We start from the raw sequence: 284,375 nt of genomic DNA on the forward strand, positions 1-284,375 counted from the left end.
TATTCCACAGAGCACCTGGCCTGCAAGGGCACTGACTGAACAGAACTAACTTCAGCTTGAGGAATGGGTGCAGGGTCCTGGGGGTTGGGGGTTGGTTCCTGAGGAGGCATCACAGTAGCCAGTGCACTGGGGACAGTTGTGGGGCCTCAGGACAGTGGCTACTGACCAACCAGGAAGGAAGCATTTGCATATGTAAACAATCCATATTGGCACACCCGCACACTGTGGCTGCATGCCAGCCTTGCTCAAGAGGGCTCCTGTATGTTCACTCTTCTCAGAGGCAGAAGATGAGGAAGCTCCTTTCTCTGTCCCTCCCTCTTTTGCATTATGTGAACTGGGCCCCTCAGTGCCAGGCACAATGCTGAAGATAAGAAGATAATAAAATCCGGAGCCCTGCCTGCCCCCAAGGAGCTCGGGCCTGTTTTCCCAGGAGATGCCCTCTCGATAATCCAGCCCCAGTGCTAGGCTGTCGAGGGGCCAGGTTGGTTAGTGCTGGTCAAGGGGCACACAGAGAACCCAGACCTAGTCCTGCATGCAGGCCCCCCACAGTCTTGTTTTGGGCCTCATAGTGGAAAATATACATAGGAACTGATAAGGCTAAAGAGGCTTCACATTAAAGAGAGCGGGATACATCCTGCAGCATGCGGGACCATCGCCAGCTCCGACCGGAGTGTTATTTGGGAGCCCCAGACTCCTGCATAAGGACCTGCCTTCATCTCACTTAGCCGTTCCAAATGTTACTGAACACGAAATCACTCTAGGGGGGTCATGGTTAAAGGTTTATTTTAATATGTAATGGAGGCCGAGCACGGTGGCTCATGCCTGTAACCCCAGCAGTTTGGGAGGGCGAGGCAGGTGGATCACTTGAGGTCAGGAGTTCAAGACCAGCCTGGCCAACATGATGGAACCCCGTCTCTACTAAAAATACAAAAATTAGCTGGCATGGTGGCAGGTGCCTGTGATTCCAGCTACTTAGGAGGCTGAGGCAGGAGAATCGCTTGAACCCAGGAGGTGGAGGATATGGTGAGCTAAGATCGTGCCACTGCACTCCAGCCTGGGCAACAGAGTGAGTGAGATTCCATCTCAAAAAAAAAAATACATATATATGTGTGTGTGTACGTGTGTGTGTGTGTGTGTGTGTGTGTGTGTGTGTGTGTATGTAATGGAGACAAACCTGTCAACTAGGAGCTTCACACCACTCTCATAGCAGCTGCTGCCCCCCACACTTGCTTATTCCATCTTTGGGTCTTTCCGCTCAGAACTCAGAGTCCCAGGGGAGGAAGTCCCAGCAAGACTGTGCATAAGGAGAGAAGGATTCCCCCTAAAAATCAAAGCTGGGTCCTGCTTTCAAAAGAAGGGAAAAATATAAGCTGGACCAACAAATAACAGCAAATATTCCACTGGTTTAGGAGGGAGGTGGGTGGTGCTGGGACAAGGCATGGACTTGGGGCCAAGGAGACATGGGTTAGAACCCAAGCCCTGGCACGGCTGGCACTGTGGACATCCCCCACTTAAAACCCCAGCAGGCTTCCACTTGCTGCTGGGAAAAAGCCTCCAATTCTTTCAAGACTCTGCATGCTCTACCTCCAGACTCATCGCCTGGACGTGAGCCATTACTTCTCTCTACAGAGCTTTCCCTCTTCCCTTCCTCTGTGTATAGTTAACACCTCCTCAGCCTTCAGGCCTCACTCATAGCCTCATCGGCCTGGTTGCCTAAATATATATATTAAGAGAGAGAGATTGAGGTTTTGATTTTAAGGAATTGGCTCATGTGATTTTGGAGTTTGGCAAGTCCCAAATCTATCGGGCAGGTCGGCAGACTGGAAATTCAGCTAAGAGCTGAAGTTGCAATCTTGAGCTCAAAATCCACAGGGCAGCAGGCTGGAAACCCAGGCAAGGGTTTGATGTTGCAATCTTGAGGCAGAATTTCTTGTTTGTTCGTAAGCCCTTCAACTGATTGAATGAGGCCCACCCACATTATGGAGGGTAATCTGCTTTACTGAAAGCCTACTGACCGTAAAAGTTAACCACATATAGGCCAGGCACGGTGGCTTACACCTGTAATCCCAGCACTTTGGGAGGCTGAGGCAGGCAGATCACTTGAGGTCAGGAGTTCAAGACCAGCCTGGCCAACATGGTGAAACCCTGTCTCTACTAAAAATACAAAAATTAGCTGGGCATAGTGGCGCGTGCCTGTAGTCCCAGCTACTCGGGAGGCTGAGGCAGGAGGATCACCTGAACCTGGGAGGTGGAGGTTATAGTGAGCAGAGATTCTACCACTGCACTCCAGCCTGGGTGACAGAGCTAGACTCCTCAAAAAAAAAAAAAAAAAAAAAAAAAAAAAAAAATAATTTAACCGCATATAAAGAATACCTTCATAGCAGCATCTAGGCTAGTATTTGACCAAACCACCAGGTACCACAGTCTAGCCAAGGTGATGGGTAAAACTAACCATCACACCTTCCCTGACTTCTGGGGAAGATGGGCACCTCATCTGCTCCCCCGTCCTCACTTACATGCTATTCTGGGGGCTGTGTTCCCTTCTTCATAGAACTATGGCACTTTGTACTATTTATTTGTTTACCTTTGTTGTTCTCCCGATTTTCCACTGAGCTGCCATTAAAATAATTAAGTAGAAGGTCATTAGACTGAGGTGGTTTTAAAGTCCTAGGTTCTTATGTAAGTAAACTGAATCCTAATTCAAAATTAAAGAGAAAATTGGCCTGGTGCAGCAGCTCAAACCTACACCTTGGGAGGCTGAGGTGGGTGGATCACTTGAGCTCAGGAGTTTGAGACCAGCCTGAGCAACATGGTAGAACCCCGTCTCTACGAAAAATACAAAAATTAGCTGGGCATGGTGGCGCACGCCTGTGGTTCCAGCTATTTGGGAGGCTGAGGCAGGAGGGTCGCTGGAGCCCAGGAAGTCAAGGCTACAGTAAGCCACGATCTCACCACTGCACTCCAGTCTGGGTAACAGAGTGAGACCCTTACTCAAAAAATAATAAAAATGCTTAAAAAGTTAAAAAAAATTAAAAATAAAAGAAAATAAAACCGTCCAGGTGTGGTGGCTCACACCTGTAATTCCAGCACTTTGGGAGTCTGAGGCAGGCAGATAGTCGAGCCCAGGAGTTCAAGATCAGCCTGGGTAACATGGCAAAACCCTGGCTCTACAAAAAATAAAAAAAGTTACCCAGGCATGGTGGTGTGCACCTGTAGTCCCAGCTACTCAGAAGGCTGAGGTGGGAGGATCACTTGAGCCCAAGAGGCGAAGGTTGCAGTGAGCCGTGATCATGCCACCTCACTCTAGCCTGGGTAACAGAGTGAGATCCTGTCTCAAAAACAAAACAAAACAAAAAGAAAAGAACAAGAAAATGAAACTTAAGTTCAGCAAATCACAGGTGGCCAACTGGGTATATATTATATAATCTCGAACTTCCCATAGGATAGTCCGAATAAGGCAATTGCTCAAATATTAACCAGTCAAATAATTTTTTTGCTGTCTTCTGCATTCACCCTATAAAAGCCTTCCCCTTGTACCCCATTGGCAGGGCCCCGAGCCTGCTTTGAAGTCTCTGTTTTAGGGCTGGGTGCAGTGGCTCACACCTGTAATCCCAGCACTTTGGGAGGCTGAGGCAGGCGGATCACCTGAGGTCAGGAGTTTGAAACCAGCTTGGTTAACATGCCGAAACCCCGTCTCTACCAAAAATACAAAAATTAGCCAGGTGTGGTGGCTGGCGCCTGTAATCCCAGCTACTTGGGAGGCTGAGGCACGAGAATCACTTGAACTTGGGAGGTGGAGGTTGCAGTGAGCTGAGATGGCTCCACTGCACTCCAGCTTTAGGCAACAGAGGGAGACTTCATCTAAAAACAAACAAACAAACAAGTCTATTTTAAAATCACCCTATAAAACCCTCTGTTTTAGAGATGCCCAATTCATAGTTGCTATTTGCTCAAATAAACTCTTTAACATTTTAATGTGCTTCAGTTTACCTTTTAACATTCCTTTTTTTTTTTTTTTTTTTTTTTGAGATGGAGTCTCGCTCTGTCGCCCAGGCTGGAGTACAGTGGCGCGATCTCGGCTCACTGCAAGCTCCGCCTCCCGGGTTCACGCCATTCTCCTGCCTCAGCCTCTCCGAGTAGCTGGGACTACAGGCGCCCGCCACCACGCCCGGCTAATTTTTTTTTTGTATTTTGAGTAGAGACGGGGTTTCACCGTGGTCTCGATCTCCTGACCTCGTGATCCGCCCGCCTCGGCCTCCCAAAGTGCTGGGATTACAAGCGTGAGCCACCGCGCCCGGCCTCCTTTTAACATTCCTAAGGTGTGAATTTGTGTTATGTATTCTTAAGTCTTCAGATGCTTATTTAATCTGAAGATTTAGGTGTTTCTTTAGTTTTGATCAATTCTCAGCCATTTTCTCTTTAAATATTGCTCCTTCCTTATTTCCTCTTTGATCTCATTTTTCCCTGTATGTCTCTTAGCTACAAGTGCTTCCATACTGTTCTTGCTGTGCTGCTGAGAGGGTGATTTTTTTCAGAGGCATCACCCAGTTTGCTAAGTGTCTCTTTAGCTCCATCTTGTTCTGCTGTTTAATCCATTAATTCTAATAAATAATCCTTTTTTTTTTTTGAGATGGAGTCTTGCTCTTGTCGCCTGGGCTGGAGTACAATGGGGCAATCTCAGCTCACTGCAACCTCTGCCTCCCGGGTTCAAGCAATTCTCCTGCCTCAGCCTCCAGAGTAGCTGGAATTACCATGCCTGGCTACTTTTTTTGTATTTTTTTAGTAAAGATGGGGTTTCACCATGTTGGCCAGGCTGGTTTCGAATTCCTGACCTCAAGTGATCCGCCCACCTTGGCTTCCCAAAGTGCTGGGTAAAATTACAGTCATGAGCCACTGCACCCAGCCCTAAATAATTCTTAAAGCTGTATTTTTCATTTCTAGAACTTCTGTTTGATTTGTTTCTCATCATTTTTTAATATTATCTTGTTTCTTATTATTTCTTTTCTATTTAAAAATTCTCTATAATTATTTAACCTATTTATTTTATAACTTCAGGTTTCTCTACTACTTCTGCTTCTTAGGGGATGAATTCTGATTGGTTTGGTTTGGTTTGGCTTCGGTTTTGTATTTACTGATTATCTCTTACGGTGGTTTGTTTCCCTGTGTGATTTGTAATTTTTTGTTGGGAAACTCATCTCCAGTGGAAGGTTGTTTTTGCTGTGGAATGCCTGTGAGGCTGGGTTGTGAAAATGTATAGAGTACCTTGGGTTTTGCTTCTGTCAGGGCCCTAGGTTCTGGACTCTTTTTTTTTTTTTTTTTTGAGGCAGAGTCTCCAGTCATCCAGGCCAGAGTGCAGTGGCATGATCTTGGCTCACTGCAACCTCCACCTCCTGGGTGAGGTTGATTCTCCTTGCCTCAGCCTCCCGAGTAACTGGGATTACAGGTGCACACCACCACCTTTGGCTAATTTTTGTACTTTTAGTAGAAAAGGGGTTTCACCATGTTGGCCAGACTGATCTTGAGCTTCTGGCCTTAAATGATCCTCCTGCCTCAGCTACCCAAAGTGCTGGGATTACAGGCGTGAGCCACCGCACCCGGCCTCTGGACTAACTTTTAGATTAACTTTTTGGCATAGGAATCCTGGGACCAGTGGCATGCCAAAGCGGGGGATGAGGCTGGAGCAGTCCATCTCTCTCCTCCAAGTGAGGGAGGCCTGGCCTCTCCATCTTTCACATGAACTTTTCTCCCACCCAAGACTTCTACAGTGAGAAAACTTGCTCCTTCTGCAGGCCCAGTTGGTAGTTTTTCCAGCCTTTCTTTTCTGAGACTGGGATACTCCTCAAGGCTCCAAGCTGTATTCAGCTGGATCAGTTCCAACTCTCCTGCCTCAAACAGCCTGGGGCTGTTTTCGAAGAGGCTTTAGAACTCTGGGCTCTAGGCCTTAGTGCCTGTATCTAGTCAAAACCTCACAAACCGGAGGCTTAGCTCTCATTCCATTTTCTGGCTTTCAGTTCTTGGAACTATTTCTGGAATCTGGGGTTTTCCTTTCTCTTGAGCTCAGCTTTGTATTTTCAAGTGTTTTTCTTGTATTTTATGCAGCATTTTTATAGTAATGAGGGGCTGTCTGAAACAGTGCAATCTGGCATGTTGCCAAAAGCCTTCTGCTGCATTGACCTGTGATTATTCAAGGAATATAGTCCTCTCCACTGGACCGTAAACCCCATGAGGCAGGGGCTATGTTGACTTTGCTGAATTCCCAGCTTCTAAAAAGGACCAAGCACATGGCAAGGGATATATATATATATAGACAGTGTCTCACTATGTTGCCTAAGCTGGTCTCGAACTCTTGGGCTCAAGTGATCCTCTTGCCTTAGCCTTTGAACGTGCTGGGATTACAGGTGTGAGCCACTGCACCTGGCCTCTCAATAAATATTTTTGAATGAATGAACAAAGATACTCTCTCTAGGGGCATTAATACCTAAATCTTAGGGCTGTTGGGAGAATTTAACAAGAGAATATGTAATACGCTTGCTGTATGGTGGCAACTCAGGAAAGGTAGCCATCACCATAATTTGTCTGTTAAGGCAAAAGCTTGAATGACAGTTTCCCTGCAATTCAGCTCCCACCCTCACCTCAGACAGTAGTCCTGGCCCAGGATGGCAGGCAGGTTCTGTGGGTGTGGCCTCTTGCCACTTCCCAAAGTACCAGGTCAGCCCTTCCACCAGAACAGCCACAGCACTGTGGTTTTATTTTTATTTTTTATTTTCTTGAGATGAAGTCTTGCTCTGACACCCAGGCTGGAGTGCAGTGGCTCAATCTCGGCTCACTGCAACCTCCGCCTCCTGGGTTCGAGTGATTCTCCTGCCTTAGCCTCTAGAGTAGCTGGGATTACAGGCACCAGTAACCACACCTGGCTAATTTTTGTATTTTTAGTAGAGACAGGGTTTCGCCATGTTGGCCAGGCTGGTCTGGAACTCCTGACCTCAGGTGATCCGCCCGCTTTGGCCACCTCCCAAAGTGCTGGAATTATAGGTGTGAGCCACCGCGCCCGGCCTGGAAACAGAATTTGAACATTGATGTGTGTGTGTGTTTGTGTGTGTGTGTTGTAATATCTCCTTGGACATATTGGAAGGATAACCCATTAAGGACTATAATATATATTAAATGCCTACTGTGTCAGACACCCTCTTTAGTTTAATGCTATTCATTAACTGCTAGGTGGGTACCATCCCCCACTTTACAAATGAGGAAACTGAGTCTGAGTGATCGTAAGTAACTTACCCGAGGTCCTGTAGCTGATAGGTCAAGAGCTAAACTCCTCTGACTCCCAAGCCCAGTCTCCTGCTGCCAAAGGATTTTCTTTCCTGTGAATGAGAAATTCGCTTGGAGCGCTGGTTCCCAACTTTGACTGCTTGTCGGACTCTCCTGGGAAGCTTTACAAAATCCTGATGCTTGAGTCCTACCCCCAGAGATTTTTATTTAATGGGAAATCAGGATTTTCTGAAGTTCCCTAGGTGATTTTAACAGGCATCCAAGGCTGAGTGCCACTGGCTTAGGGGGTTCCAAATCCCACATCCACCAAAGTCCTTGGCTGTAAATGTCACCTGGCCTGACCATCCCCACAACTGGAAAGAAGACCAGAAAAGTCCAGGACAGGAGCCCACCTCAAAGTCCAAGGTCCGTAACTGGTGCCTGTAACTGCTTGCCCAGAGCCAAACTGGGAAATACGTACCAATAATAGTAACAACATAATGGTGACAATAATGATAACAAGGGTTCAAACAGTATTTCAATAATTTACTTATTGTGATATAGCAGGCGCCTTGCATACTTTACCTCATTTGTTCCTCACAGCAATGCTGTGAGGGAGGTGCAATGAATCTCTCCATTTTACAGATGAGAACACTGAGGCACAGGCAGGTGAAGTGGCCAGCCTAGGGCCACTCAGCGAGGCTGGGCGGGTTGTTTCTGGACCACTGGCTTTTCTATGCTGCCTCTCCAATCCCGGGCTGCCTCCAACTTTGCAGTCCCCGGGTCCCCTCAGAACTCTCCCGCTACTCACAGCCCTAGTGCTTGATTTGCTGAGGGCCTGCCCCGAACTGGGGAGGTGGGGGTGAGCAATAAATGTGGATGAGGGGCCTGGCCTCTCCCCTCCACTGGATCTCACAGTCTGGCAGGAGTGATAAGGGCAGAGCAGGTGGAATGAGACACAGAGGACGGGTAGGGGTGGAGGTGGTGGGATTCACCCTCAGCCACCAATTGATGGAGAGATCCTAACGCTTGGTCAGCAGGCTTCTAAGACACCCCCGCCACCATGTCCCTTGAGGCCAACACCTGAGGCTGGATCCCTGAGACCTCTTTCTGCCCCCGCACAGTTCCTGGAGAAGGACCATATCATGGTTAGGACACACGTGGGTTCAAGACCAGACACCTCAACTCTGCAGACCTGGCTTCCTCACCTGTGACATCCCTCCTCTCAGGTTTGCTGGAAAGATTGAACCAGCTGGACACAGCCAGTGCCTGGAGTCAGCCTGGCATAGTGTGGGTACAGCCCTTCTCTCATCCTCACCCTGCACCCCTCCCAGCGCCCAGCCTGGCTGCCCAGCCACTTCCCAGCACCAGCTTTCCATGTGGGAATGGAAACTCTGAGAGGGACCACGTCTCTTTGTAGTTCCCCAGACTGAATTGTTCACAGCTGGCAACGTGTCTGAATGACTCACCCCTCCCGGAAGGATGCCTATGTCAACCCAGCAGCTTCATTCAGGTCAACGCTTGTTCCCTGAGCACCCGGTAAGTCCGTGGCTCTCATCCCTGGCTGCACACCAGAATCAGGGGGTTTGGAAGTGGGTGAAGCCACAAGGCAAGGAAGAGGCAGTGGAATCAGGATCTCTGGGGTGAGGCCCAGGCATCGCATTTCTTACACAGTCTCTTTCATAAGGTCAGCAGAGGGTCTTTGGTGTAAGACCAGGGTGTTTGCTTAAAATACAGAGTTCAGGCACACGCCCACACCAGGTGAATCAGACTCTGGGGATGGGTTGTACAACCTGTTTGAACCCCTTTCCCTGCAGGATTCCTTTCTTTTTTCACAGAAAGGTTTAGAAACTTCCCTACTTAGAAGCAGCCAGTGTGAGGAATAAATGAGCCCAGCTGCCCAAGGACGTACCCTTGAGATGAGAGGATGGCCAGGAGCTGGAGGAGATGAGGGCTGAGGGCCACGAGGATGAAGATGAACCTCAGCTGAGGGAGAGACCAATCTGGGCTAGGGAAGGTGAGGCTGGGAGGCCTCTCGGAAGAGGCAGCTACATTCCTCTCATTCCTTAAAGGCGAATTTCTGAGGGTAGAATTTCAAGGGAGCAAATGGAAAGGGAAGGAGCAGTATCTAATCTATCTATCTATCTATCTATCTATCTATCTATCTATCTATCTATCTATCGATCTATCTATCTATCATCTGTCTATTATCTATCTATCTATCATCTCCCCATAGTCCCCTCCCAGGGTTAACCAGCTCACCCTGTGGCAGCAGGAGCCTCTAAAGCTGGGTGTGTTGGAGGTGGGTGTGTTAGACTGCGCGGGTTTCCATAATAACATACCAGAGACTGGATGACTTGAACACCGGAAATCGATTCCTCATAGTTCTGGAGGCTGGAAGTTTAGGACGCCAGCAATGCAGCTTTCACTCTGAGGCCTCTTCTCTTGGCTTGTAGTGGCTGTCCTCTTGCTGTGTGCTCACATGAGCTCTGTGAGGGAGAGGGTGGTGAGGGAGGAGAAGATGGGGAGAGGGCAGGGAGAGCTGAGGGAAGAGGGAGGAGGGAAGGGAAGGGGAGGGAGGGAGACAGACAGAGCACGCTCACGCTCTCGTGCCTCTTACCAATCCTATTGGCTCAGAGCCCCACCCTTATAACTTCATTTAGCCGTAATTACCTCCTTGAAGCACCTGTCTCCAAATACAGCCACATGGAGCGTTAAGGCTTTGAGGTAGGAACTCTGGAGGACATAATTCAGTCTGTGACAGTGGCTTCTCTAATGTCTCAGCTCGCTCAAAGGACCATGCTGGAACTCACAGCATCCTCCAGGCAGACTGGACCAAAGTGGGAAAGGGTGTGGGTGACTGTTGAGTCCCCCTCATGCTCCCAGTTCATAGACTGACCTCGGGGTTGGGAGTGGAAGAAGCCTTGCCTGTGCCCAGGCCTCTGGAGACACAGGTATAGGAATGAAGGAGATTGGGATCCAAATAGCACAGAGGGCTGGACTAGGGATCTCTGGGAGCCAGACACAAGGACAGCTTCCCTGGAAGCAGCTCCGAGGGGCACTGCAGCCTCTTAGGCAGATCAGCCTGAGCCCAGCTGCCTTCCTCACAGTGTGTCCGGAGTGTCATAAGCAACATGTATCTGTTCATTCGTTCATTCATTTATTCATTCAACACTTGTTATGTAGCAGGCACTGTGCTGGGCTCTGCAGCTCAGCTGTGCATGAAGCGGACAAGGCCCTGCTCTCAGGGAGCTTACATATGAAACAGGCAGCAGGCAGGACAAGAAACAATCCAATATCTGATATAATCAAGTTGGGCCATGAGCGTGAGGAAGAAGCATGAAGCAAGGCCCGGAGAGTGAGTGACTGGGGTGGAAGGTTTGGCGCAGTCCCCTGGGAAGGTGGCATCGAGTAGAGAGAAGCCTGAATGGTGTAAGATGGGGAAACCTGCGGATCTGTGGGGAAGAGTGTTTCAGGCAGAAGGAACAGCAAGTACAGAGGTTCTGAGGCCAGAAGGACCTTGGCACACATGAGGTGTGGCAAGGAGGCCAAAGGGGTTGAGTGGAGGGACAAGAGAGCACCGTGGTGAACAGAGAGAGGGGCAGGCAGGGCAGGGTCACTGGGATGAGTGGGGTCCACCTGTTTCTCTCTGTCTGATGGGAGGCCATGGAGGTTTTGGGCAAAGGAGTGGCATGACTTAGGTTTATGAGGGTGGCTTGATGCTATGTGTAGAACAGATGATGGGAGGTCAGGTGGGGAGCTGAGAGACCCAACAGGAAGCCACTGCAGGTCAGGGAGAGGAGGTGACACCTAGGGGTTAGAGACCTACCTGTCATTCGCTTCCAGATGGAACTGACTGCTGGGGAGAGGTGGGGTCCCTGGAGAAGGAGATGGGAGAGCAGGAGGAGTGAGGAATGAGCCTTGGCCTCCGACTTGAGGAGGTCAGGAAGAGGAGGCTGAACCAGCTCAGGAGACTGAAAAACAGCCAGCGAGGTACGAGTGGGACCAGGCAAATGGTGTCCTGATGACAGTTTGTGCAGAGGCCAAAAAGAGGGGATGCTGACCTGTGCCAAAAGCTGTGGACTTGCCCAAAGACGAGGACCACCCCAGACCATCCAGGTGGGCAAGTTGAAGGTCATGGCAGTTTTGACCGGAGCAGCTGCAGAGCAGGGCTGGGGACTTAGGCCTGATGAGAGTGCAAGAGAGAATGGGATGGAAGGAGATGGAGACACAAGACAGGCACATTAGTTGGGGGATTTTGCTAGAAAGGATCAAAGAAACGGAACAGTCAAGCTGGTTGGCCATGCAGGAGGAGGGAGGAGAGGACACAAGGTGTGGCCCCGATGGCCTCAGGAGGAGGTTTTAGAGCTGCAGATCAGGTGGTCAGGGACACTGTGTCAGTCACTAGGCAGGCTTGACCTCCCTAAGGGTGGAAGGAAAGAGGTGGAGCAGGGGAAAGTGTTCTAGGAGATAGAGAGCTCTGCCTGTGTTCTTTCCCCCTAGCCTGAGACTTCGCCGTCTTTGTGTTTTGGAAGCTGTTTTTTATTTTATTTATTTATTTTTTTGAGACGAAGTCGCTCTTGTTGCCCAGGCTGGAGTGCAATAGCGCAGTCTCGGCTCACTGCAACCTCCGCCTCCTGGGTTCAAATGATTCTCCTGTCCCAGCCTCCCAAGTATCTGGGATTACAGGTGTGTGCCACCATACCCTGCTAATTTTTGTATTTTTAGTAGAGACGGGGTTTCACTATGTTGGCCAGTCTGGTCTCGAACTTCTGACCTCAGGTGATCCACCCACCTCAGCCTCCCAAAGTGCTGGGATTACAGGCGTGAGGCACTGTGCCAGGCCAGGAAGCTGTTTTTTAGAATCATGGAAAATAGCAACTAAAGAAAAAGATGCTAGCTGAAATGCTACTCTCTGATTGCTAGCTAAGAATGTAGCTGAGATAAAGGCTGGTAGTAGAAGGACCCAAAAGAAAGAATGAGCTCTAGGTAGAGCCGAAGGCTGAATCTGGCTGGGTAGGTCTGGTCAGAAAAGCTGGCCTGGCTCATGACCTGGGACTTCCGTTACCACTGGGTGGTGCATTGACTTAGGAACCTAGTGGCTACAGTGGAGGACTGGTGATGCTGAAGGGCTCATGGACCTCTGGCAGGGAGGAGCCCTTCCTGCTGTCCCAGCATTCTCTGAAGGATACTCCTGCCCCATCTGGGAAATAAGAGGGTGACTTTTGCATTCAGAAAAAGGATGTACCAGCTGGGTTGCATCCATTTAGAGTAACAGTGACCCGTGCTACTCAAAGTGTGGTCCTTGGACTGGCAGCCATCAACTGGGATCTTGCTAAAAATACAGAAACTCAGGCCCCACCCTAGACCTACTGAAGCAGTGTGTATTTTACCAAAATTCCTAGGTGACTTCCATGCACATTAAAGTTTGAGAAGCACTGGCTTAAGCCACTGGTCTTCAGACTTGCTGCACTTTGGAATTACCTAGGGAATTTTAAAAGATGCGGATGCCTGGGTACCACCCTGCAGCTCCCCAACACTCCCAGAAATACTGATTTTACTACTATGGGGTATGGCCTGGGTACCAGGAATTTCAAGGCTTTTCATGTGATCATAATGTGCTGACTTAACCACTAACTTTGAGAACCACTACCTGAAGCCATAAAGATGTTTATGTGGGAGCTAGATTCCAGGGTAGCTCTAGGTGGACTCAGTGGTCCCAGGATGCTGCGGAGGACTCACCACTATCAGGATTTGTTTTGTATCCTTAGGCTTGTTGCCTCATGATTAAAGATGGTTACCATGGCTCCTAGAATACTGCACTTACAGGAGATTCAAAGGTTGGGAAGAGAGCACAGGTGGGAGGTGGTAGGAGAGCTTGTTTTGTGACTTCTCTCATTTTGTCAGGCAGGGAAAAAACTTTCCCCAAATTCCAGCACTTTGGAAGACCAAGGTGAGAGGATCACTTGAGGCAAGGAGTTTAAGACCAGTCTGGGCAACACAGCAAGACTCCCGTCTCTACAAGACAAACAAACAAGGCCAGGTGTGATGCCTCACATCTGTAATCCTAGCACATCGGGAGCCTGAGGTGGGAGGATTGCTTGAGCCCAGGAGTTCTAGATCAGCCTGGGCAAAATGGCAAAAACCCATCTCTACAACAAATACAGGAGTTAGCTGGCCCTGCAGTCCCAGCTACTTGAGATGCTGTGGTGGGAGGATCACCTGAGTCCAGTGGGGTCAATGTTGCAGTGAGATGAGTTTGCACCAGCCTGCACTTCAGCCTGGGCAACAGAGTGAGACCCGTCAATCAACCAATCAATAGAAAAAGAAAAAACTTTCCCAGAATTCCTGCAACAGATATCCCCTTTGTTTTCATTGAGCAAAGACAGGTCACCCTTAGCTGCAAGGGAGTCTGAGAAAGTGCATTTTTGGCTTTTTCACTTTCTATAGTAGGAAGCAGAAAATAGAGAATGGGGTTAGAAATGACTGTTAGATAGCCAGTCATCAGTATGTGCCATAAAATGCACATGAGATATAAATGCTTATGTGGCAAACTCGATAAATTATTAAGTAATTAGCTGGCTAGGTTTTCAATGGAAGAAACAGGAAAGATGGAGTCTTCTATTAATTTTCTGTTGTTAGCTGATTTGATCAATTGATCTTTTTTCTGTTTAATTGATTTGTTTTTTGTTTGTTCAGATCAAAAAGTCAAAAAGTTTTCTTTAAAATACAAGGGCCAGGTGTGGTGGCTCACGCCTGTAATCCCAGCACTTTGGGAGGCCGAGGTGGGCAGATCGCCAGAGGTCAGGGGTTTGAGACCAGCGTGGCCAACATGGGGAAACCCTGTCTCTACTAAAAATACAAAAATTAGCTGGGCATGCTGGTGGGCACCTATAGTCCAGCTACTTGGGAGGCTAAGGCAGGAGAATCACTTGAACCTGGGAGGCAGAGGTTGCAGTGAGCCAAGATCACATCACTGCACTCCAGCCTGGGTGACAGCAAGACTCTCTTTCAAAAAATAAAAAATAAATAAAATAAAGTACAAGCTCCTTTGAAGGCAGGCGTTCCCATTTGAATGTAAAGGTTGTATATTGTTCCTAACTCAATGTCACAATGCTCAGTAAAAATAGAGGTGAAGACATCAAAAAAATAAGATAGCAGACCATATTCATTCATGCTCTACAAACTAATAAATGTGCTGTCTAAAACAGCTGCATATAAAAACCCTTAGGATTTTGTATCTGAATTTCTGTTTAACACAGAAATTCAACTTCTGAGAATTAGTTCAAAGGAAATAATCATGTATCCATTTCAGAAATAGTCATTTCTGGCCAGGCATTGGTGGCTCACACCTGTAATCCTAGCTCTCTGGGAGGCCGAGGTGGGCAGATCGCTTTGAGTTCAGGAGTTCTAGACCACCCTGGGCAACCTGGTGACACCCTGTGTCTACACAAAAAACACACAAAAAAATAGCTGGGCATGGTGGCACATGCCTGTAGTCCAAGCTATGCAGGAGGCTGAGTGAGAGGATTGCTGGGGCCGGGGAAGTGGAGATTGTAGTGAGCCAAGATTGTGCCACTGCAGTCTAGCCTGGGTGACAGAGTGAGACCCTGTCTAAAAACAACAACAACAAATGGTCATTGCCATGCTGCTTATAAAAACTGGAAACTACCTAAATGTCCCATGACAGGGGATTTGTTTGGATGATCTAGCCACATAAAATGGAATACTACACAACCATAAATACAACAATGTTGAGGCCGGGTGCGGTGGCTCATGCCTGTAATCCCAGCACTTTGGGAGGCCAAGGTGGGTGGATTACTTGAGGTCAGGAGTTCAAGACCAGCCTGGTCAACATGGTGAAACCCCGTCTCTACTAAAAATACAAAATTAGGGCATGGTGGCACATGCCCATAATCTCAGCTACTTGGGAGGCTGAGGCATGAGAATTGCTTGAACCTGGGAGGCGGAGGTTGCAGGGAGCTGAAATCGCACCACTGCACTCCAGCCTAGGCCACAGAGCGAGACCTCATCTCAAAAAAAGAAAAACATGTCGAATAGTATTTAATGGCATAAGAAAATGTTCACAGTATATTATTAGGTGAAAAAAGCAATATGTAAGGCAATATATAGTAAATCACATTTTTATTGTGATAAAGTATATTTATGCTAGGAAAAAAACCACTGCAAGGAGACACGACAAAAATACTGCCTTTCTGGATGGTAGGATTATGTAAGGTTTTGCTTTTTCTTTTGATTAATTAATCTACATAACATGTTTGCTTTTTTGTTTTTTTTTGTTTTTTTTTTTTTTTGAGACAGAGAGTCTCACTCTGTCGCCCAGGCTGGAGTGCAGTGGCGCGATCTCGGCTCACTGCAAGCTCCACCTCCCAGGTTCACGCCATTCTCCTGCCTCAGCCTCCCAAGTAGCTGGGACTACAGGCATCTGCCACCACACCCCGCTAATTTTTTTGTATTTTTAGTAGAGACGGGGTTTCACCGTATTAGGCAGGATGGTCTCAAACTCCTGACCTTGTGATCCACCCGCCTCAGCCTCCCAAAGTGCTGGGATTACAGGCATGAGCCACCGCGCCCCGCCAACATGTTTTATTTCATTATAAGGAAACAAGTTAGGGCATGTCACGCAGCCTAAACAACCTAGCATGTGTTTGTGGAGCCCAGATGAAAACTCAGGTTTCCCTTTCTCCTACCTTCTCTCCACCCAAAACTCCACTCCCCACCCCCAGGCTAAGCAAGACACCATCCCTCCATTTCTGAGAATGTCCTTGGAGGCTTCTGGAGACCTGGCCCACTTGGCCAAGTTTATGTTTTGGTGGAAATTCCTAATGTTTCCATTGTCTGACTTGAGAGTCTTTAAATTATTCATCTTAATTAAGTGCAGCCTGGGTGTTCTTTGACCGAGCCCTGGCCCAGTGGATTTTCTTTACTTCTTCTTTGTTTTAGAAGCCAAGAATAGAAAGGGTTAGAGAGGGAACAGACTGTTGGCTTTACCGTGTCTACATCTGAAAGGCACCCATTCTGCTGGGAGAAATGACGGCATGGCCATTAGGCCTGTCTGACATCCCACACAGTGGTTCCTTAGGGTCTTGGAAGCCTGCAAGAACTATTTCTCTGCAGAAGTAGCTGCCTGTGTTTCGAGGCGAGTCAAATAACATCCCTTACTTGAGTAGCTTCATGAACAGACATATCCTTCCAACTAAGACCTGCATTCTTACTGTGTGCCAGGTACTGGGGGCGCAGCAGACAGCAAGGCAGGCAACAAAGGCCCTCTCTCAAGGGACTTATGATGGGGTAGGGGAGGAGATAGAACAAATTAGTGAACCGGCAATTAAACAAGGTGACCTCAGAGAATGGTAGATGCAAGGAAAAATTAGTGCAGGGTAAAGTAAAAGGCAGTGATGTAGGGGGGAGGGAACAAGTATAGACAGGTGACCGTGGGTGGCTTCTCAGAGGTGGTGGCATTTGAGCTGGACCTCACCTGACATCAGATTATGAGCAAATCCAGGGGAACAGGTTTCCAGACAGAAAACAGCAAAGAGAAAGACTTGTGTGGGAATGAACTTGACCATTTTTATAGAAAAGGAGGGAAGACTGGGAGGTCTTTTCTTGGAATGAATTCCCAGAGTGGGTAATAGGACCAGAAGTTACAAACATACTTATGACTTTCAATATATATTGGTGGATTGTTGCTTTCCAAAATGAATATATATCATGTAGCTAATTGTTAGCAGTCATTATCCTTGGGGAGTGGGATGCAGGAGTCAACAGCATGAGTAAAGGGACTTTAAAGTTTCCATTTTCTGAGCCAGGTAGGGTGGCTCACACCTGCAATCCCAGCTACTTGGGAGGCTGAGGTAGGAGGGAACATTGCTTGAGCCCAGGAGGTCGAGGCTGCAGTGAGCTATGATTGCGCCACAGCACGCCAGCCTGGGTGACAGAGTGAGATCCGGTTTCTAAAATAAATAAATAAATAAATAAATTTTTAAAAGTTTCCATCTTTTGTATGACTTGATTTTTTTTTTTTTTTTTTTTTTTTTTTTTTTTACCAAGGGCATAACTTTTTTTTTTTTTTTTTTTGAGATAGAGTCTTGCTCTGTTGCCCAGGCTGGAGTGCAGTGGCTCAAACTTGGCTCTCTGCAACCTCTGCCTCCTAGGTTCAAGCGATTCTCCCACCTCAGCCTCCCGAGTAGCTGGGATTATAGATGTGCACCACCATGCCCAGCTAATTTTTGTATTTTTAGTAGAGATGGGTTTTTGCCATGTTGGCTAGGCTGGTCTTAAACTCCTGATCTCAAGTGATCCGCATTCCCCGCCTCCCCCCAGCCTGCCAAAGTGCTGGGATTACAGGCGTGAGCCACTGCACCTGGCCACATATTATTTTTACAACTTAAAGAGATGTAGTGTTTTAGGACATTGGTAATAAGCAGGGTGGTAAATACGTTGTTTTGTTATTCTAAATACTATATATGCATTACACAAATTCTGTTATATATACTAAATATTTTATAATAAAGCCTTGGATTTTTTATTTTTATTGTGTGTGTGTGTTTGTGTGTGTTTGTGTGTATGTGTGACTCACTCTGTCACCCAGGCTGGAGTGCAGTGGCGTGATCACAGATCCTGCAGCCTTGACCTCCCAGGCTCAGGTGATTCTCCCACCTTGGCCCCCTAAGTAGCTGGGACCACAGACACGCGCCACCTCGCTTGACTAATTTTTGTATTTTTTGTAGAGATGAGGTCTCGTCACATTGCCCAGGCTGGTCTGGAACTCCTGGGCTCAAGTGATCCTCTCGATTCAGCCTCCCCAAATGCTAGGATTATAGGCGTGAGCCATCACATTTGGCCAGCTGTGGGTTTTACACAATTTACTAATTTTTTTTTATTTTTTTATTTTATTTTATTTTTTTAGACGGAGTCTTGCTCTGTCACCCAGGCTGGAGCACAGTGGTGCAATCTCGGCTCACTGCAAGCTCCGCCTCCCAGGTTCATGCCATTCTCCTGCCTCAGCCTCCCGAGTAGCTGGGACTACAGGCGCCTGCCACCACGCCCGGCTAATTTTTTTTGTACTTTTAGTAGAGATGGGTTTCACTGTGTTAGCCAGGATGGTCTCAATCTCCTGACCTTGTGATCCGCCCGCCTCGGCCTCCCAAAGTGCTGGGATTACAGGCGTGAGCCACCGTGCCTGGCAAAATTTACTAATTTTTACATCATCACGTAGCTATAAATGTGGCAGCTTCACCACATGCTCATGAAGATTGATGATTATTACTCTTTGACATTTTTGCTTCTTTATTCAAGTTCAGTCACTGATTTACTCTGATATTAGATAAGTTACTTTAGCCTCGGTAGGTTTCAGGTTTTTGTCAAACAGGAAGAGAGATCCATCCAACCTCTCAATTTCCTAGTAGAATTGCTTACAGAATTAAACAAAATAGTAAACGGAAAAGCACTCTGCAGATTTTTTGAATGCAATAGGATAAAATAGAGGAAAGAGAGTTGGGAGGGAATTGTCATCTGGAATGGAGTTTCCCTTTCCAAAATGAATATATATCATGTGACCAACTGTTAGCAGTCATTATCCCTGGGGAGTGGGATGCAGGGGTCAAAAGGATGAGAAAAGAGACTTTAGAGTTTCCATCTTCCATCCACATCTCACCAGGGCCAGCAGCTTCTCAACAGAGCCTGCCTTGACTGTACCTTTCACTCTGATCTCTCTGTTCTCTATTTCTTTCTTTTCTTTTTTTTTTTTTTTTTTTTTTTTTTTTTTTTTTTTTTTTTGAGATGGAGTCTTACACTGTCGTCAGGCTAGAGTGCAGTGGTGCAATCTCGGCTCACTGCACACTCCACCTCCCAGGTGCAAGCGATTCTCCTGCCTCAGCCTCCCAAGTAGCTGGGATTACAGGTGCCTGCCACCACGCCAAGCTAATTTTTGTATTTTTAATACAGACGGGGTTTCACCATGTTAGCCAAGATGGTCTTGATCTCCTGACTTCGTGATCCACCTGCTTTGGGCTCCCAAAGTGCTGGGATTACAGGTGTGAGCCACGGTGCCCAGCCTCTAAATTCTTTTTTTCTTTTTGAGGTTATCATAAAACAGCACATTCTCTAAATTCTATCTCAAATGTTTTTGAACTTAAGGTTGTTTGATTTTATACTTTAATTGTTTAATGTACATTAATGATGACTTCCCTCTTACTTTCATTTCCTCTAGAGGAGGGTCCACAGAAGGCATGGCATTTCAATGGTGGAATTTTAGGCATTAGTGAGCAGGTCAAAGAGATATTTTTTGGGGGAAAGAGTGATCTTTTCAGATTCTAAAGTTACAGAAAGTTGGATGTATTGGGAAGCTTTCAAAGACGTAGGTTATAGTCTGGGTGTTTCAATTGCTAGCCCTGAGTATGTCAAGTCTCATAACCTTCCTGATTTCAGTTTCTTGAGCTAGAAAAGGGGGCCTATGAATGACTGCCCTGCCCAGTTCCTCGTGGTGTTTTGGGGATTTGGTGAACCAATGTACAATTAAAAAGCTTTGAAGATGGTCGGGTTTTGTGGAACAACAAGGGCCTAGTGCTGTAATGTGATGATTTCAAGTGTGCCCAGCAAAGTCACTCAAGGGACACGCTCACACAATGCTTGCTGGCCGAGGCTGGAGGGAAGGGATTCCTCTCGTTGGCCCTGAGTGTCATGGACAGACCTCAGGCTTTGGCTCTAGGCAGAACTTGGTTCACCAATAGACCTCCTCCCCTTCCCAGCACATGGGAGACTGTATCTCTCAGCTTCTTTGCTGTTGAGTAGAGCCATGGGGACTAGTTCTGACCAATGAAACGATAGAGGAAGTTCACTTCCAGGCTAGTGAAACACTCATGATTCTCCATTCTCTCTCTTCACCTCTCGTGGCAATTGTAGAGGAGGCCTTGTGTTGACACTGGGAGACCCAAAGATCACAACAGCCAGGATCACTGAGTCCCTGCTTGGAAGGTGGCTGTGTGAAGGGGAAATATACACCAGTTGTGTAAAACTGCTGAGATTCTTAGAACTGTTTGTTACTGCAGCACAACATAACTTATCCTGTCCAATGTACAGCCTGAGTCTCAGGTGCCCCTCCTCTGGGATAATAACACGTATTGCACACGTTTGTGGTGAAGATTTAGTGAGAGAATGTGTGATGCTCTTAGCTCAATGTTGGCTCGTGGGACGAGCTCATGAAATGTTAGATTCCTGTCCTCTTCTGGCAGGGTAGTGCATTCTTGGAAAAGGCAGGTAAGCCCACCTGATCAGACCTTCCCTTGGCCCTCTGAGGCATAACAATGAGGTCAGGAGTTCCTCATGGAAGCAGACACACAATCCTTATTAACCTGCCAGTATTATGAGTTCTGTCTCTCCACACTTCCTATCTCTTTTCATATAAATCCTGGGGCAGTAATTTGAGGCTGCTGAGAGATGTGGTACTGACAGCTGCTGACATCCATCTTCCATTTGCAACAAGCTGTGGCAACTCCACTTTCCCCACCCCACCTCCACCAACTGGTTTCCCTTCTACTGGGGGTAGGGGTGGGGACTGAATGGCTGGGGAGTGGGTGGTGGGTGGGGAGGGGGCCTTCCTGCCTCACTTACCATGATCTGTCCTCCTCAGCGTCAAGAAGCCTAAGGGAAGCATTTGGGAACATCAGCATTCAGTACGGCTTCTGAACCTCGCTTAGTCCATGGCTTGACTCAATAAAAAACAAAATAAATGCAAAATAATAAATAAAGAAAATAAAAACTCTAAACTGTGGGTGCCTTTTTTGTTTTTTGAAGTGAAGTTGAATCAAATGGTGATATGCTAGGAACAAACCATAAACTGAAAGCATCAAAAGGTAGAAACAAAACTTCTATGGAACAGCACCTTTCACCACCCCCCACCTTTTTCTTTTTTGAGGCAGGGATTTTTCTGTCACCCAGGCTGGGGTGCAATGTTGTGATCTCGGCCCACTACAACCTCTGTTTCCTGGGCTCAAGCGATCCTCCTACCTCAGCCTCCTGAGTAGCTGGGACTACGGGTGCGCACCACCATGCCCAGCTGATTTTTTTAGAAATGGGGTTTTGCTATGTCTCCCAGACTGGTCACAAACTCCTGGGCTCAAGCAATATGCCTGCCTCAGGCCCTCAAAGTGCTGAGATTACAGCGGTGAGCCACCATGCCCAGCCACCTTTTCCTTTTTAACAATCATCCAAGATGTGGTTCTGTGTGGGTGCTTCTGCAACCAGGCTGGTCCTTTTAGCTGAATCAGGAAAGTGATTTATTGAATCCCACAGAGAGGAACTGGAGAGCTTAAAAAGCCTTTAGAAAGTTAACTCAGGGTGATTGTAGTCTTTTCCAGAGCCAGAAACTGAGGCCTCACCTGGACACCTTCCCCCACAATGTCCTTCCACTCTTCCATGCTTTCACACATCCAGGCGCACACATATCCATTCAGTTATGGAGGAGAGGATGGGAGCAACTGCAGAGGCTTCCAGCCTAACCTTTGAAGACCCAAAAGAAATTCAAGTCCATTTTCAAAGTGTAGCCCTGGCTGTGGTGGGGCCTGGTCCTGACCTGCAGGAGCTGTGGCCAGACTAGTAAGGAGCTACTCCAGACAGTCCAGGAAAATAGATTCCACTTCCCACACCCCACCTTATGAGAAACAGATGACTGTAAGATGTGATTCTGTAAGATGGTGAGCGCCTCCAGAAATCCATCCTTGTCCCCTTTTTTATTTTATTCCAAAGCAAATACTTCGCTTGGCTTCTGTTCTCACGTCCAGACAAGCTCTGTAGGAGTGGAACTCCCAGAGCCCGGGACCTGGACATGAATGTAAGTCAAAGAACCTATGGGTGAGCTATGACCACAGACTGGTGGGCTGGTTTCATAACAAATGCTCCAGACTTACATATCCAAATAAGCATTCCCTTCAAAATCATCACCTAGGTAGGTTATAGGTTTACTTCAAGGGTAATTAACAAAGGTATCAACATTTATGGAGCATCTGCCAAATGTTAGGCTCTGTGCTAAGGGGCCGACGGGTATTAGCCCATTTGACCCTCACAGCCTCAATAACAGATGAGGAAACTGAGGTTCAGAGAGTCACATCACTACTGGGTGACAAGGCTGAACTCAGGTCATCTGACTTCAAAACCAGGGTTAGAATGACTTTCCGAGCTGGGAATGAATGCAGTCCTTTAAGATCTCACTGCCGGCGTAAGGGTATAGCTTTGATCAGTTTCAGCCAGTGCAATCCAGAGCTGTCACAATCTTTCATTATTTCATTGAAATTTCTCCACAGTGTGGCACGTGGGTGATCACCATGACCTTCGTAGGCAGGAAGCTGGGTAACTCAGAGAGGTTAGGGAACTTGCTATTATAGGAAGTGGCACTGAGATAACTCTTGGGAATGGATTTGACTTCTGGAAACAGCCAAAAACTATTTGTAGCAAAGTCAACTCAACTAGGTAAGTCCTCGAGGTGGGCAAGATTAGGCATACTCAATAAAAATTTACACAAACTACTCATCGTGTGTGGTACATAGGCTGGTCATGAAGACATGGTCTCGGTTCTTAGCCTGAGCCAAAATCTGCCACCTTGTAATTTGCCTCCGGGGCTCCAATTTGAATGTGGAGGTACATTGAATTGGTCGATTTAATACCTCTCCCCTTCTTCCACACCTTCCTAACAAGCCTGGTTATCTGGTTACCAAACTGGGCAGACTAGAAGCAGCAAATTAGAAAACACAGAGATGTGGCCAGATGCGGTGGCTCATGCCTGTTATCCCAGCACTTTGGGAGGCCGAGGCGGGTGGATCACCTGAGGTCAGGAGTTCAAGACCAGCCTGGGCAACGTGGCAAAACCCCGTCTCTACTAAAAATACAAAAAATTAGCCAGGTGTGGTGGTGTGTGCCTGTAATCCCAGCTACCCAGAAGGCTGAGGCATGAGAATCGCTGGAACCTGGGGTGCAGAGGCTGCAGTGAGCTGAGATTGTGCCACTGCACTACAGCCTGGGTGACAGAGCAAGACTCTGTCTCAAAACAAAACACAAAAAATTAGCCAGGCGTGGTTGTGTCACCTGTAATCCCAGTCACTCAGAAGGCTGAGGCATGAGAATTGCTTGAACCCAAGAGGCAGAGGACGCAGTGAGCCAGGATGGTGCCATTACACTCCAGCCTGGGCAACAGAGCCAGACTCTGTCACAAAAAAAAAAAAAGAAAAGAAAAGAAAGAAAAGAAAACACAGAGATGCGTATTCAGATCACCTTGGAAGTTTTTTTGTTTTTTTTTTGTTTTTTTTTTTTTTGTTTGTGAGACAGAGTCTTGCTCTGTCGCCCAGGCTGGAGTGCAGTGGCACAGTCTTGGCTCACTGTAAGCTCCGCCTCCCGGGTTCATGCCATTCTCCTGCCTCAGCCTCCCCAGCAGCTGGGACTACAGGCGCCCGCCACCATGCCCGGCTAAGTTTTTGTATTTTTAGTAGAGACAGGGTTTCACCATGTTAGCCAGGATGGTCTCGATCTCCTGACCTCATGATCCACCCGCCTCGGCCTCCTAAGGTGCTGGGATTACAGGCGTGAGCCACTGGGCCCGGCCCACCTGGGAAGTTTCTAACCTACTAATGTCTGGGTTCCCCTCCCAGAGAGTCTATTTTTGTTGGTCAGCTTTGTGGCCCAGGTATGGGTTTTTTTTTTATTTTTTGTTTTTATGTTTGTGTTTTTGAGGTGGAATTTCACTCTTGTTGCCCAGGTTGGAATGCAGTGTCACGATTTCTGCTCACTGCAACCTCTGCCTCCCAGGTTCAAGTGATTCTCCTATCTCAGCCTCCCGAGTAGCTGGGATTACAGAAGCATGCCACCACGCCCGGCTAATTTTTGTATTTTTAGTAGAGATGGAGTTTCGCCATGTTGCCCAGGCTGGTCTCGAACTCCTGGGCTCAGGCACTCCATCCACCTCGGCCTCCCAAAGTGCTGGGATAACAGGCGTGAGCCACCATGCCCGGCCACATCTCTGTGTTTTCTAATTTGCTGCTTCTAGTCTGCCCAGTTTGGTAACCAGACAACCAGGCTTGTTAGGAAGGCGTGAGCCACCGCGCCCAGCCATGGTTGTTATTTTTGAAGTTCATTTTGAAGCCATGGTTGTTATTTTTGAAGTTAGACTAGCTCAAGGTGTCACATGAAGCGAGCACCAGAGCTGGGCTTTAAGCCACAGTCCACCTGACCTTTCAGACTAAGCAAGTGCTCAGTAAATACTTGCTGAGTGGCAGGTGGGAACGCCCCTCACTTCCTCCTGACACACCACCCTCCTTAACCCAGGTGTGGTCCTAAGTGTGGAGTTCCAGCAGCCTGCTGGGTCCTGAAGGTGCTTCTCCTTCCTTGAACAACGCATGACTCCGTTTGCAGGGCATCTGCGGGGAATGTGCTTGTTGGGAGGCTGGGCTCACCTATCGTTCAGGGACTGCAGAGCACTGATGATTCCGTGTAGCTACAACATCAGGATGTGACCCTGGGGATGTGTCAAGACAGATCCCAAACCAGGAGAGGCCATGTTTATGAACATTCTCTTGATTTGCAGGTACATTGCTAAGAGTAAATCCTTCTGGAACCACGATGTAAACCCTACTGTACAGGGGTGGTGTCATGAAAGTAAATCCAGCTTTCCAGTGAGATCTTATTTGCCAGGAATTGAGGCAGGTGCCTGCTCCCTGCCTTCTCCATTCCTGAGAGCCAAAGGAAGTCTGGGATGGTACTGCCTGTGTTCCTGCCTTGATGCTTCTTCTTCCTTATTTTATTTGAGACAGAGTCTCCCTCTGTTACCCAGGCTGGAGAGCAGCAGTGTGATCTCAGCTCACTGCAACCTCCACCTTCTGGGCTCAAGTGATTCTCCTGCCTCAGCCTCCTGAGTAGCTGGGACTACAGATGCACACCACCACACCTGGATAATTTTTGTATTTTTAGTAGAGACAGGATTTCGCCATGTTGGCCAGTCTGGTCTTGAACTTCTGACCTGAAGTGATCTGCCCACGTTGGCCTCCCAAAGTGCTGGGATTACAGGCATGAGCCACTGCACCTGGCCCTGCCTTGCTTCTGATAAGATTTTGAATCCTTCTCTAATTTAATCTAGCTTTATAGGGAGTGTGTGTGTGTGCACACGGATGTGCATGCATGCGTGTGTGTGTGTGTGTGTGTCCATCTGTCTGTATACCCATAAACTTTAGCTTGAGGGGACATGAGGAGAGGGATGGCCTCCTGGCCCTGGCACTTTCCTGCATGAGACTGATACGAATAGCAAGCCGCAGAGACCATGACAAGGATGGACTGGGACTGTCTCCATTGTGGCTCCTCAGTGGAGAGGCCACCAAGGAGCCAGACCCTGGCTGGTCCATCTCCCTGGGCAGCTCTGTACTTCAGCCCCTCTAGTTGTCTTTTTTTCATCAGTGCAAAGTTCCCCCAGGTGCTTGGGTCCTGGCTCCACACACAGATACATTTGTCAGTTGCTACACCCCTTACCTTTCCCTTCCACGGTTGCCACATCCCTCATCCCTCAGCACAAGGACTTACTTTATCTTCGAGAGAGCAGACCAGAATTTCAAGCCAAGAATAAGGCATGGGTGTGGAGTGATTAACTCAACTTCCTACCATCTATATGTTTACCAAGCGCTTCCACAGACACAATTTCATTTAGTACATCCTCAAAATAACCTTGTATAAAGGATAATTTTATGTGTCAACCTGACTGAGCAACAGGGTGCCCAGGTATTTTGTCAAACATTAGTCTGGGTGTTTCTGTAAGGGTGTTGGGTTGAGAGGAACATTGAAATCGATGGACTGCAGCTTCATTCCCTAGTTTGTGGGTGGGCCTCATCCAATCAGTTGAAGGCCTGAATAGAACAAAGACTGACCCTCCCCTGAGGAAGACAGGATTTTTCGTCCCTGTTGACCTCCAAGCTGGGACATCGGCTTTCTTCTTGCTTTTGGACCCTTTCCCCTGATGGGACATTGGCTCTCCTGGCTCTCGGGCCTTTGGACTTGGACTAGAATGAAACCATTGGCTCTCCTGGGTCTCAGCTTGCCAACTCACCCTGCAGATCTTGGGACTCACCTGCCTGCATAATCACAGGAGCCAGTTTCCTATAAGAAATCTCTCCCGGCCAGGCACGGTGGCTCACACCTGTAATCCCAGCACTTTGGGAGGCTGAGGCAGGCGGATCACTTGAGGTCAGGAGTTCAAGACCAGCCTGGCCAACAGGGTGAAACCCCTTCTCTACTAAAAATACAGAAAATTAGCCCAGCATGGTGGCACACACCTGTAATCCCAGCTACTTGGGAGGTTGAGGCGGGAGAATTGCTGGAACCTGGGAGGCAGAAGTTGCAGTGAGCCAAGATTTTACCACTGCACTGTAGCCTGGGAGACAGAGCGAGACTCTGTCTCAAGAAAGAAAGAAAAGAAAACAAAACAAATCTCTCCCTCACACATCCCATTGGTTCTCTTTCTCAGGAGCACCCTAATACACCTTGTCTCACAGATATTGCTAATCTTCCCATTTTACAGATGAGAAAATGTTCGCGTCAAAGCCACTGCATATGTGGCCAGCCCTGAAAAAAGTTCTATAGCTTGTTCAAGGTCAGTGTCAGTGTCCTTGGTAGAGCAAGGCTTGAAGGTGGGTTTAATTTATTAAATTATATAGCCTTTTCTGGGAACTCCGTTTCTCAAGCACAGGACCCTCCTTGAGAACCCAACCCTCAAGGGGCTACTCTTACACTCATGATTAGCTGTCTCCAGTCCCTGAGAAGCCTGAAAAAACTGAGTGTTTCTCTTCTGGGCTCTAGGTTCTTCCCAATTTAGCTCTGGATTAAAGCGTGCTCTCCTGATGACGGGCCGTTGACACGACTCAGGTGTGCACTGCCTTTACCTCTCTAACAGCAGCACCTGGATTTTGCTCACTCTCGCTCTGCTCTCCTTGCCCACTCCATTCTCCCCATGTTTCGTGCATTCTGCAGCTCATCTTGTCCAGGTGGAGCTCCCACTTCAGCCCCCTCCCCATCTTGTCCAGTATATGCCTGGATCTACAATCTCTGATTCTTTCACAGGGAGCTATGCAAATGGATATTCACAGATGAGTTAAACACAGGCACTGGCCTTCCCTGTTCTACAGTCCTTTCCTTATTTATTTATTTATTTTTATTTTTTTTTTTGAGATGGAGTCTCGCTCTGTCTCCCAGGCTGGAGTGCAGTGGCACGATCTCGGCTTACTGCAACCTCTGCCTCCCCGGTTCAAGCGATTCTCCTACCTCAGGTTCCTGAGTAGCTGGGGTTACAGACACGTGCCACCAAACCCAGCTAATTTTTGTATTTTCAGTAGAGACAGGGTTTCGCCATGTTGGCCAGGCTGGTCTCGAATTCCTGACCTCAGGTGATCTGCCCACCTCGGCCTCCCAAAGTGCTGGGATTACAGGCATGAGCCACTGCACCTGGCCAGTCCTTTCCTTTTGAAAGAGTTGAAAATATTTCAGAACTCACATTATTTCCATTTTGTTGTCAAGCCACAACAATAGAGAAGGCTGTATATGAAAAAGACTAGGTCTTTTTTTTTTTTTTTTTTTTTTTTTAAGTCAGGTGCCTCTAGATACGAAAAAGCCTAGGTCTTTTTAATCGCCATTTCTCTCCCCACCTCCTTGTACATTCCTTTCTCACTTCAGATAATTGCCTCCTCCCTGCAGGTTTATTTCCAAAGCAATTCAAGAAAAGCTGTTTGATGGGTCCACACATTGTGATCTTCTGTGGCTCCTAAAAGGTTTTAGAGTTTCCCGGGATAGGTTAGCTTTTTCTTGGTCATAGACTGGGTAGCTCTGGTATGATAGCAAATGTAATCTGATTTTTCTTTCTTTTTTCTTATTTACTTATTCATTCATTCTTTTTTTTCAGCTCCAGTTCAAAGGGATTCTGATTTTTAGATGATGGAAAAAAGGAAGGGAGGAAATAAAGGAAGAAAGAAGCAGAGGAAAGAAAGCAAGAAAGAAACGAATAGCAGCATCCAACAACCAAGTTTACATGTACCTTAAGGGAAAAAATTTTGTAAGAAAGCTTTTATTTGCAGATAACGTCTGCAAATTGCACCTGTGGCCAACCAGAAATGGGGAGGACTGACAACTGCAGCAAGCCAATTATCAGCTTCAAAATTATATTTATTTTATTTCCCCCATTTTTAGTAGTTGAAAACGTTTCAACACATCCACTGTTAATAATTCTTGCTTCTGAGCATATAGAAAATAGGTCAGTGATGGGACGTGCTCAGGATTATAGGCCATGGTGGGAGATAAGAAGATCTTTGAGACCTGAACAACTTCCTCCATGAGGCTGTCATTCAGGGCAGCTCCTGGGTAAGACCTGGGAACCATGCTGTTAAGCTGTGCTGAGATGGAGTTAGAGGGAATGTGGAGGAGAGCTTTCCAGGAGGCAGGAGCCTAGAAGAGGGACCTGAGGGTCTTGAAGAAAAGGCATGTGGGCAGGAGTGTCACGAGGGCCATGAAGTAATGTTCCCAGAGTGCTCTGAGCCCTCTGGTTAAAAGACATTTAACCACAGATTATTATATCGCCTATTATTTGTGTCTGTAATAACTGCTATGACAATGGATGCTGCAAAGGTCAGCCCTGGGACTTCTGTTGTCTGATGCACTTAGTAAGGGTTGGGGGTGGAAAAGAGTTGATGAGGCTTGCTGTTGATCTAAACACTTTTCAGCTGGCCAAGGCCAAGGCTGGGGGGGCTATGAGAAACTCCAGATGAAACTGATCTCTGGGACCCAGGCAAGGATGGCAGCTGAAATTTAACTTGAATATGTGCAAAGTAAGGCCCACGGTGTGAAAGCTCATCTCAGCATCTTTTTGGTGCAGGACTGTCTACCCTGAGAGGCTGGACCAGCCACAGAGAGTAGGCAGTCAGTTCAGGGCAGAGGCCTGCCTTGGTCACCAAGCATGCAGCATGCCAGGTGGAGTGGGGCGCTGGGCTCTGGGCTCCTGAACAGTTACTAGGCCCCACAGGGGTCTGGACTGCCCTTTCCTGTCTAGAGTAATCTCAGATCTCACTGAGCAGTGCTTGGTAGGACTATAGCAATTCCACCCCTTCACCTTACGTGAAGAGAGGGAGGATCTTGGAGGAGAGACCTGCCCAAAGTCACCCAGCTAGATGGAGGTTGAGCCAGGACCAGAAGCTGGGCCCTTGGCTTCCAGCTGGAGTATCTCCTCCACTCCACCTTGTCTGCAGGCCTCCCGCCCAACCTGAGGCAGGTAAACAGCTGCCTCACAGACCCCAGCTGGAGATAGTGGGAGATCGGAAGCCCAGAGGCCACCCAGTTCTCCTCACTCCACTCTCGTCTCTTCCAACAAATGTGTTTTGAGTACTTACTACATATCAGGCACTGTCACACGTGCGGGATAAGGACATGAGGTTTAGTATCAGACCTTGGTCATTTAATCCCTTAGAGCCTTGACTTCCTCATCTGGAAAACGTGCAACACCAACCCCTGTGCCTAACACATATGGTGAGTGTTCCCTTAAAGGTAGCTGTACAAGATAGAGGCCAGCTCTCAAGAAGCTGGCGTCTGTTGGGGGAGCCAGGTTCATCATCAGCGACACTCAGTGTGTATGAACAAAATTGTTTAGGAGCAAAAGAAGGAATAACTAACTCTAGCTAGGCTGTACCAATATCTGCTCTGCCACTTTCCAGCTGGATGACCAGAAGCCAGTTCCTCACCCTCTCTAACAGAGCCTGAATTGCTTTATTGGTAAATGGAATGATGTAAGTAGCACATAAGTGCCAGCTTACGGATTTTATGAATTGGAGATAACAAATATAAAGCATTTGACAGTTAGTAGGCATCAGTAGAGTGTATCTTTTTTTTTTCTTTTCTTTTTTTTTTTTTTTTTTTTGCTTGAAGCCAAATCTTCACAGAAGAGGTAACAGTTGTGTTGGGTTTTGGGAGAGGCAGAACTTTATGGGGAGAAGATGGACAGGACAGCATGGACAGAGGCATGAAGACATGAAAATATGGCATCTTCAGAGAAGGACAAGAAGCTTGGGGATTCTGGAGCAAGGCACGTGTAGGAGAGTGGTAGAGAGAGACTGGGACCAGGCTGTGATGGGCCTTGTACCCAATGTAAAGAAACTTGGATCTATGGACAATGAGGACTGTTAGGGGTTTTTGAACTCAGGCAAGACATGGTCAAATTAGCATTTATAAGATATGCTTTGTTAGCATTTCCTTGGCTGTTGGTTTTTGTTTGTTTTACCAAGAGTCGCATTCTAACAACAGTAACACAACAGTGATAAACTCCTGAGTATCTGTCAGAACTCTCTTCATTGCAAGTGACAGGAAACCAAACTCAAATTAGGTGTGATGGTTTGAAAATATGTCTGCAGGGCCGGGTGTAGTGGCTTATGCCTGTAGTTTGGGAGGCTGAGGTGGGAGGATCACTTGAGGCCAGGAGTCCAAAATCAGCCTGTGCAACATAGTGAAACTGCATCTCTACAAAAATTTAAAAAGTTAGCCAGGTGTAGTGGTGCATGCCTGTAGTCCTAGCTACTCAGGAGGCTGAGGATGGCTTGAGCCCAGGAGTTTGAGGCTGCAGTGAGCTGTCATTGTAACACAGCACTCCAGCCTGGGTGACATACTGAGACACAGTCAAAAAAAGGAAGGAAGGAAGGAAGGAAGGAAAAAGATGTCCACAAATTCTTTGATACTCCTCCCTTCAAGTGGTAAAAGCTGATTCCCCTCCCTTTGAGTGTAGACTGGACTTGATAACTCACTTCCCACAAATAGAATAAGTGGGAAGTGACAATGCATGACTCCAGAGACTAGGTCATAAAAGGCACAGAGGCTTCCCCCTCACTGGCCCTCTCCTTGGTGGCTCTTCTGGAGGAAGCCAGCTGCCATGTTCTGAGAACACTCCATCAGCCTAAGGACAGCCCACATGGCAAGGAACTGAAGCCTCTGTCAAAAGACACATGGGTGGACCAGCGTGTGATTTCACATCCTTCAGGCCTGGTCAAGCCTCCGGGGTCCTTGCTAACATTCAGTGTGAAATCATATGAGAGACCCTGAGCCAGCACGACCCCGCTAAGCTGCTCCCAAATCCTTGACCTACACACACTGTGCAATCAGAAATGTTTGTTCTTCGAAGCTCCTAAGTTTTGCAGTAATCTATTACACAGCAATAGATAGCTAATACACTAGCTTAAGCAAAAAGGGAACTAACTGGTGTACATAACTGTGGAGACTAGAGGTAGGGACAACTAGATGCGAGTCATCAAAACATGTCACTGGGGGCTGGACGTGGTGGCTCACGCCTGTAATCCCAGCACTTTGGGAGGCCGAGGCAGGTAGATCATTTGAACTCAAGAGTTTGAGGCTGGGCACGGTGACTCATGCCTGTAATCCCAACACTTTGGGAGGCCGAGGCGGGCGGATCACAAGGTCAGAAGATTGAGACCATCCTGCCTAACACGATGAAACCCCGTCTCTACTAAAAATACAAAAAATTAGCCGGGCGTGGTGGCGGGCGCCTGTAGTCCCAGCTACTCGGGAGGCTGAGGCAGGAGAATGGCGTGAACCCGGGAGGCGGAGCTTGCAGCAGTGCTCCGAGATCACGCCACTGCACTCCAGCCTGGGCAACAGAGTGACAGTCTCAAAAAAAAAATAATAAAAAAAAAAATAAAGAGTTTGAGACCAGTCTGGCCAACATGGTGAAACCCCGTCTCTACTAAAAACACACAAAAAGTTAGCTGGGCATGTTGGTACATGTCTGTAATCCCAGCCACTTAGGAGGCTGAGGCAGGAGAATCGCTTGAAATCGGGAGGTGGAGGTTTCAGTGAGCTGAGATGGCACAACTGCACTCCAACCTAGGTGTCGGAGTGAGACTCTGTCTCTAAATAAATAAATAAATAAATAAATAAATAAGCTGGGCATGGTGGTGCATGCCTGTAATCCCAGCTACTCGGGAGGCTGAGGTGGTAGGATTGTTTGAGTCCAGGGAGTCAGGGCTGCAGTGAGCCGTAATAGCACCACTGCACTCCAGCTTGGGTGACAGACCCTCAAAGAAAAGACAGAGACCTTGCCTCAAAGGAAAAAAAAAAGTTTCGTTGTGTGTCCTTCATTCTGATTGGGTCCCATGCCCTAAGCCAATCGTGTGCTCTGATTGGCTAGGCCTGTCATTTGCCCAGTCCTGTTGACTAGGGATGGGGTCAACTCTACCTGAAGCCCAGGGATTGGAGCAGGGGAGGTGCCCTCCCAGAGGAATATCAAGGTATGGTTGCCAGGAAGGGGAATGGTTGCTGGGCAGCAAAACAACAGGTATCTATTATACCCACATTTGCATTGTACGTTTCGCTGTATGTCTCATGTGCATTATTTCTTGCTAGCTACTGTGACCTCTTGGCTGTTCCTGGAATGCTCATGTTTTCTCACCCCATTTAGGTCTTCAGTGCTACCTACTCAACAAACTTTCCCTGAACACCCCATTTAAAATATGTAACCTCCCTCTACCTCTCCCCAAATTCTCAATTCCCCTTCTCTGCCTTATATATACATTCTTTCCTCAGAGCTTAACACTATCATATTATTTTACTTCTTTATTTTCTTACCAGGCTCTCCCAGTTGAAATGTAAGCTCTATGAGGTAGGGACTTGTGTCCATTCTGGTCACTGCTACATCATCTGTGGCAAAACAGTGTCTGGCACATAGTAGGTACTCAATAAAAAATAGTTGACCGAATGAATGATGAATGAATGTGCACAGCCATGCTGTGAGGTAGGTGGGATGGAGGTGATTCTCTCTGTGTTATAGATAAAGACATTGAAATTTGAGCGAAGGATCCTGTTGGTACAAAGATGAAAAAAAATTTTTTTTAACTTTAATTGTTCAGTGCTAAGGAGAAAACAGCAGAGGGAACTTGATTCATTACAGTGTGTTCCAATCAGGTGAAGGTTAAATGATGCCCTGATGCAGTAGTTCAAATAGAGAAAGTGGTAGGAGAATTGAGTCATTGCCTGGCACGTGGTGATACAGGCATCCGCAACGCAGAAAGAACCACCTGCTTGATTACAGTCAGAACTAAATCATGCTGGGAGTAGCAATTTTGTTTCAGCAAATAGCAACAGTTACATTTAAATTAGTGTGGCTAATTTGAATCTTACTGGTTTTATAGTTTCTTTTAAATAGAATTTGTAAGCTTGTTTTCATTTTATAGTTGATTGTAAACCCCAAACCTTAAGAAGTTTTGTGCCTAGTTTTATGTTCATACACATTTAAGGGACATTAAAATAAAAATTAAGTAACTTTGTGAGGATTTGTATCCTTTCAAAAGGAACTTGCTTAGTATTTAAGATAGAGAAACATTGTTTCAGAAGATTCAAATCCTCTTCTCACTGGAGATAAAAAGGAGGAGTTGCAGAAAGACGTTCTTAGAACAGGGCTCAGAACTTTATTACCAGGAGCTTAAAGACTGTCTGGTGAATCCAGCCCTGTCATTTTGCAGATAAGTAAACTGAAGCCCAGCGAGCTCAGGTCTCCTGGCCTTGTCCTGCTTCTCACACAAGGATATCTGCCCCTAAAAGCTATCCCATCATTTCCATGGAAATGATCTGGACAGAGTGGCTTTTCAGCTAGTGGCTGCTGTAATTGGTAAGGCCAATGCTGTGTTGTGGGGGAGGCAGAGGGTTAGGCATCAAATTGGGGGTTACTGATTCTTCCAATCTATGAACATAATAAATCATCTTTCCATTTATTTAGGTCTTTACATTCTCAGCTGTGATTTGGGTGTGTTGCTTTGATTTTTGCTGGAAACAAGAGACAGCTGGGGAAGAGCTCCCAGCCCTCCTTGGAGGGCCCAGGCTGGGCAGCTCTCAAGCCTGACTAGCTCTGCTCCCAGAGCTGACCTCAAGGTAGCCATCTAAGGTAGAGATTTCTGAGGGTCCAGGTTGGTTTACCCTGGGTATCTGGGGGAGATATATATGCCTGATCACTAGGGAAAATAGTGTACCAGGCCTGGTGCGGTGGTGCATGCTTGTAATCCCAGCACTTTGGGAGGCCGAGGAGGGTGTATCACCTGAAGTCAGGAGTTCGAGACCAGCCTGACCAATATGGTGAAACTCCATCTCTACTTAAAAAAAAAAAAAAAAAAAAAAAATTAGCCAGTGTGGTGGCACATGCCTGTAATCCCAGCTATTTGGGAGGCTGAGGCAGGAGAATTGCTTGAGGTGGAGGTTGCAGTGAGCTGAGATCATGTCATTGCACTCCAGCTTGGGCAACAAGAGTGAAATTCTATCAAAAAAAAAAAAAAAAAAGAGTGAACCAGACAGGCCAGATATTCTCTCACCTGAGACCCTAGAGCTGGGCAGAGCATGGGAAGCACAGGAACTTTTCTGCCAGCCTCTTATTAGAGATCCCGCACGAGGGAAACTGCTGAGTGTCTCCTGCCCTGCCTCATTGGTCTCTGGTGGGAGGGAGGGGAATTGGCCCTACAGCAAACAGTTCCAGTGAAGCAGAAGCTGGTGCGGAGGAATTCATCCTGGTGGGTGATGGCTGAGTGCCGCTGGCTGGGGCATCGGAGTAGTGACAGCCAACTCAATTTCACCACCACGGGCTTCATGAGCTTCTCAGGAGGCCCAAGAGTTTAGGAAATGCTTGTGTGGACTATGGCAAAGGACTGGCCTCCCCAAGCCTCCCATGGATTGATGGAGAAACAGGCAGTGAGATGGAATTTGGCTAATGCCATTTTTCATTTCGTGAATATTGAACTGGAACACCTATTGTGTCCTAGGCCCCGTGTTACACTGAGTGGGGGAAAGAACAGGGTTGAGGCTTCATAAAGACAGTGTGAAAGAAAAAATGGACAAAGGACTAAAATAAAGCAAAGTATACTCTCTTAGTTACAAATGGTATGCTATGGGCGTTTGGGGAAGAGAAGTCTATTAACTATATTGCTACTGGGATTGGGGACAAAACTGAGGTTTCTGATTTCCCAAGCCCAAAACCCAAAAAACTATAGCGATTTATTTCCTACCTCCTTCTAGCATTCTACAAACACTCTAATGACTACCATGCCCTGGGCTCTTAGGAAGAGCTCCTAGGAGCCTATCACCATTAGGCTGTAAGGTTAGAGAAGAACTCGGGATACAAGGAAGGCAATGGCCAGATATCTGGGTGGGAGGTCCATAGTGCTTTTAGTTTCCAGAATCTTGCAGATCCTATGTGTCTGTTTCCCCACAGGGCCCCACAAGGTCAGTCACCCATAGCAGGGTGGAAAAGAAACTCATGAGCATTGAGGTGGCCTGCTGCATGCCAGGCACGGGGCTGGCACTCTCCCTTTATGTCACCTCATGTGTCATGTGTCAATTCAGTTCTTTTTTTTTTTTTTGAGATGGAGTTTCACTCTTGTTGCCCAGGCTGGAGTGCAATGGTGTGATCTCAGTTCACCACAACCTCTACCTCCTGGGTTCAAGTGATTTTCCTGCTTCAGCCTCCCGAGTAGCTAGGATTACAGGCATGCGCCACCACATCTGGCTAATTTTTTGTATTTAGTAAAGCTTGTGTTATACTGAGACTAAAGTCCCCAGTATCATTTCACAGGGTGGTGGCCATGAGTGAGAAGATGGGTCAGTCTGTTACCTTGGTCCATCTCAGGACTTCACTTATTGAGAAGATAAGTTCATCAGTTATTGTTTCAACTTACTTCCTGACCATCTTCCCACACACTGTGGGCATCCTCACCTGTCATAACTCCCCCTCTTCTTTCCTCAGGCTCAGACGAGGGTCTTTCTTTTTTTTTTTTTTTGAGACCGAGTCTCGCTCTGTCACCCAGGCTGGGGTGCGGTGGTATGATCTCAGCTCACTGCAACCTCTGCCTCCTGGGCTCAAGCAATCTGCCACCTCAACCTCCCAAGTAGCTGAGACTACAGGTGTAAACCACCATATCTGGCTAATTTTTATATTTTTAGTAGAGATAGGGTTTCACCATGTTGGCCAGGCTGGTTTTGAACTCCTGGGCTCAAGTGATCCGCTTGCCTCGGCCGTCCAAAGTGCTGGGATTACAGGCGTAAGCCACCTCACCCAGCCAGATGAGGGTCTTTGTTCTTGTTCAATGGCCCATCCCTTAGCCTGTGTCCTTGAACTCATACGGTCCTATCTCCTCAAGAACTTTGTGCTATCCCTCAACTTTTTTTTTTTTTTTTCTAGACAGAGTCTGGCTCTGTCACCCAGGTTAGAGTGCAGTGGCCCAATCATGGCTCATTGCAGCCTCGACTTCCCAGGCTCTAGCGATCTTCCCACCTCAGCCTCCCAAGTAGCTGGGACCACAGGTGCACTCCACCATGCTCGGCTAATTTTTAGTATTTTTGGTAGAGATAGGTTTTTACCATGTCACCCAGGCTCGTTTCAAACTCCTGAGTTCAAGCGATCCATCTGCCTCGGCCATCCAAAGTTCTGGGATTACAGGCATGAGCCACTCCACCTGGCTCCCTTAACTTTCTTTTGCTTACATTTTCAACTTTTTCCTCTTAACTGAATTCTTCTTCTCAAACAGCTCACATTTTCCAGTTTTAAAAGAAATCTTCCTTTGATCTCAGTACTTGCCTCTAGCTACTGCCCCTTTAGCTACTTCTTTTTCCCCTCTGTATTCAGTCTCCATTTATTCACTCCTAATGTCTCTTTAAACTTACAGCTTTCGCCACTCTGCCAAAATTCCACTGGCCAAGGTCACCAATGAATTTTCAAGTGTCATATCCAAGAACACTGTTTAGGCCTTATTTTCCAGACTATTTGAATATATCTGATATTGCCAAATCCTCTTACTTTGAAACTTTACTCCTTTGACCTCCACAACATCATATACTCCAGGCCCTCCTCGTTCCTGGATGACCATTTTCTTTGTCTCCTTCAGGGGTTCTTGTTCTTTGCTGTCCCTTTCTAAGTGTTGTTATCCAGGGTTCTGCCCTCTTCTCATCTCCACCTGGGCATTCTTCATGGGTGGTCTCCTGGTGTTAATATCATCCATATGCAGATGACTCTCAACTCTGTTTTGCCTGAGGTCAGGGCTATGCAGTCAAATTGCTTGCTGGACAATGGAATCTGGACATTCTAAGAGCACTCCAAATTCAATGTGTTCAAACTCAATCCATGATTCTGTTCCTAAATATTTTCCTCTTCTGTTCTACATTAATTTGTCATAGTGCCACCATTCCCTGGATCATCTAAACTATAAACTCATGATTAAAGCCGGATTGCTCAACCTCAGCACTCTTGATATTTTGGGCTGGTTAATTATTTCTTTCTTTCATTTTTGGCTGGTTAATTCTTTCTTTCATTTTTTTTTTTTTTTTTCTGGACAGGGTGTTTCTCTGTCACCCAGGCTGGAATGCAATGGTGCAATCATGGCTCACTGTAGCCCTGACCTCCTGGGCTCAAGCAATCCTCCTGCCTCGGCCCCCCAAGTGGCTGAGACTACAGATTCACACCACCATGGCCAGCTAATTTTTGTATTTTTGGTAAAGATGGGTTTTTGCCACATTGCCCAGGCTGGTCTCGAACCCCTGACCTCAAGCGATCCACCCGCCTCAGCTTCCCAAAGTGTTGGGATTACAGGCGTGAGCCATCATGCCTGGCCTGGATAATTCTTTGTTGTGGGGATGCTGTCCTATCCATTGTAGAATGTTTAGCAGCATTCCCAACCTGCATCCACTGGATGCCAGTAGGAACCCACCAGCTGTGATAACCCAAAATGACTCCAGACATCAACAAATATCCCTTGTGAGGGGGAGCTGTTAAAATATCCTAGGGTTGAGAACCACTGGGGTTAAAGGCATGGGTCTGGGAGTCACATGTACTGGTGCCATTTTGGACTAGTTACTACCTCTCTAAGCCTCAGTTTGTTTTCTCTGTAAGACAGAGAAACACCCCATAGGAGTAACTTAATATAGGTAAAGTGCATGGGATCTCTCAACAAAAACACTTATCTTTTCTCCAGACTCCTAGGTCTTTCAGTTTTATCCCCTAAGTATTTTTGGTCTATCCACACTTTTCCATTTCGACCTGGATTATTGCAACAGCTTTGCAACTGGTGTCAAAGCTTCCAGCCAGCCTTGCTCCCCTTAGATCCACACTCCACCTGGCACACGAGGCCTTCATGTCTGGCTGCTGTACACCTCTCTAGCCCTGTCTCTTGCCCCTCCCAGCCTTGGATTTCTAGCCCAGCCACGTTGAGATGCTAGACATTCCTTTGTATACCATGCAGTTTCCTGTCCTTGTGCGTTAGCTTGTGCTGGTCCTTCCTTTTGGAGTAACTTCCCACACTCTTTATCTGGCCGACTCTCGTTCTTTGAGGTTCACTTGAGTTTCACCTCCTCCAAAAAGTTAAGCCTGGAGCCTCCTTTCCCACGGGGTTCAGTGCCCCTCGTCTGTTCCAACAGTACCCTTGTCAGATCTCTCTCCTTGGATCTAACTCATGACATCATATTTTTGTTTCTGTGTCTGTCTGCTGGGCTGTGTGCGACAGGGGCTATGGCTTTTTCATCTCTATATACATCTAGTACATTCCCTGATACGCAGATGGTGCTCAGCAAATATTTATTGAGTGAATGAATGGATACAGCACTACCATTACCCTCTGTGTTAGGTTTAGAGCCATAGTTTAGAAGCGGTGATAAAATAGTCCATCAATCAGCTGTCTCTGTGGCTCAGAAGCAGCGCTTCCTCAGCCAGGGGCTTTTGGAAGGCACAGTGCTGCAGGGTAACACTCATATGAATATGTGTGGTTGACAAATGATGCAGCCAGCGACATCACCCGATATCTGCTCGTAACAGCAGCTGCCACTCTTCTGAGAACCAGGGGGCACTTTCTTCACCTTTTCCATGGGTGGCCTTTCAGGTATCCACCATCGCCTGGAGAGAAGGTAGAGGACAAAATCCAGCCCGTAATTCAGGGCCCTTCCTGTCAGTGAACTTCTTCCTCTAACTCCTTCACTCACTTCTGAATTGACATATTTGCATTTTTAAATTTAAATTTAAATTTAAATTTTTGCAGTTGATGCAGCCATTCATCCTATAAATACAGTCCTCCCTTGGTATCGGCAGGGTATTGGTTTCAGTATCCCCATGGATACCAAAATCTGAGGATGCTCAAGTCCCTCAGTCAGCCTGGGTATCTGCGGGTTCTGAAGCCTGTGGATATAAAGGGCCAAATGCATATATGTATGCATATATTTTGAGACAGTCTTGTTTTGTCACCCAGACTGGAGTGCAGTGGTGAAAACGCACCTCACTGCAACCTCGACCTCCCAGGCTCAAGCGAGTCTCCCGCCTCAGCTTCCCAAGTAGCTGGGACTACAGGCGTGTACCACCATGCCGGGCTAATTTTTGTATTTTTAGTAAGGATGGGGTTTTGCCACGTTGGCCAGGCTGGTCTGGAACTCCTGGGCTCAAGCGATCCGCCCGCCTCAGCCTCTCAAAGTGCTGGGATTACAGGCGTGAGCCACTGCCACCGTGGCCAGCCTCAAATCCATAAATTAAGCTCTACTATGTGCTGGGTGCCGGGGTGGAAGACTGGCACATCTGTTGTTCACAATACAGTGCATAACCTAGGAGAGGTTTATTTGCTACTGTTCTTCGGAACGGGATCCCATAGAGGAGCCTGCCAGAACGCGAGGCCTGCTCCTTCCCGGGCATTAGCGCGTTTAGACTCTCCTCTTACTAAGCCCAGGGAAAGGAGTCCTGGCAGGTGGCAAGCAGAAGTTAGAGCTATTTAGTCACTCCCGCCCTCCATCCTCCTCCAATGACAATAAGGTTTTGTTTGTCAGGCGTAAGGTTACAGGATTGGCCTGTGGAGTCCAGAAGCTCTTTCCGCGCTCTGCTCTTCGAGCCTCAGTTTCCCCATCTGTCAGGTGTGTGTATGTGGGAGGGGGGCACGGAGTAGATCTACCTAGATCACTCGGGGCTGTCCCTTCCAGTTTTGAGGGTGATGTCGGGGTGTCTGTGAGGGGGAGGGAGGACCCCGCCACGCGAAGATAGTTTTGGCCGCAGCAGGCAGCCAAGTGTGCCCGCGGAGACCGGCAGGGAATTCCGGGAGGCCCCGCTGTGGAGCGGTCCCCAGAGCCCGAGGGCGAGCTGGAAGGGTTCCTGCCGCGAGGCGGGAACGCTCGGTAGCCTCTGAGAGCAGTTTGCTGGCGAGAAACCGGGTTCCTGCAGGGCAGGGATCAGCCGGGTCGCGCCTTGTAGGGCGGGGTGGGGTGGGGTGGGGTGGGGCGGGGCCGGCGGCGGGGGGCGGTGGAGTCATGAAATTCCCAAGAAATTCCTTTCCATTGCCCCACCCCGCCCCCTTTTCTAGGATGCCGACCTGCCCAGACCCAGGTTCCCTGGGAAAGAGAAAATGAATGCTCTTCGGGTTTCCTCGCGTCCTTTCTCCAGCCCCCTCCCACCCCGGGGTTTGAAGCGCGCGTGGGAGCGCAGTAACGGTGGCGGGGAACGGGTCCAATCCCGGCGGCTCCTGGGGCTCCCGAGCGCCCTGCCACTCAGTCCCCGAGCTCGGGGAGGCGTCTCCCGGGTTCGGTCCCGTTCAGCTTAAGCTGGCGTCACATGAGCCGCGGGGGAACGGGCACCGCGGGAGTGGGCGGGGGTGTGCGCGCCGGGAGGGGGCCGCCCAGTCCACCTATATGCGCCGCAGCCCGGCTGACGGATGCCAGGAATTCCCAATGAGAGGCGATGGGGGGAAGTTTGGGCAACTCGGCCTGGCCAATGGAGAGCCTCGGGAGGGCTCTGCCCCTTCCCCCCGCCCCCGCCCGCCTCGGCTCCCGCAGCGCGAGTGTGTCCGCTTAGCTCAGTGTGCGTGGAGATTAGGTTCAAGCGCCCGCCCAGAGGCAGGCAGTCCGCGAGCCCAGCCGACGCTGTCGCCGCCAGTAGCAGCCTTCGCCAGCAGCGCCGCGGCGGAACCGGGCGCAGGGGAGCGAGCCTGGCCCTGCCAGCCCAGCCCAGCCCTACTCCCTCCCCACGCCAGGGCAGCAGCCGTTGCTCAGAGAGAAGGTGGAGGAAGAAATCCAGCCCCTAGCACGCGCGCACCATCATGGACCATTATGATTCTCAGCAAACCAACGATTACATGCAGCCAGAAGAGGACTGGGACCGGGATCTGCTCCTGGACCCGGCCTGGGAGAAGCAGCAGAGAAAGGTTAGCAGCCGCCCCCGCCCGCCGCAGCCCCCAGCCCCCAGCCCCCAGCCCCGACCCGCTCTGCCCGCCGGGCTGTCGGCTCCTGGCTCTGAACCGGTTCCGGGCGCGCACGGGAGGGGGCGGGGGCGGCGCGGCCGCTGCGAGGTGGGGTGTTGGGTTACAGGCGCCTGGCGGAAGCGGGAGAGCCCCTGCCCCGGAGCCCGCGAACGCCGGGCCGGAGCGCGGGGAGGTGGCGCCGCTGGCGGGCAGGTCTCCTTGGGGGTCCGTGGTCCAGGCCACCCTGCGGCTGTTGCAACCATCTCCGCGTGGGCTGTGCGCGGGGGCGGTGCTCTTCAGGCTGGGGCTGAGACCTCGGCTCGGGGCTGCTTGCTCCGGATCGATTTTCCCTTTTCTTCCGCCCCCGGCCACCTCTCCATATGGCGTGCGGTGGCAGCGCCGCTTCCTGGGCCGCCCTGGGTTAAACCTGAGCGGCGGGCCTCCCGGGACCCTGCGGCCCCCTAGGCGGAGGGGAGAGCGCCGGAGAGATCGGCGGCCGCCTCCAGATCTGCCTAGAGAAGGACCAGCTGGAGTGCGGCTGGGGCCGAGAAAACTGGGGGGCGTACGCGGGCTCCCCCGCGGGCCCTGTGGGGGCGGGGTCAGGACAGCAGACCGTTTTATTGCTTAACTCAGTGGGTTGGAAGCTGTAAGCCCCACATGGGCTTGCGTCTACGTCCTGCCCCTCCGGCCCCCGGGAAAGGTGGACAGCTCGGTTCGAGTTGAGGGGCTTCAGAACGAGGGTCTGTCTGAAGGGATATTTGGGGCCAGTCACTGGGGATCCCTACTTAGCCACGGAGCTGCATCCCAGGCAGGCGCGGTGTGCCGGGTGCGCGCCCCGCCACGGGAGCTGGGCTCGGAGCTGGCGATGGGACCCGGGCACATTGGCCAGTGGCAGGAAGAGGTCAGAAACCACTCGTGGTGGTGGGGGGAGGGCGCCTCAACCCTACCGCTGCTTCCTGCCTGCGCTGTGAGCCCGTGCCCCCAGGCGGCCACGTACCCTGAATACCCCTTTCCCTCCCCCTCCTCCTGGCTGCCCGCTTCCATCCGGTCCCTCCCCGTTTCATACCCTCCCCACCCCCAGGCTGATCTGGGAATGGGGTTTTGGGTGGGGGGGGGGACAGGATGGCGCGTCCCTTTGGATAGTGCGGTTAGGGCTGGGCTTGAGGGAGAACGCTCATGTCCAAAAATGGTAACATTCATTCCCTTTTTTAAACTTAAAAGGGGGGTAGTTTATAGAGCCGACTGAAGTTTTTTTTTTTTAGCCAAAGGCATCCTGTATTAGCTCACTCAGGAATCCTAGGCCCTGAAACGGAGCCCTTTTACTCACTTCATCAGACAGGCAGAGGTAATCTAAAACACACACAATGGGCTTGCTCAAAGCAGGATGACCTGAGCCGCGGTGCCCAAGGCCTGTGCAGGGCTGGGCCCTATACAGCGACATCGGTCATCTACATCGGACATGGAAAGGTCCCCTGACTTCGAACTGACTTCTTTGTAATGTGACAGTTGCTTAAACTCCCCCTCTTCCTGTCATCTTCCTAGTAAGAGCTGAGGACTGGGGGCTGCAGACAGTCCCCCACTCACTTGGCTTATTTCCTGGGACCATGGGTGCTGTGGGTGGAACTGAAAAGTGAGTAGGTAATTTGGAGATCCCTATGGGGCACCAGGCAGAAGGCTCTTTAATAATTTCAGGGTGAAGCCTTCTTGAGAATAGATTTTAAATTAGAAGTGAGATTAGGGTGGTGGATTGGGGTCTTCCTTGGGGGTTAGAAGCGAAGGAGAAATCCCTGCTTAGGGAGCACCTGCTTTGTGCCTGGGAGGGGCAGGAGTAACAGAGCTGCCTAGGAACTAGGCCCCTGAAAGGACTGTGAGACCAAGTTCCTAGGGGACAGACACTGAGCACCTGCCTGAACATGGTATTTAATATTTCTGAATGAATGAATATATTAAACGCAGTTGGGGAGAAGAATATAGATTCCCAGGGCTCTGACCTGGGTGGCAGTGGGTGTGCCCCAGGCCTTTGGGCCGCCAGGTAGGAAGAGGTGGTCTGGGAAATTGGGTTATCCTGGAGGCAAACTCAACAGTGCCAAGAACTGGCATTTGCTGATATGTGCCAGGCACGCACAAGGACGAGGAAACCAGGGCCAGAGAGGGGAAGTAACCGGCTCCAAGTCCAGACTGTGTTTGGTGGGGCTGGGGTGCAGCCATGTTTGGGACTGGCAGCTTCCCTTCACTTGTCCCTCCTTGGCAAGGGAGGCAGGAAAGCTGGGCCTGGCAGCCAGAGCCAGAGCATCTCGGAACCAGACACGTGCTTTGGGCGGGGTTGGTGGAGGAGGGCAGAAGGAGCTCTGGGCCTGACTCTGGAGATTCAGATCCACATTTTTTGTTTGTTTGTTTGTTTCCTGTTAATTCTCTAGATTATCTTTCATGGGCCTCAGTTTGCAGAATTTCTGGCCTGCCTAGTTCTCAGCAGGGTGATATTAAGGAGGTGGTATACAGGTGAGGGATAAGACTTAAGGTAAACGTGTTGCTTTTGACACTCTTTCTACGGACTGGGAGGCGGGGTTTGTGTGGGACCAGAGTCCACAAGTGGACAGAGGCTGGTGGTTCCAGAGGGAGGCAGGGGAGTGAGTGTGAGGAGGGGAAGAGGAGGACACAGTGTAGAGGGATACAAAGGTCACCCTGTAGAATGCAGAAGACCCTCTTTTTAGCTTTGGTGCAGCCATGGCTATTTGTGAGACTGGGGAAGTCTTTCCATTTCATCGAGCTTTTATTAGATCATTCAGCAAATACTTTGTGAGCACTCATTCTGGGCCAGACATAGTTCCAGGTATTAGGGATGGGGCACTGAGCAAGACAGACAAAGTTCTCGTTCTTGTGGCATTTCCATTAGGTTTCCTCCTCTGTAAATGGGACACATTTCTGCCTGCGGAGCACTCAGGACTCTTCTGGGGAATCAGGTTAAATGACACATTGAGAAATGCTTCCTTGGTGAAAGTATTGCCTGATGTGGAGGCAGGGAGAAGTCTGTGCAGGCAGGAGGCATGACTCAAGAAGCTGCACTGGCTTGGCCGAGGTTTGTCCCTCTTTCAAAGAATGCTTCGGTACGGAGTTCATGGGCTGGTCGCCATGCCTCCAGACACAAAATGCAGTTATCTTCCAGACAGAGCACGTGGATTAGAGGCATTTCCTCTGCTGTTCCAGGTTTCATAATCTTCCTGATCTTTGAGGCTGGGCTCTGAAGTCACTTTTCCTAGGAGTTGCTGTTATTTTCAGGGTGACCGCGGCCCCCAGTTTTCTCGCTTATGTAATTTCGCTCATGTTCTTAGGTGTATGTGTGTACCCAGCGTAGGTCAAGCTGGAGAGAGCATCAACTTGGTGTAAGATCCTGGCTCTATTATTTTCAGGCTTGGGACCTTGGGCAAGTTCCTCTCTGAGTCTCCAATTCCCTACTTATAAAAAAGAGCTAATACCCACCTTGCTGGCTTGATGCGAGCAGATATGTAAAATGGTAGCTTCTGCTGTTAAATTTTATTTTCTCTCCCTTGTGAAGTCCTAGAGATTCTGGTTTAATGTGTGTTTCCACAGGTGCCAGCCTGCGGCCTTTTACATGTAGGAACTTAATCAATACTTGTTGAGCGAATGGATGTTGAAACAGAGAGGCAGCATTGGCAAGTGAATAGAGGTGGTTGTGAATAAGACCCACATCCCGATTCTGCAGACAGGTGAGGCTAGGTCACAAGAAGAGGGACACGTTGTTTGCACTTCCTTCTGGACAGCGAGGCCATTGCAGGAGCTATAGCCAAGGCCACCAGTCAAGGTGGAGGACTACAGAGAGAGGAGGATCTGCAGGCTGTGTTGGACTTGGACACCCCTTTTCATCTTCTCGAGGAAGGCCTGGGGCTGGGCGCCTGGCTGGGGGCCATAAACCATCAGTCTGGCTCAAAGACTTGTCACACAAGACCTGGGGGCCTGGAGCCAGGGTGGGGCAGCCAGAGCCTGAGATGTGGCCTAGTCACAGATGTGCTACGGTGGGTCTCTAGGAAAGAGCCCAGCCCTTAATAGGGTGAGAATATAGATAATTCCTTCTCATGAAGGCAATCAGTAGATGTTCATTAAACCCCTGTTAGGTATCAGATGCTCTGCTTGCTGTGTGGAGTGTGGAAATGATGGTTTAGGTAGAGAGGGAACCAGAAAGATGCAGAGTTGCAACAGGCTCTGCCAATAATGGCCATTGGCAGGAGCTGGTGGAATTGGAGGTGCATCTCAAAGGAAAGCGGTTCTGCTGGGAGCCTTACCTTTCCCTGGCATCTCAGCCGTGTGTGTGTGTGTGTGTGTGTTTGTGTGAGATGTAGGACAGAGGTGGGGAGAGGGGAGATGCCTGAAAGGGCAGAGCAGAGCAACAGTGACTGTCCATGCTGGGGAACACCCCCTCCCATTATTCTCCCTTATCATTTTTCTATTATAGTTCAAAATTTTTAAATTTATGTTTTATAGAGATGCGGGTTTTGCTATGTTGCCCAGGCTGATCTTGAACTCTTGGCCTCAAGTGATCCTCCTGCTTCAGCCTCCCAAAGTGCTGGGATTACAGGCGTGAGCCACTATGCCTAGCTTCATTGTTCTTTTCCATTTGTTTTGCCCCTCCCGGAGCTGACCTCTCACCTTTCTGCGAGAGGTGGCCAGGCTGTCTGGACAGGTCACAGACCAGACTCTCAAGTCCACACCTCTCTACAGATACTGTTGGGATCATCCCAGCCAGTTAACCCCACCTGAGCTGCCTCCATGTGTAACCCACCTGTGGGTTTCCTGGACTCGGTATGGAGCCAAAGGGCACCTTCCCCACCGGCCCTGCTTTTGTGCCCTCTTTAGAGTGCATAGAGAGATGTTGGTAGGCCCATGTCTCTGCAAGAGGGGCCTGTGGGTTGGGCTGAGTTACTCGCCATGGACACTGGTGGGGTCCTGGAACCCACCAGCTGAGATGGTTTGGGCAGTTCTAGTCTGCACCTCCCCAGAGAGGTCATGGCAGAGAGTCCAGGGGCAGAGGAAACCCACTGAGCCTGCTTCCTTAGTTCTGGCAGATGGGTCAGCCCCCACAGGACTCAGGATTCAATTTAGCCCGGGGTTCTGGCTCCATCTTCCGCAGTGCCGGTGCCAGTGGCCTCCTAAGTACTGTTGGCCAAACCTGGCTCTGACTGAGGCAAGTAGCCTTAGGAGTAGTAGGGACAGGAGACACAGCAAACCAGGGCTCAGAGCCACCCTGGAACCCCTTCTTCCTCCCTCTTCATGCATGACCAAGGTTTCTGTATTCGTCCATTCTCACGCTTCTAATAAAGACATACTCAAGACTGGGTAATTTATAAAGCAAAGACGTTTAATTGACTCACAGTTCAGCATGGCTGTGGAGGCCTAAGGAAACTTAAAATCATGGCGGAAGGGGAAGCAAACATGTCCTTCTTTACATGGCTGCAGGATGGAGAAGTGCAGAGCGAAGGTGGGGAAAAGCCCCGTATAAAACCATTGTATCTTGTGAGAACTCATTATCATGAGAACAGCATGTGGGTAATCACCCCCATGATTCAATTACCTCCCACCGGGTCCCTCCCACGACATGTGGGGATTATGGGAACTACAATTCAAGATGAGGTTTGGGTGGGGACACAGCCAAACCATATCAGTTTCCCACCTATCCCCAGGCTGAGCATCAAGTCCAAGCTCCTAGGAATGCTTCCCTTAGCAGATGGGGGGAAATGCATGGAGAGGGTTGCTCAGGCTCCCCTTTCTTTGCCTCTCTTGCTTTCCCTCCTTTCATGTCATCCCAGGGGGTCATCTGGCAGGCGAGTCTGGTTATCTGGGCATGGTGAGTCTGGTCTAGTGATGGGCAGGCCCCAAAGCTGTGTGTGGCAACGTTCATGACCCCAACTGGCCCCTTCCGCATGCATCATTCTGCCATAAAGTTAACAAAATTCCTTTTCTCATAATATAGTGGCTCGCCCTTTTTGAGCACATGGTAATTATCAGCAACTGTCCTAAGGACTCTACATGCATGAGCACATCTAACGCTGTGAGACGGGTCCTCCTGTTATCCCATTTTGCAGATGAGAGAGCTGGCTCGGAGCAGCTGCAGAACTCCTCCAGGCCCACGCAGCCAGCATGGTGGAACTGGGATCTGAAGCCAGGCAGTCGGGCTCCAGCATTTGCACTCCTTCTCAACTTTGCTGTGCTGCTTATACAACAAATGCTTGCGTAGGTAGAACACTTAACCCAAGACAAACATATACAAACAAACACCCCAGTGATGGAAATGTTCTGGAATTGGAGTAGTGGTAGTTTCACAACCTCACAAATATACCTGAAACCAATAGATTGTACGTTTTAAAATGGTGACTTTATGGCATGGAATTTTATCTCAATTTTTAAAAACCTGAGAAATTATTAACTAATATAAAGAAGAAAATGACAATTGCCTGTCATCGCACCTCCCAGAGATAAAGAAGCATTCACAGGATTTCTGATGGCTTCTGCCATCCCTGCCCCTCTTCCCCTGTTTGTGTGTCACCTTCTCTGTCATGCCCGCTTTTTAGAACAGGGGTCCAGGTCCATGATGAGTGAGAGGAGTCTAGAAGAGGAAGATAAGGGCGGGAACTTTCGTAGAAAGCGCGATGAAGGATGTGGCTCTTTCCTTGGAAACTGACCAGGAATAGATCATAGATATGCACAGGCAAACAGAAGACTGGGTGGGGTGGGGAGAGGGTGGCCTTCATATTCCAAGTCTCAGTCCTTGGGGAAAATTTCTCCCCGACCTCTGTCTATAAACCCTCTTGGCCTGGGATTGCTTCTCTCCGTGTGCTCTCCCCAGGGTTGGCAGGGTGGGAGTCCAAGTGAGTCAGGGTTTTAGCCAGGGGAAGGGGAGGGCAGGGCCAGGGTGCCCCCCAAAGGAGGCAGCTGCACCACTCTTGGAGGTTGCCTAGCAATCGTGGGGAAAGGTGACCTAGCCCACTACAGAGGCGGGAGGAGAATAAAAGGCAGCCAAAGATGGAAATCGGGCATACATTGCAGAGGATGCTGTTCCCCTGGAAACTGCCTCCTTGGTCCTTGGATACAGCAGGCTACTTCTGGGGTGGGGATCTGTTCTCCATTAAGAGGGAGTGAGGTCTTCCCTAGGCCTGTCACCCACAGGTCAGGGCTGGGGGACCTAGGGAAACCCTTCTTGCACATGGAGTGTATGTCAGACACATTTGTCAGTGGCTTCATTTAACGTTGACAACAGCCTTGTAAGATATGTGGGATGATGACACTTCATAGATGAAGATCCCTGAGTTTAGAGATAGAGAACAACATGCTCACAGCTGCACAGTGAGAGAGGCCTAGAAATGAAGGTGCTGGCACCCTTGACCCTTAAAGGGAGCCATTCATTTTCGTTCAAAGCATTTCACAAGCCCAAGGTACTCGGAGGTAAATGTAAACACTGTCCACCTCCTGGGAAGGGAACAGAAGATGAGAGAGGGAAGGCTGGAAAGGTGTGTTACCTGTTTTATATCAACCATCCAACCATCCAACCAACCAACCAGCCAACCAGTATTTATTAACTATGTCTTGGTTTTCCAAGTAAGTACAAAGACTAATATAATAGTTCACACTGATTAAAGGCTGAATGGTTTGGAGTACCTCCACATGTCAAACAACTCTTTGGGGAAGGGACTCTTAGTTTTCTTGGTACAGACAGGGAAATGGAAGCCCAGAGAGGTGAAGTAACTTGCCGAAGATTAGGCAGATTGACCTCAGAACCTGGCTTTTAACCAGAAGTACAGACACACTCTTTGCTATTAAGGAGTTTATGTTTGAGTTGGGAGGCAAGGCTTATATAGAATTGAAATAAGAGAACAACTCATTGTGGCGCATTTTTAACATTTGTGCTTCCATGTGTGGCTTTCTCTCCAGTAATCATGGTGAGCAAACTTGTGAGGTCTTATCCCCATTTTACGTGCAGGGAAAGTAAGGCTCAGAAAGGTTAAGTGACTTTACCAGGCTTTCTGCAGCCTGGAAGTAGAGTTGGTTTTCAATCCAGGTCTTTGACAGGAGGGTCTGTGAGGTTTAAGGGGATGGACATAGGCCTCAGTGAAGGTACTTTTCTTGGTTTTAAAGGTAGTGAAGGATGCAAGTTGTATTTCTCTGTGTTTTTCAGTTGAAGCAGTAACTGTCAGGAATAGACTCAAATCCCCTGAACCTGGAGGCCTCCCCAATCCCACGTTCCTGGTGGCCTCTTCTGGTGCTGACCCCAGCTTTTGGGAGCTAGTTTCCCCTGCTTTAAGATTCAGCAGCACCCTCCCCTTCTCTCTTGTTTTGGTTCCTTCAGTTTCACCTGTTCTGTCTGTCCTTCCCTTTGTTTAGAGAGTCTCTTCCTTTGTGGTCACCAGGGAAACCAAACAGGCTTTGAACCAGGCAGCTGAGGCTCAGGTTTATTTTCATTTTAAAAGCCTGTGCACGTGAAACCTGTAACGTCTGAGGTTCTTGTTTAGCCTTGAGACGATTTAGAAAGTTGATGAGGGAGTGGGGGACTTAGGTTGGCTTTTGGCATTACAGGGCTGGGGAGTTTTTGTGCCAGGTCAGAGATCAGCACCAAATGGGGGGCGGTGCCATTTCCTGAACCCCAGCTTCGAACCTTCCAGGCCTAAATCAGAGGCCCCAAATGTTCAGCTCCAGGCAGAAGAGCAGTTGGCTGGGGGAAGGGAGCCTCCTCTCCGTTACCTTGTTTTTCCTGTTTCTTGGTGGTGTGTGATCGTGGGGCTGTTGGGAGCATGGTCACAAGGCCTGTGATTTGAGGCCAGGCCAGAGCTTGTAGGGGAGCATTTTTATGGGCCTGAAGATTTATTTTTTAAAAGCCATCTGCAAAGCTGATTATAATTGATGGAAGTGAGACAGCATCTGAGCTCTATTTTCAAGTCATCTGTAGGTGAAATGACAGGAGGGGAGGCAACTTCAAGGTGGGTGGGCTCCTTCAGGCCGGTCCCCTAATGGAACTTGGCTTTCCAGGCTGGAAGAGGCACCAAGCCTTGCATGTGGGTGGGAGGGGATTGTGAAAATCAGACTCTATCTTTTCTCCTTATGTCTGATGTGGAGATGTCCAATGCGTAACAGCCTGTGGTTTGGGGATAGAGAAGTGGAGCTTTTAATTCTTCTGAGTCAAGTCTCGACACCCCCAATATGAGGGCTTGGTCCAGGAAAAAGGAGGGCAGCCTCCACCGAGGTCCTCCATCTTAACACTTGTATCTGTCGGGTCTGTGAGCATGGGGTGTCTGTCTGTCAGCGTTTGGCTGCATGTGTCTCTCTGGCTCCAAGAAGCCCCTCTGTTGTTTTTGGCCACCTCCTTGACCTTGTCAGAGGAGTGGCTCCCTTTTAAACTGCAGACATCCTCCAGATAATAGATAATGGCGCTTTCCAGTCAAGTTCCCGATATTTTGTAAGGGCCTTTCTTTCCAGGAACCCAAAGTGCTTTTCCAGACTTGGCCCTGGGAGCTGGGAGATGCAGGAGGTGGCTTATGAATTGTGTTTTCCTGGAGGCAGGGAAATGGGGCCAGACCCCTGGTTTCCTGTCCTTCATCTCGGATACTGGTGGCTAGGGCTGCGTGGAGGTGTCTTTGCATGCATGAAGCCCTGAGGCCTCTTATTAGAAATCTGCATATTTTCCCAACTTTAGCTCCAAATGAAGTTTTGCTTTGTAGCTTTCTTTTTCTCTTCTTTTTCCTCTTTCTCTCGTTTCTTATATTTAGAGATTCATTGTATATAGTTTCTTTAAGGAATGCCACATTGGGGTCTCAGTTATATAGTGGGCCCGTGTGCTGCTTATATATTGAGGCTGCTTGGCATGGGCAAGGAGGCCACAGTAGCACCCAAAGGTGCCTGGCTGGGGGGCCTGTACCTGACGCCTTTTCCCCAGAAGCCACTGGTTCGGAAGGAAGCTCAGCATAGGCCAACCTTGCTAGCCCCAGGACTGTTCTGGGAATATGGAGCTGAGCATCCCTGCGTCCCCTTGCCCTGCCCCGCCCCCAGCAGCAGCCAGCCCTGGTACTGTGCTTTCAGCCAGGCACATTTCTAAGTGCTTTACTGATATTAATGTAATCCTCACAATACCCATATGGATGGCTTAGTGGGAGGTAAAGGCCATTTGAGGGTATTTGGAAAGACCTGAAAGGTTCAGGTGGTTACAGCAAGTATTTCTAGATTTTCTGATCTTGAAGCCAGTTCACAAAGACCATGTTGGCTTCAGATTTTTATTTTCAGGAAAGAGTACCCTGTAGAGTTGCGACCCCAGCGTTCTCCCTGATCCCGTAACCTTCCCTCACTGGAGTTAACCGCTGTTCCAAGTTTGGTGTTTTTGTTCCTATACATTTCTTGCCTATATAGCTGTCTGTATCTTTGTGCCTGTTTTAAAACTTTGTGTAGATGGGGTCATACCCAGTGCATCACTCTGTTCATTGCTCCTTTTGCTCCCACCTCTCCTTTGCCCTGGAACTGTAAAGGTAGACCTGCGGGAGCTCTGCCATCTCTGTTTTGTGGCTGAGACTGCTGAGTTCCAAAGCACTTGCCCAGGTCACACAGCTCCTTGTAGGTGGCAGGTGGGACTGAACCCGGCTTCCTGCCTCTGCGGTGGCGTTCTTATGTTACACCTACCACCCTGCACCCCGCCAGAGTTCAAAGACTTGCTGATGTTTGATGAGGGAGGGCAGGAGACGTCAGTCTCAGTATCTTACTCTCTTTCCACCCACACGTGTGTGTGGCATCTGGTGTCCGTATCTGTGGGTCCCTGGTCCCTTGCCTGCTGCCCTCTTTTCCTGGGCTTGAGATTCAGGTTCCTAGGGACCTATGCCCCGTTGCCATTTTTTTCGCCTTCCAGGGTAGTAGTTGTGCTGTTATTACTTCCTGATAAAGCAAATATGTCATGACGAAAAGCTGCAGTGAATTTGGGAATGCTTCTAAATGAGTTTATATTTTATGGCTCAGCAACCTCTTGCGCCATTTGGAAGCTGGTTGTGCTCTGCAAGACAAGAGACTGCTCTGGATATGAGGCTTGGGCTGCGTGTAGAGTTTTGGAAGAGGCCAGATATGGGGAGCCACGATGAACCCCACTCCGCCAGGACCATTCCTAGGCTTCTTTTTTTTTTTGAGACAGAGTCTCACTCTGTTGCCCAGGCTGGAGATCAATGGCGCAATCTCGGCTCACTGCAAGCTCCGCCTCCCGGGTTCAAGCCACTCTCCTGCCTCAGCCTCCCGAGTAGCTGGGACTGCAGGCGCCCGCCACCACGCCCGGCTAATTTTTTGTATTTTTAGTACAGACGGGGTTTCACTTTGTTAGCCAGGATGCTCTTGATCTCCTGACCTCATGATCCGCCCGCCTCGGCCTCCCAAAGTGCTGGGATTACAGGCATGAGCCACCGCGCCTGGCCGACCATTCCTAGGCTTCAAGGACAACAAGTGGGGTCTCAGTTGAGTGGCCCTTGTCCCTGCCTGATTTCCCTGCTCTTCCCTTCTTATCTTCTGGCTCTCAGCCACTCAGCCATTGCCTTGCCCAGTTAGTACCTGGGCTAGGAGAGTCAGAAAGGACAGATGTGTGGCAGCCTGCCTGCCTTCACTACACTTTCTTGGGGCACTGTTGTGAAACTCCTCTCTAAAGACATTTAGAGGATTCTCAGGGGATGTCACTGATCTGTAACTGATCTGAGGCTCCTTAGATGATCAAAGGTGGATTTGTGGAGTCTCCTGGGGTCCCCCTAGTAACTGACTCTCAGGAGCTCCCTGATGAGCTCATGCCAGCACCCCAAAGAGCAGGTAAGCAAGAATCAAGCTTGCACATACTAGGTATTCACCAAGTATCCAGTGTTGATGAATGGTGGTGGTGAGGGCCTTTGGACAGGAGTGTGGCAGCTGTAGTCCCGCAGGAGACAACTGAGAGATGCTGAGGGCCTGGGTGGTGGTGGTCTGAGTCACCAAGGACCACCCCAGAGATGAGGTTGATTCCTGGGACCAGGGCAGAGGCCCAGTTGGCTCCTCAGGACTCAGATATGTGTCCTGGAATCAGAAGGAGGTCAGGGGCCAGGGAAGCTGGCCTTGTCATTGGGATGGGGTCACAGCCTAGGATGACCTCAGCCCCTGCCATGCTGCTCAGCGCCCCTCTCCGAGCTGGTGCCTCCAATGGCAGGCTGGTTGGAACTGGCACAGACCTCCCAGCTCCCTACCAGCCAGCCTAGCTGCGTTTTTTCTTTGGCTAGCTGCCCATCAGATTCCAAGGTGCTGGCCATACTGACATGTCCCTCTGTACCCTGCCCCTTCCTCTCTGGAGGGTTGGGTTATTGCATTTGGCTGGGCCCTGCTTCAGAAAATCATAGGGAATTTCTGGTCCTTTTGTGTGTTTGTGGACCTTAAAGGAAGTAAAACCTGGGTCTTGGTTTTCCTACTCCTTCCAGTCCCTCTGCTGAGGGTTCTCTCTGGAGTGTTGGACGTCAGCAGCCTGCTGTCTTTAGCCACAGTATCCCAAGGGGTGTGGATCCAGATAACTGTGGGGCCTCAGCAAAGCTTTCACCTGCCTCCTGCTCCCTTTCTGTTGGGACTTTGGGAGTGGCATTTGGGAGTGGGGATACGTGTGAAAAGACTGTCTTCTTTGATTTATTAGGCCAGAGAGTTGTTTGGCAGAAACCTATCTTGTCCCCCAGGAACAGGAAGAATGGTTGTGTGTTAGGTACCGGGGCCTCAGGAGACCCGAGGTCTTGTCCTAGTGCTGCCTGTGGCCACTTTGTGATGCTGGATAAGTCACACCCAAAACCACCTATAAACCGAGAAATTGGATGGTAGGATGGTGGTGGGGCTCTGTTCTAAAGGCTGTACTTGGATTATCACATGCAGATGATCTCTAGGGTCTGGGGTGATGCCAACATTCTGTGTTTCTGCCCCCTTGGACACTCAGCAGAGTCAAGCACTTCTTTTTTTAAAAACAAAATTAGTTACGTTTTTATTTTTTGAGGCAGGGTCTCGCTCTGTCACCCAGGCTGGAGTGCAGTGGTATGATCTCAGCTCACTGCAGCCTCTACCTCCTGGGCTCAATTGAGTCTCCCACCTCAGTCTCCCAAGTAGCTGGGCCCATAGGAGTGTGTCATCATGCCCGGATAATTTTATTTTTTTGTAGGGACAGTGTCTTGCTGTGTTACCCAGGCTGGTCTCAAACTCCCAGGCTTAAACGATCTCCTGCCTTGGCCTCCCAAAGTGGTGGGATTACAGGCATGAACCACCATACTCATCCGAGTCAGGCACTTCTAAAGGCGACCTTGCAATTGACTCCTGGGCTTCATAGCCTGGCCCTGAAGTTAACTATTCTGCGAACATAGCTTCTTTAGGAGCCCTCTGTGTCCTCAGCTTTGAGGAGTTTGTTCTTACCCTCTAGGGAGGGTGCAAGTGGGGCCAGGTGAATGCGCTTCTTTTATAGACAGACCCAGAAGCCAGTGCTCTGTGTGTCCTGGGCTCTGCATTCACTCTGGCTCTGGAAATACCTGCTTAGGGTGTGGTCCTGAGTGGGAGGCCAGGTGCCTGGGGAGGGGAGAGTCAGGGAGCCACTCTCCCTTGTTTGGTGTTGGTGAAGGGTAACTTAGCTTTGCCTTCTAGCCTGGGTGCTCCAGGTGTGTCTGGGGGTGGGGATGCTGGAGGTGGCTCAGGAGAATTGCAAGGTGGACTGATCATAATTGGTCCTTTGTGTAGGCTTGGCTGACCCACAGGCCTGGTGTGAGGAGGCTGCTTGCCTGTGGGCTCAGTGGGTCTGAAACACTGGCTGGAGCCAGAGAGCAAGGCCTTCAGCCTGGAATCTGTCCAAGGGACTGGTGTCAATAGGTGGCCTTGTCTTTCACTTGTTTATTTCCAGAGCCCAGCTCTGGCCCTTCTCTCCTTTGCAGCAGTTTGAAGAAATCAATAGAATGCCCAAGCCAGAAGGGACCTGCACTGTCACCTACCCCTCTTCTCCCCCAGATAAAGGGATGAGGTCCATAGTGGTGACCTGATTTGTCCAAGGACAGTCTGCCATGAGTTCATTCCTTGTGGGGCTAGATTTGGTAAGGATTCCTTATTCTGGGTACACGTAAGCCATCTTCTGAAGTCATCCTTGCAGGTGGGCTCCAGAACATCTGCAGATAGATGCACATGGGACGGGCCCCTGTATTCTGAAGGCAGATGAAGCTGCTGGGGTTCTGGCTAGTGTGTGGGTGGTCAATTTCAGTTGAATTTCACACATGCAGGCAGCTGTGCCCTGCCAAGTTGGAGGTAGTGATCCACATGCGGGCCCTTACACTCTGATGTTCCTGGGACTGGCTCCTGCGTTTGCAGTTGAGGAAGGAATGGAGAAATAAGCCTGCTGTCAGCCCTGACTGGAGAAGGGAGGCCCCTCATGAGAGATGGAGCTGAGTCTCCACCCTCCCGGGCCCTATACACTTCTCTTCTGACCCGTATATTCCTGTGCACCAGGGAAGTGGCCCCTCTCTGGTCATGGAGACTGAAGTCCCTTCGCTGTGTTGAGCAGTGGAGGTGGGGGTGGCTCAGGTAGAATAGAGGGCACTTGACTCCTGTTTTTTGAGGGAAAGTTGCCTTTAAGTTGGAGGGATGCTGTTGGCTTCCTGCAGCTCCTTGCTGCCTTTTGATGACGCCCCTGTGCATGGGAGCCTTCAAGTGTAGGTGGAATAGGCAGGGTTGGAAAGGCTCTTTGCTCCCCACAGTCCAGGAGAGGCAGTGCTGGAGCGCCTTATTTGCGTTCATCCTTTGGTAGGTCAGCATAACCTTTATGTTACAAATGCCAATAGATATTTAATTCCTGGGGTGGCATAAGGTAGCAAGCAATTTAGAATTTAATAAAATTACGAATTCATGGGGAGATGATTCTGATTTTTCTCTTTATCCACGGTGCATGTTAGTTGCATGAATAAATGAATGAATTTTATTAAAACGTATGGAAAATTCACACACAGGAGTAGAGAGAATGGTATAGTGATTTCCCATGTACCCATTACTCAGCTTCAGCAATTAGCAACAGAATTGCCTGTAATATTTAATCATCTGGGCTATTTTATTGGCACTGAGATTAGTGTGCTCATGTGAACTTCTAGGAACTTCTCAAGTGAGAAAGGACAAGCGGAGAAGAAATGATATCATAGTATGAATAAAAACTCATCTTTGTGGTGCTGCCATGCTAGGCAAGTTGCAGGTGCTCACCAGAGGGTTTGAACTAACTGCTCTGGATAACTGGCCAGGTGGTGTTGGGTTCCAGCCCAGGTGGGAGGAAAGTTTCTGAAGGGTGAGTTCAGCTGGATACGTGAGATTCGCAAACACACCCTGGGGCAGAAGGCACTGCAGCCAGCCCTATTTCATCTACTCAACTCATGTTTACTGTGGATCATCTTTTTTTAAAGTTGACATTTCAAACATAAGAAAAAACATTGAGAATAATAAAATGAATATCTACCTGCTTGCCACCCAGACTTAACAAACATAAAGCACACATTCTTTCCAGATGAGGGACAGATGCATGGTCTCTGTCTCTAAGGAGGCCCATGAGTGAGAGACCCAGGGACAGGCAATTTCCTCGTCATATACAAAGATATCACATCTGGTATAGGGAATGGATTTCCAAGGAAGGCTCCAGCCCATCCTGGAGAAGACAGGTAGGACTTTCTGGAGGAGGTGATCATGTGAGCTAAAAATCAAATCTGGAATATGTGAGTCAGGCCAAGAGGGTGTGGGGGCAGGGTCAAGGGGAAGTGGGCCTGCAAAGAGTCTAACCAAAGGCACGAAAAAGGGAGTGCAAAGTTCTGGGGAGGGAGGGGCAGGAGGTGAGTGAGGAGTGGGCTGGGTGCAGCTGGAGTGAAAGATATTTGGGAGTGGGCAACAGTGAGGACTGGTGAATCAGTGAGGGACAAGCTCTGGGCATCTTTGGGGCAGTAGCAGGCACCAGGTTTGTCCTGAGACCTGCTCAGTGCGTGGCTGTCTGAATTAGACTCCACACATTGAGAGGATTATAGACCAATATAATCCCATGCAAAGAAACCCACACAGTGGGTGCGGAAGGGTGGAAACTGTATCAGGACTATTTGATTGACCTGGGCTGCTTAGAGCAGGCTCCAGGCTGTCATTTGAAAGAGGGGATGTGTTGGGTTGACCCAATGGGGAGAAGTAGGACTTGGTGAGAGCTGTGTGGAGATGGAATCTGGCTCAGAATAGAATTTCTAACAGCCTTCTAAAGAAGGGATGCATGGTTGGGCGAGAGTTTCATGGTTGGGCGAGAGTTTCATGGTCTTAAATGTGTTGAAGTAGTCACAGGTTGGAAGCAGGCAGGGCTGGGGTGTGGAGGGAGGAGGGCTCTGCATTGCCTGGCCTTCAAGGCCTCTCCTTACTCTGAGTTCTGAAATTTAGGCTGGGGAGGGTGGGTAAGTGACCCGTGGGCACAGGCAAATGGTGCTCCTGGGAAGGCGGCTGTGGAGGAGGTGCTGGCCCGTTGCCATGGGAACCATCGCTGCCGTGGGTTTCCAATTCCAAGGATGCCCTGGAAGGGAATGAGCTCACTCCACCTGCGAGCTGGTGAGTCAGCCCTGCCTCTCCCGCTTGCTGGCCAAGGCTAGGCGGGAATTTGAGCAGTGGACCCTGCCTCTACCCCCTTCTCAGACCACCCAGGCGACCGTGCCCTGGATGTGGGCTCTTGTCGTAAGAGATGCAGGGCAATAAAGGCAGCTGCTAGCCATTCTGGCATCAGTGGGGATCCTGACTCGGGGAAGCTGCTAGCCTAGTTGGCTAAACCTTGGCCGTGTTGCAGAGGGTGAGCCATTCTTTCTGCTGGCTGCTCAGCTGATGTGGGCTGCACACCAGCCACAGCTGTACTGGGCCAGGGCTTGTGGTCCAGGGGGTAGACGGGTGCAGAGGGCAAGCTTTCAGGGTGCCTTGTGAAGAAGAAGTACAGGCTGGGTGGGTGTGAATGCCTGTCGGTCGGGCGTGGGGGTAGTTTCTGGAGGTGGATGAGGAATGCTTCCTGTGGGGAGTGGCTTCTGATCTGGTGCTGGAGGGATGAGGAGCAACTAGTTTGCCCACCAAGTCCTAGGCATCTGAGGCCAGCTGGGGTCATGGCTCCTGACTCCTCCTTCTGTGCCCCTCCCCAGGTGCCCAGTTGTGAGGGAGTGATCAGAACATGTCGGGGATATTGCAAGAATCTCAAACAGCTGTGACTTGAGTGTACAAGGCATTTTTTACCCAAGACCCTGTGAAATCCATGGCACCACCCACTGGGGACTGGACCCCCAGGATCTGCATAGGGCCTATAGCCCACCCCCGTGCCCCTGCGCCCTGTGCTCCCATGTGGCGGCCTGTGAGATGCATCAGAACACCCAGGGGAACACTGCATTTCTAGCCTCTGCCTGCCTTACTTGCTTCACGCACATGGGCCTCTGTTTCCATTTGAGAAGATAAATAAGTTAGGGGAGAAAAATGACCATCTTAGACCCTCTCTCCTAAACATAACAATTTATATTTTCAGAAACCTATTTTTATTTTTAACTTCATGCCTGCATTATTCTGATAGCGGTAATCATAGTATACATAAAAATTAGCTCTGCTTTTTTATTTCCCCACTTGGCATTTTATCAAAAACACTTTTTCTTATATAGCTACACAGCCTTTATGTTCCTTCCCTGGAGAAAGTGAGATCCAAGTATAGAGATTGTTTCATAAATACATGTTTATTTGTACTTTCCTGCCTCTTTCCAAAAAGTGTTTGAGGTGGATATAGTAAAAGGCTCGTGTATAACAGGGTTTTTTTGTTATTTTGTGTTAGAGACAGGGTCTCACGCTATTACCCAGGCTGGCGTGCAGTGGTGCTATCATAGCTCACTGCAGCCTCAAACTTCTGGGCTCAAGGGATCTTCCCACCTAAGCCTCCTTCGAGTAGCTGGGACTACAGGTGCATGCCACCACGCCTGGCTAATTTTTTTTTTTTTTTTTGAGACGGAGTCTCGCTCTGTCACCCAGGCTGGAGTGCAGTGGCGCAATCTCGGCTCACTGCAAGCTCCGCCTCCCGGGTTCACGCCATTCTCCTGCCTCAGCCTCTCCGAGTAGCTGGGACTACAGGCACCCGCCACCACGCCCGGCTAGTTTTTTGTATTTTTAGTAGAGACGGGGTTTCACCGTGGTCTCGATCTCCTGACCTCGTGATCCGCCCACCTCGGCCTCCCAAAGTGCTGGGATTACAAGCGCCCGGCTAATTTTTACGTTGTTTTGTACGGTCTTGCTATGTTGATCAGGCTGGTCTCGAACTCCTGGTCTCAAGAAATCATCTGACCTCGGCCTTCCAAAGTGCCAGGATTACCAATGTGAGCCACCACACCCCCTTCCTTCAGAATTTTTTTGTTATTTAATTTTTTTGTTTTTTTAAATAGAGATAGGTTCTTGTCAAGTTGCCAGGGCTGCTCTCAAACTCCTGGTCTTAAGTGATCCTCCCCGCTTGGCTTCCCAAAATGCTTGGTTTACAGGTGTGAGCCACTGTGCCTGGGCCAGAGTTTTAAATTAAAGTTAGAAGATCCAGAGCTATGTCGTAGTGGGGGTGAGACAATTGTTAAGAAAACAATGTTAAAAGAGGTTAGTTTTTAAGAAATTTTAATTCCCCCAGCTTTATTGAGGTATAATTGAAAATTTTAAATTATATATATTTCAGTTATGCAACATGATGATTTGATAGACATGTACACTGTGACATGATTACCACAATCAAGTTAATTAACACATCCGTCACCTCACATAGTTGTCGTTGTTTGTATGTGTGTGTATGTGATGAGGATACTAAGATCTGCTGTCTTAGCAAATTTCAGATAAACAATATACAACCGACCCTTGAACATCACAGGTTTGAACTGTGCAGATTCACTTACAAGCAGATTTTTTTTCATAAAAGTTATACCTACTGTGCCTGCCTCTCCTGCCTCCCCTTCCTCCTCCTCCACCTCTTCTGCCTCTGCCACCCCTGAGACAGCAGCAGCTGTCCTCCTCCTTCTCCTTCTCCTCAGCCTACTCAATGTGGAGACAACCAGGATGAAGACCTTCATGATGATCCAATTCCACTTACTGAATAGCAAATATAGCTTCACTTCCTTATGATTTTCTTAATAACATTTTTTTCTGTAGCTTACCTTATTTTAAGAATATAGTATATAACATACAACAGGGACGTCGATGTGTTTTTAATCAAATGTTTATGTTATAGATAAGGCTTATAGTCAACACTAGGCTACAACAGTTAAGTTTTTGGGGTGTCAGTTATATGCGGATTTTCTACTGCATAGTGGGAGTGTGAGGGTCGTTGCCTCTTACCCACGTGTTCTGGGGGCTCAACTATAGTATTATTAGAAATAGTAACTATCCTGATGGAAAGTTTGTACCCTTTGACCAACATCTCCCCATTTCTGTCAACCCCCCTGGCTCTAGTAACCACCATTCTACTCTCTGCTTCTATGAGTTTGATTTTTTTAGATTCCATGTACAAGTTAGATTATGCAGTATTTGCTATGTCTGGCTTATTTCGCCTAGCCTAATATTAAAAGAGGTTAGTTTTTGTAAGTCAACCCTGACTCTGGTTCTGAGCTTCCTGGCAGTCAAAGCAAAAAAAGAACTTGGAAGTATCAAGTGTTTATTTCTTAGCAAAAGAAAGTATACCAGTTCACAAGAAAGGGGCACTTTTTGTAAGCACTAAAAGCTGAGTTTTACCATTTTAGGAGAGTGGTGCAGTAAACGGTGCAGTAAACAGTGCTGTCAGTTTCATGGAACACATAGAAACTTTTTGTATATTTGTTTCTTAAATCAGCTCCCATTGAAAGCCACAGGTATGGTGTTAAATCACACTTGTAGGAAGGCATTTCTGTGGGGAGCTGAGGCAATGAACTCGAGCTCCACTGTTTCCAGAGGTTTAACCTCAGAGAGGCACAAGTCCTTTGAGATACTCTTGAGCACTTCTTGGCAACTCTCTCGTGGCAGTTGTTTGACAGGAGCTGGAGAGCAGGCTGTGTGGACTCCTGGCTCTGAGTTCAGAGGTTTTCTGAGGTCTTCACAGAAAAGAGAGCTAATAGGTTGGTGCAAAAGTAATCACGGGTTTTGCCATTAAATGTAATGGGAATTTTGCACCAACCTGAATATTTGTTTTGGGTGCTAAGCATTTGAAGGGCAAAGCTGCTCTTTTATTATGAAAATGAGAGCCTGGCCCACTCTCCCTTTCTAGAAGGATGGCTGTCGAGGCCAAAGTTGTCTTCTAGAAGCAGTTTGGGATCTGCCCACAGAACTGGGATGAGGCCCTTCAGGAAGGAAACAGTGTGGTCAGTCGGGGCTGGGCCTGGGCAAGTCCCCCTTACCAGCTGCCTCACGCCCTGGCTGCTGACATGTCCCCTGCTAATAATTCTCCCATTATTGGACACTTCCGTGGTTTCCAGTTTTGGCCTATCGTAGATAATGCTTCTATAAATATTCCTTTCATGTGGGCGTTTTCCTGCATTTTTGGAGCTGGGTTTTTTGATCATACTCGGAGAGGATCATTTCTGAGTCCTTTTCCATGTGAATCAATTGCTTTGAGAAGACTGACCAGCTTAATATGCCACCTGGTTTTTTTTTAATTGAAAAGGAAAATAATATTTATTGTGGAAAATTTGGAAACTACAGCGAAGTACAAAGAAGAAAATAAGAATTAGCAGAAATTCTACCACCCTGAGAGCACAGAGGTGTGTGGCCTGGTGCACACACCTGGTTCACTGCTGCAGTGAACTTGTGTCTTGTCAGGCAGGGGTTTGAGCCTCAGACAGTCCCCTGCTAGTAGTCTGTCTAGGTGCATGGGGCACCTGATTTTCCTCTGCCTCAAACGATCTTCTCAGCCACTAATTTGTCTGCCTCTGAGGATACATTTCTAAGGTTTTGAAGGCCCTGTTAACCTATTAATCTGTTAATCATAGAAAGCGGTTTAGAAAACTTTTAAATGTCTAAATGTTTGGGAGGAAATGTTAAATTATCACTGATTGGCTTCTTAGTAGATTCCTCAACAGCTACCACCTGCCAGGCGTGAGACCTAAGAGGTCGGGACCCCGGGCTGATGCGCTTCAGTGTGAGAAGTGGTGGAATCGCCTGGGAAAATGTTGTCCAGATCTGACTCCTGACCACGTTCCTCAAGGTCCTGTCTGGCTCTGAGGCTTGTCTGGAGAGCCAGGGTGTTTGGTAAAATGGAAGGGAAGTGGGAGCGATCATAAATGAGAACCTAAACCTGCCGTCTCTCACTTTCCTCTCTTCACTTCCCTGAACCAGACATTCTCTGGGCCAGGTAGACACGCCCCTCTACTCCCCTGTCATTAGGAGGGAGCTTCCAGGGCAGGGAGACCCCTTCCCATGCTGGCCAGATGCCTTGCTGAACTCTTGACCAGGGCACTGGTTGTGGGCTGAGGGTTGCTGACCCCCTGCAACCCGCAGAGTTGCTTCTGTTACTGGGTAGCTCCACCATCACCTAAGCAGTTACATGTCAGACTGAATTTCCCAGAATATGGGGCAGGAAGAAGATGGTCTATTCATGGAATTACTTGACCTCAAATACAGAGTGAGGCTTCAGTCCTTAGGAACTGTAATGACTGATCAAAGAGTTCCCTGGGTGGCTTTAAATGCCAGAATGGGCACGGCAGGTGTGCTGGGTACTGTGCACACAGCAGTGGCACACCTGATGGCCGAGTCATTGTTCAGCATATAGGAGCTGATGCACAGAAGGCCCCCTCTCCTGCCGCTCTAGCAGTTTCATTCAGTTGGGTGGGATCTGGGCAGGGACCACAGCTGGAGGTCACAGGTGTCTCTTGGGGGAAGAGAGGATGAATGCCTAAATGATGGCATCTTATCCAAACCCCTCTTACCATGCATGGAACTCTCAGACAGACTCTGTTAGAGATGTGCCTTGAAGATAGATGCTTGATGTTTTTAGAGCTGTGTATCCTCTGGCCAGCCCATCTGACACACAGTTGCAAACAGCTTTCGGTTTTCCAATTTCCAGGGGCTGTGGATGATTAGAACTTTGGAACCATGGGATTCACCAGAGAGAATCTTGGTTTGGGGACGTTTCCTTGGGGCAGAGAAGGGGGAAGCCACTGGAATGTCTCAGCTGCTGTTTGTGTTGTTTGGGTGAAGAGCTCCCTGGTGGGATCTCGTGATGCCTCCAGCTTGTGACCATGTGGATGGGCTGGGATTGATTTGTTCTGTCTAGTTTGTTAGACACTCTACCCGCTTTGTCTCTCCCCACCCAGAAAACCACAATGAACTCTAAAGGCTGGTCCAACTAAGATTCATGGTAACTAGGGGAGAGAGAGAGAGGGACTTGAGGAGGCAAGAGTGACTTGACTTGTGCTTTGGTCTGTGAAGGAGAGGTTCCTTTGCGATGAGGATTGGAGGTGGGTCATGCAATGAGGGGCCTCCTGCCTAAGCTGTATTCAGTGATCACCCACTGCAGGTGACCACAACTTCCTCGTAGATATTCTAGCTCCCCTGGGTATGTCCACCCTCTGCTACCCAAGTGGAGAGGTTCACTCCAAGGCTGTATTCCTTATAGGACGGCCTGTGGACCACCTAGGTTTGTGTAAAACTGTAGCTTCCTGGGCCTTTTCCAGACCTCCTGAACCAAATGCTCTGGTTAGAGCCCAGAAATCTGCATTTCCAGCAAGTGCCCTACTTAATTTTTAGATAACCCTATGAAGGATTATCTGGAGGAATATTATTGCCTCAGTCTGAATGGAAAGAGTTTAGCTAAACGAACTCAATTCCTTTACTTTTTTTCCCCCTTTAATGTTTTTCACTTTTTGTGAAAATGGAGACAGGGTCTCACCATGTTGCCCAGGTGGGTCTCAAACTCCTGGGCTTAAGCGATCCCCCTCCCTCTGCTTCCCAGAGTGCTAGGAATACAGAAGTAACCCACTGTGCAGCCTCTTTTTGGTTGTTGTTTTTGAGACAGGGTCTTCATCGTTCTGTAACCCAGGCTGGAGTACGGTGGCATGATCATAGCTCACTACAGTCTTGGACCCCTGGTCTCAAGCAGTCTTCCTGCTTCAGACTCTTGAGTAGCTGGGACTATAGTGTGTGCGCCACTGTGCCTGGCTCCAACTCCTTCACTCTTATTTACTCTTCCTCCAGGACCTTCTTAATGAAGGTTTGTCTCCTCGTGACTTAGACCATAAATTCACTAGTCACCCCCAAATGTGAATCAAGTATTTCTTCTGGACGCCAAACCCCCATGACTTAGAGCAAAAGTGAAGAAAGGAAAGGCAATCTGTTATTGCTTTCCTGGTTGTAAACTGCTTTTGGATTTGGAGCACGTGGTCTGGTTGGCTCTCTGCAAGGCTGCTTTAAAGCAACACTGCAGTGCTAGCAGTGGCGGCCCTGCTGATCAGTGATTCATCCCAGGGATTCTGAGGGGCCATCCATATCAGGCAGGTGGCCCACCCTGCCCACTGATCCCTCTCACCCTGCTCAGCAGGTCCTCCCCTGCCACTGAGTGCAAACATCTGTGTCCTTCAATGACCTGCCCAGCTCTGTTAGGTTTCCTGTGGAGAGAGGGCTTTTTAACTTTCTGCTTCCTGCCTCGACCTGCTTCCCTGGTTGGCCCACCGGAGTGACCTCTGATCCTCTAGTCTCAGTTGAGCCAAATTCTGACTGTGGACTGTTGTCTGGGTTCTAGCTTTCTTCCAAACCGCATGACAGTAGGGGTTTGGGTTGGCTCTAGACACGGTGAGCGCCTAGTCATTGTCATGAGACTGGATCATTTCTGCCTAGGGGTCTGCCAGCAGTTGTGTGTTTTGCTGGGATAGACTCAGACAGCTCCCTTGAGACATTCCCAGGCAATGGGAAGCCTAGGAGGCCTGCAGGACTCAGTTTACATGTAATCTCCTACTGACTCCACACCTGGGGTTCATTTTGGAGGCTCTAGGTCAAGAAACCCTCTGGCTGCTTCCCTCTTTTTCCCTGTGGGAGCTTCACAGGGGAGATGTGGAGGCCACAGTGCAGATGGGGACCAGGAAGCTCAGAAATAGAGGGAGGCTGATGATGGGGGAACAGAATTGAGTGTGGCATGGAGGCTGCCAGGGGAGCTGTTACAGGTCTGCTTGCATCAGAGTGGACTAGGTTGATGAGAAGGATTAGTAAAGAGGAGTTGGGACTTGAAGCTAAGATTTAAGAAAAAGGATCTCCAGGACACTTCATCTGGGGGCCCAGAGAAAGCAAAATCTTCCAGTCAAAGCAACTTAGCTGAGGAACAATTTTTAAAAAGAAAAAAGGTCTGACCAGGGCAAGGTTCTAATAGAGCGAGTTATGTGTTCATTTCTTAAGGTGTTGCACATTGGCACAGCCTTCAGGTTAGCATCATGGCTGTTGATGCAGCAAAAGCTGTGAAAATGCTCAGACCCTTTAGCCCTGTAATTTCACCCCCCAGGAGTGTGTCCTAAGGAAACTGTCCAAACGAAAGAAAGATATGCTTAAAAATATTCTCTGTGTGGGCCAGGTGTGGTGGCTTATGCCTGTAATCCCAGCACTTTGGGAGGCCAAGGTGGGTGGATCATGAGGTCAGGAGTTCAAGACCAGTCTTGCTAACATGGTGAAACCCCATCTCTACTAAAAATACAAAAATTAGCTGGACTTGGTGGTGGGCGCCTGTAATCCCAGCTACTTGGGAGGCTAAGGTAGGAGAACCTCTTGAAACCGGAAGGCGGAGGTTGCAGTGAGCCAAGAGTGCACCACTGCACTCCAGCTTGGGTGAAAGAGCGAAACTCCGTTTCAGAATAAATAAATAAATAAATAAATAAATAAATAAATACTCTGTGTGTAACAGTAAAACTGGGGGGAAAAAGTGCTTCCATATCTAACTAACCCTGGGGAAGGAATTTAACAAACTATCCATCCTGATACATCATGGTGGTGTAATATTTTTGCAGCCTTTAAAAATGATAATTAGGAAGATTATACAGGAACAAAATATTCAACAGACTGTTGAAAGTCGGAGAACACTAAAGAGTAATACATGATAATTGATTGTACTGTAAATAAGGAAGCTAGTGTAGTAAGTAGTATAAATAAGGAAGATAATATGTAAAAATACAAATGGCTATGTTAAGGCTAGAGGATTCATTATTTTTAAAAATTAGTATTTAAATTTTATGGCAAGTCAGGGAATTTCTATCTGAAGCATCGTTCCTCCTCAAATATTTTTCTACTATCACTTGTCCCTTTTCTTTTCCTTTTTTTTTTTTTTTTGAGACGGAGTCTCGCGGTGTCGCCCAGGCTGGAGTGCAGTGGCACGATCTTGGCTCACTGCAACCCCACCTCCTGGGTTCAAGCAATTCTTCTGTCTCAGCCTCCCGAGTAGCTGGGACTACAGGCGCATGCCACCATGCCCAGCTAATTTTTTTTTGTATTTTTAGTAGAGACGGGGTTTTACCATATTGGCCAGGCTGGTCTGGAACTCCTGACCTCGTGATCCGCCTGCCTCGGCCTCCCAAAGTGCTGGGATTACAGGCGTGAGCCACTGCGCCCGGTCACTTGTCCCTTTTCTTAAGGAGTCATGGCAACTGGGTGAGATTGAATCACCCACTTTGAGCACCTTTAGTGTGTGTTGTGCGCTGTCAGGCTCTGCGGAGTACACACAGTGTAAGATGTGGTTCTCTGAGCTTAAGGGCAGAGGATATGTGTCTTTGCTGGGGAAATAAGATGTCCCTGTGCTGGGCACGCTCATTAGTGCTGAGGCTGAGGCATGACTCAGGCATGGAGTGGAGGACATGGAGGCTGAGGGTAAGGAGTGGGTGGAGTGGTTTGGGCCTTTAGCTGGGGCTGGAAGGAGGACCAGGAGAGCTTCCAGGACAGGGAAGCAACCAGCCCAGCACTGGGGAAACCTAGGAAGACCAGCAGAGTTGAGTTCGCCTAAGAGAGATTTTCAGATCATCACAGCTGTGAGTGAGCTCAGCGTTAAATAAGATGACTGTTATTCACCCTGTTTTCTAGAGATTGGAAACTGAAGTCCAGGAAATAAGCTCTTCCAGGAATCTCCAGAGTCCCCTGGGGACAGGGGTGGGTGCGCAGGCTGACTCCCTGTGGCTTGGCTGTGTTCCGCTGGCAGATCCCCCTAGGGATGGGAAACCATCCCCCCGACCCTCTCAGGAAACCCTTTCTGTCCCTTCTGGATTGGTGGCGTCACTGGTGGTGGAGGATCAGTGTTCCTTCTCCTTTCAAATCTGCCCGTGCCCTGCTTGGGTGTCAGGCCCTCCTGGGGGCCACCCCATCCACACTTTCCATTTGGGGGACTTTGACATTTTGTTTAAGTGGAGATGTGATTGAGAGTGTGTGAGGGTGAGAACCGGAGGCTCTGGCTCTTTAAGGTTCGGCCTTCAAGTGAGGTTTGGCAGAGAAGATACTAAACGTTTAATTTTAGGGCCAAGGTAGGGGGTGGGGGAAAGTCCCTACTGCATCTGGTTTGTGTTAAGCCTATGCCTTCAGAAAAGGGCTGTGTTTATGGTTAAAATCCCCCAGGGATGGGGGGTGGGTGGGATGCCGCTTTCCCCTACTAGGCATTGCGGCACAGGGACAGGGCACATACCTATCTTCCTTCTCATTCTTTGACCCCATCCCAAGCCCGACAGTTACAACTTGGAGAAAACTGCATGTGACATCCATTTTATCTCTGCAGTTAAAGCCAGATGTTTGCTTTCAAACAGCCTCCAGCAGCTGGACTTTGCCAGGCTGAAGCTCTATCCTTTGTGCCCCAGAACTCCCTGCCGTTGGCCGCCTGTCACCTCGGTCTGTCTGCAGCCCACAGGGTCCCGGGTGGGTCAGTGCTGCTGCGGAGTCCAAGCTGGGGCCTGTCAGAAGCTGCCCGGGGCTGGCCTCCAGCAGGCCTCCCTCCGGCGATCCCAGGATTGAGAAGTTGAGTCAATCCCTAGGATGTCTAGACTGCCAGCGCTGGAAGGTCCCACAGAAACCAGATCCAGCCCCCTCTGTCAGATAAAGAAACTGAGGCCCGGAGAGCTGGAGACTGAACCAGACCTCCCCCAGCTCTCAGCTTGGCTCACTGCTCTTTTCCCGGCTCCGTGTGGCTTCCCTTTTGGCTACTGTTTGTGTGGCTCTTCCATGCTCTACTCCCTCAAAGGGCCTGCCCTGGGGACAGGGAATAGGGTGAAAGATCTTCAGACCCAATGGGAAGTTCACATGACTGCGCTTGTTCACTGCTGTTTGCCAGCATTAGTATAGTACCTGGCACAGGGTAAGAGTTTAGAAAATCTTGAATGAATGAACGAATGAACGAATGAGTGATTGAATGATGGGGTTGCTTGGCCTGAGGGTGGGGACGCTGGTGCTGCACTTAGAGCCATTACTTCTGGGAGGGCTACCAGGCATGAGTCTCCATACCCAAAGTTCTGCCTGTTCCAAGACCATGTCCAGTCTTCTCCAGGCCTTTCTCAGCCCCAGCCCATCACCCAGCTCTTACAGGAGCCTGGAGTTTCAGAGCTGAAAGGGGCCTTGGATATCAAATGTTGCATCACCTTCACGTTAGAGATGGGGAAACAGAGTCAAAGGCACACAGCTAGTCAGCGGGAACGTCAGGACCAGAGCCCAAGTCTGTGGGGTTGCAGAGCTTCCATGCATCCCTCCTTGGGCGTTTATGTTGGGAGTTGAGGTTAGAAAGAGAAGGCCCTGTCTTGTCCATTGTGCCTCCCCCTTTCTGTATCTTCCTCCGTGGCATGAGCTGTTTCCTCTTTCTCTCCCTCCTCACTCTGGCTTCCTCTCCTGTAGTGGAGGATGGTGGGGTGGTTTCTCCATAACAGTCTGAGTAAAAAGGCTGGGCCCCTGGGATTGGGCCAAGTCATTCCCTTGTGTCTTCCTAGAAAAGGAAAAAGAGAGTTGGCTGGCTCACTTGCTTCCGGGGAAACCAGTGCCTGAGTCACCCTGGAGTCAGGGTCCAGGGAGGAGCCTGCCCGTCACCCTGTTGCCTCTGGCCATGGGTGGCGCTTCTCTGCCACTGTTTCTCAAAAGGCGGGGGGCCAGGGAAGGCCGGTGCCATCCAGCTGCCCCGCTGTTCATCTGCCTTCATTGCTTCTTGGGAGAGTTTCTTGGCCTTCTGCAGGCAGGCTGGTGCTGGTGGCAAGGAGAGCAGGCAGGTGATAACATTGCCCCCCTCTAACTGGAGGTCTTAAACACCCCCCTGAATCACAATTTAAAATGTTTTTGATTTACAAGTCTTCAATATCTGTTTTATGATAAAAGTTTGACATGCTTAGGGCCAGGTGTGGTGGCTCACGCCTGTAATCCCAGCACTTTGGGAGGCCAAGGCAGCCGGATCACAAGGTCAGTAGATCCAGACCATCCTGGCTAACACGGTGAAACCATGTCTTTACAAAAAATACAAAAAATTAGCCAGGCGTGGTGGCAGGTGCCTGTAGTCCCAGCTACTTGGGAGGCTGAGGCAGGAGAATGGTGTGAACCAGGGAGGCGGAGCTTGCAGTGAGCCGAGATCATACCACTGCATTCCAGCCTGGGCGACAGAGACTCCGTCTCAAAAAAAAAAAAAAAAAGTTTGACATGCTTGTGGTAAAATAAAAAACTCCCCACAGGTAACACTGTTATTTTTCTATACCACAGATAAGATTTTATATGTTTGATTTATATATATATACACACACACATGCATATATATTATGGTAAAAGATACATAATATGATATTTACCATTTTAGCCATTTTGAAGTGTCTGTACAGTTCAGCAGCATTAAGTACATGTACGTTGTTGCGCAACCATCACCACCATCCATCTCCTGAACTCCTGTTTTTTTTTTTTTTTTTTTTTTTTTGAGACAACGACTCACTCTGTCACCCAGGCTGGAGTACAGTGGCGCAATCTCGGCTCACTGCAACCTCCTCCTCCCGGGTTCAAGTGATTCTCCTGCCTCAGCCTCCCAAGTAGCTGGGATTACAGGCACCGACCACTACACCTGGCTAATTTTTGTATTTTTAGTAGAAAACAGGGTTTCATTATGTTGGCTAGGCTGGTCTCGAACTCCTGACCTTGTGATCCGCCCACCTCGGCCTCCCAAAGTGCTGGGATTACAGGTGTGAGCCACTGCGCCCAGCCCCATCTTCTGAACTCTTTTCATCTTATAAAACTGAAACTCTGTACCCATTAACAATTCCCCCTGACCCCCAGCCCTGACAACTCCATTCTACTTTCTGCCTCTATGAATTTGACTGCTCTAGGGACCCCATGTAAGCAGAATCATACAGCATTTATTCTTTTGTGTCTGGGTTATTTTCACTCAGCAGAATGTCTTGAAGTTTGGTCCATATTGCAGCATGTATCAGAATTTCCCCCCTTTTTAAGGCTGAATCATGGTCCATTGTATGTATGACCACGTTTGGTTTCTCCATTCATCTGTTGATGGACATTTGGGTTGTTCCCCCCTTTTGGCCATTGTGAACAGTGCTGCTGTGAACTTGGGTGTACAAATACCTGTTTGAGTCCCTGCATGTAATTTTTTTGTGTATATGCTCAGAAGTAGTATTGCTATATTTTATGCGGTTACTGGTTGTGCTTCTCAGGCACCTTGGGTCACCTGGGCAGTGTTGACAGGTCAGCAGAGGGCTCTGGATACCACCCCTTCCCCCTGCCAGCGCCAGGCCTGCCACAGTAGCTGTCTGCAGAGGCTAGGGCTGGTCTGGCCATTTGGGTCCCCGAGGGCACGCCGTGGAGCTGCAGAGCTAATGAAAAGTTTTGGAATCTTGTGGTGCAGTAGGGCGTTTTTGGGCCAGGTCCCCACCCTTCCTTCCTCCCAACCTCCTCCTGTTTTGGAATCGGGGAAGGGGGATGCAGCCTTCTGGGAGCTCTGGGGAGGCATGGGGACCCCGAACTTACTTTGGGACCTAGAGCCTCATTCTTCTTATGACCTCCCCCTCACCCTGCCCCCAGTTCTTCCTGTCCTGGGCTGTTTTTCTCTCCGAGGCTCTCCCAGAGGGTTAGTGTGAGAAAGAGTTTTGGCCCGTGAATTGCAGAGACTAATGCAAAACTTCTAGCTTCCTTTGGAGGAAAATTCTGTTTCTTGCTAACAGAGCAGGAGCTCCTGTCCTGATTCCTGCTTTCACCAAGTTGGGCCCCAGAGCGGCGCCTCACCGGAGCCCTGTGCACAGCTGACTGGTCTCTGTGGACTCACTGGTTCAAGCTGCATTATGAGCTGCTCTGACCCCCCCGGCAGAGATCTGCACGCGGCTGTCTTTTGGGTGCCCCGTGCGCCTCAGGAGGCAGTGGTGTCTGTTGTGTCAGCTAGATCACAGCTCTCTGAGAGCAGAGCTGCTGGTTGTTTTTCTTTGTGGCCTGGTAGTGGCTGGTCTGGTAGCCTGTACTTCCTGGATGCCCAGTTAGAGAGAAAGAGAGGCCATGAGAATAATTTGGGATTTGGCATTGGAGAACTCCTGGCTTTTGGTTTGGGGCCTGCTCTTTGCTAGCCAGCTTACTTAACCCTCTCGAGCCTGTGTTTCCGTCTCTAAAACAGGGATCAGAAAACCTTCTTTTTTTTTTTTTTTTTTTTTTTTTGAGATGGAGTCTTGCTGTTTTGCCTAGGCTGGAGTGCAGTGGTACAATCTCGGCTCACTGCAACCTCTGCCTCCCGGGTTCAAGCCATTCTCCTGCCTCAGCCTCCCGAGTAGCTGGGATTACAGGCGCACGCCACCATGCCTGGCTAATTTTTGCATTTTTAGTAGAGACGGGGGTTCCATCATGTTGGCCAGGCTGGTCTTGGACTCCTGACCTCAGGTGATCCACCCACCTTGGCCTCCCAAAGTTCTGGGATTATAGGCGTGAGCCCACCGCGCCCAGCCAGAAAACCCTACTTCTTAATAAGCTTGTTGTGAAGAGTAAATGGGGTCATTGTTATAAAGTGTGTAGATAAGTGTCAGTGAATGTCAGCTTTTGTCACCGTTGTGCCTCTGCTAAGTGGAAGGGCCTGGGGAGGACTCTCTGCAGAAGGCCAACTTCCTAGGACCTCTGTGTGCTTTCTGTCTGTCCAAGCCCTGCTCCCCTGGGAGAGGCTGCGTGTGGGGTTGTCTGGTTGGGTGGCAGCAGCTTCCCCTGCAGAAGGAAACTGCTTCCTCCCCAGGGAGATGGGAGTTGCTAAACTCTGGCTTGGGCCAGCTGTGTGCTCTGAGCAGGGATTATGTGCGTGTGTGATGAGGGTGGCGCCTTGGGCTTCATTCCAGATACACCGTGTTCTCTGACCTCGAGCTCCCTTCCTTGGAGCCCCTCACTCCAGCACCAGGCATTGTGGCTCAGAACTCCCACTGCTCTGGATTGCCATTTGACTGTTTCATAGGTGGGTCCTACTTCCCTTTTTAGATGATAGGCTCTAGGACCCCCTATATTCCTCATATCTGGGGACAGAAAATAAGAGCTTCTCTTTGCATGAAGTAGGGTGCCCCTTTCTCCTGTAGGATGATTGGGACTGCCCTGTCCAGGCTTGGGGGAGGGAATAGGAACGGGAACCCTGCTTGGAGCTGCATTCTGTGTTCGGCCCCTCCCTGCAGAATATTTCACCTTACAGAGACTGCAGGGTGTTCGGGAGAACCCAGCTTTGGAGCCAGCAGCACTGGTGTGGAGGCGAGCTCTGCCGTCTTACTTGCTGTGTCCTTGAGCTGGTCCTTATTCTGAGCCTCGGTTTCTTCCTCTGTAAAAAGACAATCTGTCTTGCAGAGTTGTTGCCGAGACTAAATGAGATGATGGATGTAAACCACCCAAGTTGGCATTCCTTACCTGGTAGGCCCCCTAAGTGTGGGCAGGTGTTGTTATTTTGTGTGTGGATGGGCCAAGGAGTGCTTTTAGGGAACCATTATTCTCCACACAGAGGTGCGGTGAGACAGACTTCCTATGCATTTCTGTAGCCCAGAGTTGCCCAAACTTGCCTGATTATAGGATTCACCTGGAGTACTTGTTACTTGTTAAAATACCAATCTGTGAGTCCCATCCCAGAACTCCTGAACCAGAATGGTGGTTGTTGGGGTGAGGCGTCTCTACTTTTAACCTTTTTTATAATCAGGCCAGTCTGGGAAATGCCGTTTCCCTCAGATTGCTCTGCCAGTTGCTGTGTCATTCCATCTTCACAGGGGCCCATTGGAATGAGACAGGTATGGCCCCTTGGAAAGTGGGAGACTTTGCAGGTGAGACTGAAGCTTGAAGGGCTGGCCTGAGGCCCTGAGCTCCTTGTGGTGGAAGCAGATTTAGAACTGAGATCTCCCAGTGCCGTGTTGTGCCTGCAAACATTCCACTAAAGCATGGAAAAGGTGAAGGTGGGAATGGAGAGAGATGGAGTGACAGGAAGGAGGTGAGGGCCGAGGGCCTCCATGATGGCCTTGGGAACCTGCAGAGATTAAGTGGGGGATGGATGGTGGGACAGAGCCCTGAGCCCCACTGGGACGCTTCCCCAGGTGTGCCTTCTGAAAACCAGGGCCCCAGTGAGCATGCAGGGCCTTGGGCTTCTTAGAGCCGCTGGGAATCCACAGGTGTCAGAGCATAGGCAGGGTCTTAGGCTGCATGGACCCAGCGGGAGGGGCTGGGACTCCTCCTGAGGGCTGCTGGTGGAGTCTTGGAAGTCCTGTGGGTAGGACTTCTGCTACTTCTCCCCTCTTCCTCTGCCTTTTTTGTTGGGCTGGGAAGTTTTCTAGAAGCACAGGCAGGGCTGGCTCCCTTGTTCAGAAAGGGAAGTTGAGGAATAGGTATTTCCAGGGTCAGCTGATGATGCCAAGCACTGGGGTCCCACTGCCTTGTCTGCTTCCTCCTTCTTGAAGTTGGCCTGGTTCATTAGAAAAAACCCCTTTTAAGTCCTCACTATGTCATCCTTTCCAGTTTACCCTTAAGAGGCCCTTAAGGAGGATTTCAACCTCTGCTGGGCCCCACCCCCAGAGGGTGACTTGATCGGTGGTGGGGAGGTGGGCTGGTGGGCTGTGAGTGGAGGGGCCCTGTTACGGACAGTTGTGAGAGTGTGGCCGGAGCACGATGACCTGCTGCCAGGCCCTGGGGAGAGTCATGCTGACTGAGCCTGTGGTTGAAAGTGTGCGACTGCCACCGCGGGTGGAATTCTGGCTCCTGCATCCACTGTTCGCTGTGACCTTGAGTGGCTGTGAGCTCTTGGCCTTGGTTTTCTCATCTGTAAAATGAGATGCCTTCTGGGGTGGTTAGGATTGATCAGGTTGACACTGGTAGAGCACTTGGGGCTCTTGGGTTGGGAGTGACATCCTGATCTCTGAAGCTCTTCCACTCAGACCTTTCAATTAGATCTGCGGCCTCAGGACTTTGGACCTTTGGGGACTGCCGTGAACAGCGAGCTGCCCCAGGTGTCTGGGCAGGCAGGGAGTATGGGTGCAAAGCTGTGGCCTCTCTGCCTGTTCCTCCTTCTGTTGGCTCAGGTCTGAAAATCTGGGTGTGGCCTCTGCCCCTCCTCCCCGTCTCTCCTGAGTATCTCTTGTATCCACCTGCTTCTCCGTCTCCTCCACTGCCACCCTGGACTGGCTCCCTTTGTCTCTGGCTGGGATCTTTTCATGATCTCATGCTTGGTCTCTTTTCAGCCACTCTTTTCCATCTCTGATCTGCCCTTCCCATGGCATTTAGAGGTCTCTTTCCAAGATGCAGGTGGAATTATGTAACCAGCGTCTGATTCGCACCCCCAGCTCAGCCTGCCAAAGCCCCATTCGTTTCTTTCAGCTAAAATAAAATGTCTTTGGTGACTTCCACTGCTCTCAGGAGAAACAACAGCTGCAGGCACCCGAACACCCATGTGGCTAGTTGATCTCCAGTCTCTGGCACCCTCTCCTTCCCTCCTGCACTGTGACTTTTTTTTTTTTTTTTTTCAGTTTTTTGAACAGACCTTACTCTCTTTTCTCTGGGGCCTTTGCTGTTTGTTTGTTTTCTTCTTCTTCTTTTCTTTCTTTTCTTTTTTTTTTTTTCTGAGCCGGAGTCTTGCTCTGTTGCCCAGGCTGGAGTTTAGTGGTGCAGTAGGCTCACTGCAACCTCTCCTGGGTTCAAGTGATTCTCCTACCTTAGCCTTTTGAGTAGCTGGGATTACAGGCATGTGCCACCACACCCGGCTAATTTTGTATTTTTAGTAGAGATGGGGTTTCACCATGTTGCCCAGCCCCACACACGCATAGGGTGACCTACAGCTCTGCCTATACCTGTTATGCTGGTGTAATTATTAGTAGACCCCCTGGTACCTTGGTTTGGATGACAGGTTATGTGGGCCCCCTTCACATTTACAAACTTTCCATCTAATACCCCCCAGCCTTATAGATTCACTGACTTCCTTGGGGCAGTGATCAGACATATTGCCCCCCAACATCCCCCCAGGATCAGTTCAGGGTCCTGTTTTACCTCATGCCTTCCAGGACCTTTCCTATAGGCATTGGATCTTAGTGTACAAAAATACACTCATTGATAAAATCTTTGCTTACTGTTTGTCTTCTCCATTAGACTGCAGGTTCCATGACTCAGGACAGTGCCTGTATTTGCCCATGATGTAACCCCAGTCCCTGATACAGAGTGAGTGCTCAGTAAGAATTTATGGAAGGAAGGAATGAATGAATCTGGCTGCAGCTGTCTGGCAGGGGAGGCCTGGAGCCTGGGCGAGTCTGTAGAATCTGCAGTGGCCTGCGTGAGGGAGGCTGCCAACATCGGGCCAGTCCAAGTCCTAGCAAGCCAGTTGCCCACACTCTGGCACACATCATCGGCTTGGCGGCCCCTTTAATTATTCATCGGTCTTTCTCAATGGCCTTTGTGTTCAGAAACCCAAGACAGAATTCAAACCCTCTTTCCATCTCCCTAAAACTGAGACCTGGAAGAAAAACCTGCTGGGCCCATTCTGCATCCCCAGGGGGCCAGCAGGTCCACAGTCTCCTCTCATGGCTGGCTTTAAGCGTTGAAGTGTCCTGGGCTGCCTTGTGGCTCTCCTCCCCAGTCCATTGGGCTCAGGGACTGCCTGGGCACAGCTGAGCGGGTGCCCGTGTGGCTTGAGACTGAGCAGGGACTGGTGGAGGCTGGTGGGCAGAGCTGGATGTGTCCCCATCATTCCCCAGCCTGAGCGGAAGCTGAAGACTGGCCTGGAAGAGTTTAGCCTTCCAGCAGAGTGGAGCAGGCTCAGGCTTTAACCGATCTAGTTCACACCTCAGTTCTGCCTCTTGCTAGCTGTGTGACTGTGGGGAACTGGCCTTTGGTGTCCTGTTCTTTGTTCCTTTAACCTAGAATGGATTTGCTGAGATGGCGCATGCCTCGTGGGTGTTGATAACAGTGAGTGAGCACTCACTGAGGGTTATAATGGTAGCCAACATCTTTGAGCAACCCTAGGATATGATTCCCTCTCTTTCCCTTACCTCCCCTTGGGGCTCCCTGAAGTCCACGTTGCCGTCAGTGTCCCCATCTTGAAACTGAGGATGGAACGCTGATCTTTCGAGGTCGCGGGGAGGAGGCTGGGGAGCGGAAAGCACCCCAGGGCTGCCCTTGCTGCAGTGTCTGAAGTGAAGCCTAGGAGCCCCGGTGCTGGTGGGGAACAGCAGGCGTGGATCTCTTTGATCTTTGAAGAGGACTGTGAATACACTGACCACAGGCGGAAGCCCCTTGTCCCGTCCTGCCCCGCGCTACCCAGAGGTCCCTGGGCTTCTCAGCAGAGGTGGACAGATCTGCCTGCAGCTGCCCTTCTTCCCACCCTTCTGGAAATGGAAGTTTCCACAGACACATTCCTGTTCCTCAGCTTGCTGCTCCCTGATTGCTGATACCTTGCCGCCCTGTCCCTCAAGCCGGGCTGGCCATACCAAGGTGTTGGCGAGCTGCTCAGCCTGCCGGGCTGTTGACACCCCAGACCACTGCCGGCCTAGTGGACAGGCCAGGAGGGCAGTGATGGCACTGGGTCACATTGTCCTGGGCCTGGGTGAGGGTTTCTGTGCTGCTTTTTAATGTGCTAATCTGTGTGTTTGTGTTTTGGGAGAAGAAACTTTGTGTTGCGGAACCTCAGGTGAAGAGAATTGAGGTCGTTAGGCTCCTCCGTCATGGCCCAGTGTCATCTCGGGGCCATGCAAGGCCACTGTGTGTCCGTCACATTTTATCCTACAATCTCCTGTGATGGATATGCAGATTGTCCCCAGCTGCTCTCCTGCTGACACAAATGAGGCAACGATGAACATTCTCCCATACATCCCAGTGCAGCTGTGTGAGATTGCATTAAGCAGGGAATTGCCCGGTTGCAGGGAATTTCCTGATACGGTGCTGAGTTACTCCCTAAAATGGCTGTACAGTCTACTCTCCACCAGCCGGGCATGAGGGCTTCCGGATCCCTCAACCCCACCAACATTTGGCATAATCACCTTTCTAATTGTTTGCCAGTCTATTAGGTGTAAAGAGATGCATTTTAGTTTTGAGCTGCAGCTGAAGAGCAACTCTCCAAGTGCCAAGACTGCTCCCCTCCTCCAGTCAGCTCTCTTGGAACCAGAAACTTCCTCCTGGGTGGTGTTGAGAATCGTGGTGATGCTCTGCAGAAAACCTTTCTGTAAGGAGTGGCAGTTTATAGATACAGCCCGTTAATGCCTCAGTCCCTGCAGGAAGTTCTTTTTTTTTTGAGATGGGGTCTCGCTGTCTCCCAGGTTGGAGTGCAGTGGCGTGATTATGGCTCACTGCAGCCGCGACCTCCCTGGGCTGGGGTGATCCTCCCACCTCAGCCTCCCGGGTAGCTGGAACTATAGGGGTGCACCATCATGCCTGGCTAACATTTTTAAATTTGTTGTAGAGACAGAGTTTTTTGCCTGTTGCGTAGGTTCCTGCAGGAAGTTCTGCTCCCTGGGGGTGTCTGCTCCAGTCCCACCCCCGGGGTGCAAATCACTAGTGTGACTTGTGGTGGCTTGTGATGCTTCCACAGTTGCTGAACTTGTTGCCTCATCCCCTAGTATCTCTGGCATCCTGCGGGCTTGGGTTCCCTGGAGCTTTGAGAATTCCTTTGCAAAGTCATGTGGCTGCTGCTGGGTGGTTGTCCCTCAGGGAGGAGGTGGGTGGCACTGTGGCATTGGCTTGGAGTTTGGGCTGGATCAGTGCTGAGGTCCTATTGATCACGTTTTGACTGAGTCAGGTTGGGGTGCAGTGCCTGCTGGGTCCTGCTGGCCCAGATGAAGGAACACACTGGGCGCCAAGGTGTCCCCCATGATCCCTTGATGCTACCTGGGACCGTTTAGTAGACAAGGGCAGTTCCATGTTCCTGGAGTCGTTCTTTTTGTCTCATGCCTTTCCATGAGCACCCTTTCTCTTGTCTCTCTTGTACTTTAGTAATGAACTCCAGACACTATTAACTACTTAGGGTGTGCTGGGCTTTTTGCATAGATTATCTCATTGAAACTCCTTACCAACCCAGTTGAGAAAGGTATTATCCCTGTTTTACAGATGAGGAAACCGAGGCTCAGAAAGGTCAAGAACTTGCTTAGGTTCCAAGGTTAGTAAGTGGCAGACCCATATTGAACCCAGCTCTTCTGTGCCCAAATCCATTCTTAGCCACTAAGCCTTGGTCCTCAGAGTGTGGTCTCTGGACCGGCACCATCAGCATCACCTGGATACTTGTTAGAAATGCAGTTTCTCTGCCTGCCCAGAACTTTGGAATCAGAAACTGGTGGTGGGGCCCAACAATCTGTATTTTAACAAGCCCTCCAGGTGATTCTGGTAAATAGTCAAGTTTACATGTTCAAGTGTGAGAACCATTGCACTGAATTATTCTGCTGTTCTTTTTTCTATTTTTTCTGCCTGGCTTCTCCCGTTCTGTCACTGGGCCAGTCACTGTGAGCCCAGACTTTGGACCCTGGCTGCTCTTCAGGGGCTTCATGCCCCTTTTAAAGAGGTGCAGTAATCTGTCCTCTGGGGCCTCCAGGAACCCCTCCCAAGTCCCCAAAAGCAGTTGACAGAGCTGATGCTCCAGCTGACAGCCTGGTGACCGGAACCACCATGGGGGTCAGAGTTCCCAGTCACTATGCCCAAGGAGGTGCTTTGAGGGGTCTGGGTGACCCAGGGGTGGACTGTGGGACAGACCAGGACAGAAGCTCCTGCTGGGAGATTATTTTAGGGGCACAGAAAGGAGACTTGGAAAACTTCCTTGTCCAAGCAGGATCTCTTTCTTTCTTGCAAATTTGTAGTGATAAGTGGTTTGACCTTTGGAGAGGAGCTTCCACACAGGGGTTTGGAATCTAGGCAGGTTCCTTGTTTCTAGTCAACAAGGCACATTCAGGAGAAATGACCCTGGGGAGAGGACGGAAGGTAATTTTTTTTCTTTCTTTTTTTTTTTTTAGTAGAGACAGGGTCTTGCTATGTTGCCCATGCTGGCCTTGATCTCCTGGCCTCAGGCAATCCTCCTGCCTCAGCCTCCCAAAGTGCTGGGATTGCTGGTGTGAGATACCAGAGCCAGCCTTATTTAATTTTTGAGTCCCCACCGTAAGTCTAGTTTTGTACTGTTTAATTCTTAGCCCAACCCCAGGAGGGGTGGATTTCATCATCCCATTCCACAGATAAGACCATGGAGGTTTCAAGCTGAAAGATTGAGGGTCATACCTCAACTACATGGAGGGGTCAAGTTAGGGGCCAGAGTCTGCCAGAGCCCAGGTTCCCATATTGTATGAGTAGCAGGCTGGGCCAAATCCCTGTCAGCTGGGGGAGTTCTCTATGGAATTGAGTGACCCAGAGATCTCAGCATCTGTGCCAAAAAAACCAAATGACCTCACTTTTGGTGGCTTTTCCTTCTTTGGGGAAGGAATGTGCTGGCCACTGCTGGGAGCTACAGCCTGCTGAGGACTGTGTGCTCTCAGACCTTCAAGGGCCAGAATCAGACTCCAGACATGGGGGAGGGGTTACAGCAGGACCAAACTGTAACCCTGGAGGACTGGGGAGGAGGCTGTTCTCACACTGGCCTCCCGGAGCGGGTGCCACTCTGCTTCGAAGACCAGCTCCTCCCATTTAGTAATCCTCATCTCAGCAGGCTTACCAGCCACTGTTCAGTAGTTGAACTAGCTCAATTACATCAGTCCCCTGAGAGGGCTCTGGTCCAGGGCCTGTCTTTGAGCCTGGTTTCTTTCCAATGGGCCAAATGGGTTAAAAACAAAACCACATCTTGATATAAAAGGCTTAGCGGGGTCCTGGAACATTTTAGTTTAAAAGAGAAATAACAGCTTTATTGAGATGTAATTCACATACCCATACAATTCACCCATTTAAACAACTTCATGGTTTTTAGGATAGTCACATAAATGGGCAGCTATTTTTGCCATCAGTTTTGAACATTTTTATCACCTTAGAAAGATATTCTGTACCCCTTAGCTATCACCTCCCCCCAACTCCTCCGTTCCCAGCCCTAGGAAACCACTAATCAAGCTGCTTTCTGTCTTCATAGGTGCTTTTGTGTTTTAACATCTAGTGAGTGCTTGGTCTGCATCCGGTAGGAGACTGAGCTCTTTGCACTAGCTCACATAGCCCTCGCTCGTGACTACCTTATGGGCTGCAGGCTCATTTTATCTTTATTTTATTATTACTATTTTCACCATCATTCTGGCCTACAGAAGTCTTTATTGATGTGAGAACCAAGGCTCCGGGAGGCCCAGTCGCAAGTACTGGACAGAGCTAGCTGGTGGCTGCCAGTTGGGGTGGGCCCTTGGGTCTCTGGGAGGGGTGAGGCTGTGGATGGTGACAGACTGGCTGAGGCAGTTGACTCTTCATTGGCGAGGAGCTAAGAGGACAGACCTGTTTCTTCACTAGGATCATGTGTCCACCTGTGTTAAAGTGGCTGTGATTTCTCCTGGGAGTCCATAGGTTCCACCTGTACCAGGCAAGAAGGAGCTGGGCAGTCTGCCTTCTGTGGGGGGCCTTGGATGGCAGGAAGGCCAGATCGGAGTCTCATGGTGGCCCAGGAGCCCTCTCAAGCAGGGTGCCTTTGTTAGGTCAAACAGCCTCCCAGAAAAAGCTGCGGGCCCCCTGCTTCTTGGCCCTGGTGACCCTCTGGGTGTCTGGTGCTATGTCTTTTGAAATGGGCTGTAGATGGGTATAAACCAGGAAATGCAGGCTCCACTCCCCCCTCCCCGTCTCCTCCTCTTGGCCAGAGGCCCGTCTCAGAGTTCTCTTATCAATGGGGAAAAAAACAACAGGACTTCTTTCTTGCTCTGTGAATGATTAACTTTGATTAAATAGACAGTGGATGGGAAGTGAGAGCATGCTGACCGCTGACATTGACTGGGCTCCTGATGTGTCCGGGGTATCTTGCTGGCTGTTTTGCTTCCATTGTCATAATCTTCACAAAGTGGTGATGTTCTTTATTCCCATTTGTAAGGTGAGGCGGTTGACGCCTAGACAGTTTAACTAAAGCCACACAGCCAATGAGTGGTGAGGACCTGCTGGGTTAACATTGTTTAAGTGTCTGTTGTGGACACAGCACCAGGCTAAGTCTTTCAGGACATAGGGTCTAATTTGGTCCTCTTTCATTCTGTGCCATTGTAGGCCTTGTTATCCCCATTTTACAGATAGGGATCCTGAGGCTAGGATTAAATCTCCTGTCCAAGCAGACAGATCTAATGTGAGGTGTGGGCTGGCACTGGAGCCTAGGTCTGTCCTGTTCCAGAGTCCAAGGTGCACCCCCAGTCCCCTGCACTCTGAATCTCCAGAACCCCAGCACTCACATGTCCTGGGGACAGGCTGTTAGAGCAGTGCCGGGTCTCAGCAGAGGCCTGGCGGTTGTCAGCTTTTTCAGCAGCCACTCCCAGGTGGGTGGGAAGTAGGCAGATCTGGGTGGAGATGTTCCCGAAGACTCTGCTTTTCTTCAGCGCATGAACCAGCTGACGGCTGGCTTTGAAGGGCTGGCAGTCAGCCCCTGATAAGTTAGCCAGATACTCCTATTTACCTTGCCAGAACACTGGGCATCTGAGATCACTTCTGGGCAGGTCTTTGCTTAGACAAACCACCCAGGGCCCACGCCCTGGCCAGACTGGCCATACTTGTATGGGGGTCAGAGGGATTCCAGCACGCCCCCTGGCTGCACCTCAGTAACGTCTTCAACATCAGTGGATGCTGCAGGGGACTCAACCGTGAGCACAGGTGCTGGCCTGGCCTTCTCCAAGGACCCTGCTGGTTCACACACCCTGCCCGCACAGCAGGGGGCTGGCTTGGGCTGGCAGGGTGCTTGCCTGGGGAGGCTGGCGAGTTTGTTTTTGACTCGATGAGCCTAGACCAGAGTCCTGGGTGCTCTACTCAGGGAGAAGAATGACCATCAGATGAGAAGCTGGCTTGTATGGGAAGCTGTGTACCATTTTCAGGAAGCGTAGAAGCTCATTTGGGTGATTTCCTGGGGTCACTTGGCCAGAGCACAGCCTTTCATCTTACCCAGTTAGCAGTTTGCTGTCTTAATTATTGGGGAGATGTGTGTGATTGCTGGTGTATCCTCATGTCCTGCTCCCTAATTATGACTTCCTTTAAGATTTTACACTGATAAGGCACTTTAAAGTTCTTCAGAGCCTTTTCCCTATATTATATCTTATTTTATTCTCAAACCCATTCTTTTAAATAGATGGGATAATTTTTTCATTTTTTATCTTTATTTTGGAACATCCTTTTTCCCCCTGCATAATACCTGAGCCTTGTCCCACCCTTGCCAAATAATCCCAGAGAAATGGGAAGTCCTCTCTATCCTATCCTAGAGGTCTGACATAACAATTAAATGTATATATTCCCAGACAGACTTTTCTTTTTTCTTTTTTTTTTTGAAAACCACTAACTTTATGATCTAAAAAACTTTACAAGGACAGTGACTGTTCTGCCAAAAAAGGAGCCAAATGGTATCAAATGGACTGAAAGTGAGGGTGGGGGTGAGGGATGGGGCCAGGAATCCATGCAGGAAAGCTGATAACTGTCACCAGGGAATTGGCAAGGGAAAAAGGAAGGGGGAGGCATGCAAGAGCAAGAATCCAAAAAAGTTGAAACGGTTAGGGGAGAAAACTCCCAAAAGACCCTGGAGTACGTCGGAGGTGAGTACAATAGCAATCTTTTCCTCTGTAGAGGACAGGGGAGGAGTCCCTACATGGCTGCAAACTCTGGATGAGGGCTGGGGATTGAGGGCTTCCCAGAGAGCATCACAAGAAGGCATCGTACCACTCTTGAAGGCATCCGAAGCAGTCCTGGGACTGCTTGGCGTTGGCACCACAAGTGTCCTTCAGCCATTCCTGGAAGAGGTCTTCAGTTTTCTTAAGCACCAGAAACTGGCCAAGGACAACATAGGCCTTGTCAAAGCCCCTTTCCTCTGGCTTCTTGCCCAGGACTTTACCCGGCCAGGCTCCCCACTGGCTCTTCCCCCATGGGCTCTGCCACGTATTCTTGGTGCTTTTGGAAGGTTGTCATCTTGATCAGGCCTAATCGGCAGCTTCAATTCCCATAACAGTTCCTCCCGCCACCCCCTAGACAGACTGTTCTTTTATTTGCATACTTAAAAAAAAAAGTAATGACAGCACATTTTGGTACAAATGGTTTTGGTACAAAACTCAAGCAAAAGTATATTCTGTGAAAAGCAAGTGTTCCCCACCCCCTGCCTTCCCATTTCCCTCCCTGGAGGCAGCCGATGATCCTGGTCCTTCTATGTCCTGCTAGGAATGTTCTAGCATAAAGCTTTTAGATGCTGTCTGGGAAACTAACATCAGAAGTCTGCTTGGTGAGGAGAGTTAGGAGCTGTCTCTCTCGAGACAGAAACACTGAGTATGTTTTGAGTTCATGGAGATGAAATTGTCCCTGGGGAATTTTTTGGCTTTCTTTGAGAGCCCACCAATCAGAATAAACCGTACACAGGAACAAAAGATTGTTGCCGGGTGCCGTTTGGTTGTGTCTTCTCATTAGGCATGTTCTGATGGGAAAAGTTTCTGGGCTCCAGCCTGCAAGGTAGGAGGGACTTGTTTGGGCTAACAGAGCTGGAAGGGACTGAAGTGACTTATCTGAGGTCACACGCCTGGCCGAGCCAGGGCAGGGCCCAGGTTTCCTGATCCCATCCTCTGAACACTTAACTCCCCTGGCCTGAACGGTGGCTGGTATTTTTTGATTCCGGGAGAGTGGGAGGATGTGCTTGGAAGAGGTGTGGCCAGCGCGTGAGGTTGGAGCCTGGGCTGTCCCACCACTGCCCAGCTAGTCTTGTTTGGCTGCAGGTGGGTTATCTTGTTTATTCCACTGTGCAACAAATGGAAAAAGCACCTTTGTCAATGGAGGCTTCTCTGGGGAGGTCAGCCAGAGTGGATGGCCTGGATTGTGTGTTGAGCCTTAAACATCAGAATAGAGCACTCTGGCCAGACGTGGTGGCTCATGCCTGTAATCCCAGCACTTTGGGAAGCCAAGGCGGACAAATCACTTGAGACCAGCCTGGCCAGCATAGCAAAACCCCGTCTCTACTAAGAATACAAAAATTAGTCGGGGGTGGTGGAATGCTCCTGTAGTCCCAGCAACTCAGGAGGCTGAGGCAAGAGAATCGCTTGAACCTGAGAGGTGGAGGTTGCAGTGAGCTGAGATTGCACCACTGCACTCCAGCCCGGGCAGACTCATCATAAAAACCAACCACATTGCCAGGCACTGTAGCTCATGCCTGTAATCCCAGCATTTTGAGAGGTAGAGGCAGGCAGATTGCCTGAGCTCAGGAGTTCGAGACCAGCCTGACCAATATGGAGAAACCCCATCTCTACTAAAAATACAAAATTAGTCGGGTGTGGTGGCGCATGCCTGTAATCCCAGCTAGTCGGGGGAGGCTAAGGCAGGAGAATAGCTTGAACCCGAGAGATGGAGGTTGCGGTGAGCCAAGATTGTGCCATTGCACTCCTGCCTGGGCAACAAGAGCAAAACTCCATCTCAAAAAAAAAAAACAAAACCCACAACCAACCGCATTTACAGACAACTGTAAAACAGCAAAAAAAATCCTCATCAGTTCAGTTACTGGAGTGCAAGCCCTGTTAGCATTTTGATGTGTTTTGTTTTTAGTCGTTTTTTTCATGTTTGTGTGATTGCTCACATAGTTTTAAACTTGCGGTACATACAGTCTTGAATCCTGCTTTTTTTGGTTAATTATATATAAGCAGTTTTTTTTTTCATAGTAACATAGTTTCAGAACCCATCATTTTGGCTAATATTTCATTAAGTGGATGATGAAGCCTAATATACTTAACCTAATACCTTATTAATATAATTTCTGGCTCTTTGTAATTTTTCTCTCTCAAGGAATACTGGCAAGAACATTTGTATGCTTACAGCCTTTGCTTTATTTAGAATTATTAGTCTTTATTCAGGATGGTGGCCCAGAATTGGGCTAAGGGCTGGTGCTCATCTTAGTTCACCTTGGTGAGTTGCTGTCCGTCAGAGTTGTACCAATCGCCTGCCCACAGTGATGTGCCTTTGTTATTGTACCCGCCAACAGTGGGAATGATCAGAAAAGTACTTCGCACATGTAATAAGTGACAAATATACCTTTTGAAAATTCACAAGGCATGGCAGCATGTGCGTGACCTGTCTAACTGCAGGCCCTTGTGACACAGGTATTGACGTGGGTTCCTCATTGATCCAGCCCCGGGAGAGGCGCACCCGCTGCCCCTCACGGGAAGTCTTGCCAGCTTTTGCCGACTCCCAGATGGCTGATGTCCCCAAGGCCTGTCAGGAGTGTTAACTGTGGTAGGCACAGCTGTCTGCTGTGTGCTTGTTTTAACATGTCATACATTATTATGTGTGTAACTTTGTTAGGAGACTTAGAAAGCTTTCATGTTTTCCCATTGTGAAACCAAAGACCCATTGGGTCTTAATTCAGATTTAGCCTGCTGACATTTTTGGGGGGCCTGTGGGATGTCTTATTTTTATATTGTGGCAGCATTTCAAAACTGAGGGAGTCTACATAAAAAAATCTAGATTTTTTTTTTTTTTTTTCTTGAGACAAGGTCTCACTCTGTCACCCCAGGTTGGACTGTAGTGACACAGTCATGGCTCTCTGTAGCCACCACCTCCCAGGCTCAAGCAATCTTCCTGCCTTAGCCTCCCGAGGAGCTGGGACTACAGGTGTGCACCACCATGCTTGGCTAAATTTTGTTTGATTTTTTTGTAGAGATAAAGTTTCCAGGCTGGTCTCGAACTCCTGGACACAAATGATCCATCCACCTTGGCCTCCCAAAGTGTTGGGATTACAGGCATAAGCCACTACACCCAGCATAAGTTCAGATTTCTGTCTCTTCTTCATTGGAGATGTGGCAGCCAAGGGCCCATGTTCCCATATGAGGCACAGAGGAGCTGCTTCTGCCCTGGGCCACCTCCTGCCGTGATACAGAGGCTGTATTCTAGTTGCCATTGGGTAGCTCTCATGCACCCTGGTACACTTGTATTTCGGGATAGCCATGTTTTCTTCTGGGTAGAAAAACAAAGGATAGCCCAAGAGGCCACTGTTTCAAGAACAATGCATAAGAATACAGGAAGGTGGCGGGGCGTGGTGGCTCATGCCTGTAATCCCAGCACTTTGGGAGGCTGAGGCGGGCAGATCACTTGAGGTCAGGAGTTTGAGACCAGCCTGGCCAACACGGTGAAACCCCGTCTCTACTAAACATACAAAAAAATTAGCCAGGTGTGGTGGTGCTCGCCTGTAATCCCAGCCACTCAGGAGGCTGAGGCAGGAGAATTGCTTGAACCCCTGAGGCAGAGGTTGCAGTGAGCTGAGATCACACCACTGTACTCCAGCCAGGGCGACAGAGCGAGATACATCTCAAATAATAATAATAAAAAAAATACAAGGAGGTGAGGACTAACTTGTCCTACACTTGACCCCTCCTCGTGCCCAGTTTCCTCATCTCTAAAGTGGGGAGAATAATACTTGTCCCACAGTGTCATTGTGATAATTCAACGAGTTAAAGGAGGTAAAGCACTCAGGAGAGGATCTGGCGTGTAGCAAATGGTCAATACGTATTAGCTGCTGCTGTTATTACGATCTGTGGTATATGTGTTTGTCTCCTCCAGATGAGGAACTGAGGGGTGAATTTTGGTTGTCGTAGCTTGGGGTTGGGGGATGTTACCAGCAACTAGGGTGGGGTTCAGGGGTGCTGCTGAACATGCTATGATGCATACAGCAGCTTCCCTGCCCCCACCAAAAAACTTTTCAGACCCCAAATACCAGTAGTACTGAGGTTGAGAAACCTTGCTTAGACCTTGGCATGTGTGACCCTTGGTCTGACTGAACCCTTCTAACAGGTCTAGGCCAGGTGCAGTGGCTCACGCCTGTAACCAGCACTTCAGGAGAATGAGGTGGGAGGATCACTTGAGGCCTGAAGTTTGAGACCAGCCTGGGTAACATAGGGAGACCCAGTCTCCATGAAAAATTAAAAAAAAAAAAGCCGGGTGTATTAGGGTTCTCTAGAGGGACAGAACTAATAGGATAGATGTATATATAAAGGGGAGTTTGTTAAGGAGCACTGACTCACACGATCACAAGGCGAGCTCCCACAGTAGGCCGTCTGCAAGCTGAGGAGCAAGGAAGCCAGTCCGAGTCCCAAAGCTGAAGAACTTGGAGTCTGATGTTTGAGAGCAGGAGACATCCAGCATGGGAGAGAGATGGAGGCTGGGAGACTCAGCCAGTCTAGTCTTTTCACGATCTTCTGCCTACTTTTATTCTAGCTATGCTGGCAGCTGATTAGATGATGCCCACCCAGATCGAGGGTGGGTCTGCCTTTCCCAGTCCACTGATTCAGATGTTAATTTCCTTTGGCAACATCCTTACAGACCCACCCAGGAATAATACTTTGCATCCTTTAACTCAATCAGGTTGACAATCAATATTAAACATCACACTGGGCATGGTAGTGTACACCTTTAGTCCCAGCTACTTGGGAGGCTGAAAAATAAAATCCTCTAAACCAACATTTTCAAGGGCTGCCTTTCAAGGGCTGCCTCAGGCTCTCATAGAGTCAGCATGATAAAGGACCTTACTTAGCTCAGCCAGAGGGGCTGCTTGAATCCCTTCCCCAGTGCCCTTGCCGAGCCCTGCCTTCAGCTGCAGGTAGCATACTGTACAGCCAGCTTGTGGTCTGTTCTTTATTATGTTGAACTCTAATCTTCCCTGAAACTTTCTGTCCTTCATTCTAATAATAGTAGCTCCCATTTTTGGAGCCTTGTGTGTGGGTGATTGGGCTTAGCATTTTCCACGTGCTACTGCAACGATCTTCCCCACCCTGTGAGGCAGGTTCTATTACCATCCCCATTTTACAGATGTGGAGATGGAGGCTTGGAGAAGTCAAGTCACCTGCACAAGGTCACTCACTGGATCCAGGTCCATCTTGCCGTAGAATCCACATTCCTCACCACTCCTCACCACTGGCCTGTTCTGCCTGGTCTGTACCCAGCAAGTTTACTCACTCATTCATGGAAGGATCTTTAGATATTTGCAGTGAATCCCTCAGCCATCTCATCTCTCCTCCTGGTCGTAGAGCCCCAGTTCCCAAAGTTCCCCTCAAAGGGCTGTCTGGTCTGCTTACCATGTGGAATGATCTCTCTTGCCTCTTGGCAACACCTGTCTCTCCCTGGGCTCTGCCTCTGTCTGCCAGGCTGCCCCAGAGGGTCTGCCCATCTTCTGCCAACTCTGCTGATGTTCCATCCACTCAGACTCTCTGTGCCAATGCTGGCTGCAGTCCCCTGGATTTCATCTGGTTGGTGTTTTCATTTCACAGTGACCCATTTTCAGTGACACCCTATGAGATTCAGCTTACCTGTTTGGCCATTGAGAATCTCAGCCTTGGTTCTGCTGTTCCCTTCCAGCACCCACCCACGCCTGTACCTGAAATCCACATCATTCAGGTGGAGCAGAAAGTGTGAGGGGCTGGAGGAGTTGGGAGGTTGGGTTGTGAATATAAGCCAGCCTTGTGGGCTGGGGAAAGCCTCTTACCCTCTCTGGTGTGTATCCTTAGTTGTAAAGTCAAGGTTTGACTTGGATGGTGCCTAACACCTCTTCTAGCTCTAACCTTTTATGAGGTGTGTTAACAGCATAAACTTATAATAATTATACCCTCAATTGTGGTGGCAATAGTAACAATGGATAATTATTGCAGTTGCTATAATTTTTAGTGTTTTAAGTGGACTGTCTCATTGACTCCTCCAATAATCCCCTGGGTAGGTGCTATTACTACCCCCATTTTACAGATGGTGCCTTAAGGCATAACCATGTCAAGTCACTTGTCCAGGGTTTACCACCTGCTAGAAGCTGATAGGCCTGGATTTGCAGTCTTCTTTAGAGTGACTAAATCCTTGCATTCCCATGGATACTTTTCTGCAGAGTGATCCAAGTGAATCCCGTGGTCCTCCTTCTTTAGGGTCTTGTGATTTACCTCTCCCTCCCCCCATGACCAAGGGTATGAAGGATGCTTGATTGTAAAAGCTCATCCCCTAACTCATGCTTCTGGGGTAATCTTCTGTACCCCAGCTCCTTGCAGAGTGTGATTTTCAGACATCCTTTTAGAATCTGAAATTCAGTCAGTGATGATGACGGTAGGAACTACCACTTTGTGCACACTTACTACATTTCAGACACATTGATACTATATTGTCATTATTCACATAAATTAACATTACTATGCTAATATTATTTACTGAATAAGGGTATTCCTCTCAGTCATGCCTGGGAGATGCTATTGTCCCCCATTTTACAGACGTGAAAACTGAGGCTCAAAGAGGCCTGTTGTGGCTAAAGTCACATTGCAGTGTGTCTGAGCTTGGGGGCAGGGAAGGCACGTTCTCAAAAGCTATATTCCTTTCCAACACATTTTAAAGGAAGTATATCAACATGATAGTTGTGAAAGATATGACGAAAAGATGTTAGCGGAATCTGTGAGAGCAAGTCTGTGAGACCTGTACAGAAGGTGGACAATCTGATTCTGTCTCCATGGCCAGCTCCATTGCTCCTGGCCTGGGCTGGGGCCCCTCTGTTGGCACCTGGCGAGGTCCCACTTTGCAACCCTGAACTACAGGGCTGGACAGTTGCACTCTTCACCTCCTCAAACCACCTTTAAACTGGATTAGACGTGGGCAGTGGCTTCGAGGTCAGTGAGAGGCTGAGCAGGGGTCCAGGCTGTTTTGCAGCCCCTCCCTCTGTCGTGGGTCCTCAGAGACTGTGCAGGGCCGGGGCAGGTGGAGTGCAGATAGGGCTGCTGAGAGGGGAACAGGCCATTGCCGCTGCTCTGCGGGAATGTCCCAGCGTGGTCCTTGGTCTCAAGGACTTTTCCTGGGACCTCTCGGCATCCCTGAAGCCATTTCTGGAACGGAGTGTATCCACTGAAGACCTGCCATCCCAGGTCTCCTTTGTCAGGCTGTGAGCCTGAGTATGGCCCAAGGAGGTGACTTGAAGATGGCTCTTGGGGTGAGGGGAGGCCAGATAGGGCAAGACTTGGTCGGGCTGAGGTAGTAACATGGCCCTGTACCCTTTGTGTGAATGCAGCTGGGCCATAAACCTGCTGGGGTAGCACTCCCCACCTTGCCGGGCATCCAGGCTGGAGGTCTTGGGGCTGTGGGTCTCTAGCATGGGCCTTTCCTGTGGCTTTGACCTTTCCGTCCTTGCTGGACCCCTGGAGCACTGCTAAGGAGCAGGTGCCACCCCCTCATACTGGAGCTTGAGCCTCAAGACCAAGGCTGCCCCAGGCTGGAGGGGAGGATGTAGTTGTATGGTGTGCGTTCAGCCATCAGACCTCCTCTGCGGAGGTGCACAAGGCCACTGTCAAAATCCCTGGTTTTCTGCACCCACGCCACAGTTCCAGCCCTCTCCCACGAACGCACCACAGTTCCAGCCCTCTCCCACGAACGCACCACAGTTCCAGCCCTCTCCCACGAACGCACCACAGTTCCAGCCCTCTCCCACGAACGCACCACAGTTCCAGCCCTCTCCCACGAACGCACCACAGTTCCAGCCCTCTCCCACGAACACACCAGCACCGGTTCAAAAAAGAGCTCGCATGTTGTCTTGGAAATAGTACAGTGTGTGGCGGGGTGGGACTTACCACAGGAGAGTTTGGTGGCTGGGGGCAGGGAGAGGATGTGGGGTGGGAGTGCAGAGGAGCAAGAGCAAGTCCTCTGAGACCTGGTCCTGGGAACATTTGCAGGGAGCTAGTCCTCTTCCTCCTCCCCACTGTTCACTGAGTACTTACTAAATGGCAAGTTTTTTACGGGTATTTTTTAGTTAATCTTTTTAACTTTAATGAAGCGCTGTTACTATCCCTGTTTTACTGCGAAGGGAACTGAAGTTTAGGAAGGTTAATCTGAAGGCCACACAGCCAGTAAATAGTGGATCTGAGAACTGAACCCAGCTCTGATGCGTCCTGAAGTGCATGTTGTTGATCACCGGGTCACCCCCACCGTTTCCTCCTCTTGCCTAAACTTTGCGGTGGCTGCTGCTTGTTGGGGAAACTTTCCAGTTTGAGAGGTGCTCAGAGCCCCCTTCAAGGCAATAATCTACGCGGCCTCTGAGGATTGGGGGTTTTAGTAAAGCCACGTTCCAGGGCTTTGTCCAGGAGACCCGAGCAAACGCAGGTGTGTTTTGTTTCCCAGGGCTGAGCCTGGCTTCTCCAGGAAAGGGGGCTGGCTGCTTTCAACGGCGCTTTTCCTCTTTCAAAAGCAGTGTCTTTTTACGACAGCAGCCTCTTCCTCCTTTATCTCATCCCAACCCCCTCTACGACTGGGTAGTAAAAAGTGAGAATTTACAGCCCCCAGCTGGGCCGGCGGGCGCAGGGCAGTGCCTGCTAGGACCACATTGGACCTGAAAACGTCCCTTCGAGTTGCTGGGGCTGACACAGTTCCCCTCAAGGGAATAGAAAACCTTAGGCTGAAGGTTCAGTGCTGGGGTCCTGGGAGTGGGTGCTGGGGATGGCCAAGATGGTGATAAATGAGAAAAGACCACCCACCCCAGTGTCAACACACACTCAAGAGTGAACACACAGCTTGAAGACACTGGGCAGACCAGTGTCAGCTGGAAGAGAATGTGCAAAACCAAAATAAATTATATTTGTTTTAAAGAGTTAAAAATCCTTTAATATTTTTCTATCAATAAAAAGAAGTTAAAATAAGGATAAAGGCTAAAGGCCCTCTCATCTCCTGCAGTGCCAGCACCAGAGGAAGGATGCTTGGTACATACGATTCCCTCTCCTGTTGCGTCCTCTTTCCTCCGAGCTGTCTTCTGCGTCCAGAGGGTCCCTAAGAGCACTGTTTGTCCCATCACCCCCTGCCCTGAGAGCATTCAGCCTCACCCACAAGGTGCAGTTGGATCTCCCAGGACCCTCTCAGCTTTGTATCCAGTTCCCCACTTGTTCCTTCACCTGGCTGCCCAATTCTTATGTCCACTAGAATGTCTGCTGCACAGAGGCAGGGACTTTTGCTGTTTAGTTCACTGCTGTGTCCCTGACTCTGTGCCCTGGGTCTCTGGGATATAAAGGTGAACATTGAGTTTCTACCTCCAGGAGCTCCCAGGCTGGGGGTGTGGAGCTGACAAGTGGCTAGGCATAATGGGTGGATGCAGGGTGCTGTGAGTGTGTCTCCTGCCCAGACATAGCAGGTGGCTATCAGGAAGGCTCCCTGGAGGACGTGATATCTCTACCCAGTCTTGAAAGATGAGTGAGTTAAGCAAGATAGAGAGGACATTGGAAGTCAGTGTATGTCCCCTGTTCCCTGTCCATCTGTGTGCCAGTCTTCCCAAAGCTCTGGGATAGCACAATACTCCATTTCTCTTCATCATGGGAGTAGGCTGGCCTGCAGAGTGGAGGTATGTTTGCAGGGAGAGAGAGGTATTCCGTATTGGTAAGTTACTAGTGAGACATGATTGAAAAATTAAACCCAAAGTTACAGGGTATCATAAGGCTGTCTCTTTCTCCCTGCCTGTGTGGAGTGATAGCTTCTGTCCCCCGTTCCCTTCTTGCTCATAGGCTCTTCAACTTTTGCTCCTAAATCTAAGCAGCTATTTCTTTTCCCCTGATACTCGCTGGTGTGATGTTCTTCCCCCTTCCTGTCCACTCATTGCCACTTCAGCTTTGGAGTTCCCCAGGGCAGGAGGAAGGGGGTGGGGAGTATGAAGCTGTGACCTTTCCCATGAGGAAGAGTATTTCTAGTGTGGCTCCTACTGTCACATGAATGATACACTGCCCACCCTTTGAATTTTGCAGGGCAGGTGGGAAGAGAGCTGAATGGCTCTGGTGTTGGGTGAGCCCCATGTAATTGGTAGTGCCATTTGGTGCAGAGAAGTCTAGAGTTGCCAATGAATGGTTTAGATCTAAAGCAAGTGAGCTCTTCTCTCTGGTTGCCACAGACTGGAGACAGCTGGAGAGAGACACCTGTTTTAGATAGACATGTAAAACTGCGATGCATGCTTTTGTTTCTCATGTTTGTTGAGACACCCTGTTCCTGTTTGAGCCACCAGGTGGTGCTGTTGGCACAGGATGGCTTAGTTGCTGCCTCACCTGATCATGATCTGCTTAATAGAGAAGTAACTATGAAGCTGATGGTCTTTGATTTAACCTCCTTACATTCCCTTTCTGGAACTCCTCATGCTTTTGCAGCTTAAGGTGCCCCTATCCCCACCCAAAGCACACACAGATACACATTGGGGTGCTTACTCTTCTTCTCCCTTATCCTGACACCCTGTATCTGAATTCTGTTCTCAGCGAAACTTATTACTCCTTTCTCTTAGCTGGCTGCCAAGTGAGAAAGGATTTAATATACTAATTTACCCTAAGGTATCAACAGGGCTTAATATGTTCCTTCGGGGTTACTCTGTCTTAAAACTGTGAAGATTGAAATGAAGTCTTATAACTTAAGAGGTAACTTGTAAGAATGGAATTGTGGCATTTTCAAATGTGAGTGGGCATGATGTCTTTGAGAGAGGGCTGGGAGGCGGATGTTAAGGGAATTTGTTGCTTCATCTATCCTGCTTGCTCCCACCCATGTAGCAGGCTCCGTGTAGGGTCCCTTGGCTGCTGCCCTGTGGGTAGCTCAGTGCTTGGTTGATGCAGTGAATGAGACCATGGTGGGGCAACTGTGTTGAGAGGCTCTGCTGAGTAGGTGTCCACCGCCCACCCCCTGGTACCATTAAATGGCTTGTCCAATGAGGGTGACAACACCAGCCCCCTGACCACTTGCCCTTCTTCTCTCTGCCCAGACATTCACGGCATGGTGTAACTCCCACCTCCGGAAGGCGGGGACACAGATCGAGAACATCGAAGAGGACTTCCGGGATGGCCTGAAGCTCATGCTGCTGCTGGAGGTCATCTCAGGTGAGGCGGACCCTGGCCCAGGACGAGATACTGTCTATTGGTGCTGCCTGACACCTTGGCATCTGCTCTGCCCATGAGCGCAGCTGGTTTTGGTCTCTTGAAACAAGTTGGGGATGACATGTATGAATTCATCCTAGGAGTGTGGGTCTGAGTTCTGGTTCTGCTGCCAGCCATCCAGGTGCCTTGGACATCTGTTTCAGCATCCTTGTTTGTTAAAAAAAAAAAAAAAAAAAAAAAAAAGGGAGGGTTTGAAGGAACTGAGGTTCCTTCTCTTCCTCAGTGCCAGGATTCTGTGGCCAAGAATGTTAACCATGGGTCACTTCTCCAAATCTTGTCTCCATTACTACTTATCTACCTGTGTGACCTAGGTGACCTAGGCCATGTGACCTAGGCCATTCCCCAGCCCCTGGTTTTCCCGCAGCTCTACTGGAACACACATCTCATCCTGCTTATGAATGCCTTTCTGCCACCATCCCTTAAAGGGTGGGAGTCCCGTGAGTCTAGCCTTGGTTGATACACTGGGCCGTGTTAGCTACTCTCTTCACCTTGATGCTGGTGAGCCTTAGATCTAATCCCAGCCCAGGCCTCTCCCTCAAGCCACCACTCAAATTCTGAACCTCGCTGGGCATCTCCACCCCAATGTCCCACACAGTCCTCTCAGCATGTCCAAAACTCTGTGCTTGTGACTTCTGCCCTAGCAAACCTCTTTTCCCTCCCAGTCTTCTTCTTCTGCACCCAAGCTGGGATCATAGATAGCTCTTCTTTGCAAGTTGTTACTGATGTTCTGTTCATTCTGATTCCTTCTTCTCAATCTTTCTTTTAACCTCTACTGTTGTGGTGTCAGTGTGGCCTGTGTCATCTCTCACCTAGATGATCCCACAAAGGCCTTTACCCCAGCTCCTCCTGGCAGTCCACCCCTGTCGCTGTAGCCAGAGGGCTCGTCTGACAGTCAGTCCAAATATGGTCACACTGTTCCCTGCTCACAGCCCTCAGCCTGCAGTGCCTCTCCAGGGCTTTGAGCCTGCAGGCCACATTCCTTAGCATAGCTTATGGAATCCTGCATGAGCTGGCACCTGCTTTGTTTTCAACTAACTATTCCCAAAAAGGTATCAGACCTTCGATCCTCTGCCGGTTGAGGGGTGGGGGCAGGGGGAATGTGCAGCTCTCCCCAGATGACATGCACTTTCTGTTTCCTGTGCCTTTGCACAGGCTGTAACTGCCCTTTTTTTTTTAAAAGTAGTTTTTCTACTTTCAGATAAAACCTGTGTGTGTGGTAAAATAATATATAACAAAAAATGTATCATTTTAGCCATTTTAAAGGGTGCAGTTCAGCGCTATTAAGTGCATGCACTGACGGTTATGCAGCCATTAACACCGTCCATCTTCAGGGCTCTTTATCGTCTCAAACTGACACCCTACACCTGTTAAACACTAGCTCCCCGCTCCCCCCGGCCCTCCCCTGATTTGACTACTCTAGGTATACCTTGTATGAGTGGAATCATACAGTATTTCTCCTTTTGCGACACTGGTTTATTTCACTTACTATGTCTTCACGGTTCATCCATGTTGGAGCATGTGCCGCCATCCCTTTCCTTTTTATGGCTGAATCATATTCCATTGTATGTACGACCTACAGCTATAAAATGGCTCCCCACATTTTGTTCATTCTCCTGTCGGTGGACACTTGGATTGTTTCTACCTTTTGGGTATTGTGAATAATGCTGGGACATGGGTGTACAAAATATTTTTTAAATCCCTCTTGCAGTTCTTTTTTTGTATATTCCCCAAAGTGGAACTGCTAGGTCACATGGGAATTCTCTGTTTAATTTTTTGAGGAGCCACCATGCTGTTTTCCTCTGCCTTTATTTATTTATTTATTTATTTATTTATTTATTTATTTTCTTTTTTTCTTTGAGATGGGGTTCCACCATGTTGGCCAGGCTGGTATTGAACTCCTGACCTCAGGTGATCCTCCCACCTCAGCCTCCCAAAGTGCTGGGATTGCAGGTATGAGCCACCATGCCTGGCCTCTAACTGCCTTTTAGAATGTCCCTGCTTCCTACCTCCTCCACTACCCTTCCCCAGTTTTAAACAAACCTGGCCTTACTATTTATCATTCTTCAAAATGCAGCTTGAGGGTGTCCTTCAAGAAAGCTTCACCCTTCGTCTCTCCCCTAATCTGAGTGGACTGTGCCCTGCCGGCACCACCCCCCAACCCGCCCAGATCCCCAGCACCTATAATACCCCATTAATTCCTCTGCTGTGTCTTTTATCACAAAGTGTAATCATTTTCGTTTCGCTTGTTTCCTTCTCTGCTCCACACTGAGCTCCTTGGGGCAGGCCATTTTCTCTCTGTGTCTCAGGTGCTTAGAACAGCACCAGACATGTAGGTGGTGCTCCGGGAACATTAGAACGACTGAGTGCCCAGAGCCGGGCTTGTCCACATGATACCCAGTGTGTTCCTGCTGCATAGGTCTGACCTGTGCCCAGGGGACCTGTGCACTTCTGTGAAGCACGTGTCTCTTTCCCAGGGTTGGGGAAGATCTGTTCTGTGAAATGATCTGTTCTCCCCTGGACAGGAAATGCTGGGATACCTTTTTCTCCTGATCATCGTTGGAGATGGGTAGGGTGCCCCAGGATGAGGAGAAGGAGGGGTATGCTGCCTACAGAGGTTCTCGAAGTGTGGTCCTTGGACTACCCACACCAGAATCGGCAGGATTGCCTGTCAGAATGCAGATTTCCAAACCTTACCCCAGCCCTGCTAATCACAAACTTAGTGAGAGGGGGAAACGGGCTGGACAGCCACAGATTAGCAAGTTTTCCAGGTGATTTTGTGCTGACTGACGTTTGAGAACCACTGGCCCAGGCCTGGGAAGCTTTTTCCATTCTCCCGTGTTTAACCCTTGCCTCCTCCACTGTCCTTTGCAGAAGCCCCCTTCCAGCCAGTGTGCACAGCTGCTGAATGGCTGGGGCGCTCTGCTTAGCTGGACAGGCCCCAAGGGCTGGGGCCGTAGCAGGAGCAGCCTTCCAGGGAGGGACGTGGTGCTGCCTGTATCCATCCTGTGGGGAGGGAGCCTCTGTGCCATCTCCCCCCAGACAGGAAATACTGGGGTACCTTGCTGGGCTGCAGCCAAAGCCTTGGGAGGGCCCCAAGTGGAAAGTCTTGATTTAATTTAAAAAGCAGCTGTGCTTCCCTGGGAGCTGACAGCCAGATCCCATCTGTGGCAGGAAGTCTGTTGTCTTCCAGAAGCTAGCAGGCTGCTGGGAGGCCACCTGGAGAGATGCTGCTCTGACAGGGTGGGCCTGGCCCAGAATCCCCATGGCTGGTCCCTGGAGCCCTCACAGCCAGACTGTCGACCTGCTGGGGAGACAGTGGGGCTGGTCAGGAGATCAGGGCAGGCACAAGGAGCCTGAGTTCCAGGCTCTGCGATGGTGGTTCTCAGCCTTTTGGGGTCCTTGGCCCCTTAGAGACCCTGAAAGCTATATACCCCTTCCCTAGATATGGCTATATGCTGCACTTAGAAAATTCTCAGATCATTTCAGGAGGCCCCTGGATGCTCTTTGTTCTGGAATAAAAGTGCTGTTAATGGGGTATTTGGAGAACCAGCTCCTCTACCTTTATTTTCTCAAAGGTTCTGACCTTGAAACCTGAGCAGCAGAAGCGACTGTGTGGAATCTGGAGGTGGGGGGGTGGAGGGTTGACCTGGAGCTGAGCCCCGGGTGCCCACAGGAGGCAGCATAATAGGACAGGAACTATGGTTCTCAAATGGGGATGGGCTGCTATAGGCAACTCCATTTAAACACCAGGGAAGTCCATAATACTTGAGTGACCTATACCCTCCTCCCAGGGCAAAGGGAAGGCTAGAAGGAGTTCAGGGCCTTTGCATGTTCTGTTCCTTCTTCCTTGATCATCATTCCTTGCTTTGTTTGCCTGGCTGCAAAGACTCAGACCTTTCCTGACCACTCCTCAGTTCATCCTTCCTCTTCCTCCTCCTCTTTTGAAGAGCATGGATCTTTCTTTGTATTTGTTCATTGTACATATTTATTTGTGTTTCTCTATTTAAGGTCTGTCTCTCCTACTGGACTATAATTACATAAAGGCAAGAAACTGTTTTGTTCACCCCCCTATTCCTAGCACCCAGCCAAATCCCTGGCATGCAGTAGGGGCTCGATAAATAAATGTTGAGTGGGTGCAAGCAGGTTTCCACCTGAGAAGTGGAAGAAAGAAGAGGCAGGGTAGATTCTCCCTCTCATTCCCTGCCAGGGTGACATTCTCCAGCCCCTGAGCGGCGTGTGAGCGCACACACACGTGCACACATGCACACGCTCCTGCCTAGCTAAGCTGTGCTTTGGATGAGGGTGTAGTGGTAGTAGCTCTGGCCCCTGGCTCATAGCGTCTCACCTTCCTTTTCCTCCCTCTTCATCCAAACAGGTGAACGCTTGGCCAAGCCAGAGCGAGGCAAGATGAGGGTGCACAAGATCTCCAACGTCAACAAGGCCCTGGATTTCATAGCCAGCAAAGGCGTCAAACTGGTGTCCATCGGAGCCGAAGGTGAGTAAGGCCTACCTCTGGTGGCCCCAAGGAGTCTGATTTTCTTTGTCCCCCTAGTTCTCTTGGCCTTTTTTGTGCTGCCTCCTGGGCCCATGCATCACTTAGGGGCATTGGGCAGTGGGTCCCCAACACCCCCCTCTGGTCGTCTGTGGATGCTTCGTATTGCAACAGCACTTTTCTTCTAGTCTCAGCCCTGCCCAAAACCAAGGACTTAGACCCCCTGTTCCCATGCCCGTACCTGCTTAGCCACATCCTTGCTCTGTGGGGTCCTGTGTGTGTGGCATGCCACCTCCCCATTCCAGAGGCCTGACGGTGTTGCCTGGAGCAGAGGATTTGTGTGTGGGCTGGAAAGGGTATGCAGACACGGGCTGGAAAGGTTATGCACACACAGGCTGGTGGAGGCTGGACGCTGCCCTGAGACTCCCTGGGGCCCTGGGAAGACTGAAGTCCAGAAGCCTCTAGGAACATTTTTAATAGCATTTCCCTGCAGTGTAGCTTCCTAACTCTTTAACTTTTACTGAGAAACACTTATCAAAAAAGCTATTAGCATGTCCTTAATGATTAAAAGAAGGTAGTGCAATTTCTTGTGTGCATGGTGGTGGCTCTGAAAAATTGAGAGTGGGTTGTTTAGGGTGGGCAGAAAATGTTCTGTCCAGGCCCCTTCAGTCCTGTGACCATGGATTTAGCAAGTATTTATGGGACACCTGCTGCGTGATGTCAGAGACCTAAAGATGAACGAATCTCACTCATTCAAGACACACCGTGGCTGTGAGAATGGATTGCTCACTCTGTGGCATATACTTAATCCTCACAACAACCCTATGAGGTAGCTCTAAGAATTAATTATCCTGATTTTGCCATAAGAAAACAGATGCTTAAAGAGATTACGTTACTTCCTCAAGGTTCCGCCATCAGTAAGTGGCAAAGCCAGAACTCAAACGCATGTCTTCGTGACACCACAGAAATGCCCTCAGAGAGTGGCCTTTCCTTGGAGGGGGCAGGGGTCTTGCTCCTGGTAAGTCCATAGGCGCAGATCTCTTCTCTGGTTGAAGCTTACAGTCCCCTGTCTTCTAGAAATGGAGGGCTATTATGTTGATACATCAAATGGAGAACTTTAACACAGGCTCAGCATACTGCAGTGCATGGGGTCGAGTCCGGCTGACTCGGATTTTTGGAAATATTGGAACACAGCACACCCGTGTTAATGTATCATCAGTGGCTTTTGTGCTGCAATGGCAGAGTTGAGTAGTTGCTACAGAGCTTATATGGACCATAGAGCCAGAAACATTTCTTATCAGGCCCTCTACAGAAAAAGTTTGCTCACCTCTGCCTTATCTGGAATTCAGGCCAGTGCCCAAGGTGGTCACGGGAGGTGCCTTATGGATTCCAGCATCTCCCCCACCAGCTGTGAGCCTCTCAAAGGCAGAAACCATGGTTTCTACATCCTGTGGCCGCAGCTCCTAGCAGCATGATGCACACAGTAGGTGCTCAATAAATGTTCAAAGGATTTACATATAGCAGTATACTCTGCTTTGTGATTAGGAAGATGTTCTCTGCCTTATAATAAGAAAAGAACAGTTTGTTTTATTAGGGAGCAATTCAAGACTTGGCAGAAAAAGTTATAACTAAGCAGGCGTGGGAAGCCAAAGAAAGTCACCCAGGTGGTTGGTGCAGGCTCGGATGCCCCCGGGGCAGGGAAGTGTAGAGAATTTGTGAAGTGGTTCAGGGGTCGGTGGCAGGGGTGCGTAGGGACTGTGGCAAGCTGGAGAGTCATGTCCTAAGCGGGATGGGCACCTTGTGGATGTAAGAAGTTGCTGCTGTGTGGATCCAGTGCTGCTAGATCTTCCAGTTTTTCAAAAGAAGCCAGAAATCCAGATTTTTTGAAAAGAAAAATTTGGCAACTAAATTAAAAAAAAAACTTATTTTTTTCTTTAAAGCCTCTACCAAAGGGGAGGAGGGCAGGGAAGGGGAAGGTGGAAGAGAATAACACTCACCGAGTACCAGCTCTGGGTTGCTAGACAGGATGCTTTACATGGGTCATCTCCTGCTACCCTCACGATGGGCTCGTAGGATGGGTATCACGAGCCACGTTTTACAGTTAAGGAAACTGAGGCTCAGGAAAGTTGCTAGAGTGGAAGAGTGTCATCAGTTGAGCCCAGGCTCTGAGCCAGACTGCTTCTATGTGGCAGATCCAGAGTTAGGCTCCAGAGCTGAGGCCTCCCTCTTCCTGTCACTGTCGGCAGTGCTGCCTCCCTGGTCGGGGCCCAGGACAGAACTTTCTTTTCTGGTTTTTTTTTTTTTTTTTTTTTTAGTAGAGATGGGATTTCACTGTGCTAGCCAGGATGGTCTCGATCTCCTGACCTTATGATCTGCCCGCCTCAGCCTCCCAAAGTGTTGAGATTACAGGTGTGAGCCACCGTGCCCGGCCTGAGATCTGAAAACTTCTTCTTTTTTTTTGGAGTCAGAGTCTCACTCTGTTGCCCAGGCTGGAGTGCAGTGGGGTGATCTTGACTCTGCAAGCTCTGCCTCCCAGGTTGACACCATTCTCCTGCCTCAGCCTCCCAAGTAGCTGGGACTACAGGCGCCCGCCACCACGCCCGGCTAATTTTTTTTTAATATTTTTAGTAGAGACGGGGTTTCACCGTGTTAACCAGGATGGTCTCGATCTCCTGACCTCGTGATCCACGCGCCTCAGCTTCCCAAAGTGCTGGGATTACAGGCGTGAGCCACTGCGCCCGGCCAGAACTTTCACGTCGAATTGTCTTCAGTACTGAGATGGCATATCAAGCCTGCCCCTGCCATGCTGGCCTCAGGGGTGAGGAGTGAGAGGAACACTGGCGTGAACTCTCATCTCACTGCTGCTGCTGTGCTGGGAAGGTCATTCACCTGGTAGCCTCAGTTTTCCCATTTTCTTTGACACAGGCCTAGCTTCTCTAAAGATTTTGAAAAGGCTCTTTTATTTTTTATTTTTTGAGACAGGGTCTCACTCTGTCGCCCAGACTAGAGTGCAATGGCACGATCTTGGCTCACTGCAACCTCCGCCTCCCAGGCTCAAGTGATTCTTCTGCTTCAGCCTTCCAAGTAGCTGGGATTACAGGTTCGTGCCACCATGCCTGGCTAATTTTTGTATTTTTAGTACAGATGGGATTTCACTATGTTGGCCAGGCTGGTCTTGAACTCCTGACTTCAAATGATCCGCCAGCCTCAGCCTCCCAAAATGCTGGGATTACAGGCGCGAGCCACCACGCCCGGACGAAAAGCCCCTTTAAAGTGAGATGTTCTTTACCTTCTCCCTGCCCTGAGGAGCCAGTGTTTTCAGCTGCGGCTTCCAGGACTGAAATCATCCACTCCCATCAGGCTGAGCACCAAGATTATGCCACAGTGGCCACTCTGCTGAGCCAAGAAACTAGATCAGGCAGCAAATGGCGTTTTGTGTGCTTTTAAAAGTGAAATGGAGTTTATTGATGTAGATTATAAAATAAAAGGTGATAGGCAGATCACATGGAATGAGCTCTCCTGGAAGGAGGGTGGGGGAACGTTGCAGGTTGTCCATCCTGGGCTGCTGAAGGCTGTGACTGTGGAGACCAGGCCCAGCAGGGACACCCCTCACCCCCCACCAAAGTCTTTGAAGGATTATCATGCAGTGCAAGGACTAAGACCTCTGGCTGACTCCGAAGGGCAGAACCAGGCCCAGAATAGGTACCCTGTAGGTAAGTGGACTCTGGGAGCCTTGGGAAATGGAGCCGGGGCTCTGGGAGGGTTACGAGTTCCCTGTCCCTGAAGGTGTGCACATGGAGGCTGGAGACAAGGAGCTTCCACACATAAGGGGGAGGTTAGAGCAGATCCTTAAGGTCTCCCCTACGATATTTGGTTCTGGAATGCCTAGACTTCATGGAATTGGCCTGGGTGAGTGGTTGGAATGTAGTTAACCAGGGGAGAGAACTCAAAAAGGATTTTGTATTTTAAGGTCTTTGGGCAGGTGGAGCCTGAGTGTTTGGGTGCTGTGAGCATGGAGGTGGTCTCAGTGAGGTAGCATGTATCTTTAGGATGGAGGGGGCAGTAGATGCCATACCTCAGCATTGGTCTGGGAGGTGGTGGCTCCTGGGGTTCTAGTTTCTGTCACATGGAATTTCTGCAGCATTCATTCTGCCATCTGAATACTGAACAGACGACGGTGTCCCTGGAGAGAGAAGGAGGGAGAAACATGCTCCCAGTAAACAGGAGATGTGAGCAGCTTCATAGCTCGCTGTAGACTGGGAAGGGCAGACGCTGTTAATCTGTCATCGAGGTTTTTCCACGAAGCCCAGTTGTGGCCTTGGAACCCTCCCTTTGGGCTCAGCCTTCTAAGCAGTCCCTGACACAAAGCTGCCTGCGAGATGAGGCATCCCTGCTGCAAACGTTGAGAAGCCGGAGGCCCAGAATACAGGACCTGTCATGCCAGGGAAGGGGAAGGAGAGTGGATGGGATGGGAGTCAGGTGGGAACTGGGGCTGGGCGTGCATGGGCTGCTAATTAAGCACATCCTACTCTATCTGCTCGTGCTTGGCGCCTCTGTTTTCTGGAGTGGAAACTATGCCTTTGGTGTGAATGAGAATTCAGTAAGCAAAATTCTCTGGGGAGTTTCTGGGGAAGGAGAAGAGGAATAAATAAGTAGGCAAGACCCAAAAAAGAAGCCACCTGCCTCTCCCAGTCCCTCTGGGAGGGCTCCAAGAGCGCAGATCTGCAGGCACTGAGCTCAGGGCCAGTGGGAGGCCCTGGAGTTTGGCCGTCACAGAGTGGGGCAGCATGTGGGGGACCAAGGGAGGGCTAGCATTGCAGCCCCACTCCTAGGAAGGCCAAACCATGGGATTACTGCTCAGAGCTTTTTTCTAGGCTTAAAAAATTTTTCCCTTGTATTTTAAACACTGTTTATGAAATTTTTTACCTGCTTTTCCCACTTTCCATGTTAAAAAATTTTTCTAAGTTATTAAGCACTCATGATGTAATCATTAATGTCTGCGTTCATTGTCTTTTTTGTTTTGTTTTTTTGAGACGAGTCTCCCTCTCTTGCTCAGGCTGGAGTGCAGTGGCACAATCTCAGCTTACTGCAACCTCTGCCTCCCGGATTAAAGCGATTCTCCTGCCTCAGCCTCACGAGTAGCTGGGATTACAGGCACGTGCTACCACATCTGCCTAATTTCTGTTTTAATAGAGACGGGGTTTCGCCATGTTGGCCAGGCTGGTCTTGAACTCCTGACCTCAAGTGATCTGTCCTACCTTGGCCTCCCAAAGTGCTGGGATTACAGGTGTGAGCCACTGCATCTGGCCTCATCATCTGTTTGTCATACTTCGTCCCAGGCCTGGGCCGTGCCCTGGAAGAGACTGAGGCCCACTGTGTTCTCAGGGGGCCAATGGCAGGCCTGTGTTAGCTCTGCCCATTTCCCCACTTGTGGTTAGTGTTTGTTCACTCGTTCATTCACTCAGCAGATGCTGATGGGGGATTTGTCTGTGCCAGGCTTCATACTGGACTGTAAGCAGTGATGCGAAACAGGAAGTATTCTTACCCTCAAGGGGCTTACATTCTAGAGGAGAAAGAGAGAAAATATGCAGGTACACCTGTCAGATGGAGAAAACCAAAGCAGGGAGGAACTTGGGTGGTCAAGGGAGGTGTCCATGAGACAGGGATGTGTGAGTGAAACTGGCAGGAGGCAGGGACAGGCCACGTGGGTATCTAGGGAAGGGGAGCTGCAGGGAGGCCTGAGCAGGGGGGAGGGGAAGGAGAAGGAGGGGAAGGAGGCGAAGGAGGAGCAGGGGGAGGAGGGGGAACCAGAGGCCCAGGCAAGGCAGCCAGACCACGAGGGGCTCTCTGGCCACTGGCTTTGACTCTCAGGAGGTGGGAAGCTGTGGAGGTTTTTAGCAGAGGGTGATATGAGGTCTGGGGATTTACTTGGTCATTCTGTGTACTGTGTACATTTGTGAGGTTTCTAGTACGGGGTGTGATAAATGGCCTCGCAGCAAGTGCATTCATACAGGAACCTTACTCTGCATTTCCTTTCATTGGCTAGGGATAGATTCCTGGAGATAGAATTATACTGCCAAAAAGCTGAGCAACTTTAACATGCATGCTCCTTGTGGCCAAATTATTTCCCAGATTAATTGATTAATTTCCCAGAAATTATTATTATTGTTTTTTAAACCAATTTACACTTCTAGTGTGGTGGCCTTGCTGACATCAAGGCGTGTGGTTTTTCAACTTTGGGTTTTTTTGTTTGTTTGTTTTGTTTTGTTTTTAAGAGACAGCGTCTCGACTTGTTGCTTAGGTTGGAGTGCAGCGGTGCTATCACAGCTCACTGCAACCTTGAGCTCCTGGGCTCAGTCCCCAGTCCTCCTGCCTCAGCCTCCCGAGAAGCTAGGACTACAGGTGTGCACTGCTGCACCTGGCTAATTTTTTCATTTTTTTGCAGAGACAAGGTCTCCTGTGTTGCCCAGGCTTGTCTTGAACTCCTGGGCTCAAGCGATCCTCCCACCTTGGCCTCCCAAAGTGCTAGGATTAAAGGCATGAGCTACTTCGCCCAGCCTAACTTTGTTTTTTAACTTTGCTAATTTAATAGCTGGGAAGATGATCTTATTTCTTTGATTACAAGTGAGATTGAACATTCTTATGAATTGGTTATTTGTATTTCATGTTTTATGATTTTTTTGTCTTTTGCCTATTTATTGAGAGTTTAGTATTTTTGTCTTTTCAATTTAGATGAACTCTTTAAACCATTGGAAATAACAAATGAACGTGCATTTTTAAAAATATCAAAGCTTTATGAGCCGATTCCTTTACTTTTTTATTTTATTTATTTATTTGTTTAGAGAGGGTTTCGCTTTGTTGCCCAGGATGGAGTCACAGCTCACTGCAGCCTCTGCCTTGGCTCAAGCAATCCTCCCCAAGCCTGAGTAGCTGGGACTACAGGCACTACCATGCCTGTTTAATTTTTGTATTTTTGTAGAGATGGGGTTTTGTCATGTTGCCCAGGCTGGTCTTGAATGCCTGGGTTCAAGCAATCCACCTGTCTTGGCCTCCCAAAGTGTTGGGAGTACAGTCTTAAGCCACTGTGCCAGGTCTATGAGTTGATTCTTAATGAGTAGTACTACCTCCCCACAATGTGGACTGCAAAATGCTGGCTGGCTGTTATGCTTGGTAGCAAAAGGGGTTGCATGCTGCTACAGCTCTCTGTTTCTCTCCAACCCAAGCGTTTGGATGTGGGACTGTGCCCCCCTGGTGTCTGGGGCTCTGGGAGGGGCATTTTTACTTCCCTGCTTGCAAGAAGGGTTACATCCTATTCCATGTCCAAAGTGAACACTTCTTCCTTTGCTCAGCATCCCATGCAGACTCAGGAGGTTACCCGCTCCCCTGGGAGGTGGCTGTGGCCAAGCACCACTCCATGGACTACACGCTGCTGGTCTTGGAGCAGCATACAGTTTTGCTCTCACTTTTGGGAAAGGGGCTAAGATGTTAGAGTATACGGTCCTTAATGGAAATCCACTCTTGTTTCGGGGGTTTGTGGGATGCAAGTCCTAGTAGGGTCAGGACTCCCTAGAAATTGATCCTTCTCATGGTTCTATTGGGTCTCCCCTAAAATTAATGTTGCAGGTAGGAAAAAAAAAAGATATTCTTTGGGTACCTTACTCTTAACTGAGCGTGTCTTACCATGGGCCGGATTACTATCTCCTGGTCTGGAAGCAGGTGATGAGGGGGTGTGGAATCTACATTTGAATATCACTTGTTCAACCACAAGACCATGAATTGCTCCATGTATTGGGCTCCTTAAAATAGGGCTTATTTATGTTGTATTCCCTGCCATTAGGCCTGGTACAGAAAAAAAGAAAATCTACTTCATAGAACTTGTAGATTCTAAAACTCTAAAAGGTGCTGCTTAGACTAAATGTATTGGGTTATCTCTTAGCTGTGATCTTGAAGCTATTGTTTGATTTTTTTAAAAAAACATCTGTTTTAATACCCAAACTAATGGCATTGTGAGGTTGAGTCAGTAGACAGTTCAAGATGGCAATTTACAAAACTTTAAGTTTGTGACTTTCTCTTGATTCCACTGTTTTTCCACGTGCGGGTGGCTATTTTGAGAGCTGTGATTGCCCAGAGAGCCCCAGCTCACAGAATTGCCAGAACATTTGTGATTGCTTAGAAATCCTTCCCTCTTCTTCATCAGGCTGGGAACACAGATCAGGATTTCAAATGCCCCCTTCTCTGTGGCCTTCCTTGATGTACCCACTGTCTCCAACTAGGATTGATTACACCCTTTTTTTGTGCCCCAAATAGACTTCTCTTCCAGCACCTGTCACAGTTTATTGCATTAACTTTAAGAAACATCCAGGCCAGGCATGGTAGCTCATGCCTGTAATTCCAGCACTTTGGGAGGATCGTTTGAACCCAGGAGTTTGAGACCAGCCTGGGCAATATTGTAAGACCCTGTCTCTACAAAAAATGAAAAAACTAGCCGGGTGTGGTGGCCTATCTGTAGTCCCAGCTACCCAGGAAGCTGAGATGGGAGGATCACTTGAGCCCAGGATTTGGAGGCTGCAAGTGAGCCATGATTGCACCACTGCACGCTAGCTTGGGTGACAGAGCGAAAACCCTGTCTCAAAACCAAGCAAAAATCCTGTTTCCCTGTAGAAGTAGAGCTCTGGAGTCTTTGATTCCTAGTGTGGGGTGCTGTGGGTGCTGAGGGAGTGTTAATTCTGTCCCCGCTGAGGCCCTTTCTGATGCATGCTGCTGCTGTTTCTGTAGAAATCGTGGATGGGAATGTGAAGATGACCCTGGGCATGATCTGGACCATCATCCTGCGCTTTGCCATCCAGGACATCTCCGTGGAAGGTGGGTTTCCGCTTTGTTCCATCCTGTCGTCACCACCTCGTCTCCCTCCCTGGGCTTAGCCTGGAGAACTCCCGCACCCAGGGCAGTGGACGTTGATCAGGGGCCCTGTCCTGGGCTTCTTGCTCATTTATTGGGCATCAGCCCTCTCTTCCAGTCAATGTGGAAAAAAGAACTATTTGCCATTCTGATTCTCATAGGCGTGTTGGCCCCAGGGAAACTCCCCACTTTGGGAAAGCCCAAGGCTGCCATGGGGAAGTATATTGGAAAACCCACCTGGCTCTTGGGTTGTTAATCTGAAAGGGTGGGGAAATAGCGGCTGGGAGGAAGTGCCAGGAGGGGCGCTAACGCCGTCCCCCACTTTGCTCCCCTAGCACCCTCTAGTGGCCACTTCACAGATCTGCAAGGGCCGCCATGGTCTGGAGAAGTGATCTATTCACTTGATTCCACACTCGGGCAGTTTTTGAGCTTTATGTCTGCTATGCCTGTATTTATCTTGCATAATAATATTTGTGTATTGCTGTGCATGTGATAAAACACACATACTGAAACAAACTTTTACAAGATGAGATGGAGATAATATTTTAAAAATATTTGTTTTAATGGCATAGACATCATAAACGTTTTTAATCAAAGGAATTTCTTAATGAAAACAACGTGGATTCAATTCAATTGCTTTGTGATGGAGAACTTGGTGTGACACTCTGTGATACAGCAATGCGGAGGTCCAAGTTCGATTTATGGGTACTTGGTATTTAGGGTTGAAGTGATTGGAAAGAGGGTGATAGTAGTCACCTGGGGTGTGGTTCTTGTTAATGATAGTGGATGTAAATCCATTTCTCAAATAGCCTTCTTGATGATGTTGATTCTTTCGGGTGGACTTCTTGTCAGCTCTGAAGTCATCATTGTGTTACTCTTGTGATTTAGCTGACGAAGAGCTTAAGCTAAGTAGAAGTATTAGCTTTTCCAATTTTTAAATTGTCTGCTTTTGCTTAGGTGGTTATGGTCTTTGTAGGAACCCTTGAATGTCATTTTAAAGTCCATTCTGTGTGTTGAAAATAAATGAGATCATTCATGAACACAGTCCACTGAGTACCTTAACCTCCAATTCACAGGCACGAACACAGGGGTATATTAGTCCGTTTTCACGCTGCTGGTAAGGACATACCCGAGACTGGGTAATTTATAAATAAAAGGAGGTTTAATGGACTCACAGTTCCACATGGCTGGGGAGGCCTCACAGTCATTGCAGAAGAGCAAGGGAGAGCAAAGGGACCTCTTACATGGCAGCAGGCAGAGAATGAGAGTCAAGTGAAAGGGGTTTCCCCTTGGAAAACCATCAGATCTCGTGAGACTTATTCACTACCACGAGAACAGTATGAGGGAAACCACGCCCACAACTCAATCATCTCCCACCAGCTCTCTCCCACAACACGTGGGAATTATGGGAGCTACAATTCAAGATGAGATTTGGGCGGGGACACAGCCAAAGCCTAGCAGGGGGGTAGTGTGGTTTGCAGTCTTTCTTCTGTGCTGGGAGCTCCGTGAGCCCCCTCAGTTGCCTGCCTAACCTCACAGACACGTGGCTGCTTCACACACAGAGGGCAGCAGTATTGATCCCTGCAGTAAATGTAAGGAAACCTTATTTTTTAGATAAAAACAAAATTTGTCTAGGAGTCCTAATGCTTTCTTCTCACTTAGCTGTGTGTACTCCTCACGCTGTGAGATCCCCTGTCTGGAGTCCCCTGGATGTGTAGATTTCCCAGATCAATCAAACCTTCCTCCCCAACCTGATAGAGGTTGCCGACTTATTTTGTATCATTACCATTTCTTTGAATAAAAGAGAGTAGGGGGAGATAATTCTTGAAGTTTGAAAAGCTGTTGTCTCAAAATTTACATGTGTAATACGACTAGCTCTGAAAAGCTTCCCAGCTTGCTTTTTCTGTTTCTCAAATAACTTCTCAAACTTTGTCAAGGGAATAGACTTGACGGCCAGGGCTCCTCCTTCAGTAGCTGCAGGGTTGGCATCAAGGGGTCACAGTGGGGCCTCCTGTGGGCCGGCATCCCTCCCTCCACCGAGTCAGCCCTCTGACCTCGCTGCCCGTCCCCTTCCCCACAGAGACTTCAGCCAAGGAAGGTCTGCTCCTGTGGTGTCAGAGAAAGACAGCTCCTTACAAAAACGTCAACATCCAGAACTTCCACATAAGGTGAGTGCTGGGGGCTGAGGAGCTCTCGCAGAACCAGGCTGCCTCCCCCGGGAGCTCCCAGACCCCCTTGGCTGGGTCAGTCTCAGCTTTAGAACAAAGTGGAGACCGTTGGGGGAAGAAGAAGCTTTCCTTGGGAAGGGGATGTTGCCATCCCTCTGAATCCCCGTCTCTCTCCCTGCAGTGTCTTAGACGGGGCTGCTGCCTAATATAACTTTGGTTGATGCTTTTGCTACTGGGAACACCCCCAAGGAAATTGTCCAGGAAGTCCCAGCCCAGGGCTCTGAAACATCAGACTAGGGTCATAGGCCTTGGTTGGGGGTAGGGCCGGATATGGTGGGTTTATCTCAACTTGCCAACCCCCCCACAAAATCTTGACCCTAGTGCCTGGAATTTGTGGCAGGAAGAAATGTCCCTTCCCGTCCTGTCTTCTAACTCCTGCCCCGGAAAGCCCTATGTGTTCATCTCTCTGGAGTCCAGGAGGCCCCTGCTTTGCCCTGGTTGCCCATCTGTTCAGCCTCATTTACCAGCCTGCCCCTTCTTTTCCCCGGACAGCTGGAAGGACGGCCTCGGCTTCTGTGCCTTGATCCACCGACACCGGCCCGAGCTGATTGACTACGGGAAGCTGCGGAAGGTATGTGTGCCCACCTGACCACCCGTTTTGGGTCCCTGGCAGGTGGGGTGGGAAAAGAGCAGGACTAGGACCCTTGTTGTGACAGTCCATGGTCCAACTTGAGCAGTGTTGGCCTCTTAGAATAGTCAGACAGAGCCCCAACTGAAAGTGAAGAGAAAACACCTTCCCTGTTAGGGCAACTTCATTACCCTTGTGCGTGGTGTGTGTGTACTTGCACACATACACAGCTCACCAGGAAAATATCACAGCTGTGACAGCAGCTTTGTCAGAGGGATGGAATGATACATGATGCTTCTCCCTTCTGTTTTTCTGGGATTTGTAAAGAGGAGACACTATTTTCATAATCGAAAACATCGCATATTCTAAGAGATGGTTAATCCCCGCCTTGTCCTTTGACCTGCTGTGTGGTCTTGGGCTGCTTATCCCACCCATGGATTTGGTTTCCTTTATTGCTCAAGTTTGGCTGGGGGAATTTCTTTTGGTTTCACTCCCGCCTTCAGCATGAAGCTGCAGTGATTTTTCTTGAGCGGGTGTGTGGAGTGGGGACAGATGCGGGAGTGGGAGCTGTGTATCTAGCCTCATGGTGGTTCTCAGTGTCTGAGCTGGTTGGACGACACTGCCCTGGACCTTGGAGAAGCCTGTCCTGGACCCTCTGACCACACTCTCCAGGTTCCCTCCTGGACCCTCTGACCACACTCTCCAGGTTCCCTCCTGGACCCTCTGACCACACTCTCCAGGTTCCCTCCTGGACCCTCTGACCACACTCTCCAGGTTCCCTCCTGGACCCTCTGACCACACTCTCCAGGTTCCCTCCTGGACCCTCTGACCATACTCTCCAGGTTCCCTCCTGGACCCTCTGACCACACTCTCCAGGTTCCCTCCTGGACCCTCTGACCATACTCTCCAGGTTCCCTCTTGGTCCATCTTGGTGCCAAGAGGCCACATGGCATGGCCATCCAGGGAAAGACCCTTCCCACACCCCGAATTGGTGACCTGGAGTTGGGGTTGGAATGTCGCCTATCTGTGCTGAGATCTCTTGGCAAGGGAGGCTTCAAGGAGCGGCTGGACTTGTGTGTCTCTACTTCACCTTGACGCTGGAGAACACAGTGTTCAGTGTAGCTCTTGCCTTGCCTGGGCCTCCAGGAAGGGCGTTTTGCTTCTCAGTGGCCAGGAGAGGTTTAATATTGCTGGGGCAGGAGCTGCTGTGCAACCCATGGTGGTGGCAGGCCCTTTGTTTCGGGCGGGTGGATAGCAAGCTGCCAAAAAGGATCTCGAAGGAGGAAAGGAGCAGATTCCTACCCACTTCCCTGCACCGTGCCCCGTCCCACCCCCACCCCACACGCACTGTCCCGTCACCTGAAGCTTGAGGCTAAGGCCTCTGCCCACTGGAAGGGCCCATCTGCTGAAGGAGAGGAGCCACAGCAGGGGCCAGCCCTTCCCCAGCTAACCTCCTGGGGGAAGAGGATCCTTGGCCCACCTCCTCAGCTGCTTTGCAAGGAAAAAATAAAAAGAAAACCTTCCTGTCCTGCTGGAAAGTTGTGTGGCCAAATCAAACGCGGCCAAGGGGGAATATCCTAGAGGTGGCAGTTTTTTCTTTTGAAGGCAGCGTCACCACTTCCTATTCAGCTGATGGGCTTTGGTGACAGGTGTGCACGTATCTCTGTCCCTGCTTGGGTATACTGGGGCGTCAGTGGCCAGTTCATCCACAGCTGTTGGACATCCCCACTAAAGGGATCTGTGCTGACCGCGGCTCTAGAACCCCCTCCCTTATTCTGAAGGATTTGGAAGCATCAGCCATTTAGGAGGTGAAAGTCCAGGGGTTCTTTCTGATACCCAGTTAGCGCCCTCCCACACACTGTCCCTCTCTGTCTTTTTATTTATCTCTGCCAGTTTCTCCCTGTTTTGCTGTCTCTGCCTCCCCTTCTGTGTGTTTGTTTTTTTTTTTTTTTGAGACAGAGTTTCACTATTGTTGCCCAGGCTGGAGTGCAATGGCGTGATCTCCACTCACTGCAACCTCCGCCTCCTGGGTTCAGGCAATTCTCCTGCCTCAGCCTCCTCAGTAGCTGGGATTACAGGCGCATGCCAGCACGCCTGGCTAATTTTTATATTTTTAGTGGAGAAGGGATTTCACCATGTTGGTCAGGCTGGTCTTGAACTCCTGACTTCAGGTGATCCACCCGCCTCAGCCTCCCAAAGTGCTGGGATTACAGGCATGAGCCACCATGCCCAGCTCTTTTTTTTTTTTTTTTTTTTTTTTTGAGACAGAGTCTTGCTCTGTCACCCAGGCTGGAGTGCAGTGGCATGATCTTGGCTCACTACAACCTCTGCCTCCCAGATTCAAGCGATTCTCCTGCCTCAGCCTCCTGAGTAGCTGGGATTACAGGCACCCAGGCTAATTTTTGTATTTTTAGTAGAGACAGGATTTCACCATGTTGGCCAGTCTGGTCTTGAACTCCTGATCTCGGGTGATTCGCCCACCTCGGCCTCCCAAAGTGCTGGGATTACAGGCATGAGCCACCGCACCCAGCCCACTTCTGTTTTTTAATTGTAATTTTTTTGTAGAGATGAAGTCTCACTATATTGCCCAGGCTGGTCTCGAACTTCTGGCCTCAATGTGACCCTCCTGCCTCAGCCACCCAAGTAGCTGGGATTACAGGCACAGCCACCACACCTGGCTTCCACTCTTTTTAATTCAGTATCATCATCAGTAAAATCCAGCCCAAATCCTAGCACACACCTGAGCCCAGTGAACCAGGAACATCCTTCCAGAGGACAAGGAGGTTGTGAGACCAACTGGTGCTGAGGAATAGGGACAGAGGGCTGAGGGGCTCCGACTGGGAAGCTCTTCCTTCCTGCAGCAGCCATGGGTGGACATGGGGCCTGGGGTCCCTGGGACTCACGTGGGGTGGGTGTGTGTGCACCTGGACCTGAGCACTGGCAGCTGCTGCTCAAGGCCCTGGATGGGAATGACCTTGACTACTTGGCAGTGTTCACCCTCCTGGCTGCTGTTGGAGACTTTCCCAGAGGAACCCCACCTTCTCTGTTTAGAGCAATTTCCTCCTGAAAACATCCCGGATGATATATTTATCTTTTTGTTACCGTATACTTCTCCCTTTAGCAAACAGGGAAACTGAGTCCTGGGCCGACACAACCAGCTTGCTTTAGGTTAGTCTGGGGAACCAAGAATAGAGGAGAAGGGCCCAGCCAGAAACTCTTCCACTAAGGTTTTTTACCCTCTGCATTAAAAACTTATAACTGTGGTAAAATATATAAAACAAAATTTACCACTTTAACCATTTTTAAATACACTTACTGTTCAGGGGTATTGTGTACACTCACATTATTGTACAACTATTCCTACCATCCATCTCCAGAACTGTTTTCTTGCAAAACTGAAAGTCTGTACCCATTAAACGGTAATTCCCCATTCTTTCCTGCCCCCCACCCGGCCTCTGGCTGCTACCATTCTGCTTTCTGTCTGGGAACCTCATAACAATGAAGCCATATAGTGTTTGCCTTTTTTTTTTTTTTTTTTTTTTTTTTTTTGAGACAAGGTCTTGCTCTGTTGCCCAGGCTGGAGTGCAGCAGTGCGATCTTGGCTCACTGCAACCTGTGCCTCCCGGGTTCAAGTAATTCTCCTGCCTCAGCCTCCTGAGTAGCTGGGATGTGCCACCACACCCAGCTAATTTTTGTATTTTTAGCAGACACGGGGTGTCACCATGTTGGCCAGGCTAGTCACGAGCTCCTGACCTCAAACAATCCGCCCACCTCGGCCTCCCAAAGTACTGGGATTACACACGTGAGCCACCGCACCTGGCCTGTGTCCTTTTGTGTCTGGCTTATTTCACTTAGCATAACATTCTCAGAGTTCATCCATGTTGCAGCATGTGTCAGAATTTCCTTCCTTGTTGAGGCTGAATAATATTCCATTGTACGTGTCACCACGTTCTGCTCATCTGTTCATCCATCAATGGGTACTTGAGTTGCTTCCACCTCTTGGCTACTGTGAATAATGCTGCTGTGAACAATGGAGGTATAAAGATCTCTTTGAGAACCTGCTTTCAATTCTTTTGAGTATCTCCCCACAAGTGGAATTGTGGGACCATGTAATCCCATGTTGAATTTTTTGAGGAACCACCATCCTGTTCTCACAGCATTTGACATTCCACCTACGTTTATGTTGCATTCATCGCACAAGGATTACAGCTTCTCAACATCCTTGCCAATCCCTGCTAAGTGTTCTTGAGAAGGTAGCAGAAGCCAGAATAGTCCAAAGCTGTGGCTATTTAAAGGAGCCCCCAAATTTCATGGAATGTGAGCACCAGAGAGGCTCCTGCTCCGAATCTTGACTAGTCTGGAGTTTAAAGCTCCCTACTCCAACTCTTGAGTTATGGATGGAGAAGCTGAGGTCAGGTTACCTACCCACAAGTGCCACTGGTGGGAGGCAGAGCTGAAACCACAAGCCAGGATGGATGGTGACTAGGCCAGTGCCCTGCCTGTAGCATGCATTTCTTAGGAACTCCTTCCTACCCCGGACTCAGGCTGCAGACCACTTCGCCCCATTTCCCTGACAATCTGAAGCTTGAAGGGGGAAAGAGAATGCTTTAAACCTCCAACCAGTGAGCCTCAGTGGTGAGACCAGCCTTCCGCATCTGGAGCTGTCCCCTGAGGATTGAGCTGGGGCTGGGAGAAAGTCGCTCTGCTCCCCAGTTTGGGTGGCCACCCAATTGGGAGTAGTCAGTGACTTGTTGTGGCTCTCACTTTATCATCCCTTCCTCTTTTTCTCCCTCTAGGATGATCCACTCACAAATCTGAATACGGCTTTTGACGTGGCAGAGAAGTACCTGGACATCCCCAAGATGCTGGATGCCGAAGGTGAAAGGCGCTTTCCTTCTGTGTCTCTTCCCCATCCCCCACCTGCCACTCAGTGGTTAAGAAGGGGTGGACCCCAGCAGTCCGGGGCTGGACGGGAGGAGGCCTGGTCTTCTGGGACTGCATTTGAGGAGCATGGGGATCACAGCCTTTTGGGGATTCTTCCATCGTTCCCTGAGCTTTGGAGAGAGAGGTGTTAGTTGATTCTGCAAAGGGCTTAGGGGCTGTTCTTGCATCGATTGCCTGAGGATGGTTCTTGTCTTTGCCTTGGAGTCAGGATAGCGAGTGCTGGGGTGTGGGGAAATGTGCCCTTGTTGTCCGACACAGTTTGGGACGGGAAGTTTCCCTTGCTGAGAGGTGCACTGTCCTAACCCTCTGAGCCCTGGGTGGTCTCTGGACAGCTGAGCTTAGCATCTCCTCTATGCCCCAGCTCTGACTGGGGCTGGCTGGGCATGGTGTTTGCTCTCATCTGTAACCCTGGCTTCCTTCTAGCATCTTCTGAGGAGGGTGCTAGAGAACTATGGCTCGGACTTTCTCAGTGGTGGAAGTGTCCAGTTCTGACCTTGCTGGGCAGATCCCAGCCAGAGGCAGTGGCTCCATGTTGGGTAGGGAAGGAAGGAGGGGGCCCAAGTTGAGTGTTGACTTTTCTGTTCCTCACCAAGGCCTTGGTGTCCCAGATGCTGCTAGCCAGGATGCCTGGATGGGGACAGGTTCAGGGTTTGACACTAGAACATCCTTACCAAAGATTGGGCCTGGAGCTGGAAACCCAGCTCTTCCTGGCTGCTGACCCTGCCGTTGCCCCTCTCCTCGTGTAGAGCATCTCGGATGGGGTGAGCAGGGGCTGTGGGGGAAGGGAAGCATCTGGGAGCATAGGGGTCTGTGGGCTCATGAAGCCAGGGCTGGCAGCTCCAGGCTGGGGTCAGGCTGGGTCTTCTTGTCCCACCTCTGCACTTGCCCCTTGGGAGGAGCCTGACTCACCATGGCCACTTCCCTGTGTGCTCTCCTTGGCCCCAACTGCTCAGTGCTGAGGGGCTAGAAAGGGGTTATGGAGACAGGAAAAGACCATGGTGGGGTCCAGACTGCACCCTGCCCCTCTGCCCCACCAGTGGCTTTTTTTTTTTTTTTTTTTTGAGATGGGGTCTCCACGTGTCATGCAGGCTGGAGTGCTGTGGTGCAATCTCAGCTCACTGCAACCTCTGCCTCCTGGGTTCAAGCGATTCTCCTGCCTCAGCCTCCCGAGTAGCTGGGATTACAGGCACCTGCCACCGGCTAATGTTTATATTTTTAGTAGAGATGGGGTTTCACCAAGTTGGCAAGGCTGGTCTCGAACTCCTGGCCTCAAGTGATCCACCTGCCTTGGTCTCCCAAAGCCACCAGCAGCTTTTAAAATTTCAGAATGTCATGAGGAAAATTTTCAAACACATAAAAACCCAGGCAAAAGCAGAAAGAATAGCATGATGACCTTTCCTATTTCCATCATCCAGATAGAATGGCTACTGAGGTCTTGCCACACTTTGCGTTTTTCTCGTTTTCTTTGTTGAAGTATCTTAAAGCAATTCTGAGATATCACATCATTTTACCACTGCATACTTCTGAATACATGCCTTAAAAATAGAGTTATTTTCTTAGGCAATGATAAAGTTTTCACATTTAGCAAATTGATAATTCCATTTGATACCCAGTTCATAATGAAATTTCCCTAATTATCTATGACATTTCTTTGAGGGTTGGTTTGTTTTAATCAGAATCCAGACAAGGTCCATACTGGCATTCGGTTGTGTTTCTGACAGCTTTTCCCATCTCTAGTACTTCTCTCCTCCCTTTGACCCCTTTTATTCCTGCCATTGAACTTGCTGCAGAAACAGGGCTGCTGTCCTGTAGCAAGTTCCTTATCCTGGGTTTGTCCGCCTCCTTTGGGGCCTCACTTCACGTGTTCCTCTACTTACATTCCCATAAGCGCAAGTTGATGCCAGAGGCTGGTTAGATTCAGGCTCCACATTTTGGCAAGAAGACTTGGTGGTGCTGTGAGCTTCTTTCTGCATCATATCGGGGGTGTATGGTGTTCTTGGAACCAGCTGGCTTTAACTCCAGATTTTTCTTGACAGACATCGTTGGAACTGCCCGACCGGATGAGAAAGCCATCATGACTTACGTGTCTAGCTTCTACCACGCCTTCTCTGGAGCCCAGAAGGTACCCGGGGCCCCCTGCTCCTTCCATGCCCAGCACACCTCCTGCTAGACCCCAAACCATGTCCTCCTGCCCGCCTCCACCTCTCCTGGTGACAGGTATCTGGATGGTCTGCTCTCAGACAGAGGCAACCCCTGGTTCTGAAGTGGCGTGTTGTTCTTACCTGGCTCCTGTCCCACCCCACACCTCTCTCTCTCATCTTCTACTGTTAACAAGAAAATTGGGCAGCAGCTCACTTTCTGGGACCCAGATGACTGGCTTAAGCAGGAAGGGCTGTGTGCATGAGGCAGCCGGGGTGGTTCTGGAAGGCTACTGGAAGGTGAACAGGAGCAGCCCTTCCATGCCCACGTCTCTTGAAGCCACTGGCTCGACAGAGCAGCTGGAGTTCCCTTAGAAGGGCAATGCTGGGAGACACCTCCAGTCTTCACTTAGCCACTTGGCAAAGGCATCATAAAGCCCCACCTTTGTCCTGCTCATGGGCATGACTTAGCAGATCTGTCCTCAGCCCCTTTGGGCTCTAGTGCCTTCTCCTGTATCCTGCCTGGGACTCCCATGCGGCCATGCTGCACTCTGTTCTCAGACATAAGCAGAACCTCTGGGAGGAAGGGAGAGGGAGTGGGCAGCTGTGAGCCCCTTCAAGTGTCCTGGCCCAGTTTTGCTCCAGGAGGCCTGAGGTTGAAGTTCAGTGTGCAGGTTCTGCACCACACAGGGGTACCACGACTAAAGGGCACTGTTCATGCTGCGGACATGGAAGATTTGAACATTTTCATCACCAGGCTTAGGCAGCATATACCCCTCCCCAGACCTCCCTGGTAGCAGGACCCCAGAAGAAACACAACATCACCGTGACCACAGAACCTTCACGTCTCATGCCGATCTCCCACCCTCCACATGGCATCTGAGTGACCGTCTTAAAATGCATGATGAGGCCAGGCGCGGTGGCTCACGCCTGTAATCCCAGCACTTTGGGAGGCCGAGGCAAGGTGGATCACTTGAGGCCAGCCTGGCCAACAAGGTGAAACCCAGTCTCAAAATACAAAAATTAGCCAGGTGTGGTGGCGCGCACCTGTAATCCCAGCTACTCAGGAGGCTGAGGCCGGAGAATTGCTTGAACCTGAAGGGCGGAGGTTGCAATGAGCCAAGATTGTGCCACTGCACTCCAGCCTGGGTGACAGAGACTCTGTCTCAAAAAAACAAAACAAAACAAAACAAAACAAAAAAACACAAAACAAAAAAATGCATGATGGGAGCCCCTGCCCTCTCCCACCTCTCCTGTGCCGTCCCTGCCTCAGACTCTGCTCACCTCCCACCCACTCCCTCCCCTGCTGTCTCATTTTTTTCTCTTTCTGCTCATTCTCTCCTTTTCTGTCTGTCGGTCTGTCTTGTGTCCTCTTTCCATCCACCATGGCTGTTTGGGTTTATTCTGTGCTGCTGCTGCTGCCTACTTTCTCCTCTCAACCTCTTCTCCTTCTCTGTGCAGATGTGTAGGCACGCTAAGGCCGGATGGGAAGGCCGTGTGACCTAATGTTTCATGTCACGGCCACGCCTTCTCGGGTGCGCAGAAGGTGAGCTCTCCCTCGGCCTCCTCCACTCTCCCCTCTTGCCCATCTCTTCCGTCCTCCCTGGACACTCCAGCAGCAGGCCCTGGGATGGAAGGAGGGACTAGAGAAGCCCCTCCTTCTCCTGCAGGGGGACAGGACTCTGAACTTTGGCCAGGACACTTGAAGATGCCAGAGAACCCCAGCCTCTGAATGACCTCCTGTGTCTCTGTCCCTATGCCCTGGGCATAGCGGATACCACAAGCGAGAGAGAAGTTTGTGGTCTCAGCTTCTCCCCTGCACCCCGCATCAAAAGCCCTTATCCCAGGCAGCACGGCTCTTCGCAGTGCTTTCTATTTCCTTAAACATCCAGGACCTCTTCCCTCTCTCTCTCCCTCCTTCCTGCTTGAGCAAGGCCATCCTCGTAAATTTAGCCAGCAGCCAGAGCAGGGAGAGGTCTTCCTGCCTTCTCCAGGGAGTCCAGACGAGAGCCCTGCCTGATGCTTCTCCACCAGGCTGCCATGGACAGTTGTGCAGGTTGCAGACTACCCACAGTGCCATGTGTGTGCAGTGGATGATGGAGATTTGAATATTGATTACTGAAGTGACCCTGCAGATGGTGATGAAAATGTCTTCTAACAAAATCAGTAGGACATTTTCCCAGTAGAAGTGCCCTTGGGGAAGAGGTAAAAAATGATCCAGAGACACCATATGGGCTGGCAGCAGCCCTGTTCCCTGCCTGGTTGGGCGCCCAAGACCCTCTGGAACTTCCTTCCAGGGCTCACTGGTGTGGGCCAGAGACAGGACAGCAGCCCTGTCTGGAGGCTCTTTCTCATAGGTGTCCCCCCAGCCTGCCCAGCCCCTCTCAGCCCCTCCTCTGGCCTTCCTTCTGCTTCCTCTTTGTCCTTCCCACCTCTCCTGCTGCTGTTCCTGTGCACCTCCCTTGGCCCCTCGCGGCCAGGGTATGAGCAGCTTCTCTCCCTTGCCTTGGTTGGCCTCCTGGCCCAATAGCCACAGGTGTGCACCTGCCCGTGTCCATGACCAGGCTGAGCTCTCTGCTATGGGCTTTTCCCCTGTTCCCAAAGCTCCTTCCTCCTCTTCCAGTCTCTCCCTTTCTCCTTCAGGGGTCTGTCCTGGGCTTCATGCCCATTCATGCTGGCCTTCCCTGTCTCTGAAGCCTTCTCTGTGTCCTGGCTGGTGACAAAGCTTGGAAGGCAGTGTGAGATGCCTGTGGGTGTAGTGGGTATGAAGTGGGTGTGTGTGGTGTGTATGGGTATGGGGGGTTCTGAGGAGTGTGTGGTTTGAGGTATGTGTGGTGTGGGGGATGTGGTGGGTGAGATATGGGGTGTGTGTGTATGGTATGGATGTGTGAGGTGTGTGTGTATGGTATGGATGTAGTGGGTGTGAGGTGTGTATGGGGGGTGTGGAGTGTGGTGTGTAAGGTGTGTGTCTGGGGGGTGTGGGGAATGTGTGGAAGGGTGTAGTGTGTGAGGTGTGTGTGTGTGAGGGGTGTATAGGGTGTGGGGACTGTGGTGTGTGTGGTGTGTAGGTGTGAGGGGTGTGGTGTGCTGTGGGTGTGAGGTGTAGGGTGTGAGGTGTGTGTGTGGTGTGAGGTATGTGTGTGGTATGTGTGTGGTGTGCTGTCGGTGCGAGGTGTGTGTGTGGTGTGAGGTGTGGCATGTTTGGTGTGTGTGTGTGGAGTGAAGGGGAGTGCTGTGGGTGTGGTGTGGAGGGGTGTGGTGTGCTGTGGGTGTGAGGTGTGGTGTGTGTGTGGTGTGCTGTGGGTGTGAGGTGTGTGTGTGTGGTGTGGAGGGGTGTGGTGTGCTGTGGGTGTGAGGTGCGGTGTGTGTGTGGTGTGCTGTGGGTGTGAGGTGTATGTGTGTGGTGTGGAGGGGTGTGATGTGCTGTGGGTGTGAGGTGTGCTGTGGGTGTGGAGGGGTGTGATGTGCTGTGGGTGTGAGGTGTGCTGTGGGTGTGGAGGGGTGTGGTGTGCTGTGGGTGTGAGGTGTATGTGTGTGGTGTGGAGGGGTGTGGTGTGCTGTGGGTGTGAGGTGTATGTGTGTGGTGTGGAGGGGTGTGGTGTGCTGTGGGTGTGAGGTGCGGTGTGTGTGTGGTGTGCTGTGGGTGTGAGGTGTATGTGTGTGGTGTGGAGGGGTGTGATGTGCTGTGGGTGTGAGGTGTATGTGTGTGGTGTGGAGGGGTGTGGTGTGCTGTGGGTGTGAGGTGTATGTGTGTGGTGTGGAGGGGTGTGATGTGCTGTGGGTGTGAGGTGTGCTGTGGGTGTGGAGGGGTGTGATGTGCTGTGGGTGTGAGGTGTGCTGTGGGTGTGGAGGGGTGTGGTGTGCTGTGGGTGTGAGGTGTATGTGTGTGGTGTGGAGGGGTGTGGTGTGCTGTGGGTGTGGTGTGGGTGTGGAGGGGTGTGGTGTGCTGTGGGTGTGAGGTGTGCTGTGGGTGTGGAGGGGTGTGGTGTGCTGTGGGTGTGAGGTGTATGTGTGTGGTGTGGAGGGGTGTGGTGTGCTGTGGGTGTGAGGTGTGCTGTGGGTGTGGAGGGGTGTGGTGTGCTGTGGGTGTGAGGTGTAGGGTGTGTGTGGTGTGAGTGTGTGTGGAGTGAAGGGGAGTGCTGTGGGTGTGGTGTGTGTGAGGAGTGTGTGGGGTGTGGGTGGCGTGTGGGTGACAGCCTGCTCCCCCTCCCTAATCTCATGCCACCTCCCCATGCCCCCCTCCCTTTCACTCATCCCTGTTGCAACCATTCCACGCTGCTTTTGTCCACACCTGAGGGCAAGGTCACAGCTGGGTTGGTGGTGGTGGTGGTCATCCTCTCATGTCCTGGTCAGGGGTCTGACCCAGAGTTGCCCCCACCGTGTCTAAGGCGACTGCTTTGAGCTGAGCAGGCAGGGGAGGGGAACCCTACCTCACCTTGTGTGGTGGGGCTGATGGAGGAGAAGGACTCTTGCTGACTCACACACTCCTGTCTTGTCTGTCTCCGGGCTGGCACCGATGAGGAAAATCTTCCAAAACCCGTGCCCAGTGCCTTCCATCTTCTCCACTGTCTTTCTGTCGCCCAACCTTGTACGGTGGAATGAAAAGGCAACAGCGCCTAATGTGTGTGTGCACGTGTGGTGCACAGCTCGTGTGCCTGTACAAGCATGTGCTGTATAAGTCTGTGTACTGATTTCCCTCATTAGATGAGGACCAACTGCTGTTTGAAAGGTGGGTTTTGGTTCTAATTCTTTCTCTGCTTCCCTCTCCCCTCCTCTTCCCTTACAGGGACTTAGAATGGGTGGAGAGTATTACAGTTTTGTTTATGTAGCTCGTGTTTTAGAGTTCATGGTCTGCTGTTTCTGAGAAAGAACACTTGAAGGCTTGGACTGGATCTGAGAGAAATTCATGAGCCATCTGGGAAAACCCTAAAAAAAGGAGCCGGCAGTGGCTGCGGTCTGACCTGTGCCCTGCTCTGCCCCAGATCTGAGCAGGGCAGGTGCAGTCACAGGACTGCCGGCCACCAAGGTTTTCTTGAGCAGCAGAAACTTGAACATGAGGTCTGTGGGGGTAAGGCTTAGCAAGGCCTTGGGAAGGGGCAGACAGTGTTGTGGAGGGAGGTGACCACAGCTTGTGCAAGAAGCTTCGGAGTATGCAGGCAGAGCCTGCGGTAGGAGAGGAAGCTGGCAAGGTGTGGGCTGCCTGAGGAAAGGGGCCAGTTTCCCTCTGCCTGGTCACTCACCCTGGCCCATTCACTATGAGGAAGCTCGGATGCCTGGTCTGAGATCCCTGCTGATCTGGGGCTCTCTTAGCAGGAACCCTGGGCTTGGTGGCTGACTCAGGACAGAGGGAAAGACCGGGCAGTGGACAGCTGTGGGAAGAAGAAAAAAGCAGGTCTAGCTAGATTTGGGAACGTTCTGGCTAAAGATGACATAGATGAGATCCTCGTGGCATTCATGTGAATCTGTGGGTTGTGGGTGGCGGAGCCACAGCACATCATCTGGCCACGTTTTGGTGTCACCTTGAGGACAGTTCCTCTCTAGACTGTGCCTGTATCCGGCAATTGGATGCTGATTATTAGGGTAGCAGTTTGGCTTGGGATAGCTAAGTACTCCAGGGATAATAATAGTTTTTGTATCTTTTTAAAAATAACTCTCGAATGTACAACAAAGTGTATTGTATAATAGTGCAGCTTAAAGCAGGTCATAAAAAAACATGAAAATTCCGGTTGGGCGCAGAGGCTCAGACCTGTAATCCCAGCACTTTGGGAGTTGAGGCTGGTGGATCACCTGAGGTCAGGAATTTGAGACCAGCTTGGCCAACACCGTGAAACCCCATCTCTACTGAAAATACAGAAATTAGCCAGACATAGTGGCGCGCACACCTGTAATCCCGGCTACTCGGGGGGCTGAGGCAGGAGGATGGCTTGAACCTTGGTTGCAGTGAGCTGAGATTGTGCCATCGCACTCCAGCCTGGGTGACAGAGCAAGATTCTGTCTCAAAAAAAAACAAAAAAACCCAAAACAACCATGAAAATACAAACTAAAGGAAAGGAAACAGATTTCTAGTAGTCTTCTCCTTTGGCACTTGGAAGCAACATTTTGCTCATTTCCAGAGAATATTTTCTGAAGCCATCAATTATCTGTTACATCTGTTACATTATCTCATGAAGCCATCAATTATCTGTGCATCTGTTACATTATCTCATGTCAGGGCACCTGGTTCTTCTTGCTGGGGCCAGTGCGGCCCATCTCCTCTTCAGGAATAGCCTGAAGCCAGGGCTCTCCTGGGGTTCTCTTCTGAAGTTGCTTCTGAAGCTGCTTCAGTTCCTGAGGTTCTCAGGGAAGGAATATTTCCTCCCCTAGAACACATCTCTCCTTTGAACTTCTGGACTAAAGTGTTGTATTTGAGATTCTTTATGTACTTGGTGGTTCTGGGTGCCTCTCTCCTAGATCCCTCAGAGTTCATGGGGTTCTTGTAGCTGTGAGAGGAAAAAGCTAGAAAACCAGGAATTTGCGGTGATGGGGAAGGCCTGTCACCCCTAACAGCCTTTCCTTCTGCTCCGGGGATCATGTCCCGTGGGCCTTACTAGGCCTGGTCTTCCCAGCTGACCTCATCTTACTTATCAGGCTGAGGCTGGTGGGTGATGAAGCCGCTTTCATCAAGGGAACACTGGAAGCAGGTCCAACTCACCACCCAGTGGGCTTCTCTGTGGCGCATCCTGCCTGTCGGGGGAGGCAGGCTGCGAGAGGAAGGGAGAGGATGAGGTTCTGAGGATTCTGCCGTGGTTTTTTTAGAAAAATCAAATCTGGACTTAGGGAACCTGCTTCCTGAAGGTAATGTAGGAGCTGGGCTGTCCCTCAAGGGAACCCTGGTGGAGTTTGCAAGCTGGCCTGCCTTACAGAAAGCGCTCTCGTGTCTCCCGTGGTCCTTGTGTGTTATTTCTGAAGGCTGGTTCACTGGTTATAATGGATGGTATTCTCAGTCGGTCTCCTTCTGGAGAGGCCAGCCTGGGAGCAGGCGGCTGAGACTCAGGCTTGGGAACGTGGTTGGATCTTTGTGGAAAGTCCCCAGGAGGCCCACCCGGAATCTCCCCCAGACTTCATCCAGAAGGGAGCCCTTTTGACCCTGACTCTGGAGTAGCCAGCAGGCTCTTGGGGATGGGCGAGGCTCTTGAGGTCCCACAGGACACATGTAAAATCCCACGAATGCAGACCGTAGTCTGCCAGTTTGATGAATTGGCACACATCAGATTTTATGACCATGGAGCCGATGGATCAGGAGAGTAACAAGGTGAAGGTGGCTTTATCCATGAAAATCACAGCCGCAGCTGCTTCGTGCCAGTGATGAGTAGCTGCCAAGGAGTTTCAGCTGTTTGAGTGGCACATCTCTGGCCTAGTCTGCCAGGGTGGCACATCCTCACAAAAACATCAGCCTGGAGGAGGACACGCGGGTCTCTCCACAGCCCCCTGCCCCTGACTCCTTCCCCTTGAAGGGAAGTAGTCTGGGGCTTCCGGCATGTTGCTCCCCAGTCAGCCCCATGAGGCTGCCGGCCTGGTTCCCATGGCCCCGCTTGCTTGCTGGGGCTCCACGTCTCCTAGACACGCTCCAGGAAAAGCATTTCCCTCTTCGTTGCTTCTTGGGATTCCCGGTGGGTGCTTGTTGGTTCTCGAGAGAGATGGCGATCAGTCAGGAGCTGTGGGTGAGAAGCAGCCATGGCATCTCCAGGACAGGGTTGAGGTGGGGGCAGGGGGTGAGGGCCTAAGGATGTGACTCCCTGTCTCAGTTTCTTGAGGCCCAGGACTCAAAGTCCCCACCTCAGGGGACTCTTAGATCACCCTCTGGCCATTCCCACCTTCTCCTTATTGGTTCTCCCAACCCACTCTGACACTTTGCTCTGCAGGTCGTGCCTCCCTTGACCTCCTTGACTGTGTTTCTGACAAGGCCTTTAGGATGATCTCATTCTGCCCCTTACCCCCTGCCCCACACACCCCAGCACAGTCATCCACAAAGCACATGATTTGGTGGGCGGATGTCTTATTCAAGAAGTTCTTCAAGGAAAAAACATTTCCATCTTCCATCTTAGTCATTCCTTCCAATTCTAAGCACGTTCATTCTCAGGAAGCTCTTCCTTACGACCGGCCTCAGTTCATCTTGCTGCAGTTGAGACCTGTTTTGTCTTGTTCATCAACCAGTTGTGAGGTCCTCTCTTTCAACCTGTTAATCCAGGGATCATTTTTCATCTGCAGGGCACCCTTCTCCAGGGTCCCAGGATGCATGTCTGTCTTCTCACAGATATCAGCTTCTCCCACCTCCAGGCTGTCTTCCTTTCTACCCTCTGGCCCCCAAAAGGCTTTGAGTTCACTTCCCCCTTGGTGTAGGGTTGGAATGTATGCAAGAACACAGCTGGATTTTAAAACCACCTATTCGAAGTGGACTCAGGAATGCTGGGTCCCTGCTGGTGTTAGGGGTACAGTAGCCCCCACAGCTGCAGAAGGCGCTCTCCCACTAAGGTTTCTTGGTCTTTGCCTGGGATTGCCATTCAGTCCCCTTTCCTTCCCTTTGCTGCTGAGGCCGTCTTGGGTCCCTGCTAGCCCAGCACACAGCGCATGATGTGTGCTTAGCTGTCCGGGAGGGGCCTGTGCTGGGCTTGCTGGGCATTGAGCCCATACTTGGTTGATCCGGAAGTTTGGACTTGAGTATAGTAGAATGTCCCTCAGTTTTCTCTAAAGTGCTTCAGGCTTTGGGCCAAGAGCCTTGGGAGATTCTGCAGGGATCCCGAGAGGTCCCATGATTTCTCATTCAGCACTTTATCCCAGGACTCCCAGATTTGAATTCCCACATCTCCAAGATCCTGGAAAATCCAGCCAGAGGTCCTAAGCCCTGCAATTCCAGTGCCTCCACTTGGAATTCCAGGATGGGCATGAATTTTCTCACCTCTCCACCTGACCTGAGCATTTTGATTATATCAGTCATTGGATTAGTTTCTTCCCAACCTGCAGGTTGGGACTTAAACTCAGGCTGTTCTCCAGGGGCTCAGTTCAGCCATCAAGATCTCTGTCCAGGCTCACTTGACCCATGGGACCTGGTCATGGGCTGGCAAGGAGGATGGTAAGGAGAGAGGAGGAATGTGATCTCACAGCCTTCTTAATTCCCTTCCAACCACAGGGAGCTGCAGGGATGGGAGGGGCTTTGTCAGCACAGGTGTGTACCAGGTGCCCCGGCTGCTGGGGCTGGCTGGTTGTGACTCTCTCTGTCTTGTCGCCAGGCGGAGACAGCAGCCAATCGCATCTGCAAGGTGTTGGCCGTCAACCAGGAGAACGAGCAGCTTATGGAAGACTACGAGAAGCTGGCCAGTGATGTGGGTACCCCCTGGGTTCACCTGGCCTGACTCTAGCAAGAGTCAGTCCCCTAGAACGTGCACCTCCAAATCTTTCCTTGGAGCATAGTCCCAGGCTGGTATAGTTGCTGATCCCAATCCTGCTAGTCCAGGGCAGCCTGAGCTCTGCTGTGGCTCTCCCAGAAAGTCGTGAGGTGGGGGCAGAGGCCAGTCCCTGAGTTATCATGAGCCTAGATGATATCCCTTTGCCTCTCAGGGTCTTCTTGTTTTTTTCACTTGTCAAGTGAGAGCTGAGCCAGGAGGTGTCAGAGCCTTTCCAGCCTGGTGTACTCTTAGTCTGTGAGTTTTGCTTCAGTGAGAAAAGGAGCACATTTGGTTCTAAGAGGGTGAGGGCAGGGTTTTTGGTAAATTAGTGCCAGCTCAGGCTAGCATAGCAGCTACCAAAAGTGGTGGCTGTCCCCCACCATTCAGGAAACAGGATCACACAGTGCTGGGTTTCCTGTTCTGCCACTGGCTACATTTGGGTTAAGCCTCCTCTTCTTGAAAGAATTCAGCCCTTTGAGCTGCTCAGCCCAGCCTCTTGGTGGATCTGCTGCCCAGCATAGTAAGAACCCAGGTTCTGGAGCCCAAGCGCCTGGGTTTAAATTTCTGCCATTCCAGCCAGGTCACCTTGGCAAGTTACAGGACCTGGTAGGGCCTCGGTTGCCTCCTCTGCAACATGCAGATGATCACAGCCCTTAGCTTCATAGTGTTTCTGTGATGATTCAGATGAGTCCATGTGTGTGATGTGCCTGGCCCCCTGAAGGTGTTCAGTGTATTCCTATTGTCATGTGCACCCCTCCACCTTCTCCACCACCATCACCTTGGCCCAAGGAAAACAGTCCAGGCTGTGCCTGCTTGTGCTCCAGGCCAGCTCTCTGCCCAGAAGCCAGCCACTCCCCTTTTAAGTCAGAGACCCACATTCTAGATTCCTAGGAAGTCAGATGGCAAGAACTTCTGGAAATAGCTGTTAACCCCCTCCATGGTATAGATGAGGAAACTGAGGCCCAGCCAGTTAGAACCTGGTACTAAAACCCAGGTTTCCTTCCTGCCTTTTAGTTGCACTAACTTCACACCAGGTCTATGGGTCTTCCCTTAGCAAAGCAGGGAGGTTGAGTGATATGACTGTGAGTCGACGTACCCTAGCAGCCAGACTTCACGAAGCCTGTGGTTCTCAGAGGGAACAGCCTGGAAGCTGGCTTCATGGCCTGGGAATGTCGGTAGTTGGGAAGGAGTGTGCTATTAGGAGAGACCCCTTCCCCATGTGGGAAGGGCTGTTGGGAGGAAAGGGAGGCTGGCCCTAGCACACTCCCTCCCCGCGTCCTCACCTCCTGCCCCCACCGCCTTCCCGCCCTAGCTGTTGGAGTGGATCCGCCGCACAATCCCGTGGCTGGAGAACCGGGTGCCCGAGAACACCATGCATGCCATGCAGCAGAAGCTGGAGGACTTCCGGGACTACCGGCGCCTGCACAAGCCGCCCAAGGTGCAGGAGAAGTGCCAGCTGGAGATCAACTTCAACACGCTGCAGACCAAGCTGCGGCTCAGCAACCGGCCCGCCTTCATGCCCTCCGAGGGCAGGATGGTCTCGGTGAGCACTGGGGGTGAGCCTGGGCCCCCAAACTGGACTGCCTCCACCTCTGAGCTGCTCCTAGTCGTGGTCAAATTCAGCTTTATGGGGGTGGGGATGGGCGTGTTTGCTTCTACCTACATACACTGCTCCAGAAGTCACTTCCCCCTTCCAGTTACCACCCAGGCTCAAGCCCAAACTCGGCCATGCCGGGCAGCCCCCTCTGCCCAGACCATTCTGAGTCAGGCTTATCCTTCCAGACCCCTGAGCATCTGCTCCAGACCTCCCTCTCACAAAAAATCATCCCTGTGAACACAATGCTTTTGACACCCTGAACCCGGGCATAATTGAATCGCAGTAAAGTTGATTTCTACTTCCATGGAATCTTAAGTAGTTAAAAAATATTATTATTTAAGTAATAGTTTTGTGGGTTTTTTTGGGTAGTATATTTCAAAGATACAAACAAGCAAAATACAGAACATGGAAATTACTGAAAATCTTACTACCCAGTATCAACTTTAAAAAAAATGATTTTAATCTTTTTGGTTTTTTCATGTAAATATTTGAGGGAATCCTAAAGCATATGTATTTGAAATTAAACATTTTTCCCCGTTTTTGTACTCAAGTGTCCACTGACAGGTAACTAAAGCCTGTTTTACATAATAAGCTGCTTTAAGAAAACCCCCAATCTTACGTTATATTCTGACCAGCTTTCCATGTCATCAAATACTCTTCTTTTAGGTTATTTTTGTTATTCATCCCCCTTGACCCTGTCCTCACAACTTAGGGGAAAATTTCATAAGCCAGAGAAACACACAGAAGAAAATGTAAGAAATTTGCTATGACGGAGCTTTTTGTCCTTAAGGGAAAAGTAATAGGAGTGTCACGGGCACATGACAGGTCTAGAAGGGGAGGGTGAAAGGCAGACAGCACTGTGGGGAGACAGCAGCCCAGGGGGTCGTGGAGGGAGAATACATTGCAAGTGTGTATGCAGTTTGGAAAATTGCAGTCATTTCCGGGCTCCAAGGCTGAATTAGGTGGCCAGAGCCACTGCTAGCCTAAGGGTGCTCTATGAGAATTAGACAAAGTACCCTTTCTGGGGGACAGATGTAGCTTGGCCTGCTGACATGTGGTGGGGAGGGTGGCTTGTAGGGTGCAGCCCCAGTGACTGTCCAGCTGGGCACCGTTGCACAAACTGGAGGCATGGCCCTGTCTGAAGGGGCGTGTGGGTTTGCACTCAGCATCTGTCCTGCCAGAATTCTGGCCGGCTCACCCAGGCCGGGGTCTCTGTAGGCTCCAGGTTACTGCCCACAGGCCTGAGTCCATGAATGGATCCAGGACCGTGGGGTGGCTGGGCAGCTCCAGTGCCTGCTTGCCTCATTGCGCATTGTTGGTCTGTTTACCTGGGGGGCCCTTTGCCTTAGCACATGTGTGACCTCTGTGATGGGTTAGAGTCCTATGGGAAACCAGTCCTAATCAGGGAGAGTCTAGGGCCCTTTCCCCACAGGGCTCTATTCTCAAAGTCCCATAGCTGGGTGACCAGTGTAGATACAGGTCCCATGTCTTGCCCAGGAGGCCCGGCTCCTGGGAGCCCAGGAAATACCAGTGGGAGATGGGAGGTAGGGTGGGGCAGCTTGGCTGGGGTGGATAGGGGGCAGAGATAGGGAAGAGGCTCTTCCTGGAAGGCATGGGGCACCTTCAGGGGTCTAGGGGGCCAGGGGACCTGAGGCCTAGGCCCGAGCCAGACCCTGACCCTGTACCTCCCATCCCCACAGGACATCAACAATGCCTGGGGCTGCCTGGAGCAGGTGGAGAAGGGCTATGAGGAGTGGTTGCTGAACGAGATCCGGAGGCTGGAGCGACTGGACCACCTGGCAGAGAAGTTCCGGCAGAAGGCCTCCATCCACGAGGCCTGGACTGATGGTGAGGCCAGCCCAGCCTCCTGCCTCCCCCCAGGGCTTCACTTTCCTACTCTTCAGCCCAGCCAGCAGCCACTACGCTATTCTTTGCTTTTTGTTTGTTTCATTTGGTCTGTTACTAGTTCCATGGCTTTAGGCAAGTTCATTAGCCTTCTGGTCGCCTCAGCTTCCTCATCTGTAAAGTGAGGATAATAATAGTACCAACCTCACAGGCTTGTAAGAATTGAATCGGTTAATACATAACGAAGTTCTGAGGAGAGTTCCTGCATAGCGCAGTGCTGTGTGAGTGTTCACTTTGCAGTCAAATCCTCTACCCGCTGAGTGTTCACTGTTTTTCTGTTTTTTTTGGAGGGTTTTTTTGAGATGGAATTGTGCTCTTGTTGCCCAGGATCGAGTGCAATGATGGAATCTCAGCTCACTGCAACCTCCGCTTCCCCGGTTCAAGCGATTCTCCTGCCCCAGCCTCTCTAGTAGCTGGGACTACAGGTGCCTGCCACCATTCCCAGCTAATTTTTGTATTTTTAGTTTCACCATGTTGGCCAGGCTGGTTTTGAACTCCTGATCTCAGGTGATCCACCTGCTTCTGCCTCCTAAAGTGTTGGGATTACAGGTGTGAGCCACTGTGCCCAGCCGTATAATGTCATCTTAAGGAATTATGTCTGCAAAACCCTATTTCCAAATAAGGTTCCATCTTGAGGTTCTGGGTTGACATGAGTTTTATGGGGGACCCCATTCAACCTAATTTAGCCTCCTCATAGGGTTGTTGTGAGGCTTAAATATTATAGTACATTGCATGCTTATGATTTTCATCTGTTCAGTTCTTTTTCCTCTATTTCCTGGCCTCCAATTACAGTGAACCAGCCTTTGCCTTAGCACATGTGTGTCCCTGTTACTCCAACCTTGAGGCTCTTGGGGACGTGTCTGGTGTCTGCTTATTGTCAGCTAAGGTGAACTCTGAAGAGAGAGGATCATACCTAGGATAGTATTTTCCCCAGAAGCTGGATCAGGGCCGGAGGTAGGGAACAGGCTGCCCATCTGCTGGGGCCCCTCAGGCCATTTCAGCTGGAGTCTGGGACAGACCCATTGGCCGGCGGAGCTCAATGCCCTAACACTCCCCCATTCAACCCTGTTTTGTACTCCTCAGACCTTAGGTTGGAGATGAGAAGGAAGAACCATACCCCAAGGCCATTTGGGAGTGGCTTGGCTTGGTGTAGGGCAGCGGTCCCCAGCCTTGTTGGCACCAGGGACCAGTTTCGTGGAAGACAGTTTTTCCACGGAGTGGGGAGGAGGCAGATGCTTTCAGGATGACTGTTCTACTTCAGATGATCAGATTCTTCAGATGAGATAGATTCTCATAAGGAGCACACAACCTAGATCCCTCACATGCGCAGTTCATAATAGGGTTTGAGCTCCTGTGAGAATCTAATGCCACCCCTGACTCAACAGGAGGTGGAGCTCAGGTTGTAATGCTCACTCACCTGCTGGCTCACCTCCTGCTGTTTGGCCCAGTTCCTAACAGGCCACGGACCGGTACTAGTCTATGGCCCAGGGAGTGGGGACCCCTGGTGTAGAGGATGGGAGTGTGCTTGACTGGCTAAGGGGGGTTGGGTCTAGTTCCCCTTTGTAAGTACAAATGCTGGGCTTTGCACACAATGGTAAGAGGTTGCTGCCCCTACATGCACTGTGCGTGTATGGAGTTATTTATCCAGGCGTGGACGGGGCAGAGTGGAGGCGGCACAATGGGGATTGCACTGATTCATCACATGCTTCTATCGGGTTCAGCTCACAGCCAAAGTACAGAGCAAAGATTGACCTCATTGGCTTGCCAGCCACCAGCAGGGGCATGAGAAGTGCTGGCATGCTGGCACAGCCTCTGGGGAAAGCAGTTTGGCCACATGTATTCAGGCCTACCAATTTTACTACACTCTAACCTAGGAATTCCATTTCTTGAGACTGTCTAAAGAATCCATCCTGGGCGTGAGGAGTGGCAGTGGCCAGGCAGCCCAGTTTCGCAAAGGCTCTCAGCGCGCCGTGGCCCACAGGCACCCGGCACGTGCCCTCCCTGCCACCAGGATGTCCAAGAGGAAGGTCAGCTCTGCTGAAGGAGCCGCCAAGGAAGAGCCCAAGAGGAGATCGGCACGGTTGTCAGCTAAACCTCCTGCGAAAGTGGAAGCGAAGCCAAAAAAGGCAGCAGCGAAGGATAAATCTTCAGACAAAAAAGTGCAAACAAAAGGGAAAAGGGGAGCAAAGGGAAAACAGGCCGAAGTGGCTAACCAAGAAACTAAAGAAGATTTACCTGCAGAAAACGGGGAAACGAAAACTGAGGAGAGTCCAGCCTCTGATGAAGCAGGAAAGAAAGAAGCCAAGTCGGATTAATATCATATACCACGTCTTATCAGTGGTCCCTGTCTCCCTTCTTGTACAATCCAGAGGAATATTTTTATCAACTATTTTGTAAATGCAAGTTTTTTAGTAGCTCTAGAAACATTTCAGGGAGGAGGAAATCCCACTTCATCCCATTTTTTAAGTGTAAATGCTTTTTTTTAAGAGGTGAAATCATTTGTGGGTTGTTTATTTTTTTGGTACAACCAGAAAATAGTGTGGGATATTGAATTATGGGAGGCTTTGACTGTCTCGGGTGTCAGCTTAACATTCCATAGATGAGGGGTTAGTTTTTATATCCTATAATACAAAGCATATTAAATGGCAATATGGAGTCAGTCCTGCATTTAATGTCTTGAACATTTTGAATTACTTCTATTCCCATGCTGTTTTTTAGTAGAATTGTTTCCTAAAGAAAATCACTCTTTGATCATGGCTCTCCCTGTCAGAACTATGTGCACTCTGTAACATCTTTGGTTGTGGTAGTCCTGTTTTCCTGATAACTTTGTTACTGTGCTGTGAAAGATTACAAATTTGAATATGTAGTGTACGTGCTATTCAGTCGTGAACTGGTGGGCCGTATGTAACAGCTGACCAACATGTGAAGATACTGGTACTTGATAGCCTCTTAAGGAAAATATGCTTCCAAATTTTAAGCTGGAAAGTCACTAGAATAACTTTAAAAAAGAATTACAATACATGGCTTTTTAGAATTTCGTTACGTATGTTAAGAATTGTGTACAAATTGAAACATGTGTACTGATCCTCAACCAATAAAATCTCAATTATGAAAATACAAAAAAAAAAAAGAATCCATCCTGAACATGGAGACATCCACACTAGGACAAGCTGAGGGGCCAGCGCCCCACAGTAGGGCAGTGAAGGGTTAGGGCAGTGGGCGTGCAGCCTTTCAGCAGACATCTACATGAGAAGACTATGGAGCCACGGTAGAAATTCCAATAATGTGCCGCTAATTTTTTTTCTTTTTTTTGAGATGGAGTCTTACTCTATCACCAGGCTGGAGTGCAGTGGCTCACTGCAACCTCCGACTCCCTGATTCAAGCGATTCTCCTGCCTCAGCCTCCCAAGTAGCTGGGATTACAGGCATGCGCCACCACGCCCAGCTAATTTTTGTATTTTTAGTAGACACGGGGTTTCACCAGGCTGGCCAGGATGGTCTCCATCTCCTGACCTTGTGATCTGCCCGCCTTTGCCTCCCAAAGTGCTGGGATTACAGGCGTGAGCCACCGCGCCTGGCCAATGTGCTGCTAAGTATTTTAAAAGCAGAACACATAATTTATATATGCCCAAAGAATATCCACATAAGGAAAGACTGAATAGGAGTGGATAAGTAGGCTTACCTGTAATTTTTTTTCTAAACTTGATATATTACCATTCTGTTTTAAAGAAGAAAGAGTAGGGGGAAGGAAAGAAATGCCGCCTGGGGACACAACCTTGGCTCCCAGCCCAGCCTTATTTATTGAGATGGGCTGAGCATCCCAGCAGCAGAGGGTTGGGTATGTGAGTGAGGGAGGCCGGGCCAGCCCCCATCCTGTGCCTGTCAACTTCACAAGGCAGCTGGTGAGCGTCGTCTAACAATGGCCCTGGGAGGTCATTTCTTGTTCCTGCTTTCCTCCTGTGGAAACAAATTTAAGAAATGCAAGACCTGCTCGTGCCCTGTAGAGAGAGGGCAGTGTGTCTGAGGGTCAGAGAAGGAGCTAGCCACTGTCGGGTTCTGTGCAGAGTGCACTGGACACGCTGACCCCGGGAAGGGGTCCCTGCAGGGCTGCCGGCAGCCAGTGACGATAACGGGACATTCTAAAGGCAGGGTACCCCTGAGGTGCTTGGGTTGTTTTTTTCCTGGTTATACCAGAGTTTGTGGATGGCTGTGTTTCCCGCTGTGTGTATAGTGTCATGCCCTATGCGTTCCCACAGACTCCTGCGTAGCCCTCCTACGTAGACACTTTTATGGCCTTGGAAGTGCTCTGAGGAGAGTGCTTTTCCCCGTTGCGCCCGTGGGTGGATGTTCTAGTTGCACATCTGCTTTTGCACCCTGCAGATCCCTGCACAGTGGGAACCTCCTTGAGAAGCACTCCCAGAAGTGGAGCTCCTGGGGCCCTGAGGGGTGGGCGGTTGGGACCAAGGAGATGCTTCTCACTCCTGCTCAGCCATGTGGCCCTCTCTCGACCCAGGCAAAGAGGCCATGCTGCGACAGAAGGACTATGAGACTGCCACCCTCTCGGAGATCAAGGCCCTGCTCAAGAAGCATGAGGCCTTCGAGAGTGATCTGGCTGCCCACCAGGACCGTGTGGAGCAGATTGCCGCCATCGCACAGGAGCTCAAGTAGGTGGCCCCAGACACCCCTACCCTGTGGTGCCCTGTGGTGAGAGGCCAAGGCTGGGCTTTCTCAGCTGCTGGGGGAGGTGGGGGTGTGGCCGTGGAAGGTGGGGAGGGTGGGTACAGGTGGATGGAGTCAACGCAGAAGACAAATATCTCTCCTGGTGGGGAAGGAGCCCGGGACCACTGCCTTCCTGTTGAAGGCCACCAGTTCTCGCCTGTAGCTAGTACAGGAGCAGAGGGTGACCAAGACTTGGTTCTGAGCTTTCTCGTTGGGCCTCAAGGGCTCCCTGCCATTGGCCATTGGGGTGAAGACTGGTGTCACCTCCAGCCATGATTGGGGAAGGGGTCTTCTTTGGTCTCCTCTCTGCCAGTCTCCTGAAAGAGGGGAGGGGTGGAAGGAGTGCCTGGAAGGTCTCTTGAAGGGAGTGCCCCTGGCTCTTCCCAGCACCACCAGCCACCCCACTGACAGCCTCAGGGAGAGGGAGATGGGCCGTGAAATTAACCTGGGTCCCCCGACTTCCTTGTCTCTTCCCTCCCCAGTGAGCTGGACTATTATGACTCACCCAGTGTCAACGCCCGTTGCCAAAAGATCTGTGACCAGTGGGACAATCTGGGGGCCCTAACTCAGAAGCGAAGGGAAGCTCTGGAGGTGAGGGGTCCCAGAGGGAGATCTAGGCCCATATCCGGCAGCCCTGTGGTGCCTCTTGCTGCTTCTTGACTCTCTTTGCTTTGGGCTAAAAGACTCTATGGGTTCCCCAGACCTCCCCCAACCCTGGCCTAAATGTGGAAGATTCACTTTGGCACAGGATTTGGACTTCACCCTCATGGCGATGCCTCCTCTCTTGCCCTCATGTGTCTCATCCTCCCAGTTTAGTGTGCTTTACAGCCCAACCCCAGCCATTTGAGAACCCTCCTATTCTACACACCAGACTCTGGGGAGCCAGGCCAGGTGACTGTGATGTGAGATGGTTCATACCACCTGGCAGGAAGAGCTTGTTCTTTCTGCCTGATTGAATCAGTGCTTCTAGATCTGGGGCTCACCAGGAGGATCTTGATAGGAGTGGGGGATGATTCTGGACATCACTGTACTAACCCTCACCCTATTTGGCACTCCCAGCGGACCGAGAAACTGCTGGAGACCATTGACCAGCTGTACTTGGAGTATGCCAAGCGGGCTGCACCCTTCAACAACTGGATGGAGGGGGCCATGGAGGACCTGCAGGACACCTTCATTGTGCACACCATTGAGGAGATCCAGGTGAGCCCCACCCCACTCCCCAGAGGCTGGCTCCCCTGGGGCCCCTGGCCCATGCTATGTGGGTCACTTTTGCAGGACTGCCCCTGAGGAAGAGCATCCCAAGGATTTTATAGACCCAGAACCTTTGCATTTGACTTATTTTGACAAGATAATATATGTGCATGGTCTAAAATTAAAAAAAAAATTAAAAAGGTTTATGATAGGGTCTCCCTCTGACTCCTTATCCTCCAGCCCCTAGTTCTCTCCCCAAAGGTAAGAATTTGACTACAGTCTCTGCACACAAGCAAATATGTTTGTTTCCAAGCTTTGTACCCTTTTTGTATAAAACAAAAAGTACCTTTTATTATATACCATATTCTGAACCTTGATTTTTATTTATTTTATTTTTTTAGAGACAAGGTCTCACTCTGTCACCCAGGCTGGGGTGTAGTGGTGGGATCATAGCTCACTACAGCCTCCAATTCCTGAGCTTAAGTGATCCTCCTGTTGCAGCCTCCCTAGTAGGTGGGACTACAGGCTCACATCACCATACCTGGCTAATTTTTAAATTTTTATTTTTGTGGAAGTGGGTTTTTTTCTTTGTTGCCCAGGCTGATCTCGAACTTGTGGCTTCAAGAGATCCTCCCATTTCAGCCTTCCAAAGTGCTGGGATTACAGGCATGAGTCACTGTGCTCAGCCATGAACCTTGATTTTTAATGTAACATTTATTTGGAGCTCACTTCGCATCAATTAGCAGCTTCCTCAATCTTTCATGCAGTTGCAGAGTACTGGATTTAAAAGGTTTTGCCAGGAGCTAAGGAAGCCCATGTTATGGGAGGTCATCTGGGGAGTGAGCCTCTGGAGCAGCCCTTCTCCCTGACCTGTGAGGTGGTGAACATGCCAGAAAGGTTGCTGCTAATTTGACCAGCCCTAAGGATGAAGCTGTTGCTTTTGATGACTGTGGCTTCACCTTCCTGTGGCCATACCTGCCATCCCGATTCTCAGCCACAAGAATCTTTGAATTGATGCCTCCTGGTCTCCCAGCTGGTGTGGAACTCAACCTCCATGGCCCTTCCACTCACTTCTAGTGCTCCCTTTGTTCCTCTTGCCCACATATTCCCATCTCTGTCCAGGGACTGACCACGGCCCATGAGCAGTTCAAGGCCACCCTCCCTGATGCCGACAAGGAGCGCCTGGCCATCCTGGGCATCCACAACGAGGTGTCCAAGATTGTCCAGACCTACCACGTCAATATGGCAGGCACCAACCCCTACACAACCATCACGCCTCAGGAGATCAATGGCAAATGGGACCACGTGAGTTGAAGGGCATGGGCCGAGCCATCGTAAGTTTCATAAAGGCAGGGATTTTTGTCCATTTTAATTGATTTTTGTCAATTTCATTAAAAATTGTCATATAGTAAACACTCATTGTTTGTCCAAATGTCAAATGACTAGATTTCCAGAACAGGTTGACACCTTTACTCCTGTTCTGTTACTGACCGGCCCTTCCCCTTCTGGGTCCTCCATTTCCTCACCTGGCACATGGGCAGATGGCTGACCTGTCCTGAAAGTCGCCTTGTTGTTCCTGCCCCAGGTGCGGCAGCTGGTGCCTCGGAGGGACCAAGCTCTGACGGAGGAGCATGCCCGGCAACAGCACAATGAGAGGCTGCGCAAACAGTTTGGGGCCCAGGCCAATGTCATCGGGCCCTGGATCCAGACCAAGATGGAGGTGGGTCCCATGCTGGGAAGCAGTGCTGGGGCTCCCACCCTCCCCACACTGTCCGAGCCAGCCAGGCTGCCTGTCTCCCTGGGTGCGACACATGGAGGACTGAGGCCCGGAGCCCACCATGGGTCTGCTGTCCTGTAGAAGGCTATGGGGGCCTATGTGAGGGAGCCCTGCTGGCAGTATTTGATTTGGGAGCAAAGACATATGAGGACACCACTAAGAAGCTGCCTGTGGGCTCAGGCCTGTAATCCCAGCACTTTGGGAGGCCGAGGCAGGTGGATCACCTGGGGTCAGGAGTTCGAGACCAGCCTGGCCAACATGGTGAAACCCCGTCTCTACTAAAAATACAAAAATCAGCCGGGTGTGATGATGCGTGCCTGTAATCCCAGCTACTTGGAGCCTGAGGCAGGAGAATCACTTGAACCTGGGAGACGGAGGTTGCAGTGAGCTGAGATTACGTCATTGCACTGCAGCTTGGGCAACAGAGCAAGACTCCATCTCAAAAAAAAAAAAAAAAAAAAAAGCTGCCTATGGAAGTCCCATAGGAGGGTCAGTTCCTGAGCGCCCGATCCAGCTTAATCCCTTTGATGTCTCTTGTTGACCAGGCCTCCCCTTCCTCTCCTCCTCCCCCTTCTCCTGAACAATGAGCCTGGCCAAAGAAGATGATTGATCTTCCCAGAAAGAGAACTGAACCCCAGTGGAGCACAGAATTTTTTGCTGAATTGTGTGGGGTAGATAGTGGGGTGATTTAGCAGATCAGGAAAGGGGCCCTGCTTGGCTAGAGCACGGCCTCTGAGTTCCTTAAGAACAGAGACCATGTTGAATTCACATTTGTATGTGTCGCCCCCCGCACCCCCGCCAGCACATTGTCCTTAGTAGACAGGCAGGAAATATCTACTGTATTGAATTGAGTGGACAGAAAGTGCTTTCACAAACAAGGGTTGTTTACATGGATGAATAACAGACAGAAATGGGTATTAGGCCTGGCCTGCAGGGATGGATGGGATTCAGGTGGGCCAGGGCAGGCATCCCAGGAGGCGGAACAGCAGGAGCAAGAGCATGGGTACTGAGGAGGTGAGTGAGGTCTGCCGAGGCTACGAGGATTCTGGTTCAGTGGGTCCCTGAGATAGACAAGACTTGGGAAAGGGGCATTTGAATGGCAAGCAGAGGAGTGAATATTTAGGTTAGAACTGACCCTGCATCCCCTTCCTGAGGCTGACAGGTACCTGAGAGTTGGTAGGTATTTCATCCAATGATAACAGTGCTTGTTTATATACCTCTGTGGTGCTGTTTCCATACCTAGGAGCACCCATGCTAAAAGTGTCTTACTAATTATCAGTGATGGCCTCCTTAGGGCTGGGATGGGAACTGAGAATCATTTGAGGGCTTAACAAGTGATTTTGGAGGCCCCAGTCCCCACCCTATGGGAGCAGAGTGAGGTGGTCTGACAAGGTGCTTCCTTCCCGGTGACCAGGAGATCGGGAGGATCTCCATTGAGATGCACGGGACCCTGGAGGACCAGCTCAGCCACCTGCGGCAGTATGAGAAGAGCATCGTCAACTACAAGCCAAAGATTGATCAGCTGGAGGGCGACCACCAGCTCATCCAGGAGGCGCTCATCTTCGACAACAAGCACACCAACTACACCATGGAGGTGGGTGGGGTTGGCCTTGTTCCTCTTGGGGAGCCCGTGTCTCCTTCTGTTCTTCCTGCTGGGTGGGGAAGTCTCCAAGGGAACAGGTTATAGTTGGAGGATAAATTCACTTCACCCCTGGAGCCTCACATCTTCAATTTTTAGTACCTTCTGCTTTCCCAAGGAACGTGTTGAGAATGCACATTTCTAGGCCCCGTCTCTAGAATTTGCTTCACTAGTTCTGGGGTGGGGGTTCAGAACAAGCACTTCTGGTGGTTCTGGGTGCTGGCAGGCTCCAAACACTGGCTCAGGCACCTGCTTTTAAAATGTCTACTTGTTTTAACTGTGAAAGTGTGTGTGTGTGTGTGTGTGTGTGTGTGTCTGTGGGGTTGGAGGTTCGGGGAATCACGCATTTTTTTTGTCTCAATCTTTCCTACCCCCAAATCTGCCCTCCTTCCTGACCTGACCCCCATTGGCAAGTCCTGGTTTCTTTGCTCTTCCAGGCAGAGGCTGCCACCCTGCCCCCTTGGTCATCTAGGGTCCCTGTCCTAGTAGGTTGTCCTTGTCCTGGTTCCCCTTCCTCTGGTGACACTCAGCCACACGGAAGGCCAAGTTTGATGGCTTTGGCCATTTTGATGGTTGGGGAGTAGGGTGGGCAGGGGCCGCCAGGAGCCCAGGCCTGGGACCCCTTTGCTGATAGGCCCCTTGCCCGCCTGCAGCACATCCGTGTGGGCTGGGAGCAGCTGCTCACCACCATCGCCAGGACCATCAATGAGGTGGAGAACCAGATCCTGACCCGGGATGCCAAGGGCATTAGCCAGGAGCAGATGAATGAGTTCCGGGCCTCCTTCAATCACTTTGACCGGGTGAGAGCCCCACCCTGTGCTTTCTTAGTGCAGCCCCCAACCCCTGCCTCAGGGCCCTGGAGGGCACTTCCCCGGGACGTGGGCTGCCATGCAAGTGAGGAGGGAGAGAAAGGGGAAACTGTCAGCCTGCCCTGACTCAATGTACCCCACAAAACCAGCCTTGGAAAACCTGTGTTGGTGCCCCATAAGCTTCCCAGAGAGTGTTCAGACTGTGGGTAGAAAGAGGACCTTTGACCCCTGATCCTTGCTCTCCTACCATGAGGAGTCACCCTTAGTGAAGGCTTGCTGCTCCCTGGCTGTGGAGACAGAGGAGCAGAAGAGAGACTCCTCCTGCCCTCGCTGGCCCCCACCCCTACCCCGACCTCCAGCGGCCTCTGGGACTCTGCCGGGGACATCAGAGGCCTTGGTCCTGGGTTCCCATCCCAGCTCTGGGTCAGGCTGGGTTTTAGTGGGCTGCCCCTTCCCAGTGCCCTGGGGCTTGCGGGCGGTCCCAAGGCGTGGGAGCATGGGCTTGGGTGCTGCCCACCACCCCACCTGCTTCATGGCTCTCTAGGCACCTGGGGGGAAGCCCCTGGGGAAGCCGGGGGGCTGGGTCACTTCTGGGGGAGCTTCTCACCCTTGTGGCTCATCACACCCCACTATGGTCCTGCTCCCTGGAGCAGGACTGCGTGTGCTGGGGGGAGGGCACCCCCTGGAGCCTCATTGGTGTGTCTAACCGTGTGCACTTTTATTTCCCCTCCTCCCCCGCCCCCCCACCCTCCCTCCGCATGCCTGTCCCTGTGTCTCCCCACACACGCCACCCTCCCCCGGGGCATGCCCCCCTCACGGCTCCACCTCCCTGACACCGCATGGCTCGCTGCCTGGCGCACCGCGGCCCCAGGATCACTCCGGCACACTGGGTCCCGAGGAGTTCAAAGCCTGCCTCATCAGCTTGGGTTATGATATTGGCAACGACCCCCAGGTACTCGCCTCCTGCATGGAGCACGCTCAGGGGTGGCGTCTGGGGCGAGAAATAATGCGTTTTTCCTTTTTCTCTTCTCTCTGTCTGGATCTCCTGTCCCCCTCCTGTGGGCCATGGGGCTCGTCCTCTCCTGCTGTCTCTGTCTGCCCCATCACTGGTCCACCCTCTGCCCTCTGCTGTCTTTCGTGGCAACCTGCTGGGTGCCCGCTGTCTTCCGTCCTCGCCACTCTTCATCCCATGGGTGGATCTTTGCATCTCCCTGCTCTGTCTTCTTCCTGTCTTTGGACATTTCCACCGATGTGTGTTCGCATCTTCTCCCGTGTTCCTTTACCCATCCCGACCCCCAAAACCATAAATCTCATCCCTGTTCTGGCCATCTGTTTCTGTCTTCCTGGCCCCGGGCCGGCCCTTCCTCTTCCTGCCTTCCCGACCCTCCTCGTGTCTTGGTACCACTGCCCCCCACAGAAGAAGACAGGCATGATGGACACGGATGATTTCCGCGCCTGCCTGATCTCCATGGGTTACAACATGGTAATGTAAACCCCACCCTCTGTCTGCCCTGGTGAGAAGGCAGCCAGCTGGCGGGAGCAGCCAAGTCCCAGGAGTGGCAGGCTGGAGGCCCTCAGGCTAGGGGCTGCCCTCCCTGGAGGAGCCCCCAGGCCCGTGTCCTTGGGGAAGATGGCTCCCTGAAAGCCGGCCCGGCCACGGGCGTGTGTGTATCCGGGAAGCCTGGCCTCCTCACCGCAGTCTCTGTGCCACTTCATCTTCTGGTACTTCTCACTCCCACTATGGACAGCTGGGCTGACCCTGAGGCTGGCAGGAAGGACTGGTGGTGTGGGACATCCCGGGTTTTGGGTTGGCATGCGTCACCAGACATGGAGCATGGAAACTGAGACTTCCACCTCTGTCCTGGCGGTGGCTCTGGTCGGGCCTGCCACCCCTCTGGATTGTCCCAGGCTGTCCCCCACCCCCCAACCTTCCTAGTCTGTCCCCCCTCGCACAGACATTCTGAGCAGGACAGTCAGGTGACTCCTGAGCCATGGTGCCAAGTGCAGAGCCCACAGGCTGCCCAGCGCAGGGCATGGGGGCATGGGGCTAGGAGCAGTGAACCTGGGAGTAAATCCCAGCCCTGCCGTCATTAGTGTGTTACCTCAGGTGAAGTAGGGGAACTCTACAGGACTGTTACAAGGATTAAATGAAGGAATTTAAGTGCGTGCACGTATCTCGCATGTAGAAAATACAGTGTGGTGGGGAGAGAACAGATTCTAGAACCAGACTGCCTCAGTTCAAATCCCAGTTCTGCTGCTTCCTGGCTGTGTGACCCTGGGCAAGTCACTTAGCCTGTCTGGGCTTCAGATTTCTCATCTATACAATGAAGATAATAAAATACCTATCTTTATGGTTGTAGTGAGGATTAAATGAATTGAAATAAAGCTTTTAGATTAATACTTGATATGCCACATAGGTGTCAGCTATTGTTAATCATTGTTGTCATAGTTATTATCAACATGATTATTTGCTCTAAGAGGAACCCAGGCATCTGCAGGCTGTCGGAAACCCTGAGCTGGGTCTCCCTTCTTGGGTGTTGTGTCCCCATCATACCCTTAGGACAACCCAGGTTAGGTCAGGGGGATGTGCCCTCCTCTTCCAGCCACAGGCTGCTCTGAGCCCCCAGGGTCTTCAGTCCATATGAGATATTCCCAGCAGGCCATGGGCTGATAGGCCTGGGGTTGGCTGTTCCCTCCAGGGAGAAGCAGAATTTGCCCGCATCATGAGCATTGTGGACCCCAACCGCCTGGGGGTAGTGACATTCCAGGCCTTCATTGACTTCATGTCCCGCGAGACAGCCGACACAGATACAGCAGACCAAGTCATGGCTTCCTTCAAGATCCTGGCCGGGGACAAGGTGGGTGTCCTATGGTGTGGGCACTGTGCCGGGGTGGCAGGCACTGGCTGGACTGTGATCTAAAGGGGTGAGAGCTGGAACATGAGCTCCTCAACTGCCCCTTCTTCCAGGGTCCTTTGGCCTCTCCTTGTTTGCCACTTCTACCCATTTCTGTAATGCCTTGGGCTCAGCTAAGGTGTCAGGACACAGGATTAGTATAAGTGACCCTTCCAGGATCGCTGCATGCCAGTGAGGGACCCCATAGCTGGGATGAAATGACGGGTGGCAGATGGGAATAGAGTGGTGTGGATGTGTGATTGGACTCTTGGAGTCCATCTGACAATCCCTGGGACTTCACCCTTGGTATCATTCTGCGCATCGGCACGGACTATAGTGGGAGCAGGAAGAGGGACTGTGGGACACAGGAAGGAAGCACGTCTCTCGTGTTTTCTACCCTGAGCAGTGATCTACTCTGGGTTTCCCAGTCTCCCAAGTACCCTGCAACACTCCATCTGGCAGTGGACGGATGTAGGGGGTTGTCTCCATGGATGCCAGAGGCTTAGTCCAAGTCTCCACTGTTCTGAAATGGTCATTGGTAGACCTGGATGTTACCCAGAACCACAGCCATCTCCAGCCCAGGGACCTGAGGGGATCTGTAGAAGCCACAGATCCCTCGAATATTAGAGAAAAGACTCACAGAGCAGCCAGAAGAAATGGTGGGGGTGGGGTGGGGACCTAGGGTCTGTGTTCTGTAAAAGTCACAGTAAATCCTTATGCCATCCTTCCTTCAAAACTGAAAAGATTCAGGCCAGGCACAGTGGCTCACGCCTGTAATTCCAGCACTTTGGGAGGCTGAGGTGGATGGATCAGGTCAGGAGTTCAAGACCAGTCTGGCCAACATAGGAAAACCTTGTCTCTACTAAAAATACAAAAAATTAACTGGGCGTGGTGGCATGCACCTGTCATTCTAGCTACTCGGGAGGCTGAGGCCTGAGAATTGCTTGAACCTGGGAGGCGGAGGTTGCAGTGAGCCAAGATTGCGCCACTGCACTCCAGCCTGGGTGACAGAGTGAGACTCCGTCTTAAAAAAACTGAAAAGAATCAGTTACCGAAAGCAAAAGCCAATAGGGAGGGAGTATAATTTCTGAAATGTCTGTCTATAAGGGAATAAAGGCTGAACCTACAAAGAAGTCCCTAAAGGTCTGATTTAAGTACAAGAACAACGTTATTTGCATCATAGCACCTTGGAGCTGGAAGGATCCTCAAACCATTTAGTTGTCGTGGCTAATTTTGTAGAGGAGGAAAACTGGGGCCCAGCTAGGGGCTTGGTCTCCCAACTTTTGGACTGACAGTGGCAGCTCTACCCTCCCTCAAACTGGTTCCCAGGGCACTCTGGCAGAGGTAGGGCATGGTGCAGGGTGACTACCTTGTGGGTCAGAGCCCCCAAATGAGCTCTCCTGGATCTTGAAGCTCCTAAAAGAAGCAGCTTCCAAGTAGACCTATCATGAGCAAACCTGGGAGAAGGCAGATACCCAGGCTGCAGCTGCCTGCGTGGGGCAAGGCCCACATTTCTGCAAAGGAGCTTAAGATAGCCTGGCCATATTTGGGAAGCAGTGATACCCAAACATGGATGGTGTTCTTAATCTGCTGGAGGGCTCATTAAAATTAGACTCTCTGTCCGAGGCCTCCAGAGAGCTCAGCTGAGTGCGTGTGGGGTCCCCCCAGGAACCTATACGCTCCACCAGAGTATCTGCTGATATTGCTCCAGCACGCAATTATTGCAGACTAGTGTGATTCAGAAGATGATTATAGGTGTAATCGGCACATGGAATTAGATTGGAAAGTGGCTTACAAAGTAGGTACTGAAGTGGAAAACCTGAGACAATTTTAAAAATACATGTTGTGTATGCGGTATGTACATGTGTGGCTATTTATGTCCGTACATCCTGTAGTTCCAGGAGGGAGGCAAAATGCAAACGGCACATGCTGCCTTCACTCTGCCAGGCTTTGCGGCTGTGTCGGGCCGCGCAGCTTTATGGCTGCTGGACTTTGCGGCCTTCCTGACCACTCTCTCCTCGCAGAACTACATTACCATGGACGAGCTGCGCCGCGAGCTGCCGCCCGACCAGGCTGAGTACTGCATCGCGCGGATGGCCCCCTACACCGGCCCCGACTCCGTGCCAGGTGCTCTGGACTACATGTCCTTCTCCACGGCGCTGTATGGCGAGAGTGACCTCTAATCCATCCCGCCCGGCCGCCGTCGTCTTGTGCGCCGTGCCCTGCCTTGCACCTCCGCCGTCGCCCATCTCCTGCCTGGGTTCGGTTTCAGCTCCCAGCCTCCACCCGGGTGAGCTGGGGCCCACGTGGCATCGAGCCTCCCTGCCCGCGAAGTGACAGTTTACAAAATTATTTTCTGCAAAAAAGAAAAAAAAAGTTACGTTAAAAACCAAAAAACTACATATTTTATTATAGAAAAAGTATTTTTTTCTCCACCAGACAAATGGAAAAAAAGAGGAAAGATTAACTATTTGCGCCGAAATGTCTTGTTTTGTTGTGACATAGGAAAATAACCAAGCACAAAGTTATATGCCATCCTTTTTACTGATTTTTTTTTTTCTTCTATCTGTTCTATCTGCTGTATTCATTTCTCCAATCTCATGTCCACTTTGGTGTGGGAGTCGGGGTAGGGGGTACTCTTGTCAAAAGGCACATTGGTGCATGTGTGTTTGCTAGCTCACTTGTCCATGAAAATATTTTATGATATTAAAGAAAATCTTTTGAAATGGCTGTTTTTTAAGGAAGAGAATTTATGTGGCTTCTCATTTTTAAATCCCCTCAGAGGTGTGACTAGTCTCTTTATCAGCACACACTTAAAAATTTTTTAATATTGTCTATTAAAAATAGGACAAACTTGGAGAGTATGGACAACTTTGATGTTGCTTGGCACAGATGGTATTAAAACAACCACACTCCTGTGACAGCTCTTTGCCTGCTCTTTGCTTGATGTTTTCTGGAAGTGTGTGTGGGGTCAAGGATGGTGTGGGACACCTGTATCTACCCCTAATGTTTTTGACCCTGCTGTGTTCAATCTTCTTACACTTCAGTTTCTTCATTTTAAAAAGGAAGAGGTAATTTCTTCACAGTCTCCTATGAGTTGGACAGAAAGTCATGGATGTGTAAAGGACTTTTTGATGATAAGCCCCACCTTCATTTTTCCACGGCATCAAACAGCTCTGTGACATCTGTATTCCACCCACTCGTTTTATTTTTGCTGCAGGGAACAGCTTGAGTTGTCTCTTAAGAGTCATCTCATCCCTTGCTATTCAAGATGACCCACAGATGGCAGCTGTTCAGCATCACCTGGGAGTTCATTGGAAATACAGAATCTCAGGCCCCATCCCTGAATGCCGAATACTGTGTGTACTGCTCTAGCTTCTCCAGAGTGAAATATAGTCTCTATAGGATGCCGTCTGCTCTGGCACCAGGGCCCCTGAGCCCATGCCTTTTATCTGACCTTTGTTTTGCAACCCATTACATCACTTGCCCCCTGGGCATCCTTTGAATTTCATCCTTGGCCAATTCTCACTGTAACCGGTTCCAGCTTACTTTAAATGATTGGGCGGATGGAATTCTCCCCATTGACAATTGACAGGTGGCAATTAATTGTTCATGCGTCAGTGGGATGAATCCATTACATCTCTTTCCTGCCTAATATTTTTATCTACCTCTGACTTTTTTGTAGGGACTTTGTTGATATCCTCATGAAGGCCCATCTCTCCTCTCTCTGGCCTGTCCATCCCTTAACAAAACCCTAATGACTGTTCTGGGTACCAAATCTGTGGCAGGAGTGTGACCTAGCTGCCACCCACCTCCTCCATCACTGGATCAGCTCATAGTTGTCTCTTGGACATGGGGTTAGTGCCCAACATGTGTAGTCATTTGGCTAAGTGAGTTACTAGGAGGGAGAACAGATTCAATTTCCTGAGGTGGTGAGGAGAGACTGAAGGCTTTGCCAGTTCTTTGGCCTATGCCAGGCTCTCTGGTATTTCTGCAGGTGGCATGAGCTGTGTGAAGCGCCTCTGAATTTAAGGCTCCAAAGCTCCCCAACCCAAACGAGACTTTAGGGTCTGCACTATGGATGCCAAGGGAAGAAATACAACCTCAACATCAGCGCCTGTCAAGGGAGGCAGATGTGAGCTCGAGTCTGCCTGCCCCTGGCCATTTGGATTACCTTGGGCAAGTTTCCTCCTTAAATGGGGCCGATAATGTTGCTTTCCTTCTCTCCCTGGCACACAGTAGGCATTTAATAAGTGGCAATTGGTATTGTCCCTAGAGTTGTATAAAAACCAGCTCTAGCAGGGCATGGTGTTGCATGTCCGTAGTGCCAGCTACTTGGGAGGCTGAGGTGAGGATCACTTGCGCCCAGGAGTTTTGAGTCCAGCCTGAACAACATAGCAAGACCCTGTCTGTAAAATGGGGAAAAAAAGTCAGCTGTGCTTTGTTATGCTGTTTAAAATATTCTTAAAGAAAAAGGCCTGATTACAGAAAAATACCATTAAGGGGAACCCGCTTTCAGTCTCTGTGCTGAGTAGTAGTAGGCTGAGTAATTGTCCCCCAAGATGTCCATGTCCTAGTCCCTGGAACCCATGATTGTTAGTTTATATGACAAATAAGACTTTGCAGATGTGATTAAGAATCTTGAGGTGGGGAGATTGTTCTGGATTATCTGGGTGGGTCTTTAGGGAGCAGGCATGTCAGCATCAGAGGAAATGTGACAACAGAAGCAGGGGTTGGAGTGATGTGAGGCCACAAGCCAATGGATGCGGACAGCCTCTAGAAGCTAGAAAAGCCAAGGAAACAGATTCTCAATGAGAACCTCCAGATAGAATGCAGGTCTACAGACCCATTTTGGGTCTCTGTTCTCCAGAACTGTGAGATAATGCGTTTGTGTTGTTTTAAGCCACTTCATTTGTGATAATTTGTTACAGCAACCATAGGAAGTTAATATGTGCTCCATCATTCATGCAATGGGAAGCTGGCTGCCTCCCTGACGTCAGTGACCCATGGCATAGGCATGACCTGCTGGAGAAACTGTCCTAGCTTCAAAGGCCTGAGTGTGCAACATTGGCCCTTGGGAGGCTGCCTTAGCTGCTGGACTTGACCTCCTAAGCCTTAAAAGCGCCATCCATGGAGAGGGGAGAAGGAAGCTTCCAAGCTCTGAGAGCCCAAAAAGGCCAGAATAGCTGGGCCCAGCAGGAGATGGGTGGGCTGCTTAGCTCAACTGGTTAGTGGCAAAGGGCTGAGGTGACAGCTGTGGGCTTAATCCATGAATGGGGCAAGTGACCTCACTTGGTGGTCTCCAAGGTTACAGGCTGCCCCTCCCTCAGCCCACTACAGATGAGGCCAAGCTTAGGGGGACAGGACATAGGTAACTCGGCAGGAGCTGGGCCTGAGCCTTATGGGACACTCAAACACTGCCTCATAGGATCCTCAGCTGAGCAGTAGCTCTAGAAGTTGCTTTGTGAGTTGTTTTGTGACCGTCACGGCTTTCACAGCCCCAAAAGGGGTGGAGAAGCTGCTGTCTGAAATGCAGTTGAGCCCTGGGCAAGCACAGCGAAGGTGGTGCAGTGGGGCTCTTTGTCAGCGACATGGGCCAACTAGCCAGCTTAAAGACACAGGGGAAATGATTGTAAAGCTTCCTGTTGTCTCAGATGCAGAAGCCAGAGGGCAGCCCAGCTCCAGGTAAGCATCAGTACAGAACTGGAAAGCCCTTGGGAGGCTGAGGTCCTGCCTTCTCTCTAGCTTATCTTGGCCCCTCTCTGTGTGTCAGCCTCCCTCCTCTCCCTGCAGCCCAGCTTTGGGTGCACACCTCCCCATGGTGGCAGAGGTCAATTCCACAGTGCCTAGTGTTGACATTTTCTTGACACAAGAGACTAGTCCCAATTCCAAATATCCAGGACACACTTGGCCCAGTCTGACCTGGTCTGATAAAGTGATGCCTGTCAGTGGATGAGGCTGGGGCCATTGCTCATGGGCTAGATTGGGTATCACCTTTAGGATAACCCAAAAGGTGGCCTCATAAGGACTGTCTCAATTCATCAATTTTCACATTTTAGCATCCCTGATATTGAAATACAGCATACAATCGATCTCACTTTAGGATTAATGGTGTCTTACAATTGCTCTTGGCCAGATAGTAGTCATGACTTAGTGTCATTGCTTGCCTATTCGAGACAGGAATGTGAGTCCTGTCTGTTGTCTCAAAAACTTCCATTAATCTTATCTCCTGGTCAGATCAAGCTCCAGTATCAAAACTTGCATAGTAGGTGCCTAGAGAGAAAATGCTGATGGTCATGGTGTAGTACTGGCTTAAGAAATGCTGGCCAGGGTGCAGTGGCTCACGCCTGTAATCCCAGCACTTTGGCAGGCTGAGGTGGGCGGATCACTCGAGCCCAGAAGTTCAAGACCAGCCTCAGCAACATGGGGAAACTCCATCTCTACTAAAAATACAAAATTAGCCGGATGTGGTGGCGTGTGCCTGTAATCCCAGCTACTTGGGCGGCTGAGGCAGGAGAATCACTTGAACCTGGGAGATGGAGGTTGCAGTGAGCCGAGATCGTGCTGAAGGAAGGAAGGGAGTAAGAGAGGGAGGGAGAGAGGGAGGGAGGGGGGAGAGAGAAAGAAAGAAAAAGAAATGCTGCATTTTCAGTTCTATTGATGGCACAGCAGGCAACAGTGTGTGAAAAACAGGCACTTAAAGACTCTGGGCTGGGCACAGTAGCTCAGGCCTGTAATCCCAGCACTTTGGGAGGCTGAGGTGGGTGAATCATGAGGTCAGGAGTTCGAGACCAGCCTGACCAACATGGTGAAACCCTGCCTCTACTAAAAATACAAAAAATTAGCTGAGTGTGGTGGTGGGTGCCTGTAATCTCAGCTACTCGGGAGGCTGAGGCAGGAGAATCGCTTGAACCCGGGAGACGGAGGTTGCGGTGAGCCGAGATCACGCCACTGCGTTCCAGCCTGGGTGACAGTGTGAAACTGTCTCAAAAAAAAAAAAAAAAAAAAAGACTCTGACAAGGGATTCAGAAGAGAATTTTAGCAAATTTGCTTTCCTCATATTGTACATGATACATGTCTAAAAAAGTCTGAGCTCTTTCAATAAGTAATAATGTACATATATGAGTACATAAAGAACATAATAAAATTCTAAAGAAAGCATTGTGTTGTGGTTTAACTGGTTACACTTTATAGCTCATAAAATAATGGAGCTTCTATGAATCTGATCATATCTTAGATTGAGTATAATATGGCCTATGGGCTCTATTGCCTGTCAAGTCCCCGAAATCTGGATTCTATTTTTGGTGGAAGAGGAAAAGAAAGATACATCCTGAACTTAATCCAAAGGCAATGTAAGGGATGTCTGGAGGGCCTGGGCGGGTCTTTGGAATGGAAGAGGTCTGTGAGAAGTTATCCTGGTGATACCGATTCAAAGAGCCTGTCAAGTGAAGCCCCCTGAAGTGGGGAGAATAAGAATCTTAGAGGTTGTTCAGCAGAAGTCTTGGAGTGCATTTTCAGTGGTTAAGGGCAAAAAATGCCTACTCTTAAAAGTTTAAAAACCAAAGTCGCCCTACTTCATCCCCAAACTGAGGAGCAGGAGATGGAATGGAAACTGAGGAGCCACCTAAATCTGCTGAAGTTCCCTCTGGCGTCCAATCCAGAAGGCATCATAGCCTTCAGTGTCCATGGAAGAAAACAGTTCCATCACAGATAGCCCAGGGGTTCAGCCAGGGAAAATGCTCACTGAAAAGCAGTAGAAGTGGAAGCTGTAAGGATATTAGGTCCCTCTGGGCGTGATGGCTCACGCCTGCAATCCCAGAACTTTGGTGAGGCCAAGGCAGGCAGATCACCTGAGGTTGGGAGTTTGAGACCAGCCTGACCAACATGGAGAAACCCAGTCTCTACTAAAAATACAAAATTAGCTGGGTGTGGTGGTGGGCACCTGTAATCCCAGCTACTCGGGAGGGTGAGGCAGGAGAATTGCTTGAACCCGGGAGGCAGAGGTTGCGGTGAGCCAAGATTGTGCCACCACACTGCAGCCTGGGCAACGAGCAAAACTCTGTCTCAAAAAAGAAAAAAGAAAAAAAGAATATTAGGTCCCAAAGCTGCTAGAACTCATGATAGCTCCAACAAAAATACAATAACTCATGACAGCTCCAACAAAATTATGATGTCTCTGGGACATCATAAAGGAGAATTCCTTGGTCAGTCAGAGGGAGTTATAGAACCTAATAAGGAACTCTCAGAGTAAAGAATGTATCGGAGGCTGGCTCACACCTGTAACCCCAGCACTTTGGGAGGCTGAGGCAGGTGGATCACGAGGTCAGGAGTTTGAGACCAGCCTGGCCAATATGGTGAAACCCTGTCTCTACTAAAAATACAAAAATTAGCCAGGCGTGGTGGTGTGCGCCTGTAGTCCCAGCTACTCGGGAGGCTGAGGCAGAAGAATCGCTTGAACCCGGGAGGCAGAGGTTGCAGTGAGCCGAGATCGTGCCACTGCACTCCAGACTAGGCGACAGAGCGAGACTCTGTCTCAAAAAAAAAAAAAAAAAAAAAAAAAAAAAAAAGAAAAAGGAAAAGCTCAAGAATTATGAAAGAAGTTTACTACAGGACAAAGAAGGTCTTTGAAACCAGCTCCGTATACAGACGGAGGTAAATCACGAGTTTAAAAAGTTGCTGGTGGCTTCTGTTGGGGATGATCTTCAGTATCACTTTGATTGTCTAGTCCTTGAGAAAAATCAGCTTATTTTAGAAAATGAAGCCCTAGGTTGAAACACAGCTCAGCTTTCCAAACAGTTAGAACGTATGTTAATACAGTGTGATGTATGGCGAAGTAAATTCCTTGCAAGCAGGGTAATGGCAGATGAGTTAACCAACTCAAGAGCATCAAGAGCAGTTTTGTTTTTCTTTTTTTTTTTTTTTTGAGGCGGAGTCTCGCTTTGTTGCCCAGGCTGGAGTGCAGTGGTGCAATCTCGGCTCACTGCAACCTCTGCTTCCCGGGTTCAAGCAATTCTTGTGCCTCAGCCTCCCAAGTAGCTGGGATTACAGGCACGCATCACCACGCCTGGCTAATTTTTGTATTTTTAGTAGAGACGGGGTTTCACCATATTGGCCAGCCTGGTCTCGAACTCCTGGCATCAAGTGATCCTGCTGCTTCAGCCTCCCACAGTACTGGGATGACAGGCGTGAGCCACTGCACCCAGCCTCAAGAGCAGTTTTACAGCGTCAAAAACATGATGCACGTGGGGCCATACAGGATCTCCTAAGTGAACGGGAACAGTTTCATCAGGAAATGATAGCTACCCAGAAATTATTGGAGGAGCTCTTAGTCTCCTTGCAGTGGGGAAGAGGGCAACCTTACTCCCCTAGTGTACAACCCCACAGCACAGCAGAGCTGGCATTAACAAATCACAAGTTGGCAAAAGCAGTAAATTCTCATCTTCTGGGAAATGTTGGCATTAACTATCAAAAAAAGATTCCATCGACAGTTGAATTCTGCAGCAGTAAATTCTCATCTTCTGGGAAATGTTGGCATTAACTATCAAAAGAAGATTCCATCGACAGTTGAATTCTGCAGCACCCCAGCTGAGAAAATGGCTGAAATGGTTCTACGAACTTCAGATCCAACTACCTATACAGAGAGCTCGCCTGATAATCCATGTTTTGAGTTTTCACCAGCCACCTTACTTGCTGCAAAGAAAAATTTTGGATGATTTCATCCCTAGGCTAGATATGAAAATATAACTTTCAATTCCTGCAGTCACTGCCAGGGAGAACTTACTGCCCTTTAACAGTCAATATATTGGAGGCATGCTACAGGTACTTGCTTATTACCCGAGAGTCATTATTATTTGGGAGCTGGGGTTCTTACAATGCTAGAAGTAATATCACTTCCTATTTACAAAGTGTATATACCCAAAGATGTTTTATGTACTAGACTCCAGATTACCCCTTCTTAATAAATATCTCAGGGTAATAAAAGAATGAAACTGTATTTAAAATTTAAATACAGTTGCATTTTTTTCTTTGAGCTTATACAATGTTTTAGAAACCGTCTACTTTTTATAAATATCGAGTTGGATATTCTTGTGTGTTAAACTGTATTTAATATTTAAAATGGAGAATACTTTCCAAGCAATACATGATGCTTTTCCTAAAGGACTCTAAAAGAAAAAGGTTCTATAACTTTCTTTTAAGCACTAAATTATTATTTATCTTACTGGATATTTTATATGAACAGTGTTAATTTAGTTACACTAAAGCAAGGGTAGGCAAACTACCACCATGAGTCAAATATGGCCGCACCCATTCATTCACTATTGTCTAGGTTGTTTTTGCACTATAGCTGCAGAGTTGAGTAGATGCAGCAGAGCATGTATGGCTTGCAAAGCCTACAGTATTTACTGTTTGATCCATCACAGAAAAAGTTTTCTGACCCCTACTCTAAAGTAATTGTAGTAGAGGGCCAGAGGGCTTTCTTTCCCTTTATGGTAATTTTTTGAGCTACAAAAGAACCTTGGAGAAATGGATGAAGGGATTAATCTTTTTAAAATAAATGCTATAAGTTAGAAAAAGAATAAATACTTTAGAGCCAAATTAACAAGTACTTCAGCAAAACATGTTAGTTTTATGCAGGGGATTCTGTATTCTGAATGGACACAATCTGACATAGATAAAAGAAACAGATTCTTAACTGTTGACTCTTTTTAGCAAAGGCAACACAGGAATATCCACTTGATATTCATAAAAAGTAGACTGTTTCTAAAACATTGTATAAGCTCAAAGAAAAAAATGCAACCCATCAATTAATATATATTATGTAATATATACTATTGTATATTTATTATGAGCCATCATAAATACCCATTGATTGGCCTTTAAGAATAATAACAAAATATATCAAATTATGCAAATTTGTTGCAGAAGTGCCTATCAGTAGAGAAGTCTTCAAAAGACAAATCTGGTCAAATAATAATATATTTTAATGTCAACTTAAAAAAGGCAATATAAAACATCCCCTCTTATCACAGATTACCTTAAGATACACTTTCTAATTGCACTCTGTAGCATCTTCTATTTCTAATCATGCTTTCTTGTCTAGAAATCTCCTTAAGTCCTACTTTTCCAACCAACAATGCAAGAGAAATTTTGCAAACTCCCAATACCTGGGGAAGCTGGCTTCTGGAAACAAGCTATTTAAAAGATGGCTTGTGAGCACTTGTAAAAGGATACGGGGGTCCAGGCGTGGTGGCTCACACCTGTAATCCCAGTGCTCTGGGAGGCTGAGGTGGGTGGATTACAAGGTCAAGAGTTCAAGACCAGCCTAGCCAACATGGTGAAACCCCATCTCTACTAAAAATACAAAAAATTAGCCGGGCATGGTGGCAGGCACCTGTAATCCTAGCTGTAACCCTAGCTACTCGGGAGGCTGAGGCAGGAGAATCCCTTGAACCCAGGAGGTGGAGTTTGCAGTGAGCCAAGACCGAGCCACTGCACTCCAGCCTGGGCAACAGAGCGAGATTCCGTCCCCCGTCCCCCCACCCAAAAAAAAAAAATACAGGGATCCCTGGGCCCAGCCCAGTTCCAGGTAGAAGAGGCTCTGCTTGATTAACTCTTCTTTTGGGGTTGGATACCAGGCTCTACAGAAGAGCAATATAAAGATATCTCTGGTCTCTTCCTTGGCGCTGCCTACGAAGGTGGCACCCATCTCCTCCTCGGCATCATGGCTGCCCTCAGACCCCTTGTGAAGCCCAAGATTGTCAAAAAGAGAACCAAGAAGTTCATCCGGCACCAGTCAGACCGATATGTCAAAATTAAGTGTAACTGGCAGAAACCCAGAGGCATTGACAACAGGGTTCGTAGAAGATTCAGGGGCCAGATCTTGATGCCCAACATTGGTTATGGAAGCAACAAAAACACAAAGCACATGCTGCCCAGTGGCTTCCAGAAGTTCCTGGTCCACAACGTCAAGGAGCTGGAAGTGCTGCTGATGTGCAACAAATCTTACTGTGCCGAGATCGCTCACAATGTTTCCTCCAAGAACCGCAAAGCCGTCGTGGAAAGAGCTGCCCAACTGGCCATCAGAGTCACCAACCCCAATGCCAGGCTGCGCAGCGAAGAAAATGAGTAGACAGCTTGTGTGCACATTTTCTGTTTAAATAAATGTAAAAACTGCCAAAAAAAAAAAAACAACGATGTCTCTGTCCTTGCTGAAATTCAGACAAGCAGCGTCTCCCCTAATCCTGGTGGGAACGATGGGGAAAGGGGAGTGGATGGAGAGTCCCACTAGAGGACTAAATGGCTGTGGGAATGAACATGCCAGAATGTGCTGGCTTATGCATCTGACAACTTGCAGGGACATTTCTGCATGCTGTGAGGACCAGTGATTATTCCCAGCCAGTCATTTTTCTTAATGACTTGGACTCATCAAACTCATGGCCATTATGAAGCCAATAAAGTAAATGGGAGATTTGAGGTTCGAAAAGACCTTAATAGGCAGTCATGATGGGAGTAATCTTACAAGGCTACATTTCATAGTAATAAACGTAAAACCCTGAAACTGGGTCTAAAAAACCAAAACCTGTCTCCAGGTTGGGAAGATATGGTGGGACCACATGGAAAAGAGGCTGAGAAGACTCTAAATGTGAGTCGACAGCGTGGTGAAGCAGCTGAAAAGAGTTACTTCAATCTCAACAGTGTGGTGAAGCAGCTGAAAAGAGTTACTTCAATCTCAACAGCGTGGTGAAGCAGCTGAAAAGAGTTACTTCAATCTCCGGCTGGACTGATAACTTGGGAGCTCAGAAGCTGGTGGTTTTCTGCCAATGTGGCTGTGAAGCACAGAGAGCTGGTCTCTGACGAGAGAAGAATGAAGCAATGCTCACAGTGGAGAAGAGATCCTGCCACATGTCAGCCCAAGCCTGTGGGTGAGTGACATGAATTGTATCCTGGTACCTCGTGACACATTTTCCTTTTCTTTCTTTTTTTAAGCAAAACTTAATTTTTTCTTTTTTTTAAGAGATGAGGTCTCACTCTGTCACCCAGGCTGAAGTGCAGTGGTGCAATCATAGCTCACTGCAGCCTCGACCTCCTGGGCTCAAGCAATCTTCCTGGTTCAACCTCCTGAATAGCTGGGATTACAGGTGCATTTATTTCCCTTCTCTACTTTGAGCTAGTGCAGGTGGATTTCAGATTGGATTTATAACTCAAGTCCTACTCAAAGCAAATGTTATAAGGACTGTGAGAGAGAGATGGGCAGGACACGACCACTAACACTGAGTGGTTTGGTAAGATCAAGTGGTTGAACCTCATTTGGGACTTTGAGGATCAAAATGAATGGAAATCTCTGCTTGCTCTTCCAGAATCTTCTGGTGGTGAGGGAGGGAGGGGGCTTCCTGGGCTGTACTCACTGCAAGATTCTTTTTAGTTCCAAATTTGCGCTCCATGATGAAAGCAGCATTTAAAGAAGAAAGAGAGAAACCCATTCTTATTATATAGGTAATAGAAATGGGGAATGCAGAAGGAATGGGTTAGAGATTTTCAAGGGAACTTCTGTGGTTCTCAGTGACTGGCTAAATGCAGCTGAGGAAAGAGAAGAATGTCCATAGAATGTTAGTGTTGGAAACACCTTTGAAGTCATGGAGTCCAACCTTCCCATTCATTGTAGGAGAAAACCAAGGCCTGGGAGCATGGGTTGCCTTGCTGTAAATCACAGGGGCTGAGGCAGAGCTAAGGTGAGAACTCACGTCTCCCGACTTGTAGCCCAGTGCTCTGTACAGGACAGCAAAGTTTGGGGCCATGATGGTCGGGAGGAGAGAGAGAAGTGGAGGTGGGAATAATTTGGTTTTGTGTACAATCGGCATGAGATAATAAATGTAATAAGTCATCAGTGTACCCAACCCAGTGTCATTTGTGGGTGACAGTAACCATTAGATTGTATAGTGGTTAGGACCCTTCTGGGTGCAGGAAACATAAAACCCAATCTAAACTGGTAAAGACAGAAGGATAAGCTGGGTGTGATGGCTCATGCCTGTAATCCCAGCACTTTGGGAGGCCAAGGTGGGTGGATTGCCTGAACTCAGGGGTTCGAGACCAGCCTGTGCAACGTGGCGAAACCTCGTCTCTACTAAAATACAAAAAATTAGCTGGGCATGTTGGCACATGCCTGTAGTCCCAGCTACTCAGGGAGGCTGAGGCACAAGAATTGCTTGAGCCCAGGAGGTGGAGGTTGCAGTGAGCTGAGATCCCACTACTGCACTCAGCAGAGTAAGATGCTGTCTCGGAAAAAAAAAAAAAAAAAAAAAAAAAAGATAAGTTACTGGCTCAAATAACTGAAGTGTCCAGAGGTAATGCTGACTTTCCAGGTGGCTGAGGCAGAGACTCAAATGCCAGCAGGGCCTGGCTTCTCTGGCTGGACCCCATTCTCAAAAGTGTCTCTCTCTGAGGCAGCAAAATGACTTCCAGCAGCTCCAGCTTCCCCACCTTGTGATTGCAAGTCTGGCAGAGAGCAAAAGGAGTGACCCCAGCTAGAGGCAGGCAACATAGTGGCCCCAGCCAGGACAGTGGGTTTTGCTTATTGTTATATGTAAAATGTTTATTCAGAAATAGAATGCTTGTTCCTTGGCACTGCAAGGAAAAATTAGCATTCAGACAAAAAGTTTTCTCAGCAAGGCAATTTTACTTTCTACAGAAAGGATGCTCCTTGCAGATGGAACAATGGTGAGAGCACACCTGAACAAAAGAGGGAAGCAATTTTTATCCTTTACGCATCTTGTCCCTGCTACTGTGTTCTGTCTCCGTTGGCTGGAGCCAGATCTCACAATCTAAACTAAAACCCAACAGGCTAATAATTTAAAACTTTTCTAAATAAGTAAAGGCAAGGGAGAACAAAGGAAAAGAGGAAGTTGCTTATGCCAAATAGGGAAGGGGCATAGGCTACAAGCTGGGACATGCCTGGGAGCATGTCCGGCACAAATATCTTGGTTAAAGTACAAGGACATAGACTGTATTATGTGCCTGTGAGCATGTCTAGCACAAGTATTTTGGTTAAAGGATAAGGACATAGAATGCACTTATTCCTTTATATCTAACAGCTACATAGGATAGGGCTTAACAAAGAGTTAATAGCACAAAGCAAGGAGGCTTGAAGGAAGTTAGGCTTTAAAAGAAACTATTATTTCTAACACTTAAGACTTATTCTTTAACAAGAAGGGTAACTTTAAAGAGGAAACTGTTTACTTTCTACGCTTACTGTTTGAGGCCTAGCTTGGGTTGTATGCTTGCCCTAGGGTGGAGGGTGCAGCCCCCCCCAGGCCACCTGAATTCAGAATGTGTGTCAGGGCTCCTTATCACAAGCAACAGAAACCCATTCTGCCTGCCCCCAAAACTCATATAGGGCATGGGCTTCTCCAGAGGCAGATGCTAGTCAACAGGCAGGACAGACATCCATGAGCATGGGGAGGAGTGGGCTCCCAACCCAGATCCAGGAGAAGCGCTGTTGAGACAATAGACAGCCAGCACCTGAGTCAGAGGTGAAGGTAGCCTCTAGCAGCAGCTGTCACCACCCCGCCCGTGCCTGTCCCACCCTTCAGTTTGCTCCAGCAAACTTCCACCTGTGTGTACCTGCATCTCTGTGCCTGGGGCTTTCCCCCCAGAACTGCAGAAGACCTCACTCTGCCTGTGAATGGAGCAGGCTACTGAAGAAGCAGCCACGAAGAGCAGCCCTCAGCCCTCAGGGTGGGTGTCTGAGGCCCTCAGCTCCCTCACACTTGGATGGGATGATTCTGAGGCACGTGTTTTAGACTGTTTCTTGGCGCTTCTTTCTCCCACAGGATTCAGTGCAGATGCCCATGCGGTGCTAAGCTCATAGCACAGCCTCACTGGTAGCCCCCGTTCCCTGAGTCTCTTCCTTATTTCCATCCCCTGCACCTCCCATGTAAACCACTGGTGCTAGAACCCTCAACTAGTGAATGCTTTGGGGTGTCCCAAACTAGGACACAGCCCACTCTCTAGGACCTGCTTGGGGACAGTGACTTCACCTAGAAGTCCTGCTCTAGACCCTTGAGATGGGCTGGGAAGGAGCCCCACCCCAGGTCCTCAAACAGCACTGGAACACTTGGACCCACAGGTGGAGAAACCATTCCTGCTGCTGCAGTAAGGAGAGGGCACCAAGGGCTTGGGAAGGAGCTGCCACCTCTCCTTCAGCTGCCTGCCTGTTCTTCATGGGCAGCCCCCACGGACGGGGCGGGAGAATAGAAAGCTGTGTGCCTGCAGGAGGAGTGGGGGTCCAGGCATGCAGGCATGTGGCACAGCAGGGGTCACCTGTGGAGACCTCGGTGCCTGTAGGAGACTCCAGGTTTAGAAACAAAATTCTCATTTTATGATTCAAGACAATGAGAAAACAGTTCTTTAAGGAAAACATCTCTCTATAGGTTATATTTTATAGGTTGTATTAATATTTTATAGAACTTAGGCTGGGTGTGGTGGCTCATGCCTGTAATCCCAGAACTGTGGGAGGCCAAAGTGGGTGGGTCGCCTGAGGTCAGGAGTTCGAGACCAGGCTGACCAATATGGTGAAACCCCATCTCTACCAAAAATACAAAAATTAGCCGGGCGTGGTTGCATGCACCTGTAGTCCCAGCTACTCAGGAGGCTGAGGCAGGAGAACTGCTTGAACCCAGGAGGCGGAGGGTGTAGTGAGCCGAGATTGCGCCATTGCACTCCAGCCTGGGCAACAGAGCGACACTCCATCTCAAAAAAAAAAAAAAAAAAAAAATTTATAGAACCTATTCTGTGTATTCTGTGACAGGTTATATCTGTTTACTAGGGGCTGCCTGGAATAGGATGCATAAAATGAACCACTAGGATAAAAGAACTAACCCAGTGTCCAGTAAGCCCCCATGAAGGCTTCCTTCCATCTTCTGCACCTCTGTAGCTGGAAAATGCTTTTTTAGAATGTCCTTCCTAAAAACGAGCGAGTGGATGCTGCCCTCCAGTGGCCAAGTGTGCCCTTAAAGCATGTCAGAAGAGGACCAGGAAGCACAATCAAACCCTTCCCCCCTGCTTCTTCCCAGTGCACCACAGACTGCTCCTAGTGGGAATACCGCTGGGGTGTTCCTGGGGTGCTGAAGGGGCTTGGATCTGTGCCACAAAGGGACAGCAGAAGCAACAAGGTGCATTTAGCAGGAGAAAAACAATAGCTAACATTTGCTGAGCACTTACTTTGCATTGGCCTAAATCTCAAATGATTGACATGCCTTTAATCATCATACATACCATTGTTATCTCAACTTAAAAAAACAACGCCAAGCTATGTGGCTAATGCCTGTAATCCTAGCACTTTGGGAGGCTGAGGTGGGCAGATGGCTTGAGGCTGGGAGTTCAAGACCAGCCTGGGGAACATAGTGAGACCCTGTCTCTACAAAAAAACACAAAAATTGGCCAGGCATGGTGGCACGTGTCTGTAGTCCCAGCTGCTACTTGGGAGGCTGAGAGAGGAGATCCCTCGAGCCCAGGAGGTTGAGGCTGCCGTAAGCTATGATCACACCACTGTGCTCCTGCCTGGGTCACAGAGAGAAACTCTTTTTTTTTTCAGGATTTGGTATGTTTTATTAGAACGAATTTTTAACAAAAGGTGGCTTTTATTTACAGAATTTAATGTGGGGACAGTGGGGACTGTCCAACCCACGTGGACTCAAGTAAGGATAACCATTAAGCCTGCTAATGTATTTTCTTATTTTCAGTTTACATACAATTTTCTTGTTAGCTTCACATTCATAAAAAAAAATATTGTAAATGACAAATAACCCCTCCCATCCCTTAATTAAATATACAAACAGCTTGAAAAGCATACAATTTAAATTGGTTTAATCTTGAAGTGTAATCCAGTGAGACTGAAAACTAAACATTTCAAGTCTTGTACCAAATAGTAAAATACTCAAAGGCCTTCAGGATTTTTTGACTGATTTACATCAATAAGAGAACCTATTTTTGATGTGGTAAAAGATATGTGGGCTGGGCATGGTGGCTCACTCCTGTAATACCAGCACTTTGGGAGGCCGAGGAGGGTGGATCATGAGGTCAGGAGTTTGAGACCAGCCTGGCCAACATGGAGAGACCTTGTCTCTACTAAAAATACAAAATTAGCTGGGTGTGGTGGCATGTGCCTGTAATCCCAGCTACTTGGGAGGCTGAGGCACGAGAATCGCTTGAACCTGGGAGGCAGAGGATGTGGTGTGCTGAGATCGCGCCATTGCACTCCAGCCTGGGCAACAGGGCAAGACTCTGTCTCAAAAAAAAAAAAAAAAGAAATGTGCTCATCTCCAATTACAATTTCAAGCTCCTGTCAGCCAGCCCTGTCAGGGGGAGGCCACAAAGCATCATCTTCTTTAGTGATTTCACTGTCATCAATAATTCTCTTCAGTTCTTCCATTAAACTCTTGTGCACATAAGCCTCTTTTCTGATCATGACATCATTTTTGTAATTGCTGTTGTTGGCATATCTAAGCTTTCCATTCAGCTGAAATTCAGACTCCAGAAATTCGTGCCCAAACTTGCCCTTGTGCCCTACGTAGTAGCGCAGGTAGAAATTGCTAGCCATAACCATTTTTGTCCCCGAGAAGCCCGCTGAAAACCCTGACAACCGAGAGACCCTTTCTTAAAAAACAAACACAAACAGGAGGCCACGGCCTGAGATCTCCAGTGAGTGACAGAGCTAGGACTTGAAACTATGTTTCTCTCATCCCCAGAAGCAATGTTTTATCCACTTCACCAGTGGTTCTCAAACCTTGTGATGCCCAAGAATTGTTTAGGGAGATTGGTAAAGAGGCAGCATGTAGGACTCTGTCCCCAGAGATTCTGATTATTTCTAAGAGAAGCAAAGACAAGTGGGAATTTGTCCCTAGGACATTCTGGGTGGGGTCTGGTAATGGAAACAAGTTCATGGACCACCTTCGAGAAGTGCTAGATTAAAACCTCATCATTACCAAGAGGGAGATTTTGTATGGATAGAAGAGAGAACTTTCTAATAGTCATATCTATATTCTGATCCAACTATTGCTGCATGCCAGCATTTGGATCGGTGCTTTCATATACCCAATCTCTTCTCCTCTTGGTGGCTCTTTGAGTAGGTACCTGCAGTTTGCAGATGAGGATACCAGGCTCTGATACCTTCAAGAGAGAACTAGTCTCTCCCTCCTTTCTTCTAATTTGGGGCCCTGCACCTGCTTCATTTGGCATTCCATTATGTGCTTATGGTGAGTCTCCCTATGGAAATTGTGCACCTTGATGGTGAGGGCCTCTGAGTGTTGTCTGGCGAAGGTCACAGATCATATCTGTTAAGCTGAAATGCCCCATCTGCTGTGAACGGGCTTGAGCGATGAGGAACTGAGGGACCTATGGAGCAGCTGCCCCAGGTGTCACTAAGGTGACATCAATCCTGGCGTCTGGAGCTGCTAATCCCTGGGGGAAGGTCCTGTGGAGGAGAGAAAGTGCTATAACTGGACATTTGGGAGCCGAGTCCTGGTCACCTTGGGGCTGCTTCTCAGGGGAACCCGCCAAGTGCTATCAAATCAAAACACGTCCTCCGCAGGGGAAAGATCCCATGAAGGCAAGCCCAGGGTTGTCACAGGGTCCCAGAACCAGGGCAGCATGAGAGCTCTGAGGAAGGTTGGGAGCAGGGTGAGGCTAGCTATCTCACAGTTTGGGCCCTGTCACTCCCAGTTCCTCCCCAGGATTGGTAGGGCGTCCCTCACTTCCACCCCTGAAGGTGCTCCTCCCCTTACATTCTGCCCCTCACACTTTCCCTTTTTTTTTTTTTTTTTTCCTGAGACAGAGTCTTGCTCTGTTACCCAGGCTGGAGTGGAGTGGTGCGATCTTGGCTCACTGCAACCTCTGCCTCCTGGGTTCAAGAGATTCTCCTGTCTCAGCCTCCTGAGTAGCTGGGACTACAGGCATGTGCCACTATGCCCGGCTAATTGTGTTTTGTATTTTTAGTAGAGAGGGGATTTCACCATGTTGGCCAGGCCGGTTTTGAACTCTTGACCTTGTGACCCGCCCTCCGGTTCAGCCTCCCAAAGTGCTGGGATTACAGGCGTGAGCCACTGCGCCTGGCCACACTTTCCTCTTTATACCATGTTGTATTAGCTGATTTTTTTTTTGCATGAATCAAGTGTCACTTTTATAATCATATATAAAAAAGTTTCATTTGGAGAAAACTACAAATGGAATGATCTCCAGGAAAGCAGGGTGTAGGAGAGAAAAACTAAGATCTTTCCTTCACCCACCAAGAGGTTCATGGCTGACACCCTGTAACAAAAGACAGATTAACAAGAGGAAGGCTTAACAAATTTATTTAACCAAAGTTTGATGTCACATGGGAGCCTTCAGAAATAAAGACCCAAAGACCCAGGGAAAACGGTATTTTTATGCTTAGGTTTGATGAAGAAACGACAGTTTTGGCCAGGCGCAGTGGCTCACACCTGTAATCCCAGCACTTTGGGAGGCTGAGGTGGGAGGATCACCTGAGGTCGGGAGTTCGAGACCAGCCTGGCCAACATGGAGAAATCCCATCTCTACTAAAAATACAAAATTAGCCAGGCGTGGTGGCACATGCCTGTAATCCCAGCTACTCAGGAGGCTGAGGCAGGAGAATCGCTTGAACCTGGGAGGCGGAGGTTGCGGTGATCCGAGATCACGTCATTGCACTCCAGCCTGGGCAACAAGAGCAAAACTCTGTCTCAAAAAACAAAAAACAAAAACAAAAACAAAAAAAAACCAAAGGAAAAAACCTCAGATGCCAAGGTGCCATGCTTTGGAATATTGCAGGGGAAAAATAATAGCCCCCCATGGGTTTGTAGTTAGAAAAGCGCCCCTGTTATGAAAGGGGGGTTGGGACTCCTTTTGTTGTTGTAAGTCTATGTCCTACGTTTAGGCAAATAGAGGGAGGGCAGGGAGCTTTCCCACATCTGCTCAAGGATCCTTCATACTTTGGGGCGGCACGTTCTGGACTCCTGCAGTATTGTGTTCTTAACCCGGGCAAGGCTAAGAGGGATCATTTTATTTCAAAGAAAACGTCTCAGGACCCAGTCTGGAAAATTCTCACTTGGAAATTTAAGGTCTTATTCTGTCAAAATGTCTTTCAGTTGTGAAATAGTAATATAACAATGTCATCCTTAAAAACTTGTAAAAAAAAAACCTTAAGATTATTTATTAAAATAAACACAAAACTTAAAAATTCTCATAGAATTTTAGTTTCTGAACATGGGCAGGTCTAAGCGCTCCAATTTGAGATACACTTACATGAGACACATACGGATGTCAAGTTGATGCTAAGATGCCCCCGTGGCCCCCAGGTATTACCAGGCAGGTGCAGATAAGACTGTGTGATGGCGTGGAGGACTGTTGAGAACTGAAGTAGTAGGATATAAAGGAAATTGTAGGCTTGAAGGTTCAGGCCACAGGGTCTGATTGCTTGTGCTCAAATCCTAGCTCTGTCCCTTGCCAACTTTGTGTCCTTAAGCAGCTTTAATTCTCTAAACCTTGATTTCCTCATGGAGTTAAAAATGGCCTCTGTTTTATGTCTCTTTGGAGGGTTGAATGAGGGGGGTGAAAAAGGCAAAGCATTTTTCTAGAATACTGGCACCTGGCACCTGTAGCAAGCCTTCTGAATGAGGAAAAGGTGTTGCAAGGTCCACCCCATACCCTTATTACAAAAGACAGATTAACCAGAGAGAGGCATAACAAGGGTATTCAGTGTAAGTTTTACATGATGAAGACACAAAGACCCGGGGGTATGACCCAATGGTAATGAACTGGAGGGATCTTGGCAAAGCCTGTTTGTTCAGATTCTTTCTGGCCTCTCTGTGAGGCATGTCCTTGCCCCAGGTATGGGGTGGGACCCTTTTGCAATGAGGGTCCTGTGGCCACCTTGAGGGGAAGGTAGGTCAGAGGTCTCTAGGTTTTATGGCTTGCTTTGCGGAGAGGAGTTCTAGTTTTTATGACACGCCTTGGGGAAGAGAAATTCTAGTTTCTATAACCTGCTTCGGGGAGAAATGGGGAAAAGAGAAATGAGGGCAGGAGAAGGTCAGAGAGAGACTTTGCTTCTGAGGCCTCCTAATCTCCTTTAGTTCAAAGTACTCAGCCTGCCCAAGGTCCAGACTTCAGGGTATTGTTTTCCGAGCCCCGACACCATCAATGTTTACCACGTTAGAAATGAAAATTAAGAAAAAGTTAAAGTAGTATTTATTAATTAAGAATAATGAATGTAAATATTGTTATATTTATAATAAAATTTTTTTAAATTATATCTTCCAAAACAAAAAAGTGAGAAAATCAGTATTATTTTAAAAATAATTTTTAATTTTTGTGGGTACATAGTTGGTGTATATATTTATGGGGAACAAGAGATGTTTTGTTTGGTAAGGCATGCAATGCATAATAATCATATCATACAGAATGGGGCATCCATCGCCTCAAGCATTTATCCTTTGTCTTACAAAGAATCTAATTCTACTCTTTTAATTATTTTTAAATATACAATTAAATTATTATTGACTATAGTCACCCTGTGGTGCTGGTGGTGCTGTCAAATACTAGGTCTTATCCATTCTTTCTATTTTTTTTTGTACTCATTGACTATCCCCACCTTCTCCCCACCCTCTCACTACCCTTCCCGTCCTCTGGGAACCATCCCAAATCATTTTTTTTTTTTTTTTGGTGCTACCACACCTGGCTAATTGTTGTATTTTTAGTAGAGACGGGGTTTCACTATGTTGGCCAGGCTAGTCTTGAACTCCTGACCTCAGGTGATCCACCCATCTCAGCTTCCCAAAGTGCTGGGATTACAGGCGTGAGCCACAGCGCCTGGCCCCAAATCAGTCTTTTTAATACATTTTTTTTCAAATCTTTTTAATGTCTGGCTTAATAGAAACCAGCTGGACACTCATATTTGCTTCTGCATTCAATCTACTGCAATATCACATGTCATGCAGCCTCTGGAAAATTCTGTACACACAAGAGAATGAGAGGGCACAAGAGAATGAGAGGGCAAAATACTAATGTCTTAGTGTTGCTATAAAAATAGTTTTGATCTTGTAGGGGAGAAAAAGTAATATCTTTTCCTCACCTGTCGCAAGGTTCATGGCTGACACCCCTATAACAAAAGACAGATTAATAAGAGGAAAGCATAACAAATGTATTCAATATCAGTTTTACGTGACTTGGGAGCCTTCGGAAAATGAAGACTCACAGACCTCAGGTAACCTGTGTTTTTATGGACAGCCGTGCAGAAGTAGGATCGGAGCACAGGGAGGGAGGATCTAAAATTTAAAAACCGGGGGAAGTCAGCAAGGCCTGTTTGCTCAGATTCTTCTTGGCATTCCCGTGTGACATTTCTTTTCTCTGTGTATGGTGCAGGACACCTCTCACGTGAGGGTCTTCGGGGAAAAGGTGGGGAGAAGGTCAGAGAATGATTTTTCTAGGTTTTGCTGTTTTCTCAAATGCCTGAGTGCCATATTTTGGGGTAGGATTTCTTTTTCTTTCTTTCTTTTTTTTTTTCTGAGATGGAGTCTTGTTCTGTGGCCCAGGCTGGAGTGTGATGGTGCAATCTCAGCTCACTGCAACCTCCGCCTCCCAGGTTCAAGCGATTCTCCTGCCTCAGCCTCCCAAGTAGCTGGGATTATAATGGTGCACCACCACACCCGGCTGATTTTGTTATTTTTGTATTTTTAGTAGAGATGGGGTTTCACCATATTGGCCAGGCTGGTCTCGAACTCCTGACCTCAGGTGATCCACCTGCTTCGGCCTCCCAAAGTGCTGGGATTACAGGTGTGAGCCACCGTGCCGGCTTGGGGTAGGATTTCTAAGCCACAACAATCTTATGACTTTCCTGACAGGTCTCAAGGATGCCCAGGGGCAGAACAGCAGTCTCTGCAGGCAGGAAATGTATAGTCTGAGGGTGCCAAGCCTTCAGCCTGGGTGGGCTCCCTTACCAGACACGGTGGTGCCCTACCCAGGTCACCTCTATTTGAGGGCGCTGCCTGCACTGAGTGCCTCAGGTGCAGCATTTTTCCTGGAAACAGGAGCAAGCTGGGTCCAAGCACAGAGACTGCTGGAAGCGCCAGGGAGTCAATGAGGGCCAAATGGTGACGGGGTTGGTGAGTAAATACTGGCTTGCTCATGGCTCTGTGTGACCGCTGAGGTCTGCTCTACCTCTGCCATGCCCGGTAGGATGGAGTTCCAACTGGCCACGTTGGCAAAATGGCTTGATAATCCCCATCTAAATAAGCCCCTTCCCTCCCCTGCCTCACTGTTGTTGCTCTTTGTGATCACTGATGGGGCTCAGACACCCCAGGATAAGCACCTTGACATAGTGAGTATTTGACAATGCAGGAAACTGAGAAAACCACAGAAGCAAGAGGGTCACTTTCTGACCTCATTCCAGTCTACCCTGAAGTAGGTCATCTTCATTAACATCCTTATCTCAGAAGACACAGAGAGGCCAAGAAGAACCCGAACAAACAGGACTTTTGTTTGTTCTGTTTGCTAAGTTCTCCCAGATTTCTACCATTAGATTATACACCCCTGGTCCAACATACTTTTTCATGACTGTCCTTAAGAATGTACAAATTTCCCTGTTTCTTTGGGTCTGCATTTTCTAAAGACTCCTGTGTCGTGTAAAACTTATATGAATTAAATGTGCGTGCTTTTCTTTTGTAAATCTGTCTTTTGTTGTAGGGGTTCATGGCTGACAACCCAGGGGCCTTGTGATGGGTGAGCAAAAGACATGACTTTTTCTCCCCTACGTCACCTTCCAAAAAATCTACTTTCTCTCAAGTGCTCGTCTCAGGTTCCATTTTTAGGGAGAACCCAAATGAAGCGAGCAGCCTTCTCGGGGCTCACAGTCCCCTGTAATGCTGCTTCTGCAGTGGGGTGCTAGGAAACATTCAACAACTTGCTGAATGGGGAAAAAAGCCCTGGTTTGCAGTTTGCTGATTTCCTTGGTGTAAATACTGCCCCCATGGCTGGTTTCCATCTATGGAGTTGCTGTCACTGACCACAGAGTTGAGGAGAGGTGCACACTGTTGGCTCTCACGAAGAGGTTTGGGCTGGCTGCAGCCTGGGTCACTGCTGTAACCCTTGCCACCCTCTAATGTAATTGTCTGTCTAGTACTCTGTGTCCCCTCTACAAGGAGACCTTAGCACTGTCGCAGTGTCCACTCATCATGGGTACTAATACTCGTGGAGCCATGAGCAAGTAAAAGCCACAATGGTGGTTGGAGAGCTGCTGTCAGGGAAGTGTGTCCTGGGCTAGGGGAGAGGTGAAGAGGCTGCATGAAAGCCACCTCCCAGCTGAGACTGGAAACATCAACTTGGGGGTCCTCCAGCCCTGGCAGAGAGAGACTGAACATGCAGGGGTCTGCAAGGGCAAAGCCAGAGCCAGGGAGGGCATGTGTGGAGAATAGTGGGTCCTCTGGGTTGCGAGGGCTGCAGCATAGAGGAAGAGAAAGGTGACCCTCTGCCTCTGCGGGGGACAGTGACCCTGGTTTGGCCTGCTGTGCCCTGGTATCCCTGAGACCAGAACCCAGGCAGGCTTTCCAGTGACCCCTTCCGTCAGTGCTGACATGAAAGTGGGAGCCCTGGCCTGGCCACAGAGCCTGCCAGTTCCAGCCTGACTGGAGAACTTGCAATTAGTGTCCTTCCTAAAGCTGCCACCTGGAGGAGAAATGTCAACCTCTTTACCCGGGGCTTGGTGTGGGTGGAGGAGCCGGTTTGGCTAGTAAGAAGCCCAGTGGGCCTGGGAAGGTCACAGGAAACCCACAGCTAGAGCTGGGCAGGGTGCAGGGTGAAGGCAGGCACGGGAGGCCAGGTGTACAGAGCTGCTCCAGATCCAGGTGACCTGTAAGCACAGAGCCAGGGCTCCCTGGAAGTTTCTCAGTTTGGAACTGAACATAAGCGCCTTAGACTGTTCAGGCTACTGCAACAGAACACTGTAGACCGCGTGGCTTAAACAACACAAATTTATTTCTCCCAATGCCAGAGGCTGGAAAGTTGAAGATCAGGGCACTGGCAGATGCAGTGTGATGAAGGCTCACTTCCTAGTCCATAAATGGCTGTTTTCTCATTGTGCCCTCACAGGGCAGAAGGGGTAAGAGAGTTCTCTTAGCTCTCTCTCTTTTTTTTTAAAGACAGAGTTTTGCTCTTGTTGCCCAGGCTGGTGTGCAATGGTACAATTTCAGCTCACTGCAACCTCCGCCTCCCGGGTTCAAGTGATTCTCCTGCCTCAGCCTCCCAAGTAGCTGAGATGACAGGCATGTGCCACCATGCCTGGCTAATTTTTTGTATTTTTAGTAGAGATGGGGTTTCTCAATGTTGGTCAGGCTGGTCTCGAACTCCTGACCTCAGGTGATTCGCCTGCCTCGGCCTCCCAAAGTGCTGGGATTACAGGCTTGAGCCACTGTGCCCAGCCTAAGCTCTCTTGTAAAAGGACACTTGGGCAGGGCACAGTGGCTCATGCCTATAATCCCAGAATTTGGGGAGGCCAAGACATGTGGAAGGCTTGAGCCCAGGAGTTCAAGACTGTCATATGTAAAAATGTTTATTCAGAAACAGAATGCCTGTGAGCTGGGCGCAGTGGCTCACGCCTGTAATCCCAGTACTTTGGGAGGCCAAGGCAGGTGGATCACGCGGTCAGGAGATCGAGACCATCCTGGCTACCACGGTGAAACTCCGTCTCTACTAAAAATACAAAAATTAGCCGGGTGTGGTGGCGGGCACCTATAGTCCCAGCTACTCTGGAGGCTGAGGCAGGAGAATGGCGTGAACCCGGGAGGTGGAGCTTGCAGTGAGTGGAGATCACACCACTGCACTCCACCCTGGGCGACAGAGTGAGACTCTGTCTCAAAAAAAAGAAATAGAATGCTTGTTCCCTGGTGCTGCAAAGAAGTAGCACTCGAACATAAATTTAATTCTCTCAGCAAGGCCATTTTTACTTCCTTCAGAAAGGATGCTCATTGCAGATGGAACAATGGTGAGAGCACACCTAAACAAAGAAGGGAAGCAATTTTTATCCCTCTCTTACGCAGTTTGTCCCTGCTACTGTGTCTAGTCTCCATCGGCTGGAGCCAGATCTCACAATCTAAACTAACATCTGATTGGCTAAGAGTTGAAAACTTTTCTAAATAGGTAATGGCAATAGAAAGACAAAGGAAAAGGGGAAGTTGCTCATGAAAGGACTTAGAAAAGTAATAACATTCCCAAATAAGGAAGGGGCATAGGCTGCGAGCGGAGACATGCCTGTAAGCACGTCTAGCACAGATATCCTGGTTAAAGTACAAGGATATGGAATGTACTACATACCTGTCAGTATGTCTAGCGTAAAGTTAGTTTTTAAAAGAAACTATTATTTCTAACACTTATGATTTATTCTTTAACAAGAAGAGAAACTTTGAAGAGAAACTTTTTACTTTCTACAGAGACCAACCCCATCTCTACAAAAAATACAAAAATTAGCCGGATGTGGTGGCATGTGCCTGTAGTCCCCAGCAACTCAGAAGGCTGAGATGGGGGGATCACTTGAGCCTGGGAGGCAGAGGCTGCAGTGAGCCGAGATCACACCACTGCACTCCAGCCTGGGTGACAGAGTGAAATCCTATCTCAAAAAAAATATGTATAAATTAATAAAAAATAAATAAAAGGACATGAATCCCATCACTTAATCACCCCCAAAGGCCCCATCTCCAAATACCATCACACTGGGGGTTAGGTTTCAACATATGAGTTTTGGGGGTACACAAACATTTGGTCTATTGCAATAAGGGCCCAAATAGAGGTGCCAGAGGAGTGACCTACCCTGGAGAATTATCCAGGACCCACAGACCTGAGGACCGAAATGACACACTGACTTTGGCCTTGTCCCCCATCACTTCACCTAGAAGGAAAGGAGACAACGACAATATAGTGAGAAGGATAGACGCATTGGGCCCCAGCACACTTGGGTTTGAATGCTGCTTCTGCTGTTTACTAGCTGTGTGACTTTGGGAAGTTTTCTGAACCCCCCGAGCCGCTTTTGTGGTCTGTAATGCAGGTCTCTTGGAGGGGTGTGATGATGTGTGCTAACTGGCCAAACTGATGCCTGCAGCATAATTAGGGCTCCATAAGTCATCCTGTATTTCATTGAATCTGACATGCCACTCATTTGAAGAGGCACCTTTACTTTAGCTCCTCTAAGAAAGGAAAACAGCTGCCAAATAAACTGACCTGCCATCAGTTGTAAGATGCACTCAGATTTCAGAGATAACAAAATGTAATACCGAAAAATGTGTATCTTACAATCGATGAAATGCAGTAGTTCTTTTTCTTCTGATTGGTGGTTTTTGTGCTTCTGGGGCCTCTGTCTCTGGAAGATGGCAGGGTACAATGACTGATGAGGCAGCCCCACTCCGGAAGTCGCCTCTGCCCAGGCACTGCCGCCTGTTCCTTTTGCCTGTGCTGCTGCCCCTGGGTGGCTTGTGCTTGAGGGTCTCAGCTTTGCCTGTGGTTTCTGGCTTCTGTCAAGGTCTGTTTGAGTCTACAAGGCTGCTCAGCCTTTCTGAGGCCAGAGAAGCCATTTTCTTTTCTTTTTTTTTGAGACAGAGTCTCGCTCTGTTGCCCAGGCTGGAGTGCAGTGGCAATCTCGGCTCACTGCAACCTCTGCCTCCCGGGTTCAAGCAATTCTCCTGCCTCAGCCTCCTGAGTAGCTGGGATTACAGGTGCCCGCCACCATGCCTGGCTAATTTTTGTATTTTTAATAGAGACAGGGTGTCACCATATTGCCCAGACTGGTCTTGAACTCCTAACCTCAAGTGATCCGCCTGCCTCGGCCTCCCAAAGTGCTGGGATTACAGGCCTGAGACACTGCACCCGGCCCAGGGAAGCCATTTTTGATCTCTCCACAGTTCCAGGGGGCAGAGCTGAGCTACAATAGATGCGCAGAGCCTGCCACTAGCCCTCTGTTCTTAGAAGGTGGGAGGTGAAAGTGAATAGGCCATGCATGAGGACAAATGTGCCCATTCCTCACCTTGCCACGAGGCCTGTTACATGCTGGCAGCTTTCCAAGTGAATTCTCTCCACCCCAGGACCTGGGAGGGAAGCAGGGCAACCCTTGGGCTCCCTGTGCTGCAGATGAGGAAACGGAGTTAGTACAGGCTAAGTGATTTGAGAGCATTACCTGCCTAATAAGTGCCTGACTAGATCCCAGGCCTATCTTAGGGACTGCTTCTTCTGTTTAATGAGCAGTCACTGGGTGTAAGAAAGACACGATGATGCTGTGCAGGTGAGGCAGGGACCAGAACACAGTGCTGAGCATGTTCTAGGGATGCTGACAGGTTGGAAAAGCCTAGACCTGCACTAGTGTATGTATTTAAATACTTTGTGAAAAAAATATAAAAAATTTTATATATTGGGTTAAATAACATATTTCAAACTTAATTTCACCTGGCTGGGTGTGGTGGCTCATGCCTGCAATCCCAGCACTTTGGGAGGCCAAGGCAGGCGGATCACTTGAGGTCAGGAATTCGAGACCCCCCATGTGCCTTAACTAGTGCCTAGGGCACTCATGGTCAGGACTGCAGCTCAACCATGGTGGAGGGAGCCTGCTTCACTCTATCCTGAACCTCTACAGGCAGTAGCCAGGGAATTTGAGGTTGGCCAACATGGCAAAACCCTCATCTCTACTAAAAATACAAAAATTAGCTGGGCATGGTGGTATATGCCTGTAATCCCAGCTACTCGGGAAGTTGAGTCAGGAGAATCACTTGAACCTGGGAGGTGGAGGTTGTAGTGAGCCGAGATGGCGCCACTGCACTCCAGCACTCTACCTGTACTCTAGACAGAGCAAGACCCTGTCTCAAAAAAAATAAATAAATAAAAATAATTTCATGTTTCTTTTTCCTTGTTTGATGTTACTACTAGAAAATTTCAAATTATATATATGTCTTACAGTATATATATTTCTGTCCCCACAGTGTCCCCCACCACCCCATCCCCTGCTTTTCTCCAGCCTAGTCTCTGAGACTTCCCTGTCCCTAAACAGTGGAGTGATGGCCTGTTGGCTGCTTTCCACTATCACAGTGGGGCCCTGGGAAAGTCTCAGTCTGCAGTGGCTCGGGTGTCTGAGGGCTTCTGGGAGCTCTGGGCCATGGCTGTTTGCCCCTCGGGTCTCCCAGCTCTCCAGAGGCCTGCAGGCCTACTTCACTTTCCCTGGCTACTGCCTGTAGAGGTTCAGGATAGAGTGAAGCAGGCTCCCTCCACCGTGGTTGAGCTGCAGTCCTGACCATGAGTGCCCTAGGCACTAGTTAAGGCACATGGGGGGTCTCTGAGCTTTTTGCCCACCCAGCTATGGCCTGTGTTTGGGCTTTCCCATCAGTTCTGTCCCATCCAGTGTTTTCCTTTATTTTATTTTATTTTGTTTCTGTTTTGTTTTGAGACAGGGTCTCCCTCTGTTGCCCAGGCTAGAGTGCAGTGGCGATCAGAGCTCACAGCGGCCTTAACTTCTTGGGCTCAAGAGATCCTCCTGTCTCAGCCTCTCCAGTAGCTGGGACTATAGATGCAGGCCACCAATACAAAAAAATCTGTAGAGATGGGGATCTTGCTATGTTTCCCAGGCTGGTCTCAAACTCCTCGCATAAAGTGGCCCTCCCACCTCAGCTTCCCAAAGTGCTGGGATTATAGGCATGAGCCACCATGCCCAGCTGTGTTTTTCTTCAATATACAACACATGTATGTGCTGGCTTTTGGCCACCCTTTTAAAGTAAGGCTGATAGCTATGAATCAGAAATCTGTTTCCAAAAACTTGTTGTTGCTGTTGTTTTGAGATATTCTGGCTAAATGGTTGATAGTTGTTTGTTTTTTTTTTTTCTGTGTGGAAGCTATATTTACATTTCAGATTGGGTGCAGTGGCTCATGCCTGCAATCTCAGCACTTTGGGAGGCTGAGTGAGAGGATTGTTTGAGGCCAGGAGTTTGAGACCAGCCTGGTCAACATAGTGAGACCTTGTCTCTACTAAAAATAAAAATTAGCTGGGCGTGGTGGCAGCACCTGCAGTCCCAGCTACTTGGGAGGCTGAGGTAAGAGGATCCCCTGAACCTAGGAGGTCAAGACTGCAGTGAGCCATAACTGCACCACTGCACTCCAGCCTGAGTGACAGAGTGAAATCCTGTCTCTAAAAAATGAAAAATTTAAAAAGTTATATTTGCATTTTAAAACCTATTGATCCATTCAAGGACTCTCAGTTTATTCTGAAACCCTGACTGTGGACTGTGGCCCTTGGCACTTGGACAACTAGAAAAGTGGTCTTCTTTGGCAAATGTACCACAGCCCTTCTTTTCTCCTTGTTAATGGAAGAGTGTGGGTTTTGGAATCAGACAGACCTGATTTTCAGCTCTTGCTTTGGCACTAACTCTCTGGAAGACAGTCGATGAGCAAGGGTCCTAGCCTCAGCTTCCTATAGGTAAAATGGAGATAACACCTGTCTCATTGTGAAAAATAAGTGAAATAATATGTATAAAGTGACTAGTAGAGTGCTTTGTGCTTAGCAGGTAGTGCATTCAATGAATGTGACTACAGGCCGGGCGCGGTGGCTCACGCCTGTAATCCCAGCACTTTGGGAGGCTGAGGTGGGCAGATCACCTGAGGTCAGGAGTTTGAGACCAGCCTGGCTAATGTGGCGAAACTCCATCTTTACTAAAAATACAAAAATTAGCCAGGTGTGGTAGCGGGTGCCTGTAGTCCCAGCTACTCAGGAGGCTGAGACAGGAGCATAGCTTGAACCCAGGAGACGGAGGTTGCAGTGAGCCAAGATTGCGCCATTGCACTCCAGCCTGGGTGACAGAGTAAGACTCTGTCTCAAAAAATAAATAAGTAAATAAATAAGTAAAATGACCATAGGATGTACTATCATGTTCTTGAATAATATTTTAAGAACATGGGAAAATTTGCATGATATGGGAATTGATGGGAAAAAAAGAGAATATGTAATGATTTGTAGTGGGTTCATAACACTGTAAAACAGAAAATTGTGTACACACAGGAATTGGCTGAAAATACACCAACATGTTTGCAGATGCTGTAATTGGGTGGGGTTATAAGTGATTGTTGTTTTCTTCTTTTTATATTTTTGTCTTTTAAAATTTCTATAACAAACAGTTATTATTTTTATCAGCAGTAAAAAAAAACCCACCATTTGTGTGTCTATTCCGGGTCTTATCATCATGGAAGAAATGTTTTCTTTAAATTGTATTTATAAGGACATAAGTTCCTTGTGTGTAAAACCTATGCCTTTTGGTGAAGAAAAAATTCCTCGTTTCTTCAAGTTGTTAAAATATTAAAGGCATTTCTTATTCTGTTTAAATCCCTGGGTCAACTGCTGCTGTGGAAACTATTGTAATGGATATTCTACGAAAGGATAAATGCAACTATTAAAAATTATTGAACGAGTGTACCTGCTATGGTGAAAAAATATATATTGTATAGTATATGTAATAAACCTTTCCCCTCCCCAAGAAATAATCACTGTATATTTTTCCAGAATGTTACCATGCATATACCAACCTATATGTGTATTTTTTATTTAGTTTTATAGAAGAAAATAAGTTATATACTTTTTTATGATCTTTTAAAAATATTTTATTAATGTATAATTCACATACTATAAAATCCCCTCATTTAAATAGTATCGTTCAGTGATTTTTGTTTTTCTTTTTTTGTGTGTGAGATGGGGTCTCACTCTGTTGCCCAGGCTCAAATGCAGTGGCATGACCTCAGCTCACTGCAGCCTCGACCTCCCGGGTTCAAGCAATCCTCCCACCTCAGCCTCCCTAGTACTTGGGACTACAGCCATGTGCCACCACGCCTGGCTACCTTTTGTAATTTTTGTAGAGATGGGGTTTCGCTATGTTTCCCAGGCTGGTCTCGAACTCCTGGGCTCAAGCAATCTGCCTGCCTCAGCCTCCCAAAGTGCTGAGATTATAGATGTGAGTCGCCATACCCAATTTAGTTCAGTGATTTTCAAGGTTAATTTATACAGTTGTGCAACCATCACCACAGTCCAGACACTCCCCATGGTGCTTTCTCACTCAGCACTGCCTCTTGGAGATGGTTCCGCATAAGTGAGTATGGATCGCTCTCATTGTTTTCAGTGGTTTGCTGGTTTTCCATCACATGGATGCACCATCGTTTATTTAACTAGTGCCCCACTGGTGAATCCCAGTTTTTTTGCTACTATTAACTGGGCTTCAGAAGAAATCCCTGTACATACATCTTTACACCCATGAACATGAATGTATCTGTAGGGTTTGTTACCAGTGAAGGAATTGCTGCATTAATGAATATGTGCTTTTATAATTTAAAAGACTTAAAATTACTTCTAATTAACATTCCTACGTTAGTGTTTGAAAAAAACCATTTGTTCAACTAGGACTTTAAAACAATCTAATAGGATAAAAACTGCATAACCAAATTTGATGTAAGAAGTGACAGAGAGGTCAGGCATGGTGGCTTATGCCTGTAATACTACCACTTTGGGAGGCTAAGGTGGGAGGACTGCTTGAGGTCAAGAGTTCAAGACCAGCCTGGGTGACATAGTGAGACCCCCATCTCTAAAAAAATTTTTTTAAAAAGTTAGCCAGATGTCATGGCACACACCTGTAGTTCCAGCTACTCAAGAGGCTGAGGCAGGAGAATTCCTTGAGCCCAGGAGGTCAAGGCACCAGTGAACCAAGATTGTACCACTGCATTCCAGCCTGGGTGACAGAATGAGACGCTGTCTTTTTTTTTTTTTTTTTTGAGATGGAGTCTCTCTCTGTTGCCCAGGCTGGAGTGCAGTGGTGTGATCTGGGCTCACTGCAAGCTCCACCTCCTGGGTTCACACCATTCTCCTGCCTCAGCCTCCCAAGTAGTTGGGACTACAGGCACCCGCCACTGCACCTGGCTAATTTTTTTGTATTTTTAATAGAGACGGGGTTTCACCATGGTCTCGATCTCCTGACCTCGTGATCCACCCGCCTTGGCCTCCCAAAGTGCTGGGATTACAGGCGTGAGCCACGGCGCCCGGCCTGACACTGTCTTAAAAAAAAAAAAAAAAAAGAGGAATAATAATGATAAGAAGAGAAGAAGTGGTAGAGGTATCTTTGTGCATTTGTATATATGTATGTGTGTGTATACAAACACAGATTTTTTTCCTAATGTTTATAAAGTATATGTCTTTTTTTTTTTTTTTTTTTTTGACGGAGTTTCACCCTTGCCACGCAGGCTAGAGTGCAATGGCGTGATCTCAGCTCACTGCAACTTCCGCCTCCTGGGTTCAAGCGATTCTCCTGCCTCAGCCTCCTGAATTGCTGACATTACAGGTACCTGCCACCACGCCCAGCCAATTTTTGTATTTTTAGTAGAGATGGGGGTTTCACCATGTTGGCCAGGCTGGTCTCGAATTCCTGATCTCAGGTAGATCCACCTGCCTCGGCTTCCTAAAGTGCTGGGATTACAGGCGTGAACCAACGTGCCCGGCCATGTCTGCTATTTGTTAAGTATCTGTATCCCTGGAAACCACACAATTTACATATGTGAGAGTTAATACATTAGACATCACTATTTCTATGGAGCTTTTAAAATGAGAAAAACCTGCTGGATACACACACACACACACACACACACACACGTATATCCAAAAGAAAGGAAATAAGTATATTGAAGAAATATTTGCCCTCCTGTTTACTGCAGCACTATTCCTGATGGCCAAGATACAGAATCAACATAAGTGTCCATCAATGGATGAATAAAGAAAATGTAATGTATATACACAATGGAATATTATTTAGCTATAAAAAATGATAAAATCCTGTCATTTGCAGCAACTTGGGTGGAATGGAGGTCATCATGTTACGTGAAATAAGCCAGGCACAGAAAGACAAATGCCACATATTTTCACTCATGTGGAAGCTAAAAACAAAAGCGGATCTCATGGAGCTAGAGGGTAGAATGATAGTTAACAGAGGCTGGGAAGGGGGCTGGGGAAGATGAAGAGAGGTTGGCTAATGGGTACAAACATACAGCTAGACAGAGGGAATAAGATCTAGTAGTTGATAGTACTGCAGGAGAATTATAGTTAACAATAATGTATTGTATATTTCAAAATAGCTAGAAGACTTATAATGTTCCTGACACAAAGTAGATATAAATGTTTGGGGTGATGGGTGTCTGATTTTCTCTTTACATGTTGTATACATGTAATAAAAATATCACCTGAGGCTGGGCGTGGGGCTCACGCCTGTGACTCCGGTACTTTGGGAGGCTGAGGTGGGAGAATAGCTTGAGGCCGGGAGTTTGAGACCAGCTTGGGCCACAGACGGGGATCCTGTCCCAAAAGAAGAGGGGTGGGGGAAAGAAAGAGAATAAGAAATAAATTAAATTTTAAAAATCACATGTACCCCCAAAATATGTACAACTATGATGTATCAATTAAAAAAACCTCCCAACAATGAGAAAAACCAAAGCGAAATGGAGGACCGGACACTTGATTGACGGTGACCGGGGACTGTGCGTCTTGAGCCGGTTGTGCTCCGGTCTCGTCCTCTCTTGGAATCTCGCTGTGGGCCAGCAGGTGGCGCTTGTGCTCCCCGTGGCCGCGATCCGTGAAACTGGATTTAATATAGTAACCCGATGTTGCCCTGAACATATAATTTTCAAACCTTCCAGTCCACCACAAGGAAAACCTCTGAGGGTTTTCTTCTGGGAAGAGCAATTAGCCTAACCTCTTAGGAGGAGAAATTGCATCGCTGAGCTTGTCTGGGAAAGTAACATACCCTCCCAAGAGCAGTCTTGGGGAGGGCGGAGAGAAACCGCCAAGCAGCCTGTGGGAAGAGGGAGGGGTGCTGGAGAAGGGCTGGGAACGGCAGGGTAGGATTTGGGGCTTGGAGTGGGAAGTATCCTAGGTCTGAGGACAGCAAGTCCTGGGCCTGTGGGCTTCTGGGCTTAGGCCGGAGGGTAACAGAGACCGAATGGGTGCAAGATTACTTGGGTGGGCTGAAGATGCTCTGCCCAGCCCAGGCCAGGCTGGGAGAGCCCCTCCTTCGCCCACCTACTGTGACTAAATGCCAGGTACTGGTGACACAGCCGTGACAAGACAGGCCTGGTCCCTGCCCTCACAGAGCCTGCAGGACGGGTGGCGGGGGGGGGCAGGAAATAGCAGCGACCAGGATCTAAGGGGGTTGTTGAGGTGTGTCTGGGGAGGGAGTAGCGCAGCTTTCTCAAGGGGGCCAGGCCACTGCCCAGACTCTAGACTCCCTGGGATAGGGAGACTAGACTGGAAGGAGCCATCGGGGAATAGGGATCAGCTGAACCAGGGCAAGGGGAGAGTGGCTACTGGTGGTCATAGGGCAAGAGCAGGGAGCTTCGAGCTGGGGCATGCCCAGCCTGAGCCTGTGGGAGGGGAGAGTGGCGCCCTGTGCCCTGGGCACAAATGAGGCTGGGAGGGGTGTGTCCTATTTGGAAGAAGAGGCCTTGCTTTGGCAAAGGCTGTAGTTGGGAAGAGAGGGAGAGAGAGAGGCAGGGAGATAAAGAGAAAGGGAAGAGAGAAAGAGAATTATTTTGTCTCTACCCTCAGGGACAGTGTAATCTTGGTGGAAAGTGAAAATGTGCCAGTGTACAAGTGCGCACACACACACACACACACACACACAAAGACTGTTACCATAAGGTTGTCAGCAACTGGAGCCAAGGGAAGCATCCAGATGGCTGAGCCTATATGACCTTGGGCAAATACTTAACCTCCCTATACCTCAGTTTCTTCATCTGTAAACTGGGAGCAATATTAGTATTGACCTCAAAGGGCTGTTAAGAGGATTAAACACAATAATGCTTTTGAAGCATGCAGCATAGTCCCTGGCAGCTAGTAAAGTCTCACAAGTGATAGTTGTTGTCATTCATCGTGATCATTAATATCAGTTGTCATCTGCTGGAAAATGAGGGATAAGAAAAGGTGGGATATGGATAGGCACAGCCAAGACAAATGCGCGGGATGGGGAAAGCAATTCAAGCTGGAAAGGAAAGAACTCGTGGGAACAAAGGTGAAGAGGTAGGAGGGTGAGATTCTAAGTCCTCGCTGCTCAAAGTGTGGTCCGAGGACTCACCAGCAGCAGCTGCTCCTGGGTGCTTGTTAGAAGTGCAGAATCTTGGACCCCAGCCCAGGTCTCCTCACCCAGAATCTGCAACTTTTCAAGCTGTTCAGGTGATTTGTTTGCATGGGGGAGTTTGAGAAGCACAGCTCTCAGCCATAACTCATGGGAGTGAATGATGCTGGTGCCACAGTGGGAGCAGCAGAGAGAAGGCTACAAAGGGATGGGGACCAATCAGTACATGTCCCTGAAATAGTTCCACATGCAAGTTACTGCCCAGGATTCAATATTTGTTACAGGCCGGGCGCGGTGGCTCAAGCCTGTAATCCCAGCACTTTGGGAGGCCGAGGCGGGCGGATCACGAGGTCAGGAGATCGAGACCATCCTGGCTAACACGGTGAAACCCCGTCTCTACTAAAAATACAAAAAAAAATTAGCTGGGCGTAGTGGTGGGTGCCTGTATTCCCAGCTACTCGGAGAGGCTGAGGCAGGAGAATGGCGTGAACCCGGCAGGCGGAGCTTGCAGTGAGCCAAGATCGTGCCACCGCACTCCAGCCTGGGGGACAGAGCAAGACTCCGTCTCAAAAAAAAAAAAAAACAAAAAAAATTTGTTACAATTTTTTCCCTTTGAGGTAAAACCTATATACAATGAAATATACATATGAACTGTACCTCTGAGTTTTAACAAGTGCACATCTACCAATGTAAACTTGGACTCCAGTCAAGATATAAAACCTGACCAGCCACCCGGAAAGTTCCCTCATACCTCTTCCTAACTGATCCCTGCTCCAGTCCCTAGAGGCAGCAGTTGTTTTGACTTATTTTCTGCAATATAAATTACTTTGCCAGTTTTAGAACTCTGTACCCATGGAATCATATGATAGGTACTCTTGTGTAACCCTTCATTTATGCAGCATAATGTTTTTAGACACATCTGGGTCACTGTATCAGTCATCTGTCCCTTTTTATTGCTGTGTGCTATTCCGTTGTATAGGTACGTCACAGTTTGTTTATCCACTGTGCTGTTTCTGATTTTTGGTTATTGTAATTAGGATGCTAGGAAAATTTCTGTATGTCTTTTTGTGAACATACATTTATATTTCTCTTGGATAAATACCTAGAAGTGGGAGTGCTAGGTCATGGGGTAGGTTATGTTTAGTTTTATAAGAAACCACCAGCCCTATTCCAGAGTGGCTGTACTATTTTATGCTTTTACCAACTGTATTAATCAGCTCAAGCTGCCATAACAAAATACCATAGGCAGGATGGCTTAAACAACAGACATTTATTTTCTCACAGTTCTGGAGGCAGGAAGCCCCAGGTCAGGGTGCCAGGGCGAGGGCTTTCTTCTAGCCAAGAAGGCCCCTGCCATCTTGCTGTGTGCTTACATGACCTGTTTTTTAAGTGTGTGAGTGGAGACAGAGAGAGAGAGAGAGAGAGAGAGAGAGAGTGTGCTCTTTAGTGTCTTTTCTTATAAGGACATTAATCCTATTGAATCAGGGCCCAGCCTTTATTTTTTATTTAACCTTAATCTTAACTTTAATGGTCTTATCACCAAATACTGTCACACGGGGGGTTTCAAGATAAGAATTTTGGAGGGACACAAACAATCAGTCTGTAACACCAACAATGTGTGAAAGTTCCAGTTTTGTCAGGTATTTTAATTTTAGCCATTCCTGTGGGTGTACAGGATATTTCATTGTGGTTTTATTTCCCTGATGACTAATGATGCTGATGATCTTATTTTTTCCATTTTAAAAATTGTGGTAATATACACATAACATAAAATGTACCAACTTAACCATTTTCTTTTTTTTCTTTTTTTTTTTTGAAACAAGATCTCACTCTGTTGCCCAGGCTGGAGTACAGTGGTACGATCATGGCTCACTGCGGGCTTGACCTCCAGGGCTCAAGCAGTCCTCCTGCCCAGCCTCCCAAGTAGCTGAGCAGCTGGGACACAGGTGTGCAGTACCACACCTGGCTAATTATCTTTATTTTTATTTTTGTAGAGGCAGGGTCTCCCTATGTTGCCCAGGCTGGTCTTCAACTCCCAGCTCAACAGATCCTCTTGCCTCAGCCTCTCAAACTGTTGGGATCACAGGTTAGGATGAGGCCACCATGGCCGCCTCATCTTAATCATTTTTTAAGTGCACAGTTTAGTGGTTTTCAGTGCATTCATAATGTGCAACCAATCACCACCATCTGTCTCTAGAACACTTTTTATCTTGTAAAACTGAAACTCTATACTCACTAACCAATAATTCCCCATACCTCCATGTCCTGGCCCTGGAAACCAACATTCTACTTTGTTTCCATGGTTTTGACTACTCTAGGTACTTCATAAACTCACACATTATTTGTCCTTCTGTGACTGGCCTATTTCATGTAGCAAAATGTCCTCAAGGCTCATTCATGTTGTGGCATGTCAGAGGGTTTTTTTTTTTTTTTAATTTTCAAGGCTAAATAATATTCTGTTTTTTTTTTCTTTTCTTTTTTCTTTTTGAGATGAAGTTTTGCTCTTGTTGCTCAGGCTGGAGTGCAATGGCACAATCTTGGCTCACTGCAACCTTTACCTCCCAGGTTCAAGAGATTCTCCTGCCTCAGCTCCCGAGTAGCTGGGATTACAGGCATGAGCCACGATGCCTGGCTCACTTTGTATTTTTAGTAGAGGCGGGGTTTCTCCATGTTGGTCAGGCTGGTCTCAAACTCCTGACCTCAAATGATCCACCTGCCTTGGCCTCCCAAAGTGCTGGAATTACAGGTGTGAGCTGCTACACCTGGCCAAGGCTAAATAATATTCTGTTACATGTATATACCACATTATGCTTATCCATTCACTCAGTGATGGACATTCGGGTTACCTCCACATTTTAGCTATTGTGAATAACGATGCTATAAACATGGTGTAAAAATATCTGAGACCCTTCTTTCAATTCTTTTGGGTATATACCCAGAAATGAAATTACTGGATCATATAGTAATTCTATTTTTAATTTTCTGAGAAACAGTAAATGCATCATTTTGCATTCCCAACAACATTGAACAAAGGTTCCAATTTCTCCACATTTTCAGCAACACTTGTTATTTTCTGTTTGTTAGTTTAGTTTTGTTTTTTTAATAGTGACCATCCTAATGTGTGTAAGTGGTATCTCATTATAGTTTTGATTTGTATGCCCCTAATTAGTGTGTTCATCCATTATTGCATTGCTATAAAGAAATACCTGAGCCTGGGCAATTTATAAAGGAAAGAGATTGAATTGGCTCACTGTTCTGCAGGCTGTACAGGAAGCATGGCACTGGCATCTGCTCAGCTTCTAGTGAGGCCTCAGGAAGCTTTCAACCATGGTGGAATGTAAAGGGGGAGCAGGCATGTTCTATGGTGAAAGTGGAGCAAGAGAGAGAGGGTGGAGGTGTCACACACTTTCAAACAACCAGATCTCATAGGAACTCAGAGTGAGAACTCACTTATCACCAAGGAGACAGCACTAAGCCACTTATGAGGGCTCCACCCACACACAGTGGTGGGGACTCCCACCAGGCCCCACCTCCAACACTGGGGATTACATTTTGACATGAGATTTGGAGGAGACAGACATCCAAACCATATTATTCCACTGCATCCCCCTAAATATCATGTTCTTCTCACACTGCAAAATACAATCATTCCCTGCCAGTAGTCTTCAAAAGTCTTAACTCATTAGAGCATCAAGTCCAAAGTCCTGTCTCATCTGAGTCTCATCTCCTTCCATCTCTTTGGCTGTACAATCAAATCAAGTTATTTAATCCAAAGATAAAATGGCAGTACAGGCATTGGGTAAACATTGTCATTCCAAAAGGGAGAAATTGGCCAAAAGAAAGAGGCTGAAGGCTCCATGCATGTCTGAAACTCAACAAGGAAGACATTAAACCTCAAAGTTCCCAAATGATACTTGACTCCATGACTCCATGTCTTGTATCCAGAACACACTGATGCAAGGGGTGGGCTCCCAAAGCCTCAAGCATCTTTGCCTCTGTGGCTTTACAGGGTGCAGCCTCCATGTCTGCTCTCACGGATTGAGGTTGAGTGCCTGTGGCTTTTCCAGACTCAGGATGCAAGCTGCCCATGGCTCTACCATCCCGGGGTCTGGAGGGCAGCAGACCCCTTCCCACAGCTCCACTAGCCAGTGCCCTGGTAGGGACTCTGTGTGGGGCTCCAACCCCACCTTTCCCCTTGGTGCTGGCCTAGTAGAGGTTCTCCATGAGGGCTCTGCCCCTGCAGGAGGCTTTTGCCTGGACACTCAGGCTTTCTAGAACATCCTTTGAAATCCAGCAGGAAGCTGGCAGCCTCCTTTACTTTTGCACTCAGTGAGCCTGCAGGCTTAACACCACGTGGAAGCACCAAGGCTTATAGCTTGCACACTCTGGAGTGGTAGCCCAAGCTGTATCTGGGCTCCTCTGAGTTGAGGCTGGAGCTGAAGCAACTGGAATGTGGGGAGTAGCCTCCTGAGGCAGAGCAGGGCAGCTGCATTCTGGGCCTGCCCCCTAAAACCATTCTTTCCTCCTAGGCCTCTGGGTCTATAATAGGAGAGGGTTTCTCCAAGATTTCTGAAATACCTTCAAGGCCTTTTCCCCATTGTCTTAGATATTAGCACTTGGCTCCCTTTTAGTTGTGCCAATCTGTCTAGCAAGTGGTTGCTCTGCAGCCTGCTTATATTTCTTGCCTGAAAATGATTTTTATTTTTCTGCCACAGGGCCAGTTTGCAAATTTTCCAAACTTCCATGCTCTGTTTCCCTTTTAAATATAAGTTCCAACTTTAAGTCATTCTTTTTCTCCTGCATCTGATTTAGACTGTTAGAAGCAGCCACATCACTCCTATATTTATTTTTTCCTAAAAAAAAATTTTTTTTTTGAGACAGAGTCTCGCTCTGTCACCCAGGCTGGAGTGCAGTGGAATGATCATGGCTCACTGCAGCCTTGACCTCCCAGGCTCAAGTGATCCTCCGGTCTCAGTCTCCTGAGTGGCTGGGACCACAGGCATGCACTGCCATGTCTGGCTAATTTTTAAATCTTTTGTAGAGATGGGGTCTCACTATTTACCCAGGCTGAACTCCTGGGCTCAAGCAATACTTCAGCCTTGGCCTCCCAAAGTGCTGGGATTACAGATGTGAGCTACCATGCCTGGCTACATGCCACTTCTTGAATGCTTTGCTGCTTAAAAATTTCTTCCATCTGATACCCTAGGTCATTACTCTTATGTTCAAACTTCCATAGATTCTAAGGACATGAACACAATGCAGCCAAGTTCTATGCTAGGGCATAACACAAGTGACTTTAATCCAGTTCTCAATAACTTACTCATTTCCATCTGAACCTCATCAGCCTGGCCTTCACTGGCTATATCTCTCAGTATTTTGGTCACGACCATTTAATCAGCATCTAAGAAGCTCCAAATTTTCCCTCATCATCCTGTCTTCTTCTGAGCCCTCCAAACTCTTCCAACCTAGAAGACTAGAGTAAATAACTGATCCTTCAATGCAAAAACAAAGGAGACATCCACAAGAAGCAACAGCAAACAGGGAACCATGACCTTCTATAATGGACAAAGTAAGGAACCAGTGACTGACTCTAATGAGACAGTGATACATGAGCCCCTTGACCAATAGTTCAAAATAGCAGTTTCAAGGAAATGCAGTGATCTCCAAGATAACACATAAAATCAATTCAGAAATGTTTGAGAATTTTTCTTTTTTTTTTGAGAGAGTTTTGCTATTTTGCCCAGGCTGGAGTGCAGTGGCATGATCTCAGCTCACTGCAACCTCTGCCTCCCAGGTTCAAGTGATTCTCCTGCCTCAGCCTCTGAGTAGCTGGGATTACAGGTGCCTGCCACCACGTCAAACTAATTTTTGTATTTTTAGTAGAGACAGGGTTTCTCTACGTTGGTCAGGCTGGTCTTGAATTCCTGACCTCAGGCGATCCACCCACTTCAGCCTCCCAAAGTGCTGGGATTACAGGTGTGAGCCACTGTGCCTGGCCAAGAAAAATTTAACAAACAGATTGAAATAATAATAAAAAAATCAAACAAACAGAAATCTTGCAACTGAGAAATACATTTGCCAAACAGAAAAATGCACTAGAGGCTCTTAACAGCAGAACAGATTAAGTGGAGGAAATAATTAGTGAGCTTGAAGACAGGCTAATAAAAAATACGGCCATAGGAGAAAAAAGAAGAATGAAAAGGAATGAAAATTATCTACAAGATATAGAAAATTACCTCTAAACACGAAATCTAAGAATTATTGGTATTCAAGAGGGATATGTACAAGAGCAAAGGGCAGAAACCCTATTCAAAGAAATAATGCCAGAAAACTTTCCAAAACTTGAGAAATATATAAATATCCAGTACAGGAAGGTCAGAGAACATCAAATAGATTCTACCGAAATAAGAGCACCCCAAGGCATATAATAATTTTCTCTCAAAAGTCTAAGATAAATAAAGGATCCTAAAAGCAGCAAGAAAAAAGCAAATAACATATAAAGGAGCATCAATTTGTCTGGCAATAGACTGCTCAATGGAAACCACACTGGCCAGGAGGGAGTAGGATAACATTTTCAAAGTGCTGGAAAAAACAAAACAAAACAAAATAACCCTGCCATCCAGGACTACTGTATCCAGCAAAGTTGTCCTTCAAATATTAAGGAGAGATGGAATCTTTTTCAGACAGAAAGAATTCACCACCACCAGACTCATCTTACAAGAAATGCTAAAGAGAGTTCTTCAACCGGAAGGAAAAAACCACCCCACTAACATGCAAAAAGAAAACATTTGGAGGTATAAAATCCACTGGTAAAATTAGATACATGGACAAACCCAGAATATTCTAATATTGTAAATGTGGTGTGCAATTCATGCATAACTCTAGTATGAAACTTAAAGAGCAAATCTATCAAGAACAATATAGCTACAGCAGCCTAGTAAGAGATAGGCAGTATAAAAATATGTAAATTGAGACAATAAAAAGACAAAATGTGGGGAGGATGGAGTTCAAGTGTAGAATTTTTTTCATTTTTGTTTCTATTATTTTCTTTGTGATCTAGAACTTTGTGATAAGTTGCCACCTCTGTAAAATGACTTGTTATATTTATAAGCTGTTTTCTGTAAGCCTCATAGTAACCACAATGCAAAAACCTATAATAGATTCACTGAAAATAAAAAGCAATGAATTAAAACATACTACCAGAGAAAACCAATTAACCACAAAGGAAGACAGTAAGAGAGAGAAAGGAAGAGAGGAGTTACAAAACAACCAAAAAACAAGCAACAAAATGGCAGTGGTAAGTTCTTACTTATCAAAATAACCCTGAATGTAAATGAATTAAATTCTCCAATTAAAAGGCATAGAATGGCTAAATGGATAAAGAAACAAGACCCAACTATATGTTGCCTACAAAAAAACCCATTTCACCTATAAAGACACATATAGAGCCCAGGAGATTGAGGCTGCTGTGAGCTATGATCGTATCACTGCACTCCAGCTTAGAAGACAGAATGATACTTTTTTTTTTTTTTTTTTTTTGAGATAAACATAGACTGGGCTGGGCACGGTGGCTCATGCCTGTAATCCTAGCACTTTGGGAGGCTAAGGTGGGTGGATTACCTGTGGTCAGGAGTTCGAGACCAGCCTGGCCAACATGGTGAAACCCTGTCTCTACTAAAAACAAAAATTAGCCAGGTGTGGTGGCACATGCCTGTAATCCCAGCTACTCGGGAGGCTGAGGCAGGGGAATTGCTTGAGCCAGGGAGGTGGAGATTGCAGTGAGCCAAGATTATGTCACTGCAGCCTGGCCGACAGAGCAAGACTCTGTCTCAAAAAAAAAAAAAAAAAAAAGATACACATAGACTGGAAGTGTGTCGAGTTAAAATAAGATATACTACGCAACTGGAAACCAAAAAGGGAAGTAGATATGTTTATATCAGATAAAATAGACTACAAGTCAAAGACTATAAAAAGCCAGGCGCGGTGGCTCACGCCTGTAATCCCAGCACTTTGGGAGGCCAAGGTGGGCGGATCACCTGAGGTCAGGAGTTCAAGACCAGCCTGGCCAACATGGTGAAACTCCATCTCTACTAAAAAATACAAAAATTAGCTGGGCGTGGTGGTGCATGCCTGTAATCCCAGCTACTCGGGAGGCTGAGGCATGAGAATTGCTTGAACCCAGGAGGTGGAGGTTGCAGTGAGCCAAGATTGCTCCACTGTACTCCAGTCTGGGCAGCAGAATGAGACTCTGACTCAAAAAAAAAAAAAAAAAGACTATAAAAAGAGACAAAGAAGGTCACTATATGATGATAAAGGGGTCGATTCAGCAAGATGATACAACAGTTATAAATATCTATGCACCTAACATTAGAGCTCCCAAATATATAAACCAAACATAAATCTATCTAAAGGGAGAGACAGACTACAATATAATAATAGTAGGGAATGTCAACACTCTACTCTCAGTAATGCACAGAACATCCATACAGTATATTAACAAAGAAACATTAAACTACACACTAAACAAAGTAGACCTAACTAATATTTACAGAATATTTCATCCAACTGCTGCGGAATACACATTCTTTTCATAAGCATATGGAACATTCTCCAGAGTAGACCATGTCTTAGGCCACAAAACAAGTCTCAACAAATTCAGAAAAGAAGAAATAATATCAAGTATCCTTTCTGGCTACAATGGAATAAAACTAGAAATCAATAACAAGAAGAACCTCAGAAACTATACAAATACATGGAAACTAAGCAACATGCTCCTGAATGATGAATGTCACAGTGAACAAATTAAGAAAAAAATGAAAATAGTCTCTCAAAACAAATTAAAAGGAAATATACCATAATCTGTGGGATACATCAAAGGCAATACTATGAAGGAAATTTATACAACAAACAACTATATCAAAAAAGCAGAAAGATTCCAAATAAATAACCTAATGATGCACCTCAATAAACTAGAAAAGCAATAACAAACCAAACCCTAAATTAGAAGGAAATAAATAATAAAGATTAGAGCAGAAATAAATGAAATTGAGATTTAAAATAATACAGAAGATCAATGAAACAAAAAGTTGATTCTTTTGAAAAAACAAAATCAACAAACATTTAGCTAGACTATCTAAGAAAAAAAGAGAAAAGACCCAAGTAAACAAGAGCAGAAACTGAAAAGGAGACATAAGTGAGACTACAGAAGTTCAAAGAATCATTACAGCCTATTATAAACAACTATGTGCCAACAAATTGGAAAACCTAGAAGAAATGGATAAATTCCTGAACATATACACCTATCAAGACTGAACTATGAAGAAAATAGAAAACCTGAACAAGCCAATAATGACCAATGAAATTGAAGCTGTAACAAAGAGTCTGCCATCAAGAAAAGCCCAGAACATAATACCTTCACTGAGGAATTCTACCAAACATTTAAACAAGAATTAATACCAATTCCATGCAAACTGTTCAATAAAACTGAAGAAGAGGGAATACTTCCAAACTTGTTCTACAAGGTCGTCATTACCCTGATACCAAAACTAGACAAGGACATGACAAGAAAAGAAACAACAGGCTAATATCACTGATAAAAATAGATGCAAAATCCCTCAACAAAATACTAGCAAACTGAATTCAATAACACATTAAAAAGACCATTTGGCGGCTGGGCACAGTGGCTCACGCCTGTAATCCCAGCATTTTGGGAGGCTGAGGGAGGTGGATCATGAGGTCAGGAGATTGAGACCATCCTGGCCAACATGGTGAAACCCCTTCTCTACTACAAATACAAAAATTAGCTAGGCATAGTGGCACGTGCCTGTAGTCCCAGCTACTCGGGAGGCTGAGGCAGGAGAATCGCTTGAACCTGGGAGGCAGAAGTTGCAGTGAGCCGAGATTGCACCACTGCACTCCAGCCTGGGGACAGAGTGAGGCTCTGTCTCAAAAAAAAAACCATTTGTCATGACCAAGTGGGATTCATCCTAGAGACATAAGGATGGTTCAACATTTGCAAATCAATAAATGTGATACATCACATTAACAGAACCATAAGACAATTTCAATCAAGGCTGAAAAAGTATTCAATAAAATTCAACATCCCTTTATGATAAAAACTCTCAACAAATTGGGTAGAGAAGGAACATATCTCAAAATAATACAGGCCATATCTGACAAACTGTCAGCTAACATCATACTCAACAGGGAAAAATGGAAAGCCTTTTCTTTAAGATGTGGAACATGACGAGAATGCCCACTCTCAACCTTTTAATCAACATAATATTGGAAGTACTGGCCACAGCAAGTAGGAAAGAGAAAGAAATAAAGGGCATCCAAATTGGAATGAAAGAAATCAAATTAGCTTTGTTCACAGATGACATAATTTTACACTTAGAAAAATCTATAGATTCCACCAAAAAACTGTTAGAACTGATAAATGAATTCAGTAAAGTTGCAAAATCAACGTACAAAAATCAGTAGCATTTACATACATCAACAGCAAACAATCTACAAAAGAAATCAAGAAAGCAATCCCATTTATAATAGCTACAAAGAATATAAAATACCTAGGAATCAATTTTTTTTTTTTTTTGAGACAGAGTCTTGCTCTGTCACCCAGGCTGGAGTGCAGTGGCTCAATCTTGGCTCACTGCAAGCCTCCCAGGTTCAAGTGATTCTTCTGCCTCAGCCTCCTGAGTAGCTGGGACTACAGGCACATGCCACCATGCCCGGCTAATTTTTTGTTGCTGTTTGTATTTTTAGTAGAGATGCAGTTTCACCTTACTGGCCAGGCTGGTCTCGAACTCCTGACCTCGTGATCTGCCCACCTCAGCCTCCCAAAGTGCTGGGATTAAAAGCGTGAGCCACTGTGCCTGGACCCTAGGAATCAATTTAACCAAACAAGTGAAAGCTCTATACAAGGAAAACTATAAAACTTTGATAAAAGAAATTGAAGAGGACACACGAAAAAGGAAAAGATAGTCCCTGCTCATGGATTGGAAGAATTAACATTGTTAAAATGGCAATACTACCTAAAGCAATTTATAGCTTGAACACAAGCCCTTTCAAAATATTAATGATATTATTCACAGTAATAGGAAAAAAAACCCTAAAATTTATATGGAATCACAAAAGATCCCAAATAGCCAAAGCAATACTGAGCAAAAAGCACAAAGCTGGTGGCATCACATCCCACTATCTGATTTCAAAATATACTACAAAGTTGTAATAACAAAATCAGCATGGTACTGCCATAAAACAGATACATAGATCAATGGGAACACAACAGAGAACTCAGATACAAAATCCATTCATTTATAGCCAACTAATTTTCAATGAAGGTGCCATGAATATACACTGGAGAAAGAAAAGTCTTTTCAATAAATGGTGCTGAGGAAACTGGATAACCATATGCAAAATAATAAAACTAGACCCCTATTTCTTACCATATATAAAAATGTATTAATTACTTAAGTCTATGACCTGAAACTATGAAACTACTAGAAGAAAACACTGGGAAACACTCCAGGACATTGGTCTGGGCAAAGATTTTTTGTGTAAGACTCAAAAGCACAGGCAATAAAAGCAAAAATAGACAAAGGATTACAGCTAGCTAAAAGGCTTCTGCACAGCAAAAGAAACAATCAACAAAGTAAAGAGGTAACCCCCAGAATGAGAGAAAATATTTGCAAACTACTCATCCAACAAGGGATTAATAACCGAATATATAAGGAGTCCAAACAACTTAATAGCCAAAAACAAAAAATCTGATTTAAAAATGGGAAAAACATCTGAACAGACATTTCTCAAAAGAAGACACACAAATGATGTATGAAAAAATGCTCCACATCACTAATCATCAAAGAAATACAAATCAAGGCTGGGCTCGGTGGCTCACACCTGTAATCCCAGCACTTTGGGAGGCCAAGGTAGGTGGCTCAATGAGGTCAGGAGATTGAGACCATCCTGGCTAACACGGTGAAACCCCATCTCTACTAAAAATACAAAAAATTAGCCAGGCGTGGTGGTGGGTGCCTGTAGTCCCAGCTACTCAGGAGGCTCAGGCAGGAGAATAGCGTGAACTCGGGAGGTGGAGGTTGCGGTGAGCCGAGATCACGCCACTGCACTCCAGCCTGGGCAACAGAGCGAGACTCTGTCTCAAAAAAAAAAAAAAAAAAAAAAAAAAAGAGAAAGAAAAAAGAAAAGAAACACAAATCAAAACAACAGTGAGATCATCTCACTCCACTTAAAATGGCTTTTATCAAAAAGGGATGCTGCTGAGGATATGGAGAAAGGGGAACCCTCATAGACTGTTGGTGGGAATGTAAATTAGTACAACCACTATGAATAGCACTTTTTGAGCTATTTTTAGCACAAAAAACTACAAAGAGAACCACCATTTGATCCAGCAATCCACTACTGAGTATATATCCAAAAGAAAATAAATCAATATATCAAAGAGATATCTGCACTCCTATATTTATCACAGCACTATTCACAATAGCCAAAAAATGGAATTGATGGAACCTAAGTGTCCATCAATGGAGGAATGGATAAAGAAGATGTGGCATATATACCCAATGGAGTATTATTCAGCCATAATAAAATAAAATCATGTCATTTGTAGCAACATGGATGCATGTGGATGTCACCATGTTAAGTGAAATAAGTCAAGCGCAGAAAGACAAATATTGCATGTTCTCACTCATATGTGGGAGCTAAAAACTTGGATCTCATGAAGATAGAGTAAATTTGTGGTTTCCAGAGGCTGGGAAGGAGAGGGCAGTGACGGGATGAAGAGAGGTTGATTAATGGGTACAAATATACAGTCAGAAAAAGTAAGATCTATTGTTCTATAGATCTGTAGGGTGACAATAAGTTTACAATAACCTATTATGTATTTCAAAATAGCTAGAAGGGAATAACTTGAATGTTTCCAGTACAAAGAAAAGACAGATATTCAAGGGATGGGTATCTCAATTATCCTGATTTGATATTTACACATGATATGAATGTATTAAATTATTACATGTACCCTGAAAATATATACATCTATTATGTATCAATAAAAAATAAGCATACCTTAAAATAAAATAAAATGTGTAAAGGAAAAAAATCATTTGACCATATATGTGAGCGTTTGTTTCTGGGCTCTGTCTTCTACTTCATTGGTTTATATGTCTGTCTTTATGCCAGTTCCACATTGTTTTGAATACTGTAGCTTTGTTTTGAAATCAGGAAATGTGAATCCTTTAGCTTTGTTCTTGTTCTTTTTCTTTTTTTTGAGACGGAGTCTCTCTCTGTCGCCCAGGCTGGAGCACAGGGGCACGATCTTGGCTCACTGCAAGCTCCGCCTACCAGGTTCACGCCATTCTCCTGCCTCAGCCTCCCAAGTAGCTGGGACTACAGGCACCCACCACCATGCCCGGCTAATTTTTTTGTATTTTTAGTAGAGACGGGGTTTCACCGTGTTAGCCAGGATGGGCTCGATCTCCTGACCTCGTGATCCACCTGCCTCGACCTCCCAAAGTGCTGGGATTACAGGTGTGAGCCACCGTGCCTGACCAGCTTTGTTCTTCTTTTTCAAGATCATTTTGGCTACTTAGGGAACCATGAAATTCAATATAAATTTTAGGATGAGTTTTTCTTTTCGGCAAAAAAAAAGTCATTGGGATTTGATAGGGATTGCATTGAATCTGTAGATTGACTTGCTCTAGTGAGAACTTCCAGTACTATGTGGAATAGAAGTGGTAAAAGCAGGCATCCTTTCCTTGCTCCTGATCATAGAGGGAAAGCTTTCAACTTTTCACCATTGAGTATGATATTTGCAGTGGGTTTTTTGTATATGGCTTTTTAATGTTGAAGTAATTTCCTTTTATTTTTTTAAAAAAACTTTTATTTTTTAAAAATCAACAGATAATAATTGTATATATTCATGGGTCACCTACTGATTTGATTATACATATAATATGTAGTGATCAAGGTAACTAGCATATCCCTCATCTCAAACACTGATCATTTCTTATACTGGGAACAGTCAGTATCCTCCTTCTAGCTATATGAAACTATATATTTTATTGTTAACTATAGTCATCCTACAGTGGTACAGAACACAGAACTCATTCCTCCTATCTAGCTATAATATTGTATCTTCTAACAAATTTCTCTCTAACTCTTTCTTCCCCTTACCCTTCTCAGCCTCCAGTATCCTCTGTTCTACTTTTTCTATGAGATCAACTTTTATTTTTCACTTCCACATATGAATAAGACATGCAGTGTTCCATTCCTGGCTTATTTCACTTAATATAAAGTCCTCCAGTTCCACCCATGTTGCCAAGAATGACAGAATTTCATTCTTTTTTAAATAGCTAAAAAGTATTCCGTTGTGTATATATACCACATTTTCTTTATCCATTCATCTGTTGTTGAACATTTAGAATTCTATTCCTAATTTGTTGAGTGTTTATATCATGAAATGGTATTGAATTTTGACAAATGCTTTTTCTGCATCAATTGAGATTATCATTTTTCCCTTTTGTCTGTTAATGTGGTACATTATATTGATCATTTTTTGTATGTTGATCCATCCTTGAATTCTGGGAATAAATTTCACTTGATCATGTATGTAATCCTTTTAATATGCTGCTGAATTTGGTTTGCCAGTATTTTGTTGAGGTTCTTGCATCAATGTTCTTAAGGGATATTGGTCTATTGTTTTCTTGGCATGTCTGTCTGGCATTGCTTTCAGGGTAATACTGGCCTCATAGAATGAATTAGGAAGTGTTTTCTCCTTTTTTTTTTTTTTTTTTTTTTAGATAGGGTCTCGCTCTGTTGCCTAGGCTGGAGTGCACAGCACGATCATGGCTAACTGCAGCCTCAACTTCCTGGGCTCAAATGATTCTCTTGCCTCAGTCTCCAGAGTAGCTGGGACCACAGGTGTGCACCATGATGCTTGACTAATTTTTGTATTTCTTGTAGGGACAAGGTCTCACTATGTTTCCCAGGCTGGTCTCAAACTCTCAAGCGATCTGCCTGTCTTGGCTTCCCAAAGTGCTGAGATTACAGGTATGAGCCACTTTGCCCAACCCCTCCTTTTTAATTTTTAAAAACGGTTGAAAAAAATAGGTGTTAGTTCTTTAGATATTTGATAGGATTCACCAGTGAATCCATCAAGTCTAGAGCTTTTCTTTATTGGAATGTTTTGATTGCTGAGTCAATCTCTTTACTAGTTATAGGTCTATTCAGATTTTCGATTTCTCCTTGATTTAGTCTTGGTAGGTTTTATGAATATGTCTATTTCACCTAGGCTGTCCAATTTGTTGGTGTACAATTGTTCATGGTACTCTCTTAGAATCCTTTTTATTTCCATAGAATTGTAAATAAATGTCCTCACTTTCTTTTGTTTTTCTTTTTTTTTTTTTGAGACGGAGTCTCACTCTTGTCACTCAGGCTGGAGTGCAATGGTGCGATCTTGGCTCACTGCAACCTCCGCCTACCAGGTTCAAGAGATTCTCCTGCCTCAGCCTCCCGAGTAGCTGGGATTACAGGCATGTGCCACCACGCCTGGCTGATTTTTGTACTTTTTTAGTAGAGACAGGGTTTCACCATATTGGACAGGCTGGTCTCGAACTCCTGATATCAGGTGATAACACCCGCCTTGGCCTCCCAAAGTGCTGGGATTACAGGAGCGAGCCACCGTGCCCGGCCAAAAGAGAGGCTTCTCTCTCTCTCTTTTATTAGTCCATCTAGCTAAAGGTTTTTCAATTTTGTTGATCATTTCAAAAAACCAACTTTTTGTTTCACTGGTTTATCTCTATTGTTTCTCTTTTTCTTTTTTTTCTTTTTTTGAGATGGGTCTTGCTCTGTTGCCCAGGCTGGAGTGCAGTGGCATGATCTTGGCTCCCTGCAACTTCTGCTTCCCAGGCTCAAGCGATCCGCCCATCTCAGCCTCCTGAGTAGCTGGGACTACAGGCACACACCACTATGCCCAGCTAATTTTTTGTATTTTTGGTAGAGGTGGGGTTTTGCCATGTTGCCCATGCTGGTCTTGAACTCCTGAGCTCAAGTGATCCGCCTGCCTTGGCCTCCCAGAGTGCTGGGATTACAGGCGTGAATAACTGTGCCCAGCCTTTTCTATTGTGTTTCTATTCTCAGTTTAATTTATTGCTAATATTTATTTTGACCACCACGACTGGCCTCCAGTTATATTTCTGTTATTGATTTTTAACTTCATCCTGTTGTGGTCTGAGGAGATACTTGATATGACAGTTATCTTTTTAAATTTATTTAAATATTGGGTTGTTTGGTCTTCTGTTTATACTTCCTTAAGTTGTAAAGTTAGGTTGTTGATTTGAAATCTTTCTTGTTTTTTAATGTAAACACTTATAGCTATAAATTTCCACCTTAGCACTGCTTTTATTTTATGTCATACATTTTGCTATGTTGTATTACTTATAGCTATAAATTTCCCCCTTAGCACTGCTTTTGTTGTATCTCATACGTTTTCCTTTGTTGTGTTTTCATTTTCTTTTATTTCTAGGTATTTTCTAGTTTCCTTTGTGATGTCTTCTTTGATCCATTGGTTAAGAGTGCATTGTTTGTTCACAAATTTGTGAATTTTCCAGTTATATTTCTTTTTCTTTTCTTTTTTTGTAGACAGGGTCTCACTCTGTCGCCCAGGCTGGAGTGCAGTGGTGTGATCATAGCTCACTGCAGCCCCGACCTTCCCAGGCTCAGATGATCTTCCCACCTCAGCCCCTAAGAGTAGCTGGGACTACAGGTGTGTGCCACCATGCCTGGCTATTTTTTATTATTATTATTTTTTTTTTGTAGAGATGGGGTTTCAGCATGTTGCCCACGCTGTTCTCGAACTCTGGGCTCCAGTGATCTGCCCACTTCCGCCTCCCAAATTGCTGGGATTACAGGTGTGAGCCACCACGACCGGCCTTCAGTTATATTTCTGTTATTGATTTTTAACTTCATCCTGTTGTGGTCTGAGGAGATACTTTATATGACAGTTATCTTTTTAAATTTATTGAGACTTCATTTGGGTTTGGTCCCATGGGGCTTGTGTAGCTGCAGGGCTGGAAGTTGAGTGGACAGCTACCTTTGGAGTTACATATTGGATGGGGCTAATACTTCCTCCCTCACAGGGCTGGTGTGACGTGCAAATGAGATAACACAGGTGAAAGTCCTTTGTAAAGTGTAACAAGATAAGGAAAAGTTTATCATTGATCCTTTTTACCATAGAGAGGAGAAAGAGCCATTTCCCTGCATTCTCCTCAGCAGTGCAGTCTCTTTTGGGAGCAGAAGACAGGAGAGAAAATGCTACACTTTTGGTTGGACATAGCCTCTTGTTAAAATCTGAGCAGTTAAAGTGGAGTGCCTAAACACCAGCACAAGTTTGCCATCACAGCTGAGTTGAAAAACCCAAGTTCTGTATCTTTTTCATTTGTATTTTTTGTTTGTTTTTTTTGTTTTTATTTGAGACAGAGTCTTGCTTTGTTGCCCAGGCTGGAGTGCAGTGGTGCAATCTCAGCTCACTGCAACCTCTGGCTCGTGGGTTCAAGCTATTCTCATGCCTCAGCCTCCCAAGTAGCTGGGATTACAGGCGCCCGCCAGCATGCCTGGCTAATTTTTGTATTTTTAGCAGAGACGGGGTTTCACCATGTGGACCAGGCTGATCTCAAACTCCTGGCCTCAAGTGATGCACCGGCCTTGGCCTCCCAAAGTGCTGGGATTACAGGCGTGAGCCACCGTGCCTGGCCACCCCTTTTTCATTTGTGAACTAGAAATAGTAACACCTACCTCATGGGTCATTGTGAGGATTAAGATAACTTTTACTCTTGTTGGTGTTGTCATTATTACTAATATTTGGAGAAAGCTATGCTAAAGGGCTGTATATGTTGTTCTGCCATCTTGCAATGACTTTCTGATGTAGATCTATCACTTTCTTTTTTCTTTTGAAAAAATTGAGGGTTAGTTGCACAGCACTTCCAGACCCTATAGGAGACTGGGATTGTCCCTGTGCTCCTAGGCGAGCTGTCTTTGGGAAGGGGGGCTCTATGCAGCCCGTGCCGGGAGAGGCCACTAGAGGGCACTCGCCTGCTCCTCATGGCCTGTACTGTACCGGAAGGTGTTCAGCCCTAAACACACCCCGTCGGACAGCCTATGTGCCGCATGCCCAAAGTGACCTCTATGGCATTTTCCAGGATGGAGCGTAGTCTCCAGGACCCCATGTGGGAATATGGGTCTAATAGGCCTGCTCAGTTTGTTCTCAGAACAGGGTGGTGAAAGCATTTGCCCTGCTCAGGTTCCTGGGACTCTGTGCAGAAAGGTGAGGGAGGATGGTGCTGTCTGTCCTCTTCAAGGATTCCTCCAGGACAGGCAGCTCATGCAAAACCTGAGTGCACAGGGGAGGGCACCAAGGTGTTGAGCAGTTTCTTGTGCACCCCACCCCCTCCAGGAGGCCCTTCATACCCTCTGTTAGCTCACTGTATGTCATGACAAGCCCCCACTCCCGAACTGGGCAGTGGGTACAAACTCACGACTCGGGAGGGGCTGTGCCTGACCAGGCATGGCTCTGGGGTCCCCTCTTGGCTTCCTCTGACCCCAAGTTGAGCAGCATCTGGGACTTGTTCTCCAGAAGCACGCTGGCCAGCACCTGCCCCTGGCTTGCTCCAGTCTTCCTTGGAGAGCTGGCTGAGGGCTGGAGGGGAGAGTTCCCCTGTGTGCCCTTTAACTCATGGAGTTGCCCTTGACTTGGTCCAGTTACTTTCCCCTTGTGCCTCATGGAAGGTGTTGGTGGGTTATAGATCCCTAAGTTTCCCTGCCTCCAGCCCCAAGATCCACAGCCCCTTTTTGCCAAGTTATCCTGACTCCTGAGTCCAGTCCAGCCTGCCCCTTACCCCACTGGCTTTCCCTGTCCATGGCAGTGACCCCTTGCTGAGTCACATCCGCACCACCTTGCACCCACCCCCTTGGGCAAATAGGGCCCGGGCAGTGACCCCTAGGGCCCAACAGCCAGTGCAAAGGAGTTCTGTCCTGGCCAGGCCTACCTGCCTTCCCAGGACAGCAGTTGGGACCTCTTGGCCACCCACCCCCACCTCCACCTTGGGCAGAACCAATGGATCTCTTTTTCCTCTTTTCCTCCCAGCAGGGGTGGGCAGATCGATACGTGGCCCAGGTTCCTCTTAAGCAATGGAGCTCCCAAAGCCCTGTAGATGATTGACCTGGCCAGCCCATTACTTGGTCATGGAATGTGTGTGTGCCTGCAAGCAGACGCCCTGTGGCCTCCAGAGTCCCTTTCTGGGTAGGGTTCTTTCCAGGGAGGGAGACCACCTGGGAGCTATTATTCATGGTAAGCCAGATCCCAGTGGGCCACCCAATTTCTCAGAAGCCACATTCCCTCTTCACTCCCAGAGGCCATTTGACAGAGCAGCGATTGCTCCTCTCTCTAGCTCAGCCCTTTAACCACCGCAACATTCATTTACTAGTCTGCGTGTCCACTGACTGCTCAACCACTCACTCACCCACGCGCTTATATACTCACTTGCCCTCCCATTCATCCCCATATCCTCTCACATATCCCCTTACCTGTCCACTCCCTCCCTCATCCCAGTGAATACCTGAACATCTGAGGTACCAGCCTGGTGCTAGGCACAGCCAGCAGAAAAGCTCTAAGCAGTTGTCAAGGGCAAAACCTTTGGAATCAGAAGGATGTGAATCCTGACTGTACTGTTTCCTGGCCATCTGGCTATGGGCACATTTCTCCAATCTCTGAGCCTTAGTTTCTTCATCTGTAAAACAGGGACCACATGCACCTTCCTTTCAGGGAGGCTGTAAAGATCGGCTTTAGGATTAATGCATGCAAAGTGCTTCAGCCAGAGCCCAGAGAAGACAGCTGTGGTCACGGGGCCTCTCAGCAGCCATGTCCTGGCCGTGGGGACTATAGTTGGCCCCATCTGACCCTGGGCTGACCCTGGGAAAGGCAGGGGCCCATTCTTGCCCCTCAGCTAGGCTACGCTCCCTGGACAGGTGGTCCCCACCCCCAACCCTGGAATGGAGGGCAACAATCACCCAGCTTCCCATGCATCCCTTCCCTGGCCTTCTTTCCCTCAGGGTGCCCTGGGGTTTTCAGGTCAGCCAACACACCTGGAGCAAGATCTAGCTTGCTCTCTCCCCTCTCTGCCAAGGAAGTTCTCTGTGACAGCAGCAGGGGGTGGGAACTGGCTGAGAGCATCTGACCCTCTGAGGGAGCATTTTCCTTCCCACATGAGGCCCTGTTTGCCCAGGACCTAGTTAGTCCCCATCCTCTTCCCTTCCACCCAGAGCCCCAGTGCAGACTGTTCCCTCCAGCTCATCTGGGAGTTCCTTGGGGCAGGAGGTGCACCCTGAATGCCAAAAGGCGGGCTTAGCTGTGGGGTCAGCTAGGGCAGGGGAAAAGAGAGGGACTGGAGCATGGCTGGGGCGGGGGCTCGGTGTGAAGGGATTTCCTTCATTTCCGCTAGATAGGCAGCCGTGTGAGGTGCACAGGGGAACGCTGTGGGCCCCTTGGCTTTGGTTAGGGGATGTGTAGAAATGTGGGTATGGACTTTGGAGTGGCTCACACCAGAATGCAAATTTTCTACACACCGGCCCGGTGACCTTGGGTAAGTCGCTGGTAAAATCTTAGTGGTTTAAGAAGTGCATGTGACACACTCAGCATGCACTGACACCCAGGAAGTGCTGTGTTACAAGGGGATGGCCCTGGGGCCAGTGGCTTTGTACCAGCCTGGGTAAGTCCCGGGCCATTCAACTCAGCCCAGCAGGGGAAGGGCTGTAGGGAGCCCTTCCCCTCCCCTTGGCCAGTCCTTGGTGGCACTTTCAGTGGCCATGTCCTTGCTGGATAATGCTTCTTTCATCCTGGATGGGGTGCAGGTGGGGGTGGCAGTTAAGAAGTCCCAACTCCCCAGGCTCATGTTTTCAGCCTGACTTACTGAGTAGACCTGCCTTGGTGGGGATGAGGTGGGATGGGGTGAGCGGTAGGGGTGCATAGTTGTCTGGAGGTGAGCTCGGCTGTGGACATGTGAGCGCACACACACACTCTCTCATATATTCCAGCTGCAGCTGCCCATGGGCTAGGGCCCTGCCTCTGGTCTCCTTGCCCCTGGCAAGGTGGTCATTATCAGTTTCCTCCTCAGTTCGCTCTATTTTAAGCTTCTAGAGGACAGGAACATGTTTGTTTTGTTTTTAAAATGTTATATCCTTATTGCTCAGTAGAGTAACTGGCACCGAATGAGTGAAATGGAAGAATAATTGGACACCAGGCAGTCAGTGTCAGAACAGGCTGTGTGGACAATGCACACTGTCTCAGCTGGCCATCAAGTGGGCCAAGGTGGGCATCCCCAGGCAGGCATTCTAGGGTCCTGTGTATTGCCATATCTGTGCCCTCCACCTAAGGCTGGATGTTGGTAGGGGCCCTTATGTCGTGGCCTTCTTGATGTGACAGCCCTGCTTTCCTGAGGCCAGGGATCCCCAGTGTGGGCTGTGTCAGGCGCTGCCAGCGGGGAACTCCCCAGGCTCAGTGCCGGTGCTTGTTCTCCAGAGCACCCCTCTGTCCTGCCCCCGGCCCCAGCACCCAGTTTCTGTTCTGGGATGGCTCATCCTCATCAGAAAGGGAGCTCCTTGGAGGCCTCGTGGTGCCTGGCTGGTATAGAGTGGATGCTCAGTACATGCCTGCCATCTGAGTGGTCCACTTGCTGGACGGGACTGGCCACGTTGCCTAGGGAAGCTGGCTGGGAACAGCGTTCCCAACCCGGCCTACCCACCAGGCTGGCCCCCAGGGTTGAGCACCTCCCAGCTGTCACAACCCAGTTGTGAGAAACGGTTCAACCCCTGGGAGTGCTATGGTCTGTGGTTGGCCAGGGGCTGGAATTCCCCCAAGGAGGCGGCCCCTGTGGCCACGCTATGGTCTTGCCTGGAGCAGGATGACTGGGAGGCCAGAGCACCCACGCCTGTGAACCTGCGCTGAGAAGTAAACCTCAGAAGGGGTCAGGTCACCACTCAGGGACCAGCATCGCCCCAGGGGTAGCATCCTCCCAGACGGCAGTGCCAGGATGGGGCCATCTGGGGAGCAGGCTTGCACAGACCATGTCTCTCCGGCATGGACTCAAGCTGGGAGTCTCAGCGCCTCGGGACTGTTTCCTCATCTGTAAGATGGGAGTGCTTACAGACAATGGAACATTATTTAGCCATAGACCAAGGTGCAATAACAATACGTGTTACAACCTGGATAAACCTCGAAAACATGATGCTAAGTGACAGAAGCCAGACACAAAAGCTCTGGATAGGTGAAGTATCCGGAATAGGCAACCCCATAGCGACAGGAAGTAGAGGGTGGTTTCCAGGGGCTGGGGGCGGAGGGAAAGGAGAGCAACTGTTTAGTGGGTATGGGTTTCCTTTTGGGGTGATAAAAATGTTTTGGAACTAGACAGAGGCGGAGGTTCCAGAACCCTGTAAATATGCTAAATTCCACTGAAGTGTTCACTTTAAAATGCTTCATTTTATGTTATGTGAACCTTGCCTTGATAAAAAACACAGGGGTGCTACTGACTTCACCAGCTGGTTTGGAGGATTCAGAGAGAAGATGGCCATGTAGCCCAAGCTCAGCCAGTGACACTGGTGAATGTCAAAGAATGGAAGCCGGCGTGACCCTGGGGGCTATGTCAGTTCCCTTGCCTTGCTGGACTCCAGACTGCGGGAGTCAGGGGCGGGAGTCAAGGGGGAGGTGAGGGCAAGTGGCTTCACTGGGCACACCCCTTAGGCAGGGGCAGAGGGATCTGCTTGAAGATTCCTATGCTGCAGGCCCAGGCTCCCGCCTCTGATTTGCTGTGCACTTTGGGTTGGCCCTTCAACCCTGGTTTGTTTCTTAATCTGCCCATATCTGCCTGGGTACCTGCTCTTCTGCTGCTGTATTGGACACCTGACCCCATCCTCATACCCGATTCCCACAGCGCAGGTCACTGCCAGGCAGTGTATTACCAATCTCTTCGTTCTGCGGTCTGTGGTTCTATTTTCCCTGTAGAATCAAGGGAATACTGGATCTGTTTTGTTCATGACTGTATTTCTAACACCCAGTGCCTGGCACATAGCAGGTACTCAATAAATATCTGTTAAATGAACAAATGCACAAATCTTCATTCTTTACATAGTGGGTGCCAGGTCCTGTCTGTACTAAGTGCTGTCAGTAAATAGCTGTAAGGTCAATGTTATCATTATCCCTGTTTTACAGAGGAGGCAGCTGAGGCTCTGGGACATGGAATGGCCAGAGCAGAGCTGGGATTCTGACCTGGCAGCCCAGCAGCAGAGCCCTCGCTCTGACCCACCCTACTCTAAGCTGTCTTCTGACCTGGAGCTCCCACCTTGGGAGGCAGCTTGGGCCCTGAAGCATTCACTCTGCCTCCTCAGCCACCGGGCCCCGCCCACTCCCAGGGAGGGGCTCCCTCTGAAGCCGCACACCCACCACCCCGAGCCCTTTCTCAGGCTCACAGCCACCCCAGCCGCCTCCCTTCCCTGGGAACCTCCGTCATAAAGAAGGCGAGGCCCTGATCTGGCCTGTCTCTCCGCCCTGGGGCCTTCCTCACCCCAGGGAACCTTAGTTATAAATATGGGGGTTACGCCTTGAGCTTGTATTAAGCACCTTTCATCTGGGGGAGCTCCTGGCTGCTGGGAGGCTAATTAGCTGCTCTCTGGGAAGAGTGAGTAAGAGCTGACGTCCTAGCCAGGGAACTGCCTAGCTAGGCATGGGGCTGGCCCTTCTGGGAGAGGTGTGTGAGCCATCATCTTGGGTCACACACTTCTCCATATTTCTCCTTCTGTAGGACCTCCTCACAAGAGTCCCTTCTCTCTGGCTAATAATGAAGCCCACCGTTTACTGAGTGCTTATTATGTGCCAAGGGCTTGCTAAGCTCCGTCGCCTGTTAAATATATGTGTGCAGAGCAGTAGGGCCATAGGACTACATAAATATATGTGTGCAGAGCAGTAGGGGTGTCATGCGTTAACAAGTGCGATGGAGCCCTACTCCTTGCTGGCATGGGACCAGCGCTTCTGCACATGACCTCATGGAGTGGATGGGAAGCCTCTAGTGTGCTGCCTGGCATGGATCAAGCACTTGCTAAGTGGTAGCTATTATCAGTAATCTTCAGAACAGCCCAATGAGGTAGGTGCCATGCTATTCCCATTTCTCAGATGAGGAAACAGGCTCAGTGAAGTTAAACCACTTTCCGGCTATCACAGAGTCAGGAGTAGAGTTGGATTGGTTTGATTTATTCTAAAGCTGCACATAGTTTTTCAGCTGCTCCCCCCTCCCTTCCCCTAACCTGGAGTCTGTTAACGACAAAGGCCTTGCTTTGCATAACGCTAGGGTCATGGGGTCATTGGGCAGGGCTATTCTTGTCCATCTCTCCAACAGTGCACTGGTGGGCTAGGCGTGGACCAGAAACACTTGGAGATCATCTAACACAACTCATCCCCACCCCACATTTTTCAGATGTGAAAACTGGGGACAGAAGGACTGAGCAAGGTGACAGGATTAATGGGATGATACCTCCTTGTCAGCACGAGGGATAAAGTGGCAGTGGTTGGTGCTCATCTCGGCCCCTGCCATCAGTCTGGCATTGATACCAAGTAAGAATCATTCGAACACTAGAATTCCTGGCTGCCATTTGTCAGCCTGGCCCACCTGCAATGAGTGACCCCAGGGATGTTTGGGTGGGGTGCAGGTGCACACAGCAGGCTGGAGCTGAGACTGGGGCAGGGAGGGTGTACTCCACCTACCTGCTCTCCAGGGTGCTTGGAGCCTCCTAGGGCAGGCTGGCCTCTTTGTGCCATGCCCCACAGAGCATTGCAGTGATCCTAGTGCAGAGCACATAGTAGGTGCTTAAAAATGCTCACTGGAGAAACAGCTGGATCCTGGACCTGCAGGAGGGAGGAGATGGCACACTGAGGGCATTGATGGGTAGATGGTAACATCATGTCTACTCATCATTACTCAGCAGACCTGGTTCCACCAAATGTAACTGTCCTTCAGGCCTTACAGAAGGGACCTACGTAAATCTGCTCAGGCAAAGAGAAGTTTGTGGGCTGTGGGCACCTGGCTGGGGTTCCTCTAGGTGGAGCATCCTTCTTGGCGCTGACAGGGGTGGCTAAGATCTGAGCATGCAGGCAGGCCCCCTTCTCCCCTGGATGCTGCCCTTCTGAGGAGGCAGCTCTGTGGGTACCCGAGGCATGGGCCTAGGAGGCTCTGACCCCCTGCCTGGCCCCCTACCAGTCTCTGCTTCTATAGCCAGGATCTGCATCTTACCTGCTCGGCCTGCCAGTTCCAGTCCCCTCCCCATTCCCCTCAGGACCTCATCCCTCCTCCTGGCCTCAGCATAAGGGTTTCCTCAGAGAGGTCTTCCTCAAGAACCTTCCCATCCCAAATCTCAATTAGTGCCCCATTTATATATGTTCTCTGAGCACCTTATTCTTTTCCTTCATAGGAATTTGAAAGTCTTTTCAAATGGAATCTTGTATTTCTTTCTAGGTGATTTGTTGAAACAAATCTGTCTCCTCCGTTAGACTAAGCTCCGCGAGGGGTGGGAAAGTTGTTCCGTCCACTCGTCCTCCGGGCCTAGCAGGACATATTCTGCATTAAATGAGTACATGACAGAAACCCCGTGAGAGAAGGAGTGAGCCGAGCCAGTGGTTCTGTAAGTGTGGCTCCAGGACCAGCGGACCAGCAGCTCAGCATCGCCTGAGGACTTGTTAGAAATGCAAATTCTCTGACTTAGTTGGGGGACTCAGCAATCCGGGTTTGAAAGAACTGTCCAGGGGGGCATTCCTGTGCACACTAAAGTTTGAGAACCGCCGAAGGCGGCAAATCGCCTGCTGTTGGGTCACTGTGCGCTGTGGCAGCTTTGGCGGCCCGTAAGAGGAACCATGGATGAGCAAACCCCACCTTCAAATGTAGCAAAAGTCAGAGGGTGGACACGTCACGCCGACCCCCAGACGGGGCCCAGACGTGTTGTTCGGAGAGATGGCCACTGGAGGGCAGTGTGGCCACGTCCATCGGGCTGCCTCCGAGGGCTTCCGGGCGAGAGCGGCCGCGGGAGGCCGGGAATGAAGCCATAGCGAGAATCTCGCCCCACGCCGCAGCCTCCTGCAGCAGCGTCGGCTCGCCGGCCCCTTGCGTTCCGAGCCGCCCAGGTTGCTCAGCCGCCGCAGCCCCGGCCCCTGTTGTCTTCCCCGGGCTGCCGCGCGCCTCCAGCTCCCCTCGCGGGCCGGGCCTGGTGTGCGCGTCTGGATGGCCTCGGGCCTGGAAGGTTTGCGAGGCCCCGGGAACCGCAGACCGCGCCGGGGAGGAGATCCCGGCAGGTCGGCCGGGGCAGAGCGCCAAGTAGGACGGCGGAACCTTGGCTGCTTCGCGGGAGGCCAAGGGCAGCCCTCCCGCGTGATCCGTGCGCTGCAGAGCGCGTCGGCCATCTTGGCGGCCTCGCCCAGGCCCCGCGCCCGGCCAGGCTTGGTGCTCGCTCGCGGCGGAGCGGACCCCGGGGTGGCGACGGGAGAGCCAGACCGCGAAGCTCGGCCGCGGGAGTGCGTGGGCGTCGCAGAAGCCCAGGAGAGCCCTGGACCTCGGTAGCTTCCCAGGGGTGCTGGGAAACGCCACTCCAGTAGCCGCCGGGAAGGCAGGCCTGAGCCTCCGAGCCTCAAGTGAATCGGGTGGCGCCAGTCGCCCTCCTTCTTTTTGCCCCATATTCAAAGAGCAGAAAGTCAGAGGACGTTAAAGTAGGTCACAGCGGTCAGCAGGTTTTTGTGGGGCAGGCAAGTGGCAGGGTCCAAGACCAGGCGTAGTATCTGGTTGCCTAAGATGCTTGGGCAACTCCTTCACCGGGTACACCAATCTCCGAGCCAGAGGTCAGGGACTGGCCCCGAGGAGCTGGCTCCAGGCGGCCGATGCATTCCAGTCCCTGACCATCATGAGGACTTGAGATGCCATTCTGAGGAGCCCCGGGCCCCACCACGCCTGTTGCCTCTGTCTAGCTTAGTTCACACGTGGATGCTGTCTCTCTGGTATTTCTCAGGTTCCAGAACATCTGTTCATCTTACCAGTCCTTCAAGGTTCAGCTTAAAGATCAGCTCCACCAGGAAGCCTTCCTGGATTTCTCCTCTTAGTTTCCAACAGATTCCGTCTCTTCCCTTCTCTGCCCACCTTGAGTAGCAGTAGCTGCAGACTCTCCTGTTTTTTCCTAGTCTTTGTTGCTGCATCCTCTTTCACTGAATTGTTGATGTGAGACCCTAGACTCTCCTGTTTTTTCGTTACAGTCTTTGTTGCTGCATCCTCTCTCACTGAATTGTTGAATTGTGAGACCCTGTGAGGGTCAGCACCCTGTGATACTAGCCAGGAAAGGGTTGTTGCAAGGGGATCGTGGGATTGTTGAATGGGTTTTGATATGGATTTTGATGTTGGAAATCAGGTTCCCAAATGTTTTCAACCTTGGGTAAAGGAACATGTAATGGTGTTTTTTAAGGCTGTCATGGAATCCTTTTGTGTGTTTAATTGCTTTGTTATTTTAGTAGAAATGTCAGGGTGTCGGGGGAACAAAAGCCATGGGTCTGAGCCCAAGCAAGAAGACAACCACTGAGCCCGTGCTGGGTGCTTCCTCTGCGTGGCCTCAGGGTCAGGGCCCGTCAGACGGGATGGCAGGCAGCGGGTCCAGCCCCAGGGTCCAACCAAGGAAGCTCCTGGGGCCTTGGCCGGGCTTGAGGCTGTGATTTCAGACTCCTCGCTGGTCTAGGTCGATATTTCAGAGGAGGCAAAAGAGAAAGTGCCTTGACAGCCTTGGAGAAGCCTGGGAGCTAAAGGAGAGATCCTTGCTTTTTCCTTTTAAAATAATAAGCCAAACGTTCTCCCATGAAGGACTCCAGAAAACCCCGTTCATGCCTCACCCACAGATGATTTGCTGAATGCTCATTAAGGGGAAAACAAAGAGGTGGTTTTGTTTATTTATTTAAAAGAAAAATAAATGAGCTGTGACAAAACAATTTGAAACCAGGCCCCTCTGAGACCTGGGCTTTCACTTCCTTGATGGGAAGTAAAACAGAGAATCGAATCCCCCTCCAAATAAAAGTGAAGTTAATAATCAGACAGCTCGAGCCCTGGCCACATCCTGTCACCCCCCTCCCTCCCTGGGCTCTCTGTTTATAGCTGCCGAGTGCTTTCCCTCCAGAGCCCAAGCTGGCTTAACCCTTTCCTCCCCATACAGGGAAGCCCAACCCTGCTCTGAGACTGGAGGTGGGCTCCTCACACCCGCTGGTGCTGGCCTAACCTCAGCAAGCGGTGGCTCTCCCCAGGCCTGCCGGCATGGGCCTGTGTCCCCCACAGGGCAGCCAGCTTGGATTTGAGTGATATTCTCTGCTTGTCCTGCACAAAGCCTGAAAGTGTCACCTTTCCTCTCCACACCTCCAGGGGAAGACTAGGCCAACCCATTCCCATTCCAGACTCCATGCAGCTTCTATAGCCTGGTGGGCTCCGGAAAGCTGCATTCCGACAGAAAGAGGCACAAATCTTTGGGGTTTCTGGTCTATGCTGAAAGCAGCACTCTGTGCATGTCTCTGGGCTACTTTCTGTGAAAACTCCACTTCCTTCAAATGCCTTCCATTGTAGTAGCATGTTGATTTCTTCCAGAACCCCATGGGGTCAATAGTAGCACATCCCCTTGGGCAGAGGAGGGCCCCTTGCTAAATTAATTTTGAGTTCTCTACTGTTCTAAGCAGCGACTCTTTATAGGGCCATAGTTATCCTCATTTTACAGAGGAGGAAACAGGGGTTAAGTACTTTGCCCAATGTTACAGAGCTAATATATAGCAGAGCTAGGATTTGAACCCAGGCATTCTGGCCCCGGCATGCCCTTAGCCGTTGCACTCAAGGTTTAGCAGCCAGAGATTGCTCTCTTCTCTGGAGCCAGGGGGCTTTCAGAAGCTTAGGATAATCTTATGAATGCATTGTGAAGGTCTCAAAGCCCGAGGACCTTTTGAGAACATTCTTGAGCTTTGTCTTGGGCTCTCCGGCGTCCTTTCTTGTTTCCTCCTATGGGAGAAGAGGGAGCAGGTGGAGCCAGTGCAGGGCTCCATCCGTTCTCCTCCAGGATCAGCAGGGTCAAGATGTGGCTGGATGTGAATCCTCCATCCCTTCATCTGGTTGGCACACTTAGAGCAAGAACCCAAAGACTTGGTGTGGCAGCTCTGACAGTGGTCTGGATGACCTTCTGCTTAGGTTCCCTTGTCTCCTCCAGTCTTGTCACCCAAAGTCCCAAATACCCTCTTCAGGCTGAAGCTTGTCAGCAGGAGGCCACCCACACAATAGCCTGGAGCGTGAACTGGCTGTGCAGGCCACCTGCCTCTCCTGGGAGTCCTGCGTGCCATGGCTCCTTGATTTCTTCCTAGAACTGTATCTCTTGCCTGGCCACCTTTGCACAGCCATTTGGCAGGGCCTTTGCAGCAGTGAAGGTATGTTGTGGTGTACAGAGGCCTTCAGAGACCGCTTGCCTGAGACTCAGCTCCTTTTTGGGAGATGTTGCCAAGCCCAGGGTCTGCTGTCTGTCTAGAGGACCCTGAACCCCATCTTTGGGAAGGGTTAGTCTGCTGCAGGTCTGCTTTCTGGGGGTGCATTTTGACATTCAAAGCCATGGACCAGAGTGGGCAGTGCCTTACTCTTTATTTTCCAAGTAATTCTTCAACTAGAGAGAGCTGTGGTGGCTCTGTGCCAACTGCCCTGTTCTTTCCAGAGCCTGGGCAGCTCCTCTGGCTGGGGGGCGCTGAGCACAGCCATGGCTTCTGTGACACTTGAAGGGGCTGACACCCAGCAGGGTACCTGGCCCAAAGGGGTTTCAGAGGATGTGTGCCTTGCTTTTTATTTAATTTAAATGTTTAAGAAAAGCATTCAAATTCAGAGTGTTCACGATGGGGCGGCTCTACTGTGGCCCTCTCAGAGGCTTAACAGCCACAAAAAAGCCACGTATTAGACCCACCTTGTTACAGTTCTTACTGTGCTAGGCACTCGACACACTGATCTCATTCACCCGCACGCCCTGGGAAATGGGGGATATGTAAGTATCCCCATTTTCCTGTTGTGAAAAGTAAGGTTAGAAAGGTTGAGTAGCTTGCCTACCCTGCTATGATGGCTTTCTGCTGAGGAAATAAAAAAAAAAGTTCATTGTGCTTTCAAAATACATTGAAACCAATTTTAAAGTAATTTTTGCTGAGCTTAAAAGCAGCGTCAAAATGGACATCAGTCCTTCTGCCTGTACTCTTCCAGCCCAAGAGGCCCAGAGGGGCAGGACCCCACTCTTGGTCCCCACGTAAGTGTGGGGAGGGCTGTGTAGGTTGCCTTTCTGACCCCAGGTGGAGGTGTCCATCTGTTCTCCAGCCCTCCCTGACAGGTTTTTCCATAGCTTCATTTCTTGTCCAAGAACACATGTCTATAGGAAGTAAATACTGTATTGCAAGAGCTAGTAAGACAAGAATCATTGAGTTAAAACTTTTTTAGTTTTTCTGAACTTAAAACATTTTATTATGGAAAATTTCAAATATATGCAGAAGCAGACAGAGTAATATGATGAACCCTATGTACCCACCCAGTCTCAGCATCGCCAACTCATGGCCAAACCTGTTCATCAGTGCCACCATCCACTGCCTTACCTCCTGTACAATTCTGAAGTGTATCCTATATATCACATCATATCATTTCATCTGTCAATAGTTCATTCCGGGCTGCGTGTGGTGGCTCATGCCTGTAATCCCAGCACTTTGGGAGGCCAAGGTGGGCGGATCACTTGAGGTCAGGAGTTTGAGACCAGCCTGGCCAACATGGTGAAACCTTGTCTCTACTAAAAATACAAAAATTAGCCGGGCGTGGTGGAGTGTGCCTGTAGTCCCAGCTATTTGGGAGGCAGGTGAATTGTTTTAACCCGGGAGATGGAGGTTACAGTGAGCCAAGATTGTGCCACTGCACTCCAGCCTGGGCGACAGAGCAAGACTGTCTCAAAAAAAAAAAAAAAAAGTTCATTCTGTATCCCCAAAAAATAGACTCTTGTTAAACTTGGCCACATTATCATTATTCCCCCTAAAAATTAATAATACCCCCTAAACATTACCAAGATTCAACTGGTGTTCAGATTTCCCAAAACACTTTCAAATTCTTTGCTTTTCCACTTACTGAAAGAAAAAAAAAAAGCCCCCAAATAAAAATTTCCCAGCATTTGGTCATCTCCTGACAATCCAGCTCACAAAAGGACAGACTTCTGAATCTGGGCAGAAACACCCAGTTATTAAGTCTCTGAGGTGATATCACGCTGAATTCTCCCGCTGCAGCTCCCTATTCAGCCAGCGCCTTGCACGTACTGGGTGCTAGGTCAATATGGTCTCTGTTTCACATAAGGATGAACACATGCAATGGTAAGGATGCAGCCAGGTTGAGCTAATGAGGGGAGACTGGAGCGCAGCCCCCTGCGTCCTCCCACCCACACAGCCGCCCTGGCTGCGAGTGCCTGTCCTTGGCTTTCCCGGCCAGTGCTCCACCCGCCAGCTGCCTGGGCCTCCTCTGGGACCCTGTCCTCTCTCTTGCTTGGGATACTTGACTATGCTCCAGTGGCTCTATGGAATCCCACTTTGTGGGGCCTCCAGGGCTCTTCTTGGTCTTGCCAATTGCTGCTTAACAACAAAAGTTGACTGGGTTCCTTTTTTTTGGAGGGGAGCTCATACTCAAGAGTGTGCCAAATGCTTTGCTCATCTGTCCTCACAGCAACCCCAGGAGATGGGTATTGTTGTCATCGCCATTTCACAAAGGAGGCAACTGAGGGAGGCAGGTGAGTCCTCTGCTTGCGTAGGAGGGGGTAGTGTGAGACTTTGAATATGGTCAGCCTGAACATCGAGTTGGCGTGCTCCATGGCAACATACTGGTTCCCAGCTCTTAAGACTCCTTTAACAAACTGTTGGGCAACTCGGCCCAAGACCAGGCACTTATCCCTTTGAGGACAAATCTCGACAAGCTGGGATGTGCTGTCACCTTGCACTTTTCCTGAAATTTCCACGTCTTTCGGAACAGATAGAGCATGACTTCTCAATATACACACACTTATTAGGAGATTAGTTCAGTTGAATAGAATACATTTTAGGTATTTCAGCCTATAATTTCCTGGTTTGTCTTTTTCCATGGTTAAAGAATAGTTTGAGTCATAGATTATATGACTGTGACAGGTTGAAGGTTAGGAGGGATGGCAAGAAGCTGAGTGTGTAAGGCCACAACTTAGACATTCATCCTTCTGCACTTTTTGTCACCTCTCAGTTTTTGATAGAAAAAAATGTTACTTTTGTAATATACAGAAGTATCGGGGTCAAGTACGTAAGAATTTTTGGAGGGAGATGGGCTGGCATGAGTACCATTTTCCTTGTCCCAGCTGATCAGAGCTCAGGGTATGGCTGAACTTTGGAGGAGCAGTATAAGGTGCTTGGTGAGCCACCTGTCTATGGGGATCCTGCCTCACCCACTGAGGACAGCCTGGGCATTGCACAGCTGGCCACTAAACCCAACACGCATGTGTTACTTTCTTTGCTTCTGGATTTTGCCTGGGTTTGCTTCAGCTTTCTCCCAACTCCTGCTCCCTTAGGGAAATGAAGAGTGGGCAGAGGTTTGATTAAGTAAGGAAATTGGAAAAACCAAAGCAGTCATGGAGAAGGGAGGCACTGACAGAATTACAGAAGACAGAGAACAATTAGAAGGCTGAAAGAAGCCAAGCCAACAAAGGACTAGCATCTTCCATAAGTTTTCATGGGGTTTATGGACACAAGGCATTGAGGCATTGAACTTCAAGAGACTGTTTGCCAACCAGAACGATGGTTGTGGCAGTCTTTAGACTCCCTTGGGAACACCTGGAAATTAATTTAAATCATTTTGGTTGTTAACAAAAGTTGCATTTGCTGGGATTTCTCTGGCTTTGCATAGAGGTGGGTATGCCAATCTGCCATGAACCTCTGTTTTTCTAGAAATGGTGTGTCTGTGAGTTAGATGAGCCCTTATCCACAGAAAGGTGGCTGGGCAAGACCTCTCTCTAGATGAAAAGCTGATCACACCACTCTACTCATACCTGATGTTCTCCTGGCACAGGGCTCCTGCTCAAATTCTCCAGTGAGCCAGCCGTAGGGTATCATGATGGCAGCCACCCTACTCTGGGGTGAGTCGGACTGGTTTTTGGCCTTGTCCCAGGAAGACTAGCCCTTTCTCTGCAACAGACTAACAGCAGGGGGTGAGGTGGGAAAAGGAAACACAAAGGCGAGAAGGAAAGCTTGCTTTTCTAGGACTCTCCTTGTTCAGTGTTAGGAAGAGTCTGAAATCCACACATATACAAAAGCCCTAAGACTCATTTGTAGTCACCCAGAACATTACTGAGTGGATTTGGTTGGGGATCAGGGCAGTTGTTTTAAATTCACTGCTGCTCTCTTGGGTCTTTTTAAAAATATTTTTTTGGGTGTTGTTTGCTTTGACATTCTTCTCTCTTTTCAGAATATTTATAACTGGCCCCCTCTTTATCATTCTCAGCTCCTTTCCCCACCTCACTCTGCCTTCTTAGCATAATTTTTATTTTCTTTTGGCCTGCCTTGTTTTACATCTGGATTCTTGGACGATTTATTTTGTCTGTTTCTTGAATTCTGATCCTCTCCTATTTCTTAGAGTTTTTTGGGATTTTTTTTTTTTTTCCCTTTCAGCTTCAGTTCTTTTCCCTAAAGCTTTCCTTGGGTCACACGGCTTTTATTCTTGTTCATCTGTTTAAGCAGAGCTGGCAAGGAGGAGGCCACAGCCGGCAGGCAGAGCCACAGTGGCAGAAGAGGTCTTGGGCGCCTGAAGATTCTCCTCCCAGCCCTGGTGTCGTTCTGGGGAGGGGGATGGGGACAGTGCTGCTCTCCCTGTTAGGGTTGATGTTGTCTGCCAGGCCTGGGCTGACGGTTGGGGCAGATGGTGTCTCCTCCACAGTGTGTGGGCCTGGGACTTCATGGCGCAGGGAGGCAATGGAATCCACCCTTCGGGCTGTGGGTTGGAGGATTAACCAGGTTAGACCAGGAAAGGCTGGAGCTCCATGGAGTTGCACCCACTGGGAATGTATTCCTTGCAAAACTCGGTGCTGTGTTTGAAGACTTTGCAGCACAGGGACTGCCTCTTGGGACCCGAGTGTGGATTTCCTTCAATTCTGACTCAGTGGCTGAAGTTGACCTGGGCATCCAGAGGTGTCTGCTGGGGAGACAGAGGCAGTTTTCCAGTGGAAAGTCCTTTCTTCCCACTGTCCCCGCCCTTGGCCAGTGGTCATTTCAAGGGTGCTGGGGGAATGCTAGAAGAGGCTGGTAATTGTGGGGCATATTAAAGACTCTTGGCCGCTGGGCAAACCCCACTTGTGGGAGGCTCTGAGGGTCAGCCCTGGTACTGATGAGGCAGGTGGCACTTCTTGATGGGCATAGTGGCAGAGAAATCCTAGAAATTGCAACCACACCCCTCCCTGTCTGGAGTGGTGGGGTGGGGTGGGAGCATCCTGGGCCCTGCTCCCCAGCTGTCCAAGGCAAATCGACTGGAGTCCATCTGGCTGTCCCCACCGGTCCAGGCATGCTTCCCATCCTGGGGCGTCAGTCCTCAGCGGGTATGGCTGAGGGGCCGGTGGATCAATGCTCTGCCTGGGCACACCCAGAGCTGAGTGGCATCCTGGGGTGAGGGGGCTCAAGAGCTCCAGGTAGACACCCACTGGACTGCCTTATCTTTTCTAGGCCCTGTGCTGATGGTGGCCACCTGCTTCTCTGGCAAGTGTGGTTGAGGGCTGTTTCCATAGGCACACCTCGCTCTCTTTCTGGGTCCCATCTGTTCTTCATCATCATCTTCATCAATGCACAGTGTTCCCTGTCACTTGAGGGAAGTGCTGTTGGTTATATAAAGGCTTGAGACAACTCTTTGCTTACATTTTATATTTTGTTTATATTTTCTAAGCCTTTAGCTCTGGAGTCCAACTCTTGGGGTCCAGCATCCTTTAAGACCCGAAAAGCATAAACTTCAGGAGGCCAAAGGCCCTTACTCCTAGGCCCTGTGGACTTGGTTTATCTCTGATTCCAGGCAGTGCCTACTGCTTTATATAGAGGGCTATAATCAACAGGAGGAATGACTAGGGGATGAGTGATGAATGTTCTTCCAAGTTGCTCCCCTTGACTCTGGCAGGACAGCTGGGGGCAAAGACCCAGCCTCTTTGACATAGGAATTCAGGTGGGGATTAGGATCCCGGCAGCCTCCTGCTCCTTCCCGCCCCGGCCGCCTCACTCCTAGCTGGGCCCCAAGTGCAGCCTCCTTAAATCTGTCCATTGTCAGTGCCTCCTCATTCCTGCCACCTTGCTCTGCCTTCCCTCTTCCCACGCACCAGCACCACGTTGTATAAATATTTACACCCCCGGGGCTGGCAGGAATCTTTCTCCAGCTGCTTCCCTGGTCTCTGGGAGAGCTTGTTTCCTCACCCAGCAGCTGCAGCAGATCTGGTTGCCTTTGGTCAGACAAGAGCAGGCCCTGGTTTGGGGGCCCACAGTACCCCAGGGTGGAGGGTGCAGTTAGTGGGAGAAACCCAGCACTAAAGAAGTCACAGGGCTGTGGCAAAGACCCATCCTCTCTCTCTCCCCCGCCGGCTGTCCACATAGCGACCCTCCAAGAGCTGTCTGATCCCTGCTCTGGCTGGGGAGGTTCCTGTTTCTCAAAAGAACAGCTCTCAGGGTGGAGGTGGCCATACCAGGGCCTTGCTAGGGAGTAGTGGAGGATAATTCCAAAGCAAACTCGCTGATACTAGGACAAAATAGTACCTTGGTTTACCTCTGAACACTTTACAGCTTACTAGTAAGTGTGAATCCCTTGATTTGCCCTGAAGATGACCCCTCAGTTTGGAGCAAGACCCCCCTGGATTATCTGCAAATCAGGCCTCTCCCCAGATTCTGCCCCAGGCTACCCTCCCTCCCACCAGTCCCTGCCAGTCTTCCCGCCTCAGGGGTAGAGAGAGGAGAGGACAGACGCTTCTTCCCCCACCTTACTTGGTGACCCAGCCAAGGAAGCAAACTGGCACTTGGGTTCCCATGGGCTGGGCACCGTGCACGGTACTTCCCCATGTTCTCATGTAGTTATTCAAGTATCGGGCACAGCAGATTTCTTAGCTTCCTCATGCATGTCTCCTCTTTCTGCCAGCAAACAGCAGCAGCCATGTAGCAGCAAGCCCCCAGATACAGAGCCCAGGCTTTCTCTAGTCCTGAGTTCAGCCGGGAACCTCTGAGAGCCAGCCAAGGACTGGACGTCAATCTCAGCCACTCGCAGTAGGTACGGGTCACCTGCTGCCACCTCCTGCTCCGGTGCCTCAGTTTCCCTTACATCTGTGGGAGGTCATTAACCTGTGCTTTGTAAAGTATTTCAAATTTAGCAAAAAACAAGTTTGAAAAAAGCAACATCATTTCTTTTTTTTTTTTTTTTTAATGGAGTCTTACTCTGTCACCCAGGCTGGAGTGCAATGGCGCTATCTCGGCTCACTGCAACCTCTGCCTCCTGAGTTCAAGCAATTCTCTGCCTCAGCCTCCCAAGTAGCTGAGATTACAGGTGCCTGCCACCACGACTGGCTAATTTTTTGTATTTTTAGTAGAGATAGGGTTTCACCATTTTGACCAGGCTGGTCTTGAACTCCTGACCTCATGATTCGCCTGCCTCAGCCTCCCAAAGTGCTGAGATTACAGGCGTGAGCCACCATGCCAGGCCAAAAAAGCAACATCATTTCAAATCCTTTTTCTAGTTATAGGGGTTTGGGTGGCAGAAGAGATTGTTCAGGTATCAGGGACTAAGGAGAATGTGTGTTCAGTGCTTTGGGGAAGCTGGGGAGGAGGTAAACAGGGTTTGAAAGGCCTGAATTTTATATCCAATAACCCCTAAAATTCAAGTGACAGAGCCATTGGAGGTATGTGTGTGTGGGATTGGGTAGGGGTTCTCATGGGGGCCAGGGACAAAGACCCCAGTTTCCCTCCACTCACACTTGTGCTGGAAAGAAAGCAAACAGATTCTCTCTCTCTGTCAAACTGCAATTCGAAAGCCGTGCATTTGTGAGATACTCCTGCTGCCTGACTGTCTCTCCAGCCCCGCAACGTAAAACAAAACCCAAATAAAAGCCTGAACCCGGCAGATATTAATGCTACAGAGCCAGGGTTGGTGTGCAGGCAGCCACCCCGTTCTTCCCCCTTCTGTTTCTATAAGTGGCTGAAATAAATTTAGCGAAACAACCCCACCCGTCTGAGGGCCTAAGATTTCAGAGCAATGGGATTCTCTATCCTGAAAACCCCCGTTTTTCAGAGCTGAAAGCTTTTTGTTTAAATTCCTTTTGGGAATGGAATGCTCTCGATCTGAAATAATTATTATACTGCAGTCATCTATTCCTCATAGATAAATGCTTTGACACAGTATAGCTTGCTGAAAAGCTGATCTACAAATGCTCTGCAGCTTAAGATTGTCAACTCTATGGGGCCAATGCCTAGTTGGATCTGTTGGGGTATTTATTGTAAGATTATTCTTCTAATGTCTGTGCATATTCAGCCAAGTCCCTCTGTTGTCTGTCATATAGAACACTGATTGTGGCTGGCTAAGTTAGTGAAGTAGAGAAGTACTAAATCTTCATTTTTTTTTTTTTTTTCCACGAATACTTATTTAGGGCCTACTCTCTGCTAGGCACTAAGCCAGGCACTGGGAGTTGAGCTGAGAGCAGAGAGAGCCTGCTTTGATGGAGCATACATCCTAGTGGGAAGGGAATGTGAAAAAGTTAAATGACTACAAAAAAACTGGCAACGAATGTTGTATTTTAAAATGAAAGACTGAATGCTTTCCCCCTAAAATCAGGAACAAGGTCAGGGCATCTACTCTTACTATGCCTATTCAACACTGTATTGCAAATCCTGGACAGAGCAATAAGGCAAGAAAATGAAATATAATGCATATGTTAGGAAAGGAAGAAATTAAATTATTCCTATGTATAGACAATATGTGCTTGTCTACATTAAAAACAAAAACACGCCTGGTACAGGGGCTCATGTCTGTAATCTCATCACTTTGGGATGCCCAGGCAGGAGGATTGCTTGAGGACAAAAGTTAGAGACCAGCCTGGGAAACACAGTGAGATCCTATCTCTACAAAAAATTAAACTAGCTGGAATGGTGGCATGTACCTATAGTTCCAGCTACTTGGGAGGCTGAGATGGGAGGACTGCTTGAGCTCAGGAATTTGAGGCTGCAGTGAACTATGATTGCACCACTGCACTCCAGCCTGGGTAACAAGGTGAGACTTTATCTCAAAACAACAACAAAACAAAAATAAGTAAACAAAAACACCCCAAGTAATCTATCACAAAATCTTCTTACAACTAAAGTGATTTTGTGAGAGAGACAAGGTCAATACACAGGAGACAAGGTCAATACACAAAAATCAACTGAATTTCTATAAACTAATAAGTGGAGACCAAGATTTCAAAAGGCTGGGTGTGATGGCTCACACCTATAATCCCACACTTTGGGAGGCTGAGGTGGGCGGGTCAATGGAGGTTGGGAGTTCAAGACCAGCCTGACCAACATGGAGAAACCTCGTCTCTACTAAAAATACAAAATTAGCCAGGCGTGGTGGTGCATGTGTGTAATCCCAGCTACTTGGGAGGCTTAGGCAGAAGAATTGCTTGAACCCAGTGGGGCGGAGGTTGTGGTGAGCTGAGATCACACCACTGCACTCCAGCCTGGGCAACAAGAGCAAAACTCCATCTCAAAAAAAAAAAAAAATCACTATAGTTTTAAAAAATAGGAAATATTACGTATAAATCTAATGAAACATATATAGAATCCCTGTGCTAAAAACTATAAAACAGCTGGGCATGGTAGCACATGCCTGTGGTCCCAGCTACTTGGGAGGCTGAGGCAGAAGGATCACTTAAGCCCAGGAGTTTGAGGCTAGCCTGGACAGCATAGCAAGACCCCATTTCAAAAAAGATTAAAACTATAAAACACTGATTAAAGAAATCAAATAAGTCCTAAATAGACATACTATATGCATGAATTAGAAGACTCAACATAGTAATTCTCCCTGTAGTGATCTATAGATTTAATGCATTGCCAATAAAAATCTCAGTAGGGTTTTTTTTCTAGATACAGACAAGCTGATTCTGAAGTTTATATGAAAAGGCAAAGGAACTAGAATAGCTAAAACATTTCAAAAAATAAGAAAAAAGTTGGAGGAATTACACCATCTTAAGACTTAGTAAAAAGCTACAATAATTGATCATGTAGTATTGGTGAAGGGGTGGACACAGATCAGTGTAACAAAATAAAGAGACATTACAAATACGGCCATTAAATTTTTGGAAAGGTGTAAAGGCAACTCAATGGTAAAATGACAGCCTTTTCGATAAATAGTGTTGCGAGTGAAAATCCACAGGCAAAAAAAGAACCTCAATCTAAATTTTACATCTTATATAAAAACTAACTAACTCTAAATGGATTACAGATCTGAAGTAACTACTTTTAGGGGAGGATTCTAGGAACATGGCAGAGTAGGAAGCACCAGGAATGTTCCCCCTCTTAGAAAACAATTGCACTGGCAGAATCTGTCTGATACAACTATTTTGGAACTCTGGAGTCTATTGAAGGCTTGCAAATTCCAGGGGGAGGCTTGAACAGTAATTTGTGTTTAATTTTGGTCAATATCAGCTCTTAGAACAGTAGCAGCTACCCATCCCCCACCTCCAACCCTATGGCAGACAGCTGTGTGTATGTTCCTGGAGTAGCCTGCACACAGCTTACAGGAGCTAGGGTGGGCCAAAAGGACCCTGTCCTCCAAATATCAGGGATTTGTGCTCTGATTACTGCTTCTGATAACAGAGATGTAGAAAATGATGCAGGTGGCCATTGTTGTTGCACCTTCTCCCATTGTTTTTATTTTTTATTTTATGTTTATTTTTTTGAGATGGAGTCTTGCTCTGTCGCCCAGCCTGGAGTGCAGTGGTGTGATCTTGGCTCACTGCAACCTCTGCCTCCTGGGTTCCAGCGATTCTCCTGCCTCAGCCTCCGGAATAGCTGGGATTACAGGCCCCCGCCACCACGCCCAGCTAATTTTTGTATTTTTAGTAGAGATGGGGTTTCACCACGTTAGCCAAGCTGGGCCCACCAGCCTCCGCCTCCCAAAGTGCTGGGATTGCAGGCATAAGCCACCACACCCGGCCAACGCCTTTTCCCATTGTTGCAAGCTCCTCTTCTGCTGAACTAACTTATAGGGCATTTAAAGGGATGAAGGCCTCCTTTAAAAAAATCAACTCTTCATTTCTGTCTTTTTCCCCTTTTTGGAACCAGATATTAAAGACTAGGACATTCAAAAAAAATTACATACATGGGGAAAATTTGAAAATGAATGCCCATGCATGATCAGAGAAAGGCACAGGCTCAGAATAGATCTCAGAAGACCTCACATTTATACCTCAGGCTGATCCTTGGCACAGAGACAGCCTACAACAATAATTAAAAAAAAATTTACCAAACCCAGCAAACCTTGGTGAAGGGGGAGAATCTGATTTCCAGAATTACCACATTATTAGATTGAAATGTCCAGTTTTCAACAACAACAAAAATCACAAGACATATGAAGAAACAGGAAAGCATGGCACATCCAAAAAATAAATCAACAGAAACTGTTCCTGAAAAATAACTGATGGAAGATCTACTAGATACAGACTTTAAAACAACTGTCTTAAAGATGCTCAAAGAACTAAAGATATGGAGATAGTCAAGAAAGAGATGTATGAACAAAATGGGAATAACAATAAAGAGATAGCAAGCCTAAAGTGAAAGTGAAAGTGAAAAGAAACTCTGGAGCTGAAAAGTACAATAACTAAAATGAAAAATTCACTTTAGGATTCAAAGACAGTTTTGAGGAAGCAGGAAAAATAATCAGCAAATTTGAAGATAGTACACTGGAAATAAGTCTGAGGAACAGAAAGGAAAAAGATGGAGGAAAGTGAACAGAGCGTAAAGGACCTGTGGAACACCATTATATGCATACTGGGAGTCCCAGAAGAATAAGAGAGAGAAAAGGGGAAAGAATATTTGAAACTATGGCTAAAAACTTCTGAAATTTGATGAAAGACATGAATATGAACATCCAAGAAGTTCAATGAACTCCGAGTAAAATAAATAAACCCACACCAGGATACATTATAATCAAACTCTCAAAAGTCAGAGACAAAAAGAGAATCTTGAAGCAGCAAAAGAGAAGTGACTCACATAAAATAGATTTTTTTTTTTTTTTTAAATTAAAGACATAAGGTCTTCTTTTGTTGCCCAAGCTGATCTTGAACTCCAGGTCTCAAGCAATCCTGCCTTGGCCTCCCAAAGTGCTCGGATTTCATGTGTGAGCCACTGCATCCAGCTACAAGGGATCCTTAATGAGATTATCAGCAAATTTCTCATCAGAAATTTTGGAGACCAGAGGCAGTGGGCCAACATATTTAAAATGTTAAAAGAAAAAAAAATCAAACAAGAATCCTGTATCTGGAAAAACTGTCCTTCAGAAGTGATGGAGAAAATGACATTCCTAAATAAACAAAAGCTGAGGGAATTCACTACCACTAGACTTGTCCTATAAGAAATGCTCCAAGGGTGTCCTGCAAAGTAAAATAAAGAACAGTAGATAGTAACTTGAAACTGTATGAAGAAATGAAGATCTCAATAAAGGCAATTATAAGAGCTAGTATTATTGAAACAACAGTTTGTAAGTTTACTTTGTAACATAATTTAAGAGACTACTTTAAAAAATGATTAGTCTGAAAGCTAAAATTATTATAACTTTGGATTGTAATGCCATATTTGTTTTCTACATAATTTAAAAGACTAACACACTTAAAATAATTATTAGTTTATATTTTGGGGCACAAAATGTATAAAGACATAATTATGTGACATCAATTATCAAAAGGGATGCAGATACAGCTGTAAAGGAGCAGAATTTTTGTATGTTTTTGAAGTTAAGCTATTACAAATTCCAATTAGAGTGTTTTAACTTTAGGATGTTAAATGTAATCCCCATGGTAACCACAAAGAAAATACAGTAGTCCCCCCTTATCTGTGGTTTCACTTTCTGTAGTTTCAGTTATCCACAATCGACCACAGTCTGGAAATATTAAATGGAAAATTCCAGAAATAAACAATTCGTAAGTTTTAAATTGCATGCCATTCTGAGTAATATGATGAAATCTCGTGCCATCCCGCTCCATCCTGCCTGGGACATGAATCATCTCTTTGTCCAGTGTGTCCACACCATATCTGCTACCTGCCCATCAGTCACTTGGTAGCCATCTCGGTTGTCTAACTGACTGCTGTGGTATCACAGCACCTGTGTTCAAGGAATCTTTATTTTACTTAATAATGGCCCCAAAATGCAAGAGTAGTGATGCTGGCAATTTGGAGAGGCCAAAGAAAAGGCAATTTGGAGAGAACAAAGCAGTAAACTGCTTCAAGTGAAAAGGTGAAAATTCTCAACAAGGAAGAAGAATCATATGCTTATATTGCCAAGATCTATAGTACGAATGAAACTTCTAGCCATGAAATTCTGAAGGAAAAAAAATGTCATAGTATATGCAGGGTTCAGTACTATCCCTGGTTTCCAGCATCTACTAGGGGTCTTGGAACATATCCTGTGTGGATAAAGGAAGGACTACTGTAGTTGTAGTATAGAAATAAAACGTACCAAAGAAAATGAGAAAGGAATTTAAATGTTTCACTATGGAAAATCAAGTAACACAAAATAAGATAGTACTGCAGAAAAATGAGGAACAATACAACTCTAAGGCATCTAGAAAACAAATAACAGAATGACAGAATTAAGTCCCTTCTCATCAGTAGTTATGTTAAATGTTAATTAAATGCCCCAATCAAAAGACAGTAATTGGCAGAATGGATAAACAAAAAACCTGATCCAACTATATGTTGTCTACAAAAGACTGACTTTAGATCTAAAGACACAAACAGATTGAAAGTAAAAGGACAGAAAAAGATACCTCATGCAAACAGTAACCAAAAAAGAGCAGGAATGGCTATACTAATATTAGACAAAATAGACTTTAAATCAAAAAAGGTTACAACTGGCCAGGCACGGTGGCTCATGCCTGTAATCCCAGCACTTTGGGAGGCCGAGGTGGGTGGATCACGAGGTCAGGAGATCGAGACCATCCTGGCCAACATGGTGAAACCCATCTCTACTAAAAATACAAAAATTAGCTGGGTGTGGTGGCGCATGCCTGTAATCCCAGCTACTTGGGAGGCTGAGGCTGGAGAATCGCTTTAACTCAGGAGGTGGGGGTCTCAGTGAGCTGAGACTGCGCCACTGCACTCCAGCCCGGTGCCAGGGCAACACTCCATCTCAAAAAAAAAAAAAAAAAAAGGTTACAAGAGACAAGGACATTATATATTAATAAAATGCTCAATATAGCAAGAAGATAGAACAGTTATATACATTTATGCACCTAACAACAGACCATGAAAATATACAACATGCACCTAACAACAGACCATGAAATATAACACTTTCAGAAGGTAACAAAAAATCTTAATGACCTGGGGTTAGGCAAAGATTTCTTAGCTGTGACACCAAACGCATGACCCACAAAAGGTAAAACTGATAAATTAGACTTCATTAAAATGAAAAACTTTTGCTCTGTGAAAGATCCTTTGTTTGGAGAGTTAAAAGATAAGGTGCAGACATGAGAAGATATTTGCACGTCACATAAGCAACAGAGGAACTTTATATATCCAGAATATGTAAAGAACTCTCAAAACTCAACAGTAAGAAAATGACCAACTAAATGACCCAACTAAAAAATAGGTAAAAGGTTTGAATAGACGCTTCACGAAAAAGTATATGCAGATGGAAAATAAGCATATGAAAAGATGTTCAACATCATTAGCCATTAGAGGAATGCAAACTAAAACCACAGTGTGAGACTACCACATACCTATTAGAATGACTAAAACAAAAAACAGTAATACTGTTAAGTGCTGGTGAGGATGTGGAGCAAGTGGAAACTCTCATATGTTGTTGGAAATGCAAAATAGTGTAGCCACTCTGGAAAATGATTTGGCAGTTTTGTATTAATTTCAACATATAGTTACCATATGACCCAGAAATCTCACTCCTAGTTATTTACCCTAGAGAAATAAGAACTTGGCCAGGTGCAGTGGCTCACGCCTGTAATCCCAGCACTTTGGGAGGCCGAGGTGGGTGGCCAGATCCCTGGGTCAGGAGGTTGAGACCATCCTGGCTAACACAGTGAAACCCCATCTCTACTAAAAATACAGAAACAAAATTAGCTGGGCGTGGTGGCGAGCACCTGTAGTCCCAGCTACTTGGGAGATTGATGCAGGAGAATGGCGTGAACCTGGGAGGCGGAGCTTGCAAGTGAGCCAAGATTGTGCCACTGCATTCCAGCCTGGGCAACAGAGCAAGACTAGAAAAAAAAAAAAAAAAAGAGAAATAAGAACTTGTGTTCACACAAAACCTGTACATGAGTGTTTATTGAAACTTTATTCATAATGGCCCAAAGCTGGAAATAATCCAATGGCCTTCAACAGGAAAATGGATAAACTATTGTATAAGCACACAGTGAAATACTATTTATCAATAAAAAGGAACGAACTATTGATACATGCAACAACATGGTTAAATATCAAAGGCATATACTGTGTGAAATCAAACATACAATATGATTCCATTTGTATGACATTCTGGGAAAGACAAAATTGCAATGATAGAGAACAGATCAGTGGTTATCAGGGACTAGAGATGGAGAAAGTTTGAATGCAAAGGGATAGTATGAGGGAGTTTTTGAGGGGTAATGGAACTGTTCTGTTTCCTGATTATGGTGGTGGTTACATGAATCAATTCATAAGTTAAAATTCATAGAACTGTATGCCAAATAAAGATCAATTTTACTGTATGTTAAATTGAAAAGTAAAAAAAAAAGTCACAGAAATGAATGTATACTCACAAACTGAAATAACTACTTTGAAGGAAATGAACATTCCATGAGAGCCTAAGAGAGAGGAGGGACACTGTTTTGTGACAAAGGAAAGCATCAAGAATGTTTTCCCTGAGGAAGTGAGGCTTGAGTTGGGTTCTAAAAAATGATTTAGAATTTACTTGGGCTAAAGGAAGGTTGATTCACACAGAAGGATTTGCATGTGCAAAGGCCCTGGAGTAGGAGGAAGATGGCTCATTCTCATCTAAAAAGGACTAGAGCACAGGGAGTGCCCTGGAGGGTGGGAGAAGTGCATGGGGAGTGAAAAAAATCTAAGCTGGAATAAGAGAGTCAGATTACGCCAGACTGCTTTAGGTGGGGCCTAGGTTAGGGTGAGTGGAGAGGTGTAGCTGTGGGCTGGCCTGATAACTTCACTGACAGTTGGAACATCTTGCAGAGACCTGGGCGATCCGACCCCCCAGGGCAATGCTGGACCTGGGATTGGATTCTCAGTAGTCCTAGCAGGAGGCGGCCTGCTCCCAAACCCAAAGATTGCAGACACCCTGCAGTGCCACATTTACGATAGACCCTAAAGTGCCCTCTCCTGAGGCCTCTGCCTTGTTCAGGAGAATACTGACAGCTCAGTAATATACACTAAGCTTTCTGAGGGGCTTGAGGACTTTGAGAGATAAGATAGTCTGGCTTTTACAGACTACCACAGGGCCCCAGTGATGTAGTTGTTTTCAGAAATACTTGTGTCAATAATCAGGTATTTTTCAGATGGGCAACAGATCCCCACCACCCTATCCTGAACCACTTTACTCTCCCCCAGACTCCAAGCCCAGGGCCTCTCCCCATTTCCAGGCCTCAGGGTCTGCCTTATCCAGGGCTGGGAGTGGAGGCTAGAGAGTGACACAGATGAAACTTCTAAGTTGTCATTTGACCATTTAATGGAAGTCTACACTGAATAATCCTTTGCCAAGTGAATAGCTCCGGAATTTGTTTTGTGGTGTAATAAGGGTTGCCAAATGGCTTAGTTTACATACAACAGCATGGCATATAGACGGTTTCAGCGAGACATGACTCTAGGCACTTTATGGGCCAAATGTAGGCAGTTATCATGATTCCTATTTCAGAGATGAAGAAACTGAGGCCTTGGTCAGTGACTTGAAAAGTCACATAGCTAGAAAATGGCCAAGATTTGGATCCAGGATTGCCTAACTTCAATGTCCTGGCTCACTGATTCTCAAACATTAGTATTTGGGTCGTAAGATGGAAATTTACCAAAAATGCATTCCAAACTTTAAACAAGGGGACTCCAGGTGTCTCTCTCTCTCTCAACCTGAAGAATTTGGGGGGATTTTGCAAATGACCTGAAGCCTGAGAGGAAGTGCAACACTGCAGGGCTCTCAGGAGGGGGGTACCCTGCTGACGCCTGTGACTAGGCCTAACCGTCTGGGGTTCTGCGGCCCAGTGCTCCACACTGTCATCTGCCTCGAGGTGCGCCTGGGGTCCAGACTGGCCGATGAATATGTACACCCGCAGCGCCTCCTTCACTCCGAAGACTTTCACTTTCCCCCTTGCACAAAACCGAACATCCCACCCCACCACCACCTCCAAGCTAAAATACCTGGGCCGCCCCTCCCCACGAAGGGACGCGCTCCAGGCGAATGGGGAGGGCCCGGAAGTCGGGTCCGTGACAGAGAAGCCGGCCCACCGCCTCCCGGTCGGAAGCGGCAGTGCAGGTGAGGCGGCGGCCAGCCTGGGGACCGCGCGGGTAAGGAGCGGGAGGGCGGACTGCACCGCGAGGTTGGCGGGGGACGGCCATGCACGCCTCGCCTCGGCTTTCCCGCACCGTAGGGGCTGGCAGCCCTCCCGCCACCCCTGGGCACCTGTCGACCACGTCTGGGCGAGGGCGGGTCGGCTCCCGCCCTCGGGCCCTCACCCTACCCCGGCCAGCCGCGGCGGGGACGCCGGGTCAGCGAAGGGTTAAGGGACTCGCTCCCTCCTCTCGGCTCCCTCACCCTTGGAAAGTCCCCGAAATGACGTTTCAACCTGACAATTTAAAAAAGAGTTTAATTATAGAGACAGGCTCTGGGAGCTGGAACAAACCCTCGGTCGGCGGGGCTGGTAAACAACTCGGGAGCGAGCGGGCTAGGCCAGCCGCAGCCTTGCGGAGCCCGCGCCCCCGGGGAGAGGGGGAGGGGAGGGCCTCTGGGAGTTGGAAAAGCCGAGGAAATTCGAGGAATCAGCTTTCTTTGGAAAAACCCACTTTGTAGCCATTGTGGGGCGCCTGATGGTGCTCCTGGCCGGTCCCGCAGCCTTGGAGGGAAAGCGGCGCTGCCCGAAGCAGGGGCACACCCGGTGCCCCGCGGGGACAGGCCCTGGGCCGGGAAGGGGGCCCCGCCCGCTCCCTGTCCCCTTCCCCTTTGCTTTTTTCCAGCCCCTCCTCCGGTCCCCCCAGCTGAGCTTCGCGAACCCTCGGGAGTTAAAGACCAGCCGGCCCCTTTTTTGGGGGGGTGGGAGGGTGGGGGAGCGGGAATGGGTGGAGGCTGGGGGAATAAAAAACCGAAATAGCTTCACATCAGAACTCAGACTAACCTTGTGGTTTCAACGCGCACCCTGCTCTGTTCTGAAATCTGGAACTCATTACCTCATCACCAAGAAACTGCACGAAATCTTCCCCGCCCCCCCCGCCCCAACACCCACTTGGGAAAGGAACGAGCAAACATCCCTCTAAGAAAGAAACCTACACTTGAATGATTTAAATTAAGGTGGATGGAAGTTATTTCCCCTTCTGGCGCTTGCCAGATTTCAAGAAAAGCTGAAAAATGGGAGCGGGGGGAGGCAAGCAACAGACGGCTGGAGGGCAGCAGCAGAACAAGCGAGGGGCAGCAGCCGGGTTAAAGTGGGGGCCATCCATTTCGGGCAGAGGAGACAAATGAAAGCCGACCCCACTGGGATCACGTAGGTTCGTGGCTGCAGCAAAAGTTGTGTTTCGCAAAGTTGAAAAACAGCCGGTTTCTCAAACAGTTGTGATTTGGAAGGTTTCGCTGGGTTTGCCCAGATGTTTACGAATAAATAAGAAATGCAGTTTAAAAAAAGTGTGTTGGGGGTGGTGAGAATGTGACTCGAGCGCTCTCTTCGGCCCGCCCCGTTCTTTCCAAAGAAACGTGCTCATAATGGGGTGACCTAATTACATCGCAATGGAACTCAATCTTAGCCACTCCGCAGCACCAGGTTTCATAACAGACTCGGCGGCCTCGAGTGCTGGGAAGAAACGTGCGAGGGCCGAGGGGGCGGCGGAGCCCGCGTGGAAATCGGAAAGAAGCGCAGCCCTGCGACTTCCGCCTGGGTCATCACGCCAGTACTCGGGCCAAGGCGCAGGGGGCGGGTGGGGGACACATTAACTTTTTATTTGGGTGGGTGGCATCCAAACCTAACAGTATATATTTTATCATTTTCAAGGGAGTCATGCTCCACTGCGGGCCCGTCGGTTTCGTGGCTCCCATGCCCCCCTCTCCACCTCCCGCCAAAACGGCGCAGCGTGACAAGCCATATGTTCCACTCCCGTGGGGGCGACAGAGAAGCAACAATAAGTTAAAAGTGCCGCCTCCGTCCACCTCTTTACCTTCATTCTTACCAAAATAACCTTTTTTCATTGTTCTAGAGTCTTGAGGTGTGTGTGGGGAGGATGGAGGAGGGAGGGTTGTGGCGCCGCCCAGAATTCGGAGCGCGCGTGGAAAGTAGTGAGTTGCTCGGTGGGCTTTTTCTGGGAGGAAGGGGCATTCAGGAAGGATTAGGGTTTTCTTGACTAAAAAGTTTAAAGATTGGATGCGTGAAAAGAAACGCCACGCCTAGGCCTGGTAAAACAAACAATCGGCCCGAGTTTTGGTCTTTTTTTGCGACTACCCCCACCCGCCCACACCCGGAGAGCGCCGGCTGCAAAGCGAGCGCGAGTGTCGACGCGTGCGGCGCACTAAATTGTGCCGCGCTCGCCCCCGCCAGGCCATGTCCTCCTGGGGAAAAAGTTTCCCTAGTCCCCCCAGCACCGCGCCCCACCCTACGCCCCGCTGGAAAAAAAACAGCAACATAAAATCCTAGACTTGAACATTCTGTGCGTCCCAAATTTCTAATGTCCTCGGCCTGCCCGGTTTGCGGAAGGGAGCCAAGTGTCGAAGAGAAGTCGGGAAAAAGTAAGTTGTGCAGACACTTGGGGAAGTTTCAAGGAGACCGCCAACTCAAGATGGAAACCGCGGCCCGGGCGCTAAGGACGGGCTTCAGTTCCCGCTGGCAAAAAGAGAAAGTCGAGCCCGCCTTCCTGCCCAACAAAAAACAACAACACGACAACAAGAACCCCGGAGGGAGTGGAATGAGTGACGTCACAGCCGCGCTCTGAGGCTGACAAAGGAGGGGGCGCGCCCCTCCCGCTCTGCGCCCGCGCGGCCCCGGAGAGGGGGCGCCTCAAGCGCTGGGTAGGGAAGTCAGCCGACTCGAAACTTTTCCTCTTTAAGAAAAAAAAAGTTGTGCGCGGCTCGGAGTGGGTTTTTTTTTTTTTTTTTTTCCGCCTTCTTTTCTCGTCTCCCCTCCCCCTTCTTCCTTTTGAAAGTTTCTTCTCCTCCCCCTGCCCCCCCTCCCCGCCTGACCGCATGGCTGATTCAACTTCAGTGTCAATCAACTTCTTTTTCCTCCTCTTCCTCATTTAAATAAGTTTAAAGCTCCTCCTCCCCCCGGCCCACCAAATCTGAAACTTTATAAATTGGGCTTTGCGCGCCCCAGCCCGGAGTCAGAAAGGCGAGGGGCGCCGGGAACTGGCGTGTGGGACTCCAGACAGGAGAGGCTGCGCCTTCCCCGCACCGGGACCTTCGCGACACACCAGATCCTCGCCCCTGTCCCGCGCGAGAGCCCAGGATGACCACCACCCTCGTGTCTGCCACCATCTTCGACTTGAGCGAAGTTTTATGCAAGGTAAACGGGGGCGGAGCATTTGCTTTTCAAAAAGTCTTTTTCTTTTGCCTTAAAAAAGAACCCCCAAAAGTTTGGGTCTTGGAAGGCAATGGGGAAAGTGGTGCAGCGAGTTGATTCTTTTCTCCTCCCGCATTTCTCCCAAGTTTGAAGGAATTTGGCCCCGTCCTTCCCACCCTTTGAGTTTCAACAGTTCCTGGCGGGGATTACATGTGAATCTGGAGGCCAGGGTTTTGAGGGGCGAAGTTTGCCTGGCAGGGCAGCCCGGGGGCCTCGGGGGGAGGGCTGGGATTGGGACAAGTTTTGGGCGATTCTGTTTTACGTAACGTGCTGCTGGATCCCAGGTTCGCTGGTGTGATCGGGTTCCCAGTCTGCGCCCTAGGTCTGTCCAGCAGCATTACCCACCCGTGGGGTTGGGAGTGGGAGGTCCCTCGGGGAAGTGAGTCTCGGGACGATGTTTTCCTCCACTCTTTGGGGGGAGCTGGGGATATGCGAAGAAGAAAGGCCAAGTTGTGATTCAAAAGATGTTGCAGAACAAGTTTGCAGTGGGGCTTGACTCCACCCTAGCTCGGTTGGGCTTCTTCCCGCGATAGCCGATCGTGCAGCAGACTTTGGGGTGAAAGAGGCATTCAGGTTGACCCGCTTACCTGTGTTGCCGAGGCATTGCGGCTCATCGATTGCGGGCGGGGTGGGGGTGGGGGGGGGGTGGCGACAAAATGCTGGCTTGAACTCAAGAGTCCCGCGAGTAAGGATTTAATGGGGGCCTCCTTAAAGCTTGTTGCTTATCAGCCAGTGTTGGAAAAGCAAGTTTTAAACTCGGAATGTTCCAGGACTGCAGTTTAAATGTGCATAGCAAAAGTCTATGGATGTTGTTAAATTTCTTTCCAACCTCCCCCTCCCAATTTGAAAGGGTGAAGCTGCTGGGCTACTTTTTAATTGCTGAAGTGTTTTGCCTTCTCTTAACACGTCGGGTCATGTTGCTCTGTTTTCCCAGCTTGCTGCTCCTGTTGGTACAGCTGCCAACGCCCCAGGGCTGCAGGGTTGGGGTGCAGGGACGCCGAGGAGCTGAAGAGCAGCATTTAAAAAGTTTGAATTTTTCAGCTTCCTTCCCTCCCTGCACATTCCCAAACTCCACTTGCCAGCCCGGCTGCCAGCGCTCCCCAACATTTCTTCCTTCTTTTCTCGACTCTCCCGCTCTTTGATCTATTTCTTTCTTTGGCCCCCCTCCCCCCTGAGGACTTTTTAAATGAACCTCATTGTTGGGAACCAGCTCTCGACTGGGTTCCTGTAATCCTCTCGGTGGGGTGGTTGCAGTTACAGATTCCCGGTCCCCCCCTGCTGATCCTAAGGGACCAACATTAGAATTTGCACAATGACACCCACATGGGCTGGGAACTAACTCGTAGGTCCCTGACCTGCACCCTTTCCAAATCTTGGGTACAATTTGGGCAGGTGACCAGGGTCCTATTGGAACAGAAACCTGCCATTGGTGGCTCTGCCCCCATCCCCACCACCCGCAATCCGCTATTGACTAGGAGGTGGGTAGGGGGGTTGGTGCTTTCCTTTTCCTTTCCATCTGCAGCTTTGCGTTAAAGATTAAACACTGGAGCTCTTATCCAAGCTTGCTCTTGCAGCCAAAAGACTAATTGCAAAGGCATCTTCTCAGTGAAGGGGGCGGGGTGGGCTGGGGGTGAGTGGAAATGGTGAGAGAGATTATTGTAGAAAATATCTCTTCCGGGAACTTAGGGCAAAGAGTTTTATTTTCAGGAATCACATTCCTGTCTCCCCCAACCTCAGACCAGGCCCCCAAACTCCTCCCCGCAAGAAAAAGCAAAGGCAGTCCGAAAACCTGTTGCCAAAGGAAGGGAACACTTCTGAAGGAGGAAGTTGAGAGTCTTAGGCCAGGTCTTGAAGGAGGGGGTATCAATTAAGCAGAGACTGATTGGAAGGGGACCTAACCTAGCCTACGATAGACTCCTTTCTGAGGTTTACCTGTTTTTGTTGCGGGCGATGGCGGGGGCGGGGTGCGGTAACCTAGAGAGGTCTGGGTTGTGTGAGATATTTTGAGTTGAAGAATCTATTTGACTAGTAAACAAGCTGAACTTTACAGATTAAAGTGATAGCTTTGGGGACAGAGGATATGGGGGTTGCATTGCAGGAGTCAGCACGGAGCAGGGTGCTTGTCACACAGTTTGGATCTTGTGGTTTCTTACGCATGGGGCCAAAATAAACCCAGGTGAATGACCTATGGGAGGGAGAGAAGGAAGGGAGCTTGCTAGAGCAGAGGTAGAGATGAGTTCTTTGAGAAAGAGCGGGCGTTTGTGATTGTGTAGGGGGCTGCCCATAGTGGACATCCTGGTGGATGTCCTCCGTCCTTATCATCCTTTCTCTTCTCTCTCCAGGGTAACAAGATGCTCAACTATAGTGCTCCTAGTGCAGGGGGTTGCCTGCTGGACAGAAAGGCAGTGGGCACCCCTGCTGGTGGGGGCTTCCCTCGGAGGCACTCAGTCACCCTGCCCAGCTCCAAGTTCCACCAGAACCAGCTCCTCAGCAGCCTCAAGGGTGAGCCAGCCCCTGCTCTGAGCTCGCGAGACAGCCGCTTCCGAGACCGCTCCTTCTCGGAAGGGGGCGAGCGGCTGCTGCCCACCCAGAAGCAGCCCGGGGGCGGCCAGGTCAACTCCAGCCGCTACAAGACGGAGCTGTGCCGCCCCTTTGAGGAAAACGGTGCCTGTAAGTACGGGGACAAGTGCCAGTTCGCACACGGCATCCACGAGCTCCGCAGCCTGACCCGCCACCCCAAGTACAAGACGGAGCTGTGCCGCACCTTCCACACCATCGGCTTTTGCCCTTACGGGCCCCGCTGCCACTTCATCCACAACGCCGAAGAGCGCCGTGCCCTGGCCGGGGCCCGGGACCTCTCCGCTGACCGTCCCCGCCTCCAGCATAGCTTTAGCTTTGCTGGGTTTCCCAGTGCCGCTGCCACCGCCGCTGCCACCGGGCTGCTGGACAGCCCCACGTCCATCACCCCACCCCCTATTCTGAGCGCCGATGACCTCCTGGGCTCACCTACCCTGCCCGATGGCACCAATAACCCTTTTGCCTTCTCTAGCCAGGAGCTGGCAAGCCTCTTTGCCCCTAGCATGGGGCTGCCCGGGGGTGGCTCCCCGACCACCTTCCTCTTCCGGCCCATGTCCGAGTCCCCTCACATGTTTGACTCTCCCCCCAGCCCTCAGGATTCTCTCTCGGACCAGGAGGGCTACCTGAGCAGCTCCAGCAGCAGCCACAGTGGCTCAGACTCCCCGACCTTGGACAACTCAAGACGCCTGCCCATCTTCAGCAGACTTTCCATCTCAGATGACTAAGCCAGGGTAGGGAGGGACCTCCTGCCTACTCCAGCCCCTACCCTGCACCCACATCCCATACCCTCTTCTCCCTACCCATCCAATTCCCCACAGGCCCTACATTAACAAGGTTAAGCTCAACCCCTTTCCCCCAGCACCTCAGAATGTGCCCTCCCTCTCCCCCTCATAACCCCACCTAACGTAAGGACAAGTCAATTTGTCAGTAGCTTCTTCTGGCTTGAAACCCCCTCCCTGGATTTTATAGCCCACTTACCATGCATAACAGACAAGTCCCATATTTCGTCAGTAGATGCCTTTTTTTTTTTCCGGCTTAAGCCTTAAGTGCCAAATCACAAGAGAAAAAGCAGTAACAGTTTACAGAAGCAACTTAGTGCCTTGTAATCTAACTTTGTCACTGTGACTACATTACCTCTTCAGCGCCAGAGGGCACCCGTGGGCCTCCCGGAGCCTCTGCCCATGGGGGGGTGGAGACCCGGAACCAGCAGCCCCCTCCACTGGCGACACAACTGCACCTTCCCTCATTTCAGTCTCCCTCACACTTATTCCTCCTCCCCTCTTCCCGGCGGCACCTCTCCACGTGTACCCCCCTGCCCCTTGGAAGAGTTGTTGCCAGACCAGGGTTTTGGGGGAAACCTGTCTTGACATTCAAAACCTTTTTCTTCCCGATCTGAACCCCTGTTGACTAATCTTGCCTGGGTTTGTGTAGGTCTGCAGGAAGGAAGGCTGAAAAAGCGGACGAAGATTTTGACTTAAGTGGGACTTTGTGATTTAATTTTTTCTTTTTTTTTTTTAAGTGGGGAGGAAGGGGAAGCTAGATGGACTAGGAGAGACTTGATTTTGGTGCTAAAGTTCCCCAGTTCATATGTGACATCTTTTTAAAAAAAATAACAACAAAAAAAAAAATGAGAGAAAAGCTAAAAAAAAAAAAAAAATGTAAGGGGTGAGCAGTTAATGGTATTCATTCCACATACAATATCTGTGTAAAACGATTTCCTGTAGAAGTAGCTTTAATGGTTTTTGCTCTAGAATACCGTAGGTCTATCCTTAGAGCACTCACGCCATGCTTTCTTCCCTGGGTTTTAAACTTCATATAACTTTCAGAAATTGGAGAGCAAAAATTTTGCTTGTCACTGCACATCAATATAAAAAAGCTTATTTAACTTATCAAAACGTATTTATTGCCAAACTATGCTTTTTTTTGTTAATTTTGTTCATATTTATCGGGATGACAAATCCATAGAATATATTCTTTTATGTTAAATTATGATCTTCATATTAATCTTAAAATTTTGTGACGTGTCTTTTTCCTTTTTTTCCACAGTTTTAATATATTATTCTTCAACGACATTTTTTGTAACTTTACACTTTTTTGGTTATTTTATTTTAAAAAAATGAAAAATTAATTTAAAAAAATGCAAAAAACTGTTGGATTATTTATTTTAGAAATTCCCCCCTTTGTGTTGGACTGCAAATTGAGTTTCTTTCTCTTTAGGCCTTTCACAACTAGGACTGAGAATGTATGTAAAAGTTCTGTGACAGTACAGAAGGAAAACAACTTTTTATGTATAGCTTCTAAAAGGGAAAAAAAAAAAAAGAGAAACCCTTTGACTTCCACGTGCCCATCTCAAGACATTCCACTCACAGATTTGAGGTTCTGGATTCCAGGTCTGGAGTTTTCCAATGTTAATGTAAACAGAACTGGCACACACACATTAAGATGAATGTAATTATTATTCCTCTTGCTGGTCACTACCGTCGCTTTCTATTTCTCTTTCTTTGTGTGAATTTATTTAAAAGAAAAAAAAACTTTTTGTAACGACTATTTGCAGTTTAAAAATCAATAAACCCCGTTTTTTCAAGAAACATTGATGGTGGAGCTGGTTTTACTTGGTTTTGGTTTGACTTTACCAGTAAGGTTCTCCCCTTGTATACCTTGCAAGTCCTGGGGAGGGGGAGGCGGAGAGAGAGGGCTGTGGCTGTGGTTGGCGGCATCTCTCATCCCTATAGCTAAGCCTATAGCTCCCTTCCTTGATGCTGGCAGTTTGCTGAGCTTAGAGGGGACGGGGTGGAGGTTTTCTGTAAAGGAGCCTGTACTTCCTGCTGTATTACTTCTGAAAAGACTGCAGTGTGTTAGTTGTTGGCTGAATAGCAATGGGCCCAGCCTTGCCGACACTTGTGTGGCCTCTGCGGTTCTTTTGGGGAGCCAATGCTCAGGGCCTTCCAGTCCGCCCTGTCCAGCCTGTGCTCTTCATTCCTTTGGATAGTGTTTGGGGTGCCAAAATGATAAAGGAGGACCTAGCACATGGCACACTTGCAGGCTTGGATGTGAGTGAGTTCTTTTATTGGGGTGCCTTGGGCTCATTTTGCCCACAAGAAATTTACCTCAGTCCTAGCCGCTCAACACCTACCCGTGTGGGGAGGGTATAAGGAAGCACTGCCTGCTTGGAGAGGAACGTCCAGTGGGGTGAGGGGCTCAGTCACAAGGAACTGGGGACTGGGACTGGATTTGACATAGCCTTTTGGGTTTGGAGGGCTGTTAAGGGGAAGTGAGTGTTAACACTGGCCAACACAACACAGCAAGTCACCAAGGGTTCCCACCACCTTAGTTACAATCTCAGATGCTGTGCAAAATTAGGTGTGTTGTCATCTTGGGAAAGGTGGGGTCTCCTTGGCTAGATGCACCCCCACCAAGGCTAGATGACCACTTAGAAGCGGCATTTCACCTGCCGGAGGAGTTGGAACTTTCTAAAAATCTTGAGCGTGAGCCTTGGGAGGATTTATTTGGGGAGAGGCAGAGATTGCTATTTGAAGCTCACTTGCCTTTGGTTGCTTTGCACCCAGGAAGTTTTGGGAGTTCAGCTGAGTCACCATGATTCCACCAGGCCTCTTCCGAAGGTCTGCAGCAGACACTGGGCAGGCCAGGGATGTCCCTGAGACTACCTCTACTCTCAACTCATTTCCCTGGTCATCAGATGTCTACTGGGAGTCAGGGAGTGAGGTAGAAAAATAGGGACTATTACCTGTTCCAGGGCAGGGGCTGGTGGTTTAGGAAGGGGAAAAGCAGCCCTTCTTATGACTGGAGTAAACCTAGGTCTCTTGTCCCTTAAGGAGGAAATGAACTTTGTGTGTGTGAGGAGGTGGTGGTGGTGGTGGTTGGTGGTGGCATGTGATCTTCCTTTCAGAGTAAAAGCAAAGAAGACATTTAATCATTCACCTTGAGCTCATTCCCTGCAGGCATACCTGAGCATGTGGCAGACACCTTTCTAACTTCCCCTCTCTTGGTGACCCTGGTTAGGTTCCTAGAGGCCCAGGCATACCTCCTGGCCAGCCCTGAATTTCCTCTAGGGGAGTCAGTCCTTTGACTTTGTCTAACCAAGATAGAGACATTGACTACTGGAGGCCCTGGAGGGTGGGGGTCATGTGGGGAAGCTCCATGTCCCCAGGCCTTAACCCTTTACCTCTACCTAAGTGTCTCCCTGGGGAACTCACTCAGGCTGGGATTTAGGTCACCCAGGCCCATGTGTGGTGGCCACAAGAGCCTGGTTGTGTCCCATCGAGTCCTTAAAGTTACAGGAGATGGCCCTTGGGAAAGGGAACAGCAGAATCTTTCAGGCCCATTATTTCTCCAGGATATTAGAAGAAGGGGCCTCAGCAGCAGCCCTGTGCTGTAGTCTGGCAGGGAGGCCAGGGAAGTGTGAGCCCAGAGCTGGCAAGAAACCCCTATCTCTGAGCTCCTCTGCAGCTGGGAAGGATAGGAACTATGCTGAGGGAGTTGAAGGGAAGGCTTTCACGAGGGAAGTGGGTCAGGAAAGGCCAGGCCAATCCTGGGGCACAAAGCCTTCTCCACCCCTCACCCTGGAGGCCAGGGTGTCTTGAAGGCTGGGTTTAGGGGCCTGCACCAGGTCTGCCGTGGATGGGCGGGGCCTATGTGGCTACTGGCCCTGCAACCCACTCTCTGGCTGTTGGATGAAGATCTTCCCTTGGAGCAGCTCAAAGAAATGAGCTATTTTGGCCACTGAGCAATGCCTTTCCTGGCCTGGAGGCCTCATTCTCAGGAGGAAGTCTAGGGGCCTGCTATGGTTCAGTGACATGAAAGGAGGGCTTTGAGGGCCAACTGAGATTGTGGGTTAGTCTGAAGATGGGTTTTACAGTCAACTGGATCACAAAGCACTGGTTACTGAAGAGGCTGAGTGGGTCATGGCAGGGGAAGGATCCAGGGCATGAAGGAAGAAGGGGTGTTGAATGGAGCCCTTGGACCAGGGTTCAAATCCCAGCTCCCCTTCTATCAGCTTGTGCTTTGGATAAATGACTCAACCTTGGATTTTTCAGCTGTATCTCAAAGGGTTACTATGAGATCAAGCGAGCCATTAGTCATGACAGCTCTTTGTAAGTGCCAGGTAGTCCTCTAAGAACTTCCTGTGTGTTAACTCATTGAATGATCATAATGACCCCACAGAGGAAGCTCTATACTATTCTCTTTGTACAGATGGAGAAATTGGGGTGCAGAGAAATACTAATTTGTCATACAGGGAGACAGTGTCAGGATTTGAACCCAGGCAGGCAAGCTCCATCACTATGCTAGAGTGTTGTAGGCTGGGACACCGAAGCAGTCCCTGGCACACAGTAACTGCAAATCAATCAGTGTTAGTTGCCCTCTCCCTTGGCCTTTTGTGGAGATTCTGCATGAACACAGGAGGCAACCAGTTGGATTAGATGATTCTGCACACACCCCCTCCGTTGAGTGCCATGACCTCACCTCCCATGAGGCCCTGCATTGGCACATTTGGAGGATGGAGTCTGGGAGGAGGGGGTAGGCCATCCCCTTGGACTTTCCCCTTCTCTGCCTGCCACGAGGTGGCTTCTGTTAATGATCAACAGACCAAAGGGTGCCCTAGGGCTGCCTCAGGGAGTTGGCCCCATGCCCTTCTTCCCCCAGGGTCTTCCACCCCTGTGTGTAGCCAACCATTTAATCATGTCTGGCTGGACTGACTGGAGGCTACCTGAGTTCAGAGGGGGAGGAGATGGGGAGGTTAGCCAGGCCCCTGGTCACCCCCTTGCTGCCTTGCAGGTGGCCCTTCTAAGGCCTGCCGCTTGCCTGCTGGGCAGCAGGCAGAGATTCTGAAGGTTGGAAAGCAAGGCAAAATCTCAGGCTTTTCTTGAATAAGGTCAGCACTGGGGGTCTCACCTCTTGATAGGTAAGGCTTGTGTTGAGAAACCTGGCCTACAATGCTTTCTGTGGGGGTCCCAGATGGTTACAGCGGAGTTACCGTCATAGAAAACTAGATTCTGAGGAGCCAGGGCAGGGGCTGCCCATGAGAGCCAGCTGCTGGTCAGTGGACAAGGATGCCTCCTCCACATTGAGGCTGTTTGCAGTTGTTTTGAAATGTTGGCAAAGCCCAGGTCTCAAAGTACAGGGCTGTGAGTGATGACTGTACCTGTGCTATCAGCTTGGGTTGCAATGAAAATAAATATGGGCAATGGCCAAAACTAAGGCAATTTTTTCAGCACCTGGAGCCAGGCAGGTAGCTTCCCCCTGACTCCAAATGTACCTCAGGGAGAAGGAGCTCATGACCACACAAGTCAGCATGCATTTCTGCCAATCTCAGTATTCCAGAGCTATGGGAGGCTCTATTGTCCATGGTAAGGAGCTGGTTTTGGAGTTACAGAGACCTGGATTCAAGTCCCTGTTTGGCCTCAAGGTCACTCTGTGACTTTAAGCTAAACACTTAGTAAGAAGTTCAGATCCCAGTTTCCTCATTTGTAAAATAGGATGATGGTGATAATGATGATGATAATGACACCTAGGTCAATGGATAAACAAACTGTGGCATTGTCACACCGTGGAATACTACGCAGCTATATAAAAGAACAAATAACTGGTACACAACAATGTGGATGAATTGCAAAAACAAAGTTGAATGAAAGAAACCAGCCACAACAGAGCACATATTGCATGAGCCCATTTGTATGAAGTTCATAAACAGGCAAAAGTGATCTATGATGATTGATATTTGATTGGAGGATAGAGAATACATGTAAAAGTTCATTGACCTGTGTACTGAAGATTTGAGCACTTCACTGTAAGCTATACTTCAAAAAGACAAACCTATACAGTTGTCGTGAGTGTTAAATAATACATGTAAGGAAAAGAAAAAGAAATTCAGTACCTGGCCCATTACAGGCACTTAATAAATTGTGGCTGGTCTTTGTAATAGCAACAACTGGATGATGCAGGTACTATTCTAGTTCCCTTTTATAAAAGGAGGAAATGGTCTCAGTGCAGGTGAGTAACTTGCCCAGGGGATGTGGGGCTTGAATCCCACCTCAATGGCTCTCAAGCTTGCACAGTTTCCTACTACCTAATACTGTCCCTCAGTGAACAGTTGCTGTTTCTGTAGGAAAGCTAAATTTGCAGTAATCCAGGCACAACCAAGTTGACTAATTAGTAAGTGTAATCATCTACGTTAGAAAAGTTTTTCTTTTTGCAGATTTAAAATAAGCCTCCTTGCTAGTCAGTACCTCCCACGCCCTGTGGGAGGTAAAGGGAGGCCGAGTTGGGGGCTAGCTGGGCTCTGAGCGGCCGGAGAGTGGAGAGCCTTGACTGTCTGGTGGGCCAGCATCCAGAGGCCACTGTCCTGGGAGTCACCCCTGTGGGCTGCTTGCCTGCCTGTCCTGGCCTATCCCTCCCCTGGGCTGATAAGGGCTTAGAGGGGCCTTGGGGAAGGCCTGCCTGGCCCAGCCCCTCTTTACTGGCCCTCGAGCTCAAGGGTACATGGAAGCCTTATATGGCTGTCACAGCACCACTTCCACCCTCTGTTCCATTCTACTTTCCTGAGAAGTGGTCCTTGGAGCTCCACAGGGAGATGTTCAGCTCAGCCAGTAGATCCAGCCACCCCAAGGAGCTGGGAGTGAGTTCTTGCTGGGCTGACCTCCTCTGTGCAGCACCTGCACAATTGGCTCAGCCTCAGTGCTCTAGGAAGGGCCCAAGGCTTGGGGTCAGACAGCAGGGCAAAATTTGAGGAGGTACTCACTCTCAGGGTCTTACAAGTGAATGCCTCCTGAAGTTGCACACACTAGGCTTCTGATTTGCTTTATTCTCATTCCAGCCCTGTCAGGCAGCCCTGGATTTGTGATCCTGCTCAGCCACTTTCAAGCTGTTTGACCTTGAGCAAGTTGCTTAACCTCTCTGAGACTTGTTTTTCTCCTCTGTGCATGGTGTACAGGAAGCATACTCACCTTGCCCATATTACAGGGCTGTGGTGAGGATCAGAAGAAATGGAGAGGAAGGAGCTCTGGAAATGATAAGACCCTAGACAAAGGTCATATTGAGAGTGTGGGAGCAGCTTGCAGTCCTCAGAATGTCAGAGCCCTTCTCTAAAGATGTTTGAGTATCAAAACGTGGTGCTTTGCCACCTTGGCTCACTCTCTCGATTTTCTGCCTCAAACTCACATATGGTGTGTGTGTTATAGGTAGTTCTCTTGAATTTATATAGTAAAAATAATAACATGAACCAGCATTTGTGAAGACTTACCATGCACACTGAGGGCTGGGCCTCCGTCACATGGTTACATTTGATAGTACCTGCGAGTCAGCGCTATCATTAGCCCCATTTTCAGATGGGGAAGGTCAGGCTCAGGGAGAAGTCACTATTCCCAATTGCATAGCTGTATACCACTGAGCCAGGACCCAGGTCTGTTGGGCTGCAACACCCAAGCTCTCAGCCTCCACTTGTAAAAGGAGGCAGATGTCAAATGGCATGGGTCACTTAACAGGTCCAGGTTCTGATGTTCACCCTCCCCTGGGGACCCATAGTCATGAGGGAGAATTTCTTCTCTCAGCCCGTCCTTTCCTGAGATGTCTCCATCACATATGGTCACCCTCTCTGCAGCCCAGGGGCCTGGGGTAGTGAGCAGAGGTTGGGCTCGCTTTCTGCCTCCTTTACAAATGGAAGAGCTGAGGTGCAACGTGGTGTTGGCAACTGCGCTGGGCTCACCTTTGGGTGCAGCAGTGGCTTTGAAGCCACGCCTGGTCTCAGTGGTGCTGCTGCATGTTTGGGGTGGAGGAAACCATATTTTATCACTCACAGGGGTGTTGTCTTGCATGATGTGTGATCAGAAGGGAGCCTGCTAAGGGCTAAGCTGATTATTTTCTAATCAGTTAACAGCTTTATAGTCTGCTTGAAACTTGTGACCTTGGGGCCGGCTGTAGAAGGCACCAGCATGGTTGCTGGTATTGGTGTTCCCTCTTTTGGTGCCTTGTTTTCTGAGAGATACTGTCCATTATGATTAAACTGCATTCTAGCAGTTCCTCTCCATTCAAGGAAGTCATTTATTCCTGCAAATGCAGGGGTCAGAGGGGGAAAAATGGTGGATTCTCAGAGCTCCAGCCAGCAGCAGAAGCCAGCAAGGGAGGAGGAAGGAGGCACGGCCAGATCAGCACAGCCAGTGCTCAGATCCTCCCCCAGCTGCCTCAAGCTGAGGGAAGGAGGGCAGGGCTCTGAGGCTTCCTTCATTGGCTCAGGAAGGCCTGTCTCCTAAGGAATTTTTGTTCCTTTGTTACTAACCATTTTACTGGGCCAGCCTGGAGGGCTCTGAGGCGTTAGGAGCAGCCAGGCAGTTGGTTCAGTCAGATTATTAGACTTGGGTAAAAGCCGAAATAGTGCCAACTTTGGTGTTGTCCCTAACCCCTGCTTCTCTCTGTGCATCCTGTAGCTTTTGGGTTGGTTTGGAGCAGGAGCTGCATCTTCCCACACAATGGATGACACCTGCAACCCAAACAATGTGCCTACACTTGAATGGAAACCCCTTCAGCAGCGTGTGGTCGGACATTCTGGGGAGATTGCTGGAGTGCAGGTTCACATGAAAGGGGCTTAGGGAGCTGGGCTTTCTCTTCATAAGTATGCACTAACTATCTCTGGAGGCTTAGAAGTCCATCCCCACATACAAGCAAACCTGGGGGTTACACATTGCTGCAGCTGCCACCAGTTTGGAGGCTGAAGGGAACAAGTCCCACCCTGGCCATCGCTTGCTGATGAAACTTGGTGGTCACTTTCTATTTCCAGGCTTCCATTTTCTTCTCTGTGAGATAGAGGGTGGGGGCTAAAGAGTAGTTGGTTTCATGATTCCATGAATATCTTAGAAAGCAAAATACACAGAGCCAAATTTCCTTTGCCATGCCGAATGACAGGGCAGCGGAACTGGCAGTGCTGTTGCTATAAAACCCCAACTAGAGTTACAGACGGAAGGGAGTTGGTATGTCCTGTCACTGATGTCAGGTGACTCACACAGACGGGTTTGGGACTCTAGAAGCTGGCTGTCGGAACATCCTTTGAAGTGGTGGTTTTAAACACTTTTATGAACTGTAGGCTGAATGAGAACACGTAAGTCATGCTCCTGGTATGTTGTATTTTCCCAAACACGCTATTTCAAATTGAAACATTGCAGCAACTGTCTTAATGTAGGATGTGCTTTGCATTTGAACATGTTACTTATTAGCTGACTGGTTTTTGTGATGCTCAGAGAATGAGTTACTGAAGTTTGAAGTCACAGGGAGGCAGATTTTGGCTCAGGCCGGGGAAGACTCTTTTAAGACACTGAGCTGGACTTTGGAGGTAGTGGAGCTCCTGTTGTTGGTAACGTTCAAACAAAAGCTAGGTGTTCCCGCTACCCGACTCTCCCTCTCCTGGGTCAGGGACATTGCAGAGTGATTCTCTGACATCCTGTCCAAAGCAGCCCCCTTCTCCTCACTCTCTGTCTACCATTCTGGTTTAATATTTCAGTACTTATTACTCTCAGAAAGTGCCAAGTTCATTTAATTCTTGACTTGTCTGTCATTATCTCATCCAGCTTGAAGGTAAATCTAGTGAGGCAGGAGCCTGGGCTCTTGTTAATTTTTTGTTTTTTTTTTTGAAGCAGAGTCTCACTTTGTCACCCAGGCTGGAGTGCAGTGGCTCGATCTCGTGCCCAGCCTCCTGTTCACCATTCTATTTCCTGTCAACGCTGATGCCTGGCGCTCAGCAGGCACTTACCTACTGAATGGATGATTTTTCTATTGGTACAGGTGTCGTAGCTTCTAAGAGCCCACCATTCTAAGGGATTAGCCCTTCAAAAGCTGGCTGTGGGTGTTTGAGGGAACCATGGTGTCCTGAGGTTAATGAGTAGTGGAGTGAGTATTAGGAATTGGACATGTGGCCCCACTCTGGCTCTTTGTCCTGGGGTGAGTCACCTGACCTTTCTGGGTCTCAGTTGCTTCATTTGTAAAAAGAGAGAGTTGGATTCAGTTATCTTCAAGGCTCCTTCCAGCTGGACTATCTTGTGATTCAAGTACTCCGTGTTTGTACTCACTCCTCTGTTCTCAAACTGTTTGTTCAACTCTCTTTTATTAGGGGTTCTAGGCCTGTTGAAACTGGAAAAAAAAAAGTAGCCCTGGGAAGCAAAGAGTAAATATTATACAAGTGCAAATGAATTACTATTGTATTCTGTATAACAAATTATAAGGACTACAGAGAGGCTCCAAGGGAACTGACTATTTAATTAAATAATCGTCGGGTTAAATATAGCTCATTCAACCCTGGCAAAAATGAACAATTGAGGATCTTTCCTGATATGTTTTCGCCATTTAATAGTGTGCTCAGCCACGACATATCCACTATTCTCTGATTTTAAATATACTTTATAAATGGGATCAGTTCATACTCTCTTTCTTCTCTCTGTGCGTTCTCCAGGAGATGGCTAGTAAGCCTGGATGTTTCCATTTTACTGGCGAGAAAATGCAAAATAAGCTATTCTTAATAACAGCTTTAAAACAACACTTGCAAAGGATGGCCCTGAATGGTGGGTGCATGTTGAAGTGCAAGGCACAGAGATGGCTAATTTTTTTTGTTGTGAAGTAAATTTTGTTGTGAAATACATTTTCCTCTTTCTGTGCGCTCCTGGAAGAACTCTCCTCTTCTGTATCCTGAAGTGTTACCCAAATGCCACACACAATAGCAACCAATTCAGAATGACCTCTGTGATGAATCAGTCAACACATAGATGGGTACTGGGTACTAATGCAATGTAGAAGGTGCTGCATGGTTCCAAAAGGCATAGAATGTGGTCCTCACGCACAGAGTTTACATTTTAGTTGGTGATGCAAGACATAAACTAATGAAACCATCAATTAACCAGATCAGATTTTGTCCTGTGGATACAAATAATGGATACAATACAATACAATCCATACAAATTTGTATAATCTGTACAAATATGGATACAATAAAAGAATAACTTGAGAGCAGATAATTAGAGGACAGTACAATTTGTGATACTCTGCGCCCCTGGCAGCATCTGGTTTGGAGAGAAGTTCTCTTGTAGCTCCACACTGGCCTGGCTCTGGGAGTATCAGAGGAACCCTGCTTACTTCCCTGAGTCACAGAGACTCAAGGAATTAAATGTAAATGGTGCTCCCTGGAGCTGTGTATCTTGGTGTCCCTGTATCAGAAAAACTCAGACTGCAGAGACCTAGCAGACAGGAGCAAAGGAGAGCAGTCTTAAGGTCACTGCCCATGGGGTGGAGCCAGCCTACAGACCCATTAAAATGTACTGTGCTTTATACAATATTTCTAAATATTTTGAGCCAACATTTAAAAATCAAAAGATTTAATAATAATAATGATAATGATTCAAATTTCTGGGAAAACTGGGGTGTCTGGCCATAGACGGCTCATATTCCCATTTGGCAACAGCCATGTGGATGTAAATTTTTTTTTATAAAGTGCGCTCCAGTTTGCCCCAGTCCCCACCACTCCCTATGGGTCCCCAGGACCTCCTGAACTTTCTCTCCTCCAATGTTAGAGAAATTTTTCTCTGTACCCATATCTCTATCAAAAAACATGAAAAATAAAAATCTCAAGGGCTGTGTGTTTAAAAAAAACAGGCAATAGGAAAGACTATTTCTTTTTTTTTTTTTTTTGAGACGGAGTCTCGCTCTGTCCCATCTCGGCTCACTGCAAGCTCCACCTCCCGGGTTCACGCCATTCTCCTGCCTCAGCCTCCTGAGTAGCTGGGACTACAGGTGCCCACCACCACGCCTGGCTAATTTTTTGTATTTTTAGTAGAGACGGGGTTTCGCCGTATTAGCCAGGATGGTCTTGATCTCCTGACCTCGTGATCTGCCCGCCTTGGCCTCCCAAAGTGCTGGGATTACAGGTATTAGCCACTGAGCCTGGCAGAAAGACTATTTCTTCATGCAAGAAAAGGGTGGCTATGTTGGAGGAATGGAGCCCACCAGCCTCACTCATGTCCTTCCCCGCTGGGCTCCTGTGCCAGCTGAGTTTGAGAGAAACATGGCAGGTTATATAACAGAGGCACCACCTCAAGAATTGCCTTAATAGTTGAGGTGTATTAAGGGTTTATATGTGCCATGTGCTACCTCATTAATCCTTACAATAGTGCTGTGAGGTAGGTACTGCTATTATTCCCTGCCTCCCAGAGGAGGAAACAGGTGCAGAGAGGTTAACCAACATGCCCAAGGTCACACAGCTACTCCAGGACAGAGACAGGATTTGAATGCAGGCCTGCCTGACCTCAGAATCCATGCCCACTTTTGCTCCCTCTGTGCTATGAGTCTGTAAGACAGATGCCCCTGGCCTGGGCTGATACATACATGTAGTGTCTGTGTGTATGTGTGTATTATGCCTCCCTCTAGAATATAAGCTACATGAGAACAGAGCTTTGGTCTGTTTCATTCCTTGCTGTCTCCCAGCATCCAGAGCAGTGCTTGGCAGGTAACAGGCACTCAGTAAGTATCTTTGAATGTATATGCTGGGCAGACAATCCCTGATCCTTGGGAGGCTGGGGCTATATTTGCTGAACTCTTTCCTCTGAGTACTACAGAGGGGCTTAGGTACTGATGGGGGCTTAGGTTGGGCCTTTTGCCAGATTTGGTTAGGGTGAAAGGGACAGGTGGGGATAACCCAGCTTGCTCCACAGCTTTTTGTTCCAAGTCTGGGTCTTCCTCTTTTCTAAGTTTTTCCTTCTCCATCCTCCAGAGCATGAAATGAGACAGCCAGGGGACTGGAAAGTGAAGGACAAAGCATTAACTGTTTACAAAGACAGATGGTGGAGGAAGTAGTTCTGCGGACCACGTGGTGGGCTGTCCTGGGGTGCCTGTGCTCAGGGGCAGTGGGAGTGGGTTAGTGGGCAGCTGCTTCCTGACTGAGGTGGGAGAAGTATCGAAACCCGGTGATAAGGGGCTTGATGACAGCAATGGCTTTGAGCGGTGGCCCCATCTCTGGTGCCCATCTGCTTTAGTTGCTTAGAAGCAAACTCCAAGATAAGGATTTGAGTGGAAGTAGTTTGATAGGTAATTTCAAGAAGCACCACTAGGTGAGTGGGCAAGTGAGTCAGAAAGAGAAGGCAGCCAGTAAAGGGTTTGTATCAAGTTAGTTACCACTCTGGGTGTCTAGGCCTTGTTGCTGCTGGGAAGATCGGGGAGCCAGTGAAGGACACATGCCTCAGAGACAGCACATCCAAGGGATGAGGGAGCTGGGGTATTTATACACTAACTCTCTCAGTCCTGGGTTGAGGGCTGCTTGACGCTTCTGACCTTCTGTGAGGGTGGCTAGAGAGAGCCCACAGGCATAGGTGCAGGGACTGGCAGGTGGAATCGGACAGACATGTGCTGAAATGGTGAGAGTGAAGGGATGTGGTGGGCCACCAACAGCATCTGCAGCCCCTCTTCTGTTCATAGAGGCCAAGCATCACAACTGGAGCCCAGGAGGCTTGACAGAGGTACTATATCTGCCCTGTGTCTGTTAGCTTTTGCTACATAATAGACCACCCCCAAAATTAATGCCTAAAATGACAACCACTTATTTAGCTCACACTTCAGTGGGTGGGAAATTTGAGCTGGGCTTAGCTAGGTGGTTCTTCTGGCCTCATCTGGGCTTACTTATGTATCTGTGATCACCTGGTAGGTAGGCTGGGGGCTGGTGGTCTAAGATGGCCTTGGCTGGGACAGTTTATTGGTGCTCTACGTGGTCTCTTATCCTACCGTCCTAGCTGGGGCTTGTTCTCATGGTGGCAGCAGCACTCCAAGAGAATGAGTGTGGGCAGGCAAGGCTCCAGAGGGCTAGACTTGGAACTGGCACAACATTACTTGCATTACATTTCATTGGCCAAAGAAAATCACAAGGCCAGCTCAGATTCAAGAATAGACTCCACCTCTCTGTGGGAGAAACTACAAAGTCATATTTAGGAGGATAGATACAGGAAGAGGAACACTTGTAGTCATTTTTGCAAATAGTCTACCACATGCTCATGCCCTTAGGCATCTTGTGATCTGGTGGACAATCAAAACTAGTGTTTATTCTACTATTTTAGGCACAGTAGGAGTCAGAAGCTGTTGGCTGGAGTGTGGGAAAGTCTCTGTCCTACAGCAGCTTCTCCACTTATGCTTTCTGTTAAATGTTGTCCTTTTCTTTGTTTTTTTTTCTTTTTGGAGATAGAGTCTTTCTCTGTTGCCTAGGCTGGAGTGCAATGGCAAAATCTCGGCTCACTGCAACCTCTGCCTTCCAGGTTCAAGTGGTTCTCCTGCCTCAGCCTCCTGAGTAGCTGGAATTATAGGCGTCCACCACCACACCTGGCTAATTTTTGTATTTTTAGTAGAGTCGGCATTTCACCATGTTGGCCAGGGTGGTCTCGAACTCCTGACCTCAGGTGATCCACCCAACTTGGACTCTCAAAGTGCTGGGATTACAGGCATGAGCCACTGTGTCCGGCCTTGTTCATCTTTAAGAAAGCAATGACCTCTGCGAGATAACACATTATGCTTCTACTTATTGAGGCTTGTGTGTGGGTGTGGAGAGCTGAAAAGAGCCAATCTGAGAATTAGGCTGAGTCAAAGACATGTAATTTGAATTTAGCAGTTTATTTTTTTCTAAAAGATTTGTACTTGCTTATCTAATAAGAATTTTTTTCCTTAATAGAAGATATTTTTGTGGAAAGAATCAGGTGTGTATCACATAGGATATTACTGCTTTCCTTGGTTTATCAGTCCTTAAAGGAAGTTTACTTTTGAGTGTAAGAAAATGGCAGCCACTTCAAATGCAGGTGGCATCATCAGGAGGTATTAGTTTCCCTCCCCACATAAAACACAGAAGAAATACACTTACAAAAAGCCAAGTAAAAGAGCTTTGAAACTGGGCAATATGGTTCTGCTGTTTACCTTGGGTGGAGTGACAGCTCCTGTGGAGATGTGGGGAGGGAGAGAGATGTCCAGCCATGGTCTGTTCCTTGGGCTGCCTGGGGTATGTACCTCCACCTTTGGGTCATTCACCTCCCCACTGCCCCACAGCGCATGTTCAGGTGGATCTGCCAGCCTCCCGAAGGTCTCTGGCCTTTTCTCATTCGCTTCACTTCTCTTTCTTAGTTACCTGCTGCCCTGTAAAACCCCATTGTGTTCCTGTGGCATATCAGGCTTGGAAAAGAGCAAGTCCAAGGGTTCTCCCAAGGTCTGGATCTATCTGCATGAATGGCCCTCACCTGCGGTGCTCCTGATGCATCTTGGAGGCCAAAGGAACTTTCTTCCTGGCTCTTGGCAGCATTGACTGGGGATCTTCAAATGGCCAATCAGTTCACAGCCATTGTGAACATTTACATGAAAACCCTTCATTTCACCTGTTCCTCACAATGGTCCCTGCTTTACAAATAGAGAAGTGAAGCTTTTGGAGGTCAGATGATTTGTCCAAGGTTATGGAAGTAGTAAGGAGTGGAAACCAAGCTTTTTAATTTCAAATCCAATGCTCTTATCACATTACCTCACTATTAATCCCCAATCTGCCCAAATATTGCATTAAAAGGAAATGATTTAGGGAAGAGATGTGAGGGTTGTCTCCTTTGAAATGTATACTTTCAGAATTTTCCAGCCATCCTTTTCAAGGCATCAACCCCAATTCCCCATCTGTACATCCTCAATGAGTGATAGCTCACCTCCTCCAGCCCATACAGCCCTCCCCTCCCCAAACAGGGCCAGCGTCTTAGCATCTTCCTCCCCCACAACCACCGACTCTGGGTGGTGGGTACCCAGTGTTGAGTCAGGGAACTTGGGAAGCCACAGGGTCAACAGGCCCATCATCCCCTGCTGTTAATTTCACTAGAAGCATTGTTAGGGGAGAACAATCTTACAGTGCCTATCTACCTACTATGCAGCAGGAAGTGCGTTTTGAAGATTAGTATTTTTTATCTTTCAAAACAATGCAAAGAAATTATCGCTTGTCACAGGTGTTTTCAGAGAGAGCCCTGAATCTTCTAGAGATGTCTCCTCAGCAGGCTGTGGGTTTAATTGCTGAAATACAACCCTCATTATCTGAAAAGCTGATTGGGTATCTACCATATGCCCCCGGACAATGTGCCGCGCTGGTGTTTTTCTCATGTATTATTAGATAACTTTCCTCATCTTTACATTGCTGTTAGGTTACACCCTCCTTGAAGCTCTTGTAGTAAATAATAGCACGTACCTACTATGTGCCAACAGTGGGGCTCAGACAAGTGTCAGGCAAGCGAGGGGCCTAGTGTACAAAATTTAAGGAGGCATTCAGCTGCTGACCCTGAGACTGAGTGCCTGGTCCTTTGTGAGTGCCGTTGTCACCCTGGTCCCACCCTGGCTAGGTTCTTTTTTATTATTTTATTTTATTTTATTTTATTTCTTTTTTAGAGATAGGGTATCCCTATGTTGCCAGGGCTGGTCTCAAACTCTGGATTCAACCGATCCACCCACCTTAGCCTCCCAAAGTGCTGGGATTACAGGTGTGAGCCACCTCACCCAGTCTACCCTGGCTAGGTTCTTCACCTATATATATATCCTATTATCTTCACAATGGTCTCATTTTCCAGATGGGCAAGACCTGAAGCATATGCTGGCTAAGAAGCTTGCCCAAGGTCACACAGGTGGTTCCAGCAACCTGCTGGTGAACACTGACATTATGGTCCTTGGATTTACAACAGCCCTGAGAAGTAATTGGTCCTATATAATATTGGTTCGCAAGCGCTGATTGCTCAATTTTCAGGCATTTTGGAAATCAGTGGTTAAACACATGATTAAACAAGGCAGAGTGGCTGCTACTTTGGAGCAAAAAAATCCCTTTTCTGTAGGGCAGGCAGAGGCAGTCTCCTCCCTGCGCCAGCCGGAAGCCAGTTCTTCCTGTCATTCTCCAGTGCGGATATACTGTAGGAAACAGCCACCAAGGCCGCAAGGAAGAAAAACACCCGCTTCCCATGCTCCCAACATGGGCGGTAGAAAGCTCCAGGCTGGAGCTCCCTGAGACCTCTCCCTGGGTTCGAGAAACAGACTTTCCACTGAAGTGACACACACAGTAACCCACAGTCTGAATGTTTGGATGAGAGGAGCTTTCACCCTGAGGCTGGAGAAGCAGCTGGTCTACAAGAAAGAACTTGGCTTTGGGTACTCGAAAGGCCTGGGTTTGAATCTTGCCTCTGCCTGGGTGGCCTCGGTCAAGGCATTTAACTTCTCCCTGCCACACTGGGTGGCCTCGGTCAAGACATCTTGCCACACTGGTTGGTCTTGGTCAAGGCATTTAACTTCTGCTTGCCTCAGTTTTTCCAGCTGTAAAACGGGACAATACCCACCTTATGGACTCTTAGGGAGTTGTGGTTGAAAAATCAAAGACATTGTATAGAAAGCATTCTAAGACATACATGATGGAAGGCGTGGAATAAATGTGAAATGAGTGAATACCAATAGCAGTTATGTGCCACCATGCTAGGCAAGGAGGATTCCAATGTGAGTGGACAGGAGTGCTGACTCCAGGACTCTCAGTGCAGAGAGGCAGGGAAACAGAGAGAGAAGGTGATGCTGGCAGGGCTGGTGCTTTGGTAGCAGCGTGGGGAAAGAGCAGGGAGCACCGGGGTGGGTTCTAACTTACCCTGCCCAGCCACTCTCAGAACAAGCATTTCCTGAGATCTACTATGTGTCTGTGGATATTACCGGGGGTGCAGCTATGACTATGACACAGTCCCTTTTCTTTCAGAAACAGCACTAACAGGCATGAAAGGTGAAATGATTACACAGGCAAGAAAACGCTTAAAGATCAAGGTAGAAGAAATTATGGAGCAAGGAATGTAGTGCCGGACCGCTGGAGAGGGCTACGTGGACAGGGAGGGGCCTCGGTTCAGACTTGCTAGAGAGGCCGGCAGGTGAGGGTCCTCTGGGAAGGCCTGCAGTTCTTCTCTGGCTTGTTTTAGCAAAGTGGAGGAGAGGGGAGGGGCAGGGCTGGAGTTTGCCTTCTGCTGTGGTGACGATGCTCTGAGTGTCCAGCTGCTCTTCCCATCCTTGCTGCCGCTGGACTGCCTCTCTCCCCGCCACGGCTTGAGCCCAGGGCTGAAGCACCACTGGACCTGTCTCCACGGGACCCTGAGGCCAAGCCAGAACCCTAACTTGCCACAGTGTCTCTAGTCACATTGATTTGGTGTGCTGCGGACATGCACAGAGAGGGAGTGTAGACGCTCAATTAAATCCTTTTCAGGAGAGAGGACAGGGTGGGAGAGGAACTGGCCTTTTGTCACAAGTCCATCTCATCCTTCTGGAGGCTCCTCTCAGTTGAGTCAGGGTGACCTTCCTGGGTTGAAGAAACAGTTTCAGGACAGTTTGGAGGTTGTGTGAGGCTGGCAGGTGAGAAAATGAGGCCCTCCCCATATTCCCCAGCCCTAGGCCTTGCGTTCTCTGAGATGCAGGCATGTTCTGGATCTCCTGAGCCTTCTCTTGGTGAAGGGAGTTTCTCCTACAGCACAAGGCCTGCTGTGGGGGCTGAGGTTGGCCACGGCCCCGAGGCTGGGTGGGGGGCCAGTAAGCTGGTGTTTAGGGGACATGGCCTCTTGGCAGTTGTGCCACTGTGCCTTACTAGGAGGCACCTTTTCTCCCCACCATTAACCCACGATAAGCAATAAAAAAGACATTGACGTGATGATGTCTCATTCAATGATATTCCATGCTCACATGATATTACTAAGGGAACTGTTTTTAAAATTAAGGGCACAGGCTGGCATGGTGGCTCACACTTGTAATGTAATCCCAGCACTTTGGGAAGCTGAGGCAGGGGGAATCACTTGAACCCAGGAGTTCAAGATCAGCCTGGGCAACATGGCGAAATCCTGTTCCTACAAAAAAATACAAAGAATTAGCTGGGGATGGTGTCACGCGTCTGTAGTCCCAGCTACTCAAGAAGCTGAGGTGGGAGGATGGTCTGAGCCTGGGAGGTCAAGGCTGCCATAAGCCGTGATGGTGCCACTGCACTCCAGCCAGGGCGACAGAATGAGACCCTGTCTCAAAAATAACAAAATAAAGGCTGGGTGCGGTGGCTCACACGTGTAATCCCAGCACTTTAGGAAGCCGAGGCAGGCAGATCACCTGAGGTCAGGAGTTCGAGACCAGTCTGGCCAACATGGTGAAACCCTGTCTCTACTAAAAATAAAAAAATTAGCTGGGTGTGGTGGCGTGTGCCTATAATCCCAGCTACTCAGGAGGCTGAGGCAGGAGAATTGCTTGAACCCGGAAGGCAGAGGTTGCAGTGAGCTGAGATCGCGCCACTGCACTTCAGTCTGGGAGACAGAGGGAGACTCCATCTCAAAAAAAAATTATTATTATAATAAAATAAAATAATTAAGGGGCAGAGAAAGAGCGGATGAAATGCTAGGTCTGCTGAAAAGTATGGGATGAGGTGCTACCTAGCACGACCCCCTCTTTTCTCTACTAGTCGTGGTCACACCTGTGCCTCCATGGCTCTGAGGAGCCTGTCCTCACGCTGGATGTGTTTCCCCTGTGTGCCTCTTCATGTTAGAGATCACATTACTCTCAGAGAAAGGGACTCTTTCTGGAAGAAACAGGCTGAACTGCACTCTGTTCCTTGTGTGAGGGACGGGTAGGGGATCGGAAGAGAGGCAGTGGAGAGTGGTGATTACGAGAGCGGGCTCTGAAGTCAAAAAGCCTGGAGTTCTTTCCTGATGTTGCCCCCTGCTCCTTGTGTAACCTTGGGGAAGTCACTCAACCTCTTTAAGCCTCAATATTCTCATTTGTGACATGGGAATAATAAAAGTGCATATCCTCAGAGCTTATGTCATGTGGTGATGGCGGAAACCTGGAGAGGAGAGCTGGGCACTTCTTACTGTGGGGCCCTGGGAAAAATTGCCAAACCTCCTGAACCTCAGGTCTGCTCAGGTGTCCAGCGGGGGGGCACATTTCCAGCCCACGTTTCAGAGTTGCTGTTAAGGGAGGATGGAATGAGACCTCTGCACTCTGCACAGCACTATGAGGAGCACGTGGTAAGTGCTCACTACATGTTGGCCATTCCAATGATTGCGGCTGACTGTGGTTAGGGCCAAGGGGAATGGACAGAAGGAAGTTGACCTTCTTCGCCCACTGGGCTCTTTCTGTGTTTCTCTAAGGAAACCCAGTCCTGGAGTAGTTAGCAGCCCTTGAGGCCAGGTGGGTTCCACTTCCCCATGGTCTAACCCTCCCAGGGACACTCTCCCTGCTTCTTTGCCGTCATCAGCTGGGCCGTCAGTCACACTGGGCAGATGTTTGACCACCAGACACAGCAGAACCACACTCATTTCACAGCCTCCTCGGTTGGGAGTAAAATCCCTGGCTCTGGGATTGTGGGGCCACCTCCTCTCGCAACCTGGGCCATGTTTTCATTCCTAACCATCCCCGCCACACAGAAGAGTTGGAATTTTCTTGTCTCTCACAGAGCCCCAAACATCTCCCGTCCACCCCTTGTTGGACTGGTAGCTAACTATGTGTCTGTAAGTCAGAGAGACCAGGGGCTGGTAGTGGCTGCCGGGTGCGGGTTGTCTGCTCAGCCCTTTCCCAAAAGGCCCCTCTTGGCTGGTTTTCTTGGCTCTCAGCAGTGGCAGGTCTCTCTGACCACCCATCTTCTGCGCCACTCAGGGCTGTTGCACTGAGGCCGGTGACCAGCTGTTCTCCATCTCCTGGGAACAAGCAGGTGCCGATGCCACAGTGCACACACTGTGTCTGAGAGGGGCCAAAGGGGAAAACCACCTGCCTGGATTGTTCCGGCTGCAGCAAAGCCTCCAGCCCTGGAGGTCTTTTCCAAACAGGATAGAGCTTCATCTCTCTGGAATGCCTTAGGGCAGCAAGGTCTACCCTGCTCTCTGCACAGACAAACATCTTCCATGAAGGACTGGGTCCCACTTCTGGGCACCACAGAGCTCCAAACTCCTTGAACTCCATAGAACACAGAGCACTGCTCAGGGCCTTGGCTGCCTTGAATGTGTGTCTTCTTCCAGGTACTCATTTTATTTCTCTAACTCCCCTGAAGGTGGGGAGCCCATCCCGCTTGCTATCCACATGTCACTTACCTCAGTGCTGGGTGCTTCCTAAGCATTTGCTGAGGCCTTACAGTAATTGGGTGGCGGCCTCTAAGGGGAAAGCAGAGCTTGGTAGGATGGGTCACCAGACTGGGAGGTGCTGAAGAAGCCATGAAAGGTCTGGAATCCGGGGTGCTGCCTAAGGAAGGCAGGCTCCACAGTAGGGACAGGGTGGTGGAGTTCCGTGCTGGGGGCAGCCAGGGCACTGTAGTAGCCTGGGGAGAAAGGGCTGGGGCATGAAGGTACTGGGCAAGGGGGACAATCCACTTCCTTCAGAGCTGAGTTGAGAGCCATCCCTAGAGCCCTCCAGATGGCCCCGGTCTTTGTATCAGTGAGGGGTTTAGACCAGGGAGGCCTCTGCTAATCTCCAGCTGGATGGGAGGGGGTGCAGGGGAAGTGTGAATGCGATGTGGTTTTGGGAGAGATGGGGGCTTGGGTGGGTGGAACCAGAGGATGAGTCCCTGGCCAGGAGGGTAGGGGGAGACAGGGCACCCAAAATGCCACAGAACACAGAGCTCCCTGCAGACTGGGGGACATGGCCAGGCCCTGTACCCTTAAGAGAAATCGAGCCCTGGGGTTGACTCATGCTAGGTGCCAGAGTCACTCTGAGACTCTTATGGAGTGACATCAGGTGAGAACCTGGGCAGACTCCTGGGGCAAAACGGAGAGTAAATCGACATCATCATCATCATCATCATCATCATCATCATCATGGTCGTCGTCATCGTCGTTACAACCACCACAGCACTACCCTACATTTGAGTGATGCTTCACAGTTTACAAAGGGCTTTCACATTTATTAGCTCATGAAGAGGGAGAAGATTGAGGAATTTCAGTTAACTCCACCCACATATACTCCCAAGGCCTTCACCTTGACCCTTTGTCTCTCTCCTCCCCATTTCCAGGACTCAGAACTTGTACCGGGATCTGCTGCTGTGTGCAGCCTTGGAGCAGGGTGAGAGGAGAGGCTAAGGATCCAGAAGGGTGCTCCTCCCTGCAGCCCCCTCCTCTCTTGTGGTCCTGAGCCCCTCTTCTTCTCGGACATGCACACACATACCTGGCTTACCTGGGTTTCCAAGAAGGCAAAGAAAATAGAACTTCCCTTCCTGTGTCTCCTAGAAGGGAGGAGCTCTGGGCTCGGAGGGGTATGGACCAGAGCTCCTGGTACTTTGTTGGCATCACAATAACCCCTGTTTCTTTCTTCCCCTGTCCTACCTGCTGGGTCCACCCCTGGCTTTCCATCTTGTTCCACGGGTCCATCTGCCATGTGAGGCAAAGGTCAATAAATGTCTCCCACATTGACCCAAGTCTCAGCCTCCTTCTTGCCAAATGGCACAGATGGCAGCCTCAATCCCTGCCTGGATAAACCTCAATATTTCTTTTTTTTTTTTTTTGAGACGAAGTCTGGTTCTGTGGCCCAGGCTGGAGTGCAGTGGCACGATCTCAGCTCACTACAACCTCCGCTCCCAGGATTCTAGCAATTCTCCTACCTCAGCCTCCCAAGCAGCTGTGATTACAGGCACCTGCCACCACACTCGGCTATTTTTCTGTATTTGTAGTAGAGACAGGGTTTTGCCATGTTGGCCAGGCTGGTTTCGAACTCTTAACCTTACCTACCTCAGCCTCCCAAAGTCCTGGGATTACAGGCGTGAGCCACCGTGTCCGGCCAACACTCAATATTTCTCTATGAGCATACCATCTTTCCAAACTTCAGAAACTCCAACATCTGCAGCCTGTCCCGGGGTGGCCAGGAAGTAACAGAAGAGGAAAGGTGCACAGCAGCCCCAAAGGCAAATGCTTTTGGCAAGAAAGCAGGGAGACACAGTAAAGAGCAAGGATGGCCGCAGGGGAGGGTGCTGCCATGGGGCCATGGGACAAAGAGGGCCAATGCAGAATGCTCTGAACTCAGAGTGGGGGAAGAGGATGAGGATGTGGGTATCCTTGATACAACCAGTTGACTCACCTCGAATGTTCAGGCTACGATACATAAAAGTGTGAATTAGATGGTCCCATCAATTAAAAAAAATGGGACATTACAAAGCCTTGTCCTTTAAGAGTGGTAGGAAGAACAGTGCGGGAGAGCCATGAATATAACAAATGAAGCTACACGTAGTCTACGGAGGGTTTAGTGTCATCTACCAGAAACAGTCGATCATTTCCCAGTGAAAAGTCAGTAGGGAGGCCAGGCGCGGTGGCTCACGCCTGTAATCTCAGTACTTTGTGAGGTCGAAGCAGGCAGATCGCTTGAGCTCAGGAGTTCGAGACCAATCTGGGCAACATGGTGAAATCTCATCTCTACAAAAAATATAATAAATTAGTTGGGTGTGGTGGCATGCACCTGTGGTCCCAGCTACTTGAAAGGCTGAGGTGGGAGGATTGCTTGAGCCCGGGAGGTTGAGGCTGCAGTGAGCTGGGATTGCGCCACTGCTCTCCAGCTTGGGCCACAGAGCGAGGCCCTGTCTCAAAAAATAAAAAAATAAAAAAGTCAGTAGGGAGATAGAAAACAACCCGTCGAATCAACTTTATTGGACACAACTAGTGTACAAAAACAACATCAAGGTGGGTGTGGTTATGCTGCGATAACAATCACAAAATCTTGGTGGCTTACAATAAGAAAGGTTATTTTTCATTTGTAATATATGTTAATTGCGAGTCGGCCATGGACTGCTCTGTTGATTTCACTCCTGGGCTGATGGTGTGACACTGGGATTCCTGGATCTGGGGCACTCATGGTTTCACAGCAGAGGGAAAAAAGATCAACATACGGAATCACTCACTAATTCTTAAATCTTCTGTCTAGAAGTGACGCCTGTGACTGCTGCTCACGTTTCATTCGCCAAAGCAAGTCATATGGCCAAACCTCAACTCTCCTGGGGCAGGGAAGTATAATGTTCGTCCAGTAGTAAGGTCTACCACACAAAGGGTCCTTAAGTCATCCCTGCTTTAGGCTAGGGGGTCCTAAATTCTTGGAAGATACAGAGACCTCAAAATCCAGCTGGTGAACAATTGTCTTGAAATGGAGTTATAAACAAATATAAGAATAAAATATAATGGCTGGGCATGGTGGCTCATGCCTGTAATCTCAACATTTTGGGAAGCTGAAGTGGGAAGACTGCTTGAGCCCAGGAGTTTGAGACCACCCTGGAAAACATAATGAGACCCCGTCTCTACAAAACAATTTTTAAAAAATTAGCTAGGCACGGTGGTGCATGCCTATAGTCCCAGCTACTCAGGAGGCTGAGGTGGGAGGATTGCTTGAGCCTGGGAGGTGGGGGTTGCAGTGAGCAACTATTTTTTTAGGGATGTGGCTCAGATATTTTCATTTTATTAAAACTGATGCCTTAGACTCACAGGTTTCCTTCAGCCTGGAATGCTTCTGGTGTAACTTGACATTCTGGGGAGTATTAGCCAGCCGCCCCCTCTTTCTGGGTCAGTACCAGGCTTATGTAATTAGAAGTCCAAAGTGGAGACAAGTCAGACAGTCAGACTCACCCAGCCAATAACCTTCCCCCGCAGCTTTCTATCTGGTCGTCACAGAATTTTTGAGCAGGAGGAGACCTTGCACCTAATGAACTCTCATCCATCTTGTTCCAACTAAAGAGCTGAACATCATGAAGACCAAAATGCAACCCTCCTGTCCTAGATGTCAAAGCTAAAGCCTAGGACCCTAGTGGGCACTCTGTGCCCTTCGACTGACTTACAGACTGCAGCCCACCATTCCTCTCCACCTCCTCCAACAAGATAAACACATCTGTGACTCCATCCCGAGGGAGCCAGGGAGGGAGGGAGGGAGGGAGGGAGGGAAGGATGGAGGAGGGAGCCTCCCCGGCACAGACAATCAGAGACTCGGCCTTGACTTGGGTTGTTAAGATAGCTGCTGCCTCCCTTTTCCAGCTGGCGGGAAGCAGTGACCCAGGGAGCCCGAGCCACCTCTGGGGGAGGAGAAGCTGGCTAGGGAGGAAAGATAAAGGAGAAGGGGGAGGAGTCTGGCCAGCTCCCACCTCCCGGCTGCTGTTCCAGCCAAGTGGCTGAGCTAGAGAAAGAGAACTGATAACAGATAAGGGGCTTGCTTTCCTGTGGCCTTGTTTATACAAGCTTAGGTTCTTGCCGGCTGGTCCCTGGGGGTGGGGGTTGGGGTGGAGGAGCTATGTGGGTGGAGGGCAGTGTGAGTTTCTGGACCGAGGCTTGGTTTCAGCTGGCCAAGGCCTGCTTGGCTTAGAGATCTTCCCCGTACCTCCCGCCCCATCCCCACCCCCAGATTTCCTGCAAGAAGCTGGCTGAGTGGAGGCTTGAGCTGAAATGCAAGGCTTTCCACACTTGGAGTTGGGGGGCCTTTTACCTGAAAAGCAGTGGACATGGCAACTCTGTCTCTCACTTGGCATCTGGGGCTCTGGGCATCTGACAAAGGATTTCTAGTTCCAACGGAGCCTTATAGTCTTATATTCGAGCGAATTCAAGAATCCCCTGCACTCTATTCCTCAGCCTCCCTGCAACAAATTGGGTCAGGCTTGTGCTGTGTCTGAGGCCCTGGAAGCTGTGGAAGAGCAAGTGCCATGTGCCAGGTCCTGTGCTAGGGAATAGGGGTCGGGTCATGAACCAAAGAGACACAGTCTATGCCCTGGTGGACATTAAAAGCAGATAAGTGAGTCTACGAATCATGGCCAAGGCAGCATATGCTCTGGAAACGGCAGGGGATCTAATCTCTCAGGTGTTTGGGAAAGACTTTTTGGAGGGATGGCATCTAAATAGAGGATTGGTCTGGGCGCGGTGGCTCACGCCTGTAATTCCAGCACTTTGGAAGGCCGAGGCAGGTGGATCACTTGAGGTCAGAAGTTCAAGACCAGCCTGGCCAACATGGTGAAACCCCGTCTCTACTAGAAATACAAAAATTAGCCAGGCGTGGTGGTGTGTGCCTGTAATCCCAGCTACCCGGGAGGCTGAGGCAGGAGAATCACCTGAACCCTGGAGGCAGAGGTTGCAGTGAGCTGAGATCATGCCATTGCACCCCAGCCTGGGCGACAAGAGCAAAACTCCATCCTCCCTCCCAGCAAAATAAATAAATAAATAAAAATAGAGGATTGGCAGACAAAGGATTGAGTAGTGTCGCAAGAGACGCATAGAGAAAGAGCATCCCACGCAGAGAAAACACTGCAGGGAAAAGCATTTTAGAAGCAAAAGAGACGGGGTGTTTGGGGGGAAAAGAAAGTGGCAGTGTGTTGTGGGACCCTGAGAAGGAAGGGGGCAGAGCAGAGGTAGGCAGAGGCTAGATTATGGTTGGAGGTAGGAGTGGAAGGCAGAAAAGGAACTTGGAGAGAGGAGAATGGGCAGACTGGAGGACTCCAGGAAGCTTTCCTCTGCAGGAAAGTGGGAACCATGGTCCTTTCTGAGGTATTCTTAGATGGTGACTCCTGGAGCAGAAGCTTATCAGCCTCACCTGGCTGCCTTTTGTGTCAGCAAATGCTTGTGGGTTTGGGGCTCCCTCCCATGGGTGTCCTCCTGGCCTCAGCCCCACCTGTGGCAGGCACATCTGGTTTCCCAGCCCCGCCTTGGCTGGGTGGAGGTGACACCAGCCTGGAGGTGTTGTCCTGGGAGGTCAGCATCTCCCAGGTAGGACAGGTGGGATGAGGGTTGAGGCTGAGCTGTAGCTCGTCCAGGGAGGGCCTGACTCCCTTGAAGCTGTCTGCAACTGCCCCCCATCTCCATTTTGCCCTCCTAGGTGGCAGTGAGAAGGATTCAGAACTCCTTGCTTAAGGCCAACCCTCCCCCCACTGCCCGCCCCACTTCCAAGTGCGCGAGTCACTCCCAAGACCCCCAGCAAGTCATCCATTTACCCCACTCATTCCTTCCTTTACTCCATTCCACTCAATAGTTACTGAGGCGTATTGACTCTCTGGCACTAGCACACACACCTTCGTTGGGTTAGGCTCCGTACCTTGGTCCAGGAAATCCCAGAGCTGGGAATATTAAGTTTAATGGGTCAGGGTACAGGCTCTAACATCAGGGTTCAAAGTCTCTAACTCAGTGACCTGGGGCAAATCTCTCCATGTTTTTGTATCTCAGTTTCCTTATCTATAAAATAGATAACAGTGGTACATACTGCATAGACTGTTGGCAGATTAAATGAGAGCATTCCCATAGAAGGCTTTGTGCATAGTGAGTGGTCAATAAATACGAGTGGCTACTGTTTACATACATCAGCTGTTCACTTTGGGAAAAAGAAATGGTTAGGAAGCAATCTTTTTTTTGAGAAAGTAACACAATAATATTAAAGATATCTACCTTAACAGCAACTATTTCTATTTTTAATATTCTCTTCCAGTACTTATTTTGAGATCACGACAAAAAAAAAATCCAGAAGTCTAGGGAATTTGTATGATTTCTTTTCTTTTGATCTACTCCAGTAAACCTGCTATATATATAGACTCAGTAAGTGACTGTGGGTGTGGGATCTATGCCCATGCCCAAGCCTAGAGGTGAGAACTCTGGATTTGGATTCCTATTCATCCCTGAAGTCTCGTGTGACTGTGGGTGTGTTTCTCAGTATCTTGGAACCTGTTTCTCCTCACCTGTTAAACAAGGATACTAATCCTCTCCGTGGGTTATAAGAAGTAGCTCTAATGTGGGCAAAGTGCTCAGCACAGAATAGAGGATTAATAAATGCCAGCTCCCAGCCTCTCTCTCTGATTCAGTGTGGGGTTCAGAGGCTGGTAAGTACCCAGGGGTTGGTACCGCCAGACTGGCCCCAGCCCACCTCCCGCCTTCCCATACTAAGCCCTGGAATTCACCTGAGAGCACTGGGGCTCTGGCCTACTTTAAAGACTGGGGGTCAACCAGCCTCCAGTTTACTTTGCTGACACAACTGTGGGGAAAGGAGGGGCCATGTGAGCTTCCCCAGGGTCAGAGGGGACCTGGGAGTGGGAGAAGGCAAGGGTGAAGCTGTGTCCTGAGAGCCCTTGTGGGTTCTACCCGTTTATGGCCAGGGTGGGCTGGCAACTGTCGGGGAGAAGGACCGTGGGGCATGTGGGTGGGGTGAGCTGGGGATTGCAAAGTTCAGAAAGCTCAGAAAGAGTCAGGCACAAGGAGAGAGAAGCTGTGGCGATTAAGAGAGGAGTCCATTAAATCAGGCTGGTGGGAGCAACCTGGCTGAGTTACCTAAGTCCCCTGCCACCCCTAGCCAACAAAGGGCCTTTCTCAAATAGAGAAAGGAGAATATTGTATTCATAATGAGTAATCGCATATGTCTTCAGAACATTTTCAAATCAGAGCATTCTTTTACATCCATTTTCTAATTTCAACCTCACCAAGAGGCAGGGAAAGGGAGGTAATATTCCTATTTGACAAATGAGGAAACGCAGGTTCAATGGGGCGAAGAAACTTGACCAGATGCATGTAGCTGCTACGCTGGAACGCAAACCTGGCCTTCTAGTACCAAGGTACCTGCAACTGAAGGATCAGTAGGCATTTTCCAGGCAACTAGTGGTTTGGGTACTAGAATAATATAGAATTTCCTCCATTAAAAAAAAATGTTAAAATAGACTGTCTGGCCCTCTTTCTTTTCCAGATTCATCTGCTTCTTTTCTGACTTGGGCATTAATCTCCATGAAGAGAAGCTCTCCTGGGGGCATAACATCATCCTGTAGATGGGAGGGACTTAGGGCAGCCCTACAGAAAGATTTTCAGAGCTGCTTGTTAACAGACGACTAAGTGAGGTTGCAAAATCACGCTGTCTGCACATCAGCTGTCACCCACAGGATTAGGGGCCTCTCCATTTAGTCTGTATCTAAGAGATCACGCTAACAAACAGTGTGAATGTGAGCCTTGGGAAGGCCCCTTTACCTCTCTGGCATCAATTTGCTAATCTGTAAATGGATGAACTTACCTTCATTTGACTTTCTGTGTGCAGGTTGGTGGAGCAAACATTTCCAGAATTCCTGGAAACCAGTCTGTCTCTGCCATTACCAAATGGTAGCCCGGGATCTGACATGGTCTCTCTGGGTCATAGTTTCTTCATGTGTAAAATGCAGAGGGGTGGCTCTTTAGGGTCCTTTCGGCCCTAACATTCTCTGCAGAAGCCAGTCACCAGGCCTGGGCTGGAAAAAACTGTTGGAAAGTGAGGCCTAGGGCCTGCCTGCATGGGTCTGAACAAGGGGACCCTGTGGGTGAGCTGGGGGTGATAGAAGCCAGTGGAGGGGAAGGGTCAGGGGGAGGGACTGGAAGTTAGGAGTTGGGATTAGGGAAGAGGCAATCGAGATGCCTGGCTGACCTGTCAGGACCTTGCCCATCTATCTGGGCTATCTCCAAAGAGGCTCCTAGAGCCCGAGCCCGAGGTCCTGCCTGGGGAGACCCTCTGAGGAGGCTGGAGTCAGCTAGACCCCTCTGCTCAGGGAGATGAGTCTTCTTACCTGGCAGCCTCACCTGGCAAGCTCTCTGCTCAGTGGATCTTTCCCGCCTGAGGCAGGGAAGGAGAGAAATCCCCCAGCTGGGCCTTGTCATAGCTAGCATGGAGTTAAAACTAGGCTCTCTAGGCAAACAGTGTCTTTGCTATCTTGTGTTTGGAACCCAGCATGGGGGAAAGGTGGAGTCCACAGGCGGCCAGTTGTGTCCAGCACAGCCTGCTGTGTTATCTCGGTGCAGGGCAGCTCACAGGGAGGCGGGCCGGCAGATAATGGCCAAACTGTGTTCACCCTGGCCATCGGGCTCCTTCCCATCAGGGCCACTGCTTTTTCTTTAAACAGTTGCTGTGGAGCCAGCTCCAGTCCAGCTGCTTTGGGAGACCTAGGAATGTATTCTTTCTTTCATGGACCCGGGTGAGGAGTGGAGAGGTCTTGTGGTATCCTGGCAGATAATGCAACCTGTATCAGTCTTGCCACTCACTTCTGGCAAGCCCTGTCTCCCTTCTGTGATTCAGTGTCTCCGCCTTTAAAATAAGGAGAAGAGTCCCTTTGACCATCCCTCTTCCCCTGGCTCATGAGGACATATGGGGATACATGAGGTCTTGTCTATCACAGAGCTGTGGGTCTTTAGGGAGGCCCTCAGAAAACACCAGCTGCTCTTGTTGGTTATGGGGATCTAAGGTTCAAGAAGAGCCCGGTGGTGTTATTTATTACTCATGAAGTCCTGGCCACCATGCTGATCCCAGGCGGGACGTGGTTAGCCAGTCCTAGACTGAGCAGGAAGCCAAATGAACTTCCTATTTTTTTTTTTTTTTTTTTTTTTAGAACAATCTCAAGAAGCCTGGTGCTTTCAGCCGTCAGAGTCAGCTGATGCCCCTTGCTCAGTAGCCAGGGTAGAGGTGGGGGTGTCAGTTTCTGCATCTAGGCCCCTGAGTATTCTTGGGAAATGACGCATGCTGTTACCAGCTGTACAGGCCATTACCCGTTGAAAAAATGTGACTGTGGGGCCATTAGCCCCAAGAGTTCAGCACCCTCTGCAGTGGGGGGGGGTAAGAGCTACAGAGCTTAGGAAAGGTGCCTCCTATCAGCTGGAGACTGGAGACTTAAACTCAGAGTCTGAAGGCGGATTGCACTTCTGCTGCACACCAGCCACGTAATCCTTAGGAGGAATGAAAGCTCTCTATGCCTTTGTTTCCCCATCTGTAAAACCAGCACTGTAAAAGAATAATACGTGCCTTGTAGGGTTGTTGCAAGAACAAAACATAATCTAAAATGTTAAGGGATGGTCCTAGTAGAACATTTGGTGCTTAGAAAATGCTCAGTAAGTGAAATAGAAGGGAGAGAAGCTAGGATGTGAGTTTAAGATATGTGGACAGAGAACATCCCAACAAGCTGTCCTAATCTTGGAATGCATGAACAGAAAACAGCGTGGGCTGCAGGTCCCCCAAGCACAGACTCCATGGCATGGCTGATGACATTAGTCCAGGGCTGTCCGGCCTGGGCAACAGCATTCTTATTTGGATTAAGGGAATAGAAATTGCAGAGTAGAAGCAGGTTCCCAGAAGGATCCACCCTCCTTCCACCGAGGCCCACAAGCAGGTGAGGCAAGCTCCTTCAGGCCCAGAGCTCAGAGGCCTTTATAGACAGGTGTGAGGAGACAGAGTGGGCTCTGTTTTCCTGAAGCTGGCTGTTTCGTCACCTGGGACAAGTTTCCTAACCAGTCATCCCCAGGTAAAGGGGAAGGCCGCAGACAATGGGCTTTTGGCCTTCTGCTTCTGAGCCCTCTGATCTTAACGTGTCATTTGATCTCTCAGCTGTGGTTACCCCTCTGGGAGATGGGAATCATAACCAACTCTCCTGGAGGAGGGTGGTGAGAATGGAATGATGCGATGGCTGAGGTCCCCGCGTGCATCTGCATGGCCAGGTGAATGAAAGGGGGTGCTGTGAAGAGCCATCTACACCTCTGTCAAGGGGCAGGGACTGGTCACCACTAGGATCTTCTCCATCCTGAACACTGCCTTGGGGAGCTTGGGTAAAGTGAATCACCCAAGGGGTAGGGAAGCGGAGAAGGCTGACTGGGAGGAAGGCTCCAGGTTAAACTTTTTGGTGCCACCTTAAGAGAAATCTGTTTGGAGCCTTAATTCATCTGTAAACCAGGCAAGTCCTACCCGCCTTCCTAACAGAAGGAGCAAATGAGAATTAATTAGTAAATGTGGCTGTCAAACTTGGTCCGTGTTATTATTAACTTAATGTGTTTGTTTAAAAGGGGGAGGCTGGCTTGCTCCAGTCTACAGGCAGGCGTGTGAGCTGCTAGCCTGCCGGCCAGGTCTGATGAAAAATCCTGTAGATTGTTTCCACATGGGAGTTTACAACACAGATAATTAGTTGCAGTGGTGGAAGGCCTTGGAGGCAAGGGATGATGGATTCTGATGATGGATTTTGCAGTCCTTCACGTAAAAGGCAGAGGTGTTCTCTAAGGGAGGAGTTGTACTAGGGAGAAGGCGCCCCAGGGGCTTAGGCGCCACAGCCTGAAGCCAGCAGGCAGGGTGACCAAGGGGGTGGCCCCTGCTGTCCCAGATGGTTGGGGAGGCATGGGGAGTGCTGCACACAGGCCATGCATGTATGCATGTATTCCTGGAGCGTGCAGGTGTCTGGGGCTTTCTCACAAGCAGATCTACCGTGCTGCTCCAGAAGATACTAGATGCTCAGCCAACCCGCTGTATGCACCAGCTATACTAACGTAGTGCCCACTCAGCTGGGGTGGGGGGTAGGTGGAGACCAGTGTTGAAAGGATGGTTTGTAATGAACAACTTCATTTTTCTTTCTTTTTTCTTTTTTTTTTTTTTGAGTCTCGCTCTGTCGCCCAGGCTGGAGTGCAGTGGCGAGATCTCGGTTCACTGCAAGCTCCGCCTCCCGGAATGTGCTGGTGTGTAAGGGTTAGCAGGTAGAGTCTCTGCTCTAAATGACACTTTAATAAACTCTGTGGCTTCAGCTTTACCCATTTTGGTTTCATGAACTGTCCTAATCTTGGGATGCATGAATTGAAAATAGCGTGAGGTGAAAGTCCCCCAAGGATAGACTCAATGACATGGCTGATGACGTCTGTCCAGGGATCACCCACTGACCTTTCTTGCTGTATATTGGTTTCTCATGCTTCTCAGTCCTTCCTTCCAAGGCTAAAATCACGGACTCTGGAGCTAGGCTACTTGGATTTAAATATTGGCTTCACCACTTACTAGCTGTGCAACTTTGGTTGTTTTTTTGTTTTGTTTTGAGACAGAGTCTCACTCTGTCACACAGGCTAGAGTGCAATGGTGTGATCTTGGCTCACTGAAACCTCTGCCTCCTGGGTTCAAGCAATTCTCATGCCTCAGCCTCCAGAGTAGCTGGGACTACAGGAACATGCCACCACACCCAGCTAATTTTTGCATTTTTTTGTAGAGATGGGGTTTTGCCATTTTGCCCAGGCTGGTCTGGAACTCCTGGCCCCAAGTGATCCACCTGCCTCGGCCTCCCAAAGTGCTGAAATTACAGGTGTGAGCCATAGCACCTGGCTTAGCTGTGCAACTTTGGGCAAGTTACTTAAACTCTCCCTGTCTCAGTTTCCTTATCTGTAGAATGGGAGTGATGATACTTTATAGCTTGGTTGTGGGGATGGAATAAGTTAACATTTGCAAAGCTTTTAGACCACTGCCTAGTGCATAATAAATGCTGGTTAAACAAATGAATGAGTTCTGGTTGCCCTAAGGAGACTGGTTGCCCATGTCTCTATATGATTTCCTCTCCTCTAAGCCATTTCAACACAGAGTAAGAACAGTGTGTATGCTATGCACTTAACATTCCATTTTGTAGCTCTCCCCCTATCTAGAAGCTGCCCTCCCCTGAGCACATTAGGGTTCTGTGAGCCAATTTTCCTCTCTGGGGCCCCCACATTCTGTCTGCTGCTGTGATCTTTGTTATCTGAGGTCAACATGGCGAAACCCTGTCTCTACTAAAAACACAAAAATTAGCTGGGCGTGGTGGTGGGCTCCTGTAATCCCAGCTACTTGGGAGGCCGTGGCAGGAGAATCACTTGAACTCGGGAGGCAGAGGTTGCAGTGAACCGAGATCATGCCACTGCACTCCAACCCGGGTAACAGAGCGAGACTGTCTCAAAAAAAAAAAAAAAAAAGATCCCTCTACCTCGGGCAGGGTGAGACCAGCCCCTACCTACACATGAATCCTTGCTGTGCAGCTGCCTCCAAATGTTGGTGATGACCTTGAACTGAGGAGAGCACTGTCCTGGTGGCCCGTAGGACAGGGGTACAATGGGGTGCTACTGTGTCCTTTGGAGTTCTGTTTGATGTCTGGAGTCCTTGGAGTCCCCGTGGCTATCTGCTGCTCTGGTTTTGCATAGGGTTAGGCCAGAGTCTTCTCGTATCAATAAAGGACATTTTATTGACTGTCTGCTCATTCCTTACCTACTTTATTGTGACCCGACTCATTATTTTCAGCAATAAAGATAGAACACTGTTGAAAAGAGCTGGAAAATAAGAGCTATACAGATAAGTAATTGGCAACACACTTCTCCCTGGAACCTGAGCAGACCGTGTGGTTAAACGTGTGTGCAGGTGTGTTGTGTGTTTATCAAGCATCTTTAACAGGTTCACACCTTTGACATCATAATATCACTTCTGGGAAACCATCCTAAAGAAATGCTATAACATTTGCAAGATGCTTTATGCACACAGATGTTCTACACACAGTTATCTGTAAAAGAAAACACTGGAAACAACCAAAATGTCCGGCATTTCAGATAAGGTTATGTACGACCATGGTTGCACTAATTTTAGTGGTTTTCAACCTTTTGTAAGTTCATGAGTTGCTTGAGAAACTTACTAAGATGAAGATTCCCAGCCTCCACCCCTAGAGATTTTGATTTAATGGATCTGGGGTGAGATCCAAAAATCTGCATTTTTAACATACCGCATATAATTTTGATGCAGATGTTCTGCAGTTCACATTTGAGAAAACTGATCAACTTGATGGGATATTTTACAGTCATTTAAAATGATGTTTGCAGAGAGATTATAATAACATGGAGGAATTCTTTATAACTAAAAAAGTATGAAAATTGTGTATATAACTGCATCCAATTATGAAATACAACTATATAGAGCAAAGCAAAAATATACAAAAATATAAACACAGGTGGTCTCAGCATGGTAGAGTTATGGCGATTTTCTTCTTTTTTTCTGCATTTTCTGTATTTTCCAAAATTTCTAGAAGCAAGCATTATTTTTATCATAAAAACTCATATGCCTGTAATCCTAGCACTTCAGGAGGCTGAGGTGGGTGGATCGCTTCACCCCCAGAATTCGAGACCAGCCTGGGCAACATGGTGAAACCCCGTCTCTAACAAAAAATGCAAAAATTAGCTGGGCATGGTGGCTCATGCCTGTAGTCTCAGCTACTAGGGAGGCTAAGGTGGAAGGCGGAGGTTGCAGTGAGCTGAGATTATGTCACTGTACTCCAGCCCGGGTGACAGAGTGACACCCTGTCTCAAAATCAAAAATAAACAAACAAAACACCTATAGGCTCATAACTTTAAGACAGACAGTATCCTCCTTGGAACAAATTCAAGGGCTTTTGCTTGTTCACCCTCTTTCCTGGGATTTATATGCTGAAAGGTTCCATTTTCTCTTTGAAGAGACTGAAGGACCCTGAAGCAGAGTGAGGCTGGTCTCTTCACCTTCAGATGGGCCAAACCCCTTTTGGAAGTCCCTTCACACTCAGCTTTACCTACAGACCTTTGATAAGCTTCTGGAGTTACTGAAGGTGCATTCAGTCCTGTTAGTGGTTGTTAAGATAAAAAGAATACTTAGCCTGGGATAGCACTTTATTTTGTAGAGCTGAACTGTCTTAATGTCATTCTCTTGAGGATTTTTTTTGAGATATTACAATTTGTACAGGACAGTGAGGCCCTGTGTCAAGAAGTTGGAAATAAGGAAAACAAAGTTGTCTGCTGAGAGCTGCATGTATTAGTTTGCTAGGTCCACCATATCAAAATTCCAGGCCTGGGTGGCTTAAATAGCAGAAACTCATCGTCTTACAGTTCTGGAGGATAGAAGCCTGAGATCAAGGTGTTGGCAGGGTTGGTTCCTTCTGAGGGCTGTGAGGTAGGATCTGCTCCAAGCCTCCCTCCTTAGCTTGCAGATGTCTGTCTTCGCCCTGTGTCTTCCCCTGGGCTTCCTTCTGTATGTATTTGCATCCAAATTTCCTCTTCTTATAAAGACAGCAGTCATACTGCAGTAGGGCCACCCCAATGACCTCGTTTCAACTTAATTACCTCTTTAAAGACCCCATCTCCACGGAAGGTCATATTCTGAGATACTAGGGCTTAGGACTTCAACATATGACCTTTTTGGGTGACTCCAGTCACTCTATAATGATGCATTGCTAAGTGACTGATAGTAGGACACAGAGCTGTGCAGACTCTTAAAGAGTTGGAATGGGTTCCTGACATGTCTGATTTAACTGTCAGATAGCTTGAAAAGTAAAAGTGAGAGGCAATGTGGGCTGTTTCCATTGGGACCTGATCAAGGAGGGAGAGCTTGGGCCCAGAATTGCCATCTGGCTGATCCTGGGGAAAGGCAGGTACCCCTGTGGTAGAGACAAACTCATCAGCTTAACTTGCTTCTATCCAGATCCACTTGTGGCTCTCTGACTTTCCAGTCATGACTGGGACCAAGGTCGGTAACCTGTGCAAGCCCCCCCCGGACAAATGGGAATAAGAATTCCCTGCGAGACTGTCCTGCCAGTCCTGAAGTCTGCTGCAAGGCCAGATTGTGAGGATGCTTGGTAAATTGCCAAGCTCTTTCTGTCTCCAGCAAGCCGACAGAGCTCTGAACATCCTCGCTCACCTGCAGCAGCCGATCATGATGCTGTCTCTGAAGGCTGCAGGTTCAGTTATACTTGGAGGAGTCTGGAACTTGAAACGGTGGCAATGACTATTAGGTTGGTGCAAAAGTAATTGCAGTTTTGACATTAAGTGATGGTAAAAACCGCAATTACTTTTGCACCAACCTAATAGGTGTGGTGTATGTGGTGGTGATAGAAAACCTTCAGAAGGTCCATCGCCAAGGGCCTCCATACATTCTTAAAAAAAAAATGGCCAGGCACAGTGGCTTATGCCTGTAATCCCAGCACTTTGGGAGGCTGAGGTGGGCTGATCACGTGAGGTCAGGAGTTCGAGACCAGCCTGGGCCACATGGTGAAACCCCATCTCCATTAACAATACAAAAATTAGCTGGGCATGGTGGCACATGCCTGTGGTCCCAGCTACTTGGGAGGCTGAGGCAGGAAAATTGCTTGAACCCGGGAGGCAGAGGTTGCAGTGAGCCGAGATTGTGCCACTGCACTGCAGCCTGGGCTACAGAGTGAGACTCCGACTCAAACAAACAAACAAACAAACAAACAAAACCCCACCTTTATTTTGAAATTGACATATGCTTCATATATGAAAATTTATAAATTTGATATAGAAAAATAGAAAGTAAAGTTCCCATTCTCTAACCCTCTACTTTTTTCCATCACCAAAATCCCCTCCCCGCAGCAAATGATCTCTTCTGGATGTTCCAATGCTTAGACAAACATATATATAAATACTTAAAAAACCAGCACATTCAAGATTTAGTTCATACTGTTTGAAAACTTGTGTTTCTAACTTAATGAATGACTGTGGGCTTCTTTTCACGTCAGTTCAGGTACACGGATTTTCATGTTACTTTTTTAAACTGTTGCGTAGTATACCACATAATAGATACACCATATACTATTTAACTCATTAGTGGACATTTTGGTTATTTCCAGTTTTAAAAAATGTGATAAACATGATTACAAATGAATATCTTTGCTCATGTATCTTTGAGGCCTTGTGTGAATGGATCTCTGTAGGATACATTTCTAGACATGAAATAAGCTAAGGTGATATTTATATATTTACAATGTTGATAGATTTTATAAGTTGCTCTAAAAAAGAAAGCTATCAATCTACACTCCCTCCAAAAGTTTATGAGAATTCCTATTTCCTCACATCCTTGCCAAGAATGAGCACTATGCCATTGTGCCCTGAAATTGTTAAGATGACGAGGCTGAATATTATTTTGAGTGTGTTCTTTCAATATGTTTCCAGAGATGCTTAAAATCATGATCATAAGGCCTTTTGGAAAATAACATTTGGATCCAAGATCACAGGAAATTGTCAACAGATTTTCCAAGGAACCCACTGAGCATATTCAAGGGGGCCTAGGATTTCCTACCTGAACCCAGACGTTGCACCAACTCATAGAGAAGCTACACATCTGTCTTTCTTTTCATGTGAGAGGGGGAAAAATAAACAAAGACAGGTTTGAACATGTAATCACACCCGGTGCCCTCGAAACAGTTCTCTAGTTATCTATCTATCTATCTATCCATCTATCTAGTTATCTCCTGGGCCTCATCAGTTTTTCTGATTCTCTGAATGCCCTGTAAATAGTGCTTATATGGGGTGCCTGTATGAAATGTTTAGGGAAAATCAACTCCTTATCCAGTGGCGGGGATGGGGGAGACTGTGGAAGTAGCTGGCCTTGCCTAAGCTCGCTTACCCCTCCATATCATGGAACACAGCAGATGCTGGCTGCTGCCTAGTCCAGTGGGCACACCAAGGGCCTCATTAGGGCAGCAGCAAAGCAGAGGTTCCAGAGCTATGAGAAAATGCACCTTTGATAAAATTACCCAGAATTTTGTGTTCAGAAATATCCAGAAGGAGCCATTTTAACTTCAGCATACATGTAAGTTTTGCATTTTATGAGTCTGTTATGTTTTTCTCTTGAATCACGTTGCAGACAATGCCATATCTTTAGAGCTGAGGACTTCTAAAGATCTGCCGGTATCCCCTCCCGCCTCTTCCACCCGCACTCATGACAGGTTAAGTGTTCTCTGAGGCGCTGGAATTTTCCAGTCCTTCATGGAGGCCCTGTCTGCTGGGATTCTAGAGATGGGGCTTCGTTTCCGTGTTCAGAAGACCTGCATTACAGGGTGGGGGTGGAGATTTCATCAGAAAGCAAGTGAAGGCGTCGGCAGTGTTGGTGCTCAACAAGATTAATTTCCTGCCCACTACAAGCTCGTCCCATCTGAATCATAGGATTAGCAGAGCAGGACTCTAAAGACTTTAAGAAGTGCTTTGTTGCTTTATATACAAAGTTCTAGAGAAAGAAGAGAGAGGTATGAGATTGGAATTTCACCATCTTCTTGGGCTGTAGCACATATCTGTGCCTGCAGTAAATGTAAAGATGTATAACTACACATACATATATGTAACTATAACTAGTTTTTCCTTGAGTTGAGTTGAAGTGAATTGAATCATGCTTGTATTCATCCTATCCAAGGTCAAACGTGTAATTCACGACAGGACAAAAGGTAAAAGCTTCACTCCTTTCTAGAGCTTCTTAGTATCTGCCATTTTCATTACCTATGGAAGAATCCCAGTCCATATTAGAGGTAGGGAAGTAAACATTTGCATTTCTACAATGTACTAAGCACAGTGCCTCATTTTACCTTCCCAACACTAGGAATATTATTTTGCAACTCAAGAATCAGAGAGTTATAACCATTTCTTCCTGAGGTTACAGGTGACAAGCGGTGGGGTCACGATTCAGACCCAGGCTGGCCTGATGGCACACCTTGCTCTGGTCCCACTTACCGCCTCCATGGCGTAAGCTTCCTGGAGTCGGTCATTTCAGAAAGGAATGCCTGCCCATTACGGAGTTCCAGATCTGAGTATAAACAGTAACCCCTGGTCCTGCCCCTTGAAGGCTAGCTTGGGGCTCTGCTCAGCCACCAAGTGTCAGGTGTCTCAGGAATGCCAGTCATTCCTGTGGGATAAAGTCACATCATCCAGGGCACAGGAGCAGGCATGGAGGGACAGAGGGACAAAGAGGCCTCTGCCGTGGTCATGGGTGACGTGTTTCTTAGCCTCCTCCATGGCCCAGGCTCTCCTGCGTGTCCTTCCCAAGACCCTTCTGCAGCTTCTTCCTTGGGAGAGACCCATGCCCTTCATTAAGTCCCCAGTCACTGCAGAGCCCATCCATTCAGGTATTTGGTCATTCATTCATCCAGTGACTATTCATGGAGGTGCCACCCTGACCCCATCACCCTGGGTGCAGGGGATAGAGCAGGAATGACGGGAGACCTCGTCCTTGCTCTCCAGGAGCGTATGCACGGTGGAGAGAGAAAGTCAGCAGTCACAGAAGTAATACTGCATTGACCACAGTCTTCTTAGCATAAGCATGGAGGAGCTGCTGCAGATATCTAGAAGAAACACGCACGAGGTCTACAGGGGGAGCTAAAGTTGGCTAGGGAAAGAAGTGTGGAAGAGCATTTAGTTAATAAACCCAGCAGCCACTGTTTTAATGCTTTACAAATACTAACTCATTTAATCCTCCTAACAACTCTGTGATGGAGTACTGTTAGAAACCTCATTTTACATTTGAGGGGTGAAATGACCCATCCACAATCACGCTGCTAGGCATAGTCTTAGCCAGGATCCAAACACATCAGCCTACGGACAGTATTTAAAGCAGGGAGGGGAAGGGATCACCCCTGCATGAGTGCAGGTAGAGAAAAGAAGAGGCCCTAGGCTGCAGCCTGGGCGAGCTCCTGCGCTAAGGGGGACTGAATCCAGGAGATTGAAAACAGGCTTTAGAGGGGTAGAGAGTCAACAGAAGAAAGTATTTCTAGAAGGAGGGAGCAAGCACCTGGCCAAATGCTTCGGACTGATGGGGGAGGATGAGGACTGACTGAGGATTGACTGGTTAGTATCATTGTGATGCTTGACAACAGCCATTTTAGCGGGGGTCATGGAGTGCAAAGCCCAGTTTTCAAGGGTTCAAGAAAAGATAGGAGGAGAGGAGGTAGTGACTGTGATAATAATTCTTTTGAGGAATTTGACTGTAAAGGAAAGAAGCTAAGTAGGGTGATAGCCAAAGGGCGATCTAGTTCCAAGGGATTTCTTTTTTAAGAGGGGGGTAGTAAAACATGTTTGTGCACTGGGAGGAATGCCTCAGCAGAGGAGAAGCCAATCAGGCAGAGAGAGCACCCAGCACAGAGTGAGGGCCTTGGGCTACACCAGGGGCTGGAATCCAAGGTTGAGTGAGGGTGGCCTTAGACAGGTGCGTGGCCGCAGGGGCATGGCAGATGGGCTGACAGCAGATGGGCATGGTTATATGCAGCCACCTGGACACGGGCATGGTTGTGTACAGGCTTTCAGTGGCAGGTCCCTGACCAGCATCTCCTCCAGAGACTGCTGGTTTGATTTTCCCCTTGTCTTCTCTGAGATCTTAGCAGAGCCACAAAGAGAGGGAGGCAACCTTCTTCTCTGGACGCTGCAAGGGCTGGAGGGCATCCCTGGGCATTCTGTCCCCCCAGGTGTCACCAGCCTTTGCCAGTTGATGCAGGCTGAGAGGAGGGGCACTGATGGTGGGGTTCAGTCTCGGCTGTGTTCCTGATGAAGCTGTGAGCTGAGTGTGAGGAGAGAGCTGCATCCACTGAGGGTCGTTTTCTCAAAGGCTTGTTTGGCACTTGCTCTTCAGGAGCCCTGGGGATTTGAGGACACAGGCCAAGGGATTCCTGCTGTCATGTGACAGACATAGTATCCACCCACTTGACACACAAAATGGCTATGAACCCCATTCCAGCAAGTTTATGTAAACTTACCTCACGGAATTTCTTTCTCCTTTTTTTTTTTTTTTTTTTTTTTTGAGAGGGAGTCTTGCACTGTCGCCTGGGCTGGAGTGCAGTGGCGCGATCTCAGCTCACTGCAACCTCTGCCTCCCGGGTTCAAGTGATTCTCCTGCCTCAGCCTCCTGAGTTGTGGGGATTACAGGCATCTGCCACCATGACTGGCTAATTTTTTGTATTTTTAGTAGAGATGGGGTTTTGCTATGTTGGCCAGGCTGGTCTTGAACACCTGACTTCGTGATCCACCCGCCTTGGCCTCCCAAAGTGCTGGGATTACAGGCGTGAGCCACCATGCTGGGCCTTCTTTTTCTTTTTTTAGAGGCAGATTCTTGCCCTGTGGCCTAGGCTGGAGTGCAGTGGCATGATCATATCTCACTGCAGCCTCGAAGTACTGGGCTCAAGCAATCCTCCTGCCTCAGCCTCATGTGTAGCTGGGACCACCACCACACCCAGATCATTTAAAATTTTTTTTGTAGAGACGGGGGTCTTGTGGTATTGCCCAGGCTCCTCACAGAATTTCTGATGCACAAAATTGGCCAGTTAGGGACTTGGGGGTGATTTATACTTTTTCAAGGTTTGAATCTAAGAAATGCACAGCCCGAAGTCGGCACCTATTCCACCCTGGCTCTCCAAGGTGCACCTCTTCAGCCTAGCTGTGTTTCACAGATAAATGCACAAACAAAAAGACGGGAGGAATGAAACTGGGAGAGCTCTGAATGCAAAATCAGGGATTTCCCATTGGGGAAAAATTCCTCTGGTTAAAAAAAAGGATTTGGGTAAATGAGGCAGACACACCAGAGGTATAAGACAGCATCCCACAGGCCTGGTTTACTTCATCGACCACTTTCTCAAGAAAAGAAAGTGTAAAAAAAAAATACGTAGGTATGTATCCCCTACTCTCCCCACCAAAGAGAAATTCTGTCTGTCAATTTCTCTTTTCCCCCAGGGTATTGTAGGCTGTATTGTAAATTGTTTTACTACAAAGTAATAAAACGTAAATGTGAGTTTTAGATATGCTAACGTTTTGGGTTGTCCAAGCGTGAATTCCCAAACAGTTATGGGTTGAGGACCTGCGAGAAAGCTGTGAGAACCAAGGGAGTGATGCGAAGGGAAGACAAAAGTTCCCCATTGTTGTAGCTGGAGAAGGCTGGGATTTAGGAAACATGAGATCTGATGTGAGCTGGAGGCCTTCAGGGGACACCAGAGGCAGGTAGGCTTAACAAGCGCTGAAAGCAGCAAGCATCAGGAACATTTCTCCACCACAGAGTAGAAGAGGAGGAAGGGTTTTGCTGGCAGGGGCTCAGCTCCTCACCTCTGGAAGGCTGAGCAGACCCCTACTGCAGACCCTTGCATAAAGAGGGCTGCACCGGGCAACAGCGAAAAGCCATGGTGCCCCATGGAACACTGTCGAATAGCTACCCCAGCAGAACGCTGAGAGGCCTTCCAGGAGCTCATTTTTTTTCAAATCCTTCTTCCAATTTATCATGGTAATCAGAGGGGGGATTCACATCAGGTGAATCAGGTGAGGATTCGCAAACAGAAATCTGTTAAAATCAAATTGATTTTGTGAAACAGGGACTACCTGAAGCTCTGGGGGATTCATCTCAAAAGGCTTCACAAAACAACATGACTTTGGGTTTCATATGTTTGGATAAAAAAATCCAGCTTTTGTTGCACTTTGAAGGAAGGCTGGGTCTGGCAGGGATTCCAGGGCAGCTGGGGAGACATATGACAAAGAGACAAATGAAAGGCGAGGGGTATGTGAGGATGCTGGGGAACCTGCTTAGGGGACTAGACAGTAATGAAGACCGATGACGTGGGAGAGAGGGTAAAACCCGGGATTAGCAAGGAAGAGCTCAATAATAGCCAAGAGCTTCTGCAAGCTTCGGGAGGGTGATTTGGTTCAAAGAAACCTTAAGAGGTAGAAAGGCATGAGTGAGGGGAGTCTGAGAAGGGCTTTTTCTCAGCCTGCAGGCACAGGAAGAAGTTTTAGAAGTGTGGTGGGAGAGACAACTGTGAAATGGGAAAGATGCTGAGAAGGAAGCCTCAGATTGGTGGACAGCCCCAAGAAAGATACGGAGGAGTTACCAGGTAAGGTGAATTAAATGGGGAAGACTGTGCTGAAATTAACCGGGCAGCAAAGCAGGGGAGAAGCCCAAGGGGTGCATCTGTAGCTGTTGCTGGTCCCTGAGGGCCTAGCGTGTGCTGCCACACTGGACTTCCCTGTATCCCCAGAACCTAGTGTGGTGCCTGCGTATAGTTGACACTCATTAATTATTTGTTGAATGAATGGATGGGTGAAGAAATAACAAGTAAAGTGTCGTTGAGGCTGCTGTGAAAAATAGTGTTGCAGTTCCTCAAACAATTAAACATGGAATTACTAGATGATCTCCTAGGTACATACCCAAAATAATTGACACAGGGACTTGAACTGGTATTTGTACACCCATGTTCCTAGCAGCACTATTCACAAAAGGCAAAAGGTGGAAGAAACTCAAGTTTCCACCGATGGATGAATGCACAAGCAAATTAAATGTTTTCAGCCTTAAAAAGGAAGAACATTGATACATGCTACAACATGGATGAACCTTGAAAACATTATGTTAAAGTGAAATAAGCCAGTCACAAAAGAACAAATATTGTATGATTCCACTTATACGAGGTACCTAGAGTAGAAAAATTCATAGACACAGAAAGTAGATTAGAGGTAACTGGGGGGAGGAGGTAGGAAGGAACAGGGAATTGTTGGTTAATGGATGTAGAACTTCAGTTGGGGAAGATGGAAAAGTTCTGAAAATAGAAAGTGGTGATGGTTGCACACAGTGTGAATGTCCTTAATGCCTTTGAACTGTGCACTTAAAATGGGTAAGTGATACTTTTCTTGGAGGGCAGGGGGGTGAAGTCTCGCTCTGTCGCCCAGGCTGGAGTGCAGTGGCATGGTCTCGGCTCACTGTAACCTCCGCCTCCTGGGTTCAAGTGATTCTCCTGCCTCAGCCTCCCAAGTAGCTGGGATTACAGGTGCCCACCACGACGCCTGGCTAGTTTTTGTATTTTTAGTGGAGATGGAGTTTCACCATGTTGGCCAGGCTGGTCTCGAACTCATGACCTCATGATCTGCCCACCTTGGCCTCCCAAAGTGCTGGGATTACAGGTGTGAACCACCACGCCTGGCCACATTTTATGTCATATGTATTTATCACAAAAAAGAGGCAAAATTATAACTCTCAAATAGAGCAAAAAAAAAAAAAAAAAAAACTTGACCATGCAGAACATGCTAAAACGTTTCTTAAGACCCACATAGGCCGGGCACGGTGGCTCACGCTTGTAATCCCAGCACTTTGGGAGGCCGAGGCGGGTGGATCACGAGGTCAGGAGATCGAGACCACGGTGAAACCCCGTCTCTACTAAAAATACAAAAAAATTAGCCGGGCGTGGTGGCGGGCGCCTGTAGTCCCAGCTACTCAGAAAGGCTGAGGCAGGAGAATGGCGTGAACCCGGGACGCGGAGCTTGCAGTGAGCCGAGATTGCGCCACTGCACTCCAGCCTGGACGACAGAGCGAGACTCCGTCTCAAAAAAAAAAAAGACCCACATAAACTTTCATTCATGTAATCCTCACAACGACCCTATGACTCAAGTTCTATCATTTTCCCAGTGAGCACCAGGCCCTGTGCAAGGTGTATTACACAGATGGCTTCTTATGGGGAAAACCCTGCACAGTGGGTTACTATGTTCATTTTATGGATGTGAAGTGGAGCCTTCTAGACAGACAGAAACATACAAGCCCGTGAGGTGCCTGAGTAAGCTAAAATTCAGGCTTGGCTGAACCCAGAAGCTACATGGTTTCTGTACACTGGGCTATCTCTTCCAGCACCAAGTGAGCCAAGATTAGAACAGAGGCATAGAGAGGTCAGCAGTGTTCATGTAGGATGCATGTATTAAGCACTGACTGTGTACTCAGCTCTTTACTTGTCACAAAGGAGATCAGAGAAGTAGAAAATGCTATTCTTGCCCTCACAGGATTGTCTAAGGTACATGGGGCTCTGCAGCAGATATCAGTATAAAACTATCTTTGGTTGCATCACCTTGGCTCCAGGGCTGTAGGATCCAAAGGGAGAGAGTTAGGGTGGAAGAGAGTCTGGAAGACCTCTGGAGTCAGGACTTCCTAGGAAGGAGTCATTGAGTCCATTCTATGTTCTAGGTGACAGAAAAATCTAGTTGTGTAAATAGGAATAATACTAACACAAACTCACAATTCCGTATCTGCAAGCCTGAAACCCAAATATCCCAGGGACGAAAAGGGTTTTGTGTGTGTGTGTGTGAGTGTGTGTGTGTGTTTTCTTGCTGTTGTTGTTGTTTGTTTCTTGTTTTTGTCAGTTTGGTGCCAAATCTCATTTAGCAGCAAAATCCGATCTGAACTGGAGAGGCTATTTGCAGTGTGAAGTCCCTCCAAGTGAAAGTTGACATGGTCACTGCAGCATCATGAATGTGTCGGATTGTGAGGCCCTGACTTGGCACCCACTGGGGGACATATACTAAGGACAGCCTATGCACCATATTACCTCCTAAAATAAGAAAAAATACTGGCTTCTGGCCCCAGGGATTTTGGATGAAGGATTGTTAACTTATATTCATCGCATAATAGGCTGTGTGAAGCAGGCATTTTGCCAAGTGCTTTACTCCCATTACCTCATTTAGTCCTTACAATAACCCTATGAGGCAGGTCCTATTATTATCGTTCTCATTTTACAGGTGAGGAAACTGAGACCAGAGAAGGAAAATAACTTGCCAAACGAGGGCTACAAACTTGCAAGTGATGGGGCCTGGTTGAACTTAAGGTCTTTCTGTTTGGCAGTAGCATCTCAGTGACATCCTTGGTTGGAATAGTTTTAGAATTAAGGTAAAGATGGAAGTCAGACCATGGAGACCCCAGGATGAAGGAGCTAGAGGGGAAATGGGACCTGAGGGGTGGGTTCCTCATCTGGGTGTTGACAGGGAGGGGAGGGCCAGTGAAGGTCAGAGGTGACATCCCAGATCAGGTAGGCCTGGCTGGGCAGCCAGGGTTGGGGCTACAGAGGGGTTGGGCCTCAGGGGAGCTGGGGCTCCCTGTGGTAGAGGCTGCAATTTGGACATCACAGAGCCCCAGAGAGCCTGAGTCCCCAACCCTGGCCTTTAACTTGTCACCTTCTCCCAGACATAAATGGCCACCCTCAGGCCTACAGCTATTCCCCTTTTTGTTGAAAGAGGAAGCAGTCGCAGAATGCACCCTTCACCCACTCTCTGTGGTCTCAAGAAGAGGAACCTGGATCTGATTTGGATTTTTTAAAGAAATCTTGCTTTGATGTGGTCTCATCCAACTTCTTCATTTGCTGGTCTGAGTGGGACGGTGGGTGCTGTACCTCTGTGGGGACCGACCAAGGGGATTCTCTCAGCCAGGGATCCCCCCCAAGGGCGGAGTTTCCCAGCCCCGGTACCTGTGACTCCTCGGGTACCTCCAATGATCTCCAGGCTATTGGAACCTTCTCTAGACAAAATTTAAATATTGAAATAAATATTCTATGAAAATAAACCTGTGGGAAAAAGTAAGCCTATGCCAATCAGGTTTTTTTTTTTTTTGGAGAGGGGAGGATAAAAGAGAGTTATAACCTTTTAAAAAGATATCAGTATTCTAAAAGCATAGACAATCAGGCAGTGTGTGGGGGAAGCCCTGGATTTTAGTTTTTGACTCCCTTATTCTCTCACTGTATGACTCTGGGCATGAATAGATTTTGTAAATTATAAAGCAGGACAGCAAGAGGGTAAATGCTGCATGATCATCACCCTAGAGCAGAAAATCCTACCATGTTACCTGCTTTGATCTGCTTTCCTGAATGAGCGGAGATATGACATACATTATTAGGGCTACTCATATCCATACTTTCCCTCTCTAGGCCTCAATTTCCATAGTAGTCAGGCTAAGCCAGGCCATGCTGCAGTGACAAATAAGACCCCAGTTTTCAGTGGCTTCACACAGTGAAGCTTTGTATTTCCTGCTCTGATGAGGATGGACAGATCCTCTTCCATCTTGTAGGTATGCCATCTAGGGTACATGGACTGTCTGGTCACAGTGGCAGGGGATAAGAGGGATGGAGGAGGCACATACTGTCTTCAGTGTTTGGGTCTGGAAGTGACATATGTCATTGGCTAGAATTAATCACCTAACTGCAAGGAAGGCTGGGAAATTCAGGGAAGCACATGGATATTCAGTGGGCACAAATGGACTCTGCAACAGTTTCCACATCTCTCGAATGCGAGGGTTGGACTAGATGACTTTGGAACAGGCATCCCCACCCCCCAGCTCTGGCCTTCTAAGATTGTCTGAGCCAGAGACCCAGAAGTTGATGACTCACAGCAGTGATAGTGCCCTGGGTTACTGCATACTGCTTCCACAGGCAAAGCTGCACCCCTCACCCCAAATATCAGTTTTACTTTCTTCATTCTTTCCCAGACCATCTCTGAGCTATTTGTTCCGTACTGCCCTTCAACTCCCAACTCCCAGATACTTCCAAGGTAAAATGGCCTCCAGCGACCCTAGATCAGTGTAAATGTTTGCTCCCTGAAAGAGATGGGGCTTGCCTTGAAGGGGACACTAATGAAGAACTGAAAGCTGGTAGGCTGGGACCACCTGGAACCACTTGGCCCTAGAATCCCACCTCCCTTCTACCATCTCTAGAGGAACTCGGGAATAATTCTAATGTCTGCCTACATTTGCTTTCTCCTGTTTCCCTCTTGATGTGTATACTTCCTACTTATTTCCCAGTTTGGTGAGATCCACATTGATCACTGGAAATATTTCTGTCGAGACGATTAAAGATGCACATTTGAGGCCAGGCACAGTGGCTCACGCCTGTAATCCCAGCACTTTGGGAGGCTGAGGTTGGCGAATCACCTGAGGTCAGGAGTTCGAGACCAGCCTGACCAATATAACCAACATAGGGAAACCTCTTCTCTACTAAAAATACAAAATTAGCTGGGCTTGGTGGTGCATGCCTGTAATCCCAGCTACTCGGGAGGCTGAGGCAGGAGAATCACTTGAACATGGGAGGCAGAAGTTGCTGTGAGCCAAGATGGTGCCACTGCACTCCAGCCTGGGCAACAAGAGCGAAACTCAGAAAAAAAAAAAAAAGATGCACGTTTGAAAGGCAATGACTGAATTGTTGGATCAGGAATATGCTACAGATATAGTATTTCTTAATATCAGCATGGACATTTGACAAGCTCTCATGTGATCGCAGGAGGTGGGATTGAAGGCGCTCAGCTAACGTGTGTGATGGCATCATGTCACACACTGCTGGTCTGACATCCTGCATGCTCCAGTTGTGATAATGGGGGTTCCGCCTTTTTCAGGAGACCTAGTATCCACTTTGAGCCTTCATTCTGTTAGACAGTCCTTATCGTGGTAGCCTGGCCTATACCACAGCCTCTCTACAGGAATGTCAGAGGCCTCTCAGCACTGCTTATTCTTGATGACTTACCGCCATTGAGTAGCCTGTCAGGTGGGGCCTATGCCCTGACTCAAAGGGACTCCCAAATCATTCTGCATCCGGGTGTAGGCTTCCAGTGCTGCTGTGGGTGTTATAGAATTGTTAGACATTCCTTCCACCCAGCGGTGGGACCTATGCTCCTCCTCTTGAATCAGGACAGTCTTGTGACTGCTTTGATCAGTAGGGTATGGAGAAAGTAACGTTTTTTGACTTCTGAGGCTTGGCCATAAAAGACCCCACAGCTTCTGTCTGGTTCTCCTGGAATACTCACTCTTCTGACCCAGCTGCCATGTTATGAGAAACCCAAGCCATATGGAGAGGACACATGTCATTTGACATGTGACAGTCCCCACTCAGCTCAGTCTTTGAGTCCTTCCAATGTAGGTGCCAGACATGGAATGAAGAAGCCTCTAGATAATTCCAGCCCCTAACCATTCAGTTCATTCCCCCACCCCTGTTGTCTACTTTTCCCAGTAGAAGTCCTAAACATGGACCAAAGAAGAGGCATCCCAGCTGTGCTCTGTCCAGATTCCTGACTCAGGAATCTGTGAGCAGAAGAAAATGGTTTGCATTTTTCATCAGCATGTTTGAA

The 284,375-nt window shown here is 48.5% G+C and overlaps 6 protein-coding genes and 2 pseudogenes across 26 annotated transcripts; 5 read left to right on the forward strand and 3 right to left on the reverse strand.

The window, feature by feature from the left end:
- Positions 1-32,967: 32,967 nt before the first annotated feature.
- LOC129488731 (uncharacterized) lies at positions 32,968-41,368 on the reverse strand. Its single transcript, XM_055291299.1, has 5 exons — positions 41,356-41,368; positions 40,647-40,869; positions 40,233-40,492; positions 34,638-34,754; positions 32,968-33,095 (listed from the first exon to the last, which is right to left on the reverse strand). The coding sequence occupies exons 1-5, from the start codon at positions 41,366-41,368 to the stop codon at positions 32,968-32,970; spliced, it is 741 nt and encodes a 246-aa protein (XP_055147274.1).
- Positions 40,996-147,071, forward strand: ACTN1 (actinin alpha 1). Of its 21 annotated transcripts, XM_055289026.2 has the most exons (22): positions 41,051-41,474; positions 94,756-94,870; positions 99,303-99,422; positions 108,195-108,281; positions 110,398-110,485; positions 111,038-111,116; positions 115,910-115,991; positions 118,094-118,179; positions 127,462-127,554; positions 128,930-129,160; positions 130,915-131,062; positions 135,633-135,783; positions 136,321-136,429; positions 136,898-137,038; positions 138,152-138,334; positions 138,615-138,749; positions 140,221-140,400; positions 141,099-141,245; positions 142,126-142,206; positions 142,672-142,737; positions 143,954-144,112; positions 146,173-147,071. In XM_055289026.2, the coding sequence occupies exons 1-22, from the start codon at positions 41,370-41,372 to the stop codon at positions 146,329-146,331; spliced, it is 2,745 nt and encodes a 914-aa protein (XP_055145001.1). In that variant the 5' UTR covers positions 41,051-41,369; the 3' UTR covers positions 146,332-147,071. The 21 variants fall into 21 exon arrangements, with proteins under 21 accessions (XP_055145004.1, XP_055145001.1, XP_055145000.1 ...); XM_055289029.2 differs by lacking the exon at positions 142,672-142,737 and having other exon boundaries at positions 40,996-41,474; XM_055289025.2 differs by having other exon boundaries at positions 142,126-142,737.
- On the reverse strand, positions 83,596-84,128 carry LOC129487745 (barrier-to-autointegration factor-like; annotated as a pseudogene).
- Positions 133,028-134,392, forward strand: LOC129487744 (non-histone chromosomal protein HMG-14). The gene has a single exon (XM_055289043.2). The coding sequence runs from the start codon at positions 133,132-133,134 to the stop codon at positions 133,432-133,434; it is 303 nt and encodes a 100-aa protein (XP_055145018.1). The 5' UTR covers positions 133,028-133,131; the 3' UTR covers positions 133,435-134,392.
- Positions 147,072-147,176: 105 nt separating the features above from the next.
- Positions 147,177-154,264, forward strand: LOC129488732 (golgin-45). The gene is given in 7 exon segments (XM_063645411.1): positions 147,177-151,716; positions 151,719-151,855; positions 151,858-151,907; positions 152,222-152,387; positions 152,654-153,043; positions 153,372-153,635; positions 153,700-154,264. Coding segments are annotated over 7 exon segments (1,281 nt in total). The 5' UTR covers positions 147,177-151,682; the 3' UTR covers positions 153,940-154,264.
- Positions 154,265-155,845: 1,581 nt separating this feature from the next.
- Positions 155,846-156,344, forward strand: LOC129487743 (large ribosomal subunit protein eL32-like). Its single transcript, XM_055289041.2, has one exon. It carries the CDS (start codon positions 155,871-155,873, stop codon positions 156,276-156,278), a length of 408 nt encoding a protein of 135 aa, XP_055145016.1. The 5' UTR covers positions 155,846-155,870; the 3' UTR covers positions 156,279-156,344.
- Positions 156,345-161,966: 5,622 nt separating this feature from the next.
- Positions 161,967-162,796, reverse strand: LOC129487742 (protein mago nashi homolog 2-like; annotated as a pseudogene).
- Positions 162,797-231,183: 68,387 nt separating this feature from the next.
- ZFP36L1 (ZFP36 ring finger protein like 1) lies at positions 231,184-236,588 on the forward strand. Its single transcript, XM_063644403.1, has 2 exons — positions 231,184-231,366; positions 233,766-236,588. The coding sequence occupies exons 1-2, from the start codon at positions 231,310-231,312 to the stop codon at positions 234,723-234,725; spliced, it is 1,017 nt and encodes a 338-aa protein (XP_063500473.1). The 5' UTR covers positions 231,184-231,309; the 3' UTR covers positions 234,726-236,588.
- The last annotated feature ends 47,787 nt before the right edge of the window (positions 236,589-284,375 follow it).

The sequence above is a fragment of the Symphalangus syndactylus genome, chromosome 8 (genome assembly GCF_028878055.3).
Source record: "Symphalangus syndactylus isolate Jambi chromosome 8, NHGRI_mSymSyn1-v2.1_pri, whole genome shotgun sequence".
Lineage (NCBI taxonomy): Eukaryota > Metazoa > Chordata > Mammalia > Primates > Hylobatidae > Symphalangus > Symphalangus syndactylus.

Bases quoted from the DNA above. Each gene is read 5' to 3' on its own strand.
- LOC129488731 (XM_055291299.1), bottom strand. The intron at 34,755-40,232 runs GTAGATCTACTC...CCCTCCCACCAG, and splicing joins GACAGCCCCGAGTGATCTAG to AGACCAATGAGGCAGGGCAG. The intron at 33,096-34,637 runs GTGAGAGAATAT...TCTATAACACAG, and splicing joins GCCCAGCTCTAGGGTCTCAG to AGAGAATCACCTCCATCCCA.
- ACTN1 (XM_055289025.2), top strand. From the start codon at position 41,370: ATGGACCATTATGATTCTCAGCAAACCAACGATTACATGCAGCCAGAA. The intron at 108,282-110,397 runs GTGGGTTTCCGC...CCTTCCCCACAG, and splicing joins CCAGGACATCTCCGTGGAAG to AGACTTCAGCCAAGGAAGGT. The intron at 136,430-136,897 runs GTGAGGGGTCCC...TGGCACTCCCAG, and splicing joins AGCGAAGGGAAGCTCTGGAG to CGGACCGAGAAACTGCTGGA.
- LOC129487744 (XM_055289043.2), top strand. From the start codon at position 133,132: ATGTCCAAGAGGAAGGTCAGCTCTGCTGAAGGAGCCGCCAAGGAAGAG.
- LOC129487743 (XM_055289041.2), top strand. From the start codon at position 155,871: ATGGCTGCCCTCAGACCCCTTGTGAAGCCCAAGATTGTCAAAAAGAGA.
- ZFP36L1 (XM_063644403.1), top strand. From the start codon at position 231,310: ATGACCACCACCCTCGTGTCTGCCACCATCTTCGACTTGAGCGAAGTT. The intron at 231,367-233,765 runs GTAAACGGGGGC...TTCTCTCTCCAG, and splicing joins TGAGCGAAGTTTTATGCAAG to GGTAACAAGATGCTCAACTA.